Raw genomic sequence first — 264,215 nt, forward strand, 5'->3', positions numbered from 1 at the left:
GACTGCCGCCACTCTCGGTGGTTTATCATCTCCACAGATGGAATTATAGCTTTGGCATGGGTAATTGGCCACATATTATCTCATATTTTATTTGTATTTATCATTACAGCTAATTATATGGGCCAAGCCTTGTCACCGAGGAAGCATATAAATTATGTCTAAATCATTTGTGCAGAGCTGATTTCCAAAGGAAAGAGTCAACAGACCCATCTGGCTCCAGGACGAGGGGTTATAGTCATGTGAATTACACAGAGAAATACATCCAGCTCACCTATTAATTACAATTACACATGGGCCCATACATTGAACCCTTATGTGCCAGTGTCTACATAGACATATGCATATATGTGTACATTGGATCTCTCTGGAGCACATTCTTGGGGTACATTTTCAAAGGAAGACAGTGAAGCTCTTTGAATGTCAAATTGGTGTCGCTATGGTCCCCATTAGTCAGTCAAACAATACTTTAGAATGGTGGTGCTGACCTGTGATTTGAACCCACCATCAGCTGACTTTATGGAGATTGTTCCGGATGCCCTGGGTGGACCAGGCCCCCCAGGTGAGAGGCTTTACATGCCTGGAGCTCCTTGAAGGAACAGAACTCCCACCTTGGGCCCTGCTGCAGCTGTACCAAGAGGCCGGCTGGCGCTCAGGGTCTGCTCTGTGGGTTTCATACCTGTCCAGACAGACCATACCTATCCAGTAAATCCCTCGAGACAGACTTCCTCCCGCTTTGTTTGTCTGGCTGGGCTTGACCGAGGACAAGGACCCTCAAGTGTCATCCCTCAGCAAACCAGGCAGGGTGCTAATGAGACCAGAGCTGGCACAAAGACCCTTAGCGACCTGTCGGGTCCTTGGAGCCAAAATGTCTTTCTAGGTCCAAAACAATCCCAAGTGGACCCCAAAGGTGCAAGCTTGAGGGGAGGCCTGCTGGATCCTTTAGTTCCCTCTCTTGGTAGGGAAACTGAGGCTCAGAAAGGGTGCTGCAGGAGAGGTAGGTACTGCTAAGCCTGCCCTAACCCCCACCCCTTCAAAATTGGCAGTGGCTCCAAGGAGCACTGCACTTACCAGGGTGAGCCGGAGAGGAGCCTAGCTTCTGTGAGAGCACTGGGGAGCGGGGCTGGTCCTCTGCCCTGGCAGGGGCTGCCATGTAACTGGGCTCCTGGTAGCCAGGTGTGTAAAAGTCCCATGATGCAGCGGTCAGGTGGTTGGGTCCAAGCACTTGCAGCAGGGGAGGGGGCCGGGTCAGCAGCTGGCCTATAGGGTGAGACTACGCTGGAGGGGTCTGAGGGATCTCTGGGTCCCAGATACTCGAATCCTGAGTGAGGCAATAGCCTCAGGCAGAGGCTAGTTATAAGGCACCAACTCAGAATGTTCCAGAAGTTCTTCATGAAGACAAAAATATATTGACTTGACACTTCTTAAGACTATCAATTTGAGTGACTTATGCAAAGTTGACACTGAATTAGTGAGAAATATATTAATTTTTAAGTATTTAAACAAATAAGAAAATGGTAGCTCTGAACCCCAGGGAAAACACAGTTGGTCAATAAAGCAGAAACTATATGCTTATTACATGTCCCAATGGATTTACAGAGTGATAGTATTGAAAACATTTCAACTCGGTCATCTTCTGTCATACAGTGGAATAGGCAGCTAGAATACACACAGGAAAGACTTATTGGGCTGACAGTTCGGCAGTTTGGAAGTCCAGCTGAGATGCCCCACTAACCTGTCCTCTGGTAACTGGGGACAAATGTGGGCATGACATAGTTAGAACCCTTGACAAAACAGAGAGAGGGCTGTCCCACACACCCCTCCACGGGCGCCTCCCCAGTGACATACGGATCTCTCCCAAGGCCCTGCCTCTTGCTTAAATTCTTTGTCCTCTCTCCTCTCTCCTCTCTCTTTCTCTTTCTCTTTCCCTTCCCTCCCTCCCTTCTCCTCCCTCCTCCTTCCCTTCCTCCTCCTCCTCTGTCTCTGTCTCTGTCTCTCCCCCCCTTCTCTCTCTCTTTCCCCTCCCTGCCTCTATCCCTGTGTCCCCTGCTAGGTGGAAGCAAGCTGTCAGGACAATGAATCATGTCACCACCCAAGCAAGTGCAGAACAAACCCTCCCTGCCCTTCAGGAGAGGACATTGCCCTTCTGACACTGACCCAGCTTCTGAGACCCAGGAGCAAAACCAGCCCAGATGAGCTGATCTAAGAAGTTACAGATGACAGATGGGTGTGGTTTTAACCCACTAACTGATATAATGAGCCTATTAAAATCTCTTTAAAATGCCATAAGGAATGTGATTCCCAGTGACAATCACCAGCTCATACCTAAGGACAAATGGGGAACAAACCTCACAAGAGCAAACAGCCCGCGGGGGAGGGGGGGTGCAGATTGGCCAAGCTCTGCCTCCCACACTCTCCTGGGAGCACAGGTACCCAAGCTGCCATGGCCCAGACTCCTGAAGAGCTGCTGACGGGGGAGGGCTGACGTGGGCTCCCAGACTCACCCTTCAGGCTGGATACCAGGAGTGTTTTAGGTGTGCCTGTGTATGGATGGCATAGTTAGGCAAATGTTGTAAGTGGCCCTTGGCTGCTTCGTCTATGGTTGCTTGTTTTGGGATCTTATTAGGCCAGCAGTAGAGTCTTCTAGGATCCCCACATATGCTGTTAGTTGCTGGTGACTTGGAGTGGACCCATTACCTGGACTCGATGTAGGGGTACAGAGCACTCAGGCACCCCAAGACCCACCTGTTAAATTAAATCCAAACATGTCTGAGTGTTTCCAGGATCCCATGAGCCAGTGGATGACAGGGGCATCAAGGTAGTCCTGGGGCAACATGAGCCCCAACAGTGGGTCAAAAAAGACACGTCCTGCTGGGCGGTGGTGGCACACGCCTTTAATCCCAGCACTCGGGAGGCAGAGCCAGGTAGATCTCTGTGAGTTCAAGAACAGTCTGGTCTACAGAGTGAGATCTAGGACAGGCACCAAAACAACACAGAGAAACCCTGTCTCAAAAAAAAAAAAAAAGAAAGAAAGAAATCCACTGAAAAAGTACCCACCTGCTGCCAGGCCCTCACTGACACAAATTCGCCCCTTCCCCCAAGGTGCCTGCCCTCAGGGAGTAAATTGATTCCCAGCGTTTTCCAAGTGGTAATGGGGAGAAATAGCTGCTCCTAATGGTCATCCCAGGCTTCGGGAGGAGTTTTGTCATGTACTGTCCTGGTGCTACGTGAAGTTGTGTCCCTAAGTCTCCCTCCCTAACGGCTATTCACGGTGATGTTCAGAGTTAATAACTGTGCATTCTGTGTGTGGGCAGCTAAAAGCTACAGTGACGTACTAGGAAATTACTGTCCAGTTCTACTCTTTTTTGCTTTATTTTATTTTGCTTTAAGACCCTAACATCACAAGAACTGTGCAGGTTCTCAAAGTTGGATGAGAGCTACAAGTTTGATTTCTGAAGTAGGTCAAGCAAAGTAACACAGTCATGTGGTTTGCAATTATAAAATAGTACAATGAGTGGGGATATGCATTCTCTGCTCCTTCCCTCCAGGGCTCCTAGTTTTCTGTCAGGTGTCAATCAGATGCTCCACCCCCAACCCAGTGCATATACCAGGGTGGGCCATTAGTCAATGGCCAATCACAGTATCCCGTTCTGCTGGGGCACAAGCATTGTTTTTGTTTGTTTGTTTGTTTGAGTCTGCGTCTCCTTAGGTAGCCCAAACTGAACCAGAAGTCACAATCCTCCTGCCTCATGTCCCCTTAGTACTGGCTGGGAAGAAGTCTAGGATGGGCATGGGACCCAGGCAGCTCAACGGGGACATCTCAGATTTGATGGAGAGAGAAAGTTACCCACTCTGTGTCTTGAGCTCTGAGGACTCCACACTGGAGCTTTCTAAATCAGGGGTTCATAGACATGGGCGAGAGTTCTTCTGCAGGAAAGGAGCATGGATAAGCATAGGAAGCTTCCTGGGCCCAGGAAGGAAGAGACGGGAACACTCAGTAGTATCAGTCACTCCTTGGTGCCCTGAAGGCCCAGGGTACCCCTGAGACTGTCAAAGTTTCCAGAGCCAACAGTACGCTCTTTGGACTTCAACAAGTTTACAATGATTTTTCTGCCAATTAGACCCAAAAGTGTCCCAAGCGACACAGGGCGTTTTATATTCACCCTTGCATTTGTGCGTACATTCACTCACTCAAAGAGGAAAGCTGGTTCTGGGCCCACAGAAAGCTCAGCGGAGCAAAGACAACAGCCATTAGACAAGCACACTAACAGTCATGGGCAATGTGTCCCCCACGGGGACAATTGGGGAGCATACTGAGACTCCCCTGGACAGTGCACGGTCACTGGTCAGAGATGCTTCCTCCCCAGCTTGGGTCCTCAGGGCTTTGCTTTGTCCCTCACATTCCTAGGCCGGTGACTGACCTCTGGCTCACTCCCTCCCCCAGCACCTCCCAGTGAAGAAAGAGGCTAGAGAGTTCTCATTCTTCCTGGTGTGGGTACCGGCCTCACAAGCACACACCAGCTGCAGTCTCACGTGAAAAGCCCACGGAAAGCAGCCCGTGGGAACATCAGCGATAGCGGACTAGAGAAGAGCCTGGGTCCTGCCTACCACAGCTACTACCTTGAGCCTTTGTGGGGACATCTGAACAGAGCGCTGCCACTCAACACCAGGCCCTTGCCAGACGCCTTCCCAGCCCTGTCCTACCCTTACCGTCCCTCCTCCCTCACTTATTCAGGAGAAGGAGAAAGAAGAGGGTGGAGGAAGAGCGGACGACCATCACGTGGAAACTGGAAACGGCACCCTCCAGGTTAGCTATGCCCACCCTATGCTGCATCCCAGCGACCTTGGCCCATGGCAGGACCTAGGGACACCAGCAGAGGGCAGCAGCAGCCAAGATATCCACCCTCTCAGAAGCATGTGTGTGGCAGGCAGGAAGCCCAAGAAATGTCTGAGGTGGAAACGGTCTGCAGGTTTTTCTCGGGCCCCAGAAGGACCAGTAAAGAGAGCAGGACTTGGTGGCACCTAGGCTGTGAGTGTGGCCCCACTCGTGACCACTGGCTGGTGAGCAGCAAGTGGCACAGGTGTCATTGGCAACACTACTTATTCCAATGGACAGGAGAGGTAGGAGGACCTGGAGAGGCTTTGTCGTGGGAGTGGGGCCTCCAGCCCCCACGAGTATGTCCTGTGCAGGAATAGTGGCAGAGGCTCCGGGGAAGATCTGTCTCCATCCAGGAGAACTATACTGGTCAGGTGACCGCCCTGGCATTCCTGTCTTCCCCCACCAGGCCTTGACACCAGAGTTTCACGTAGTGGAGACGAGGGGAGAGTAACACCCAGGCTAGCTTCTCCTGAAAGCTCCGGTGTAGACGCAGCAAACGTTTGTGACATCATCTCTATACTGCAAGAGATCTTGGGATCCACCCCAGGTGTCCTCAGGGTGGGAGGAAGGAAGAGGAGAAGAATGCCCTGTCTGTGCCTGAACACTGTCCCAGGCCACACCTGCCCTGCACAGGAGTGGCCAGGGTCCCAGCCAGGCTGTCCCACTTCAGACTCAGCACCGACCACCATGAGGCTGGCTGACAGGTGTGAAAAGCTGGGAACATGGTGCCTGTGCCCTGGAGCAGCTGCAGGAGCCTGTGAAGGCCCTGCCCCTCTGGCTGCACACACGGAAATGTGTCTGGGAGGAGGAAGAGCTGAACACCACAATGGTCACACACCGGACTTGCCTGAATCGCCACCGTCCCCCCACTGCATGGCAAGGCTCTGGTCAACCCTGAATGGCTGCTTCCTCCAGCAGGCTTCTTGAACTGAATTCAAAATACCTCTTTTCCAGCTGCTCTTGGTGTTCTCTGCCCATAGTCCCTTAACAGTAAGCACACCTGAGTACAAGCCAGGCTATCTCAGCCCCACCCCACCCCCAGACTACTGCAGCCTTCAGCTGCTGCTACCAGGGTCCTGCCTCTTCTCGTCTAATTAGTTCCAACTTACCCTCCCCATCTTCAGACTCTTGTCTTCCCAGCTGACTCCCCGTCATGCTTTGAGCTCAGATAAGATGCCGGAGACAAGGCAGCAGCTTCAGCAGGTAAGTCCGTGATAACTGCAAGTATCCCCCACACATCCGTAGGTCATGGAGGATTCTAGTAGCTGCAACTGTTAAGGGACAGTCTGAGGGGCCCTGCTCCTATGTCTCTCTCCCTTCCCTCCTGGGTAGTAGTAGTGTGTCCTCCTCACAGCAATGACATCAACACTTGCAGAAGTAGGAGAGGAAATGAGTCTTCTGGAGTTCAGGCTTGGGACAGGCGCGTTATCTGTGTTCGCCTTGAGCTGGAGCCACAGCATGATACATAGCCATACCCTAAGTCCGCAGACTAGAAAATAGGCACCACCCTCCGGGGACCTGCAAAGTCAAGGGTAAGACATGAATTTGGGGTACAGAAGGGCTTGACACCAGCCATCTCCTTGTTTTCTTCAGCTCCGTCTCTAGCTCAGACCTCCTCGAGAGCCTTGATGAGATGGGGCACTGTCCACCATAGACTAGGGAGCACTGAGCTGTGCAGAGCAGTTGAACTCTTGAATGCAGATATGTAGATATTCGTGTAGAAGGAATAGCTAGAAAGAACGACTAGGTCCATTAGGATCTGGCTGAAAATAACAGGAGACCCTAAGGTGACTTTAGGAAAGGATGGTAAGGCTGCTACTGCTGGTTCACAGTTTCCTAAATAAATAAAAGAGCTGAGATGTCTGCACATTTCTGTCTTAAAGATGACAAGACAGACGCTTTGCCTTCGGCCATCACATCTGAGCTGAGTGTGATAGGGAGCAAGCTGGGAAGGCAACAGAGATGGTGACTTTGGGACCAGTTTAGACAGAGAGGCAAGAGAACCCGAGGTAGTCAGAACTGTCTGTGGAGGGCCTAACAAAGGAAGAATTCGAGAGAGTGTACATTCCTGAGACACAGAAGAGAACAGTGTGACCCAGAGCGAGATCTGCAGAGATCCCTGGGTACAGAGAGATGAAAAACTTCAGTGCTGAGTCTGACTTTATCCAAAGGGCAGCTGGGAGTCATAGAAGGTTCTAGGCAGAAGAGAGACACAGTCTCCCATTTTTACAGAACAATCATTTTGATGGTGAAAGATGCTAACAATGGGGTCCCCTGAGGGCCGCTTGAGAGATGTGGGGCAGAAGCGGCAGGGAGGCTTACTTCAGTCCTCTGAAGCAACTTAGACACAGGAAGCAGGAAAGGCTCCAGAAGGGGCACTAAGATGAGGCAGGTAGGAGGTAGGGTAACTTGAGGTACCAGGGCTAGACTCTGGCAGGTCACTGGGCCATGTGATCTGGGCCAGAGTGGCCCGTTCCTCCCAGAGCAGCTAGCCATAAGCCAGGCACTTTCTAGCCACCAGCCTGCCATGGTGATTGTGACTGAGATCAGAGACTGTGTCACGACATACCCTTCTGCAACACACTCTATCAGAGTGAAACTTTCATTCCAACCAATGCAGTCCACTTAAATGTTTTCTAGAACCTGTGTGCCCTGGGCTTGATTTAACTCCCAACTGATTTATCAGCCTGACTGACTGACTACCAGGCCTCAAGTCACTCAGCCCTGGTTGAGGTGCAGTGAGGAGTTGGCTAACTTATGTGGCAGAGACACCTAGGTGACTTGAGAACTCAGTGTTCCCCTGTAAGGTCCCCCAAAATTCATGGGTTCAACTCTCTACAAAACTAGGCCACAGAGCCTCTCTCTAGACAGCCCAGGGCCCTTAAGCCTGCTCCCATCTGCCATGGGCTAGTCTTGACCTCTGAGAGCTCAGGAGGAAGGAACGCTCTGCAAACTCCAAAGCTTGCACGTCCATCTGAGCACAGCTCTGGGAAAAAGGAAGGCACGCTGGTGCTGGCTCTGAATGTCTCATGGCATCATGGTCACTGGCTAAATTTGATCCTTAGCTATGTTCTGGTTCTGTGAAAACAGGACACTGGGATTCTTGTTCCCAGGGAATTTGTAATTCTTTGCTAAATATATACATAGATCTATAATATATACAGCAAACGATGCCAGGCAAGATGTTTTTCTCCTCAAAGGGATGGTCACAGGGTCTGAAGGGACCCCAGGAGGTCAAGGAGTTCCCTCTGGAGATGATTTTGGCAGATGTTCAACAGTCATCTCCAGTTCTAAATTCTACACTTCCTGGAGGAGGGATGGTGCCCCCCCCCACCCCGTCCGGTGCATCATCCAAGCCTTTCTCAAAATAAATCACCCCCACTCTGACAGCGGGGTTAGGAATATATTAAATTATCTGGCGTCTCTGTGTTCCTCACTTCCTCCCCTCATGGCCTTGGAAATGTCTGGAAGAGAAGGTTGGAAGCCTTTGCCCTTAACACGTCTTCAGTACTTAATGCCTTCAGAGGAGAGTCTGGGAGGTGAGGCGGCCTGGAAGGTCGCCAGAAGCAAAGTGAGTTTAGGAAGTGTGTTCAGGAGCTAACTCAGGCTCTGAAGGGAAACTCAGACACTGGAGTGCTGTTGGGACCCCAAGATCAGCACACATGTCCAAGGGCCATGCAAGAGCCAGGTGTGCTGAGGCCCTTACCTCCTAGAGACAGAGTGCCTAGGGCTGGAAAGGGGCCCAGTTGTCCTGGCCCTGGGTACAAACCCACTAAAGTCTGGATTTCCCTGGGGCCCTGTGTCCATGTGAGGCAAGCCAGCATGGATGTTAAACAACGTCAACCACTGGCCAGCACACACACACACACACACACACACACACACACACACACACACACTGGCTCCATTGACTAAATCCATGTGCCAAACAGTTGCTCATTTAGAGTGCACAATCTAAACCAATCACTTCCCTCAAAGGCCCCGACATCCTCACCCTGTCCACAGACCACTCCAACACACTTCCTGGCCTGTCTCCTCTGGCAGCCCCTCCTCACTGGCTACCAGTATTAAAGTTCTATTGCTGTGGGTTTATCTGTACCTGATAACTAGATTTGACCCATTTGTTTGAGTTAGGTTAAAATTTTTCCCTTTTTTTGTAGGTGAGTAATATTTCTCTGCATGTGCACCTCAAATTGGGTAGCTGAATTATTCTGGTTATGTAAACAAAGCTGCCATGAACATGTCTGTGCATGCTTTTTTGTGTGGGATTCGAGCTCCAGTTCTCTTTAGTATGTGCCTGGAGTGGACTTGCAGAGCCTCCCAGTAACTTTGTGTGTGACATTCGGAGATCTTCCAGGCTCTTTCTTGCTGCTCATTCCAGCAGAGCCTGGCCAGACATCCCTACTTTTCCCACCAGCACAGGCTGCTCTCTGTCCTATGACCTGAGTCCTCCTCCACACCATGCTTTGGTGCCTTGCCTTGCCTTATCTCTCCTCCGGCTCACATCTCTTCTCTGAGCCTACTGGGGTGGGGTTGTGTAGTGGTGGCTCCCTGTCTCTGCTGTGTGAGCATGAGGCTCTGCGTTGGGATCCATGTACCCATGTAAGCTGCATGTGATAACACATGCCCATAAACCCAGCTCTGGGGAGATGGAGACAGGAGGAGTCTCTTGCTTATCAACTAGTGGAGCTGAGCCAGTAAGCTTAGGGTTCAGTGAGAGATTCTTTTTAAATTTTTGTGTTACATTTTGTGTGTGTGTGTGTGTGTGTGTGTGTGTGTGTGTGTGTGAGAGAGAGAGAGAGAGAGAGAGAGACAGAGACAGAGACAGAGACAGAGACAGAGACAGAGAGGTGTGTGGAGATGGTCAGAGGACAACTTGTGGAAGTCAGTTCTCTCCATTTATCATGTGGGTCCCAGGGATCAAACTCAGGCCGTCAGGCTTGGCAGCACGATCCTTTACCTGCTGAGCCGCCTCGCCAGTTCAAGGGTGAGAAAAAGATAACTGATGTCCTTCCACACACACCTTCACATACCAGCATTCAAAGGTAAGAGCACACGAAGGGCAACGCAGAAAGGCTGAGTAGGAGGTGAGCAGCAGTCTGAGAGGGCCAGAGACGATTCAAAGAAGCCATGTGGCTAGCTTTGTCCCTGTAAGAAGTGGCCATGAACTAAGGAAGGTGGCAGAGCCCCAGAGAGGCCCCAGCATGCCAGCACTGAGGTCAGTACATATCTTATCTGTTGATAGAAATCAGTGAGCCAAACACCTTCTTGCCCAAAGTCCAGGCGCATGCTCACCTGTCTGGTGGCTGACCCCCTTGGTCTCCAGGTGAGATGCATTTCTTTTCAAAGCAGGGTTCTATCTACAGGTTGGAATACACGGGTCCATTTCAGAATTCCAGCTGGGTGCTATCCCTAACTCTTTACACACTGGTAAAAGCTGTGGTTCTGTCTGGTGCACATCTTAAATCCCAGTCCTTTCCTGCACACATCGTTTATACTCTGCAGTGTCTTCGAGGTGCCTTTCTTGTTCCACTAAAATGTTCATTATAGTTGAAAAACCTTATACATCCCTCTGTTTGGAGGTCAAAGTTTGAATTTATGAGCCCGCATGGTGGTGCACACCTTTAATCCCAGCATTTGGGAGACAGAGGCAGGTGAATTCTGTGAATTCAGCCTCATCTACATATTGAATTCCAGGGTAGCCAGAGCTACATAATAGCGAGACCCTTAAAGCTACCTATCTCTTACTCGACCCTGAGACCATGATTCCTAAGCCCCTGGAAGGAATGAGTCCAGTAGGAGTCAGGCAGCCTGGACTACATGAAACACCATCTCCAAAAATAATTAGAAAATACAAAGCTACCTGTTTTTAAAAATATTTTTCAGCCATGCAAAGATGAAAACAGTAGGTAAGAATCAAGTAGGAAAACCTGGGGCACAAGGATCTAACTTAGGGAGAAAGGGATTTGGCTGTCATCCAGGAGCTGCCTGGGAATCCATTCGTGGTCTCCAGGCGACACCTGGTGGTAGCTTCATTATGGGCCTGCAGTAACAGTTCCCAACAGTGCCACCTGGTAGAATCCAATTCCAAGCTGGTCTGGGGGAGTTTCCTTGCTTTAAAAAGTTCTGGGACCTTCATGGTCTGGTTCCTATCGCTGTAACTGTCTGTCTTAGGTACCCAAAGGGCATCTGGGGAGTCTGTGCACCTGTTCATCCATCCTTCAGTTGGCATTGCATGACAATGCTCAGCTCTCCAGTCATGGTCAGGGTACCCTGGTTGACCAAGTACTCCTTAATGCTTTCAGAGCTTATGCCCCCTACCTCAATGTTTTGAGAATGCTCACACAATAGTGCACTCAGAATACCTTGGAAGGGCTCAGTGAGCCACTGTCAAAATTCTCCTGCTTCAGAGAGCGATGGTGGGAGGGGTCTTGCTCCTTTCTTCTCCTCTGTGTGTGTGCCTATGAGTGTGTATGGGCTCATGTGCGCACACACACCTGTGGAGGGTAAATGTCCATCCACAGTAGTGTTTCTCCTCAAATGCCAGCCACGATACTTTCTGAAACAGATTTCCCCACTGGCCTGCAACTCAAACAAGTAGTCCAGACCGGCTGGCCAACAGAGCCTAGGGGTCTGGTCTCCACTGCCCCAGCACTGGGATCACACATGCTACAATATCTGGCTTTTTATTTGGTTTCTGGGAATCAAATCTGACCCTCAATGCAATACCGAAGGACCTGACTCTCCAGCCCTCAGCCTCTTTGACATTATTCTTTGTGCTCAGATCAACATGGACAGGCATGGACAGGGTGTCTCTTTACAACTATAACTCAGAGATCATGTATGGATTTCCAACCCTTAGGGCCACAGCCTAGAAAATCTTGTGACTATCCCTCGGTCCGTACTTACAGCATACAGGACAAGATTGTCTTAAACACACACACACACACACACACACACACACACACACACACACACACACACACACACACACTGAGACAAAACAAACAAACAAACAAACAAAAACCAAACAAACCAGGGTCTCATATAGCCTGGAGCTCACCATGTAATTGAGAATATCTTTAAACTTCAAATCCTCCTGTCTCCACTTCCCAAGTGCTGAAATTACATGTGTGAACATCCACACCCAGTTTTTAGAGTGCTTGGCATCGAACCTAGGGCATCATGCGTGCTCGGCAATGTCTCAATCAACTGAGCTATATCTCAAGTTCCTCAAAAGATTTTTAAATAAAAGGTGTGTGTGTGTGTGTGTGTGTGTGTGTGTGTGTGTGTATGGTGTGGGGGTTGTGTTGTGAGGGTGGGGGGTGTGAGGGGGTGTTTCTGGTATGTGTGTGTATGTGTATGTGTGTGGGGTGTGCATGTGTGTATACGTGAACCATCTGTATAAATCTAGGCAACATATATGCAATGACCTCAGAGTCCAGTAGAGGGCAGCAGATTCTGGAGTTACAGGTGGTTTTGAGCTAGGAAATAAATTCTGGCTCTCTGTAAGGGCAGCAGGCACTCTTAATTGCATCCTTCCAACCCATGTGGAAGTGCCCCCAACATCCCCCCTAGTGGCACTGGGAATACTCCCAAGGCCTTGCCATCCTAGCCAGCTGCTTCAACATTTGTAAACATGTCTTGTACCCTGGGACTGCTACAAAAGTGGGGTGGCTGGATCCAGATTGGGCATTTTGACAGGAATTGGACAGGAATTATAACCCTGCAAAAATATGGGATTCTCTAAACGCCCCTATGACACTTCACACACACACACACACACACACACACACACACACACACACACACGACCCCCAGATTGTTATTGGTATTTATTTTTTCCATTTTAAATTGAGAACATACAGCCACCAAACAGGTCAAGGATGACACTACGGGGGTACAGTGCCATGTTTTCTGGGGGCAACTGGGACATTGGGCCTTCTTGATCCATGACCAGATGTGACTTTTTAACATTTGCTAAATGTTTGCGCCCTCTGCTGGTTGCCTATGTGTGTGTGGGGGGGAGGTATTCAAAGTGCACTGCGGAGGCGAGTCTGGAGGCGGAGGCGAGGAGGCGGAGGCGAGGAGGCGGAGGCGAGGAGGCGGAGGCGAGCCTGGAGACTGGAAATTTCCTCTGCCTGAAGCCTGCTGTTCCTCCGCAGCAGCTCTGGCCTGGGGGCGCTCTAGAGTTGCTGAGAAAGCCTTCCACTTAATGTCCAGACCAGCAAGTTTATGGGAAATAAAATGGAGTGATGGAGGGGGACAGACCCCTTTCAGGATGTCACGAAAGCTAGGCACGTGTTCCCCAGGCCTATTCTGCAGACAGTTTCAGAGCTCAGGCAGAAATGCCACCCTCGAGCCCCCAAGTTGAGCCCCACTTTTAAATTTTCAAGTGATGCAGAACACATTTCTGACATTTCTGCAGAACACAAAACGCGGGTGTTTTGCTAAATGTTAATGGGCTTTTGCTCCCTCTCCTGATTGCCTCTGTGTTGAGGGTACTCAACGTGCACTGCGGAGGCGAGCCTGGAGACTGGAAATTTCCTCTGCCTGAGAGCCGCTGTTCCTCCGCAGCAGCTCTGGTCTGGGGGCGCTCTAGAGTTGCTGAGAAAGCCTTCCACTTAATGTCCAGACCAGCAAGTTTATGGGAAATTATTAATCTTCCACTTTGGGAATTATTAGTTCTGGATGGAGACTCTTATTGTATAAGGTCTGCTGAGAATTTATGAGTCTCTCTGGAATCTGGGAGGGGATCGATTCTCAGCGAGCAAACATTTTAAGCAAATTAAGTGTTGGTGGTATAATAATACAAATAATGCCTGCCATTTTTCAAGTGTCTGCTTCGTGCCCAGAGTCTCATCTCTCTGGTGGCAGCAGGGGCAGGTTTTATTACCCCAAACACTCCACGTGAGGCAACTGAGGGCCCAAGAACTGCCTCTGGTTGGCCTAATGCCACACATTTAGGGCAGAGGAAGTCTGTAAAGCACATTTACCAGACCACAAAGCCAGCTGCCCTGCTCATCAAAGGGTCAGTATAGCAGGCAATTCCCACAGGCCGTTTCTTCCACCAACATGGCTGGTTGTGTAGGAAGACAAGACCTATGTATGGTCTGGGTGGAAGGAGCTGAGAGTATCAGGAGGTGGCGGCCATTGGTCCTGCAGTCAACAACTGAAGAGGAGGCAAGCTGGGGAAACGTCTCCATCAGTCATGTTTACTGTAGAAGCATGAGGACCTGGGTTTGAGCCCCAGAAGTCACATGAAGGAATCCAGTATGGGGCCTGGAGATATAGCTCAGTGGTTAAGTGTTCTGCAGAGGACCCAAGTTCAGTTCCCAGCACCTATATGGTGGCTCACAACCATCTGTAACTCCACTTCCAGGGGATCCAACACATTCATCTGGCCTCTGCAGGCACCAGGCACATATGTGGCACACAGACATTATGTGAAAGCAAAACACCACATACATTAAAAAAAAATTTTTTTGGGGGGGAAAAAATCTGTCATGATGGTAGGCAAAGCACTTGCTGAGGAGGCAGAGTCAAGAAGACCCTGAGGATTTGCAGCCAGCCTAGTCCTAACTGGTGAGTTCCAGGTCAGTTAGACCTTATCTCAAAAAAATAAATACAAAATAAATTTTTTAAAAAATTGAAAGGTGCATGGTACCCAAGGAACCACACATAGAGGCTGAGCTCTGAATATGGCCCCAAACACCCACACGTGCATGTGTACACTCACACACACACACACACACACACACACACACACACACACAGTGGGGGGTAGGAGGGACCATAATCCTAGCCCATGGCATGCAGAAGGCAAGGCAATGTTATAGTCAGTGGAACCCTGTTGCCTGTGGAAGTCTGCTCTACTTGGGTCTCATGTGGAGGCCAGACAGGCTTAGAGGGCTCCATGTAGGCTAACACAGAATAAGGCTTTCTAGCCTACACTGTAAGCCTCAGAGAAGCTGGCATGGGGTCAACCTGCTTATCCAGTGCTCAGTATACCCCCAAGCAGGGTCAAGAGGGACACTTTCCCCACACTCTAGAGACCCTGGGCTAGTAAGCATAGAGGGAGCATCCAGACACATGACGCTGGGAGGTCAAGGGACTCAAGGACACAGGAAGAGCTCTACTCTCTGCTGATGACACATGGATGGGGATACCAGAGGCTGAAGAGCCAGGAGACTAGACCCCTCCTGTCATGGAAGCCAACCAGTGAAACGTTTAAAGACAGCAATACAAGCTATAGGTTAAAGAGAGTAGCCTGTACGGCTCACTCTAGCTGCACCATCTTGGTCCTGAGTGAGCCGTACAGGCTACTCTCTTTAACCTATAGCTTGTATTGCTGTCTTTAAACGTTTCACTGGTTGGCTTCCATGATAGGAGCAATGACCTCTGTGGGGTCGATCAGGAGGGGAGTCTGGAGACTCACTGAGGGAGAAGAGAAGAGAGGGAACACTGGTCGCTGGACACTGACTTTGAGGACCCTCTTAGCCAAGGCAAATGGAAACATGGTGACCATTGCAACCGTCATCTTCGCTGAGTCATCCTGTGGGACTGGCTGTCCAGAACTGTTTCCCAGGCTGCCATGAGGCTCACTGGTGAGCAAGATGAAGAGATAAGGAAGATTGTTTTTGATGTTCCCTCGAATGTCATCAAGGACACACTCTAGCACTTCTCCAGGGCACTAGGGTTCAAAGGCTGGTTGGTCATCAGAGTTTGGTGACCAGAACTGAAGAGAGCCCAGAAAAGACACCGAGTGGGCATTCTTCATTCTCCTTCCCTCCATGGTCCAAACATCATTTCTGGTGCTTCAGCAAGGCTCCCAGCCAAGGTCTCCAACAGCTTGTTGGGTGCTTCTCAACGGTTTCAGCAACATGGGGACTGGGTGCAGGAATGGTTTACCTCCTCTATAGGAAACTCTTGGCTCAGAGAAGCAAAGACCCACCCAGAAACATGAGCCCAGAGGGCTGCACTGCCCTCTACTCTGTGCCCTCATTTCTACACAAGTGAGGTCCCTGGTGACTGGAAGGCCAGTCCTATGTAAGGGCACAGATGTAGGGGAACGAATGTCCTCTCCATGCAGAAAGTATCCCCAGGATGTGGCAGACACAGTTCCCTCAGCATTCTAGACCTGCTCCAGGGCATGGGCCAGCATGGTGTTTTAGCTTCTACAGGAATACTGAAGATGGACCTTCCCTTGACTTCCCTTTGTTAGTTCCTGATTATGAACAACAAAATACTCTTCAAAATAAGCATGGAAAGAAATAGTTCCAAATGTATTATTCTGTTGACCAATGGAAGATCTGTTGGCACAGCTGTTGAAATACCCCATACAGCCTGTGATATGGGGTTATTTCTATGTGATATGCAGGGGCGAGTGTGTGTGCATGCATGCAGTGTATGTATGTGTGTGTGTGTTCACAGGGCTGAAGAATCTGGGGTCTTGTGCTTGTTTGGCACCTAAGTTGTACCCCAAGACCCAATGCAAGGTATTCAGATTGTCTCTAACGAAGTGTCCTCAGAACCCAGCAAAGTGTCCAAGTAACCCTGGCCCAAACTGAAGAAAATGTCACCACAGAGAACTTGATGCTACTGCATATCCAGCCAAAAGTCTAATTGAATTGGGGGAAATGGAGTTCTTGTCCCCAAAAGTGTGGGTCCTCATGCCAGGCTGTTGGCTCTTCCAATAAGAAAGACTGCTTAGCAAGCTCCTGGCAAACACAATACTTGGAGGGACTCCACTTGTTAAGTTAAAAGGGTACCCATGAGTCACCCCCCCTCCACACACCTCATTAGCTAAGTGACCCGACCCAATGGATGGGGGTTCTTTAATATCTGCCTATTGACTTTGGAGCATGCCTGCCAAACATAAGATCTCAGTTTGACATCCTTGATGCTGATACGTGTTTTTCTGACTCTTATTTGTCAAACAGATGGCCAAGCCCGGGCCCAGCCACGTCAGCTGGTGTAAGACCATTGTCAACAAAGGCCTTACTTGCTGTGACACCAGGAAACAAGGGCCATTAATTTTAAAGTTCGGTCTCGTCGTTGGGACGTTGCAAAGGTCAGCCAGGGTGCAATGCCACTCTCCCCTGCTCCCACTCCAAGCAACTTGGTGAGTGGCCAAGAGACCTTTGACGTGGAGGTGGATTCCAGAACTTGTGTTGTAGTTCAGGGCTTCAGGGGAACATCTGGCCCACCAGGAGTAACAAGGTGGACATTATGTTTCACTACAAGGCCTGTGGCTGTCCCTAGACTGCAGCTATAGAACTGGGGATCATCCTAATGAGATTCAGGTTCCTTCTAGCACTTTCCCAGTGGACCAAACAGTTAAGCAGCAAGCAACTGTCCCTCAGCATGCTTTCATACCTTCCTACTTATTCAGAATTTCAAAGCACTATTTTAAAACGTGGAGCTAAACTATCATGAAAGTCAGGTTTTAGCTCTGGAACACTCTAGAACAAAATAGCAACTTCTGCCTTGCCTTTCTGTTGGAGCTGGGTCCCTATGCCCTTTCTTGGGCATTGGGCCTCATCTTCGGCTTCTTTGCTTGTAGTCTGCACTTGGTTTACTCACCCCCACTGCAGGGTCTAAGGTATAGACTAAGGCAGAGTATTGCCTGGAGCCAACAGCAGGCACTCTGAGCTAGTCAGCTCCCCGGGAAAGGTGTTGCTTGGGAAAGTGAAAAGGAGCGTGAAAGCTTATGGGGGCCACTGGACTGGGACCACAGGAAGAGGCTGCCAGCCTCGTTCTCTCCTTTTTGCTTCCTATGTTGTTTCCTCTATCCCTAAGGCCACGTGTGTACTTGCCACAGCCTCTTGGTGGACTGTGTTCGGAGGTTCACAGGCCCTTACTTCCGGTTTCCCTTCTGCCCCGTACTCAATCAGCAGACCCCTCCGAGCTGGCTCAGCCAACAGCGTGTCATTCCCGGCCACGGAAACGGTTAGCCGCATAGGTCTGACAAACAAATTCACAACCTACACTGCACATGACCTCCTGACGTAGGCCGGTGCTCTCTCTGCACGATAACAAGGGTGCTATTATCATTCCTGCTATTACTCCTATTATGCTGGTACATTAGATGGCCTCAAAAGGGAGAGATAATTGACTACCATCACCCCAACCAGTGTGATTGGGTACCACGTACAAAGAGCTTAAAATTAAAGGCTGGCATTGTGGGCCTGGTGAGAACAGAATGGATCACAAAAGAGACGAGCTCACCTGCTCCATTACACCCTCCCAGAGACACTGGTAAGAGGACAACCAATTGGGCATCTGATTTAGATCTGCCCCTTCTTTTGTTGCCTAATGAGTGTCATGGGGGCCACTGTGGGAGCTGCAAGGTTGCCCCGGAGCAGGGTGATGGGCAAACGTGCTCAGAGGAGCTACACAGGGCTTTTTGACACATTTCCAGAGCTGGATTTCTCTGGAGCCCCCCTCACTACCAAGTCATTGGGGTCCTTGCTCCCAGATTTGATCATCCAGTAGAGGAGGAACATCTTGCGCTCGAAATGTTCGCGCTTCAGGCGCCTTGCGATGGTGATGGGTGTTTCCCCTTTCGAGTCTCTCTCATGGATGTAGGCACCATGTTCCAGTAAGGGCCTGATGCAGTCCATCCTGCCCATGGCTGCAATCACATGCAGGGGCGTCCTGCCCAGGGGTGATTTGCCCAGGCAGTTGGCTCCTGTGAGATAAAAATACCTGTTGGAGTAGACTGCTCTCCAGACAGAAGCCCCACCATCTGACCCTGAGGTACAAGAAGAAGAGGGGCCAGGGCTATGGCAGGAATCAAGGGAGAGCTCATCACCCCTCCCATCTAGCCTGGTCCCATGGGGCACCCATTCCAATCTCCTGTCCCAAGCCTATCACTGAGTCTTGCTGCCTGTGGTGCACTCTTTGAGGTCTTTATCTGCCTGTCTCACTACACTGATTGGTTATTCCAAGGCTATCCTCACCCCTCCCTTGTGCTTCCTCCTGATTGATTCCCTTTGCTTCCAAAGTTCCAGCTCCATGTATTTCCTGTCTTTACCCTTAAATACCTCATTCTGCACCCTGCCCCAGGGCCTTTGCACACACTCTTCCTGTTATTTCTTTCTCCTTACAACCTCTACCCCACCCTATACAAGTTCAATAGGCACTGTGACAATGCATCCCACGTGTGACTGGCTGTGGAATTAATCATTTGTAATCATTGGCTGGCTTTCCCATTTAAGATCCATGAGGACCGAAACACATATGGTTTGAGCACTGCTGTTTTTATCCCCAACACAGCTAGAGAGGTACTGGGGAGGTGGCAGGCGATGGCAGCCTAAGCATGGATTCTCTGGGTCTGGATTCTCATAGCCTCCTGCAGACAGATGGATCATGGATCTGGATTCTCACTGCCTTCTGCAGACAGATGGGCTAAGGACAGGGGTCCAGCATGAACTTGCAGAGTTGAATCAAATTTTGGGTAACAAAAATCATGACACAGAAAACAAGGCAATTCAATTCAACCCAGCTGGCATTGCGGCTGCCTCCACAGTCCGACTGAGCTATGGCTGGCTGGCGAGGCAAAGCTTAAGTAGGCTTCCAGAATGCAGGCACGCCCCTGCACCTCCCCCTGCGGTGGCTGCAGAGGATGGAAAACTTTGCAAAGCCGGCCGTCATTTTTTAACGGGTGCCTTCAAATACATCACAGCTCCATCAGAGCGAAGATGACTTTTTATGAGCTTAAAGGACTGCTGGGCTGTGAAAGCCCATCTTTCATTGTATAAGAGAAGTGCAGAAAGGCAGTGTGGGATGGCAGAGAACATGGTGTTATCACCCAGCCATCCCCGAGCTCTGCATCAGAGATGTGACATGACAGCATTCTGCCCTGGAAATCTGGGATATCTCCCACCCTGCCTGGTATAAGGGGGGGGGGATAGAGCCAGGACTGAGCAAGACTGCAGATGGAAAGAAAGGGTCCTACATGGGGGCAGCAGATTTAAAAACCAGAGGCTTTTGCTATTCCTTCCTTTTCCCAAGGAAGTCATGGCTTTGGGCTGTCTAAACCTGTGGTACTGTTTTTAGTCGTTTGTCTCTCAATCGGGGATTATCATTCTCCCAACCAGGGGGAACAAAAGATCCTGTGACATCTGTTCAGACACAGTGCTGACTACAACTTTGGACAGACAGACAGACAGACAGACAGACCCTTAAGTGGAGACATGATGAAAAGGAGGGGGGCAGTGAGCATCTTTCTGAAGATCTACTCGAGAGGACCTCCAGCCATCCTGCTGGCCACTCTTTGTGATACCCAGAATGAGGTCCTTTGGAACCGTTGCAGAATCTGCTTCAGGTGGGACAAAGATGAAGACAGACCATGGGCTGCTTGGAAAAGACAAGCTAGGAAGTCCTGGACACCCCCTATGTCTCACTGTCCTATAATTTTGGTCCTACCACAAGAGAATGTTCTAGAGACCTGGCCCAAAGATGTGCAAGCCTCTGGTGGGCATGTCCCAAGGAGTGTATGACCCATGAGCCCAGTGGGAGACATGTTTGGTGGGTGAGAAGACTGGGGTTCGGGAAGCCACTGCTGAAGAAACACTAAGACAGGTAGATGACTGTCCTCCCAACCAGACAAGGCCATGCTTTCTGCAGAATTACCAAGTTCTAGAAGATACCGCACAGCATCCGCATGACCTCTGTGAGCAGAGATGTACAAGGCCACAAACGCCCTCTGGGCGGTCCACTGCCTCCATTGCTCACCCTTAAAGTGCTGTGAGTTGGCCGTTCGGTAGAAGGTGTCCTCACTGATGCCAAGGCATGACAGCTAGGTGAAAGAAAGAGGTTAAGGTTGTCTCTAGAGCGTGACTCACACCCCAGCACCTGTGAGGTTGACTTGATCCAAACTAAGGTGCACAGTGAGAGTAGAGGGGTGCTGACAGGAAGTGCAGCCACACCCCCACCCGCTGTCAGGCAGGGGACACAGGAAGGCCTTCCTGTCAATGTTTTAAAGGGAGAAAATATAATTTTGCTAGTGTCCAGAGGAAGATGTCTGTGGACCTTTGGAAAAACAACACAACATGGTACCCCAGAAGAGGGAGGTCCTTTTGGAGCCATGATGGATTCTGTATTTCCAATCTATTTTTGTTCCCATTGTCAACTTCTGGAACTTTCTGAACTCTGCTAGCAGGTAGATAGCCCACCATAGAACCATTTTGGGAAGACATAAGTCTTCAGGGATGGGAAGAGGGCCAGGGATACCACAGGGAGGGCTGTGCTTCATATGTCCAGGGTCAGGTGGTGTGAGGAGGGGCAATGCGGCCAGTTGCACAGGCCGGAGGAGATAAGCCCAGGCACTGACTAAATTGCCAGCAAAGAGGGGAAACTGAGAAAGCAAAATTGGGGGATGTAGCTAGAAGACATGTTACAGCTGGGGCTAGATAGCCCTTGCTCTGCTCCTTAGATGGGGTCTGTGATACAGAGCTCACCGCTACCCTTCCTTCCCTGGATGCACCCCAGTACCTCTCCCTCCACTCAACCCTCCCTTGAACCCTGTCCCACCAGGAAACTGCCTCTTCCTCCACGGGATCTCAGAGCTCTACCCTCAAAGTCTTCTGAAGAAGGAGCAGACACTTGCCCCGGTGCCAACCATTCACTTTCACGGATGGGTAAGCATCCCTGTCTTCTTCTTCCATTCCATCCTCTCCCAGAGCCAGTGGGTGGCCCAGCAGGGGGTCTGGTACACAGGCTGCTGTCCCCCCAAATCAGACAGAACCTCCTGGGTGTTCCTGCCCAGTTGCAAATGGCACACAAGTCCCTGAGCACAGAGCTACAGCCCCACTCTTAGGATTAAATTTGATTTTCTACTTGACCAACACGTAGATAGAAAACGTATCACCTGGGCTCCATGGGGGTGGAGTAAGCAGGTTTATAAACTGTCAATAAGTAAACCTGGGGGACTCACGAGGCCAGACTGGCTGGAAACACTCCATCCAGGAGTCTCATCTTTCTTCCCTACTCTGAGGCCTTTATTCAAATGCTCATGCTAAAGACTGGGGGTCCCTCAATCCCTAATATTGAAAGAAGCATGAAACCACCTTACTGGGGTCCCCTTCCACGGCTGCCAAAACCAGTTCCGTCCAACCATCATAATGCCAGATACATAATGAAATAACTGCTCCAGGGATAACATCGTAGAACTTCAGGGTAGCATCATCCATCAAAATTCCTATGGGGAACAATTTTTCCTTTTAACAAAATTAGGACTTAAAGAGAAATCACTGTATCAGTTGAGACAGTGTCTGACCTTGAATCACACAAAGATACTTTTAAAATCTTGAGCAAAGGGGGAAGAAAATCTCCCACTTGATGGTTGCACAGGAGCCCGTTTGCTGCTGCTAATGCTTTTTAGAAAATTAATTTGGCTCAGCTCAGATCGAAGCTGGACCCAAAAAGAAAAAAAAAAAACATACACAATGGCAATGATTTATAAAATTTTGTAATTACAGCTTGTCCTGTTGGGGAAAAATACATGAGTCAGTGAAATCGTTTTATGAGGCAAACTCTACAAATAGAACTACTTAAATTTGAGCTATACATCACAGGCCCGACAGTGTACTTAGCAAGTTATATACCTTCAACTGAATGCCGACTCCAGGGAATGTTGCCATTAGCTGGCTAAAGAGATGACAGTGACATGCAAGATCTTGCAGATGACAGATAGCCCACGTCAGGGTTTTTCCACGTAGGTGCTTAACTGACATTCCAACTAGGAAACTAATCCTCTCTTTCCCCCAGGCACCACAGCCTCTAGGACCTCCACAATGGCACATCAGCTGCACCTACAGCTAACTCTTACAGTCAAGGGTGTCCCCCAGACATTGCCCCTGGTGGGGACACATTGTCCCCATAAAGCCTATGGCAACATCAGAAGCAAATATCAGTGCTCACTGTATTTGGACCTGAGCGTCAGAGCTCTTGCCTCACCCAGCTTGGCATCTTGAATAAGATGAGTATGTGATCAACAGTGGATCTAGTCCCACATTCATAAACCAGCCAGGCTTGGTGGCACACACCTGTCATCCCAGAACTTGGGGGCTGGAGCTAGGAGAATCAGCAGTTCAAGACTATCCTGAGATATATGAGATCCTGTCTAAATATATAAATAACAAATTAGCCCAGGATTTGGGAAAGATAGTTGAAGGGACATTATGTAGGAAGTGGTTTTTGAAATGTGGTAGTTTCTCTTTGAAAACACATACATGTTTCTTTCTTGGTCACCTACCATCTTTGGGACTACAGAAGACTTGGACTGTTCATAAGCAATAATGATCTGCCCAAGCTACCCCAGTAGCTTTCCAGGTGAGCAGAATCCATGAATGTTCTGATTTCTTGATAATTATGTTGGGTCTCTGTGCCTGAACTGAGGGTAAGCCTTAGGATGATCCTCCAGCCTCCATGGCTCTTCCTCTACAGGGAACAAACTGAGGCTAGGCCCAGCTAGAATGTGGCAAAGCAGACTCCATCCAAGCTTGTGGGCACCATCTGATGACCAGACTCTCAGGAGGATGGAGACAGAGAATGCTGGTTAGCAAATCTGTAAATTGGGTCTCATTTGTAGATTGAATGTGGTAGCCAGCCTGTCACTAGCCTGAGACAACCTGACTTTTTAACCACTTTGTAAATGTCTAGGAGAGATGAGTTTCTTCACTCACAGCGGTTCCTACATAATCCCTAGCATATCCCCTTTGCAGATGGGCAGCCACTACCTTGGGCTCAGAGAAATGCTACTAATTATCAAGAGATAAATAGATGATTGGCAGGGGCAGCACTTGCCCATGGATTTGCTCGACTGACCGAGACATGGCCATCGAGACACTTTACCACCATGATCTCACTTGCTCTTCCCTCTGCAACCTTGGAGGTGGGCAGATGTGTCAGCCAGTTATTTACAGGCAGGGACCCAAATTTCTCTTAGCGACAGATCAGCCCCATCTCTCCTGGGCCAGCCACAGTCAGAACAGCACAGCCCAACACAGCACAAGGGTCAGGCCTCCGACAGTTGCTAAATGACTGCGAGTCTTAGCTCTGTGACATCAGGAGTGAAGTCATCCTGCTTCGCATTCCCGCTTCAGCTTGCTTGAATTTACTGCTCATTGGTGAAAACAAATGAGTCAAGGTGGTCCAGAGTTGGGAGGATACATAATTTTCCAATTCCCTGTTGGGGGCCATTTACTTAGTCCCCCCTACTATGCCTCACCTCATTTATAACTTGTTAGCTACAGACTGAAGCTCAAAACACAGCTTCGTGCTACATAAAGCTTCAAGAATATCAGAAAGTCTTTGTCAACTACTGTAAGAAAATACATGTGCCATGGAAAACACTTAACCTATTTTTTAAAGTAGCAAGAGAAAGTGTTTTGGCCTTGCCTACACACTGGTGGTTTGCAGAGTCATTCCTGTCCACCCGGGAACAGCACAGAGAATTCTAGAGCTAATGGGGCTCTGCTTTCCGGATTAGGAAACTGAGCCCAGGAAGGGCAGCGTGAGAACACTGAGCGTGGGGACAGGCTGCTTTCAGAGCTGTCTCCATCCTTCTCAGGCCCTGCAGTACTCCGCAGCGTCTCCGGGATACTGGCTGCTCACATTCCCCCGGCAGCCTAGAGATTTTTTTTTTTTTCTTTTCTCAAATCTTCATTTTCTTGAAGTGTTTTTCGTTGATTTCCATCAGGTGGGGAGATGATGGAGCCCAAGGGGCTTTGATCCTGTTCTCATATCCTAAACATTGTAGGGACTGGGGACAGGGGCAGCCACGTCCTCAGATGAGGGAAGGATATAGATGGATGGATAGGCTGCTGAGCCTCTGACCTCCACTGGGTGCCTCCCCATGGAACTCATCTAGATCAGGGTCCATGGGGGTCCTAATTTAAGATAGGGGCTCATGGGGGTCCTGATTTAAGATAGGGGCTCATGGGGGTCCTGATTTAAGATAGGGGCTCATGGGGTCCTGACTTAAGATAGGGGCTCATGGGGGTCCTGATTTAAGATAGGAGTTCATGGGGGTCATGATTTAAAATAGAAGTTCATGGGGGTCTTGATTTAAAATAGAGGTTCATGGGGTCCTGATTTAAAATAGAGGTTCATGGGGGTCCTGATTTAAGATAGGGATCCATGGGGGTCCTGATTTAAGATAGGGGTTCATGGGGTCCTGATTCAAGAGAGCTGCAGGTGTTGGGTTCTAGTCCTGCTAGGCTCCCTTTGAGCCCCCAATGTGGGAAAGGACATAGCTTGGACCTTGGGGGTTAGATACAAAATAGGTCAGTGTCAGGATTGGGGGTCTCATCATGGGCAAGGTTTGCTTTGAGTTCTGGGGTCCTGACGAGAGCAGGATTTACTCTGGCTTTGGGGTTCCCATGACAGCAAGGTTTGCTGGCTGGTTAGGGGTCCTGTTTTAAGAGGAATCTGTGGCAGGATTTGGGGTTCTTGCATGGACTGGTTTAGGCAGCTCTGGCTGGTGAGCAACTGAGAGTTAGGAATCAAACAGCTCTCCCCTGAGATTTAGGGTCCTGCTAGTGACCGAGTTTTCTCTAAGTTTGGGGTTCTGATATGAGTAGGTTTGGAGTCCTCATGAGTCAGGGTTGCTTTGAACCTTTGTTTCCTCACCGGGACACAGCAGGCATCAGCTTTGAAATGCTCATAAACACATGTTGTTGGGGGGGGGGTAAATCAAAGAGAGGCAGGCTTGGCTTGACTTTTGGAGGGGTCCTATTGAAGGCATGATTCATTTAATCCTTGGAACCCTTATGAGACACTTGGCTTGAAGTGGGGTCCTGCTGTGGTCATGGGGAGCTTGGGGGCTGCCTTTCAGAGGTGGACAGAGCTAGCTTTGGATTGGGGGTCCAGATGTGGGCAAGGTCCATTTTAGGATCTAGCATCCTTATGTAGACTGGGGTTTGGCTGCACAGATGGATGGTGGGAGCTCAGGGGAGGGGTGTCTCAGAATTGGGTACATAGGCTCGGTGTTGATACTTGTGATGTGGGCGGAGCCTGCTCTGGGACTTAGGGTGCTGGAGTGGTCAGGGGGCAGCTAGAGGATTTGAGGTTCAAACATAGCTGTGTGTGGATAGACTTTAGGACCCTGAGGTGGGCAGGGCTTGCCTCAGCCTTCAGTATCCTTGTATGGACACAGCCATGGAGGATTCCAGGTCCTGATGGTCATATGGTTAGCCTGGAGACTTGGGGCTCATATTTGGTCAGGCTTGTTTTGATTTGGGGACCCTAAGGTGGGTAGGGTTGGTTTGAGTTTCAGTATCCTCATGTAAATGCAGCTGCTGAAGGATTTAGGGTTCTGAAGTAGTAATAGGTAGTATGGAGATTTGGGTAGGTATATTCTGGATTTGGGGGTACCAGAGTGGGAAGGAAGCATTTGGTTTAATTTTGACATCCTTATATGAATAAGTTGTTGGAGTACTTGGGATTCTAAGAGAGTGATGGCTAGCCTAGATATTTGAGGCTCAAATTTGGGGTTCAGATTTGTTCTGAGTTCGGGGTCCCAGGACAGGCAAGATTTGTTTTGACCTTTAGCATCTCTGTATGCACACAGTAAGAATTTGGGAGGCTATAGTAGTGGTTTGCCTGGGGGAGTTGGGGGTTCCGCCTTGGGGAGGTATGTTCTGGGCTTGGGGTTATAGGATGGGCAGGTTTTATTTTTAATTTTAGCACCCTTGAATGAATATATAGTTGGTATCAACTGAGGGATTGTTTGTTAGTGGTTAATGTGTGTGTGTGTGGGGGGGGGAGATCTGAACATTCAGCTTTGTTCTGGGTTTGGGGGTTCCAGCAAAGGAAGGTTTGTTCTGAGTTTTAGCATCCCTATGTAGACACAGTTGATGGAAGCCTGGTGGCATCTAACATAGTCATGGTTAGACTGAAGATTTGCCCATGGTTGCTCTGGATTTGGGGGTCCCTGAAGTGGGTAAGATTTAATATTTAGTTTCCTTTAGTGGCCATTGAGGGTGGAGGACTTGGGTTTCTGAGGCCGTGATAATTAACATGGAGACCTGAATTCAGCCTTGGCCAACTTAGCTCTGGTCATTGGGGGTTCTGGGACTAGCTGGATTCTTTTGAGCTTGTGCAGCCCTGTGTGGGCACAGTTGATGGAGTTTTAGGGTTTTGATGTAGTTATTGCTGGCTTGGAGATTTGGGGTTCAAACTTGGGCAGATGTGCTCTGAGTTTGGAGTTCTAAGTCCAGCAAGGTTTGCTTCAGCTTCTGGAATGCTTGCACAGACAGGCTGGCTACGGAACTTGGGGTTCAACTTAGGGTTAGCTTTGAACCCAGGTTCTCACCAGGGAGAGGCCTGTCCTTGATATGGGGGGAGGGGGTCTATTGAGGCCTAGTTTTGTTTCAAGTGCACAGTTCTAGGTGGACACGGTTGTCTTAGGGGTTTGGGTCCCTTATGAAAACAGAGGATCTGGGTTGCCAGGAGGGTATTACTGTGGTTTGAGATTTGAGATTCTGAGTAGCCTGGCCTTGCTCAAGGTTGGCAGACTGCAGCCAGCAGACAGAATGTTTACAAATCAGGTCCACCTTTATATTTGGGGTCTAATGAGATACCCGTGTGTTTGGGACTTGGGAGCCCTTGAGTGGCCAGCGCTCCAAGGGGCCCTTCTGGATTGGGTTCAAGATGGTTGGAGTTGACTTGGTCACCTTGGGTCCTCTGGTAGTTAGGTGTGTCTTGGGGACCCAGGGCAGGAGTGGGCCGGGGCCCTTGCGTGGAAGGAGCTCGTGGGGTTCGGGAAGGGGTCGGGCAGGGGCCACCTTGGTCCAGGAAATGCAGCCGCTGTAGGTTGAAGGGGATGCCAACCACCAGGTCCAGCTCCTCTTTGAGCTCCCGCACTGTCATGTCGCTGCGGCAGTTGGCCACGCGGAACAGCTCCCCAGTCTCCTCCAGTTTCACCCGCAGGAAGAAGACGTCAGGAGCCAAGTCTGGCGAAGGGATGGAAACGCGCGGGTCTCCGGACTGCCCCTTAGCCCGAGCGCGGGCACGGCTGGCAGGCTGAGCGGTGCGCGCCCCCGCCTTGGGGTCCTGCGGAGGGCCCCCTCCCTGCGGCCTTCGCGGCCGCGCGCCCGCCCCCGCCACGTCCGCTGACCTCCGCATGGCCCGCAGCCCGCGTCATCTCGCACGTCATCACCGCCCCCGCCAGGGCCCCCGGGACTGGAGAGGGGCGCCCGCACTTCCGGAGACAGCTCCCTTCCCCTCCCTCCGTGGTCCTTGCCAGCCTCCTAGCGCTGTGGGGAATCAACCTGTTTGTTCAAGGCAGAATGCGTGATCAGGGAGAACCACCCGGAACCGCTACGCCCACCGTTTCTAAGGTGGTCTCTAGGCTTGCCGCTTGCCCCCCACCCCCACCCCCACCCCCACCCCCACCCCCGTGTGCTTCCAGAACACAGCAACCCAAGCAGACCTGGGTCACAATGAAAGTGGCACAGGCCTGCGTGGAAATGGCATCAAAACCATGCCCCCTGACACTACAGCATCCCTGAGGGAGAAAAGTATGGAACACAGTTACTGGGACAGGCTAGGCTAGAACCATTTTAGGAGAGCTCACACTAGGGGTGGGGGTGGGGGCCTCAAATGCCAGACCCCAAGCAAGGTCTTCAGGGGTGGAAGGAAGCACCAGGGAAGGGGCGGGGAGCCAGAACACCCTTCGACAACTCTGTTGTTAGCAAAAATAAAGCTTGAAGTATGCACTCGGTATTAGCAGTTAGTTACAGAAATTGGGCCGAGGCATGGTGGCCCTGGCCATCCATGCACCCAGGGGCAGAGGCAGGTGTTCAAAGTGACAACCTTAACTGTACAGTGAGCCAGTGACACAAAAGGAGGAGGGTTTATTCTTTTATATCGAAGAGGAATTCATTTTAAACAACAGATAACTGTAATTTGTACAGTGCACAGGCTGGACCTTTTAACAGTCTTACAATCTGTTTTCTGCAGTGCTGGGTATTGACCCCAAGGCTCCACTCAGGCAAGGGAAGCTCTTTACCTATCACTGAGACACAGTCCACAGAGGAAGCTGGCCTTGTCATCTGAAGTAAGTGTTCACTGGATCTCGGTGCCCAGATTCTACCTCAGAACACCGACCGAATCTTTGTTCTTTATTTTTGCTTTTTTGAGACACGTTTTCTGTGTAGCCCTGGCAATCCTGGAACTCGCTCTGTAGACCAGGCTGAGCTCAAACTCACAGAGATCCGCCTTCATTTGCTTCCAGAGTGCTGGGATTAAAGGTGTGTGCCACCCCCAGGCCCGGGTTTTTGTTTGTTTTCCTTTATAGAAAATTATGCTCTGTAGAGAATCCAAGATCCAGCTGAATAATTTTGCTTATTTTTAGAACAGATTTTAAATACAATCTACACTTCGTAGGGAATAAAAACTTGTTACAGAAGCCCTGAAGTATGTTATATTTATTGTAGGCACATAGTAAACACAAGGTAGACTGGTTTTGTTTCTTTTTTTTTTTTTTTTTTTTTTTTTTTTTTTTTTTAATCTTTTGCCTCTAACTTGAAGAAATTAACTCTGTGCTAAAGCAGCACAAACGTGGCCTATGCTTGCTACTGGAGTTCTTTACACATTTCCCATTCTCTTTGGCACAGTGCAGACCCTTCCTTTCTTTTTAAATAACAAGATCAATGGTATTTGGGTCCCTTCAGGGGTATCCTGTATACCAGGAAATTCAACATATGACTTTACAGTTGCTCCAGCCCCATGGGCTGCTCCCCACCTTTGTTAAGATAAGAATCACGAAGCTGGTATAGACACTGACACAGCACCATAACCAGATGTCTACAGGATACAGAATTAGTAGTGAATGGAAACCTACTTAAACTATATAGCATCTTTCTGTTCATCTGAGATTCCAAAGTAGGAAATCTAAGCTCTGTGTACTTAAGCCAATGTAAAGAGTATATAACTTAACTCCCCAAACCAATGGTGCCTGTAGAAAGTTCTGGTCAAAATTGTGACTTTTCTTCCTTCCTTCCTTCCTTCCTTCCTTCCTTCCTTCCTTCCTTCCTTCCTTCCTTCTTTCTTTCTTTCTTTCTTTCTTTCTTTCTTTCTTTCTTTCTTTCTTTCTTTCTTTCTTTCTTTTTCTGAGTCTGAAGTGTAAGTCAACATCCATGCATCTCAGCAACTTGACTTGAATCCTTTTTAAAAACAACCTGTGACTGACTCTCTGCTCTCAAAGACCAACACACATTTTCACAGTCTCTTGAAGAGGGAAAGGGTAAAAGCTGGAGGAAAGACTCTGAGTACAGCAGTCTGTAACAAAAGTACAACACCTGAGAGGAGCCCCACAGCAGAGGCAGAACCCTTCTTTCCTAGGACACACTTCAAAGGTCATCCAGACAGCTGCCCATGCAGCGGCTCCAGAACAGGACATGACTTCACTTGATATGTTTGTTCACTGGGGAGGCTAGTGTTACAGTCATATATTTTCTTCCTGTCAAGTTATTTACATATGCACAGTAAGTATTTCAGTTGGAGATAAAATACAGTGCCATAAACTCCATTTTCTCAGAAAGGATTAGGGCAGCAAGCCCAGAGAAGACGTACAAGCATCCACTAAATTGCTTTATTGGCGAGGGGAGCTGTATTATGTTTCGTTTCCTTGGACAGGGTTTTGTTAGGTAGCTCAGACAGACTTGGAATTCTCTAGATTGACCTTGAACTCCTGATCTCCCTGTCCCAGCCTCCTAGGTGCTGGGGTTACAGATGTGAACAATTATACCAGACTCTCAGGAGATTTTAAGTAACTCAGTCTCTCCTAAAAACCAACTGCTCTCGTGGAAGCCAGAGAGTTATCGGTGCCTGAATCTACAATCTTTCTAAACTGCCAAGGATCAGGTCTACAAGAGTGAGGCATAGGGCTGCCCCGTCACCTGAAATAAGCCTCTTCCAGAAGCTATGATTCAACTGGATTCCCTTTGAGTTACAGGCATGTGTGCACTGAAGCCATCTCTGTGTACCCGTCACAGGGTGCGAGTTCTAGTTTTCCAGTATAGTGTTGTCTATAGCATTTTGCATCTTTGGTTTGAAGGAAGCAAAAAATGAAACATCTTGGTCCAGGTCAGACTGCAAAGCCAGGAGGGTCTCTTCAACAATTTCAAGATGATGGTTCCTGGCATTTCTAAAATATGCTAAGGAGAGAAAAGTTGGAGTTATATGTGCCATGAAGTGTGTTCTAGAACATATTCTAGTTTTGTTGTCTTTTAAGCCACATGTCACAACACTGGATAAATTTTCTATGAACAGACACATACATAAGTCTTTTCAAGTGATAAAATGTCTTATTGCAAAAGTATTTCTGAGATTTGAATGGTAGACTGCCAGTAGTGACACCTGCTTTAAAAGTTAAGAATAATCAAACCTTTAAATGCATCGTGTTCTGCAGCACATTAGAACTGGCATGTGTGGGCAGCAGGACAGGGAGAAGGCTAGAAATGGACAAACAGGCCCACACTGTGGTGGAGAAGCAAACCAGCACAGACACAGCTTGCATTCACTATCACTCAAGCTCAAATAGCCCAGTGGTATCACGCTGCAGCAGCACTGAGACAGACTTTGGCTGCATTTGATATTATAACTGGAACTGATAAATGTGTTCCCCCTGTCTAGAAAGCTGTGTGATAGTTTGTATCTGGTGTATCCTTGTTAAACAAATGGAATTATGTTCATCTCTTTAGCTATCTTGTGTTTCCAGTGTGTTGCTATTCAGCCTGTTATAACTCCTTAGGGACCTGGCTGCCACCTGCCACAGCTAGGGTGAACTGAGAAGCCAACACGGCCTACACACCCTTTTCCAGCAGTGTCTGCCGCAGGGCCTTGGCCAGCAGAACCCTCACATTTGGCACAGTATCAGACGCCAGGCTCAGGAGGCTGGGAAGGAGGTGATCCACAAACTGGTCCACAGTGACAGACTCTTCACTCACCACAGCCTGTAGAATGAGAGCCACAGCCCAGCAGTGACTTCCTCAAGATTTCAAAGCACACATGCTTCTATAAGTCTAAAGACATCACTTTTAGAATCTGGAGGTTTGAGAGGCACGTACATGTGAACTTTTACATTTCAGGAACTGAGTTCAGTTATACTCAGTGGCTAATGTTTATAACTCACTTCCAAGGAATGCCTGACAAGGAGGCAAAATCCAGAGGAATCAAGGGCTTTGGAGCCAGGCAGCTGTAGGTCCAAAACTTAACAAGTGGCCTCAGCTAAGCTGTTTAGCTTTTCTGAATCTGGGTTTCCTCAACTGAACTTTTGTTCCAATCACCTTGCAGTGTTACCACACTGTACATACCTGGCCAGGAGCCCCACCTCTGAGTCAGGGACTGGCGGCCATGCAAACCCACATGCTGGCCCAGGCTCAGGCTTCTCTGAGAGCTGCTCATGTCTACTTGAGCACAGCGGCAGATGTGTGCACCCCTCACAAAGTGTGTGTAACACAGCCCTTCCTTTCTTCTCACAACTGGCCCTGGAGAGCAAAACCAGCTTTGTTTTATGGTGAGACAATTCTGTTCCAATGTGGTGGTGCCACTGAAAGTCTTAGGACCAGCAAATGAGTAGGGACTTCAGCCAGGTGTATGGGTTCTGGGTCCTATGGGTATTCATGGTAGATTCCATGGCAACACTGTCAAAGGGCCACCAAGTAGCTCTGGGTGCCAAGCTTGCTCTAGGAAGTTGGACTGCATCAGGCTAGAGAGCCTGGAACAGCACAGGAGGGTACACTTTACTGTTCAGAGAGACGTGCTTGCCTAGGCCACTGGCAGGGAGCTCAGAGACAGGCTCTAGGCCAGTCAGGTCCAGTCCAGATCTGCCTTGTCACCCTAGTACCTTCTTCCCAGAGCTGTGTTCAGATCAAAATTAACAAGTCTCGGTGATATGCTATCTCCTGAGCCTCCTTACCTTGCTTTAGGCTTTTCTGGATTTTCTTTCTTTCTTTCTTTCCTTTTTTTTTTTTCTGGATTTTCTACATCTTTAATAATAAGATTTTTTTTCTTAAAAAAGATCTTGTTGGTTTTTCTTGAACGAAATGGATTGTTATCATTTATTTCTCACAGTTTTTCTACATTCCAGATAAATAACTAAAAACATAAAAAAAATTCATTTCTGCTTTTGCTACACAATGATGTGAATACTGATGTTTTTCTTCACAGATGGCTGTGCTGTGGAAAAATACCGGCAATGTTCCTTTGGACCAACAGGGGGCGCTGGTGAGTCCTCTCACTGCAGTTGTTTATGAGGCAGAGGAAAGGGAGTGCAGGATTGGGATTGACAAGGATCCATCAAAGCTGGTTATGAACACAGCTGGGCAAGCAGCTCCTGGAGATGGCGCACCATCCCTTTGCCTTTGTGGTGCCAGAAGACAGCATGATGAAACATCAAAATGATTAAAATAACATTTGGGGGACAAAATCCTCAAAACCAAAAACCATGGCTTTCCACTTATAGTGGGATCTTGCCCAGGTCACCTGACTCTCTGAGGTTATGCTTCACCTAAAACAATTATCCTTAAAGGTAAACATGCCATCACGTTCCACCATGTTCCATACCCAGGAGCTCTTACTGGACAATCAGATGTGTCAAGATGGCTGACACTCAGGGTGAAGTCCAGTCTCTACTACCACCCATCACAGACACATCCCTACTTCAAAGGTGCTACTTAGACAGGGTTGTTGAGGAGACAAGGTGACATCAATTTTATGCCTGGGGCATGAAAAGGAGTTTCTGCACCCTAACCCTGGATGAAGTGTGAGAGGAGTGTGCTAGGTTTGGTAGGATTGCTGGCTGGCTCTTCACTGATTTCATCTCCAGCATACCCAATACACAGTAAGTACCATCCATGTCTGGGGTGTGAGTGAGTGCCCAGGGTGACTCTGGACACGACACTGTACCTCTTAGCTGGTCAGTCTCCTCCAAGGTGAGGAGACTCAGGAAAGTGATCCCATCCTCTGCCCGGGAAAGGAATCCACAGGCAAATTGTCCCCGGGCTGTGCTAACCTGACAGATGCAGGCCAGAGCCTGTCTTCCGACCACTTAGGGCAGGGCGAGCCTCGAGGTGAGCTCCTGGGTGAAGCCGAGCCCCAGAGCAGACGCACCGTGGGAGTAGAACTTGCGTAGCACGGCCCCCACCTGCGGGCAATGAGGCCGCCGTGAGGTGCTGCCAGCGGAGTCCACGGGCAGACTCGACATGGCACAGGGGCATTTTCACGTTCCTGTCCACCTTCCCAATCAATTTACAAGCAAAAGAAAGTAGCTCACTCCTCACTGGTACACAAAGGGGAGAAGATGTTTCAATGGCCATAATGCATACATGCACATAAAACTCTTCAAGGACAATGTGAAAAACAAGGGGACTATCAGACAACAAGGAGAAGGACTCAGTTTTTAAACACATCTTGTGAAATGTGTAAACTGTTAACCTTTGAGAATATGCTTTTTTTTTTTTTTTTTTTTTTTTTACAAATTTAATACCATCAAGTAATTTTAAAATCACTATTTTCAAGTAAGACTGTCTTCCTCAGTGGGTCTAGAAACACTGCATAAAACAGAGTCATCTTTTTTGCTAATGCTTTGATGGTTATTAATTGTTCTACAAAGCTGTGGAGAATTAAACAACAACAACAAACATATATACACACACAAAGAAAACAAAACCCTAAGCTATTATTGAAAGAGTTTCAAATACAAAATTATTTCTGCAGTTACCACATGGAAGCATAAAATTAACAACAGAAGGGTATCCTGAAAACTGATAAAACAACACAGCTTCTAACTGCGAAGTAAAAGCTGGGCTTATAGAGAAGATGACAAATAGAGCCCAGAAAAACAATAATAATAATAGTGTTAAAATGGCAAACAGTGAGTGTGCTATTTACAAGAATGGCCTACGGGAAGGCTGGTTCCTTACTAGCTTGAAGGAAATCCAGCGCACTTGAAAAACTTTGTCTGCACACAACTTCAGGGCAACGTGCCTCAGATAACCGTGAATGTCGCTGGGACCATAGAGATCCAAGATCAGGATCAGTTGCCTGCAATGACAAGCAGAGGGACCCCTACCACATCAGTTACTAGGCGATTCCAGCTCCTTCCCTCGGCAGCCGCACGCAGGCGCAGCGGCAACGGGAGCAGCTGCCGTGCTGTGCCGAAGCTGCAGGCACCTAGCACTTTGTAAAACAGGGGTTTGAGCGGTCAGGGTGCAGGTTTGGAGGTTCCAGCATCCAGTTATGGTTGAAAAGCACACAAAACAATGCCCTGCCAGATCAGACAATGTAAAAGCCGCCGCGGGCCTGCACTTCCCAGGCCACGCCGAAGGCGAGCGGGAGCGGGAGCGAGAAGCCGAGCGGCGGATGGCGGCGCCCTCGCTCTTTCTCCGTGTTCATTTCGCCGCCTTTTTTTTTTTTTGCTCGCTCTTTCCTTAGCTTTCAACATCGCTCTTTACCACCTCGTTCTTCTCTCTCATCCGCTTTCCTCTAGCTCATTTTCGCCCGCTCTTTTCAATCCGTTTGCTTTCTCCCACTTCGCTTCCTCGCAGGCTTTTCCCCGAGTCTTCTGGCTAGCCCTTTCACTCGCTCTGTCTCACCCTTTTGAGAGGTCCTTTTCTCTCGCTCCTTCTCGCCAGGGTTTTCCCCCCTCGCTCCTTCTCACTAGTTATTTTGCTCTTGCTTTCTCGCTTATTTTTCCCCCTCGCTCCTCTAGCTAGGTATTTTGCCCGCGCTTTCTCCTTTATTTTTCCCCCCTCGCTCCTCTGGCTAGGTATTTTGCTCTCGCTTTCTTTGCTCATTTTCCTCCTCGGCTCCTCTGCCCGCGCTTTCTTGCTTATTTTTCTCCCTCGCTCCTCTGGCTAGGTATTTTGCTGGCGCTTTCTCGCTTATTTTTCCCCCTCGCTCCTCTGGCTAGGTATTTTGCCCGCGCTTTCTCGTTTATTTTTCCCCCTCGCTCCTCTGGCTAGGTATTTTGCCGGCGCTTTCTCGCTTATTTTTCCCCCTCGCTCCTCTGGCTAGGTATTTTGCCCGCGCTTTCTCATTTATTTTCCCCCTCGCTCCTCTGGCTAGGTATTTTGCCCGCGCTTTCTCCTTTATTTTTCCCTCTCGCTTATTTTCCCCCTCGCTCCTCTGGCTAGGTATTTTGCCGGCGCTTTCTCGTCTATTTTTCCCCCTCGCTCCTCTGGCTCGGTATTTTGCCCGCGCTTTCTCGATCATTTTTTTCCCTCTCGCTTATTTTGCCCCTCGCTCCTCTGGCTAGGTATTTTGCCTGCGTTTTCTCGCTTATTTTTTCCCTCTCGCTTATTTTCCCCCAAGCTCCTCTGGCTAGGTATTTTGCCCGCGCTTTCTTGCTAAGTTATTTTTCCCCCTCGCTCCTCTGGCTAGGTATTTTGCCTGCGTTTTCTCGCTTATTTTTTCCCTCTCGCTTATTTTCCCCCTCGCTCCTCTGGCTAGGTATTTTGCCTGCGTTTTCTCGCTTATTTTTTCCCTCTCGCTTATTTTCCCCCTCGCTCCTCTGGCTAGGTATTTTGCCCGCGCTTTCTTGCTAAGCTACTTTTCCCCTCGCTCCTCTGGCTAGGTATTTTGCCTGCGTTTTCTCGCTTATTTTTTCCCTCTCGCTTATTTTCCCCCTCGCTCCTCTGGCTAGGTATTTTGCCTGCGTTTTCTCGCTTATTTTTTCCCTCTCGCTTATTTTCCCCCTTGCTCCTCTGGCTAGATATTTTGCCCGCGCTTTCTTGCTAAGCTACTTTCCCCTCGCTCCTCTGGCTAGGTATTTTGCTTGCGCTTTCTTGCTAAGTTATTCCACCACCACCACCCCCCTCGCTCCTCTGGCTAGGTATCTTGCCCGCGCTTTCTCCTTTATTTTTCCCTCTCGCTTATTTTCCCCCTTGCTCCTCTGGCTAGATATTTTGCCCGCGCTTTCTTGCTAAGCTACTTTTCCCCTCGCTCCTCTGGCTAGGTATTTTGCCCGCGTTCTCTCGCTAAGTTATTTTCCCCCTCGCTCCTCTGGCTAGGTATCTTGCCCGCGCTTTCTCCTTTATTTTTCCCTCTCGAGAGCTTATTTTCCCCCTCGTTCCTCTGGCTAGGTATTTTGCCCGCGTTCTCTGGCTAAGTTATTTTCCCCCTCGTTCCTCTGGCTAGGTATTTTGCCCGCGTTCTCTGGCTAAGTTATTTTCCCCCTCACTCCTCTGGCTAGGTATTTTGTCTGTGCTTTCTTGCTATTTTTTTTTTTCTTTCTTGCTAGGTATTTCCCCTGCCCCGCACTCTTTTTAACTACTAGGTCTTAAACCCTCGCTCTCTCTTGCTAGGTATTTTTAAACCTGCGCTCTTTCTCACTGGGCATATTTTTTTCCGCTTTCTTTTCTAGATAGGTCTTTGCCCACCTCGCTCTTTCACGCTAGGTAAAAAGTATTATTTACTTCTCCCTCTCTCTTTTTCGGCACTATTTCTCGCTAGGTCTTTCTCACTCGCTCTTTCTTGCTAGTTTTTTCCCCCTCGCTCTTTTCCCTCCTCGTTCTTTCCATAGGTCATTTTCCCTGGCTCTTTCTGCCCCGCTCACTGCGGGCCTGCTCGGCTCGGGCGGGAGAGAGTGGTGTGATTTGCACAGGCAAAGGAAATGAAAAAGGGTGGGGAGGAAGCCGGCCGCGGCTAGCGGCTTCATATCGCTCCCCGCCGTCTTCGGAGAAAATGAGGCCAATATCGCTCCCTGCACAGTCCTTATCTCAAGGCCGCCACCGCAATAAGCTCAGTGATGGGAGATAGGGCCAGGCCGCCGGGGGCCCAAGCAGGGTCCAGCCGCCAGGGGGAGCACGGCCGCCAAGCCGGGCCCAGGCTTGTTTTTCTCAATTCTTTTGCCTGAGTGTGCTGAGAACATGACATAATGACTAACTCTCAATCTCTCAAATTAAGCATAATGATTAAAGCTCACAGCAAAGAGAAAATCTTCCAGTTTGCCCCTGGCACCGACCAAATCATATCCTGAATAGCTGCAAAAGCCTGATGGATTTCTTCAGGAAGACTATTATATGAGAGATGACTAGTTGTGGCTAATAAAAACTAAAGATACAGAAATGGACCTCAACAAAAGTCCAAACAAGCACCCTACAAACAAATCCCCACATCACTAAAGTACATTGTCCACCTAGGGAAGGGGCACTGAACTACACTCTCATTCATTGTAGATAAAGCCTAGAACATTCCCTGTGCTGACAACAGATAGGAACTGAAGAGTGCTTCACATAGGCATGGTACAGGCAAGCAAGCCTCATGGGCAGGTATTTTTATTTAATAGCTGTCTCATCTGGAGGAGACCTTTTCAGACCTCAATGCTGCCCAATGTTCTTGGCTATTCAAGTCCATGAGGCACCATGTGTCTGTCCTACAGAGAAGGGCAGCACACAGAATGAATGAATGTTCAGGAAGGCTTTGCAAAGCCACTCCGACTCAGAGGAAAACATTGAAGAGTGGGTGATTCATCTTTTATTTGGTTCGAATAAATTGCCTTATGGAACAGCAGAACACTCCAATTCCAGAGTGACTTTAGCCCTGTCTTCATGGGAAAATGGATGTCTCCCCAGAGACAGGGGATGTATATAACTCAGAGCTTTGGAATTTCGTTTATACCTTATCAAAAACATACTCTCTTTATCCAAAAGAGCACTGTGCTGCTGTTGCTTCTGACGTCAGCCCCAAGGAGGGAAGGAAGCAGGCCCCCCCCCCCCCCCCGCCTCTGGGCCGTCCGAGTTGACTCACTCTGCTGGTTCATATCGGAACCCCAGCCCTGCTGCTGTCAGTCACCGCAAACGCCTGCAGCGGCCAGGGGTGCTCTCTCCTCTTGTCCTCATGGAGCAGCTGTTGAAAATACAGCTCCATAAATGACATGCCACCTCAAGGTGACCCCAGCACTCCCTTTACTTCTCTGCAGACTTAAGTTTGTCACCAGCCACAAGCCTGTGTGTCTCCCTCATACCCAGCCACCTAGGACTCCAAGCAGCTTTCTGTCGCCCTGGCTGCGGGCTGACACTAAGTCAAGCATACCCTGGACAGCTCCTGCCTCTCCTCTGGGGTGGGTACACCACTGACCTGCCCCCACCCACCCGTGTCTCTGAAACCCTGTGCTTCCCCATCCAAGGTGTGTCTTTGTGTTCAGTAGATAATGGCTCTGCTGTCCCTGGGGCTGAAACCCCTCATTAGCAATGAAAGGCCGGGTCTGAATGGGGTCAGTGACCACCAAAGTCCCTAGGGGCAGCCCTGGGCACAGCCCTGTGACAAATGAGTTTCTCTCTAAGTAACTTCTAAGCTCTTGTTTTTATATTCATCACTCTTCAAGGGGAAGGGAAAGGCAGGAACAGAAGTGGTTACAGCATCTTGCAGAAAAGGTCTTTCTGTGTGCAGAGCTGGGGTTTCATCTGGGCCCAATCTCTTTCTGCAGGTGACTTCGGGGTAAGCCAGGTCACCCCACTGGGGATCTTGACTTTGCCATCCACCACCTTTCATAAGAAGCATATCCCTACGGGGTCCAAGCAGCAAGCAGAGGTATGAGTGTCCGTTTTTTAGATTCTGGCTGCTCTTCAACTGCAGGACTGGAAAAGTGTGGCTGCCTTTCGCTGCCACCAGACCAGTCCAGGCTCAGCGCCAGACTGTGGGAAGGCCTGCGTGATTTCTGCTCTCCTACCTTTAGGAAGTCATACAGATGTCTAAGGACTCCTACACGCACTTCATCCATATCTTTAGAAAGCCACTGAAGACAGGCACCAGGTCAGCTGCCGTCAACTGATCCCTGAGAATCACTGCCAGCTCATGAATGGAAAAGGCGAGGGTCCGCCGGACCTTCCACTAGGGGTGATAGCAGACACACGAATCACCACAAGCAAGTGTAATTCAATGTTCCTAGCATTTCCCCAGAGAACAGTAAACAAGCCGGCTCACAGGCACATGGGAAGTCAGATGGGCAAGCTGTGCTGCAGCCCCCAGGGCCTCCTGCTCAGATGCTACCCTCTTTCTGTCTGCACCTCCGAACAAGACCCTTTACCTGACTACCAGAAGGAAGCCAGAGTTTCATAGGTGTCCTTCAAACAGTGCCAGTTCTGCCGGCCAAGGGTCAGGGCCACCCCAGGGAGGCTGTAGGCACAGTGTTTGGTGATGTCAGTGTCCACAGTCCGGGCTCTGGCTGGGTCAGTCATGGACACGAACTGGTCAAGCAGAGGCTGAGGGATTATATCCTGGGAAGGAAGAGAAAGGAAATCATTACACTGGCAAGGAGGGCCAGGGACAGCAGTGTGGGCTTTTACAGCCTGCTGAGAACAGCGAAGCAGAAGCCAGGTAAAGAATAACAAGAGGGGAACTCGGTGTCTATAGTCAGCTGGCCCAAAGAGGGCACCGAGGCCACAGAGAAGCATCCGGAGAGCAGAGTGCACGGCGCAGCTGCCCAGTATGGAGACCACCCTCCACAACAGCCTGGGAAGCTAGGCCCAAGGCTACCCTTGGGATCATTACCTCATCTTTCCAACTGAAGAGAGGCCTCCCTTTGGTACAAACATCACCTACATATGCCTGCCTCTGGAAGAGCAATGTGTGCCATGACTTAAAATATTTAAGGGGCTTTGTATGGCACAAGGGGCCAATCTATAAGACAGATGCATGTAAGCACGGCCCAACAAAAGCAGCTTACAAAAATTTTATACCAAAAAACCAACCAATCAACCAAAAGTCATTGTCCTAAAACATTAGTGTGAGGTCGTTTCCTTCTTGTTGAGCTTTATTAATAGACTTTGAACACTACTTCCTAATTATTTTTTAGAGAAGAAGCACTACCGATGTAAAGAACTAGATAAACAGTTAACTCTGGCAGAAGGAAAACACTCCACTTCAGTGGCTGCTCCAAAACTGAGCTTAAAGGAAGACGAAAGGCTGAGTTGTTTTGTTTCTGGTTCTTTCCTCTGCTTCAATGAACAAACAGACCTGCACTTTAGCTTTCTTCTCCTCGAGTGTGGTAGGTTCTTGCCCCTGCTCTGTCTCCAGATGCACACTGGTTCTATTCTGAGGCTCCGTCTGATCCTGTAGAGTTGACAGGACATGTCACCAACTGAGATCAAGGGAGGACAGTGTCTTCATCCATCCCATCCAAGGAACCTTCCTTCATGTCAGAAACGACAGGTGCATTTCCCCAGGTGCGTGGCATCTCTCCTGACATCAGAACGCACTTTTGCCTAACTGCAGGGCCTGCACTCGGTCTAGTCACCACAGGTGCTCTGTAGAAGAGACCTCATACACTGACTTCAAGACTGCCTTACAGAAGGCCATGCTGACTGTTAAAGCTGGTGAGGCCCAACAGTATGGGCTGGCTTTCCACTCTTTTAAGGCCTGGGTCTCCTTTGTGTGGCCAAGCAGGCACCTTCAATACAGCTACAGCAGGAGGGATAATGGTGGGTTTTCAGAAAGGACAAAGCAGGCACCCACAGCCTTTGCTTGGAACCAGGCAGCAGGGCAGGCGGTAGGCATGGCAGTGAGGGAGCAGCGACCTGAAGAGAGAAGACCTGGCCAGCTGGGCACTATTTACTCAGTAAACTCTTCTGAGTTTTCACATGTGCAAACACTCCTAATGTTTGCTGATGAACCTTTACATTAGGTTAACAATTAAAATGAGCAAGAACATTCAAATGGTGACATATCAGTCTCTGATCATTGATTAACATTAACTGAGATGGACCTGACCTTCTCCTTCAACCATAACACGGATTTCCACCTTGCACTTGAAATGTCATACTGTCTACTGTGTTAATGGATTCTGACAAATCAGCTCAATATATGATCCAGGAGTCAATTAATACCCCAATAGATGCTGTGTTTGCTCTGAGCATGCTACCAGGACCTTAGTGCCCAATGTTTACAGAGAAGCATGCTGTCTATCTGAACAGGAAACATGATGACAGTGACATTTTGGTAGGACACTCAAGGTCTCTTTGGGGCATGGTGCCTCCGATTCTCCACATGACTCAACACGCACTAACACGACATTGCTGGAATCAAGTTCAGTACTTGAGGAAGGAACCCTGTCCAAGTCTTGAGTGAGTCACTGCACAGCCCTGACTTCAGGAGCCATCCATCCCGACTCGACACCACAAACACGGTGAGCTCATTTCTCCGAAAGAGCCCCCACGCACGGTGGCGTGCCAGAGGTGCGAGGCACCACAACTCACTGATGAGAGAGCCTCTAGAGAACCCTAGCTCTTCAGGAGAGTCCAACCACTCTGCCATTTGTATTCCACCTACAGCTGTGGCCAAGGAGAGACATGGAGAGAGCACAGTCAGGAGGACTTCTGGGATAGGGCGTCCTCGTACAGGTCCTCCTCCTGTTGCGCACCCTATGCTGACATGGCAGAGCAGGCAGCACAGAGGTATCGGCCACTCCACCTCTCTTGAACACTGGGGGACAGGGGTGCTCTCTTCTCCACATGGTCTCAGTCTCTTTCTTTTTGTCTGATTTGCAACCGAGGCTCCTGGCTGACCTCTGAGCCCTAGGGTCAAGCTTAGCTTTTCATACACACCTCAGAAGACCTTGGCTGGAGGAGCTTGCTGCTTTTTTCCAATTCTGCCTCTGATAAAGAAGCCCCAGTACTACCACACCCACCAGGAACAATGGACTAGACCTTTCCCCTCTATATTCAGGCTTTCTACAGGCAGGTAACAAAGGTAACAGGCCAGTGTTCTCAGCATTTTCTAGAAAAACACAGGCATCCCATCATTTCTTACTAACCTAACAGCACCTTTACCACCTTTTGAAACACTTTATAATCAGATTGTGCTAGTTGCTTCATTTGAATAGGCTTGGGGGGGGGATGATAAGTTAATAACTACAGCCAAAATTTCAGCCATGTCAATAGAGGAGTGTGCACTTGGGTCCTAAAGACCATGAACTTGCAGAAAAGGCACCAACTTACCCAAGACCTGGCAATAAAAGACCCCTAGCTTAAATTGGTCCAAGTGCAAGCTGGGGAGGAACTGGGAAGGCATACAGATGCACAACATCAAGAGGGTTAGGAAGCTTCTAGAGAGTCAGGCAAGGAGAAAGTCCAGGCCCTTTGGTTTCAGCTGGGGCCCCAGTGTCACAAGGAGCAGACCCCAGACTAGAGGACAGAAAGTAAGGCCCATCGCCAGCAGCTGGGTATTGAAGGATGTCTGTGAACCAGGGGCCAGCCACAGTCATCACTCTCCGTGGCCTTCGCCAAGTTAGAATTCACCCTCTTCTGTTATTAAAGGTGGAAGTGACTGCCAGCAATGACCCAGGACATTTACACCGTTAATCCCCCAAGAGCACTGCCTGTCATCTCCTCCCAGGGGGGTGGGGGGTGGGGGGGTTGTTTCTGGTGCCCACCCTGTTCCCAAGGAAGGGATTCAGGGTGATCAATCACCTGATTGATTGGTTGTCTAGTTATCCAAAACATGACCTTAAGAATGAAATGAAATTTGCCATTTATCTTCTCTGCAGGGATGTATTAATAAAAGCAAGCACGGCTTTGTGATTTCTGTCACATCCTCGGTGGCTGAGGGACAGGGCAAGTACTTACTGTGCTCTGTAATATCCTGGCTGCGGAGAGCTCATTCTGAGATGATGAAGCCGACAGGACGAGGTGATTGTCAGAGACAGGGCTGGGATCTGAGACGGACTCTTCGTTTAGACCTTCTGTCTGCCTGCTCTCGGGGTCACTAGTGGAGCCGAGCTGTGTTGCTCTCAGTGCAGCAGATAATACCTGAACTTGAGCTACAGAAAGAGAAGTACCAAGAATTTTAATAACTTTAGGGGGCTGGATATGTGGTTCAGTTGGTAGACTGTTTGCCTAGCATTCACAAAACCCTATTTTCCATACCCTGCACCCCATAAACTGGATGTGACAGTGCATACTTATAATCCCAGCACCTGGGGGATGACAGCAAGAAGATCAGAAGTTCAAAGTCACACTCTATCACAAAGCAAGGACCAGACTAGCTTGGGCTATGAAAGACTCTGTCTTAAAAAATTTTGTAAAAAGATTTTAATAATTTAATGTGGATCCTAGGCTCACTTCAGATGGTTATGCACCAAGTTTTGGCCTAAGAATGGGATTCTTCCTAGAGTGTAGCTGGAAGTTTTTCCCATCCCACCCGGCCTCGAGGTCCTGCAGCCGCTTATAAAATAATCACTCAGAGACTGAATATTAATTGCAAATTCTATGGCCTATTAGCTCAGGCTTCTTGCTAGCTAGCTCTTACAACTTAACTCAACCCCTAACTATTAATCTATGTATCTCCATGTGTTCTGTGGCTTTACATGTGTGCCATTACGTGTTGCTCCTTGGATGGCGGTTTGGCCTCTCTCCCCACTCTCCTTTCTCCTCCCACTGTCTCTCTTAGATTACCCACCCACCCCCACCCCCCCTGCCGGCTCCATCCTGCCTTGCCATAGGCCAATGCAGCTTTATTTATCAGCCAATCAGAGCAACACATATCCACAGCTTACAGAAAGACATCCCACAGCACCAGAGGCAAGTGCACCTCCTCCAGAACTGGAGACTGCCTAGTACCAGGCTCTGGAGTCTCAACATGAGCTCCCAGCCAGGTGTGATGCTGGCCACATCAGCCACACAGAGCAGCACATTTCAAACCCCATCTACTAGGAAGAATCAGTTCGACTCTACTGTCTTTCACAAAAGGACAAAATGAGGTTACACAGCAGAGAAGTCTGGGAAGCCATCCTCCTTGACAAGGGGTTGTCCTACTACCCATTATAAAGCAGGATGGCGCCCCCGCTCCCACTCACGCATATGCACATGCATACATCTAAGTTTATTTTCACACTAGTGTGGCTGCTCCAAGGACCTACTTTACATATTTTTCTACACAAATTAAAACTGTACAAGACACATGCACTACCCCCACCCCCGAATGCTGTTCCTACCAATGGAAAGATTCACTCCAATGTTCAGAGCTTGTAGCTGGCTCCCCACTGTGCTGGGATAAGTCTTACCTCCTAAGTGCAGCACACCAGGCCCTCTGCAAACAGCCAGAAATGTGTCATTTGTTTCTGAATCTCTGGGGGTTATATTGACTCCTTCGAGATCTGAGGAAAGCTAAGAGTCCTTTCTCACTGAGAACTTAGCTATGTAAATATGTGCAGAATACTGTAAACAATGGCTTTCCAGGGGCAGGAAAAGTCCCCTTGCAGCCCATTCCTTGACCTCTAGGGTGGGGAGCCCCTGCATTTTCTCTGCCCCGGGGAATGACCAGCTTTCTGCTCTGTGCTTCTTCTGGACAGCTCTCTCTGTCAGTCCTCACCACAGGCTAGGCAGAGCCGCCAAACCACCCCCTCTATCAGACTTCAAGGGTCACTGCTGGCCAGCCCCATCAGCTCTTGTTACTGGGAATCAGGGCAGCTGCAGTAACGTGCTTCTTCACGCCAGCCCTTTGCCTGCAGCAGTCAGGAGGGGGATGCTCATTTGTCCCTTGAGCAACCACTGGGTTCCTTTACTCACTGACTCAGGGACCCTCACATTTCCTCCCCAAAGCACCACAAATCTTTGCCCAACAACAGCAGCAAGGGTTGCTTTTCCAGTTTCTCTGACTCAGGACAAACCCAAGTCTAGCACTGTTGATTGGCTGAGGACTAACTGGGTATGGATTAGGAGACTGGCTCCCAGCCCCCACACTTGGTGGGAACATTAGTCATGGCATGAAAAAACACCTCAAAAAAGTTGTACTTTCCCTGGCTGCATAAGACAGAAACCTTCGGATTTAGTGAAGGCCTGAGTTAATGGGTTCCAAAAGGAGGGCCACCCTGAGCTGTTTGTGGCCAGAGAGGGCACATAATGTGGGAATGATGTCACTGTCCCTGGACCTCCATCACCACAGGTGTGCCCAAGCGCTGTCCCGTTCTGTCAGGGCTCCTCCACGCTGTGCACACGCTGTCTGGACACCCTCTTCACACTTGTCCCACCTGGAGATGCCAGACTGGACTAGACACAACCCCAGGAGCCTGGGGGGTTGCAGGGGAGGAAGCAGGCCTGTGCCCTTCACAATACACAGACATCCTGCCTTCACCTTGAATGTCTGGGTTCTGCAGCAGATGCCCCTGCAGACTCTGCAGGACTTTCTGGATCTCGCTCCTGGCCACACAGCTGTCACACGCAGCCTCAGGTCCACTGTGGCTGTCCTCCAGTGGCCCAGTCCCACTCAGAAGTACCTCCACATCTTTGCTTATGTCAAGCAGAGGAGTTCGCCAATACAGGAAAGTGCTGAACATATCCTCGGAAGTCCCTGGACCTGCTTCAGGGCAACTGTTGCTGAGGCAGCCCCTGACACCTGGGAACTCTGGGGAAACTGCAGTCATTTCAGCTCTGGTGGAGGACAGGCTCCCTGGCTGGTTTTCTCTTGTGTCTGCAGAAGAAGTGCTGCCATGCAGATGACTGGTCTCTGCTGAGGTCCCTTCTGGAAGGAGATCTGGCTCCACGTGCACAGGTGTTTTAGAACTGGAGGAAGGGAGGAAGCAAGCTCTCACCACCATGGAGCGGACGGAAGGAGTCGGAAGCAAGACGCCTCCACCCTCCTTAGTCCTACTCTTTTCTAACTGCATACCTGCCACGTTGTGTCTGAAGACTGCAACCTCACAGCCTCACTTAGCACCTCTTTACCCTCTGGGAGAATGGTGTGCTCTGAAAATACCCCCAAGAAGTTCAGCCAGCCTCCACCACATGTTTATCAGCACCCCAGCAGGGGGCAGGCTTTGGAACAAAAGACTCAGAAACTAGGAAGAGCTGACTATGTGCCAGCCTCGCGGAAAGGGAAAGCCTTGATGAGGAAGACCTGGTCCCAGGGCAGGGCACTGTAGAAGCACAGTGAGTGCTGATGGAGGACGGATGAGGCTGAGGAGGATCTGTATTAAAGGTGTCAACCACCCAGAGTCCTACCTCACACTCAGAATGAGCACTCACTGCAGAGGGATGCTCAGAAACTACCTCAGTTTGGTCAGTACATACCCACCCTCCTCAGAGAGCACGACTGACAAGCCCAAGGCCGGCCACCACACTAGAAAGACACTGAGGGTCAACACAGCAAGCAGGGATGGGGCCTCTGTACACACAGAATGTCCCATGTCACAACGTACATCTGGGAGACTTCACCTTTCTCTCTGTGTAAATTTTCCAAAGAACTTCATTAATCAAGGAGAAAGAGACAATTTTCTTTACAGGTTATTTAATCACCACCCTCAATGAATATTTTATCTAAACTGAGAAGACATGGTAGCTTCATTATTTATAACCCGGCAGTCATGTTTCGAAATCGTTATTGCAATTACTTTTTGCTTCTTTACATAATTAAAGCTCTAATATTCCATCTTGCCCAGAAGGTCACTATTACTAAAACTGGAGATGAGATAATTGCTAGAATTCTAGGTGGATGCTTGAGGTGAAAGGGGGGTGGGCTGTGCCAAGCATCCTGGCTGGAGCTTACCCTGCTGAGGAGGTGGTACTGCAAATGCTGGGCCTCCCCGAGGCAAAGGCAGACTCCCCCTCTTGGCTCGGTGGCCGGATGCTCAGGGTGCCGCCCTCCTGGACACACAGGCCAGCCCGGGACGGACTTGCAAACGTGGAGATAAAGGGCCCGAGTGCCTGGAAGGCAGCTTGGCGCACCTAGAACCAGAGCACACAGTGTCGACCTGCAGCAGGGACCACAGCTGACACCAGGCAGGGCAGAGAAGGCTCATCTCAGGTTTGCTACTTTCCAACCATCCCTAAAAGCCAAGTAACCCACTGTCAACAGAAAATAGGTACATGTAACACCACAATGTAGTCTTCATGTTTCTAGACTGTGAACTCCACATGAGAGCAGACTCCATGAAGTCTGTAGGAAGACCTCACTGACAGTGTCCAACCTGCCTATGACAGTGCAGGAAAGAAGGTAGAGCACTTAGAAATGTTTCTTCTCAATTCTGGCTTCTACAATGTGCACTTTTCTTAGCATTGACCCCAAAGGTGTTGTGATTTCAGTTACCCTAACATGTAGCTCCGACTACAACCATCAGTAACTGAAAGGGAAAAGTTATATACAAGCTAGAAACCAAGATGGATGCTGGAGACAGCTGGGTGGCTGGAGAGATTGACACCACGGAGGCCAGTGCTGCTGCTGGTTGTGTAAGCACTCACCCATCGACAGATCACGGATGAGTCTGATGAAGAGAGGCGAGAGCTGGGACCTGCGGACCTCAGGGGAGGTGTTGTAGGACACGGCCACGAAGCATTCAGCGCATGCTTTCCGCATCCCCCACAGGTCATCGGAGCATAGCTCAAAAAATGTTGGTATCTACCAAAACAAACAAACAAAACTATGGAGCCACTCAAATCTGAGTGCCCTGTGGATGTTCAGCACCTGCCCCAGTAGCCTATAAAGGCAAAGCCTCAGGGGCATAACAAAACAATAATAAAAAATAATAATAGCAAAACACATTCTCTAAAGGTATCACATAAAAGAAATAGTAAATAGGAGAAGAAAGCATAGTTCTTTCACCACCTAACTTCAACAACTGATTTGGTTAAATTTAAGAAGATAATGGAGAAAACAACAAAGACAGCTCAAAAGTCAGAGGCTCGGTGAAGAGCAGGCTCACCCAGCCACCGGCACTGTCTTTGACCAGCGTATTGTCAGTCTGTGTGGTTGAGAGTAGACATGGGGTCACACCTGCGATCCCAGCACTCAGAAGGCTGAGATAGAAGGACTGCAAGTTTGAGCTAGCCTGGGCAACACAGAACGTTAGACTGGATATCATTTCTGTCCACAGACATGCAAACTATGTCCAGAGGAAGGCAGATGATCCATGTATACTCCTCTGGAAGTCATTTGAGTTCTGTGCTCAGACTGGGAATGTGTACTGTAGGGCTCTCCACTGAGCTTGGCTGCTATATTTTTCTGGTTTATTAGCAAATGAGTTAAATATAATTTTTTACATATGTTCATTTATGTCTATATGAAGGTGGCCATTATATCTTTTAAATTTTATCTTTTAAAGGGCTTTGATTTTAATATCCTAATGTAAAACACTTAGCTTAAAATGTTTCACAAATGGGAGCATGATAAGCAGGGAAGAGTGACCTGCGGAACAGAAAGGTGGCTGTGCTGGCCACTGCCACCCTCACCAGAGACATCAACACAATGCTAATGTTCTTGATGCCTTCAGAGCAGAAGCCCAGGATAAACTGTCTTGGGTTAGTTACAATGGCTTTGATGTGGCTTACACTTTAAATGAAACAAAATGTGTTTCTGAATTGAAATTTAAAAATCCATTTAGAGAGTCGGGAGGTGGTGGCACACACCTTTAATCCCAGCACTCAGGAGGCAGAGGCAGGTGGATCTCTGTGAGTTGGAGGCCAGCCTGGTCTACAAAGTGAGTTCCAGGATAGGCTCTAAAAGCTACAAAGAGAAAACCTGTCTCAAAAAAAAAAAAATCAATTTAGAGATGATCCTCTTTGAGGTTAAATTCCAACCACAGAGCTAGCGCATTAAATAAAGAGAAAGGTGTGGTCTCAGTGCCCAGCAGCTGCCCAGGCACAGATGAACAATAGAGTCTCTGCCCTCAAGGTCCCCATCCGTGAAACCCTCACAAGGTCCTCTAAACAAAAGGCTACAGGGGATGAAAAAAGAAAAAAGAAACATTCTACAGCACGTGGGCAGGTGAGTCTGAGCAAGGAAAGAAGGTTATGCACTCCAGCTGAACCGGCAGCATGTGAGGGTCTCAATGCACAAAAATACAGACCTCCCAGCTAAGGTACGTGGCCAGAGCTGAACCCACCCAAAGCAGCACAGTGGCACAGATGTGGGGTGACTGTGGGTATGGTGGAAGGGACCTGAATGGTTGACAAGGCTCTGGATTTTAACCTACCAACCAAGAAAAAGATGCCTAGTGTTTGCAGGCTCAAGGGCCCGGGACAGCTCCAGAAGGGGTGGTGGGGAGGCAGGAGAGAGTGCGGACAGAGGAGACACAGGACAATGTGACCAGGAGTGGGGACAGCATGAAGGACACAGGGCACAGAGTCTGGGCTCTCAGTGCCCACCCGCTTGCCAACCAGACTTGCAAAATACACCAAGAAGCATGGTAACAATTACGATTGGCAAAACTTCACATACCAAAAATTTCTCAGTGGCTTCTTGTCCAACAGCATGACAAATATCACCAAAATGCGTGGCACGGACCTGTGAAAGACAAAGGCATACCCATCATTTCTTTGTCTTTCTGTCTTAACAAGTTGTACAACCTAACTCTGAGCAGGAACTCTGAGAGCAATTATCCCTAGCCAGACAGCTAACAAGCCTGTACCAGACCCATCGCCCACACAGTGCCATGCAAGGTGCCTGCTGCATTGAAAACAGGGATTTACAGGAGGGTGCCCACTTCTTTGGCTTCCTGGTTCCTAATTGATCTTGATGCATAATGCATTTGGTTGTGGTAGAGCAGAGCCCGTTTGCTTCTGCAGAGTGAACGAGATCCCCAGTCCTGACCACATGTGGCACAAGGGCCTGAAGAGCAAGTAAGAGGCTGGGGCATCACTGTCTCTAAACTGGGCTGGGACAGCCAAACCCTGAGCAACCCAAAGGAAAACCTGGAATGGGGTGGGAAGCATAGTGAAGACAGCAGGGCTCTGGAACAAATCATCTCAGGGATCGATATTGCTATCTCGCCTGCAGTGGGATCCCCTCCCAGAGTGCTTACTAAACAAGTAGACAGAAACACTAGAGAGACAGACTTGGAATTTTCAACTGAAACAGAGATTCTGGTCTCTTATGTTCCCACCTTCCGAACTTGGAAGAGTTTCCCGTCACTACACAGTTCACAGAATCGAGGCAGCAGCAGGTGCTTAACTGTGCTCTTAGTCAGCATGGATGCCATTCTGCAGATTATCTGTAATCAACAAGAAAAGCAGGATGGCCTGGCATACCCAAACATCTCCATCACGTGACAAAAAGACATGCATTCAAAATAGTTCTCAGCCAGGTGGTAGTGGTGCAAGCCTTTAATCCCAGCACTCAGGAGGCAGAGGCAGGCAGATCTCTGTGAGTTTCAGGCCAGCCTGGTCTATAGAGTAAATTCCAGGACAGCCAAGAATAAAGAGAAACCCTGTCTTGAAAAACCAAAATAGTTCCCAAATAGTCAGGAAGGAAAATATAGGACACCTTTGGAGTTCTATCAAGCCAGATGATCAACAGAGGCCAAATATGTCTCTAACTTTACCCAGATATGAGCTCTCCTGCAGCCCCATGAGCAACTGCCCAACTCCTACTATGCACCCACTGCTGATCTTCACTGGCTTGTTTTACCTCCAGGAGGGTTACTGTCCCATTTTTTCAGATAAGGTAACCAGCAGAGAAACGTGTCAAGTGGTGTAAATACAAATGAACTGCCTTGAGGTGAGACAGAGCCACAGGACACACAGGCAACATTGCTCCACACAGCTGTAGGTGGGCATGCTTCATGCTCTCCATCCCTGAGCAGAAAAGTGAGACCCCAAGCAAACATTACAGGGTTACTCGCTTGAGAACTCATATTTGAGCCTTCCAGGAAAGCTGGAAAGAGTACAGAGTGCTTAGGGAGGAGGCAAGTAGGAAGCCAAAGAAAGAAGAGGCCACCATCATGATTCTATCCTATCTGCCTCACTGGACAATCTCTGAACTGGGTACATACAGGGGAGATGGTGAGGGTCACACGACCTAGAAAGCAGGATCTAAAATAACACAGCCCAGGCAACACTCTTCAGAGAAAAATAAGAGAATCTAGTTTCTATTTTATCAACAAGATACAACACAAAACAACAACAAAACCTGCACAGGCATGAACTTAGCACCATTAAAAAAAAATAAATAAGCATGAGACTAGAAAGTGTAATCCATAGTTTAAAAAAAATCAGTTAATATCCAGAAATTAGAATTTACAGACTTAAAAAAGAATTTAAGGCAGCCATTATAAATATGCTTGAGAACTACAAAGAAAAGATAGTTACAATGAATAAGCAGATCAAGACTCTCATCAAAGAAATAGGAACTACAGAATATAACCACATAGTAACAGAGTATCTTTGCAACAGGTGCCCTTGAATGTGACTGAGAAACAGCAAGTTAGGGAAGGTATCAACTCTGGATGTGCCTGTGAAGGCATCTCCAGGAATCAGCCCCTGGCCCAAGAGTGCTTTAATCCACTAATGGGGGGTGGTGGGGCCTGTTGGAGATGAAGAAGGCCATGGGGGCATTTGGGGACTGGATTGGCCCTGGTCTCTCCTGTTCCTGCTCCATTCTGCTCCCTGTCTTCCTTGATGTCATCCATTCTGCCTCATCTTCCCCATCATGACAGATGACAACCTCTAAAATTGCAAAAATAATAAAACAAATAAATATTTCCTCCTTGTGAGTCACTTCTATCAGGCATTGTCACAACAGTGAGCCTGCAACCTGAACTACCCTGCAGGTAACAGCTGTGGAACTGAAGAGCCACTCCTCTGAAGGCAGGGAGCAACAACCAAAAGGCAGAGACTGCACATCTAACTGCCCTTAAAAGATGAAGGCCTGCCCGGAATATTGGCACAGGCCTTCAATTTTGCACTCAAGAGTCTGAAACAGGAGGATTTATGAGGTACAGTGAGTTCAAGATCAGCCAGGCCTACACAGTGAGATTACCTCAAAAAACTACAAATAGGCTGCACTGTAAAGGAAGGAGTGTATGAAGGAACAAAACCCCAAATTTCCTAAACCCTGTAAAATCTAGGTTGTTCAACAAATACAGAGTAGGATAAACATTGTTAGAACCCAAAGAGAAAAGAGGAGGAAAAAAAAAAACTTGGGGGAGATACTGTATCTATAAAAGCTTGGAGGAAGATACTCTATCTATAAATGCTTGGGGGAAAGATACTGTATCTATAAAAGCTTGGGGGAAATACTGTATCTGTAAAAGCTTGGAGGAGATACTATATCTAAAAAACCTTGGGGGAGATACTGTATATATAAATGCTTGGGGGAAAGATACTGTATCTATAAAAGCTTGGGGGGGGGAAGATACTGTATCTATAAAAGCTTGGGGGGGGGAAGATACTGTATCTATAAAAGTTTGGGGAAGATACTGTATCTATAAATGCTTGGGGGAGATTCTGTGTCTATAAAAGCTTGGGGAAGATACTGTGTCTATAAAAGCTTGGGGAAGATACTGTATCTATAAATGCTTGGGGGAGATTCTGTGTCTATAAAAGCCTGGGGAAGATACTGTGTCTATAAAAGCTTGGGGAAGATACTGTATCTATAAATGCTTGGGGGAGATTCTGTGTCTATAAAAGCTTGGGGAAGATACTGTGTCTATAAAAGCTTGGGGAAGATACTGTATCTATAAATGCTTGGGGGAGATGCCTATAAAAGCTGAAAACAGATACTGTATCTATAAAAACTTGGGGAAAATACTGTGTCTATAAAAGCTAAAGCATGAAATTTGACTTCAGAGAGAAACGGGAGACCCGATGGCAAAAAAAAAAAAAACAGCTTTAACACTACAAGGAAAATACAAAGCTGGAGATCCAGGATTCTATATCCAGCAAAACTAGCATAAAATTGAGAAAAGTAAAGACTCTTTTAAGACTAGAACCACTTGGAGCCTTGAAGCAAGTTCTTCACATGGAAGACAAATGACAGGAAGAGCAGTCACTAAAAATGGCAAAACTGAGCATATAAAATGCTATTGCCGGGCGGTGGTGGTGCACGCCTTTAATCCCAGCACTCGGGAGGCAGAGCCAGGCGGATCTCTGTGAGTTCGAGGCCAGCCTGGACTACCAAGTGAGTCCCAGGAAAGGCGCAAAGCTACACAGAGAAACCCTATCTCGAAAAACCAAAAAAATAAAAAATAAAATAAAATAAAATGCTATTATCTTTCTCTAAATGACAGAACTTTTTAATAAAACTCCACTTCCTGGTTCATAACGTAACATATGAAATCAACAGCACAGAAGGTGAGAGTGAGTGACAGAGACAGTGCTGATAAAGAAATCAGAATGGAATCCTACAGAGTATTCAGTTACCCATCACACAAAGAAGAATTAACAGAGGAGCGAAAACTGATAAGAAAATGAGAAAACAAAGAGCAAAAGGGTGGCAATAAATCCAAACAGGTCAACAACAATATCAAGCAAAATGGATTAAGTATGCCGATTAAAAGGCATAAACTATGGGACTGGACACAAGAAACCCAATCCTGTGCCCATGAAAAGAGAAACGTTTAAACATAAGTAATTCTGCTTGATGATGAAAGTTAGTAAATCAGAAGGGCGTAAACATTAAACCTGCTTCTTTAAATACAGCAGAAAAGACAGGCTTAAAACCACTGTTTCCTTTTACAAAGCAAGTCAGCTGAACTCTAGGAAGCAGAAGGCAGAACAACAAAGTAGAAAGCCCAGGAAACCAAGCAGGGGAGAAAGTGAGGTTAACAACTGGGTTGAAATGCTAAGAGCTGATAACCATGAATGAAAGGAAACACTCCAGATCTGTCAGACAGTGAAAGGATAGGGGAAGACTGCCAACAACTCTATCCTACTAAATCCTGTAGTTCAGATGAAGAAAGTAAGTTCTCTTAAACCTAAAAGAACTAGCAAAAATGAACTCCTCATCTGAACTGAAGTTCTTATCAAAACCATGTCATGTCACAAAGAAAATTCTAGAGCCCCAGGTTGACTGGTGCATTCTAACAAGAATTTAAGAGGAGAAAAGGATCCTGATCTTAAATAAAACTCAGAAGAGCCACTTCATAGTGGGAGGGGGGGGGACGCGGCACAGCTAGGCACAAAGGCCAAGGTGTAAGTCTGAGAATGAGGCCTACTGCACACTCTCCTTACTTCGGAGAGGACATAGCAGCCAAGAACTTGGCAGACACCATCTCTGACTAACTACACCAAAACTGGCATCACGGTGTTTGGGTCCTGAGCTTTCTGACATGCCATGCCATGCCATACCAAGAACATGCTATGTCTATGATATTCCCGTCAGAGAAACAGAGGCTAACACCAAAACGGAGGAAACACAATTCCAAGACAGAAGACATTCTACAAAAGAACTGGTCTAGACTGTGTCAAGACTTCCCAAGTTACAAAATTCAAAGACTTAGGAACCACTTAAGATCAGGAGACCAGAGAGAGGACGACTTAGGGTCAGGAGAAACTGACAAAGACATGTGATATGAAGGTAGGTGACATCAGTACTTGTTAAATGTTCTGACTTCCACCCTTGTACTATGGTTTTCCAAAACTTTCCTTGTGTTAGGAAACACACACTGAAGTCTTTCAGTGTAAAAAGACCATGTCTCCAACTCATTCTCAAATGGCTAGTGTGCGTATACGTGTGTACACAGACACACATAGATAGATATATAGATAGATAGATAGATAGATAGATAGATAGATAGATAGATAGATAGACAGATGCTTTACACAATCTATATACACACATACATGCTTAACATACATATGCATATGTGTGCATAAACAGAAAAAGAAGAATGACACCAATAAAAGTGACAAGCTACCAGAGAGGCAGGAACAAGGGCACACAGGAGCTCATGTTTATATTTTTCTAACTCTTCTGCAAGTTTGAAATTAAAACAGAATAAAAAGCTACCTCCTTTAGAAAGAATATCCCAAAATATAAGTAAACAGGAGAAAAAGCGGAAAGGAGGAAGGACGGATGGACATTCTGTCTCCAAGCTCTGTCTCTCAGGGACACAGCACTGCCATGGCACAGTAAAGAATTCTGGGTGGGTAATAGAGCCATCATTCTGTTGAGAATTTGTACACAGACAAGAGAAGAGGGGAGGGAGAGAAAGAAACACAAAGAAACCTAATTGGGGTGAGGGAAGGGTAATCCAAGCCCAGAACACAAATCAGGAAAAGGCCTGTGTCTTCAAACTCTGAGGACACCTGCTTCTGATGTAATGCTTAGCAGACTGTACAGTGACAGCCACAATAAATGAGGATGCGAAACCTCTGTATCCAGGGCAACGGGCAACTAAAGAGCTCCCTGTATCTCTTTCCACTCCTCCCCGTCCACCACACCCACATGACCTTATTACTACACCATATAAGACAAATCCAGAATCATTAAAAGGCAGCACACAGTGACAAGAAATGACATTCCAGAAGCCCTGGGAAGCACTTGTGTGGAATGATGATCTTCACTGAGTTGCCTAGAGCCAACTATTCTTTACAGCCCACCATAGCATTCTTCTTAAATAAATGCACAAATAAAAAAGAGCTCAAAATAGGGATGACGACCAAAAATGAGGAAGCCTTACTGTGCAAACGTGTTGAGAGAAAAACAGGCTTCTGACAATTAGTTATCATCGCAGAATGCTAATGGCCTCCCTGCAAGCAAGAGGAATTATAATTGGTCTCCAGTGGCCTGTTTATCCTGTCGAGATATAATTACAAGATACAGCGCTCACAGTTTTTACCAATCCATTCATCCGACAACTAACATTTATTCAGCACTGACTCTGAGCTTGGCCTTGTGTTGGGTGCTGATGGCATGAGGCCACAGTGACCCCAGGTCAGAGCTCACCATTTCAAGGGACAGGTAAATGGGACTTCATAACTCAACTGCTAAGTGAAAGGAGATGGGACATGCAACAGCCTGTGATCACAGAGAGGAGGGTGTCACTAACAGTGACCAAAGTGTCTGGGAAGACATCAACAAAGGAATGTGCCTATCCACGTGACAAACCAAGAACTGAGCCTTGGACCCACAGGAAAGCTGCACTGTCTAACTGCAGTGTACAGTAGGCTAGCTCACGGTCCCAGTCCTGCAGGCACCTAAGCCTGAGAACCATAACCGACTGACTGGGACTCCCAATGAGAATAGAAGTTGAGGAAGAGACAGATGTGTGTGTTATCCATGTGACAGGCCATTTCCTGCAGAGCAGCCTCCTTCTGAGTTGGCATGTGCTTATATATATACAGATGTCACAACATCCACACACAAGGCTGCGAAGAGAGTTCAGAATGCAGACTGTCCAGCCCAATCCTCTTCCACCAACACCATCACTCTGCTAGCCAATGGCTTCCTAAATGGTTTCTCAATGGACACATGCTAGTACCACAGAGTTTAGGGTAGTGCCAGACAACATTTTCCTTGGGGAGCTTCACAACACACATGTGGCCTCTTCTTCCTTAAATAAAAGCACCTATATGCCACATACATTGTCATTTCCCAGCTGAAAAGAAGGCAGCCCCACAACTCTTGGTTTCCAGGATTCCCTAACTTCCAGGCTCCGGGGAAAGAACTGCACCAGAGCACAGCTGGGTCAAAGAACAGCATCTCCTGCTCCTGTGGGATCCATGGAAAGATGAGCATGCCCTCCAAATGCACATGAGAGGACAGAGCTCAGTGACTGGTCTGGGAGCACACAGTAGGGCCTCAAGTCACAAACCAGAAACCAATTTCTTCTGCAAACGGCCTGTGGGGATTGTTTATAGGAGGATAGGAGGCTTGTATTATTTTCCAAATAGCTCGACCAAAAAAAAAGGGGGGGGATGTGAGGGTAGGGGTAGGTGTACACCACTAACAAGAATGGAGTGTTTGGAAACAAAACAAAATAAAAATCCTCTAGAAATGCCTTCAGCATTATTCTCTGTGGCATTATCAGTCTTTAGGGATAAGACACTTGGCTGCCAGTTGTAACCTTGGAAACTCGCCGGACCAACTTCCAAATGAAAAAGAAGATCTACTTGGCAAAGTTCACTGCTCGACTGCCAAACACCCCGGCTAAATGCTATTATCCAGGTTCATTTTGCGAAGTAAATTAAATTTCTTGTAGAGAAACTTGAAATTTATAAAAGAACCCTGGAGAATTTGAATTTTAATAATCAATTATTCCTCAGACTGATTCATCTTATAAACATATGGAATATGCAAAAAATTAAATTAGTTTAAAAACCCGGACCTTTAACGCATAGTTGAAAAAAACTTTTACATAAATGAAGAGTAATCGCCAAATGTTCTGACGCTGCAATATAATTTTTTAGCTACATGGCGTATAATGCTTTTGCACTTTGGGAAAAAAATAATTCCTTCCTCTAACATCATTCCTTTCTGAACAAGAAAACAACTATCTGCTCACCCAGCATTCATCATCCAGGCTTAGGATTTTAAAACCCTTTATGCAAAAATATTTCCTAAAAGGCTGGACCAATCCTGCAGCTCTGAATTGTAATTCACAGAAAGGGTCAAGCACACAGCCTCGTCTGCACGGGTCAATGGAGGGGCAGTAGCTGAAGTAAATGAGATGGCCCATGATGGTCCCTGAACACAGAGAAGGAGCAAGGCTAGGCTGTGGCACTGGGCAAGCATAGCAGAACTCAGCACTGCTCACAATCAAATAAGGAGGAAGGAGGAAGCCATGGCTACTACACAGTCCCTTAGTAAGAGTTTATGCAGCCTGATACCATAGGATACCACATGGAAAACCAACAAAACAGGCCAGATGCTGAATCTATCCCCTCTGCTTCTGCAAGTGTGCTGCCATACCCACTTGTCAGGGATTGGTCATTTATAAAAGACATTAGGTGTAATGAGGTCTTTGACTATCTAAGTACTGCCTAACATTACCTCACACAATATTCCCGGACCCTAACTTTGAGAACAAGGCCCCAGCCCACCAGGCTGAGGAGCCTTGCTGTGAGAATGGGTATCCTGCCCACCATTAGTTTGAGTTAGTGGTTGGTTGACACTTACCTGGCTGGGACATTTCCAGCCCTGGTGCTCCAAGAATGAGCATATCTAAAAAACAGGCTCAAAGCTACCCATGGAACTTCCCTGAAGGAGCCCTGGCCACCTAACTCAGGGAATGGTGCTGGCCAAAATCCAACTCTTGTGAAATGCAAGTCCTACAGTAGCCACCAAGTGTGCAAGCCACTCCCAGAGGACTTATGCTCAAGGCCTCTGCTCTGCACTCGTCATCACAGGCAGGGGCAGAGCGCTCCAGCAGAACGGGACACAACTTGCCTTCGACATCACCCTGGGAAATTAGAGCTTGCTCCAGAAGAGCCAGCAGCACTTCCTGGCTGGATTTTCTGACCTGGAGGGGAAATGGTAGAAGCTGAAATAGGAGATGGGTAGATGCTTTCTCCAGGAAGGAGACAGCTCTCCCCAGGTGGTCCTTCATCTTCTGGGTCTACCCTTCACTCCACTTCCTGGGGGAGCCCCAGTATCCTGGTGTAACCATTCCTCCCACATGCACATCTTTGTGTATGGAGAGTAACTGTCATGTGTCTTCCAGACTGGAGGGCGGTACCATGTCTGAACCGCCTGTTGTCCGCAGCACACCCTTAGCACAAGCAGCAGGTGACACAGAGCCTCTGGTTTTGTTGGGGCTAGTTGAATGGACACACATCTGCCCCACTGGCACAACCATCAGAATGAAAGCCAGCACCTACTCCTGTCCTATGCAAAGCTGGCCCACCACACACAAGACCTGGGCGGTGTCTGGAAGAGCCCCACTATGGTGGAGAACATTACAGGAATAAGATACTTCTCATCCCTGGTCCTTGTGGAATGAGCTAACGCCAAGGTGTAAAGGGACCAAAAGAAGCTAAAGAGGCGTTTTTTGGGGAAATGAAAGCACCTGAAATTCCCATTTATAGAGAGAGCAATGAAATATGCAGCTCATTGTCAGGAGAAGAAGGCAACAGAGTCATAACAGGCCCCAGAAGTGAACAGACCTTGTCACCAATGATCAGTCCATAGCAGGGTACAAGAGGGCAAGCCCCAAGGCTGCAGTCACAAAGGCTACATGACACCAGGGCTTCTGACCCCTGTGCAGGAAAACAGTGCTTCAAAAAGATGGCTCTGATAGCAGTGCTCCAGGTGAATTGCAGGTAATGAGAGAGGAGAACAGAAGGCCAGCAAGGCGTCGAAGGCAGAGCCCATCTGGGAGGGATGAGACCCCGCTAGCTAGCTGTGTCAAGAAAGGTGATGGCCCAGCAATATTACCCGGCATGGTGACAAGACTGGGTCCTGCTACAATGATTCAGGTGTCAAACTGACTGAGGAGCAGGCATGTACCAGGAACTAAGCATATCAGAAGGCCATGAGACAAAGAAACAATTCTGGGGCAGCCTGGACAGAGAATACTCACCTGGAGTGTACCACATGGAGTGTACCAGGAGGGAGTCAGAACACTCACAGGTGACCACTAAGGATACACAGAGCACAGTGTGTATGGCCAGAATAAGTGGCCACTGAGGATACTGAGAGGGCAGCAGGAACTGGACAGTCACGGTGGAGATAGAAGACATGGAGACGGTATCCAAAGACAGGAGCTGCCAACAACAGTAATTAGTTGGTGCTCTCCATAGACATTTCTATGTCAATCTCTGGAAGATGCAGCTCTGAAGGTTTGAGTTTGGATCTTGTCCATGAGCTGAAGGGTCCAGTCCTTGGCCTGTGGCAATGCTGGGAGATGGGGGGAGGGGGGGGACCTTTGGGTCAAGGGGTAAAAGCCCAGCAGAAGAAAACCAGGTCACTGGGTTGTTCTGGGTGCTCTCTTTGCTTGCTGTCTATCATGAGCTGAGCTGCTCTGCCGCATGCATGCTCCCTGATACAATGTTCTGCTCCACACAGGTCCAAAAGCAACAGAGGCAAAGCACAAAACTTCTGAACCCAGGAGCCCAAACACACCTTTCCTCTCTTAGTTTGTCTGTCTGTTTGTTTGTTTTTTAAGACAGGGTTTCTATGTTGCCCTGGCTGTCCACGAACTCACAGAGACCCACCTGCCTCTGCCTCCTGAGTGCTGGAATTAAAGGCGTGCACCACCAATGCCCAGCTTAACCTTCCTCTGGGAAATTGGGTTATCTGGTATCGTGACAGAGTGGTGGAAAAGGAATGGATCTTTGAAGATGTGATTAAGGACCCTGATGCCAGCCTGGATTAGCCCAGTGGTCCTAAATGTCAACACAAGTATGGATTATGACAAGAGAGAGGAGAGGAGAAAATGTGAAGAATTGCTTAGAGGTGGAGGCATCAAGTGACGTAACCATCAGAAGCTGGACAGGAGAGGGCGGGTTCTCCTCAGAGCTCTGTGGCCCGACCCTGACAACACTTTGTTCCTAAACTGTGGGAGTAAAGGCCCAGGGCTTTGAGCTGCCAAGTTTCTGGCACTTTGTTACAGTCGCCCCAGGAACCAACACACAAGCAAGGGGAACGGGACTTCAGGGTCACAGAACAGCATGCGCAAAAGAACAGGGAGATGACATCTGGGGACGCAACAAGTTCCAGGTGACAGAGCAAGGAAAACCTGCATGGAACAGGAACTGAGAGTGAGGGGAGGTAAGCCCAGGAAAGACTGTCACTGTGCCACTAAGACCTCTGGGGACCAATGCAACTACAGTGAGTGCCACCAAGGGCTGAAGAGCACAGATGTGACAAGATCACACTTTGGTATGAGTGATGGTGACAGAGTAGCAACCTGTGGTGGGTACAAAGGATAAGCATGGGTAAGGAGCTCCTGGTCCTACAGACAGCAAAGAGAGAGGGAGCTGGGGAAACGGAGAAGGAAAGCCATTTCCTAGAAGGTCACTGAAGCAAGGGTGAGCTGACACTGCTCTGGTTACTGACAGCCAGAACAAAGGAAGGAGAAAAAGGAGGAGGCAGGGCAGAGAGAGGACCAGCTGCAGGAGTCTGGTCTCTGTAGTCTACAAAGCGAGTTCCAGGACAGCCAGGGCTATTACACAGGCCAACCCTATCTCAAAAATACAAAAACAAAAGATGAGGGTGGTTCATATCCATTATCCCAGCACCTGGGATGCTGAAGCAACAGGATCACTGTGATCCTGTTGTCAGCCTTTTAGGGTCTCCATGCATTTACTACATTTAACCTACTAACAGACTAGCCAACCTCAAATGTGCTGAGTGATTACATTAGTGACAGCTGGACAAGATCGCCTACAATAACCCGATCTAATAGTAAAGTGCTGAATAACTCAGGTAATTGGTTGAATGCAATAATGAGAGTAAAAGCCAAAATTGTCATCTGCGTACACTTTGGCACAACCATAAAGAATCAGACCTTTAAGCCATCAAAGAGGACTGACAAAAGTGTGAAAGGCATCTCAGGATGCTAAGAGCTGAGAACAGTAGTCAGGACACATGGTGCCCACATGCATGGTGGCTGTCTGTTCCCAAGTCACTCTGGCCAGAGCATAGGAAGGCATGTGTACAGAACCCCAACCCAGGGCCCCGAGAGGATCAAGGGACACACCTAGCCCTTTTTTCTTCCCACTCTCTGGGTGGGGCAGCAGTAAATGACTGACAGGTATCTAGTTCCAATCCCAAAAGTAGCACCACTAACAAATGGAGCATGGATCATGGAGACCCTAAAAGGCTGACAATAACTGAACTGGATCTGAGGAGGGGGTTGGGGACAAATGCAATGGTGAGCACACTTATGTGAACAGCTGAGCACTGCACCAACTAGCTCAATGGCTTACAACATGGAGGAACATGCAACCATGGCCCAGAAAGCACAGCGACACAATTTATGTGATGCGCTAACACTCCACTTAGAGTCACTCTCACAAGTGGGGTGACTGTGGCGACCTGCATGCATAGGATGGTGGTACTTTGGAGCAGGAGAGGGGTACAGAGCACTTGGAACCACTACTGTAACCTCAAAATCGTAAGCAAAGAGCTGCCAGGCAAAACTGCAAACCCTTGTTACATAAATCGGGAGGGACGAGGCGGTGTTTATCTTATGGTCCTTCTCTCAAGTGATTAAATTTGTCAAGATAATTTTAAAACTGAAAGTGTTTTTAAAACAAGAGCACTGAATCTTCCAAATGAGCTGATTAGTTGAGTTCAAGGCCAAACAGCTCCATGTCTACCAGCTACCAGGAGCAGAGGCTCAGGCAGAGGGAGCCAAATTGCCCAAACTGAGTGGGAGTGGGTGGGGGCTGCAGTAGGTCCTTCTTCAAGGAGACCAGCTGTAGGAAATGGGGCCAAAGCCAGGAAGCAAAGAAGAGGGAAACTGAGGCACAGAAACAACACAAGCTGAGAGTAGGCAGAGCGAAAACACTACTCTAGAAGATGTCCAGCTGGGGCAGAAGGCATGGGTGAGGCCTGCTGAGGACAGAGGTTTCCCAGCTTCCTAGCTCCACAGAAGACTGCAACCAGGTGCCAGACCTTGAGCTAGGTCCCAAAGGTTCCTACAGTCAGGGACTCAAGATTTGCTGACAGCAAGAAGCTCAGACACAATGTCCAGAAGAGCCTGGACAATCCCCAGAGAGACAAGTGAGGCTCGGGAACCAGGTCTGGTATCCAGCTCCAGCCTCATTTCCCACTCCTCAGCCTCCTCCCATCTGACACAGGAATGAAGGGATGAACGTGTCATGCTCCCCAGGCTGCTGGGACAGCACAGGAAAGACCCACAGCAGCTCTGGAGCACAACTGCAGGATTTAGGTATTACTCTAGGATTGCAGGCAGCACTCCTCACCTCTGTGAGTAGGTGAGAAGTTCCTGCCAATGAGCAGGCTCATCAATCTTGCAGAATAAGGCACCTCCCCCAGGCTGAGGCAAAACCACCCATGTCTCTGCTAGAACCCTGACCGACTAGGAGTTCTGGGCACTGCCAGCAGCCCACTGCACACTTCCAAAGAGTCAGCGCCTGATTCTGAGAGGCAGGTCATTGGGAGGAGTAAGCTAGCTCCAGTGAGCAGGCCCTCAGGAGGTTTATGGTGGGGCTGGCGGTGGAGGAGGCAGTCCCTAGGCTCTACTCAGTGCAATCAACTTTCTTATAGCTCTGGTTTTGAAGATGGAAGGGCAGGAGGAGAGGAGGTATCTTTGGGGTTATGCATTTATGATGGAAACAATGGAGATGTGCCATGGGTTTGACTGGATGTGGAGGGGAGGGGGAGGGTTTCCAGAGTTCCTGGGGCATGGCTCAGGGGAATTGAGCATCTCAGACAGAGCCTCTGTTCACTGCGATAGGGGATGAAGATTGAGGGCCTCTATTTTCTCCAGGATGTAAAAGGCAAGGTCACTGCCTTGGAAAAAGGCAGGACAAGGTGGGGGCGGGGGGAGGCTGATGAGAATGGCAAAGGTCTAAGGGAACTGCCAAAGATAATGGGAGAAGCAGCTGATGACGGACGGGGAAGGACTGCCAGGCAGTACTGCACATCCAGGCTCGACTGGAGCCCATAAATTTCCAACGGCACCAATCAATGCATGACAGGACACCCTCCTGCAGGCCGGGCTCAGCAGCCAAGGGTGGAAGAGGCTGGGCTGGTCCTGGCTAGGCAGAGCCAAGGTGGCAGAGGCCCTAGCAAAGGGCAGGAACATGGAGATGGATCTGAGAAAGCAGAGAGAGACCACAACTGCAGAATAGAAATGTATGCAGTCAAACATGATGGAGCTGTGGATCCAAAGGCAAAGACAGGTGACAGGGGTCAGGAAAAAGTCAAACCCTTGGACAGTCTCTCATTTTCAAGAATGCATCAAAAGAGAAAGAAAAGTCAGCAAAGGACAAAAGTGGGTGCTCACACTGTGGATGCTCGCATGGCTCACAGTACACTCAGACACATGCCGAGCTGAAGATGGGGTGTACAACAAAATTAAAGCCAGTGGAGATGATGAAGAAACAGGAGGATGTCTGAAGCCCTCAGATGAGCTTGCTGAGGGCAGAAATCTGTTCTGTTCATTTCTTCATCCCCAGGCACAGCACACCAGGCTTGGCTCATAATGGGCACTCAGAAACTGTCAGAACAAATGAACGAATGGAGGAAGGTGCCCCGCGTTATGATCAGACTCGTGTGAGAGAAAATGCAAAGATAATCAAAATACCCATGGTAGCAAAGTGGAATTAGGATGGTTTTTTCCTTATCTGAAAACTCCATTGCGTCCTGTCACACTGGGTAACAGTTAAAAATGACTGTCTGTCCTCTTTAAGAACATCAGATCAAGAGAAAACACACACTAAATGTTTAGAACTTCATGAAAATAGTGGTAATCTAAGCATGGTATGTCGTTAAAAAATTAAAACACTTCCACCCTTTACAGATTGGAATACACTGACACAAATAAAAGGACAGAGTGTGTTCCTTCACTGTGTGTGTGTGCATGTGCGTGCGTGCATGTGTGTGTGTGTACACATGGATGCATGCATTCCATGGCAAGTTGTGTGAAAGTCAGAGAACTTTCATGAGTTGGATCTGTCTTCCAACCCTGTTTGTGAGGCAACCCCTCCTGTTTCTGCCACTGGGCTGCACACCCTAGGCTAGCTAGTCCTTGAACCTCTGGGTAACTCTCCTGTCTCTGCTCCCATCATGCAGCAGGAATGCTGGAATTAGAGATGTGCTCCACTGCATCAAATCTTTTCACATGGGTTCCAGAGACTAAATTTGGGTCATCAGGTTTGTGTGATAAGCACACTGCGTGATAGCCCTGGAACAGTCTCCCCGACCCCTTCAACAATGTCATAAGTGCAAAAGACTAGACGTCTCCCCAGTCCAACAGCATATGTTCTATCCTTAACCTCAGAGGCTGACACTATAGGAAATTGCAACAAGACCCACATTGAGTCATTGCTGGAGCACAGGGCACACGACATGAAGAAAGCAGGAAGGGGCACAGCCACCTGAGAAAGGCCAGGGTGCAGGACACAGGGCACTGTCTGGAGAGCAGTAAGACTAACAACGCTTGAGGAAGCAGCCCCACAAGAGAGGGAGCCAGAATCGAAGGAAGAAAGCAAAATTAGACTTGACTTCTCCAAATATACTAAGTTTTAGTTTGGGAATTAGGTGAACATTTTCAATGTGTCAGAGTCAAAATGTAAGACTTATTGCTACTCTTGAAGATGAACTGTGTTCAGCCACACAGAGCACAGCTGCTCAGAATACTGAGGCAGAAGGATCACTAGAACCTGGCCAGGAGAAGTTCAAGGCCAGCCTGAGCAACATGGTGAGACCTTGTCTCAAAAAAGCAGAAGAATATGGGCTCAACAGATTATATCTGGGAATACATATGTGTATCTACAAAGAACACATGCAATAAATAACAATTTAAAAAAGAGGTTGTGAATTTGAAGGAGAGGGGGAAAGATAAATAAGAAGGTTTGGAGGGAAGAAAGGGAAGGGAGAAATGATACCATTAAAACACAATCTCAAAAATAAACAAACAATAACCCAGTAGACGAAAGCCAGTCAGGCTAGTAATAGGTATGCCTATTTTCTCAGCTACACGAGGCAAGAAGATCCAACATTCAAGGCTAGGCTGAGCAACTCAGACCCAAAGTAAAACAAAGATGAGGATGCAGCTCATTCAGTGCTGAGTGCATGCCTAGCAAGCAGGAGGCCCTGGTTGCCACCCCAGCACCACACACACACACACACACACACACACACACACACACACACACACACGCACACGCACACAGTGAAGGAACACACTCTGTCCTTTTATTTGTATCAGTGTATTCCAATCTGTAAAGCCTTGGTAGAGTTAACTGCATGAAGCAGGTCCTCGCATCTCATGGGAGAGACAGGCTGTATTCTTTTGTATGGAGAGGGTTCTTCACTCAACTTTTCATTATGGATGTGTTCAAACATGCCAATGGACAGATTATAAAAGTAGGGTTCATGAACCTTCCACTGCTACAACCATCATCAACACTTGACCAGTTGTTTCCCATTTATCTTACCCAGATAGACTCTGTCACAAAGGAAAGCAGTCACCAACACCACATTGCTTCAACCATCAATACTTTAGCATGGCTGTCTAAGAAATAAAGAGCTAAGGATGTAGCTCAGTGGTAGACACTTGCCTAGTGTACACAATGTCCTGCATTTAGTCCTTAGGATGGTAAAATATATAGATTGAAAGATATACCATTATGTTAAAACTTGTGTGTGTGTGTGTGTGTGTGTGTGTGTGTGTGTGTGTGTGTGAGACTAAATGTAGTGATGTGGGTTAAACATTCATGTCAACTACCACATGAGACTCAGGCTGTGCAAGGTGAAAAAAGAAGATAAATAGGAAAAGAAAGGAAAAGCCCGCCACCCTTGACATGAGTTGGATACACCAATAAACCAATGAGGGTCTGATCTTTAAACACTGTTGTCACTAGAAGCAATGACTGAGCATACAGCCAGGAGCACCCTGGTTCCCATGTTCTGGTTTCTCACCATTTCCCCTCGTAAAGGAGTATGGACCCTGTGAAGAAGCAATCAGCTCCAGCTGGAGGTAAACTATCAAAGTCTACTAGATATGTCAGGAAGATTCTAGAATAACAGCTCCCACAAGCCAGAGCAGACTACAACTCAATTATCAAAAAAAAGCAATGGCCACGATGACTGGGAACGCAGGCATCACATTAAAGCCTAGCTGGTCTTGTGATTCTGACAGCCAACCAATGAAAGAGTCTCAGTGGTCATCTGTAGATGACAGAGGACCCCAACTAATTATCCTGGAAACAAGTAAATAAAGGAAGAAAATAAAGACTTGACCTCACCTGCCTATGTAGTCAGCGTTCTCAAACAGCTAGTAGGAAAGCTCTTCACTGAAAACGTCTAGGCATTACACCAAAGAGCAATGAATGACAGAGTTCAAGTGTCAAACCATACAGCCTCCAAAGAAACAGTGCTCTCCAGGAGGACCACCCATGGCTGCTCCAAGCAATGGGCACCTTGACATAAAAGCTCAGATGATATCCGACCCAGGAGCCAAGCTCAGCATCAGACAAAGAAGCTCCCAGAGCACCTAGGCTTCCTGACTCGACACAGAAGGAAGGTGCCAGCTCAAAAGTACCCTGTGGAAACAGAAAACCTATTTCTGGCCAAACCTCTAGACTCAATGCCCAGTTTATAGAAAATACCTGGAATGAAGGGAATCTGAATGCTAAAGATGCAGCTGCCCAGCCAGGGTGGGAGAGTCAACAGGACAATTGTCCTGGGCTCTTCAGTTAATACACAGCAAGGAGAGAAGGGGAGAGGCACAGCTCTCACAAGTTTCAGACACTTAAGCAAATCCATGTGCCAATTTTGTATGTATTTACACCCAAACAGATCATCTGGAAAAGTCACATTTCTGGCTAGGTATGGTGGTGCTGGACCATACTTCAGCAGTCAAGATGCTGAGGCAGGAGGACCCAGAGCTCAAGGTCGGCATGGACAACAGAGCAAGTAGAAGGCTAGTGTGCCTCAAAAACAGAGACCCAAACAAAACACACACTGATGAGAAACTGGGACAATCTACCCAGCAGGGCAGACGGGGTCAAATAAGTAATGCTAAGTTTTAACATAATGGTATATCTTTCAATCTATATATTTTACCATCCTAAGGACTAAATGCAGGACATTGTGTACACTAGGCAAGTGTCTACCACTGAGCTACATCCTTAGCTCTTTATTTCTTAGACAGCCACGCTAAAGTATTGATGGTTGAAGCAATGTGGTGTTAGTGACTGCTTTCCTTTGTGACAGAGTCTATCTGGGTAAGATAAATGGGAAACAACTGGTCAAGTGTTGATGATGGTTGTAGCAGTGGAAGGTTCATGAACCCTACTTTTATAATCTGTCCATTGGCATGTTTGAACACATCCATAATGAAAAGTTGAGAGAAGAACCCTCTCCATACAAAAGAATACAGCCTGTCTCTCCCATGAGATGCGAGGACCTGCTTCATGCAGTTAACTCTACCAAGGCTTTTCCTGAGCTATGGATGAACCAGAGAGAATCTGCTGATGAGACTTTAATGTGGGCATGTTCACACCTGCTTGTCTGGATCCGCAAGGTACCGCACGATAACAGGTACCAGGTACTGAGAGACTACCACAGGAAAATCCAACCTGCTTTCTTGTAAGAAAGCGACGATGGGAGGGATTTGCTCCATCAGCTCAGTCTGCACTGTGGGCTCTGCAGCAATGGGACAGAGAGTTACATAAGAAGCCAAGCATCTGACATGGTATATACTAATGGTTTCTAGCTTTTCTTACTAAAATACTTCATCAAGAAAATTAGACAAATGCAGTTTAAAAATCATTTCCCATTTAGAGTATTTATGCTACAGACAGGCTTAAAAAGCTAGTAAGCCACACAGCAATATAAAAACATAAAAGGAAGAGAGGATGACAACTCTATTATAACAAGCCATATACAAATGGAGAAAGGACCAAGAAGTCTGCATGCTGGGCCAGCGTCCAAAAGCCATTACAGCTAATGGCTTCTCTGTCAGACCTATGGGTTGTGCTTATTTAAATTCCAGCCGGGATGTATACATTATAAATAATTCTTTCACAAATGCACTCCCCCACAATCCACGCATCCCAATTATTTCTAAGGCAAAGCATTAAACAAAAGAGCGCTCAAGCTCCAGTACACCACATTAAATTTAACACAAATATATAATTGCCGCAGCACTGTAAATGGTGATTCATTTACGAAGAGAATCCATTCAAAGCCTCAAAACATCCACTTGGGCCTTTTTAAAAGCGCCGTGTCACATCCATATGAATATTTTAAACTAATATGAGAGCTATATGGAAGGCTTCTTTTTCTATCTTCAGCTAAAATGATCAAATTCTAAGGCCTCAGATTTCTGGAACTTTCTGAAGCATCTCGCCATTCATTGTGAGTGCAGGGAAAGGGGCTGCAGGGTAGCTGTCAGGCCTGGCAAGCCCACCACTCATCCATCTTCCTCATCTGTCCTGTGTGGCGGGGGCGGGGAGCCAGGCAATGCCAGAGTCTGCTGTGCTGCAGCGTGCTTTCTTCCAGAATAGCAATCACAGGAAGGCAGAAAGAACAGGAGAAATCAAGATCAGTCCAGAGAGGTCACAGGTGAGAGAAACTAATGACTAGACTGTTCAAACCCAAAGGACCACTTCTGATGGGGTATTTCTTAGCAACCAGCACTCTGGCAAAACTCAAGAAATACAAAAGGCCTAACTGCCAGGGCAAATGGCCTTCATCACATTAGTCACTCTGATGTTCCAAAAATAAGGACAATTTGAGTCATTCTCAAGTAAGACGTCTGTTCTTCATGACAAAATCCATTCACAGTCAGACACTGCCCAAAGCTCACTGATTAATATGAAGGCCTTTAAATTTAGCTAGTACTTGTAGTATATAATTTTTAAGAAATGTACAAGTCAAAAAAGTTACAGAAATGAACAAACCTGCATCTTCTGACAGACGGACCATCACATCCATGACTGCCAAAACGTCCTCGTCACTGTGGCTGACATCCTGGAAAACATCCAGTAGTCCTCTGGCAACAATCTGGCTATAGAGACAGAAGGAGCACACGGTTGGTAGCTGGCAGGTGCTGGCTAAAGGACGCTACGTTGTAGGTGCTATGCTTAGAGAAGGAGGGTCATGGGGCAAAGGAAAGCCAGTGTCCATCCAGGAGGACAGAGACTACCAAGAGCCATCAGAGATGGCTGCTCTAATGCCAATCAAAGCCCTCTAGGAATTGAGACTTTATCTCACAGCCTGGAAGTCAGAATAAACTTGACACAGCAAAGCCCTTATCTTCCTTTGCTTACTGATTCCCTACACTGACTTGGAAAGAAACCCTTGGATCAGTGGCGTCGGAGGGGAGCAAGTGACCAATGACCACAAGTCAGAGACCCAGAGAGCATCCGCTGCTCCTTCAAGGTCTGGAGAATGAGGAACTCCATACAAACAGATATCTAGTGGGAACTGTTTTAACTAAGGCACCTCCCTGAATCTTCTAGTTTATTCTCCTATCTTCCCATGTGGTTAATCTTAAACAGGATGGACCCACAACACCTGTTTTGAGGGAGCACAGATGCTGTAAATAGGCTTGGGTCAAGACAACAGAAGTTGAAGAGAGGGTCAGTGGAAGCAACTATATAAGGACAGGAGGGCTATCACTGGGCGCAGGAGAAAAGGAAACAGGGAGCCAGCCTGCAGCCAAGGAACAACACAATGACTAGGGAACCTTCCACAGGCAGCAGGCAGCACGAAGCCACATGACAGACACAACAGGCTCTTACGATGGGCTGTAGAAGATACATTCTGTAGGCATCTCAGCCACCAGGGAGAAACAAGACGGCCTTAATGTTAACCCAAGAGCAGGGTATACACCTTCCAAGGAGCAAGCCTACAAACCCAGGAAGCCAATGTGAATTGCTCAAGACAAGGAGTCATACATAAATGCTTTATTAAACATTAAAAAAGACTTAAATTGTAAGAAATAACCAAAGAAATCCTCCAAGCAGGAAGAAACTGACTAGATAGAAATTCAAATTTACATAAATGAATAAAAAGCTCCAGAAATGATGGCCACATATAAAGATTTATCTCATTATTTCAATGTCTTTAAGAAACATTTGTTAAGCAAAACTGATAATGAATTGTGGATTTATAGCACACACACATATATATGTATATGTATATACATACAAGTAAAATGTAAGACAAAATAGTACAAAGACCAAGAAACAAAAATGAGAGCATACTAATGTAATTTTATTACATTGTGAAGTAGAAAAAATATCACTAATAAGTTAAACAAACCCTGAGACAGTCACTAAAATAACAAAACAACAAATTATAACTAACAACTATTAAGACAAAACAAAACAACACATTATAACTAACAAACTATTAAGACAAACTGAATTCATAAAAAATTCCATTAAACCAAGAAAGGGCATATAAAGACCCAAAGGAGTAAAGAGTTACGAGAGATGAACTCATGCAGGAGGATGTCAGCTTTAGCACTGGTGAGTACAAATAATATAAATGCTCCCAACATTCCAGCTAAAACACCAACACTGCTAGAGTATAAACAAGATCCAACTATATACTGCTAACAAGAAACACACTCTAATATACATATGTAAATACATTTGAAGTGAAAAACTAATAATAGTTAAAGAGAGCTAGGGTAGCCACCTCAATATCAGACAAAATACATTTCAGACAGAGAACATCAGCAGGGATAAAGTCATTTCACAGTGATAAAGGGATGAACTTGTAAAGATGATATAATAATCCTAAATGTCTATGTACTAAATAACACAGCTTCAAGCTACAGAGTAAAAATCAATAAAACTACAAGGAGAAATAGATAAAAGTCACAGTAGGAGTCTAGAAATAGGACCACACATGCATCACCAATGAATTTTTACAAAGGTCAACAGGGAAAAAAACAGCCTTTTCAAAAAGTGATGCTGGAATGAACAGACACTGGGAAAAAATGAACCTGATTCTCACGTCATACCATGCACAGAGATTAATACAAAATGCATTAGAAAGCTAATATTGAGAGCCTTACCATAAAAAGTCCCGAAAAGAAAAAGAATCCAGGGAAAATAGCCTGTGTGAGCTTTGGTTAGCAATATTTCTGGAGCCTCAAAACATACAAACCATAAAAGAAAATAAATAATTTTAAAATGTCATTACAACGAAAAACTCTTTCCCAAAATCACACTATTAAGGAGGGTGGGGGAGACAAACCACAGACTGGAAGACAGTCTCTGACAAAAGAGACATGCAGACCTAGCTTTGAAACTATGTTCACAAACAATTGCAGCAATGTTAGTCAAGCAGAAAAGCTGAAAATAACCCGAATAATTATCAGTTGCCAAGGAGGTCAACGGAATGAAGAACTGGTGTGTCTTCATTCATCCAACATGAATGAACCTTGGAAACAGGCTGAGTGAAGAAGCCACAAAAGCCCACAAACCACATGATTATACCTGCTACACACAGTGGAGAAGAAAATAGGTTAATGACTACTTAGGGTAGAGGACTGAGGTTACTTGAGCAGAAACTACTGTTCATGGCAACAGTGTTAAGAAAATTTTAAAATTCCTTGCAGAATGTTACAAAATTCTGTGAATACATTAAAAACTAGCAATATGAAATTTGAAAGTTTTAAACTCTACTGTCTGTGTTATGGTAACATACTGGTGAACTGTATAATGTATGGTATAATGTAGAGGACATTATACTGATTGTATGGTATACTGTCTTGATCAGTGTTACTGCTGTGAAGAGACACCATGATCAAGACAACCCTTACAAAGAAAGCATTTAACTGGGGACTTGCTTATAGTTTCAGGGGTGTAGTCAATTATCATCATGGTGGGGAACACGGCAGCATGCACAGCACTAGAGCAGTGGCTGAGAGCTATATCCTGATCCACAGGTCAAGAGAGAGACTAGGCCTTGCATGGGCTTTTGAAACCTCAAAGCCCACCCCCAGTGACACACCAACTCCAACTCCAACAAGGTCGCACCTCCTAATCCTTGTAATCCTTTCAAACATTTCCACTCCCTGGAGACCAAGCATTCAAGTATATGAGCCAATGGGGGCCATTCTCATTCAAACCACCACAGATATGTAATAGGCACCATACCAGTATATTGTCATATGCTATTTGAGATCACTGAGATGCTATCACTGGATGGATAGACACACACACACACGGACACACACACACTTACTTCAGACTACTCATGTTTGTTTCAATGTGTCCTCCAACACCTCATGTCCAGGAATGGGGTGACCCCACCTGCAACTGTTGCAGAGAGCAGAGAATACCAGAACAGACCAAGAGTAAAACATAGTACCCCTGAGGACCGGTAGCAGAGGCTATGAGTGTTCATCTCAAGATATGAAAGAGTCTGCGGTAGAAAAGAGATGCTGAAAGTCGAGCCATCGGAGAAGGAAAACCCTCCTTCCAGGACTCTCCATCAGTAAATCCAGTGGACAGCCTCAGCTTCTCCCCGGCTGGTTTCTACTGGACGTTGTAAGCCTCTGATTTAATAATGCCACCTCTATGTGTGGCTATTTGTTCTCTTACTTGGAGGCCCCCACCAGGAGTATCAGCTGCTGCCTCAGCATGCTTCGCCAGTAGACGCTGGAGCCCCATTTGATGGTGTTACCTGTTGTTTGCTCTCTCAATTGGTCTACTCCTGTTGTCCGTGTGGATGCTGTAACTCCTGATTGTAGCTAGAGTTTTCCTGCCTTGCCCACAGTCAGGACAAATCTTTGTCACCCGCCAGTCCCATAGCCGCTTAGATCCAACCAAGTAAACACAGAGACTTATATTGCTTACAAACTGTATGGCCGTGGCAGGCTTCTTGCTAACTGTTCTTATATCTTTTTTTTTTTTTTTTTTTTTTTTTGGTTTTTCGAGACAGGGTTTCTCTGCGTAGTTTTGCGCCTTTCCTGGAGCTCACTTGGTAGCCCAGGCTGGCCTCGAACTCACAGCGATCCGCCTGGCTCTGCCTCCCGAGTGCTGGGATTAAAGGCGTGCGCCACCACCGCCCGGCCCCTGTTCTTATATCTTAAATTAACCCATTTCCATAAATCTATACCTTGCCACGTGGCTCGTGGCTTACCAGCATCTTCACATGCTGCTTGTCCTGGCGGCAGCTGGCAGTGACTCCTTCTGCCTTCCTGTTCTTTCTTTTCTCCTCTCTGTTAGTCCCACCTATACTTCCTGCCTAGCCACTGGCCAATCAGTGTTTTATTTATTGACCAATCAGAGCATTTGACATACAGAACATCCCACAGCACCTGATTCTCTGCTGTCTTTCTCTTATCTGCTCCTTGCTACCTGTTCCTGTGCTTCTGTCTGCCACAGGTTTAATAAACTCACTCACTGAAACAGAACTCAGCTATCAACCTCACTCTCTTGACCACATAGATATGAAAACTAAATCTAAATAAGATTGTTAGACTTTAAAACTGTAAGACTATAACATATTGTGCATTGACTTATTGGATTCAATCATAAGGAACGCCTCCACTTCACAAGTCTTCAGGAATGTACACTGGGAAGGTCCTGACAGACACCACCTAAACAGCATGGACAAGGAGGTACGCTAACATCATAAAGTCTTCCTACAGTGCAAAGAGAAGGGTTTGACTCTGGATTATACTCCCCAAAGTTCCATGACTCCAACTAACTAACCTATTTGGGGAGATATTCTATGAATACCTCACCACTATTCTTCAAAAATCATCAAGGTCATGAAAGATAAGGCTAGACCAAGAAACTGTCAAGGATTTGAGGAGACTAAAGAGATAAAACAACTCACTGACAAGATGCCCTGGATAGAAGCTCAGCACAAGAAAGAGATTACCATGGAAATCTGTGGTATCTGTGGTAAATAAGCCACCCTGGACCATGGCTGCAGTTAGTGGCTCAGCTTTCTTTCTTTGCTACACACAAGCACACAAGTTCATGTCTGACATAATCATCAGAACAGGGTTTCTTGCTTTCAGCACAACTACATTTGGGAGCTGACAATTCTTTGCTGTGGGACTGTGCATTACAGGGTACTTAGTAGCAGCCCTGGATTATATCCACTAGGTGTCAGTAGCATTCCCTGACCCCCAAGATGTGACACCCAGAAATGTCTCTGAGATATCTTGGAAGGTGCCCTGGGAGCAGACTCTCTTCTGGCTGAGGGCCACTGCACTAGAAGGAGCTGGACACAAGTTATAAGAGCACTCTTTATATACAGTAGTTACTTTTCCCATCGCTGTCATCAAACATATGACAGAAGCGACTGAAGAAAGCAAAGTTAATTTTGGCCCATAGTTTGAAGAAAGAGGCATTATGGCCAGAAAGTCTTGGCTGCAGGAGCCTGAGGCAGCTGGTCACACGGCATCCACAGTCAGGAAGCAGAGAGAGATGAACGCTGGTGCTCAGTCTATTTCCTCCTTTTTATGCAGTCTGGGACCTCAGCCCATTTAGGATGGGTCTTCCTACCTCAACTAATCAACCCAGTCTAGGAAGTCCCTCACAGATATGCCCAGGTTTGTCTCCTAGGTGACTCTAGAGACTGTCAAGTTGACCATCAAAATTAACCCTTATGCTGAAATACATCTGCAACTCTTCTAGAAACCTAAAGTTATCTCAAAATCAAAATCAAAAGATGGAACACGATGACCGAAAACAGACACGACAAAAGCGCTACGGTAAGGGAGGGGACACGGTGATGGCCAGCACTTCAGCTGTGGTGACAAGGCACATACCAACAATGACTCGGCATGGGGACCTGCAGACCCTGCTGGTGTCTCAGAAGTCAGACATGCACCATTCAATTTCACTTCTAGGTGTCTAGGCAAAGGAAATGAAGACACATCTACACACAGAGGCTGCAAAACATGTACACAAGCATCATTCATGAAAAAAAATCTGGTCCATTTGTTGGTAAACACATATACAAAACATAGAATGTGCAAAGGAGGTGTCAAAGTACTGACAAAACAATGTGATTCCTAACCTGTTTCCCTAGTTCCAGTAAACTAAAATGAGAAAACACTGGGAACCAGGCCAAAGGCTGTGGGGACCCAGGGGTCAGAGGAGGGAGGACCTGACCATGAGGGGCAAACACAGGAACTTGCTGGGTGACAGAGATGCTCAAACTACTGTAGTGACGTTTGCATAACAGGACACACACACTGTATGCTCAAGGTGAGCAACTTGCATGCTGTGCACAAACCGACACAGGGAACTGTTTGAGACAAAGGCAGTCAGACAGCAGTGTCAGGGGCCAACAGATGCCCTGGGCCAAGGGCCTCACTGTGCACGGGAGAGCCAACCCAAGTGGACTCACCTGCTCTGATGTTCAAGAAAAGAAGACTACAGATTGAGGATCCATAGTGAAGTCCTCTGGCTGGCACAACACAGAAGAAATATGTCAACACAAGCCTGCTGAAGAGACAGGTGCCACCCTGGGGATAAAAAGTTGAGATCTGGCAGCCAGGAAGCTTGGGAAAGTCGAAACAGACACTATGGAGAAAGAGACTTATTACTTTTACCTGGACCTCATTCACACTAGCCTCTCTGGAGAAATCAAGGAACTAAGATCCCCAATCTGCTGCTCCGGCCATAGAATAGATAAACAAATCTGCATCTAGCCTCAAGTGGGCACAAGGGACCTGCCCTCCCAAGGACCAAGAAGAAAGGGCTAAGAGAGACCCCGGAGCAGGATAGTCTACTGGTGTGAATACAGATGGAAAGGACTACAGACAGATAACTGGTTCTGTGTTAGTGCTGTGGAAAACCTGCTGCTTTCCATGGGTATGCCCTGGGAGAACACCGGAGATGAACCAAGCCAAAAGCACAGGCCTCAAGACTTCTCAGGTACCAAGGTTAACAAGATGAGAAAGGACATGGCCTTCTAGAAAGACTGTACCTGCCAGCCCACCAAGTACTCTGTGAGATGGAGCTGCAGGTGTTAGCACCCAAGTCGAATAGGAACAGCTAAGACAAGCAGAAAGCCAACAGCAGACAAATCGTTTTAACAAGCCACATTGACAGAAGCATCAATGTCAGTGATCTAGCAGAGGGCCAGCCTTCTGAGGCTGGGAGAGGATGTCATCTATGAACACGATAGGCTGCATTCAGAGGTATTCTGGTACACATGGGGCCCAAGGACCACTGGTTGGACTCGCATGCTCAAATTAAGATGTAGAGATGCATGAACTGTATCAAAAAAGCAAGATGTGTTCATACACCTTCCATAGTAAACACAGTTGGAATTTTAAAAGTTACAGGATCAAGTATATACAAATGAATACAGCACAAAATCAAAAGAAATCTGGACTGCATTGCACTACTATCAGACAATGTGAGCTTCAGAAAAAGGGATGAAGATACTATGCAACAAAGAAGCCAACTTAATAATAATAATAATAATAATAATAATAATAATAATAATAAAGAACAATGCTAGCAGGGCACACTCCCAACATCAAAACTTCCAAAAGGATAGGAAAATCGGTAACAATCATAGCTGAGGATGTGAACACTGTTCCCACAGTAACTACCCATAGAAGCACATTAAAAAAAAAAAAAAAAAAAAAAAAAAAAAAGGTAAGGGGCAGCGGACAGCTCAGAGGTGAAGGTAAGGGGCAGCGGACGGCTCAGAAGTGAAGGTAAGGGGCAGTGGACAGCTCAGAGGTGAAGAGGGCAGCGGACAGCTCAGAGGTGAAGGTAAGGGGCAGTGGATGGCTCAGAGGTGAAGGTAAGGAGCAACAGACAGCTCAGAGGTGAAGGTAAGGGGCAGCGGACGGCTCAGAGGTGAAGAGGGCAGCGGACAGCTCAGAGGTGAAGGTAAGGGGCAACAGACAGCTCAGAGGTGAAGGTAAGGGGCAACAGACAGCTCAGAGGTGAAGGTAAGGGGCAACAGACAGCTCAGAGGTGAAGGTAAGGGGCAACAGACAGCTCAGAGGTGAAGGTAAGGGGCAGCTGACGGCTCAGAGGTGAAGAGGGCAGCGGATGGCTCAGAAGTGAAGGTAAGGGGCAGTGGACGGCTCAGAGGTGAAGAGGGCAGCGGACGGCTCAGAAGTGAAGGTAAGGGGCAGTGGATGGCTCAGAGGTGAAGGTAAGGGGCAGCTGACGGCTCAGAGGTGAAGGTAAGGGGCAGCTGACGGCTCAGAGAGCAGCAGGCAGCTAAAAGGTGAAGGCAAGAGGGCTGTGGATTGCAGCTCAGCGGTGAAGGTACTTGTCACCAGAGTCCTAGTAGAAAAACAGAGCCCTCTCCTGCAAGTTGTCCTCTGATTTCAATAAGGGCACTGTGGCATTCAAGCACACACCCACCCATAGATGCACACCAACAAATCAATTTATTACAGTAGGTAAATAAAGAACTCAGAAGACCTAGAAAATGCCTCCAACCAACTTAACTCAATTGATATAGATGTTTAAGATACTCTCCCCCAAAATGCTGGCATATAGCATTCTTTCAAGACAAAACATACTTTGAAACATAAATAAGTCAGCAAACTTAAAAAAAAAAAAAAAGATATTCTCTGAGCACAAAATAAATGAAAGCAGGAAAAACAGAAAGACATTTGAAAGTTGTTTTAAGTATTGGAAAATGGCAGATTGTGTCTGTGAATACCTCACTGGTTAATGGAAAACTCACCATGGACATTAGGAACCCTGCTGACAATGAGCCGAGTGCAGCTCAGCCAGCACAGTGCTTGTTTGGCAAGCTGCAAAGTGACTTCAAGGCTAGCCTAGGACACATGACACCACATCTCAAAACAAAAACGAAGTCAAAGGAGACTGCAAATACGCCTTACGTTCATGTGCGGGTAAACCACACAAAGGCTCTATAAAAACAAACAAACACAGCTTGAAGAGACACCTACACACTAGTTAGAAGGCACAAGGGTTTGTATGCCAAGTACCCCCAAGAGTCCAAGTGTCTGGTGTGTGGTCATCAGCCTGGGGTGCTCTTAGTAGTGGAGCTATTAGGAGGCAAGGCCTAGTGGAAGGTGGTTAAGTCTTTGGGGATGCAGCCTGGAATGAGAATGAAATGAGATGCCAGTCTCCTTCCTTTCCTGCCCAACTACTATGAGGTATGCTGTGGTGGTATTGTGTTCCCCCAAAATATTGTGGGAAATATTAAAATATTAAACATAGAGGATAGGCAGTGGTAGCACATGCCTTTAATCTTAGCATTCCAGAGGCAGAAATCCATCTGGGATCTCTGTGTGTTCAAGGATACAGACAGGCATGGTGACTCATCACGCCTTTAATCCCAGAAAACGAGCCTTTAATCCCAGGGAGTGATGGCAGAAAGCAGAAAGGTATATAAGGCGTGAGGACCAGAAACTAGCAGCATTTGGCTGGTTAAGGTTTCAGGCTTTCGAGCAGCAGTTCAGCTGAGATTCATTCTGGATGAGGACACAAAGGCATCCAGTTTGAGGAAACAGGATCAGCTGAGGAACTGGCGAGGTGAGGTTAGCTGTGGCTTGTTCTGCTTCTCTGATCTTCCAGCGTTCACCCCAATACCTGGCTCCAGGCTTGATTTTATTAATAAGACCTTCTAAGATTCCTGCTACAGTGTGCAGTTTTGTCCCAACACTTTCTCCATCATTTTCTGTCTTACATCAGACCCAAAAGCAGTGGAGCCCACTGACTGGGGAAACTGCTAAAACCACAAATACATTTTATCTTCACACTGATTCTTCTCAAGTATTTTGTCACAATGAGAAAAGCTGACTAATTAAGAAACAAACTGTACAATATAAAAATGCAGATGCTACTTACCAAAGGAAGAAAAAAAAGTCCAGTATAGCTTTCTCTTTCTCAGATTTTACTGAGATATAACAGAAAACCTACATAACTAGAAAGGCAGGCCACATTTATAGTCTGGATTCTCAACATTAGAGAGAGGCAAGCCCTCCAGATGGACCAACTGGTGCTATGTTTTCCCTTATTTTGTTAGGATCTCATGTGTTGGATTTCAAATCTATAAAGGATTCTAAAGGACAGAGAAGATCAGATGAAGAGGGCTTTGCATTGTCAGGGACCAGGGTTGGTGTCGCATGGCCACACCAGCAGACTCGCTGCAGCAGGCAGCCGGACAGCACCAACTTCAGGGAAAGTGTGAGGCACAGGCAGGCTATGCAGTGAGGTGAGCGGTCTGCAAAGACAGCAACAGACAGTCAGCTCCTTAACACACGGTGCTCACAGGGAAACTGCTGCCCAAGAGCCCAAACACCTGAACCCTCCCTAACTTGTCAAAAGGCAAAGGCCAGTGGATTCCAAGAAGAGTTTCAAAAGGCACACGCCCACACTGAGCACCAAGCCCCAAAGCCACCATCTCCTATATAATTTCACATATTTTAAATTTAGAAAAAATTAAAAATTTTAAGGTAGATACTTGGGGCTAAAACTTCGCAGAAAATTAAGAATGTGTTTCAAATGAAAATCAAGATCAGTAATTCGTGCTTGGTGAGGTGGAAACGATGGAGATGGATGGGTAGGAAGTGCTCTGGGATGCCAGCCCAGGCCTGACCTGACGACATGACTGCAGGCGTCCGGGCCTCATAGAAATGCTTCAGACTCTGTATGTTTTAGCCCACTTTCTATGTATCACACTTCACAATGCAAGAAGGTTTTAAAGATTTCTTATTTCATGTGTATAAATGTTGTGCTTGCATGAATGCATGTGCACCATGTGTGTGCCTGGTACCTGCAGAGGCCAGCAGAGATATCAGATCCCCCAGAGCAGAAAGTGCTCCTTCATTGCTGAACCACATATCTAGTCCCACAGTGCAGTAAGTTTTAAAGAAGGTTTTTAAAGAGATTTTTAGTAGAAAACAAAACAAACAAACAAACAAAAAACCAAACAAACACCCACTGGCAATCTCAAAAAAAAAAAATTTCAAAAAAGCACACTATAGAATTCAGACCTCACTATGATCTGACAGCCTGTCAATCAAATTATTATACAAAACAAATGTTAGAACAAGCAGGCACAGCAATTCTGAATCTGTGAGGCTGGAGCAGAACAATCGTCATGAGTTGGAGGGTTTCAAAAGGAAGCAAGAGAAAGTTAGCCTCATGAGAGGTAAAGAAAGGGTGAGACACACGGAGATGAATGGGCACGACAGAAGTTCAGAGCTTAAATGGAGCACACTGCACTGAGCTAGGTCCTGGGCCAGAAAAGCAATACCACGGCATTATCGGGACAGTCGGTGTGATGGCGTGTTTGTTAGCTGGGCACGGTGGCTCACTCCAATCTCAGCACTTGGGAGGCAGAATCAGATGGATCTCTAAGCATTAGAGGCCAGCCTACTCTACATAGTGACTTCCAAACTTACCAGGGCTACACAGTGAAACCCTACCTCAAAAAACCAAAACTAAAATAAACAGATAACAAACAACATTGTACCAGCTCATTTCCCACGTGTCACAATCGCACTGTGATCACAGGGGTGACAAAGAGGAGGGTCCTTGTTCTTAGGAAATTGCAAACGAAGCAATCAAGGGCAAAGCTGCATGAGGTCATCAAGCTACTTGCAGGGTCAGAGAGAAAAATGCAAGCTTGAGGAGACAGAGATCCTGAAGGGGACAGGGCAAAACGCGGACAGTGGAGGGACTGAAGGAGGGGCACATGAGAATTCTTACTGCTACTCTTGAAACATTCTCTCTCTCCCTCTCTCCCTTCTCTTCCCTGGCCCTTGTGTGTGTTTAATTTAAAAAATATCTTTTAGTGAACTATAAACACAAACTTTCTACTTAAAATGCAAAGTAAGGAAAACAAAAGAAAGCAAAACCTCATTCTCACAAACCTCAGTGCACTATATAGAAAACCAAGAGACTCCACAGAAAGGCCATGCAGTTAGAAGGAAACACAGTTTCAAGTTTAATTCATTCTTCTATACCACCAGCAGCTAGGAAGCTTGAGAAATGGAGCTGCCATGAGGTGTACACCTCATGTAATGCCATCCCTGGGAGAGAGGCAGGAAAACTCTGAGTTCAAGACCTTCCGGGCTACACAGAGAGTCTGTCTCAAAAAAAAGTTAATAAAAGACAACAAGACCAAACCCAAGCACCTGGAATTAAACTTGACAAGAATCAGTACTCTGCAACAGGAAAACATGCTCTACAGCTTCATAGTTGTATTAGTGTGTGTGCGCACATACATGTGTGTGAAGAAAAAACCCAAAAGACGAACAGAAGGTCTGGAAGAACCACATTCTCCAGGGCCAGCTGCTGGATGGAAGCTGCCAACAGGCACTCCACAGGCTGGTTGGTCTCCTTCTTCTAGGGACTGCTAAGCCCCTGTAAAGTGTGTGTGGGAATGAGCCAGTGAGGAAGGCCAAGGCAGTCCTGAAGAGCAGTGTTGCGAGTCTCACTGAGGATTGTCAAGGTACTGCAGAGCAGTGAGGGGTAAACCAGAGTTCATGAGGACATGTGACTGAAGAAAATGGCAGCACAGGACACAGAGAAGACAGTGCTTCACCTCACACACTGTCCCGACCACAGCCATGACTCCAGGTGGACTGGAAACCTAACTGTGAAATATAAACTTCAGAAAACACCAGCAGAGAATAGCTATGACCCCACAGCAGGCAAACATTTCTTTTCGTTCTTTCTTGAGACAGGTTCTTTTAAGTACCCAAACTATCCTTAGACTTGACACTGTCCTGCCTCAGCCTCAAGTATTGAGAGGAACTGTGAGCCACACATGCAGCGCAAACACCGTGTTTACATGACACAAACGCACTAACCAGGAAAGATGAAGTAAGAAAGCTGTGAATCACATGTAGATGAAGAATGAGGACCACATCTCCCTGATTCTAAATGGGAGAATACTGGGCTCTCTCTCATTTCTATGACCTGGAGTGTAAGGGGTGGGCCCGTACTTGACCTAGAACATCACCTCTAAAAACAACCAAGCAGATGGCAAGGAAGCCCTTGGCTCTCGAGAGTGGTACAGCTAGGGAGATGCAGAGGATAAGAAATGAGGGAAGAAAAGAACCAGTATGCCAGATGAAGATTGGGGACAAAGGCATTCCTGAACAGATGGGGACAGAGGATAGGAAGTGGTAAGGTCAAGGGCAGAGCTAACCGGACAGGAATGAAGGTTCGGAGGAGTTTGGATAGCTTTAGTTCCTGCTTTCTTCAAGAAACCAAACCAAGGTCGTCACTGAAAGCAACAAAGACTGGAAGAGATCAGTGTTGCTATGGAGTGACAGTGGAGAAAGGCAGGGCAGGGTGACAGGCAACTTGGAAGTCCACAGTCCAGGCAGTGGTGTGCTATACCCTACTGTAGACATGGGGCAGAATGCCTTCCACACCATTTCCACTCTTGTTAGCTGGCAGTTGGTAACAAAAGCAATGAGCAAGGCTGGAGCTGCAGCTCAGAGAGGAGTCTGTGCACCATACATAAGGCCCTAGATTAGATCCCCAGCTCCACCAAAACAACAACAACAACAACAACAACAACAAACAAGTGGGAAAGCCCAGTAAGATGGGATTCTGCAGAAACAGAATCAAGGTGTCCTGGAGGCAGCTGTTGCCCACCTTCCCCATGAATCCCCTGGAGCCTGTCACAGTAGCAGAAGGCCGGCAGTGTGAGGATGGGGCTTACTGGCTGAAGACATTTTCGCTGAATGCGTGCTTTTCCAAGCGAGTGAGCAGAGGCAGGTTATCGTGGCCAGGGATGTCCAAGAAAGCCGTGACCCTCCCGTTGTCAGAGTCTGGACCACAATCTTCAAATCCATCTAGACAGGAAAAGGAAATACTCTGAAACTGTATCTGTAGGTGCTACTAAAAGTGATGGGTAAGTCACACTGTGGTAGACATATCCTATGACTGGGCTGTCCAGTACAAGCTCCTTAGAAGCCATCCACAATGGAGCCAACAGCTATGGAACTATAAAAGAAGGGTGGCAGGGACCAGTGTCACCAAGGAAACTGGTTCCCATCAACAACTATGATAAGCACTCATCTCTGCAGGGAATATGTACCTCTCCTCCATCCTTTGAAAATGGTCAGCCAAGAAACATATTTCACCCTGCAGACAAGAATCTAACAGCAGGTTCACCTCACATCTTGTCTGCCTAAGGACTACTTACCTGGTAAGTAGTCCCACCCATCCACATCCTGGCCTAGCAACACTCAAGAAGGCCCCTCCCTACAGGTCCCTTAGTCCATCCAGGCTAAGAAGTACCCTTAGGTAGCTGAGTTAGGAGCCCTGAAGCCAATGCACCTGGAACAGAAGTAATCCTATGACTCCTGATTAGCTATGTGATCAGAAGGCATCACTGAGCCTCTCTGCACTTCTCATCGTGAAGTAAACCTACCTTGTGCCATCAGGATGGTAACACATATGAGTTCTTGCACATAAAGGCCTGTGAGATCTGTCCCCTAGCCTTGTGAGCTGGCCAACCCTGACCCCTGGTCCCATGCTTTCATCTATGGTGACCATGACTAGCAGACACTGTCCCTCATCTCCTCTGTCCTAGGCTTTTAGGTTGTGGCTAGCATGCTGCATCTCTAGAAGGCCTTCCCTGCTCACCACCTCTCATGTCAAAGGCTCCAATGGTGCCAACCTGGCTGACCTGCTACAATACAGCTCTCTGCACAATACAGGAGGCCTTCAACAATACCCACTCTCTTTGGCAGGCCACTACACACTCACTACTGAGTTCTCCATGCCCAGCACAATGCCTGGGTGCAGGGGGTGGTCCTTAACCACATAATGAGCAAATTCACTCTATAGCTATGTATCTAAGATAATTTGGAAACTACCAAATTAACATAATCTTTCCATAAAACACACACTAAAAACTTATCACTAAGAGACTACTCTAGAATGGTAATAGTAAGAAGAGCTCTTAGGTAGTCATAAAAATTAAAGTAATTTAATTTATGGGTTAGGGAGATGGGTTAGTCAGCAAAGTGCTTGCTGCCCAAGCATGAGGACCTGAGTTCAATGCCGAGGACCCATAAAAAAGCCAGGCATGATTGAGTACACAGTAATGTCAATGATAAGGAGACAGAGACAGGCAAATCCCTGGCTAACTAGGTTGTGGAATATTACTTTAACTATGTAAAGATGTGTTACGTGTTCCATTTGTTTATGTTGCACTTGTTTAACCAGGCAAAGATGTGTAACATTTATTCATACTGCATTTGTTGTTTAATGGTGTAAAGATGTGTTGCTTTGCCTGCCTATGGTACCTGCTTGGTCTAATAAAAAGCTGAATGGTCAATAGCTAGGCAGTAGAGGGGTAGGTGGGGCTGGTAGAGAGAATAAGCAGGAGGAATCTAGACTCAAAAGAAAAGAGAGGAGAGAACCAGGAAATAGAGGGGAGAACAAGGGAAAAAGAGAAGGAAACACCCAGGGGCAACCAGGTAGCCACCATCCAACCAGACATGGAGGAAGCAGGAAAAGTAGGGCATACAGAATGAAAGGTAAAAAGCTCTGAGGCAAATGTAGATGAAGAGAAACAGGCTAAATTAAGTTATAAGAGCTAGTGGGACAAACCTAAGCTAAGGCTGAGCATTCATAATTAAAAATAAGTCTCCGTGTCATGATTTGGGAGCTGGCTGGTGGCCCAAATAAAAGCCTGCTACAAACCAGTCTATGCTACTTGGTGAGTAGTAGGCCAGTGAGGGACCATGTGTCAAATGGACAAAAGGAGGACAGCTACTGAGGAATGACACCCAAGGCAGATCTCTGGGCTCCACAGGCTGTGCAAACACACACACACACACACACACACACACACACACACACACACACACACACACACACCAGAGCAATAGCTGTTATCTTTGAAGCACCTGTGATGAACCAGAGGTACAGAAGTACCTAGTAAGCATGACTCAGTTCTGTGTCTTTTGAGATAGGGTATGTTACTGGACCAGTAGCCAGTGAGCTCTGGGGTGCTGCCTGTACCTCTCTCCCCGCAAGGGCTATAGATACACATGACATAACTGGCCTTTTAGTGTGCTGGGAATCAAACTCAGGTCTTCACGCTTGTGTACTATACTGATCGAGCCACTGCCTCAGCCCCTCTTGATCTTTAAATTTTTTTTCTCTTTTTGAGAATTTCATAATATGACATCTATCCATTTTTCCTCCTTCAACTTCTTCTATATCCCTCCAAAAATGCCCTCCTAACTTCTTGTCTTTGTAATTTTTTTTTTTTGATATTCCATAAAGTCCAGCTGGTAACTATCAACATGTGAATGGATAACCAACCACTGGAGCATGGGACACCGACCAATGCCACATATCAAAAAGAATGATTCCTCTTCCCCAGGACTATTCACTGCCAATAACTTCTCAAAAGGGGGTAGGGCCGGGGATCATCTACCTCATGTACTCTGGGATTTTGGCTGGCTTGGTCTTCTGCAGGTCTCTTGTGGACATGACCACAGATTCTGAGTCTATGAGTGCAATGGCTATGTCATGTCCAGAAGACGGCACTCACGGCACTCTGCCCACCCTCCACCCAGAAGATGATGCTCACGGTACTCTGCCCACCCTCTACCCAGAAGACGGCACTCACGGCACTCTGCTCACCCACCAGCTTGGCATCCTTTCTACCTCCTCCTCTTCGTCATCCTCTGAGCCTTAGTGGGGGTACTAAGGACCCACCATTTAGCAGTTTACAGGTAGGACTTTACCAGTCACACACCTGGCTTACCCCCCCTCCCCCCCCAAAGTGGGCTCACACCGTTGTTCTCAGTCATCTCTGCTCACTGTGTTCCCAAGCCTGGCCAGCCAGCTGTTCTCCTTACTTGGACTAAATTTTTTAGTGAAGCACTGTCAGAAGAAAGCTGTGTACCTGAACATGACTTGCATTCTTTAGAGGGTCGATGAAGATAAGATTACTAGAGTGTTGGGGGGCCAAACTAGGTGTGCAAAAACAAGTGAAGATAATACAAACATGAGGATTTGCATCCATAACTTGGTGTTTTTATAAAATGTATTATTCTTATTAGTGTGTAGGAAGGGTAGGCATGCAACTGTGTGCATGTGGAAGTCCAAGGACAACCAGCAAGGGTTGGTTCTCTCCTAACATCCAACTCAGGTCTTTAAACTTTGTGCAACAAGTGCTTTTACTGTGAAGCCATCTCTGTACCCAGGTTTTTAGGCACAAATCTTGATCCTCAGGAGAACTCAGACTAGAAAAGCCGGTGAGGCCTCATGGGTGGGTATGATCTAAGACTCTGTACCTAGAACAGGCATTGGCTCAGACTAAGATATCAGCCTACAAACACACATTTTATGTATAACAAGCACTGATTGTTAAAATTCAGCTACTGGGCTGGAAAGGCAGCTAATCAACTAAAAGCAAGTACTGCTCTTGCTGAGGACAAGAGTTTGATTCCCAGCAACCAGATTGGGTGGCTTACAACCACCTATAACCCTAGCTCCAAAGTGATCAAACACCTATGGCCTCTGCAGGCATCTGCACTCAAATGTATACACCCCTGCCTCCAAAACACACACACACACACACACACACACACACACACACACACACACACTTTTAAAAATAAAAATAGTTTTTTTTTTTTTTAAATCCCTGCTACGGCTGACTTTCCCTATTATGCAGCCATCTTGTTTCATTCCTGCTGGAGAAGAGGGAAATCTACTAAAAGGATAAGGCAGGCAGGAAGGAAAGGCCCTGGATTTGAAACCCAATTATCAAGAGGACTCTCACTGTTTCAAAGACAGCCTGGTAGGTTTGTGTACAACAAAGAGAAAAAGACACAGCAAAGCCCTCCTGGTCCTGATCCCCTGCTGAACCTTTCTACTTTGACCAAAAAGAATAAAGATGGAGAAACAAGCAGCCCAGGCCCCTGCAGGCTAGTTTTGGCAAGAGACCTGCCTCCCTGGCTAGTTCTGGAAAGATCAATGGCACCTGCTCTAGAGGTGCTGATGCCCCCTGCTGTACTTTGCATTGAAAATTAGATGTCTGTGCCAGTTACACTACAGGTGTGAAGAGGCAGAAGAGTCCCACCTGGCAGACAGGAAGCCATGGCCAATTTAGGAGTAATTGATCAGAGTTTAAAGTAGAGATGGCAAGCTGTTGCCTAGGTGCTCACTATTCTCTGAAATACTGGCCACAATTTTTCTCAACTCTTTTAGTTATAAATAAGAGCTTATTAAAAATTCAAACTGCCTCACAGAATCTTAATAAAGTATACTGTGTGCATGTGCATGTGGACATTTTGGGTGTCTTCCTCAATTGCTCTCCACTCTATTTGTTGAGGTGGTCTCTTGCTTAACCAGGAGTTCACTGATTCCCCTGGAACAGCAGGGCAGTGAGGCCCAGGGATCCTCCTGTTTCTGCCTACACGGCTCTGGGATGACAGGCATGTGTGGCCATAGCTAGCTTTTATGAGGGTGAGGGGGATCAGATTCAAATTCTCCTGCTCGATGGACAAGCTTGGTCCATCACCCAAGGCCCAAGAAGTGTACATCAGCTTAAGTGTGTGTGTGTGTGTGTGTGTGTGTGTGTGTGTGTGTGTGTGTGAGAGAGAGAGAGAGAGAGAGAGAGAGAGAGAGAGAGAGAGAGAGAGAGAGAGAATTAAAGTGCCATTTCTCTGCAGGATCACAGGGGTCACGACTAAGATCATGCCCACAGTACTTGATGTGTATACTCAAGACCCTCCCAGGGCCCAGAAACTGCAGCCCTCAGCCCACATGAGTGCAGAGCTTCTGTGGATCCTGGCAAAGTACAAAGAGCTCACTGCTGAGCTCTCGGGCTTACTCTTGGCCTTGCAATCTAGAGATTGACCTGCAGACCCAAGGAGAACCTCACACCCAAGAGCGAGGGCTTCCATGGGCACTTGGGACCCACTCTATGCTTCATGGGCAGAACTTGCTGTTTTAAAGCTCTGCAAGAAACACTTTCATCAGAGAACTAAAGACCTTGGCAATTAGTCCACAGAAGAAGAGCTGTTCCTGCAGAATACTAATGACCCTACTACAGAGACACATAAAACAAGGGAATAAAAGCTATAGGTCATATGGTATTGAATAATTAACCCGTACTGGTTACCTCCAACAATCCAGCAACCAGCCACACAGACTTTTGTTGTATAGTTTAAAATGTTGTGATGTTTATATTAATTTTTTGAAAATTTCATACACTGTACTTGGATCATATTTGTCCCCTTTCTCCAGCTCCTCCCCACTACTTATCAACTTCATGTTTTCTCTGTCGGACTGTCTTTTAAACTCAGAGTCCAGTTTGTATTGGCTGACCACTCCTGGGAATGAGGTCGGTTTTATATATATATATATATATATATATATATCAGCGAAAAAAACCAGCCTTTTCCTCTACTACCGTATCAACAGCTCCTCAGCTGGAGGTGTGATACCACACTCCCTTCCTGTCCTCCATGCTGGTATCTTGTCTGGCTTGAGCTTGAGCTGGTCTTGTTGAGTTCATATGTGCAGCTGCTGTGCTGTGTCTGGAGCCATCCTCTATCTCTCCCAATTCCATGTAGATTCAGAGCTTTCCACGGGGGTAATAGAGATGTCCCATTTAGGACTGGGCATTCCAAAGTCTCTTACTCTCTGCACTTAGACCGTTTATGGGTCTCTGTGTTGATTACTGAAAGAAGCAGTGTCTCTGATGAGGGTTGAGTGAGGCGCTGATCTATGGGTACAGCAACATGTGATGAGCAGTCATTTTATTGCTATGTTACTTTAGCAGAATGATTGTGGTAGGTTTTCCTGAGGCCCATGACATATCTAGTCTCAGGTTCTTGGCCCCATTGACAGGGTCAAGTATAGGTTGCATCTCCTGGAGTAGACCTTAAATCCAATCAAAACATGGTTGCTTACTCCTGAACAGTTTGCATCAGCATGCATATCTTGCCAGGCAAGACATTATTGTATCTCATAATGCTCACAGCTGGCTGAGACAGATGAGTAATTTTCTCCTCCAGTACTGTGCACAGTACTTTCCAGTACAATGAACATTAGCTAAGAGGGATGAAGCCTCTAGATCTCCATCTCAATTTCTCTACATCCTTTGATTCAAGCATGTGCTGTCTTCAGCAACAGGGTCTTACTGTCAAGTTGGCAGCAGTTAACCAAAAGAATTGGCAATGCCTATAGAGTTTGGGAAGGGGTTTGTGGAGCCCCATCAACCAACAACTCAAAAACAGGTAAGTCATTCATTCCTGGTACCTAAGGTTTTATTTAGTGATGCATGGTGTCTAGGTAGGGTACTGTTTCCTGCTCCCCCATTGTTGTAGGGTTTCTGTTGCTGTGAAGAGAAATCATGACCATGGCAACTCTTAAAAAGAAAACATTTAATTGAGGGTGGCTTACATTTTCAGAAGTGTAGTCCATTATCATCATGGTGTGACATGGTGGTGTTCAGGCAGACATGATGCTGGAGAAGGAGCTGAGAGTCTCACATCTTAACCCACAGGCAATAGGAAGTAGTCTGAGACACTGGACGTGGCTTGAGCATATGTAAGAGTTCAAAGCCCACCCCCACAGTGACATACTTCCTCCAACAAAGCCATACCTCCTAATAGCACCACTCCCAATGAGTTTATGGGGCCCAGTTACATTCAAACTACCACATTCCACTCTCAGGCCCCCATAAGCTTGTAACAATTATCACAATGCAAAATGCATTTAGTCCAACTTCAGAAGTCCCATAGTCTATCACAGTCTCAACAATGTTTAATAGTCCAAAGTTCAAGGTCTCTTCTGAGATTCATGTAATCTCTTAACTATAATCCCCTATAAAATCAAAATTAAAAAGCAGACCACATACTTCCAACATATAATGGCACATGATATACATTAGCATGCCAAAATGCAGGGATGGGGGCAGAGTGAGTAAATACTGGACCAAAGTAAAATCAAAAACCCAGCTGGGCAAATGCCAAACTCTGCATCTCCATGTTTGATGTCAAAATGCTCTTCAGATCTCCAACTCCTTTCAGCTTTGTTGACTGCAGCATACTTCTTTCTCTTGGGCTGGTTCCACTTCCTGTTAGCAGCTCTCTTCAGCTCTGGCATCTCTAACATCTTGGGGTTTCCAAGGCAATCCAAGATTCACCTTCGCAGCTTCACACAATGGCCCCTCTAGGCCTCTATGCAGGGACACCTCTTGACATATGCCTGGCCTCAGTGGCTTTCCTTAGTCACTACTTGACACTAAAGCCAGAATCACATGGGGCTGCCAAGTTCTGCTGGGCTGGAACATGGCCCCCTTGTTCAATTATATCTTCACCAGCATTCTGTTTTCCATGGTTCCTTCACTATGTTTGGCTGTTCTGGAACTTGCTTTGTAGACCAGGTTGGCCTCAAACTCAGAGATCTGCCAGCTTCTGCCTCTGGAGTGCTAGGATTAAAGGTGTGTACCAGCACACCTGACTCTAAACTTTTCTTTAATTCCTTTTCACAAGTTGGAAACCTGGATGGGTGGGATCTTGCCCCGAAGTCACTACTCCCTTTATTCCATTTCTTAATCTGCTTATCTCCTTGAACAGAGATTTCACTTCCTGGTGTTGCTTTTCTCCTCAAATTGTACATTTTATATTTTTCCTTTCTCAACTTGCTCCTTTCTACTGTAAGTCTTCATTAGATTTATCACTAACAACCACATGAGAGTCTATACTAGGCTGTTTGGAGATTTCCTCTGCCAACTCTTCACCTTAGTCTCAGGCAGACTCTTTGAACAAGAGCAAAAAGCAGCCACATTCTTCATCAAAATAGCACAAGAATGATATCTAGGCAACACACTAAAATTCTTCCCCTCTGAAACCTCTTGAGCCAGCCCCCTACAGTTCATCAAATCACACTCAGCACCACTGTCTTCCATGTTCCTCTTAGGATGGCCCATTAAGCAGTGCTTAAAGCTTTCAACTGCTTTTCTAATCCACAAACCCAAGGTCCCAAGGTCCATAGTCTTTCAAACAAAAGCATGGTCAGGCCTATCCCAGCAATACCCCAGTCTCTGTCTTAGTTAGGGTTCCTATGGCTGTGAAGAGAAACCATGACCATAGCAACTCTTATAAAGAAAAAACATTTAATTGGGGTGACTTACGTTTTCAGAGGTCCTTTATCATCATGGTGGGACATGATGGCATGTAGGCAGACATGGTGCTGGAGAAGGAGCTGAGAGTCTTACATCTTGACCTCACAGGAACATGAAGTGAACTGACTCATTGGGCATGGCATGAGCATATATGAGACCTCAAAGCCCACCCTGACAGTGACACACTTCCTCCAACAATGCCACACCTCCTAATAGTGCCATTTTCCATGAGCTTATGGGGAACAATTTTGTTCAAGCTACCACACTCATCATAGAGTAACTCAATTTAAACTCTTTTCATATATGAATTTATTTTAGGAACCTTCTGTAGTAGTAGGTTTCTATATGGCTTTTTCAAAAGGCCTTTAGACCACACAAAATTCTTAAGGCCCAGAATGCAAAAGAATATTACCAAGCTTGAAAAGAAGCCAAGCTGATAATAACCAGGAAAAATGAATACGCAGAAGTTGCCCAGAGCCGATGGGATTAATAGAAAATTCTCTTTAAGCATCAGTTAAAAGAATGTTTAGAATATATATATATATATATATATATATATATATATATATATATATTTCAGGAAAAAAAAGAGTCAGAAATACAAGTGAGATCCAATTGCATATCTGAGTGAGAAAAACACACAAAACAAACCAAAAGACAAATGGAAATAAGTTAGCAGGTCAGACAACTGGGAAAATGGATGACTCGAAAGATACAGCAAGAGGGGCTACCCTGGTCACTCCTCCAGAGGACCAGAGCTCTATTCCTAATACCCTTATGACAGCTCACAGCTGACTGTAACTCCAGTTCTAAGGTCTCCAACACCCTCTTCTTGCCTTCGTAAACACCAGACACATGGTGCACAGACACATACACAGGCAAAACATCCATGCACATAAAATAATACAATTGAAAAACCAACACAGGAAACTGTCCAAAACAAAGAAAAGAAGCCAAATGGCAAGAAATAAAACGATGCAAGGTGGTACAGCGCATGTGCAAGCGGAGATGAGGTGAGGCATGCACCAAGACCAGAACAATAATGGCTGATCTGAGAGGAAGTGCAAGGCTTCCGACTCTAGAAACTCAAAGACTACCGCTCTCTGCAGAACAGCACCAAGGTATGGGACAGCAGGGCATGCCACATTCAACTGCTAAAAACCAGGGACCCAAAATACCCTTTATAAGAAGGAACTATTTTAAAAGTTCCTTCTTTTTAAATTGACAAATAACTGCATTCATAGGGAAAATCTTGAATGCACTCGAGGGTGTGTGTTGGGGGGGTTACACTAAAATCCTAAAACCAAGAGAAGAGTGGACTTCTCACCAAAAACTATTAAGTGAAAGAAAGAAAGAAAATGGAAAGAAACCATTACAGAATTGAGACAAAGTTTGTACCTAGAGACATGGCTTTCAAAATGTAAAGTAGTATAAACATCTAAAAAATCCATGAGTGAGCACTAGAGTTACAAGTGGTTGTGAGCAGCATGGTGTGGTACTAGGAGGCAAACAGAGGTCCTCTGGAAGACAGTGAATGCTCTTAACCACTGAGGTAAGTCTCCAGCAGCAAACGACATAGATGTTTCAAACAGAAAGCAATCCACTGCCAACAGACTATATGCAAGAAGTGGGAGGGCTAAGCCGGACGGTGGTGGCGCACACCTTTAATCCCAGCACTCGAGAGGCAGAGCCAGGTGTTGAGTTCCAGGCCAGCCTGAGCTACAGAGTGAGTGCCAGGAAAGGCTCCAAAGCTACACAGAGAAACCCTGCCTCGAAAAAACAAAACGAAATGAAACAAATAAAAGAAAAAAAATTAAAAAAAAAAAAAGTGGAGGGCTTTCCTCAGGAATGTCATGGCATTGATGGAGCTCAGACACCACTCCAGTGAGAAAAATGGAAACAGGAAACAGTTGCTTTTTCTCATTCGACAAAATTTCTCTAAAACACAGAAAACTACAGGGCCTGTGAGAGGCCTCAAAGGGCAAAAGCATTTGTCATGCAAGCCTGACAACTTGAATGAGATCCCTGGAAGCCACAATGGAAGAAGAGGATGGACTCCCCAAAACTGTCCTCTGACCTATGCATGTACACCACAGCAGAGCTGCACCCACACTAACAAGTGCATGTAAGCGTCTCACACACAGTAATAACAAGATGACCAAAACGTCACTAATGTCTACAGCAAAACTGCTGACGGCACATTAGGGTGTCCGTGCATGCTTGTAGAAGTACCACATGGCACCAAGACCAGAAAAAAAATGGAAGCAGACAGGCTGGCAAGGAAAAAGCAAAACTGCCCCCATTCATAAACAATTGCCAAAGACCTCAATGAAATCACAAAGCAACAACTAAAGCAGGTGAGTATTTCAATAGCATAGGACACAACTCAATACACAAAGAACAATTATGGGGACTGGCGAGATGACTCGGTCTATAAAGGGCATGCAAGCTACATGACCTGAGTTCCAATTGCTAACACCCAAATTTTTAAAACACCACTTTGGGGCAATATTGTAGGGAGCCGCTATTCAAAGATGGCGCTGGCTTCCTGGTAGCCTAGCTGTAAACAACTCCATATTTGGCTATGATGCACGAGTATGGTAATTGGCCTTATGTCCTCAGCCTATCCCGTGGCTCCCCGTGCTAGCATTCTGGCGGGACCCAATCACAGTACGGCACGTTTGCCTGATTCCCTATATAAGCAGCTGCAGTTTAGTCCTCGGGGGCCCCCTCACCTCCCGCTCTCCCTTAATCAAGAGGCGCTCCAATAAAGTGTGTTCTGAGAAGGATCCTCGCATGGTGGTCGTTCTTCCTCGCTGGCCGAGGAGCTCGCCGCACAATATGAACACTGGAAAACTTCCAGGGATCAACTGCAGGAACACAGCAATGAAGATAAAGTGCTATAGTGCAAAGCAGAGGTCAACTGCTCCAGAAAGCGGAAGCCCCAACATTGGTACAACATCATCTTTTCTAAATTAAACAACAAGCCTAGTGCTATCATAATCAAAACCCAGAAATTAAGTGTGGAGAAATCAATCCATTGCTTCTAAGTTTACATGGAAATTCAAAGGATCTAGAACAGCTAAGGCAGTTTTAAAGAGAAAAGCCTTACTATTCAGGTACTAGAAGATGGGCTTAAGAATAAACATGCTGCTTTGCAGACAAGTAAGAAGAAACACAGTTGTCTGCAAAACCTCGAAGCCAGTTCAGTTTTTACAAAGGTTCCAAGGAAACTCAGTGGCAAGGGACAAACTTTTCAGCAAACAAAACAAAACAAGTAAATAAATATGGAGAAGATGAACCTTGGTCCTTATGTACTGTCAAGGTAATTAACTTACAATCTGTCAGGCAAACTCAAAGCAAGGAACATTAGATATTCTAGAGCGCAGGAGAAAAAGCATATGCCATAACCAAACAATAAATTCAGCCCCATCACAATGAACAATGTGCTCTCAGAAGAAGAAAGAAGCAGCCAGATGGGTTACCCCATGCCTGTATCCCAGCACCCAAGAGGTCATGGCAGGGGGATTGCTATGAGCCTGAGGACAACCTGGGCTACAAGTTCCAGGCTAGCCCCTTATTTTCCCCTCACCACCACCCAACCCAGAAACAATTAAGATGAAAGCAGAACATCATGCCACAGACTTCAAAAAAGCTATTTCTGAAAGATTTGCATAAAGGTTATACATTAAAAAAAAAAACAAGAACAAAAACAAAAACTGACAGTTCAGTACAGGAAATGTTGGACAACAGCCTTAGTAATTATGTCAATGTCAATTAAAACCACAATGAGATCATGCTACACACCCACTAGGAAGACAACGTTTTTTAACTGACTATATCAACACACTAGTAAAGGTGACAGACAGGCAAACTGGTACTGCTCCTAAAACAGCCTGACAGTTTCCTTACAAAGTTAACAGGCATTTACCATGTGATCCTCTGAGCCCTACTCCTAGGTATTTACCCAAGAGAAATGAAAACACGTTTGTTTACACCAAGACCTGCACGTTCAGTTACAAATGAAGGACAGCCGCCTCTCCCAGGGCCACCAGCACTGCCAGAAGGTGGGTAAGTCCGTCACAGTCACTACCAGCACTCGTGATAAGCTCTGTAAGTGTAGGTTGTGAGTACTCCTAACACTCACCTCCCTGTAAATAAGCAAAGCTGTTGGAATGAGGCAGTCTCCCTAACTAGCAGCTGCTAGACTCTGCCTAGCTGCTGAGAGCAAAGCCAGACTACCCTTACACCAATGCCAGTCACCAAGAACGCCCCACAGATGCCAAGACAAGTACGGAAAAGTTGCAGCTGGCTGCCCTGGTCCTAAAGGCAGCCTCAGCCAGGAAAGCTGAAACAGCACCTGACAGTTTGCCATTGCAAGGTGCAATGAAGTCCAGATGAACCTGCAGCCATTTCCACTTGGTAGGCGAGCAAAGAGACTGATGGCTGGTACAGAAGGCAAGGCTGTGACTGGTATTCAGGGGTAAGGCTGGGACTGAGCCTGATCCCTTAATAAAAAGGCAGCAGTGACTGATCCAAAACGGAGTGAATGAGTCCGAGCAAGAGACTGTGGCTGTGTAAGGGTCCTGGGGCTGAAGAAGCAAGCAGCCCCAGCTTACTGGGTGGGCACCAGGGAATTCTCAAGCACTGAAAATGATCTATCCTGTCAGTGGTTAAGACTCACTTAACAAATTAAACACTGGTGAATTTCACCGAATGTAAACTGTATGTCATTAATAAAAGTAACTTTAAAAAATTAATATGAGCCTTTAATCCCAGCACTTAGAAGGCAGAGGCAGGTGGATCTCCAGGCAAGTAAGAGAAACAAAGAAATGAAGAAATGAGACCTTGTTTCAAAAACAAAACAAACAAGCAAACAAAAAACCAAAACACTAAAGAGAAGACATCCCATCTTTTTGTTCTGTTGCTGTGGCCAAACCAAGCTTTACCAGGCTACAAGGTTCACCAGGTTCGTTGCTGAGATACTGTGAGGGAACAACTTCGTTTTCTTGAGACAGGGTCTTGCCATATGTAACTTGAATTCCATATGGTACTTAGGCCAGCCTTGAACTTGAGATCCCCTTGCCTCCTCCTAAGGGCTAGAATTATCAAGTCATGTGCCACTACCTCAGCTGAAACAACTCAGCCCATGAGACTCCCTGGGCTCTGATTCTGTGTTTAGGAAATGACTTTGTAAGCCCAACCATCTCCTTCAAAACCCAGTAGACATCCAAAGAAAGCACAATAGTTAGGAAACCACATGGAGGTGCGAGGCCTCCGGGGAACCTTTCATTTCATTGTAAAGATGTTTAAGACCACAGATATAGGCTGCCACATCATTTATGTTCTTGGTCAGTAAGTCCTACTTGCCCAGTGGTACTGGACAAGCCAGGGAGTTCATACCACACAGTCTATCAAGTAGGAAAAGTTTCCAGAATGAATACCCCAGGGACTGGTCTCTCTATTCTGCATCAGTTCTGTTCTTCTATCCCCCAGGGCTTTGGACCACAAGATTCAACCTGGTTACTAAGATTTCTAACAACAGGACAACAGAGCTGAAGAAAATGGAATCCCTCCATCCTCCTACCCACACCATAGCAATTTCAATAAGATATTCTAAGCCACAGAGGAGCAGGAGGATGAGAGAGAAGGAACTCTCCCAAGGCCAGGAAGAAAGCTAGAAATCAACAGCACAGTCGGTGAAACTGATACCCAAACCACCATTTAAGACCTGGACACCCAGAGGCACAGTGGGTCACAACTGTAATCCCAGCACTTGAGAGGTTGAGACAGGAAGATTGCCAACCTGGGCTATATAGTGAGTTCCAGGACAGCTATGGAGTGAAACTTTGTCAGAGATGGAATGAAACATAGAGACAGAGAAAAATCTGTACAACATACAGTGATAAGTTAGCACATGGTCAGGAACTAGGAAATCAAGACAGCAATAGGAATCAGCTGTGGGACAGGGAGGAGGCGCCAGTCCATTGATCAAGATCAAAAGCATATACACAGACAGCCTGGGAGCCCAGCTGCCACAGGCTGAGCTGGGCTACTGGGAGGGTGGCTGTCCTAATTCATCAAAATCCCAGGCACTGCAGAAGAAGCAAAGGAAGAATTATCCCAAGAAACACTTTTAACTCAAGAGTAGAAATATACCAAACTATCCCAAAGAGAACCAGGCAATACATCTCTCAAAGTACATATGACTGCAAACCACTGCCAGAAAAAATTGGTACACAAGGCAAATGAGCATCCTCAGTTCGGCATAAAACATCACAAGACCCGAGAAAATGACTGAGAAGTCTGCTTAGAATGAGCAACATCTTCAAAAATAGACATCACAATCAAAGAAGAGAGCAAAACCAGGCAAGCGGGGCAGGCACTGGAAAAGGACCTTAGACATGAAAAATGGGGACTGTAATTAAAACTTCAATAAGCAGCTTAAGTGGCAGTTTAGACACAGCTCGAGAGAGAGTTAGTGAGCTGGAAGATTGATCTGACAAATTACCCACAACACTGCATGGAGAAAGGAAGATGGCAACAGAGGACAATTAGGACACCGGAGATGGAGAGCTAAGGCCTCAGGTAAATCCAATAGGACTCCAGAAGAGATCAGAGAAAAAGGAAAGAGATACTGGCTGGAAAAAAGATGAATAGTCAATCTGCAGAAGTACAACTGCATAATTAATAACAAAGCCATCCTTGGCATTACAGAGTACCATAAGCAAAGAAAAGAAGGAATAGTGATGATCCAGGCACAGAATGCTCCCCAAAAAGACTGATTAGAAGAATAATAGCCAATCAACAGGAGGGATATGGATGCTGACAGCCTCATTAGGGGTGACCTTGTCTTTAAGCTTCCCTTTCCTCTGCATAAACAAGCTGAGCAGTGCCCACTCCCAGGAATATTGCAGTGATGACTAAATGACAAAAACAGATGATGGTACACACAGATGTGGGGGTGAAAATGGCTAGTGGGTACAGAAATCCTTATACTGCAGTAGGGCCCCACCAACTGGGTGCCTGGCCTACAGCATCCATTAGAACCTACCTTCTCTATACATATTAGTTTAATAGTATTTTACAGCACACAAGACAGATAACATCAAAGTCATCTGCTTACATGCAGGACAACTCAGTTCACAAAGCGCACTGGTGTGAGGACCTACTGTATGACAAAGACAGTACCCGACTCCATCACAGTCATAGGAAAGCTACTTCTTTTAAAAACATCCAAAACACTGGCAACATTCAGAAACATCTCCTAGGTTTGTTTAGAATTTGTAACAAGCTGAAGTGCTCCAATTTAGATTGTGTCAATGTGTTACAGACCAGAATCTTCAAAAAGGCGGTCATATTTGCCTCACTTGCCTCCTACAGAGCACCGGAAGCTGTGCTCTGGTAGTACAGATCTATTTCCAAGTCCCGAGCAGTCCTCCCCCCACCCCCAGACGCTGGGAGTGGAGTTTGCAAACAGAAGTTCAGTGGGTTTTTGATGGCATCTTATTACAGAGTGCCACAGTATCAGGCCAGTAATTATGTAGTTTACACACACACACACACATACACACAGGATTCACTCCCATGAGTGACTGTGGTAGTTGGTTGTTTCCTGGGTGCTTTATCAGGGTGGATTTTCCTGCAGTCTGCTTTGTACAGTCACAGGACAGACCTCATAATGTATCCATCCCCCTCCTCCTTTAGCTGAACCTCACTCTTAATGACCTTAAGACCCTCATCCCAAATGGCCAACCTCAGGAAAAGACAAATGGTAAGTAGTTAATTACCGTGAGAAAACCACTGATCTATCCAGACAAGGCCAAGCAAGTTCCTCTGACTGCAGGAAAAGAGGTCCTTTCCTCACGAGGAGTTGCTCTAACTCAGAATCTGCCCCTTAAGTAGAGATTGCAGCTCTTTTATTTACTAAACCCTTCTGTCTGGTCTGTAAATACTGTCACTCCTGGGCCTCCAGTTTGTCATTCCTAACACAACAATTACCTTGAAAAATATTAGCTGCTGCTATTATTATTAAATCACTGACAACAATATATTGCGGGTGCTATTAATGCTTTTCTGGACAGAGTTCAAGGCTAACCACAGAATTGGAAGTGTGGGGAGGAAAGGGGAGGATTTCTAGGAGAAATTCAGAGAGGCATGAAGCTCTTCTAGTGCCTGGGCTTGGTGGCTGAGTCATGAATCCACGCGGAAAGACAAGGAGATGGTCCCACATCTTGGCCCTGCTGATTTACATGTCTGCTCTGTAAGACAAACAGAAACAGCACTCTAGAGTCCAGAAGTTCTACAATACACAGCATCCTCAATGTATAGAGAAAATGGGAAAATACAGCAAAACTCTAAACAGAGTAAGAGGACTCAAAAGTTGGAATTACAAAGGATTTTAAGGAAACTCTTGAACTTACATCATGAAGAGGGCAATAATTTGTGAAAAGGAAAGGAATCTTAATGAAAAAGTGTTCTTTGGAAAAAAAGATGGTTCAGGAGGTAAAATTGGTAGCACCACAAGCCTGATGGCCCATGCCACCACAAAGCCATGTAGGTGGACAGGGTGGCTTGTCTGTAATTCCTTCACTCCTGTGGCAAGATGGGAAACACATAGGAGTTCCCCAGAAGTGTGCAGGCCAGTTAGCCTAGAGTATGCAGTGCAGTGGCAAAGGAGAGACCCTACCTCAAACCAAGTGGAAGGTGAGGGTGCCCTCTGACCCTTACACACAAACACATGTACAAGCACACATACACACTGTACACACATACATACACAAGAGTAACTTTTTCAATTTAAAAGTCACCAAATAGTAATTATAGAGTGGAAAACAACATCTGAAATTCTAAAATTCACTGAAGATGACAAAATTCTCCAAATCTCATTAGAGCCACGAGATCCTGAAGCTCTCAGTGAACCCCAAGAGGGCAAACACAAAAATTTCACCTGACACATAGTCACCACTGGTCACCAAAACCAAAACGGTCATTTCGGGAGCAGCATGGAGTGAGGCCTGACTGCCCTCTCCTCATAGGACAGTGGATAGAGAAAGGCTGCATCCTCCAAGGTCTAAAAGTGAAAGCCATCAATCCAGAGCTTAGTGGCCAGTGGGACTGTCTTCAGGAACAAGATGAAATAAAGACACTGTCAGAATTAAAAAAAAAAAAAAAAAAAAAGTGTTCCTACCACTCATTCTTTAACAGCTAAGGATAAAGGCTGGGAGCAAGGCAGGCTGGACCCAGTGACACCGTTTAGAGGCCGTCTTCAAAGGGACAAAGCCCATGGGAACGGAGAAGACAAAGCCCTCTCCTCACCACTGCCTTACTGCTTTCACATGCACATGAAGGTTTGAGTGAAAAGGAGCCCCTGTGCTGGGGGATCTGCACCCCAGGTACGTGGGCAGTAGTGACTCAAAACCACACAGAGGCTCAAAGGAGCTTCTTCAGTTCGGACTTAGCACCTCACCCCACACATACACCCTGCCAAGGCCTGCTCTGCCTCCACGGTGAGGCCTTTAAACACTAGGCCTATCATCCAGTGCCTGGAACACTTCAACTGTCTCTATAGAAATCAGTCCCCTGAGGCTTTGATTAGCAGCATTCAGACAGCCGGGTAGCCTCCAAGAAGGCAAGAATCTCGCCTTCAGAAAACCGCCCTGAGGTGCAGCATGCAGCCTGCAGCCTGCACCACCCAGAGCCACACTGGGAAAAGCAGGTATACAGCAAGCACGACTCTAATTAACGTGGTTTTTTTTTTTTTTTTGCCAAACAGAGACAGAAAACGGGTCAAAACTACCATACTGCTGCTAAGCAAAATGAATGCTAACATCCAATGTAATGTGAATTAATTTGTCAAGTGTCAGTCACTCTAACAATGGGCACAGCAGAATGAAATTTTGATAATTCATATTAGATATGTAAAGAAGGGAAGGCAGAAGTTTTAAAAGTTAAGAAAACTGATCTGAAATAGCAGCAAATCTGAATTATAGGGAGTTTTGTCCATGTTCAGAACAGGATTTATAATCTTAGTCCTACACACAGCAGAGTCAGGCTCACAGCCACACCCCTGGGACAACCCTGCTGCCAAATTCACTGCTGGTAGTCAAACGGAGCCAGAGAGAAGCAGCATCTGGTGTGCCACAAGTGGGCTCGGCACTCCCAATGCGGTGCAGATGGGCAGCCCTGGTGCCAACGCAGCCTGTCAGTGCCTTAGAGCACGCACAGCTTGGGACAGCATCTCCCCATTCACAATATGTGGAAAACACATTAAATGTTATTAAATCACACGAGGGGGAAGTTATTTCCTCCTTAATTCCCTAATGAAATTAAAGAAAGTACCCTTTTGGTGCTAATGTTTCTCAAATATTCCCCTAAGACTAGTTATCTTTTATTTTATTTTGTTTTGAGACAGGGTTTCATGTAGCTAAAGCAGGCCTTGGACTCACTACATAGCCAAGGTTTGCCTTGAGCTCCGGATCCTCCTGAGTTCTGGGAATAGAGGTGAGTGCCACCACTCCCAGCATGCTAAATCTTCCTGTTAATACAAACTAAGCTTCTGTCAAGATTTCTTGCAGGCAAGGTGGGTGTTGTGGCTTTTATCCCAGCACTCGGGAGGCAGAGGCAAGCAGATCTCTGTGAGTTCAAGGCCAGCCTGGTCTACAGAGTTTCCACAACAGCCAGGGCTAGAGAGTAAGACTCTGACTCAAAAAAAAAAAAAATAAAAAAAAAAAAAACCAAAAAAACAAAAACAAAAACAAAACTTACAGGCAACAGTGTCTATCTAGGATTTAATGATATTATTTTATTTCCATCATATTGTTAAATTTCACTTATAGCCACCAATATGAGTTTCTCAAAATGGTTTCAAATGTATTTGATATAAAGAAAACTGCACATTATACACTGATAAAATAAAAATGACAAAAAAAAATGGCACACAAATGACTGATTTTTGAATTGATGCAATCCAAGGAAAATAATTTTACTAATAATGTCACATTCATACCTAAAAGAATAGCACCTCTTATTTCAAGTACTGAAAATCCATTTTCTTTTACAAAAGTGCTTTGCCTTGTGTGGATCAGTTCCTGGGCCTTCTGAGAATCAATCAATCAGAAGACACTCCCAGGGCTGAGTTAACACCATCCTCAGGGCAGCTGCCACTGTTTGCTTGCAAATGGAGCACCACATCTTTTTAAATTGGGAGCAGATGAGATTGAGACTGCCCTTCCTCATGGTGAGAAAGCCAGCACGGGCTTCGGTGTAGATGGCCAAGGTGTACTGACCAGGTGCTCAGATAAATAACCTTGCCCGTGACATTTTCCTGCTTCTTCTTATTATGTCTTCAAAGACAAACTAAATCAATCAACAACTGATGAGCTCAGTAATAACAGAGCTGGCTGTCTCCACCTACACACTTTTGAAATCTGAACACTCTCTGCTGTGGGCCCTACTGCTTCTTGGCCTCATACCCCACATGCCAGGGGCATCCATTTCCCTTTTAGGGTGGAAGGAGAGCATGACAAGATCTTCTGTGGTTGAGCCACAGCTAAGGAGCTAGGGGTCTCAGCATGACTGAGAGGCTTCTGGTCAGTGGGAAAGCCACCTCCATGCATGCCTTCTGTCACCACTTGAGATGTCCCCCACATGTTCCCATTAATGTGGCTTGGCCCTGGATGTTACCACTGCCTAGAACATTCTTCCCTAGATGTCCTCTCAGATAACTTTCTTTAAAAACAAGAACAACACAAAAAAATCTTCATTCCACTGCCCCATCTCCTTTTCTATTTTTCTAGCAAACACCTCACCTTCAGAAGGAAAATGCACGTTTGCTGTTCATCAGCTGTGTCGTGTCCCCCACCCACCGCACCCCCAGAATAAGAAGCTCTGATGAGCTCATTGATATGCCTGACACACAGAGACACTCAATAAAAGGTGTGGAATGAATGAGCGAATGAGCGAATGAGCAAAGGGTAAAGCCCTGCCGAGCTGGTTGCCCGTGTCCCCTGGCGATGGAAGCAGCACGGAAAGCGATGTCTGCTCTTAAAAAGATTTTCTAGGATTTACATTTCCGGCCACTGCTAAGATGGCATGCTGTCTGGCAACTGTTGACAGGGACAACAAGTGAGGTCTACGTGATAGTATCAGGGGCAGTCAACTATTCTGGGAGCCAACAAGCCCAGGCTGAACATAAACACCAAGAATCTTAAGTACTCAAGTCAGGCATGAAATATGAAGTAGTATATGAATAATTCCTTGTTCAATTGTTTTCACTGTATGTTTTGAATTTGGGGAATAGAAGTTACCAGTTCCATTCATGAAAGCTTAATACAATGCAGAAACGCAAGGCTTCCTGGAGAAAATAATCTCTACTAGGAACTTCACATCAACTGGTCCAATTAAGATTGAAAATAAACCAATACCGATCATGTTTAGTTCATTTGCCATCACGGATAGGATGAACTGCCAATGCCAGGTTCACACAGACACCGCTAACTCTGCAACAAAGGATAAAAAATTAGAACCATCAAACAGCAGTTGAGGAAAGGCTTAGAAGTGCTAGTGTGATCTCCAAGTAGGTTCTTCTTCCCAGAATCCCACATGCTCAGCACCTAGCCTCTGTCCGCTGCATGATGGACACTAGGTGCATGTGCACATACCACACACACATACACACAGCCCGTTTCTACTGGATTGTGCCCAAGGTCCCTGATGTCAGCAGCTGTGGCTGTTATCTGCCTTACAGGGAAAAATTCCAAATTGAGACTTCAATAGCTCAGATAGATAACTCATTTCTACTATCCAGCCAAGCCAACGTGGTTCTGAGCTCATATAACCAAAACCAAGATGTTTTCAGTAAGGCTGTACCCATTTTGCAAAGAACAAGATTTATTTTCCTTTGATCCTAAAGCCAGACAATTACAAAACACAACAAAAAAAAACCATTGATGATTAAAAAGTTTTAAAAATTAAGAACCTACAACTCAGAAAAGGGGAATTATCCTTCATAATGCTAAACTAGTTACTCAACGGCTGTCTAAAAAAAACCCAAATGACTACTGTCTTCACCATCTTTACCATCCAATAGGTGGAATGAAGGGCAAATGGGGAGGCTCGAGTGACCCACACATGTCCCTGAGTGCCTCTTCTTACAGCAGACTGTAGAGGAGCGATTCAGCCTGTGGTTAGATAAATGTGCTTCACAGAGCCAAAGAACAGTAGATACAATCTAACAGAAAGAAAAGGAACCCATCAGATTGTTTTAGAGCAAGAAAAGAATCAAAAGATCAGTGTGAAAGCAGGTCTATGAACAGCAAACCCACTGTAAAAACACCTCTATCCAGTCACCCAGAGCTCAACAAAGCCCTGGAGTCCCCAGATGCATAGGCTCCTGGGGACTAAGGTCATCATCTAGGAACCAGCATTCAGTCCAGGAGGGGAAGGACCATGGGAAATGGCACACACAAACAAGAGCTAAGCCGTTAGGTGAGGAGGAGCAGAGATGCATTCCTGAGGCAAAATGATCCATGAGCTGGGCCCTGGAGAGCAAGTGAGAATTTGTCATTCGGAAGAAAGTAAAAAAATCAGAGGAGGAGGAAAGAACTTTCTGGATATAGCAAGAGCACAGCAGAGGCAGGACAGTCTGTCAACTTCTCTGATGCAGGGACTCAAGAGTTCTCACAGGAAGCCACCAGGCCCTGACTAAGTAGCTATAGTATAATTGGTTTGAAGTGGAAAGATGAGGGAAAATAAACACAGTAAAACATAGCCAATAAGATACCTTTATTGGTTCAGACATGAACAGAGCTGAAGCTGCAGGCAGAATGTTCCTGCACGTCCATCCCAGCAAGCATTTTCATTAAGAATCCGTTCTCGGGGCAGTCCCAATATTTATGACTCTCCATTCAACATGTCATCCTGTCACTATAACTCTGTGTGAGATATGACACCCAGGGCCAGACCAATTATCCACACGATCCAATATTCTGTTTCTGACATAGCACTAGGGGACACTGGATGGAGAACATGATGGACATGGCCCACTATGTCTAGGTCTGGCTCAAAATAGTAGATTAGTTGACTGAGGCCAAAGTGGTTAACCTTATTTTCAAAATTTGTACTTAAAAAAGAGAAAAGAAGGGTACCATTTGGAACTCAGGGAAACAATCATTAAATGTAAAAAGGTTTCACCAGTCTCTCTCTGAACAATAACTAAGTTTCTAAGAGTCCTGTGTGATTTGAGAGACTTGAGTAGCCATTCCCCATCCTGCTAATCAGAGGTTCTCTGTCTCCAAACAAGTTCCAAGGATGAATACAAGTCCTTAAATGATGACTGTTTCTACTATCTAGACTAGACCCACTGAATCTCAAAGAACGTTGTGAATGGTCACTTATTTGGGGAATTGGCCCTCCACAGCAGGTCCCTGTTGACTTAACTCAATTTCAAAGGCAAGTTGTGAGGGGAGAAAAAGTGTCTGTATCAACATCATCTTCTAACAAGACCCCATAGATTTATGAGCTCTCAGAGAACAGATCCATCGACACAATGCTTCATATGGCAAATCTCTGAGGACCACTGATGGTTATATCTAGCACTGTGCACTGGGCTGGCTGGAAAGCCCAGCTTAATTCACGAGCAGCCATCCTTTCACACCATGCATACATGGAGATTCTTCTTTGATTTGTGGCTTTAATCACAGCTTCCAAAACCTGTCATGATTTATGACTGTGACTTTTACAATGACGGTCAATGAGAAACATTTACTCAGGTTACCTGATTGTCGAGACTATTGCATCTAAGCAATTCCTAAGCCTCTCTTTGGTGTGACACATTTCAACTTGTCTGCAGACCCACTGGCTGGGGGCAGATCTGGAGAAGGTGATTCCTCATTGACACAGTACTGATAAATAGAACACAATTATTTAAAGATGCAATTAATTCACTAGTCAGACTTGAGACACATTCAAAAAGAAGGAAAGGACCTAGAAGGAAGCTACCTGCCTCTGTGGTAGGGAGATTTCTATCTTCCTCCTATTAAAACTATTTCAAAGTGTATTGGTATTTGCTCTGCCCATGACCTTGGGCTATACGACTGAAAGAGGCAGTGCTTCTTGCCATCGGTTAAGAGCACTGACTGGTGTTCCAGAGGACCTAGGTTCAATTCCCAGCATCCAAACAAATGCACCTGGCCTTACAGTGTCCGATCATGCTCCCCACCCAAAAAAAAGGAAGGAGGTGGTACTTCTTGCCTTCGTATGTGACCTTTCACCAGAGCACCAAGCAGGTTTGACCCAATAGAGTTGCTTCTCTTTGGCCAATCTGCTAGTGGGTCAAACTTTTCCCAGACAGGAACAAACTCTTCCATAGACAGACTGGAGTCTTCATGGCTCATGACACCTGCAGCTGTTTGAATAAGGGTGGCCCCACAGGCTCATATATTTGAATGCTTAGTCCACATTTGGAACTGTTTAGGAAGGATTAGGAGACGTGGCCTTGTAGAAAAGGTGTGTCACTGGGCATGGGCTTGGAGATTTCAAAAGCCAAAGCCATTCCCAGTTTGTGCTCTCTGTTTCAAGCTTAGGGATTAAGATGTGAATTCTCAACTATTGCTCGAGTGACATGTTTGCCTGCAGCCATGCAACCATCTATGATGGTCATGGATTCTAAGTCTCTGAAACTGCAAGCCTTCGATAAATTCTTTAGTCTGTAAGTTGCCTTGATCATGATGTCTTTTTTTTTTTTTTTTTTTTTTTTTTTTGGTTTTTCGAGACAGGGTTTCTCTGTGTAGCTTTGCGCCTTTCCTGGAACTCACTTGGTAGCCCAGGCTGGCCTCAAACTCACAGAGATTCGCCTGCCTCTGCCTCCCGAGTGCTGGGATTAAAGGCGTGCGCCACCACCACCCAGCTGATCATGATGTCTTGATGTCACAGCAGTAGAGAAGTACCTAAGGCAAAACCCAATCCTAGCCCAATTCCTCCTGCTTTCTTCTCTTTTCCCTCCCAACTCCTGACCCTCAGACCACACCTGGGCAATCCTCTTCGGCCTGGATGTTTTGTTTTTTTAAGACAGGGTCTCACTATGTATCTCTAGCTGGCCTCGAACTCACAGCAATCTGTCAGCCTCTGCCTCTGGGTGCTGGGCTTAGGGGCATGTGTCACTATGCCCAGCCACATTGATTTTTAAACCATTTCTTCTTAAAACAAATTGAAAGTAACATACAGACAGAACAGTGCTCAAATACAAGTACACCCAAAGGGTTTCACACATAGAGCATGCCTATCCAGTGAGCACTCCAGGAAGAAAGAGACCTTCAGCAGCAGCTCCAAATCTCACCTGGCTGCCTTGCCCCTCCCTCCTCTACACACCTGGACAGCTGTGCCAGTGTGTGCTGTGTAGGCAGAATCCACTCTGTGAGCCCTTACAGCCTGGCTTCTTTTATATTCCAGACAGTCATCCAGACTGCTTATAAAGCCAAAGTTTCCAACTGTGACTACACCCCAGTTTGTAGCTATTCTGCTCTTGGTGGATATCTGAGCAGGCTCAAGTCTAACTCTGCCCAGGAGCTGCTATGAAGAGACTCCCCTTGAGAAGCGCTCTCTACCTGGCACACAAGCAAGAGTGGAATGTTATGTCATTCAAATCTTTGGGGAGGGAGTTTGTTTATGGTTTTGTCTTTTCATGAGAATTTCAGAGTAAATACAAAGAGTACCAATGTGTTCTGGAATCTTCCATTCACAAAGTAAAGCTCTCTCACCCAGCTTCTCCTTGAATTGGTGTGTTTTCTCCTGCCAGGCTATGAGTCTTGAAAGCACAAACGGGTCCCAATATGTCCAATGCCCAGCCATTGCCTGGTAAGTGCTCAACCGGTGGCCACTGAGCAACTGGCCTTGGCTGCCCTCCTTAACCTTCCACGCCTTCCCTACTCTTGTTTGCTTCTGAGCTGTGCTGACCACTCACTCACTGGACCACTGAGTATCAACTGCCAAACACCCCAAAGCATTCTAGTTCTCAGCTAACCCCTCTGAAGCAAGTGATGTCCACTCATTTTATTCCAGTGCCCAAAGCATTCTCCAAGCTGCCTGGTGCCACCTGCTGTGCTAGACCATGGCAATCCAAGGTCAACACAATTCATTCTGATGAGCAAGGGGGCCATCTGGCCACGCCCATGTCAAATGCTGCCACAGGGTGGCAAAGAGTTCCAGTTCTGGAACAAGGAGAATATGGGCATCTAGCCCTATCTGTGTAGACAGCAAACAAGCTTCCCACAAGATCTACCTCTGAGGTCACTCTTCCCTGACCATTATAAGTCACCATCAACCTCATCCCCTTGTGTCACACCCAAGTCCTTCACTGGGAGCCTGACAGCCCAAGGTACCCACCCCTTATCTGGTTTGCAGCTCTACCCCACATCCTTTCCTGAAGGCTCAGCTCTAGTCATGCCCTGGTTCAAGCCCTCCAGTGGCTCCCCAGGAATTCCTAAGTACAAAGTAAACACTTCACCTTGAAGGGGGTCTGAAGGGCCATGTGGGGTGTGGTTATAACCACTTCTCTGACCTCTTATGTTTTTCATGCTTGTCACTCACTGTGTGCCAGACATACAGACACTCTGCTGGTCCTTGACTTTGAGGGGCCATTTGTGAACTCTTTCTTGGGCTCTTCACATGAAAACCTCCACCTTCACTTCAATCTCAGCTCAAGAGCCCCTCACAAAGCTCCAGAGGAGAATTCTCTGGCTACTTGACACCATCAGGCCCTGTAGTCCTCCAGCACTGTGCTGGCACATTCTTTTTAGCTGCCCCATCCCCTAAGAGTCTCACTCTGAAGTCCCAGCTGGACTGGAACTTGGGATTCTCCTGTCTCAGCCTCATATGTGCTGAGACTATACACACAAACCACCGCACCAGGTTGTGCTGGCACTCTGGACCACATTCATGACTGTCTGTCTTCACGGCATCTACCACAACCTGAAACTATAACACTGGTTTATATTAACCTGCTGAACATTGAGCTCTGTCACTGGACTCACTCACTTCTGGGTTTACAATGCTTACAGTAGCAACTGAGACCTAGTGGATCTTTAGTAAAGGTCCAACGAACAGCATGGATGACAATGTCCCCAAAGGCTAGTGGTTGGAACAAATTCTGCAGCCAGCTCCCTGGTATCACTCACTAGATTGTGTGCATTATTTTGGACAACTTATTTAACCTTTCTTCATCCCTTGTCAGCCTTGCTCAGCAACAACATTGGGTTAAAAGTGCTTACCTCTTACAGTGCTCATACACAGTTTCATATAATAAAATTCCTGCCAGCCCTGGAAGAGTTCTATCTTACTTAATTTTATTTATTGTGAGTTTATGAGGGCATGCATATGTGCCATGGTGCATATGTGGAGGCCAGAGGATAACCTGTAGGATATGTTCTCTCCTTCTACTATGTGGAAGTCCTGGGAACCAAACTGAAGTCAGCAGGCTTGGTGGCAAGCACCTTTATCCAAGCCACCTTACCAGGCCTAATAATTAATTCAAATGCTAGAGACACTTAGAACAGAGCTTCACATCATTAGTACTAAAGAAATTGTAGCTTAGCCAGGCAGTGGTGGCTCACGCCTTTAATCCCAGCACTTGGGAGGCAGAGGCAGGCGGATCTCTGTGAGTTTCAGGCCAGCCTGGTCTACAGAGTGAGTTTCAAGACAGGTTCCAAAGCTACACAGAAAAACTCTTTAAAAAAAAAAAAAAACACAAAACAAAACAAAAAAGAAAGAAAGAAAAGAAAAAAGAAATGGTAGCTTGGGGTTAGAGAGAAGACTTAGCAGTTAAGAGCACATACTGCTCTTGCAAAGGAACGGAGTTCAATCCCCAGTACTTATTCTGAGCAGCTCACAGCTGTTTGTAACTCCAGCTAGAGGGGATCTGATGACTCTGGTCTCCATGGGTACTTTACTCACATGCACATACCTACACACACATACAAACATAAATAAAACAAATAAAAAATAAACGGTGGTTTTGTACCACTGCCTGGGTAAGTGATTCTCCTGCCTCAGCCTCCCACAACAGAAGCTGAAGCAAAGCATTCAGAGCCTTCTCCTGCCTTCTCCTTAGACCTGAATATGACAGAATGGTCAAGATGTAGATTCTTCTCTGGCAGCCTCCAGCCCTATTTCCTAGTGTCACCCCACCCTTCCCCTCCATACCCTTCCCAAGTCTCCCACATTACCATCACAACAAGACAAAGCTTTTTTGGTTTTTCGAGACAGGGTTTCTCTATGTAGCTTTGCCCCTTTCCTGGAACTCACTTGGTAGCCCAGGCTGGCCTCGAACTCACAGAGATCCGCCTGGCTCTGCCTCCCGAGTGCTGGGATTAAAGGCGTGCGCCACCACCGCCTGGTGAAACTCAACCTTTATACACACTTTCCAGAATGCCTACTGTCTCCTTCAGCCTTACTCAACTCCAATGTCACCTCCCTTTTCTCTGTCGCAGACTGAATCATTTTGTGTTCAGGATGCCTAGCTCTTGGCTCATTCTCTTGCCTGGGCTGAGACACACTGAGTCTACACTGTCTTCACTGTCTGCTACCCACAAGTCTCTTATGCTTCCCTCCCCAGTACCTCCAGAAGCCTAGACTGGGCATGGTAGAAGAGCTAGTGAAACATCTGTTACACAAAAGTATGACTATCCAGATGAGGAAGTCAATGGCATACACCCTTTATATCTTCCCCATCAAGGTTAAGACCATTTTTGTAAGTAAAGCCTTGTAGTGCAGGCCTACAACCACAACTATTCCAAAGGCAGAGGCAGGGAGATCACAAGTTCAAGGCACACCTATGCTACAGACTACATCAAGACTTTCTTAGGTAACTCAGGGAGACCCTGTTGCAAAACTTAAAAGTAAACAAGACAGTGGGGGTGTGACTCAGTGGCAGAGCATATGCCTAACATGCAGAGGACCCTAGGTTCCATACTTAGCACCAGAAGGGAAGCAAATGGTTTTATTACTAGCAGTACTTTTTTAGATTTGTCTTATTATTTTATGTGTATATGAGTGTTTTGCCTGTGTGTACATTCATGCATCACACCCACATCTGGTGCCTGTAGAGTCAAAAGAGAGTGCTGGATCCCCAGGAGCTGCAATTACAGACTGTTGTGGGTCACCATGCAGGTGCTAAGAATTGAACCTGGGTCCTCTGCAAGAACAAGTACTCTTAACTGCTGAGCCAACCCTCCAGTCCTGAAAGGCTTTCTTTGTAATTAGATTTTGTTGCAAAATTCTGTTTAAAAACTTTATTAAAGTTTCTTTGTGATATGACTTTATTTTTATTTTCTGATGAGACGCCCCAGACCCAAACACTCTCTCCAGCACATGCTGACATGCATCTGTTTGCCTCATAGGAACACGGGTGGAATGACAATACCCAGGCCTTGAGGGGAGCCACTCTGGACTCCCTATCCTGTTCATCCACCTAGAGGAGAGAGTGGATGTCTTCATCCCCAGCAACCACAGGAGACCAGACATCAAGTGTGAGTAAGTTGTCCAAGGTTATTCAACCAAGCAGTGGTCATCAAACAACATTCTGCTCACTAAACCCAGAGGGAAAGACACCCCAAGAGGTGGTCCCAGCTCATCCACAGACCACAGAATTCACTGCTCCAATTTGACAGTTTCATTTCATGGGAGTGATCAGCAAACCACTTGCCCTGAGCCAAGTTTAGCCCTCTCTTGCATCAATAAAGCTTCAATAGCACACATCCAGGCCCACATACATGCACATATGCACATTTGTGGCTTATGGTGTGTGTGTGTGGTTGGTGGTATGTGTGGCTTATGGGTATGTTTATATGATTTATGGTGTGTATGTATGAGTGTGTACATATATGGGTATGTGAAATTTATGGGTGTGTTTTATATAATTAGTGGTGTGTGTAGTTTATGATATGTGTGTATATATACATATGTGAGGTTTATGGATGTGCTTGTATGGTTTACTTGTGTATGTATATTCATATGGTTTACAGTATATGGTTTGGAGTGTATGTATATTGTGTGTTTTTGTGGTTTACAGTTCCTTCTCAGGTGTATGTTGGAAGGGTGGCATGATTGCTTTCAGAATGTATATATGTATATATTTATATTTGTGTAATTTATAAGGTGTGGGGATATGGATGGTGTGTGTGTGTTTGTGTGATTTATGGTTGCTCCCAAGGGGTGTGTGTGTGTGTGTGTGTGTGTGTTGTGTGTCTGTGTGGTTTATGGTTGCTTCCAAGGTGTGTGTGTGTGTGTGGCGGGCGGTGTTTGTAGTTTATGGCTGGTCTAGTATGCAACTTCAGAGCTTACAGGTGTGTCACATACCTTCTGGCCTGAAAAGTCCCAAATTATTACTATCTGATCCTTCACGGAAATAAATATATATTGGTCAACTTCTAATTTAAAGAATGGTCTACTGTCTGAGTTTTGCTCTATTTTTCAAGTATTAGAATCCTCAACTAGCTCCTGATTCTGTTTGAATTATTTCACTTGACAAGGAAATTTTGGTAAAAATGGTTGCCAATGTTCTACAAAGAAAAAACTCAATGGTTGTATTTATGGTTCAAGTTAGAACACTGTTGCAATGGGTGCAGTGTGGTATAGAATAGCTGCAGTCCTTGGAAAGAGCATTGTCAGAAACACAGAGCAAAATGTGTAGGTGAAATGCAATGTGTTTCGCTCTGGAAGAAGTCTTTCATTCAAGGTTGAGCAGGCACCACTCCCTCCAGCATTCGTATTTGAAGAGTCTATCTATATTCCACCAGCCAAGCTAATCCTATTTTCACCAAAGATCCAGACATCATTTATTGGCACCTTGCTTTTCTCATAAATAGAAGCATGCCCTCTCTCAAGTTCCTTCACTGATACCTCTTGAAAACTAAACATCTGAAAAGAAATGTCGTCTCCTGAACACTGATGTATTTTACACAAGGGTATTTTGAAACTAAATGCATACTACAATAACTTACAGCATATTCAGAATTGAAATCCAGCCTTCCAACACCTCCTGCAAATGTCTGATCATTTGTGACACTTTCATCTCATTTTTTAAAAGCTTTTACTATGGAAATTTTCAAATATGCAAAAATGAAAGGATAGTCCCCAGCCACTAGCTTCTACAAGTATCAGCATTCTGCTATTTTTCCAGTGGATCCCTCCCCCCAGCGTTTTGTTTGCTATTTGTTAGAGCGTTTGAAAGCTGATTTCACACACCAAGTCATTTCACTCATGAATGCTTATTTCTGTTAGGGCTCTTCCTTTGAAGAAAAACATGATACCATTATCACCACCAAAATAATAAATAACAACTCTAAATGTTATCTAATATTCAATCTCACTTCGATGCCTTTTCTTTTCATAATGGTTCTGTTCAAGCAAGGATCCAAATATGACCACATACTGTGTGTTCTTGATTAGCCTCTTAGTTCTCTTTATATATGCTATAGAGCCCTCTCATTTCTCATTCATCCATCCCTGGTATATATTTAAATGCTAAGTGGACGAACAGATCTTATCAACGGTGACACCTCTTCAGCCTCTGCACACTGTAAGCAAACCTCGACATTCACAGGCCTTTGAATCCCTTGGGCAGGCTCTTAACTGCCCTACCTCCTATCTGCAACCCCACCTGAAATCCAGAGTGCAGACGACCTCCCTCACTCCTGCTCTCAGGAGAGTTGAGATTGCTTCAACAAGCCAGTCCCAGAAAATCACATCTTTTCTGTGCTGCTCTGGCCTGGAGACTCCAAATGATTTAAAAGCAAGGCACCCACTCATCATGCCTTCCTTTTGAGATTAGCCAAACTTAATCAAGGATTACAAAGTAGATCAGACATGCCTCAGAATCCATTACTGTTATCAGTAACAATATGAATTTGCACCTAGACCATTCAGGGCATGAGGTTATAAAAAGAATGACCAGAGTCCCTGCTCACAGGAACCTGACCTAAACTAAGAAGCAGCAAATCATTTTCAGTGGTTCTCATCCTGTGGGTTGGTTTGGGGGTCACATAACAGATATGGCGCATGTCAGATATTTACATTCTGATTCCCAACTGCAGCAAAATTACAGTTATAAAGTAGCAACCAAATTAATTGTATGGTTGGGGTCACCACAGCATGAGGAACTGTACTAAAGGGTCACAGCATTAGGAAGGTTGAGAACCGCTGATTAAGATAAACTGCCCAAGGAGACAACAGATAAAGGAGCACCCAAACTGACTGCCATGCCCCAACTCCTGGGTGAAGAGTATTTGCAAGGTCAATCCACACAGAGACACAGAAGGCAGAATGAACCGAATCTGTCCTCTTCACCGTCTGTGCCACACTCTGAAGCCCAGTCTTTTTGTAAGGCAGGCTAATCCCACTTACTTCCTGGAGCAGCGGCCAGTATTTATTGAGTGCTAATCGTGCACTAGGGTTCATGACACCTCCTTCAGTGGTTCAGTCTTCACAAAGCCCCTCCCTGGCAGCCCTGGCCAGCCTGGACCTCACTATGTAGAGCAGGCTGGCCTTGAATCCATACCATAAAAGAACTATGAGGTGGGCTGCTACTATTTTCATTTTGCAGATGAAATGACCAATGATGCTCTAAATGGTATGGTGACCTGCCCCAGATCATACTACAACTAAAATGACCCAGGACTTCACCTGAGGGCTATCTGACACAAGAGCTAGGCTTCCTCACCACTGATTTTTATTTTTTCTTTAAGTGTCATGCTACATTAATAAAGTTGACACCTCCTGGGGAAGAGATAAAGTGTGCTCAACACTGCATGGTCTACCCAAAACTTTCAGTCACCATCAACTGTCATCACTAGGGATGTGAAAGTAGGAAATGGAAGAGACCAGGACAAGTAGCCAGGAAGCCCCAGTTGACTTTGGCTACTTTGGGGATTTGTGCTGGCATACACCAGCAAGCCTCCCTGGGTTTGGTATTTTTCCAATATATCTCTGCTCCCCTCTGGTCTGGGAGGGAGATCCGGTAAACAGTGGCTGTTTCTAGTTCAACTTTGTTAATTCAGAAACCCACCAAATGGCCTGGGCAGGAAGAGGTAGGCACTGAAAAATGTGTTGACTAGAAAAGTCAAAGCTTCATTCATTCACTAACCACAAGTTCAAACTTGCACTTCGAAGGAGGTATCTCAGCTACTTACTGTCCCTTAAAACAATTCCAGAGAAAAGGAGCAGGCTAGAAGGGTTAAATGGAAAAGACCCACTACGAGGGAAGCAGGGGGCTCCAAGAGGAGATGGAGCTGGGCCCACAAATACAGTGGGGCTCCCACTCCCTAACTACTCAGGAGGACCGTCCCAGATTGGGACTTGCTTTACTTCTCACCGCTCCCAGAGCAGCTAAAGGAGAAACTGACAGGAAGTCAAAGTTTCCAACAGACCGAAGTCCTGGCCCGGGAAGGACCTGAGGAAATGGGCTCGAGGTGGAAGGCTGGACTTGAGGCTCCCGCCCCGTCTAAGTGCACCCTATATCCTCCGAGAGAGACCCGAGGAGGGGCGGGGCGCCCCAACAGTTACTTACAGTCATGTAAGTCATCCTGCAAGTCCACAAAGTACAGAGGGATCTCTGAAAAATCAAGACACACAAGGAGTTACGCGGGGCTGCGCGGGCGGCGAGTCCCGGGCTCGCGGGACGGAGAGGCTGCCGGGGAGGGGAGGGAGCCGCTCCGAGACCCCGGAGCCTGGACCCACTCACCCGCCATCTTGGGATGGGCTGGAGGGCGGGGCTGGAGGCGGAGCGAGACCAAGGGTCACGCCCATCTCCCGCGCTCCGCCCACCCCCCTGGACCGACTCACCCGCCATCTTGGGATGGGTGGAGGTGGAGCTAGGGGCGTGGTGATGCCAAGATTACGCCCCACCCCGTCCCGCCCCCTCAGCGGAGACGGGGCTGAAGCTGGAGGGTGGGGCGACGCTGAGGCTCCGCCCCTCCGAGCTCCGCCCACCCGCCTGCCAGCCGCGAGCCGGCTGCCCCGCCCTCGCGGCGAAGGTGGCTGCCGAAGTGGGCGGGGAGGTCAGGTGACCCTGCCGGCGTCCCAAGATGGCGACGGCGGTGGCGCCCAGGAGGCCAAGGCAGCGTCCGGGCTGTTGAGGTGACTCCGCGGGGCAAGCGACGGGTCGGCCGGACCGAAGGGCGGCGGCGGACGCACGGCCGCCTCGCGTGCGCAGCCGGGGCTGGGCGGTGCCGCAGCGGCACCGGGGGATGCTGGTGCTGGGCCGGGCCTCTCACTCCTCAACTTAGGGCGGCGGCGGGCCCGCACCCCTGGTTCCCGGGCCATGGCGCTGAGGGAACTCAAAGTGTGCCTGTTGGGGGTGAGTGGCAGCGGGCCGGGCCCCGAGGGTGGCGGAGGCCAGGTGGGCGGGTCCCGGCATCCCAGGGCCCCTTTCACCCCTTCCCGCCCTGTGCGGGACGCCGCCCCCCCGTAGACCCTTGGGGCGTCCGGGCCATCAGGCTGTGCCCCATCCAAGGCCCCGAGGTATCGGGATGGTCCCCGGGCCCCAGAAAAGTGTTCTCTTCCCACCCCACAGTGAAGCAGCCCGCAGGTAGTTTCCTTCCAACTTTGCGAGGGACACCTTTGAAGTTGGCCACGTCTCTCAAAGTTAACTCCTAGCGGGTCTTTAGGTTTTTATGAGCGCCCTTAGCCTCCTTTCAGCAGTGTGGGATAATTTTGAACTTTTGGGACGTCTCTGACACTTCTGCAAGAGTTACTTTCCAAAGTTTACTCTTCTAGTGCAGAAGGGAGGAGTTCATACCAGGAAGCCTCCAGAACGCTGAAGCTTCAGCTTCCGGTCCTCTCTTGGTAGTTTGGCCATTTCAAAGCCTTCTGATGGTCTCCTTCCTGAGTTTCTGTTTTAATGACTGACTGAAAAGAATTCCAATAAGTAGACGGATTTTGCCCCTCCACTAGGGTGGGGCTAGGATTCATCCGGGATTACTCAGGCCTAACTTGGAAATACATAGTTTACTGGTGTATGTTAAAAGGCCAGTGAGATCCTTAGCTTTCCACTTGAAGCAGGAACTTGGGGTCTTTTTCTTTGTGCAGGGAGGAGGACCATCCTAGTGACTGAACCTGAAACTTTGTACGTGCTAGTGGAGCGAGCTCTGTACCACTGAGCCATGTGTGTCTCCAGCTTGCTTGTTCTATTTTGTAGCAGGATCTCAAGACTATCCTTCAAGTCTGCATAGCCTCAGCAAGCCTTGAACTTGGAACCCTCCTGCCTCAACCTCCCAGATTTGCTAGGATTGCAGGCCTGTTCCACTAGGCAGGCCAGCTTGGGTCTTTCAAGAGGGTCTAGTGTTTCTTAATCTTAAAAACTACAAAATCCTTCCCCAGTACTTTTTATTTTTATGACAGTTTCTCACTGTGTGGCTATGACTGGCCTGGAATTCACTTTGTAGGCTAAGAGGTATGCCTTCGTATCACAGAGATCTGCCTGCCTCTGCCTCCCAAGTGCTGAAATCAAAAGCATACACTCCTGGGCCTGGCCCCAATAATACATTTTGAAATAAAATTACTTCACTGACATATTATAAAAAGCCTGCTTTGTGTCCCTCTACTTATAAAATCAACAGATGAGGGTGCTTTTTCTAAAATTCCCCCACTTTATGCCACAAAGTGGTTTTTGGGAGTCTGCAAATAGCTTAAATTTTCCTCCATCACCCATCTTACTCTCTTTCAGGATACGGGTGTGGGTAAATCGAGCATAGTATGGCGGTTCGTGGAGGACAGTTTTGATCCAAATATCAATCCAACCATAGGGTAAGAGAACAAGTTTATTTAATATACATCTCAGAGTGCATGGAAAGTCATTTCAAACAAAAATGTGTTACTGGTGTAACTCCTGTCGTCTTGAGCTGAGGGAAATTTTGAGTTGCTGGTTCCCCACATTTCCAAAATGACTTGAGAGAATACAGTGATGTTTACTGTGTCTTAAGAGAATTATCTTCAGACTTGGGAAATAAGAACTTCGAAAGAAAAAGGAATCAGAGTGGACATAGGAGTTCACAGGCTCAATTACACCTTGCAAGAGGGTAAAGGAAAACACAGCCTGATACAGTTCTTTGGGGTGTATCAATTAAAACGTAGATAGTGTTAGTCCTTGAAAAGCGATGGAATCGGGTCCAAACCCTCTCGAATGTTGTAACACTGGTGGCAGTAAGGAAAAAAATCAGTTAACTTCCAAATGTTAGGGTTTGTTTGTTTTCTGCTTTTTTTCGGGTCTCTGGTGTTTTTGATCATTAAAGTTGATTGTCTAAAGAGATTTCGAAGGTTTCATTATTTTTCATTAGGTGTGTGTGAGTGTAGATATGTAAATGTGAATGCAGTGCCCACCTTGAAGGCCAGAAGAATCTGTTCCCCCTGGAGGTGGTTGTGAACTGCCTGCTGTGGGTACTGGGAACCAGACTCAGGTCCTCTGGGAGAGCACTGCATTTTTACTACTGAGCCATCTCCCCTAACTTCATACAGAGTTAACAAAAATCTTTTCTATTTAAGTGTCATGGGGGTGATTGTGGGATTAACACTAATTTCTCTATGTGAGAACTTGAGCTGTGTAGACTCTACTACTACGTTAAGCTTGTACAACTGAATAATGATTATACACTATTCTGAAACTCCTGCCTGTCAACTGGTTTCCCATCTTTAAAGAAAAGTTGTGTGTGGTCCATCATCAGGATGTGATACGGCTTTGTGCTCCTGTAGAGACCATTCTCTGCCTCATAGGAAAATACTTTACAGCTGTGAGGGAAACTTCCATAAGACTGCCACTTGAGAATTTGTTAAAAATCTCTGTTTCTTGCAAATTTGAGGGCATGCAGATGAAATCCACCACTATGTCTGCAGTTGAGATAGTGTCCTTCCAGAAGAATTGGGTGTATCCACATGTTTAAAGTGTCACTTCCCGCTCCTTGGGGCCTGTTGGTACCTGCATTGCCAAGTGAAGTGAGGGCTGGTGACAAGAAGTGCTGATGAGTCAGTGGGTGACATACTTCATTCACACTGAGTCAGAGTTGAGAACCCAAACCACTAATGTTAAACACCATCTCCTTTACTCTCAGATGGGTGGAGAGGAGTGAGTGCCATGCCTTGACTCAGTCAGGCTCCCACTGTGTCACAGGCTCTTGTCTTGGCTCATATTACAGGAAATACTACAAAGCCCCCTCCTCCTTTATCCTTGGTACCTTGTTTCTGCCTCTAACTTCCTATCCCTCATGACAAATACTCCAATGATGCATGTACCTACTGGAGTTCTGGGTTCCCAGCTTTTCATCACTTTCTCCCCTATCCTGCTGACTTCAGCAGCATCACCACCACCACCCATCTTGCTGCTTTAAGCTGGAAGAGAACTTACCACTTTGTCAGCTGTTAAGCTGTTACTCTGTGTAGCCTATTGTCAACACAGTTCTACTCACCATGTCACTAAATCCACCTCTGGGTACTAGTCACTGTGGGAGCCACTGCAAACCCAATGGGTATTTTTCAAAAAGTTTTACTTATTTGTTGGGTACCAACCATCAGGTGTTCAGGTGTTGTAGCTCGAGTTTTTCTGCCTTGCCCACAGTCAGGACAAATCTCTGTCACCCGCCAGTCCCACAGCCGCTCAGACCCAACCAAGTAAACACAGAGACTTATATTTCTTACAAACTGTATGGCCGTGGCAGGCTTCTTGCTAACTGTGCTTATAGCTTAAATTAGTCCATTTCCATAAATCTATACCTTGCCACGTGGCTGGTGGCATACCGGCGTCTTCACATGCTGCTGGTCATGGCGGCGGCTGCAGCGTCTCCTTCTGCCTTTCTGTCCTTTTATTTCTCCTCTCTGTTAGTCCCGCCTATCTTTCCTGCCTAGCCACAGCCGATCAGGTTTTATTTATTAACCAATTAGAACAACTTGACATACAGACCATCCCCCAGCACAGCCAAGTGCAGACCATCTCAAACACCTGCACTCAGGCCCATGGTCCTAATCATCCTCTATACGGACCTGCTGGGTAACGCCACAAAGAACCCAAGAAGGGCTCCCACAGGACATACAAATCATCCCACAGCAAGGTGTATCAGGTATTCTGGTTGCTGGTGATTTAAATCTGGCATCAGCACACTGTAGCCTTGTGCTCTGCCTTCTTTCTTTGTAAATAAAGCATTACTGAAGCAGTCACACCTGTCTCTGCTGTTTCCGGGCTGTCCTGACCAAAGGCAGGAGTCCTGTAGCACATAAAGCCAGGATTTGCTACCTGGGACTCTGGAACTTTATTTTTGCAACAGGCAAAAATATTTAGGCTCAGGCAGGACTAAAGGTATGTAGCCTAGGCTAACTCAGTCTCCTGAGTACTGAGATGAGCCATCATATGTCTACCTGGCACTTTTCAGAATACGTTTACTGAACCCTGATTTGGACACAGTTTATATCATTATGTAGCTTCCCTGTGGATTAAGAGAGAGGTATGTTCTATAACTTGTGCAGAAAACGACTCTTCAGCATATCTCTGTGATGTCAGCACACAGCAGGCCTGACCATCCTGGGGATGCTTGATGCCTGCAGGTCCCATGGAAAATGTGAAGCACTTAGAAATGCTGACATTGAAATACTGAAGGATGAGTGGATTATACTTTGTAGGAAGTTAAGAAAATATATATGTGAAAAGAAGTATGTCAGTTGGTAGTAATGAGAGGCGTTAAGAAGTAACCTGAACAGGGAGATTGAAAGACCAACCAGGTAAAGGAGGGGTCCAAATGGAGCGAAGACAGAGAGTAAGACCAGGAAGAGTGGCCAGCGAGACTGTTGAGACGACAAGGAGCCTTAAAGATGGGGAGGGAGCTAACATGACAGCTACAAACCAGGTGTGATGGAGCGGGGCCCTTTTGTCTTTGGTTCCCTCCCTCCACCTGTGGCTGCCTCCTTCACTGGTACTGCATGACCTCTCCTTCTGTTGAAGTAAGTGTTGGGCTTTTTCAAATGCTCCCAAACACCGTTGGTCATGTGTAGCAGGAATCTTAAAAGTTCTTATTAATAAAATCAAACCCGAGGCCAGTTATTGGGGCTAATGCTGGTAGATCAGAGAGACAGAACAAGCCACAGCTATCTCACCTGGCCAATTCCTTAGCTGGTCCTGTTTCCTCAGACTGGAAGCTTCTGTGTCCTCATCCCAATGGCTATCAGCTGAACTGCTGCTTAAAAGCCTGAATGCTTAACTAGCCAAATGCTTCTAGTTTCTGGTCCTTATATACCTTTCTGCTTTCTACCATCACTCCCTAGGATTAAAGGTGTGAGTCACCATGCCTGGCTGTTTTCAATGTGGCCTTGAACTCACAGAGATCCCAGATGGATTTCTGCCTCTGAAATGCTAGGATTAAAGGCGTGTGCTATCACTGCCTCACTAGTGGCTTTTCTGTTCTCTGATCCCAGATAAATTTATTAAGGTACACAATATTTTGGGGAACACAGTACCACCACATTTCCTCTCTTTTTGTCTAAAATTAAAGAAAGATTATAACTAATACAAGAAAAACTATCCAATAAGTATATACAATATATACAGCCAAAAATTACATTAATGATGTCTAGTCCATTAACATTTGACAGATTCAGATAAAAACTCCATTATATATATTAACAATGTCCAGTCCAGTAACATCTGATAAACTCAGACCAAAAAATTTTCATTACTTATCTTATTTAAAACAAGTAATTCCTTTTTAAAAGTAGATTCCATAATCTCCCTTTTTATCTTATAACCATGTTCTCTCTTTTTTCTTTTCATAATAGATTTATTAGTCTACCTTTTGTCTTTTTTATATCTTCCCCTTTTTCTTTTCAGTGTAGATTCAGCGATCTACCTATTTATCTTATTTCTTTATCATTTTTCTCAGAGTAGATTCGATGATCTATCTCAAATCTATATTCTCTTTTCCTTTTTGCTTTCTAGGGGTGAAGATATCTTTAGGGAATCTTGAAAAGAAAAAAAATAGGTTAATTGTCAAGTCCTCTATCATTTGTCTAGTCTCTGCATAAAAGGAAAGTTCAGGGCTTGTTTCAAGTCCTTGTTCAAGTAGTCTGTCAGGCTGGATCATCTCAGCTAGCCATCTCAAAATTGTCCTAAGCAGTTTGTAGTCCAAAGCAGATCTTTCCATGGTGTTAATCAGCTTAATGGCTTTACTATAGTCCTTTTGAAGATTTCAAAGTTGCCGTTAGGTGTGGTCATGGTTCCATGCAGACCTTTTTTTTTTTTTTTTTTTTGTGCCTCCTCTGTGGAGCAATCACAGTCTGATAAATGTCTGTCTCTCGGAACCATGAACATTCTTCCCTAGAACAGAAAATCTTCACAATTTCTCTCCACCATTTGTCTTGCCAAACTTTTCCAAACTGACCTTTGCCAATGCTTTCTTGTAACACGATGGTCCTGGCAATTCTTCTCTGAACCAGCAGTAACCCTTCGTCCCAGGTAGCAGCATCACCGCAGTCACCAACACGATGAGAAGGAGCTGGCAACGTGGAGCAGTAGCCACTGCTTCCATGGTCCCACCACTGTTTGTGGCTCAGTCCAGGCCAAAGCTTCTCCAAAGCCTCCTAGGCCGGCCTCAAACTCAGGATCTTCCTGCCTCTGTCTTCTTCAGCAAATCCTACCGGCATGCACCACCACAACTGGCTGAGTGTAACGTGGGCCTGAGCTGGGGCTCACAAGGCCACAGGCAAACAGCTTTTTCATGAATTTGTAACACAAACGTTGGGCACCAGATATAGCAGGAATCTTAAAAGTTCTTATTAATAAAATCAAACCCGAGGCGAGTTATTGGGGCCAATGCTGGTAGATCAGAGAGACAGAACAAGCCACAGCTATCTCACCTGGCCAATTCCTCAGCTGGTCCTGTTTCCTCAGACTGGAAGCTTCTGTGTCCTCATCCCAATGGCTCTCAGCTGAACTGCTGCTTAAAAGCCTGAATGCTTAACTAGCCAAATGTTTCTAGTTTCTGGTCCTCACGCCTTATATACCTTTCTGCTTTCTACCATCACTCCCTAGGATTAAAGGCATGATGAGTCACTATGCCTGGCTGTTTCCAATGTGGCCTTGAACTCACAGAGATCCCAGATGAATTTCTGCCTCTGGAATGCTAGGATTAAAGGCATTTGCTATCACTGCCTAACTAGTGGCTTTTCTGTTCTCTGACCCCAGATAAGTTTATTAAGGTACACAATATTTTGGGGAACACAATACCACCACAGTCATGTGAGTCAAAGTCAGCTTCTCCGAGCCTTTTCCTTGGCCAATGACCCATATCTATGGCTTACACTTAGCTCCCTAAAGAAGTGGTCTCTCCTCTGCTCCTAAATGTCTTCTTCCCTGATGGCCCAAGTGGGTGATGGAGTTTGTGGACTTGACTTGAGACCTCAGTGAGGGGCCTCAGTGAGCACTAGCTGGAAGAATTTCCACTCCAGTGGCCAGGCTTCTGTTGGATTGATGTGGTTCATACCTACTTTGTGTGGTTTGATGAGAATTCACTGAAGATTCACTGATTTAGCATAGGAAGTATTCAGTGAATGTTGGCAGTAGCCTGTGAGACATCAACATGCTATGATTCCATCCCTCAGGAAACACATGTAGAGAAGGATGAGGACCCCATTAGAATCACCCTTGTGATGAGCTGTAGTGATCCTTGGGAGTTCATTGTGTCCCTTGGTTGTGTTGGAATAGAGAGATTGTAGTCACTGTGGGCATGTGGGTGGGTCCCACACTGTTAACACCAAATTCTCTCCTAAGAGCCAACCTGGAATAGATTCTACTTACCAGGTAGCCTGTGCCCATAGGTGGCCCATAGATACCTGGAAGCTATACATGCTTGTGACTATACTTGTAAACAACCCTTGAAAGGCTTGGGCCTCTCCTCTTTTCCTGGGTAGGAAGCAGGACTAGCATGTCTTAGATACTAAAGTCAAGCCTCCTCCCAGCCAGCAGTGAGTCACAACAATTCTCATCCAAAATCCCAAATTGATACCTGACATGGAGGCCTTCAAAGTAGAACACAGACACGGGGAATACCTCTGGACTGTGTCTCTGCCACTTGGCTAGCCTGTTATAGTCTATTAACAGTTAAATCCATAATCTGTTTCTTCAACAAAGTAAGGGTTGATGGGACCACCTCCTTATTGTTGGGAGGATTCAAGATAATGCAGGTAAAGTGTTTAGCAAAGGGCTGGAGACACTGGAGTTCAATTAGTGATAGCTGTTATGATATCTTGGTATTTTAAGTCTTTGTGTTTGTGTGTGTGAAACTGAGGGTTAAGCGGAAGGACTCACGTCTAGGCAGGCATTCTGTGAGTTGTATCCCCAATATGCTTGGTCTCTAGGAAAGTGAAGGCAGGAAGATGGGAAGTTGCAAGCCAGCCTGGACTACATAACAAGATCCTCTTGGATGGTGTGTGTGTGTGTGTGTGTGTGTGTGTGTGTGTGTGTGTGTGTGTGTGTGTAGAAGAACAGGAGTTTTACAGAAAAGAATGGTGTCATAGGGCTTTTAAGTTAATCTAACAGCCCTGTCTACTCTGACCCATTTCTTAGAGGCAACCACTGTTGCCATGGTGTGCAGCTATTTTCTGATCTTTCCTCCAGTTCTCCTCATAGGCTCACATGCACTGTGCCCCTCCTCCTACTACTACACCAATTTGAGGCATTATCTACTGACTTTCTCTTTAATGTGGAAGCCAGCTGTCCTCCTACCTCTTGTCCATTTGTCTCCCTCCGTTTTGCTGTTAGAGTTCTGTTGTCGAAGCACAACATGGTGAACGTTTAAACACACACCCTCACACTAGACTAGCTGCCGATTTCCCAGCTCCCGTCAATTTAGTTGTTGTGGGCTCACATCAGTGATTTAAGTTCTTTGTGTCTGTATTTGCATATTGCGAGTACACTGTGACGTCTTATGGAGGTGGTTGTGAAAACTGGGTTAAAGCATGTAAACATGGCGTAGAATGGCACATGGTGTACAGTAAACGTCTTAGCAGTCATTGTTTTATAATAAGCCTGGAAAGCTTAGTTAGATATTAGGTGAGTGGAGGGAGACTCTAGCCTACTGCTTTTGAGTACTGTGAGACTAGTCTAACAGTTCTAACAGTGTGTGTACACTGGAGTTTCTGTTGGATGAGATAGCACAGTTGAGATCTATGCCAGATGCTGTGTTCTCACTGAGGACTGTTATTTAGAATTCTGCTGTGAGCATTCTTTAATGTGCCTCATGTGCCTTTGTGAATTTCCAGGGGCATGTCCACAGACACACACAACCCTTGCCCTGACATCACTGTGTTACAGGGCTGTGTATCTTCAGTCTAGTGGATATCTTGAAGCACGGTAGCAGTCTGCATCCACCAGCACCTCTTGGGTGCTTGGATGCCCCTGACCCGCCGCAGCATGTGTGATGTGGCTCTTACTAGTCGCCTAGTGGCCCTTCTCAGGCGGAGGGGGCTGTCTTGTTTTAGTTTCAGTTTCTCTGATGACTGAAGAGACTGGACTCCCTCCAGAAGGCGTTGTGTTCAAACCATGGGCTGTTTCCTGTCATTCTCACTACCCTACGTGTGTCACTCTGTCATCTCTGTACTAGACATTCTTTGGCTCTGTGTCTTGCAGTTATGTGTCCTGTTGTGTGGCAGGCCTTTGCAGTCTCTGAATAGTCTTGTAGTGATTCTGTCCACCCTCCATTGCTTGACTCCTGTAGCTCTACCCTTGCCCCTAGCCCAGGCAGCTACTGAGAAGCTTCTACCAGTCTTCTTAATCTCCAGATAAATGCAACTGCTGGTTATATGCCTCTAATAATGTTTTGTAATGAAGGGGTTTGTTTTTTTGAGATTTACCCATATTACTGAATGTATTATTAGCATGTACCTTTATATTATTAAATAGTATTCCATTGCATGGAATATACTAAAATGTATTCATTGCCTAATTGATAAACATTAGACTTTACAATTTTTTGCTGTTATAAATAAAACATACCTATTTGGACATAAATTTTCTTTCAGATTATATTATCTAGAAGTACCATTTCTGGGTCATGTACTAAATATTTAATTTTCATTAAGAAACTTTCAGACTTTTCCAAAATATTCATATCAGCTAGGCATAGTGATATATACCTTTAATCCTAGCATGGGAGGCAGGGTGGAGGCAAGAGGATCAGTGAATTCGAGACTAGCCAGGGCTACAGAGTGAGGCCCTATCTCAAAATAAAACAGTGCTCATTGTATGTTCCATCCAGGACAGTGTATAAGTTGGGATACTCCACATCTGTCCAAATCTGTCAGTCCTCTTTAAAGTGCTAGCCACCTTGTTGGGTGTGTGAGCATTGGTTCTGGTTTGCATCTCCCTACTGCCCAAGGCTGTGGTCATCTTTTCCTGCACTTATATCCATCTTGTTCCAAGTGTGGTGTTTCACTTCGACCAATCAGTAGCTTTTTATGTTCTTACCAGTGTCTTTTGAAGAACAATTTCTATTCTATTCATGGCATCAGCTTGTTGTGTCCCATATATCCAAGATTAGAAGGATTTTCTCCTATGCTCTAGATTTTGTTTTTGGTTTTAGTTTTGTTTCTGTGTTTTAAGACAGTCTCACTAGGTATCCCAGGCTGACCTAGAAATGACAGAGATCCACTGCCTCTGCCTCCCAAGTACTGGGATTAAAATGTGTGCCAATAGGCCCAGCCCTTGATCTAGAATTTCCATAACTTTGTTCAAAGATTGGCCTATGGTCTGTTTATCCTAGTGTGCTTGCTGTGTGAGGTGATGCTTTTCCTATGGTCACTCTGGGCATTGGCTAGTGTGGAGCTCAGCATCTATTCTTGCCTTTGTCAGGAATGGGTTTTGGCTTTGGAAGTCTGGTAGTCACCGAATTGTGTTGCTCTTCAAATTTGTTTTGTTCTTGTAGGCTCTTTGGATCTGTGTATAGATTTTTAGGGACACAGTGCCTAATTCTTGAATATCTACTAAAGATCTGACTGGGAACCTTCTGATTAGCTTGGGGAAATTGATAACCTAATGGTGTTTTCTCTGCTCTCACCATGAACATGATTGACTCCTGTTCTTAGGTCTCAGAGTGTGCACTCTTGCTCTCCTGTGCTTGCTTTCCTGTGTGTTCTCTCTCTCTCTCCCCCCCCCCTCTCTCTCACACCACTTTAGATTACCTTTTAGTCAAAGCTGGTTTTGAGTTTCTAGTTCTGTTCTCTCTCACTAGATTCTTTTCTTCCTGTCAGCATTTTTAATTGTCACTGTACAAGCCTTGTATATATTTTATTAAGTTTATCTCAAAATACTTCATGGCTGTTGTTTGCTTTACTTTGGGCTTCTTTCTTGGTCTGGGGCTTTCTGTTTTGGAGCAGGATGTTGGGAATAGGGTCTTGATGTGTAGCCTAAGCTGTCCTAAAACTCATCCTCCAGCTTCAGTCTGCCACTATAGACAGTCTTTCTTCATTTTAAATGCATGCTAATACTATGTAGACACAGATTGCTGTGACTTTGCTAAACTGAGTTAGCTAAGGCAACTTTTCTGAGAATTCCTTGGACTTTTCTTGGGTGCACAGTCAGTCACTGTGGTCAGGTATTCTGGTTTACACACATTTGATTTCTTCTACTTCCTTATTACACCAAGGCGATGGGTGTTAAAAGGTTAGGGTCCACTATTGAGGTGTGGACAGCCAGCACCTTTGTCCTCGTGACATTGTGACAAAAGGGATTCATCTGGCCTTTTTATAGTTAAATTCAGTGGCTGCTCCTGCTGCAGGCTAAGGATGCCGTCTCTACCAGAGTTAATAAGAAGTTGGTTTAGATTTTATTAGGATATACATATGTATATCCTCTTTTTGGCCTAGAACATGATCCATCCCTGAGAAGGTTGTGTGTTTACTACAGTATGAGGTACATTGATGGATGAATTTTAGCAAAGACATGCTTATTAATAAGGGTGTTTGTATGGCCCTTTCTTCTGTCGCCTGCACTGAGAGGAGTATTTGAACTCTGAATGATGTTAACCTTTATTTTTGCTTAGAATGTTGTGAAGTCTTTGTTATTGAGTGTCTGTATGTACCATGTTTTCTTAATACCACCCCCACCCCAGTCAAGAGTGCTTGTTCTGGATCTGCTTTGGTATAATTTAGACTCCCTGAATTCTGTTCGTATCTTAAACTTAACCTGTTGATAGGTATCTATTTCAAGCAAGCTTCTTATAAATTTTATTCAAGTAGTTTTGCTTTTATATGCACTTTGTCAGCTTCGCCTTTACGGCTTCATGGAGTGCCCCCTTTTACTTGGAGTGTTTAAACATATGCTACCTAATAGAGTTGCTACTAGCCACATGTAAAATTAGGGTCTTCAATCATGCTGACTACATTTTAATTCTTATCCGGAATGCTATAACATTAGTTTAGACCCTTTCTGTGTAGAGTAGCTGTCAGTGTGGTTTGGTTTAAATCTACCATCTTGTCTGACTACCTCCTCTATGATGCTGTAGATGAAAATGTTGTTGCCTAGGGTTACAGTCTCTGAATCACTGTGTTCAGACAATAGCATGGCTTTGCGTGCTTTGTAGGCACCTAGAAGCACCTTCTGTAAGCTTTTGTGCTTTGTTTTCAAGGGGGTTGCAGTGAGCTTGTTGTGCAGTAGTGGTCTCATATAGATGCCATTAATCTTTTCTAATCTTCATCCTTGTACCAATAGTACAGTCCCTCTTTTTTTTTTTTTTTTTTTTTCCATTCTTTGTAATAAGTTGCAATGTCCAGTGTTGGTTGAATATTCTGTTATTTAAGAATGTCTTGGCTGCTTTGGGTCTGTTACATTTCCATATAAATATTAGCAATCATATTGTCTGTTTTCGCACACACCACCATGCTGACCTTTCCTGTGGTTTTGACTGGCCTTCCATTGAATTTACAGATCCATTTAGAGAGAAATGACATGATAATACTAAATTCTCTAGTTTATGAATATGGATGATCCTTCCGTTCCCTGGCCTTCTGTATTCTCTCTCTCTTTTCTCTGTAGTGGATTTGCACATCTGTCATTAGAGTTATTTCAAGGGGATTGATGTTTTTAATGCACTGCTTTGCTGTGAAAGTGATAACTGATTCAAAGTTTATGATTTGTTGTTGTCATCTTGTTTGGTGTGGTGGGGATTGTTGTGTAAACTTGAACTTGGAAACTTCTTACCTTATCCTTCAAAGTGCTATGAGAAAGGCATGTGCCACCACACATAGCTACATCTGGGTTGTGAGCTTCTCTCCAATGACCTTCCTGAATTCGCTTATGAATTCACTTCCATATGGGCAGTTTTTTGTGTTTTCTGTCATCTGGGAATGGGGCTTTGTTATAGTAACTCCTAAGCCTTTGACTTTTTGTTTCTATTTTTGTTGGTTCCTGAGGATTTCCCTAACACTGTTAATGAGAATGAGTAATTGAGTACTCTCACAGTGCTGTAACCGTGCTGGGAGAGCTTTCACTGTGGTGCCGTGGAATACGTTCACATCCCTTACCACGTGGTGCAAAGAAGATGTCCTTTTATTTGCTAGGATCTTATTAATTTGATAGTATTGACTTTATGAACATGTTTTTCTATCTGTACTAGGCTGACCACATGATGTGTAATATCTTTGTAGGATTTTGTTGTTGTTTGTTTTTGGAAACAGGGTTTCTCTGTGTAACAGGCTGTCCTAGAAGTCATTTTATAGACTAGGCTGGCCTTGAACTCACAGAGATCCACCTGCCTCTGCCTGTGGTGATATTGTGTTCCCCAAAATATTGTGCACCCTAATAAACTTATCTGGAGTCAGAGAATAGAACAGCCACTAGATATAGAGGCCAGAAAATGGTGGTACACACACCTTTTAATCCTAGCATTCTAGAGGCAGGAATCCCTCTGGATCTCTGAGTTCAAAGCCACATTGGAAACAAACCAGGCGTGGTAACAAGAGCTTTTAATCCCAGGAAGTGATGGCAGGCGCAGAAAGATATATAAGGTGTGAAAACCAGGAACTAGTGCTGTTTAAGCTTTTATGCTTTTGAGTATCAGTTCAGCTGAGATTCATTCTGGATGAGGACTCAGAGGCTTCCAGTCTGGGGAAACTATCAGCTGAGGAATTGGCAAGGTGAGGTGGCTGTGGCTTGTTCTGCTTCTCTGATCTTCCAGCATTTACCCCAATACCTGGCTCCAGGTTTGTTTTTATTAATAAGACCATTTAAGATTCATGCTACATCTGCCTCTGCCTCCCGAGTGCTGAGATTAAAGGCATGCACCACCACTGCCTGGCTCTTTGTTGGATTTTTATGGGATCCATCCATGCAGTTTTTATATGTAACTGATGTCTTAGTTGTGTCCCTTGCTTTAACACAGTGGTTCTCAACCTGTAGGTCGAAACCCCTTTGACAAATGTTATCTCCAAAAATATTTACATTTCATAACAGTACTAGCAACAAAATTAATTTTATGATTAGGGTCACTACAGCATGAGCGTCTCTGTATTAGGAATCTGAGAACCACCACTCTATCAGAATACTTGACAAGATACATCTTAAGGGAGGAAGAGTTGAGATCAGCTAACAGTTCAAGGTGATATAGCCCATGATGATGGAGAAGTCATGGCAGCAGCTGAGAGAACAACTGGCCACATTGCATCTGCAGTCAGGAAGGAGAGAGCCCTTCATGGTCTTCTATCCTCAGTTAATCCAATATTGAAACTCCTCATAGCTATGCCCATAGGCTTGTCTCCTGGGTTAATCTTGATCTAGATCCTGTCAAATTGACAATATTAACCATCACAAGTCCACCCCTTGACAACTTGATACCCAAGCATATTACTTTTAAGCTATAACATAGCTTCCTCCCATAGATCCCATAGACTCATGGCCATCTCAAGTGCAAAATGTATCCAGTCCAACTTCTGAAGTTCTTGTAATCATTAACAGTCCCAACACTGTTAAAAGTCCACTTTTCTTAAACTCAAGGCAATCTCTTAATTGTGAACTCCTAAAAAATAAAACTAAGTTACATAGTTCCAATATCCAGTGGCATAAAGTAAATAGTTATAATTCCAAAAGCAGGGAATGGGATCATAGCAAGGAAGGACCAGGTCAAAGTAAGATCAGACCCAGCTTTACAAACACCAAATCCTGCAGCTCAGTGCCTGGCTTCTGAAGCCCATAATGGAATCATCTGGATGTAGCTAGAGTTTTCCTGGTCCTGCCTGGCCCACAGTCAGGACAAATCTCTCTCACCCGCAGTCCCACAGCCACTCAGACCCAACCAAGTAAACACAGAGACTTATATTGCTTACAAACTGTATGGCCATGACAGGCTTCTTGCTAACTGTTTTTATATCTTAAATTAACCGATTTCTATTAATCTATAAGTTGCCACGTGGCTCGTGGCTTATCGGTACCTTACATCTCGCTTGTCGTGGTGGCAGCTGGCAGTGTCTCCCTGCCTCCGCCTTCCACTTCCCAGAATTCTCTTCTCTGCTTGTCCCGCCCATACTTCCTGCCTGGCTACTGGCCAATCAGCAGTTTTATTTATCAATCAATCATAGCAACATATATTCACAACACACAGGACATCCCACAGCATCTCGACTCCAAAGGACTTGGTTAGCACCACTCCTACCAGTCTGCTGCCTGTAGTACACATAGCCTCTCTATTTGGCCAGCCCCACACTGTAACCTGTACCTTTCTTCCGTGGATGGTCCATGGTCATTAATTAATATCTTGTGGTTCATTGCAACTTAGGCCTCACCTTCACAACTGACCCTGCCACACATCTGGCCTCGGTGGCTTTCTGGAACCTTAGTACAGGACTCCATGATCTCCCTTAGTCTTTCATGCCTATAAAACATGGACACCAGATATATAGTCTTGCTTCCATGAACTACAGTTGCTTCAGTCTCTTTTGTACTGACCCTGGGGCACTCTTCTTTGTTTTCTAGCAGGAAACCCCTTCAGACATTCTTTCTTTGGGCTCATCTGTGTATCTGTGTCTGTCTATATCTGTGTGTGGCCAAGGCTAGCCTCATGCTCAGATGGCTCAGTACCTCCTTGTCAGCAACTTTAAAGTTGCCCACACTCCTTTCCTTGCTGAACTTTGTGTTTTTCATGTCTCTGTTCACAATCCCCCCTCTCTCTACCCCGGAATATCTGAATAAGTGCACCAAGAAAGTAGTCATGCCACATCCTGAATGTTCTCTTGTCTTGAAATTAGTCCATTATTTTCAAATTCAGCCTCAGTCACATTCTCAGGACCCAGAGTATAGCCAGAATATAACTTTAATGGCCTCTAGCTCCATTCCCAATTTCCCTCTGAAACTTCCTGAGTTAGCCCTTCACTGTTTGCATGTCTCCCTGTATTTGGATCTTCTAGACACCCAGTAGGCTCTGCCTATAGCTTCTGTAGTGCACAGCTGCAGGCGCCTCCACTTTCCTCCTGCAGATAGTCTCCAGAGCCTACAAATCCCATACTCAAATTTAACACAACAAAAACCCATTTCTCATTACCATTTTTTTAAATTACTTTCTTTGTTGACACTACAAGATCCCTGACAAGAAACAATGAGCTGAAAGTTGCAAGAGGCAGAGCTAGAGTGCTGCTGCTGCTAGGGCACTTCTCCTTTGTGTTTGTCCAGGACCCAGCCATGGGCAAGGTCACACACCTCAGTTAACCCTGTCTGGAAACTCCTCCCAGACTTGTCCAGAGGCTTGTCTCCTAGGTGGTTCCAGATCCCTTCAAGTTGATGGTATTAGGCATCACAGTTGGTTTTAGTTGCCTGTCACTTGCTAGGATTTGTGTGTATACAAGCAAGACTGTGATGTCATCTCCTTCTTGAACACATGTCAGATTTGTATTAAAGTTGTGATTATTCAGTAATAATAATTCAGTGCTTGTATGAAGCACTCCTTTTTATTCCTTAAATTATTAGCAAAATTTGTCAGTGTTTCCATCTGGGCTTCAAACACTCCTTGTGTAATAGAGTTAATTAAGGAGTGAATTCCGTTCATAGTTGTGAGATTGTTCATATGCAAATTATCTGTTACTTCTGGCTCTGGTTTTGATAGATTGCATTCTTTAATGGCTTTAACTCTTTGATGGACCTTTTCCATCTTGTTAGTTTATCAGCATAAGGTTGCCAGGCTTTCTCTGACTCCCAGTTTACTTTGAATGGGTCTTGCCTTTGGTCAGCTGTAATGTATCTGTTGTCTTTGTCTCTATCTTGATCAATATATAGAAGTTCCTACTCTCGATATCAGTGGTTTTGTCCCTGACATTTAGTCTTTTGTTGCACACTGTGCTGGCTAATTTTATGTCAGCCTGACCCAGGTAAGAGTCATCTGAGAGGAGAGGACCCCAGTTGAGAAAATGCCTCCATAAGATTGGGCTGTAGGCAGGCCTGTAGAGCATTTTCTTAATTCATGATTGATGGGGGAGGGCCCAGCCCGTGGTGGGTGGGATCATCCCTGGGCTAGTAGTGGTCCTGGATTCCATAGGAAAGCAGGCTGAGCAAGCCATGGGAAGCAAGGAAGTAAGCAGCACCCCTCCATCGCCTCTGCATTAGTTCCTGCCTCCTGGTTCCTGCCCTGTTTAGCGTTTCTATCCTGACTCTGTTTTGAACTGAGATGTGGAAGTAAAGCCAAATAAACCCTTTCCTCTCCAATTTGCTTTTGGTCAAGTATTTCTTCACAACAATAGCAACCCTAAGACACACACCTTACAAGTCAAACCTTAACTAGCAAGGCTTTTTAATTTATTTTTATTATTGTGTATATGTGGGTATGTATATATGACTGCAGATTCTGCAGAAGCCAGAAGTGTCAATCGCTGGAGCTGAAGTTACAGTGGCTGTGAGCGGGTGCCATGGGTGATGGGAACTGAACTCACATCCTCTGCAAGAGCACTGTGCCATCTCTCCAGCTCAGCAAAGTTTTGTATTTTGTTATCTTATTGTCATTCAGTTCTAAGTATTTCTTGATTTATTATTGTCTTTATCTTTGATCCAAGTGTCATTTAAATATGTGATTCTCAATCTCAGACATAGGAATAACTTAATTTTTTTATTGGATTACTGACAAAATTGTAAAATGGGAGAATGTATTTTCTGTAATTCATCCTATGGATCCAGTGTGACCTGCTGACTTCCAGCATGTGGTCCATCTCAGCAAGCATCCTGGGTTTATTTACTAAGCTTCTGTGCTCTTAGCTGCCAGGGTGTGTGTGACCTGGGATTAGAATCGGTTTGTTTGCTTGCTTTTTCTTTCACTTTCATCCCTTCTGTTATCTTTGTTGACATTTTGACTGAGAGAAATGAGTTAAAACCTTCTGTTACTGTGAATTTGTCAATTTTTTCTCATTCTGTGAGTTTTTATCATTTCCCATTTAATAGCACTCGAGTAAATGTTGTTTATATTGAGTCTTTTGTCCCTAAGCATGCTCCTCTCCCTGCCCTCCATACCTTTTGCATTTTCTCTGCACTGTTTTATAGGGCTTGTTTGGTTTTTTGTTTTTTTTAGAATCATTTTTAAGTGTGTGTGTGTGTGTGTGTGTGTGTGTGTGTGTGTTGTTGGGTGTGTTGTACAACACACCCCCACGTACAAATGAGTATAGATACCCACTGAGGTTAGAGGCCCTGGAGCTGGAGTTACATGTAGTTGTGAGCTGCCTGATATAGGTGCTGAGAACTGAACTTGGGTCTTCTGCAAAAGAAGTATGGGCACTTCACCTCCTAGCCATATCTCCAGCCCTGTTAGTTTTTAATGTGAGAAATGTTGAAAATCTTTTTAATTATTTTCTAAATATTTGGTGGGTGTTTTAGCTGTTGAGAGTGGAAACGGTTGGTTTGTTTTTTCATTTTTGTGTAGAACATCGTTGGTTTTTATGGACTGACCCTGTGAGTGTGTAGTCCTGGCAGCCCCATTGATTCTCAAAGGTGTGCTGTGGGCTTTTTGGGATCCCTGGAGCACGCAGTCATGACATCGCAAAGTGGGGGTTGTTTTGCTCTTTGGTTGCTTTTGGTGGTAGTTTAGTTTGATGATTTGGTTTGATGTTTTTTAATTGTTGTTTCGCCATGCCTTGTTCACCAGGACTTTTAGCTTGAAACAGTGGTAAGAGCCAACATCTTTGCCTTTCCTCAGCCTTGATACTGTCTGTTGAATGTTTTCTGTAGTATCTAGTGTGATTTTGGGCCACTGAAGTTGACAGTTACAAAGAGGAGGAAGTTGTTGTATTTCTAGTTGAGCAAGCATTTTTGTCAAGAATGGCTCTTAAGTTTTGTCTTGATACTTTATGCTCTTAGGTGATAATATTTGTTTCTCCTTTCTATGGTGCATTACTGTATTTATATATTGTATGTAACAGTTATACCAGCACTTAGCATCATCAAACAACAAGCTTTTGGTAGATCATGTTTTCTGTAGATTAGGAATCAAGTAGCAGCTCCTGTAGCTGGGCTCAGAGTCTGTTCTGGTACAGTAACACATCAGCCAAGGCTAAAGGATGCTCAGTGACATGGCTGTGGCTTGAGGCCTCTGTGCATCTTCTTTGTCAGGTAACCCTATCTATCCTTGGAGCTCCTAGAGTGCCCTCACAGCATGGAGGAAGGAGTGGGACAGGGTGGGATCTCTAGTGTCTTCTCCAGCCTCTTGAGAGTCATCTGCAATGGCTTCTGTTGAGAACACAGTTCCACACACTTTAGGACCATCTCACACAAGTGCAGGCAAGAGATGTGTCTTAGAATCTCCATGAACTGAATATCTTATAGTATGACCCCTGTCTATCTTTGTTACAACCTACACAATGACATCAGATCAAACCAAGATTGAGAAACATTGACATGACAGTTGGTAGTCTCACAGGCTGAAAAGTTGACTAGGCTGAGGAGAGGATTCTTGACAACACACTGAAGTGCATGGTTTTGAACTGGGATTTTCCCAGAAGGACAGCATCAGGACCATTGTCAGAATTCTAATGGGGTCTGCAGAGGTGCTCTCACTCTGCTTCTACAGGAAAGCGCTCTTGTTTGTAGGAGTTGCACTAGCAACTTGAAGGGTTGGGATAAATATGTACAACTTCTTCAACTGGAAAGTACATTGTTTTTAATTGTACTTAACATTTATTTCTGTAGATCCAATTTGTTTTGTTTTGTTGTTTAAAATGGCTGTTTCACTGTAAAGTGATCCCACACCCTGTCCCAGTGTCATTAAAAGATAACCAGCTGCTTGATGTAGAAAATGAGAGCAGTGGGTGTAGTGCAGTGTAGAGCACAGCGGGGATTGTGGTGGAACACAGTGGTCAGGGGTAGTGGGGGTGGCGGGGGGAGGGGGTGCTTGCTGCAGAGTGACAGACTGGCCCTAACTACAGAAAAAGCCAGTTGGGTTGTTAGCCTGTTATCACATGCTCAGTGCAGACCAGCATCCCACTCCATCTGCAGGAGTTCATTAGCCTCTGCTCAGTGACACTTGCTCTGGTCACTGTGGCTTTACCTACCTGCTCTGTGAATAGTTACCTACTTAAACTATCTCATGGAAATTTATGCAGATCAGGAAGAAAAATAACTTTTATATTCCCTCTTATAAAATAGAGTTTTCCTTTGATCGTTGACCTTTATTCTATAGACCAGCTAGCATTTGATGTAGGGCTATTGTGCACAGGCTTCCTCAGTGATTATCTGCTATAGTCTACATTGCAGCCTCACTACCTTCAGCCTTCCCCCCGGAACCTATTTCCTTTACCTTTTAGCCCTGAGACTGGGTGTTGAACCCAGGGCCTCATCTATTCTAAGTAAATATTACACATTAGGCTATATCCCCTATCCCCAGAGTTTAATATTTTTTTATTTTGAGACAGAGTTTCACATGTTGCCCAGGCTGACCTTAAACTGACTCTGTAGCTAGGTTGGCTTTTAATTTGTGTTTCTCCCAAGTAACTCCCAAGAGTTATATGCAGTCCTGTGCTAGTGGGCTGTCTTTCTCACTGGATTCCATTGCTCTGGACAGATACCATGACCAAGGCAACTCTATAAAAACAAAGCGTTTAACTGGGGCCTTGCTTACAGTTTCATGAGTTAGTCCATGATCATCATGGTGGGAAGCAGACAGGCATGGTGCTGGAACAGTAGCTGGGCCCGGTATAGGCTTTTGAAACCTCCTAGCCCACCCCCAGTGACCACATCTCCTCAGACAAGGTCACACCTCCTAACCCTTCCCAAACAGTTCTACTAACTGTGGACCAAGCATTCAAACATATGAGCCTTTGGGGCCATTCTCATTCAAACTACTATACGGGCCTAGATTTTTTTTTTTGAAAGGCAGTTTCTCATACTGTAGCCAAGGGCAGCCTAGAACTATATATATAGTCCATACTAGTGTCAAATTCATAGTCAGCCTCTGTCTAGCTTCATCCTCAAGTACTGTGACTGTAGGCATGAGCCACCACTTCCATCCTTTATTTATGTATAAGACTACCTTTAGGGTTGGGGTTACAGCTCAGTAGCAAAATACTTTTCTAGAACACCTAAGGCCTGAGTCTGTATACACACACACACACACACACACACACACACACACACACACACACACACCTGTGAGTCACATATTCAAACATCTGTCACCCTTTTTTGTTGACTTCAATTAAACTTAAACACCTTAAATACATAGTTTATTAACCAAAAACTAGTACATAACACATCCTGTGTAACACGCAGGAATACTCTAACCAAAATTCATCGCCCTTCTTCAGTATTTTATTGTAAATACAGCTGTCAAACAATCCGAACATCTTTGTTTTTGCTTTTGAGACCGGATCTCTCATTGATATTGAGGACTCACTGGTTATAGACTAGGCAGGCTCCCGTGTGCCCCAGAGATCCCCCCAGCACTGCGATTGTAAGCTCATACCACCACACCAGGCTTTTTATGTGGGTGTGGGGTTTGGCAGGGCACATTTTGTACTTGTATGGCACAAACCTTCCTGCCTGAATAGCTGTCCGACGTTGTTGTTGCTGTCGTTTAGGGGCTCTCCGACCCCAGCTTTCTGGAAATGGTTCTTTCAGTCCACCTTTTCCACCTTTACTTGCATCCTGGGGAGTGAACATGGATTGCAAGCTCACGTGGCAATCGTCTTTACTCACTGAGCCATCTTGCTGGCCCCAGTCCTGAGAAATTTTGACACTTACACAATCCGAAGACACACTACTTTCCAAGTTAACATTGTTTGTGAAGATACTCCCTGTGTCTACTACTTTAAATAGTTTGAGCTGCAGCGTCTTCATTAGACAGGTTGAGAAAGCATGCCAGATATGTTTTTCTTTCTAGAGGGTTTGACTTTTCAGAATACCCACTTCCTCTACCCTGTGATAACCTCTTGCCATCTTTCACCTTTTAAGCCTAAATTCTGTTCTAGATACTTCAGATTATGATGTTTTGATGTTTAGGGGTGCTTTTATGTTGGTTTCTTTGGTTTGTTTGTTTTTTGTTTTGTTTTGTTCTTTTTCTTTTTGGTTTGTTTGTTTGTTTCTGTTTTTGACAACGAGTCCTGCCATGTAGCACACACTGATCTGAAACTGTTTATGTAGCCCAGGCTGACTTTAAATTCAGATTTTTCCTGCCTCAGCCTTGAGTGCTGTGATCACAGACATGCGCCACCATGCTTCTGGGCTTGTGTTTAAATGGCAGTGCGTTAGCAAGAGAAAGGATATTAAGGAGATATTAAATGTGTTCATGGCCAGGTCATGTTGCCAGCTACAATTGTTTCATTTAATTGCATTGTGCTATTTTAATCAAGACATTAATGAGTAGGAGGGTGTTGATGTTAGACAAGTTTGAGATCAGCTAAAATTAATTGTTGGTTTGTCCTTGAAGCCCCATGTTTTATTTGGCTCCATTAGTTCCTCAAGCACAGTGTAGAATCCTGGGTGAGTTTTGCCAGCACTGATGAGCTCCCACCACCCTGGAGTTATTTCCCTCCATCCTGGGAAAGATTGGTTAGAGTGCTGGTTCTTCCTTACAAATCTCCAAGTGCACATTCCAGTTTCAGGCTCTGCATTCCCTTCAGAGTTTGCCTTTATGCTGTGACAGTCTTACCATCCACCTTGTACATAGTGTTTTAGCTCCTGTGGACTTGGTCCTCATGGACTGCAGTGGTTCCCCTCCTCACTTTGGAGGAGCATTTGTTCCAGATGTGTACTACAACTTAGGCAGTGCCTTATTTGCTTCTTCTAGCGCTTTATAATGCACTGTTCTGTTGGGCCCTGGTACCTGTGTTTCTGCTGACTGTCCCACCTTTACCATCCCTACCTATGACTTGTATATATGGAATGTGTATGGCTTTAGTCTCTAGCTGCTTTGGGAGCTCACTATTTATCTCTTGTCTGGCTAGTTTATCCTGATAATGCAAAGTGTATAATATCCCCTGAGTTTACCAAGTTTCTTGAACGTGAAATAGGACTTTCACGTGCAATATTGGAACATTTATAAAAGTGATAGAAGTTTTTGGTTTGTGTTGTGTTTTTGTATTCTGCCCCATCTTCTTGCTTCATGTATGTGCTAAAGTGTTTGTTGGGCCATGAAGGCTCTGGATTTGTTGTTTTCCTATTCCTTTACTTTCTCAGACTCATATTTCTATTTATTTATGTTTAAATATAATTGACCCTTTAGTCTGCTGTCTCTAAGATTCTAGTATCTTAAAGTTTTGTAATGCTTTACTTATTGTCTTAAGGTTTTATTGTGGTGGAGAGATACCATGACCATAGCAGCTCTTATAAAGGAAAACATTTAATTGGGGCTGGCTTACAATTCAGATGTTAGTCCATTGTCATTATGGCAACACGCAGGCACACATGGTTCTGGAGAGGTAACTGAGAGTTCTACATCTGAGTCCACAGGCAGCAGGAAGTGAAATGGCTTGAGCTTCTGAGACCTCAAAGCGCAGCCCCTAGTGACACATTTCCTGCATCAAAGCCACACCTACTCCAAAAGCCACACCTCCTAATAGTGCCATTCCCTATGGACCAAGCATTCAAATACATTAGTCTATGGGGACCATTCCTATTCAAACTACCACACTTACTCTTGTGTCAGGAGTGCCTATGACATAGCACATATGTGGAGGTCAGGGCACGATTTGCAGTTCCCATGTGGGTCCTGGAGATGGAACCAAGGTTTTTAGGCTTTGCAGCAAGCACCTTTACACACTGAACCATCTCACTAGCCCTTATCTGTTTTTCTTCTGAAGCAGATTTGGAGTTTACTAAAGAAAGGCTTTGATACAGATGTAGGCACAGAGCATTGAGAGTGGATGTTAGATGTGTACAAGAACAGTAGTGCACACTGGAGAACAGCCACTAGCTTCTCTACAGAGCCACATTGCCACGTCTTAGCTGTTCTTGATATGAATTTGATAGCTTTTGAAGTGAATGTAAGTTACATTCACTTACATTATTCAAAGATCTAAAAAAAAGAAATAGGTAGAAAAGTTTACTTATTCCTGTTGTTGGCTATAAGACTTTATAAAGTGGTTTACAAAATGCATGGTACAGGTCCACAGGCCAGGACATAAAAACATGGGTCAAAGAAAGCCTTGTTAAGCTTAGGTCACAAACCAAAACATATTTTGACTGTAAACATAGCTCATAATCTTGCTGAAAAGACCTTCTCAATAAGGGGCTCCCTGTCCTCCCCATGTCACCTTAACTTCTTCCTCTTTCTTTTCGGCCTTAATTTCTCCTTTTGAGACTTAGATTATCTCTTTGAAGATTTGTTCTTAGTTTTTGAAACAGGGTCTCCCTCTATAGCACAGATTGGCTTGCAACTCACCATGTAGCCCAGGCTGGCCTCAAACTTCAATGTTCCTTCTGCCTCTGCTTCCTAGGAACCAGGGTGATAGTTGTGAGCCACCACACCCACTTTGCAATACCTTAATCTTAAGGGTTGATATTGGCTGAAGTTGCATTTTTTTTAAGCTTCTTCCTATTGGAGACCCTGTTCTCTAAGTATGGAAATTAACCTGTCTGATCTAATGGGGATGAAGGGTGTCCAAGCTTGGAGACTGGAGGGTCATCATTTGATTGGCATTTAAAAGAAAGGCTATCCTTAGTCAGGATATCAAACCACACACATAAGTATTACTAGGCCTGATCATAAGAGTAGCACCAGAAACATGTACTGTGTGCTTCTGCATGTGGAATCCAGAAGTTAACACAGAAAGGCTTCTTCAGTTTCTTCCTGTTGTACCCAGATCGTGACCCCCAGAGAGACCACCAAAGACGAGCATGCCGGAATGCAAAAGCAAGGTTTAATTCTGGATATCCAAAAGCAATACAAGCCAAGGCAGGGACTTTATCCAATACATCCAACGCAGTGGAGGCTGGAGGAAGCGCCCACCTGTCTGCAAGCTCAGCTTTTAAAGGGAAAAGTCACAAGGTTACATCATTTAGGGGTGCTAGTATGGATACAATTCTGATTGGCTCGCTTCTAGGGACTTCTAGAAATTACTTCTAAGGGAGTGGTTGCCCGCCACCATTTCTCATTGGCTGCCCTCAGGTGGGGACATTTCTGTGGTCAGTTACCCTGGAAACCAGGGAGAGGACATTCCATAGTCTGGCAGGCATTACCTCGTGACTATCTTGTGACTCTGTACTTTTACACTTCCTTGTTTCTGGAATCTGAACTGACTGGTTTCAGTAACTAATGGCCTATTCCTAAGAGGAGAAATCTTAGGCCTTAGTTTTAGGGTGAAAGCATTTTGGTCTTATTTCTAAGATGGCTCATTTTGGTCTCACATTTCCCCCTTCTCATGTGCCTAATGGAACCCAATCATGGGTTTTGGACAGTTAGCTCCTAAGTATCCCTCTCTAATAATGGCCATGTATAGTTAGCCATCTTGTCTCTATGCCAGGGAGTTTCATTTTGACTCAGCATTTCAGCCTTTTCTGAACAGGGAATATGGGTGATGTATTCTCTTCTGGAACTGCTTCGAGCTGGCATTGGGGCGCCGATGTCAGGGGGCCCCAAAAGGCTGAAAAGCTAGTCAAAGACTGGGCAAGGGGGCATTTGTCAGAAGCATGTAGCTGCCTGACCCCATAGGGACAGGGAAGAACCATGTTAGCTGGGCTGGTCCACGTCAGCTTTTAGCAAGTCTGGAGCTCACAGTCGTCTGGAGCAGTGGAGTCAGCGACTGAAACCTGGAGGTGACTGCCAGCTGAGTAGAAATCTGTTGAGACAAATTTAAACTAGGAACAGAAGTTAAAATTTATGAACTTATTTGGAACCCTTAGGTCCATACCCTTAGTAATGGGAAAATCAGTAGTCCCAAGACCAGAAGAGAGGAAAAATACCATCTTTAGGAATACTTATCTGGGGTCCTTTCAACCTCTGTGAAATGGGTCTAGGTTTTTATGGCTCTTTTGATTCTTTGAGGCCTACTTACAAAATGACATAAAAGTTTTAGATACATTAGTGTTACCAATCTGTACTGAAATCCATATTGTAGACAAAGCAGGTAATGGGTATCTTGTAAAACAGCAGAAGTGGACTCATACCTTTGAGTCCCAACAAGTTACATTTAAATATGACATCTAAAACAAATCCAAAATGTTGAGCTTGTGACTGAATAGTAAGTAGTCATTGCTCTACCAGTTCATCAGAGCTCCTAAATGTTAAGCTCTGAAACATAGAACAGGAGAGTAATCTGAAACATTATGACTTACTTAAACTTTTATATCTTAGAACATTTTCCTAAAAGTGAGCTAACAAGATAGCTATAGCCTTGCACGAGGATCTGGTTGATGCTGCCATGCTGACAAAGTTAGAGCTAGCCCAGCCATCTGTACTATCAGAAATCTGAGAAGGATAAACTATATCTGAGTGCAGACCAAGAAACTTCCAATCCTAAAAATTACAGGGACCAATCCCTACCCAGGTCTCCATAGCGTTGGAGGCACCAGTCAGAACAGCATAAATCTTCTTCCGCCATCAGGTCCATAAGGCAGAGTATTTTTCCTGTGTAATAGGGACATGGAAGACTGACCTTGATCACGCAAAAGGGTGCAATCAATTCCAGTGTCCTACTGCTTGTCCACAGTCTGGGCTGGGTCCTGGCGGCAGGTGTACTGGGGCATCTTGCCCTGTGGTCAGCGTTGTCATATTTCAGGCAGAGACGTTGTGGTGCCTCATACGTAATCTTCTTTGGAGACCTTGGGTCACTACTAGGATCTGGAAGCCTGTGTGATGTAGATCAACATTTAAATGCCATATTCTGCAGATCTCTGAAGTATGAGGGCTGTCCAGGTATATCTGAATAGACAAACTTTGTTTCTAATTACTTGTTTCAAGCTCAACCCTAAAAACATATGCACAAAAGTAGCCTAAAAACAATGCTTTTAAGTTGAAGCTCTTCTAGCATCAAATACAGGTTCAGTAAAGAAACCAAAACAAAATATCATTATACAACATTCTTAAGCCTGAACGTACCTTGGGTAAGAAGAAACATTTTTTAAGCCATTGGTTTTTAACTATAAAAACTGTTCTTAAAAGATTACGATCTCTCAAATGTCTTCTGTAATATCAACAATAAAGTATCTTCTTTTACTTTAAGGGGGAGAAAACATGGCATCACTACAATCTGTGTAAAGAAAAACCAAGCTCCAAAGTGCAAACAATCCCCAAGTTCAATATCAGGGATTCATTTATAATCTCTTTGGTTCTTTTACTTAGAGGCTTGGATGATTTCTTTGACCCTACCTTTGGCAGCACATACATAGCCTGCCTGCTCCATTTTATTATGGCTGGTGTTTCCGGTGATCATCACTTGGCACTGGAATTTTTTAAAACTGCTAAGGTCCACCACTGCAACTAGACTCTTTTTGGAACTCTAGTCCTGCCATACATTTGCAAACCTCAGCTGTTTCCTATGATTCCTTTATGTTACAAAGTTTGGCTGCCAGAGCAAGGTATATTCCTGTGTATAAAAGCATTGATGTGCAGCTTTAATATTAATCAAATACCTTATTTATTAAACATATGTTGCCATCTATTTAAATTCTCTAGAAACTTGCTGTTGAACACTTGGTAAAGACATAAGTATTAGGTGTTAACCCGAGTAGATCTTTATAACCTTAGTAAAAGATGGCTACCAGCCACATGGCTGCCCATGAGGTCACCAGCCAAGATGGAGGGAGCCACATGGTTGCTGTTTAAAGCTCGTTTTTCTAAACAATAATTACTTGCACACATACACACAGTTGGATCCAAGTTACACACACATACATACATACATACATACATACATACATACATACATACAGTTAAAGCTTGCTTACATTTTCAAGTCACATACCTGTATACATACACACATTAGCAGTTTGCAGAATCATTAGCCATTCTTAAGATGAAAACCAACAAGAATTAACTTTAAATTCAGTATTTGCAGGTATAAGAAACCATAACAAACAGTTTACATCACATCCCCTCTGACCTTCTACAACCTTCCATATACCCTCAGTCCATTCCTTTGATCCCTCAGACATTTACTCCAGACAAATTGCGCTTTTTCTTTTCCTTTAAAACAGAAACTCTTACCAAAGTCTTTCTTGTGATTTCCCTCAGTACTCTAGAATATATTGTAAAGTTACAATATTTTAAACAAGAACAGAAATACATGCATATACCATAACAAGAATAACTCAATTTGCATCAGCACTGTACCGCAGACAAGAAACTGTTGGTGACATTCCATTCTTGGAGCCAGACCTTGATTAGGTTTTAGCCCCAGGGCAGGTCTTGGGAGCCCCACCCAACAGCATGGAAGAGAACGGGGAAGGCTTGCACCATGGAGACAAAAGATGACTCCATGCCCTGGCTGGGCCCAGAGACCTATAGGCCACTCCTCAGCTGTGACCCTGGAGGGGCAGTTAGTTCTCCACCAGCCCCCACACTGAGCTCCTTGAGGCTCCTGCTGGCTCCTGCCAGCTCTGCCCCATGTCCACACAGGAGCCCAGCCAGAACCTGCTGGCTGTATCTGGGCCCCACAGTGCTCACAGCCCGCTCTAGCACAAAGCCATGCCTAGTTCCCATGCAGCCAAGCCTCTACTCCACAGCTTTTTGAGCGAGCTGGGGCCCTGAACCCGCTGCATCTAGGCCCCGTGATGCTCACGGGCTGCCTAGCCCTCTCAGCGGCACCCTGGGTCCCCGAAGTAGCAGCTGTGCAGCCGCTGCCTGCCGGACTCATTGCAAGTTTTCTGCTGCCTGCTGCCTGTGCTCTGGTCAAGAGAGCAAGGAAGCAATGTTAGGTTAGTCTGTGCCAGTTCAACCACCGAAGGGGTCTCCATCCCTTCGGCTGGCAATCCAGCCCACAAGTCCCAATGCACACACAAGCTCAGGCATAAAACACTTACACATGTGGCCACAGTTCTCACACATTTATACATTTATGAAGGTATAACAAATAACACTGACGAACAAGATAGGCAGACAAAAAGGAAGAACAAGGGCCCTACAGATGGTCTAGGCAGACGAGAGTCCGGAGAGGGAGCCTCGATAATGCCAAAGACCTACGGATGGGACAGGAAGAATTCAACAGAGTCTCCCGATCCCCAGACGGACCCCTCTCGGGCGTCCTATGACGGGGGGACCTGTGAGGACCCCTGCGTCCTGATGAGGGGTTGGAACGTCTTCCAACTCCTCCAGGGTCACCTTACAGGCGTGTCCGCCAAGGTGAGCCTGTCAGATTCAACCGCTGGCTTCGGATAAGAAAATGAAAGTTGCCGGGCGGTGGTGGCACACGCCTTTAATCCCAGCACTCGGGAGGCAGAGCCAGGCGGATCTCTGTGAGTTCGAGGCCAGCCTGGGCTACCAAGTGAGCTCCAGGAAAGGCGCAAAGCTACACAGAGAAACCCTGTCTCGGAAAACCAAAAAGAAAAAAAAAAAAAAAAAAAAAAAGAAAATGAAAGTTAAAGGAAAGCAAAGACAAGAAAATGGAGCGCTCTTACCGATCGGTGCAGATGGACCTCCGGAGCTCTTAGGTGTCCCAGCGGGGGAGTCTCTGGGGATCCCGGAGAGCCCCCAAATGTTATGCCCAGATCGTGACCCCCAGAGAGACCACCAAAGACGAGCATGCCGGAATGCAAAAGCAAGGTTTAATTCTGGATATCCAAAAGCAATACAAGCCAAGGCAGGGACTTTATCCAATACATCCAACGCAGTGGAGGCTGGAGGAAGCGCCCACCTGTCTGCAAGCTCAGCTTTTAAAGGGAAAAGTCACAAGGTTACATCATTTAGGGGTGCTAGTATGGATACAATTCTGATTGGCTCGCTTCTAGGGACTTCTAGAAATTACTTCTAAGGGAGTGGTTGCCCGCCACCATTTCTCATTGGCTGCCCTCAGGTGGGGACATTTCTGTGGTCAGTTACCCTGGAAACCAGGGAGAGGACATTCCATAGTCTGGCAGGCATTACCTCGTGACTATCTTGTGACTCTGTACTTTTACACTTCCTTGTTTCTGGAATCTGAACTGACTGGTTTCAGTAACTAATGGCCTATTCCTAAAAGGAGAAATCTTAGGCCTTAGTTTTAGGGTGAAAGCATTTTGGTCTTATTTCTAAGATGGCTCATTTTGGTCTCACACTTCCCACCTTATCTTTTGAGACAGAATCTCTCTTGGAACCTGAAGTTCACCAATTTAGTTAGACTGGCTAGCCAGTGAGCCCTAGGAATCACCTGACTCCTATGTTAAGGCAACTCCATGTAATTAAAAGGGAAGTTTATTTTGGGCGGTAACTTATAACAAGTAAAAGGGTAGGTTACAGGGTCCAGGAGAGGTGAAGTGCAGTCCAGCGGTATTCTCCGGAGAACTGTGCTCAGTCTACCATTCAACATCCAGTATTACCAGGAACCAAGAGAACTGGGACATCCAGATCTCGGGTTTTAATGGCTTCCCCCCCCCCCCCCCCCCCCCGTAGGCGTGACAGTTACCAGAAGCCTCACTGGGGGTAGTACTTCCAGGTCAAAGCTGGAACAGCTACCCACTACAGATTCCCTCTCCTTAGTGCTGGGATTAGAGACACACCCTACCACACATAGCTTTTTACATGGGTGCTGTGCATTCAAGTTCAGTTTCTCATGCTTGCTTGGCAAGCACTTTACCAACTGAGCCTTTTCTCCATTGCAGTGTTGTGTTATGCCACTAGGACTCTATCTTTCTAGTCTTTCAATCTTCCTGAATAAATATATGCCACATATGTGGGGGATGTCTGTGGAGGCCAGGAAAAGATGCCCGATCCCATGAAGGTAAAGGACTGGGTGGCTGTGAGTCACTTTTGGGGGGCGTTGGGAACTTAACTGGGGGTGTTCTGGAAGAGCAAGAAATGTCCTTAACAGCTGAGCATTGCTCCAGCTCCCAACTGCCTAGGAATGATGGTACCCACAGTAGGATGGGCCCTCCCACATCAATCATCAGTCAAGACAGTCTCTCACAGACTTATCCTCTTAGATTATTCTGGGACTGTGTCAAGTTTATAATCAAGGCTCACCAGAACTGTAGACGAATTTCTAACTGGTCTTATTAAATAAAAAACACGGAGCCACATATAGGGGTGAAAGCCTTAGATCAGGGAAATAGGGAAAGCCACCAGCCAACCTTACTTCACCAACACTGCAGCTTCCAAATGCAAGTTACTTCCTGTCTACCCGCACCTTTATTGCCTTGCTGTTCTGCCCTCTCATTGGCTCTCTTTGCCTTCTCATTGACTCTCTTAGCCCAGCTATCTCACTTCCTCTTCCTACACAGCTCTCACTTTCTGTCTTGTCTGTACAGACCTCCAGGCCTCTATGGTTGGTACTGGGATTAATGGCGGGTGTCACCATGCTTGGCTGTGTTCCCTAGTGTGGCCTTGAACACACAGAGATCCTGCCTGCTAAGTGATAGGATCAAGGGCGTGTGCTACCGCTGCCTAACTTCTTTGTTTATTTAAAATGGCTTGCTATTTCCTCTTATCTCCAGGCAAACTTTTAAAGCCCTATTGTGTTAGTCAGTTTTCTGTCACTACAACAAAATAGCTGAGGTAATTATAAAAAGAGAGAACACTTGTTTTGCCTTACAGTTTTGGAGGCTGCTCTGGAGGGTCAGTTGACCCCGTTGTGCGTTGGCTCAGTACCGAGCGAGCGGAGGCAACACAGCAGGGGAGGAGACTGTAGTAGAACAGGCTTCCCGACCTCATGGCTGAGAAGCAGAGCAAGAGGAATCGGGGATTCTGTCTCTTTTGAGAGATGCCCCCAAGACCTAAGGACCTAGTTAGGTCTCACCTGTCTGAGGTCCATTGCACATTTCAGTGAGGCCATGCTGGGTACCAAAGCCTTAAATAAATGAACCTTGGGGAAAGAGCTAGGAAGTCATTCCTCATTTTCACATGAAATAGTTGAGGTAAAGAAAAGGAAGTTGACTCATCTTGTGGCACATACTATCAAAACTAGTCAACCAGGCTGGAAGACTCCCTTAAAGGTCTGCTTCTCACCCATTTGTATTGGTTGTCTCCTTCAGTCTTGCCCAACAGCTCCACTTCTAGGACTCTAGCCTACAGATAGCCCCTGTAAATTCCAAACTACAGGTAACACCTGTGACACTGTTCATTGGGTCTGTTCTGATTATATAAAGTACAGTGAAGCAACTTGAAAATGCATATTCATAATCTACTGGATGAGGTATGTGCAGTGTAGAAGGAAAAAAATCGGTGTGGAGTATTCTCATCAGTGTTTGAAAAATAGTGAGGGTTTGAGAGAGACTGTCTACTTGTGCTCATGTAAACCTGTGGTACTTCTGAAGAAACTGATAAGATTGGGTTTCCAGGAGAGGATGGCTGGAGAAGGATGGCAGTATATCCTTATTGTACAGGTGAGGCACTAAGCATATCAGGATCTTATTACCTGTTCAGAAACCTGAGGACCACAATTACAGTTTGGAAATGGCTGAACTAGTTCAGCACACATTTGCCTAAGCCCCTGAAAAACTACCTCAGACTTGATGAGACTGCTCCCTTCCTCATCCCAGTCAAAGCCCTGTGGTTCTTGGATATCAGTCTCCAACTTCTGTCTACCTCTTCCCATCAAGCCTACCCATCTTTGTGCAGGATCATTTTAGGGGCCTCTTAACCTTCCCTCCCTTGTTCCTTTTCTGTCCTGTTCACTCCATCCTATGTGTTTTTTTAAAAATAAACCGTGTGCATATGTTTGTGCTTACCTGAGTTGATGTGTGTCATGTGTGCAGACATAGTGGGGTTCAGAAGATCCCCTGGAACTAAACTTAGAGAGTGCTGGGAGCCGAGCCCTGGTCCTCTGGAAGAGCAGCCAGTGCTCCTATCTGCTGAGCCGTCTCCCCAGCCCTAGCTTAGGACTCCCCGGTGTCGGCTCACTTTGTGTCTCCGCCCTGCAAGGTCCATCGCCCACACCATGGTCCACTAAGGATGTAGCTAGCATTGGTTCTTCTGTCAGTGTAGCCAGGCCCAGCTCTCGTTTTCTAAAGCATGTGGTTGAGTTCAAATGGTACACAGATAAGCCATAAGTAAAATTTGTCCACGAAACCTCCAAGTAGTTGATTTTACCAGCATCATGCTTAGACATGGCTCGGTTTCAAAAGAGGGAGTGGTTTGTTAGTGTGTTCATTCAGCAGTAGTACTCTGCAGCCAGGGCAGAAAGATCCCTCTGTGGAGAGGCACTGGCTTACAGAATGCTCTCATCCCCAGTGGTCTCCTCACTGCCTAAAGCCTTCTCTGTGGCCTCCTAACACTGTACCTACCCTACCTTGTCTAACCCAGCTGACGCAGGGCTGGCTGCTGTGTTCTGCTTTGGTGCCATCTTGCTCTTTATGGTATCTACACCGTCCCCTCCTAACTTCCAGGAACAACAACCCTTGCTCCTCAGAAAGTCTGTCATGTGTTTGTCTCCTCCAGCTGCCATGACCAATCACTACAGCACTTTGAAGAACACAGATGTTTTCACCTCTAGTCCTGGATATCAGTGGTCCAAAATCAGCTTTCCCTAACTCTAAACTCAGGGTGTTGGCCAAGCTGCTTCCTCCTAGGAGTTGTGAGGGGAGAAACTGTTGCCTTGCCTAGTGCAGCTCCTAGTGACTGCCTTGACTTGTGGCCCATCTTCTCCCATCTTCAAGGCCCATCATTGTACTCTCTCCTTTCATCTTCAAATCACCATCTCTGGTCCTGGCTTCTCACGGTAGCTCTTGTATCTCCAGAAAAGCTGCCTTTATACATCTCTGTCCCTGTGACCGCCTCTCCCAGTTGAGTTTCTCAGAGACAGTGATAGGGTCTTAACTCCTCTTGCCTGTGTTGGTACAAGACTTTGGAAGCTCAAATGTTGAATAAGACAAGACAGCTGGGATTCTGTTGGCTGGCCTTGGATCTCAGCAGTCCTATTCATGGCTCTGTCCCCTGAGCAGTGATGAAGAAGGCTCATCGTCCAGACCCTCACAGTCTAGACGCTCACAGACCAGATGCTTACAGTCTAGCTAAATAGGTACGCACATGAGCAAACAGGAAGCCGACATGAGAGCAGCCAACACTTAGCTGAAGCAGCCAGGTTTTTTTGTTGTTGTTTTGTTGTTGTTGTTGTTGTTGATTTTATTGTTTATGATGTGAAAGGATTATGTTCTTAAAAATATAGGAAAGGAGAGATGAAACTCTTTAGATATTTTTCTGTTTAAATAAACATTTTCCTAGATTTTCAATGTTTTCCAAAAATCACTTTGAATATATGACCAAGGTAGAGAAAATAAAGAATTTGTATGGGCCGAAAATGACCCTTTTGTGCACCTGCTGGTGTGAGTGGGGGGCAGCTACAGTGTGCCATCATCATCAGATGAGTGTAGGGACATGGTGAGCGATGTTATCCACTGTAGGGTATACGGACACCACAGAATTGGTGGGTACTCCTAAGACTTCTGTTAGAACTGAAGATCTTCCCACCTTAGTCTCCCAAATGCTGAGATTATAAACATGTACCACCGTGCACAGACAACAGAGGCTTAAAGACTATACTCTAGATAGATGTCCCCTCTGTTCAGCAAATTCTCACTGAGCCCCAAATGGTTTTTGCATTGTCCTATACCTTCCAAAGACCTTTGATGTCTCTGTTAGAGGAACTATAAGGGACATCTGTGTTCGTCTCTTCATGTCCATTTTGGTGTGTGTCTGGCAGTGTGTCATCAACACGTATAACTTGATATCCAGGGTGTTTAAATCGTGGCCTTTTGAAGATGTGCTGAGTTGTTTGTCTTTAGAATACACAGTGAGAGTAACCGCACCTCTTGAGCCCAGAAAGGGCTCAAAGTAGGGAGTCTGCAGTGATGCCATTGCACATCAATATTCCGGGAGACCTAAACAAGTTGCTGAAGTTAAAGAAAGGAAATTTTTAAAACACCTTGTAGCAAGTATTTTCATTGGGAACACGTACTCTGACCAAAGATCGTGACTACTTGATGTGCGTGAAAGTCATATTTTTAGAATGTCATGAAAAATGGAGAAGCATATGAAAGGCGTTCTAGCTTTAGGAAATAATGCTAGTAGGGATTTTAGATGAAAGAGGTAATAAGATCTGCCTAGGCAGACTGAAGAGAGACAGTTTAGTAGTGAAAAATAAGGTTCTCAGACAAGTAAATGGCAGGCTGGGAAATAGAAATGTATCCTTTGAATGGCAGGGAGCCAATGCCCGTTTTTCAAAATGCAAGACACTGAAGTTATCGTACCCTCTGCATCATTTAACTTGAACATTAGAGGAGTGATCCTAGAGTTGAAGTGATGATGGCAGGAAATTGGAGTAAAGCCACCCAAAGATTAGGGTCCAATTTATAGATTCAGGGGCCAAGGTTTGGGTATAGATTGAATGTAAAATGAAGAGCCAGACAACTCTACTGCAAAATTGGGTGCAAGTTAATGAAAGACAGACGTAATCACATGATGTTAAAGGCAGGCTTGGTGTCTGTGACTGACAACTTAGAAGTTAGGACCAATGTAGGGTTAGACACTGTGTTATGTGATAAAGTTGTCTAGTTAGTTCAATTTTGAAAAGTGCTGTCCTCAGTAGATAGCGCTGTAGCTTTGGCAAAAAATCATGACTGAGTCTGGTAGGCAACCTCTGCCCTGGTGTTAGCCCAGAACCCAGCAGGGACCACTGAGAGAGGCAGCAGGCAGTGTCCCTCCCAAGTCTGCCTCTAGTCTGGAGTGCTACTACTACAGAGAGAAACCACATCTGTATGTCAGGGTAAAGTGACTGGAGGAAAGGCAGGATCTCACTCTCTTACAATGATCAGGGATGCTTGGTGCTCTAAAGACAAGACATAACAGGGCTCAAAAGAGGAAAGGTGAAAGAGTGACAGACTGGGACTGGGAGGTTGGAAGAAGCCAACCCATGAGTGAGCGGCAGAGACACCCCACCCACTGCAAAGGCTCCTGGGGTAGGGGAACAGAGTGAGGGTCTGCAGCAATCTCAGGTTTTGCTTGACCCCTGTGGCTAGTACAGGGCTTGAGGCTGGTGACTGAACAGAAGGCAGGCAGGACCCTAACAAGGCAGTCCTGCCCTACTGCACCACTTCCTTCTGCTATGCTCTGGCCAAGCTAGAGCAGAGCCTTCTCTGACCTCTACACTTGAGTGACACTTTGTTCTTTATGCTGTGGCAGGCGCGCGTGCGTGCGTGCGTGCGTGCGTGCGTGCGTGCGTGTGATGGACTGCCAGGTAGCCTGTGGGCAACCCCAGTAATTGTTGACTAAGCTCCAGGACAGCCAAGAGAAGCTGCAGACAGTGCCCTGCTACAGAGGAAGAGCTGTGTGGGTGGCTTGGGGGGATGTGCAGTGAGAGCTGTGTGGGGTGCTGGGCTCATTCTCAGACACTGCAGACCTCAGGGCTGTGTTTGTGTCCTCTGACTCATTAAAGGAACTGGCTGAAGGCAGGTTGGACTTGGTGTGTGAGTTCTGAGCTTAAGGAAACAACTCTTGATCCTTGCCTCTTCCTTCCTCAGCGTTCTGTCCATCCTACAGTCACACGTGTGTGCCACTTGCTCTCCTGTTCTTGTAGCACCACAATACAGTTATCAGAGCTGAGTGGTAATCTTTGTGGACTTGTTGGAGAGTTTCCACTGAACCTTTCCTGGGCTGCCTTTGAACAGTAACATCCATGGAGACATGTCTTCTCTCTTCACCTTCTCCAATGCTGTGGCCTCTGACTGCCAGATCTTTCTGAAGTGAGGAATCCTGTTGCCTACCCTGATTTAGTCAGAGTGACTCACTAAAAGTTCCTAATACTTGAACTTAAACCTTTACCCTAAAGTTCGCTTTCCCTGGGGTTCCATGGGACAGACAGCACCTACAGCAGCAGGGTCTCGCTTCTCCCTAACTTTCCATCCTTAACAGCCATTTGGGAGGCTGCCTGCTGGGCCATGAATTTACATAAGTGTTTCTAAGAATTCTGATACTTGAGGAGCTCAGTATTCTTCCAGAAGTCCTCCTAATGCACTCTCTTGAAGATTACCTCTAATTAAGGCTCTTGCAAGTCTGAGAATGTCCAACCATTGAGTTCATTGTCTAGATTGCAGTGATTGGGTGTAGTTTAAGAGTACATCTCAGGCCTGGTATGCTGACTCATACCTAAATCTCAACACTCAGAAGCTAAGGCAGGATTGTGAATTCAAGGCTAGCTTGGGCTACAAAGGGACTTGAGAGTGGCAGGCTTGTGCTATGGCCTTGGGGCTCCTCAGAAATGCACAGGCACTTGGTAGTTTCACAGTCCTGCAAAATGCCTAGGGCCTCCAAATAACAGAAACTGGCTGTGACCATGGGCTGGGAAGTATCCCATGGCTGCCGTTGAGCCTCAGCTGAGAAGCATGTTGTGTTCCTGAAGCAGTGATCATCCAGTCCAGAGGTCACTGTCGCCTTGGTTCAACTGTCCCAGAAGCCCTCCTTGCCCTCCTTTGTTTGGCATCATAATTCTTTGAGCTCCATTGTTGCCCTGGTTCTTACCTGTTTATGTGGCCTGTGGTTCAAGAACTGGAAGAGAAATCCAAAATGGTCTGAGGTGTTTTGACTAGTGCACAGGTCCCTGAGCATGTTCATCTTTAGACAGCTTTCTCATGGGGCCGGTGAAATAGTTCAGCAGGTAAAAGTGCTTGCCTTATAAGTACAATGGGTGCATGTGCACACTCACCAAACAGCCTCACAATAATAAAATAAGCCTTATTTTAAAGAAAGCTTGTTTGTAACACCCACCTGTTTGAGTGACAGCACCTTGAGTTTTACAAGGGAGGCTTACTATTTCTTGATTCTTTGATGAGGGAACTCAGGCTTCCTCCTCTGTCAGGCATATGTGCCTAATGCTTTATTTTAACAGAGGCTGCAGCCAGTGTCTGACCATCCCCGAATTCTCCAGAGGGTCGTGGTGAGGATGTAGTGGGGAGCTGGGAGCCTGCGTGCAAATCTCAGTGATGATTCCGACTGGGGCTGGACAGCGGTGTTAAATAACTGTGTTCTGATCGTTCAGGTCTCTCTTTATAGGGCATCCTTTATGACCAAGACTGTCCAGTACCAAAATGAGCTACATAAATTCCTAATCTGGGATACAGCTGGACAAGAACGAGTAAGTCACTCTTTAATTTACTATGTTTTCTGAGGCCCAAACCAAATTACAGCTCCAACTAAGCTGTCAGCGTCCCTGTCGTCCGCCGTTCCTCACTTCTTTGCACCAGAGACACATTTACTTCCATTTGCGTGGGCCAGCCTTTTTCTTTTCAATTAGAGCCACAAAGTCCACTGATGGAGAAAGTGATAATGGGCACTGAGGGCGTTTTTATACTTTTTAGTGTCTTAAAGTAAATGCTGACTAACAGGCCTGATAAAGTTCTTTGAGCAGAATGTGTGATTTGGGGCTCTGTCCTCTAGTAAAGATGTAAAAGAATTAGTGGTAGAAAGGGAGAATTAAGCACAGCTCATTTATAGCTGCCTTTTAAAAGCCAAAGAGGGAACTTTACAGCATATAAACTTTAGGTTTAAGTGGACAGATTAGCTAATGCAGTGCCATGTGACAGGCTCTTAAAAGTCTGACAGGGAGCCTGTCTGCAACACAGTAGGGTGGGAACTGAGTGGGGGCGGGCGGGGGAGGGGGACAAGAACAGATGAGGAAGGGGGAGAGGAAACAGAAGCACACCATCAGCCTCATTCCATTCTGGGCACTAAGTCCAATTTCCCTGGTGAGGTGCCTGCACCAGTCACCCCATTATTCAACTGTAATTTAATTTTGTTTTCAAATGAATCTGTCCAAACAGAGCACCTGACAGATACACGATACTGTCCTAAGCTCTTCAAAGTACAGCAGAAGTAATCAGGAGAATAGTTATCATCACACTCTTATCTAAAGCCACGTGGATACTGTGTGCTGCATAGAGTCTGACAAGAGTTGTCCCAGACAAATGGAAGAACATTGCACTAGGGATCCAGGTGGAGCAGAGGCCATGCCTCAGCCCTGCTGTTTGCTGCCTTTAGTTGTTAATGCTGTGTATCATTTACCAGAGCTGCCACCCTCTGTGTTAGTGGCCTGTGTGCACCTAGAGTGGGGAGTTAGGAGAGTGGTACCCTTTGCAACCATCGCTCTTCCATCCTGCAGAAGCACTGCTTCCCCGAGTCCTACTGATGTATCTACACACTGCCCTGGGACTCTGCTGTTAGCAGAGATCCATGGGAGTCTGCTTAAGGAAGGGGTATCAGGGAATTTATTAAGATATAAGTTGGGGAAATACACTCATGAAATACAGAACTGAGTAAACTGCTGAAGTTGTCCTCTGTTCTGCCCAAGAACGAATGCACCTGGCTGTCCGCTGTCCCATCATGCCAAGAAGAGAGTGTGACCTCTCTGACTTTCCAAGTAAGAGGTCACCTCCACAGGCAAGAAGCACCGCCCCCTTCGAGCCACATAGTTCAAGGTCATGGGCGGAGCAAATACCACTACGTAGTAGTGATAGACATGTCTTCTATTGGATCCCAGGTTTCAGTTACCCCCTCAGATATGTTTTGATTCTCCCATGCTGTGATACAAACTCCATTATCATGGTGACTTTTTTATACCATGAAAGTGTAATGAATGCTTAGGCATGAACCTCCCTCTACTACTCAGGTGGTCACAGGAGCCTGAGGACTATGACTGCCTGCTTTGCCTGCCTCTTACTTACCCACTTCCAATTGGTTCTTTGGCAGAGAGTGCTGCTCGATTGTGCAATCTGGCCTTCCTTGCCTGAAGTGCCATCTTGCAGCCCATAACTGGGCAGGAGATGCTGAAAGGCCAGGCCAAGGACAGGGCCCTTGACCAGGAAACCCTACAGCAGGAAGAGAATCAGGAGAGGAATACTGGGTGTGGCCAGTTGTCCTTGTGCAGAAGGACATGCCCAGGGCTCCAGATTTCAGAGTTCATTCAAAGATTTGCCCATTCATCCAGGGCCAGATCTTCTTGGCCCTGTACGGTACCTGTAGCTGGACTCCACTCCACCTCTTCCTGCCAGTCTGCTCTGGAGCATTAAACTTGTGTGCTTCTCCAGTGTCCCACACAGCTCTAGATTTTTTTGTCTGTCTTCGCGTCTTTGGCCCAATAACTGAAGGCTACCTCTGTTACCCAAGAGTAGCTGTCCTAACCACCCCTGTTGCCATAAAGCTGTGCTGCTTACACTCAGATCTGGAAGTTGTCTTGCATTCTTCCTGACAGCTCTGTTGGCCATTCAGTTCTTCAGCTCTCCACTCTATTCACTCAAGTGTTCTGCAGCCTTTTGACTGCTCTCCCTGTTTTCCTCCACCCAGTCCTGACCCATGTCACTACTCAGAGAACCCAGACACTGTGGGGAACATTGATCAGACTCTGCTGTCTTCTTGCTCACCCTTACTCACTTCTGTCTGTGTTCTAAGGGACCCATGCAGCCCATTTGTCCTGCTCCGTTCTTCTCCATGCATGCTGGCCTCCTTGCATATCTACCATCAGGCCTTGGCATGTACTGGTTCTTCTCACTGGTACCTCCTCTGTCACTCATAGGCTTCTTACCAGCTTTTGGCCTCCAGCCAAATGTCATTCCTTGGGGTTTTCCCTACTTCCCTGTACCTGAGCAGGACCTCTGGGTCATTCTCTATCATTGTCAGTATTCATTTTCAAGACACTCAATACAAGTCATAATGTCTGTCTACCTTCACTGACAGCTTCTCCCATCAAGATGTAAATGTCAGGAGCTGGGCCTGCAATGTCTTGCTTACAGCTGTATTCCAGTGCTGGCACAGTATCCAAAAACAAACTAATGCCCAGGGCTTAGTTGGGTGGCAGCAAATGAACTCTGTGTCCTGAACAGTCTTTGCTTGCCCTCAGCCATGGGATTGTCACCTATTTTCTTACTTTTCTGTCTTCCGTTTAGACTGTGACCTCTTTGAGAGGCAAGGACTGCCTTGGTGTGTGCTCTAGCCCTTGGCAAGTGGCATTGATGTTAGTTCTTCTGTCGGCTGGTTGGTAGCCCGCCTCCTGACAGATACGGACAGATCCCCTCTGCCTGCTGTAGTAGTTAGTGCATGACCCCAATGATAAGTTTCTGAGGTTCATGTGTTTATTGCTTAGCTCTCTGTAGGGTGAGATTCATGGTGGGGACCCAAAACCGTTGCAGAATGAAAGCCTTTTGATGAACTGAACACGTGCCCTCCCCACTTGACCCTCACATCTGTTGCCACATGTAGTTCTGACAAGTTTCCTGTGATCACCAAGTGATTTCACTAAGTTGATGAAAGCAAGTGAGAATTGAATGGTATGTGAGCCCTTGACTTGGGGGAGCTCGTACAGAAAAAAAGGAAGAAGTACTGAGAAAACAATGGTTTGTATATCAAAGGGTTAAGAAGCGCCTAGGAAAACAGAATGGAGCCCTCAGATGTTTTTTCAAAGTGGCTGTTTCTGTGAGGCCCATGAGAGTCCACTGTGAAATGAAAGGTCCCATGTTGTGCTCTCTGCATTCTAGCAGAAGCAGGCTGCCAGGCTGTCTGCTCACTGACTCAGACTTCTCGAAAAATCAGCTCCTGGCTGTAAAAATAAGCCTGAGCTTTCTCAAATGCCAGATGAAATGAAACTTGTTTTCCTGATTAAATTTCTTAAGACTGAGCATTTGTGAGTCCTTTGTCCACTGTTTGCAATTGGAGTGAGTTTATTTTGTCACTGTTTCTCCAACTTACCCTTCACTAAGACTCCTAGGGTGTGCCAAGACAGCCCAGCACGTACACAGATGGCCACCATGAATGCATATCATAAGTACACCATAAGTGAAGGGCAACATCCCCAGTGTCACCCAGAATGGCCACCCTGGCTTATAAATAAATGTTGCATAAGACTTTACAAAGTAGCTTTTTTAAAGTGCTGCCAAACAACCAGTAACCAAGGTGGAAGCAACGTAGCATGGGCATGGTCCAGGCCTCACAGGCATGCCCAGTTAGCTCCCAATGGTGTGGCACCTAGTAGCAAGGAATCAAGCAGAAAATGTCTTTTTAAGATTATGGTGTTGGAAAGATGTTGTCTGAGAGTGCTAGGTCGCTAGGCAAGAGCGGCAAGCCCTGAAAAGACACATCCCAGAAAGGAGGAGCCTCAAGCCTGGGTGAATGTGTAGAGGGGACATTGCAAAACCCAACAGAAATCAACAGGATGACAAGACTGAGCAGACTCACTGGTGCTTCTTATAGCAGCACTGGAGTTTAAACCCAGTCTGCCACATTAGAGGGCATTGATTAACTCCTTGAGCATTCTGATGAAGCATCTCATTCAGAGGAGAGAGAGTGTCCTGGATTTCAGATCCAACCCACACAGAGCCATCCTAACAGTGCACAAAATCAGTCTGAAGATAAGAGTTACTTACCGCTCTTCAAAATGGCAGTGTGGAAGACATGGCCAGTGTGCCATTGTAATTGTTAGTTGTATGGAGAAACGAGAACAGAGATGATCCTGTGATGGGCATCTACAGCCACAGAGTTGAAAATATGTCTTTAAGTATGTCCAAAGGTTCAAAGAATGGCAGGCTGACTACAGATGGGAAGCTTAGGCAGAGTGGAAGTTCATGAAGACTATGATGGAAATGCCAGGATTGAAAGCCACAGTGTCAAGAAGCAAAGTTGGCAGGGTGGACAGTAGAACGGTTCACTTGGGGACCAGGGAAGGAAAAGCCAGAAAAGTCTGAGTGTCTCAACAGTCTAGAGACACAGTCAGCTGAGTAAAGGAGAGCTGGCATCCAGAAGGAACGAAGAAGGGATGGGATGCAGGTTAAAGACAGTGCTTCTGTAATTGATGGCCAGATTCCTCCAGTGTTTAGTGAAACATCAACTCTCAAATCTCAGGGCTTTGGTAAACCTTTAAGTACAACAAGGACCCTAGTCAAACTGCCAAAGAGTGGAGATAAAGAGAAAACCCTCAAATAGCCAGAGATAAATTGTGTACCAGAGAACAGTAGGAGTAGAGGTTGACTTCTCACAGAAGCAGTGGGGGCAGGCCAATAGGCAGAATCTCTAGCATGCTGTGGGTGTGCAAACAAGTCAGTCTGCCAAGATCGTTTTCCAGATACGAAATCAAAGTAGTCTTAGAAAGAGTGAGAGCAAAGAGTTTCAATAGTAGCAGCCACTAAGTGGATGCTCACCTCCTACAGAAAGAAAGAGCCAGGTGATGCACACCTTTAATCTCAGTACTCAGGAGGCACGGGCAGGTGGATCTCTTGTGAGTTGGAGGCCAGCCTGGTCTACAGAGTGACTTCCAGGACAGATTCAAAAGCTACACAGAGAAACCCTGTCTTGGAAAAAAAAAAAAAGAGAGAGAGAGAGAGAAAGAAAAGAAGAAGAAAGAGTGAGCAGTGCAGGTGATGGAGGGCGAAAGAGCATCATTTTTTTCCTTCTCTCAACTTCTGGACACCTGGTGATTTCCTTCAATAATAGTGTGTGCATTTGAAGCATTTAGCAACAGCAGCCAAAGAATGGTGAAGTAAATGAGGTTAAATTCATGCAAGGTTCTAATAGGCAAGGTTAGATTCATGTGAGATTCTGATGTTTTATAGGAAGCATACATTTAAATTAGAAGTGGATTAGAAAAAACTTACATTGTAGTTGCAAGAACAACCACCTAATAACTAATGCAGGAAAGTATGGCTTAAAAGCTAAGAGAAGGGGCCTGGGCTGGGCACACTAAGCCTAGAGCTGATCCCCAGCACCAGGAAGCCAGAAGCGATGGCTCATGCCTATAATCCCTTCACTCAGGAGATGAGGCAGGAGTATCAGCAGTTTAGGGTCACCTTTGGCTACATCATGAATTCGAGACCAACCACAGGTACTAAAACTTAATCACTGTGGAGAGAAGAAGAAAGAATGAATGGGAATTTTTTAAAATTTGGACAGATTTGCAACAAAGCTCAAGACTGGTGTCCAGACACAGCATATGTTCTTAGATGTAAGAGGACCGAGCACTCCTCTGAGCAGGCAGAGGTGGCAGAACTGCCATATGACAGACCTCAGCTGTGCTGCTTAAAGAAATGTGCACACTGTGCTCAGAGAAGAGAAGATGAGAGGATGGAAAAGGATTTTCTATGCAGATTATAAGCAAAAAGGAGAAAGACCACACTGTGGTTGTGTTCCATCTGCAGATGGACTTGAGGGCAAGTGTTATCAAGGTTAGGGATCTTGGGGATTGTCTCTGTTGACAGAAATGCTTCGACTTTGTGATGAGCATTTACATGGGGATTTACGTTTGTCCGCTTACACATTGTAGACTTGCAATCAGCTTCTCTTGGTGAGAATTTCCCTTACAAAACTAGAAAAAGAAATGACCCTCTAAAGGATGTTGCCGTCACAAGTACATCCAGAGTGAAGGCAGCTAGGACCATGATCCTAGTTCTGCCTGCATGCTACTGTCTCATTCTCTTACACTGTGCAAGTCAGTCCAACATTTTAAATGTTTATTGAGCAGAAAGGACTGAAACTGGCTGGTTTGTAGCTCTTGGATGCCCTATAGTGCATGAGATCCATGCCAGACCCTAGCAGTCATGACATCTTCCTCATGGAGGTAGAAGGATGACCATGAACTCAAAGACATACAAGAGTCACGTGTATATGTTCTTTGTATACACCCAGTGTTCTCTCAGGATAGTGCCTGCCAACCAACCACCACAAAGGGAACAGGATACAGTTTAGGGTTGTTGCATCACTCTTGGGGACCAGGCTTCAAAGTTAGGGTATAAGATGAAGGCATGACACTTTGGTGGGGGAAAGCCACACTGGAACATTTGCCCACCACCCAGATTTGAGTGAGGAAAAAGATTCACATTTTCTGTCCCACACTCCTCAAAGGAAATGGCCTGCTGAATTACCCTCATTTTGAAGATAGTCCTTTCTCCAAGTCCCTCTAGTATGTGGTGGGAAGAGGCAGAAACTACTGATAGTGTGGCATTGTGGAGTGAAATGAGACCTATGTATGCAGATGTCAGAAAAGCAAGTTGCAAAGTCATGCAAGTAGTACATTTAAATGTGCATTCATGTCTAGGAGAACTGTTTACAGCAGTGGTTTATCTGTTTGTTTCATTTTGTTTTTTAATTCATCTATTTATTTTACAGCTGGGTGGCAGCCTCCCCCACTTCCTCCCCTCCTATACCCTCCTCCCCACCCCCTCCCAACTCCCAATGCTGTCCTCTTCTGTCTCCATCCAGGAAAGGGCAAGTTGCCCATGAATATCAATAAAACATGGCATATCAAGTTGCAGTAAGACTAAGCACCTTCCTATGTATTAAGGCTGGCAAGGCAACCCAGTATGAGGAATAGGATCTCAAAAGCCAGTAAAAAAGTCAGAGACAGCCTCTATTCTTACTGTTAGGAGTCCCACAAGAGGACCAAGCTACATAAAATTGTATCATATATGCAGAGTGCTTAGGTCAGTCTGATGCTGGCTCCCTGGCTGTCAGTTCAGTTTTTCCAACCCCCTGATCCCAGGTGAGTTGATTGTGTGAGCCTTCCCATAGTGTCCTTGACCTCTCTGGCTACAGCAGTGTTTTTATCTCCTTAGTTTGGGAAGCCAAAGTTTAAAGGACTATTGAACAAATGAATTTGGGAATTACAACGTTGAGTTCAATTAAAAAGCTTTCTTAGCTGAAAGAATTGTTTATAGTCCCATATTCAGTTCCTCTAAAGCTGTTTTCTAGACCATCTTCTGGGACATTCCAGCACTACCATCAGTCTCGGCCTTTAGTAATTACAGGTTCATTTGCTGTGAAACATTATGTCATCTTCTGTGGCTTCAGAGAAAGATTGCCTTTTGTGCAGGGATAATGGACTTGAGTCTGTAAGAGGACATCCTTTACTGGCCGTCCCAGTTTCATTGCTTCTTCTCCCTCTGCAGTTCCGTGCCTTGGCACCGATGTACTATCGAGGCTCAGCGGCAGCCATCATCGTCTATGATATCACAAAAGAAGTAAGACTGTATTCATTTCTTCTTAGACGCTATCATCTGTTGTTCAGGCCTCTAGCTACTCTCCTTTGGTGTTGCAGGAGACATTTTCAACGTTGAAGAACTGGGTGAGAGAGCTCCGCCAGCACGGCCCCCCTAGCATTGTTGTTGCCATTGCAGGGAACAAATGCGACCTTAGCGATGTCAGGTGAGTTATTAGACACGAGATTCCCATGCCGATTACTTGTGCTTTTTCTAATGAGCCACATCCATGGTAGGAGTCTAGCTTTTATTTTATCTCTGACATTGAAAAATGTCTTGTGTTATGTGGTTGGCCCTGAAGTTTCAAGCTAAAATGAAGACTAAAGGCATTTGGAGTTAATTATATTACATGTAGACAGGCGTGTAATTTACTCAAACATTGGTGGTATCACACATGACATTATCTGAGATTGTTGCCTCTCAGGATGCTATGATACAAAGTAACTGAATCCAAAAAGTGCATTTTATTGACAATTTCAGTGTACCACATCTGATTCCCAGAGCAAGGACCTTGTTTTGTTTTGTTTTGCTTTGCTTTGCTTTGCTTTGCTTGGGGTGGGGGGTTATTTGTTTAATACAGGGGTTGGAGAAACTCTTGTCACAAAAATTGTGTAGCTGGGAAGACTGTCTGGGCTCATGCTTCAGCTGATCCGGTGTCCTTCTGTACGGGGTGGAATGAAGGGAAGGTTTTTAGGGCAGAACCTCTGACTAGCAATTATTGCCTTCCAGAGAAGTCATGGAGAGAGATGCGAAGGACTACGCTGACTCCATTCATGCCATCTTTGTAGAGACCAGCGCAAAGAATGCAATAAACATAAATGAACTCTTTATAGAAATTAGTAAGTATCCCTGCATTTGGGGGTTTTCCTCTGTTCAGGGCAAACACAAACAGAATTTTCTTTCTGGTTAGAACCCAACTTGTTTGAAGTAGTCTCTGAGACTGCCTATGAAAGGAGATTTTAGCAGATGAGGATGATCAGTGTCTCTGTCGAGGTGGGGTTTCTGGAGAGGTGTTGCTTGGTAGTGAGTACCTTTCCAGAAAGAAAGAATGTCTCTCAGTGTCAAAGCTGCCTTCTGCCCTCCTCTTCTAAATGTGTCTGAGTTACTCATCCAAGGCCATCAGAAATGAACAGAATAGTCTGGAAAGATGGCTTAGTGGCTAAGAGCATACACTGCTCTTGCAGAGGACCTGAGTTCATTCCCAGCAGCTACATCGTGCTCACAACCACCTGTCACTCCAGCTCCAGGGCATGCAGCACTTCCAGCCTTTGAATGCGGCTGTGCCCGTGTGCTCATACCTATGCACAGACATGCACAGGGTTAAAAATTACTGAAGATTCTAGAAGAAAAAAGAACAAAATAGCTCAAGGGAAATGAAATGTGGGTATGGTGTGTCTGTGAGAAAACCTCAAAACTTAGTCCTCGGCAAGGGAAGGGTCAGATCTCTTCCCCCTTCTCTTCCTTCAGTGTTAGTGTGTTGATGGTAGGTGAGAGAAGCTGGTTCATGCCTTTGGGATTCTCTGCAGATTGCTTCTGTGTTTATTCATTTCATTCAAATTCATCAAAATATTTATTGGGAACTGTTGCAGACTCGAGGGAACCAGCCTAAAGAAGACAGACACAGCCCTTGCTCTCCTGGAGTACGTGTTCTGTTGAGCGAGTCAAGCAGTGAACTCCAGATAAATAGGTTCATTCCACATAATAATAAGAGTTATGAAGAAAGCAATGAAATAGATGTAAGCGGGTGTGCAGAGCGTCCAAGAAAGCCCCTCTGGGGAAAAGCGTTGGAAGCTGAGGCTTGATGAAGGTCTCACTGAGGCAGGGGGATGGGGGCTGAGGCCTGATGAAGATCTCTGAAGCAGTGGGGTGTGGGGCTGAGACCTGATGAAAATCTCTGAGGCAGTGGGATGGAGGCTGAGGCCTGATGAACGTCTCTCTGAGGCAGTGGGATGGGAACTGAGGCCTGAGGAAGATCTCTGAGGCAGTGGGGTGTGGGGCTGAGACCTAATGAAGGTCTCTCTGAGGCAGTGAGGTGGGGGCTGAGGCCTGAGGAAGGTCTCTGAGGCAGTGGGGTGGGGGCTGAGACCTAATGAAGGTCTCTGAGGCAGTGGGATGGGGGCTGAGGCCTGAGAAAGGTCTCTAAGGCAGTGAGGTGGGGGCTGAGGCCTGAGGAAGGTCTCTGAGGCAGTGGGATGGGGCTGAGGCCTAATGAGGTCTCTGAGGCAGTGGGTGGGGGCTGAGGCCTGAGGAAGGTCTCTGAGGCAGTGGGATGGGGGCTGAGACCTAATGAAGGTCTCTGAGGCAGTGGGATGGGGGCTGAGGCCTGAGGAAGATCTCTGAGCAGTGGGATGGGGCTGAGGCCTGAGGAAGATCTCTGAGGCAGTGGGATGGGGGCTGAGGCCTGAGGAAGATCTCTGAGGCAGTGGGTTGGGGGCTGAGGCCTGAGGAAGATCTCTGAGGCAGTGGGGTGGGGGCTGAGGCCTGACAGCACAGGCCTCAAAAAACTGGATTACTTGCTTTCACAGAGCATAGCCAGCTCCCAAACGGAGGGAGCAGCCATCCAAGCATAGTGCATTTACCTGTTAACTACCCTTAGGTTGAAATCCCAAGTAGCTGGAAGCTCTAAGAGCTCTTGGCCTTGGTGAAGGTGAAAGTCAGGAAGTGCAGGGCCCACCAGGGACTTCGCCAGGGAGCAGAAGGGCAGTCCCCATGGGCTGGACCAGGAACAGCAGTTGAGGCCACTCTGCGTTCCAGAGACTAGGTGTGCTTTGTTCTCATTTTGTGTTTCCTTTTTGAGGCAGGGGCTCAGAGTCTCACTCTTTAGCTCAGGCTTGAACTCACAGCAGTCCCCCTGCCTCAGCCTCCAAAATGCTAGAATTTGTGATTCCAAACATCTAGTTCTGCTATGGTTTAGATGGCTCAGAGATCTGGATTTTTCTGTATGTGTTCCATTGTTTTAGTTTAACCACTAATTTAAACCTTTTCAGAGTCTGGCAAACATCACAGTCAGTGATCTGCCACTGGCACACTCAAGCATTTCTCTTCATTTCAGGGGTAAGGCATGGTGCTCATAACTAGCAGTAGCCAGGTTCATTCTTGAAAGGCAACATAAGGTTTGTCAGGACCTTACCAGTCTTTAGATGTCTGTATATAGTGTGTCATGTGCTGAGCTATTCTTGGTAGGTTGTGGGTCCTTTCTGTATAGTCCAGCAGTTCCAAAAGTAAACAAGCAGCAAACCCTTACACCAGCACCTAGCCAGGCAGGGTACAGCCATGTGGTAGTGACTTCCCTGGCATGTTCAAGGCCTTGGCTTCAGTTGCCAGCACTGCAGAGATTAAGAGACAAAGACACGATGCACACTCGTCACTGAGAAGACTTGAACATGGCCACAGAGACGGAAACCATTCAGAGAGAGAAGCCGTCTTGAGTGTTCCTTAGTGTTGTCAGAGAACTTGTGTTGTGCCTGGCACACGAGCTTTGGGTTGAAATATATGTACATACAGAAAAGGGCAGTTTTAGAAGCACAAAGGTGTAGCGGGTTGTCTCAGAAAGAACAAAGTCTGTGCTTAACACTCAAGGAGGCACAGCTGCTCCCACCTCAAGGGTAACTCATCCTGATAGCCAACTCCAGTTGGTTTTATTTTAGTTTTTGTTTGTTTTATTTTTTGAGATAAGATCTCACTACATAGCCCAGGCTGGCCTGGAACTCAGAGATCTGCCTGTTTCTGCATCCCAAATGCTGGGATTAAATACTGTACCAGCACTTTATTGCTATATTTCCTCCATTGTCCTCTACTGTCTCCTTCTATAGCCCAGCCTGGCCTCACACTCACTCTGTGACTGAGGATGAGGACAACTTTGATAGCCTCCTTTCTCTGTCTCCTGACTCCTAGACTAGACTGACCATGCCTGTTTGGTGCTGGAAACTGAACTACATTACCAGCCATATTTACCCTTCTGTGTCCGGCTTCTATTCTATGTTACATGTTTAAATTGTCTGTACATCCCATACAGCTGCAGAAGATGCATTCACATGGCTAAGTGTGCGTTAATGTCAGAACTCTAAGTTGGAAAAGGAAGAAATGGGGACTATTTACAGTATAATTGTCCCTTCTGTTGTTGACAGACATTGGGCAGTTGTTTCTAACTCAGGGCAATTGCAGGCTGCTCTGTTGAACATCCTGTGTCCTCTGGGGAACATCTGGATGCATTTTTACTCAGTATCTCTGTGCCCAAGAGAAAAATTGCTGGGTCATTAGGTTTGCATGTGTTTTCTGTGACTTTACTGCCAAACAGTTTGCAAAGTAGTAGTTGTACCAGCTGCTGCCCACAGCAGTGGTGTATAAGATGTCTTCCCTGTCAGTCTGTGGGAGAGGCAGGACCTGCATCTTCGTTTCTGCCTTGAAACTGAGCACCTGTCCGCATATGTCCTGGATGGTAGCTGGTGTCCTCTTCTCCAGAGTTCTTTCCCTCTTGCCTGCCTCCTGCTGAGTTCCCATCCCTTCCTAATGATTTGTCCTTTACTTGGCTGTCAGTCCCTGGTTGACTATGTGTTGGAAACACCTTCCCCTTTGGTTTGACTTGGATTTCCGAATCAATTCTTCAAGGAACTGAGCTTCTTAACCTTATCTGAGTTTACTTTGTCTTCGCACTCCTTTATGGTCAGCGTAGTTCCTGCTTAAGGAACCACTGGCTGTGCCCAGCCATCAAGCTGTCTCCGGCTTTCTTCTAAAGCACTTTGTCACATTTCACAGCTGCCTCTGTGGTACCAGCTGTATTTCAGTTTCTGTTTATTGAGAGGATCATAATGACAGGAACCTTTGAGAGACTTAACTACATCTGTGATTTATTCACAGCAGTGCCATGACACATTTGGAGAGTCGTAGAGCACTTTCTGTCCATGTAGAAGTCATACTGCGTGCTGTCTACACAGGTTACCGCCCACAGTGGGGATCCCTCAAGGCTTTGCATCCACACTCGGAGGGTTGTCAGGGATTTCCTCTCAGCCTTGCTGATGTCAGATATTCCTGTCTGTTCATTCTCTCTTTAAACAGACAGACAGAAAGCCTCTCTCTGCCTGGTGCTGTGCCACAGAGATCTGGGAGTGCCACAGTGGAAAACAGGCAAGACTGGAGGGCCCGGTCTAGTATGAGGATGCCAGTCACACAGAAAACAAGTCCAGCATGTTGCTGATGTCCTGGTGCTTTGTGGTGTGTGAGGGTTAGAATAGCACAGAAGGGGAGGGCAGGAAAGCCTTTGTACAAGAAGCAGCCTTGAGCCATGTCAGCCAGGTGGGTGGACAGTGATTGAAGGTTCTGCTTGAAATTGACATTAGCCTCTCAGAGCAGTAAGTGAAGGCTGTCCCTCTCTCCTATGTTGTTTGTCAGAGAGCAACGTGGTGGCACCTGTCAAAAGTTAAATTGCAGTGAATAGTCACTGGGAATTTGGTGCCCATGTCAGGTAAATGCCTAGGAGTAGAACAGTGCCCTGGCTCCTCTCTTCCAGTTCTTTAATTCCCCCCACACACACAGTTGCTCAAAACACTGAAGTCCTGGGGATTTTGACGCCCATCAGTAGAGGAATGATTAGTCTAAGAGGCGCAATGCACATGCTCAACTATTGAGAGAAGCAGCAGCCCACTGTGTACTGTGAGAGACCATCCTAAGGGGCAGAGGAGCTGGGCACATCTGGGAGTATCCACATACCTGTGATGGTCTCTGCCATGAGACATGGAGCCAAGCACGTTGGTTGTTGTTTTGTTTTGTTTTTGTTTTTTTTCCCTAAATGTGTGTGTTTACTGGCTCAAGAGAAAATGTTTTTAGTCTAATTTTTGTGTTTAAAAAGTTTACTAAATGTTGTTTGGTATCCTTATTTGGATCCTCTAATAGAAGAAGTATGTTAGTTGAAGAACTAGTGACATCTGAAAAACTGGTGCCATGGCAATGCTGTGGTCTTCACTGTGGCAGGTGTCCTGTAGGTCGGGTGTTAGGTGATGCTAGGTCAGGTGACCAGGCACACTGTCCCTGTCATCTTGATCATCTTCCTTGTCCTAATCTCCGTGAAACTGCCATGTTGCATTGCCAAAATTGTATCTGAGAAGGAACAGATTAGGAAATCAAGCTTATGCCTCTTCTCCTGTCCTCTCCCTTTGGTGCAGGCCGAAGAATTCCATCCACAGATGCCAACCCGCCGTCCGGTGGCAAGGGCTTCAAACTCCGAAGACAGCCATCAGAGCCAAAGCGAAGCTGCTGCTGATGACCCAGGCCCCATACTGATGAAGAAGAAGGTGGTCCTGGACGGTGCGGGAGGATCAGTCCCTGCCATTGGCAAACGCCTCATGCCCTGGAGTCTTCTTCATGCAAAAAGGACTCAGAGGAACTGGCTGTTGGGTTCTCTTGGAAAACTGCAGCAGGTGTTTCCATCTACAGACTTCTGGTGCAGACTCTGGCTTGCAAAGGGACCACATCCTTGGCTATTGACCTAGCTGAAAGGAGCATCTGATATATGGATGGTAGGATTGAATTGCTGGTGCTTTTGTAATCAGGATGTCATGTATCATTTGTAAAGGGAAATGAGCACTTTCATGGATCTTAAGGGAAAAGGCTGCGGAGATGGTCATCTCCTTGGTCCTTGTCTCTAGTGTCAGCGTTGCGTCATTTAAGATATAGAAAGTGATCACAGTGGAGGGACGATTGTTCCTGGGACAGTCTCCACCATCTCTAAAGCACTTTCCTACACAGTAAATTAACACGCAGCGGCAGCGGCAGCCTGACTCACCTTGGGTTTACTTCTGACCCTGTTTATGTCACCACATATTATTAGTTTTATCATTACCTTTCTAAATAAGTTCTCATGGCCCAGGGGATGGTGCAGAGACACTCCTTGGAGCCAGTTGAGTTACATGTGTCTACACTGATAAACAGTGGTTTAAAAGGAAGAGAGAAAGAACAAAGGAAATGGTTTTTTGTTTTTTGGCCCAGGTATTTTAATGGGGGAAAAAAATGTGTGCTGCCTAGCAAATGTATATTTGTAGTCTATATTTATGAGACCGTTGCTTTAAAATTATAAATTATGTAAATACATTAATAATTTCTGAATTCTGTTCAGTACTCCATTTAGTCCTGTACCCCGTCTCACGTGTGCCCCCCTCCCCCCTCCTCCCCCATTTTTCAGCTGGTCCACAGAATATTTTGAAGCACATTCACCTTGTGCAGAAGCGTAGAGCACTTAGCTCACAGCCTGCTTCCTCTTCCCGAGCCCCTCTGCATCCCATCTGGAAATGGTAATAAAGACATATGCCTCCTGGACAAGCCTGACCAGTCCTTCCTAGCCTGGGGCGAGTGAGAGCCCAGCACCCGTCACTCACCTGGCTTTGACAGTAGCAAGCTCAAACCAACTGTGTTCGGAGTGCTTTGCTTGTTAACAGCCAGCTCACCTCGTCCTCCTTTATCTTCTCTTGCCTCTGTTAGTGCTTTGCACTCTTTTCCCTCAGGAGCCTAATGAGGTTCTTAATATAATCTAAAAATAAAGCCCCCAAGTGAAACTGCTGGAAATTTGTTCCTGGCCTGATTTGGCACCCTTCCAGCCCGAGTATTGTAAGGGAAGGAAATTTACAAGATTAAATAGGAAATGAAACAGCTTGAATTTCAAACCAAATGTGTTTTCAGAGCAGTCCTTAACTGAACAGTCAAAACTTTTCAAAACAATTGTTACTACTTTGTGCCACTCCTCTATATGCTTAAAATGGAGAGGTATTAACGGAGGGTGACCCAGGTGGCCCAGACTGAGCGAGGCCATGTAAATAAACATCATTTGTTCACCCTCAATGAGATCAGGCTTCCAGCACCTTGTGTACTGAGCCTCCTGCACAGTGTCCAGTTCACACGCATGTAGAGAAAACCCTATGATTTCCCGAGACTGGCTCCTTCCACCTGTGGTGGCTTGATAGGACTTGACATAGACCTGCAGGAGGGTATGTCTCCAACAGTCCCACGCCAAACCTCCATCTCCAGCACAAAACAAAAACAAAGCTGCTTGGCTCATGTGGACAAGGCTGCCCATGTGAGACCCTTTCTGACTTGTTTCACCTAAAGTTGGTATAAATTTATGATCTGAACAGCCCAGTAGGTTCTGGAAGTCGTGGCACATCCCATGGCTGATCTCCTCTGTGGCACATGGTAGCTTCTCTCGCTAACTCCCTCTCGTGCCACATGTAGGGAGTGACTCTGGCCATGGCTGCATGTCTTACCAACAGGATGAGCAGCATGAACCCTCTGTTCGTGTCTTTCTTCCCTCTCTGTCACCAGTCTGTCCAAGAAGGGGGCTGCCCTGCTTGTGGTATCATGTACTGCTTAATGACAGCAGGTTCAAACTCAGTGAACACAGTGAGATCTCCATTTACTTTCTTAGAAAATGCCTAGTAAAATGTAGTCAGACATAGTGCTTTATTTTGACCACATTTTAGATTAAATAGGAATCTAATACATTATTTCTTATTTTCCTGGGGTTTTTTCTTAAGAGAAATATCCAGACTCCAAGGGCATTAAGACATAGCCCCTCCATAAAAATCTGGTTCCCTATGATGCAGGGCCATTTTTAAAAATTTTGAAGACTGACCAGAAAGGGAAAGATCTTTAATTAACTGCCAGTGTGTATTGATTTCTTTCAGAGAAATTGACATAAGCTCCTTGCAGGTGTCCAGTCCTAGCAACCACTGGTCTCTCCATCTCTTCTTTTACATAAGTGTTTTTCTGATTCTGTGATAACTAATTAGCTATCATTTGATGATTAAAAGAACATAAAGTGAGAGTCTGATTAAGTGTCCTTCAGTGTAAACTCTGTGAGAAGTGATTGGAGAGAAATACCTACTGCAAGCCCTTCCGGTTCCCAGTGAAGCGCCATTGCCTGCTTGTCAGCTGCACCCAAGACAAGCACTGTGCACGGCAACCGAAAGATTTATTGTAAATTAACCTGGGTCCTTGTTCCCCTTTATGATGATGTTTGAAGTAACCGCCTCCTCTCATTGTGCTCCCGTTCCTTGGACGCCTACCCAGGTCAAAGGACCGAAATTTTCTTATGAGAGTCATGGCTACTTGAAGAGACCAGTGTTCTTGTTGAGATTAGCTGTCCTCTGGATTTTTAAATATGCCGGGGGAGTGGGGGTGGCCCACATTTAATTTTAGAACTTGTCTGTAAGTCTTACATTTGTTCCTTGTCTCCGGGAGGAAAGTGGGTATGGGGGCTTTCTAAAGCTCTTAAGAGAAACAGCTCCAAGTGTCCTGTAGGTGGCTGTCACCTGGCACCCAAAGGGCTGCTAAACCAGAGGGTCTGCCACGGTATTTCAAGGGTACCGTGTTTGAATGGGTGGGTTCAGTTTGGGGTACACTGCATGCCAGCACGTGGGCCTCCACATCCCAAAAGGCAGTAGTTCACTGCCTTCTGTCTTTTCGATTGCAGAAGAGGCTGATGGGGTTCAGCTCAGCATTCCTCACTCATTCTTTCAGAACCCACAGAGACTGTGACATGTGGGCCCTTACACCATGTGATCTCTGTAACTGGCCCTTGGACACCCATGTGTCTGCAGACCCTGCAGGGGTCAGGAGAGAACCCTCCTGGGCAAAGGTAGCTGGGACCCTTAGTTCTGCCCTAACCTCCAACCCTGCTTCAGAGTATGGCAGCCAGACAGGTGGCTTGTATCACAGAACTTAGCAGGCTCCTTAGCCTGATTCTGGTGAGCACAGAATGACAGTGGGGAGCTAGGTCATGGAATTCCTCGGAAGTCCTTTTTTAAATTTGTTTTGAAGGGACAAACAACACAATTTTTAATTGTTTGATTTCATCAGTTTTTAAGGAAGAAATCGGATGTACCTTCAAGATTCAAGCTGTTAACTATGCCTTCCTTACGGCGGGGGTGGGGGGACTTCGTTGATAAAAGGTGATGGTTTAAGATAGCCCATGAATGGTTTTTTTTTTAATGGGTTGGTGAGATGTCTCAGCAGGTAAAGGCACTTGCTGCCAAGGCTGATGACACAAGGTCAATCCCTGGAACCCTCATAGTGGAAGGAGAAGAAGTCCACAAGTTGTCCTCTGATCTCCAGATGTCCTCCCACACCACACACACAGACACATCAACAAATGTCATAATTAAAAAAATATCCTGAGCAGCCAGTTATTTAGAAGACAAGCAGAACACAGTGCAGTTTTAAAAGAGGAAGATCAGGTAGAGTTTAGCCTGAGACTTAGAAGAATGGCCTCGGTGGATTTCCTGTGACAGCGGAGAGGCTTGTCTCGACTTCAGTAATAGAAAACCAGGCAGTTTGATTATCTGATCTGCGAGAAATGTTAATGGAATGCCAGGGCATTTGTCCTGTTTTATGTGCAAATGAAACTCTAAAAAATATTAGAAGGGTATTGCCCTTCTCAGGAGCCTTCCTTATGCATCTCAGAGGGTGATGAGTGAGGGACCTACCCTGATGAACTTCATCAGATGTGCTGAGAAGGGCAGATGAATAGAGCTTGGAATCGTCGTATTTCTCAGCTCGTCCTTCAGGATGCTCTGAGCCTGGAGGAGTGATTTACTCTCTGGAGCTAGGATTTCTACCAGCATAGATCAAGTTTAATTTGATGCTCTGTACCATCAGAAATAACTAATATCTGTGTTCTTTCCTCTCAGAGGGTAATCAATTAGAGATGTGCTAGAATATTTTTGGCTTCAAAACAAAAGGATTCAGAAATTTAATAAAAAAAAAAAAAACTCAGACCTTCCATCGATTCCTTTTCATTATGTTGAACATTTCAGATAGCAAGATTAGAATATATAAATAGATGGTGAGATTAAAACCATAATGTCTAAAAAACTTGCAGAAAAAAAATGTTTTAATTTGCTGTGAGTTCATTTTACAGTGTCCAGTGCCTCATCAAAATGCTGCATAATTACAACAAGCAAAAACCCGGGTAGCTCTCCACAGACAGGACTTAAGTGCCAAGCTCTGTCTGCCAATTAATAGAGAGTCCTAAGACAGTCATGATTTTTTTTTTTAAAGAGCCTCCTTTAATTGACAGTCTTCAAGGATGGGTCTTCATGTCCTCCTTAATGGCACTGTAGAAACAGCCTGCTGCTTTCCTCAGGCCACTTCTTGATTCAGGAACTTGGCAGTGTTTAGAGTCAGGTTGTATATGGACAGTCCATTGGAGTGAATCATCTTTACACAGAACTGACATTGTCAAGGAGGCCCCAGAGCATCTAAAACCAAGTTGTGTGTTTCATCTACCACTCCACAAAGCAAGTTTTGAGTCACTTGCTCAGCCAGGCTGGAGTCCACCCCATGCTCGCCCGCTCCAGACCATTGGGAGACCTGCAGTACTGTTTGCTTTGAGGACTAGTCCTCACATCATTTGACCATCTTTAACACTTGGCATTTATATTTAAATTATCCTGGAACTTTTTTCCCTCCCATCCCTGTTTGAAGTTACTACATGGTGCATGAAACTTTCTCAACTTGGGTCATGCCCATGATGTCAGAGGGACCAGTCAGATTGGTGGGGGAGGATGAATGGCAGCTGGTCTGGGCTCTATTTTTAAACCATTTGTTGTGTTCTGTAGACAGAGCTTTATTGCCCCAAGGAGGATCTTTTTTATTTTTTTTTAAACGTCCCACTCAGTCTTTCCATCATTTTACATCATGAGTCACTCACACCATCATCAATCACTGCTCTGACCTTCAGAAATGATGGCCTGCCTTTTATATGGTTGACACTGAATTCTTGCCTTACTCTTGATTTTCTGTGGGCTCTCTCTCAGGCACCCTGCCCCAGCTATCTCAGCACACATGACCTGCCCTTCCCTGGGGAGTAAAGACAACCCCCCCCCCCAGGACTTCCAGAAGGGCAGCAGGCAGCATGAGCCTACAAGGCAAACACAACTGAGTGACAGAAAGTGTTCTGTCCCAGGTGATAGGACAGTGGGCTGACGTATCAGACCCCCACGAAGTGTGGAGGAAAGCACTTGTCCAAACAAAACATCTAAACAGGAAAGAAAACCTAAGCCCTAGTACCAGCAATCCTCCTTACTCCTGAGAGCGCCATCTCTTTATCAAGATCCAGTGCAAGGAGTAAGCGCCTTGTGCCTTTTTTTAAATAGCATCTGTATGAAAATTGAGTTGTTCCTGGTTTCCCAAGCCTGGTAGCACTCTAAACAACCTGAACTGAAAGCCGATGATGGACTGCCTGGTTACCTGGAACACAATACTGGAATGAGGGTTTGCCAAGCCTGTATGGGTGTTTGACGACCATGTTTGCAGTCTGACCTTGGGCTGGACCTAAGTCTATGTAAACTGTATGTCTGTTTTGTTTGTAAACACTGAAAAATGGACACTCCGCCTTTTGCTTTTTGTTGTAAGATTTTTCTTTTGTGTACTTCTGTTTGCACATGGTAAATCTGGAATACTTTGGAACAGTGTTTCTTCAGCTTGACTTCTGTGTATGCTTTTATAGAGTATGGCATGCTCCATCACTATAAACTTTGTGTCGAGAGAGGTGTAAACATTTTGTTAATAAAATGCTATGTTTACAGATGCGTGATTCAGACTCCAGTGCTTTCTCTCTTAAGTATTCATCACAATTCTTTTATTTTGGTTGAGATGTATTCTTCAAGTTTAACCCAAACATCATGAATTCAGCTCTGCCAAGTACTGTGATTTCCAGTTATACATACCACACCCATTGCCCTTCACACCATTCTAGCCACGTATTCCAAAGATGTTTCAAACAGGTTGGGGGTATACATAGAGTTCCAAAAGATTGGGATAGCTAGGTCGTGTCTAGTGCAAGGTGGTATATCTGTGTGTGGTGTCTGCTGAACGCTGGAATATCTGTAGTGTCTGGCAGAAGGCTGGGGTAGCTGTGGTATCTGGTGAAAGGTTGGTGTATCTGTGTGGTCTGGTAGAAGATTAGTGTAGCTGTGTGGTGTTTGGTAGTGTATTGGTTTGTCTTTGTACTGTCTGGAGGAACACTGGTGTATCTGCAATGTCTAGTGAAAGGTTAGTGTGTCTGTGGTGTCTGGTAGTGTGGTGGTGTCGAGGAGAAGTTTGGTGTATCTGTGTGGTGTCTGGTGGTATGTTGATATATCATGTGGTATCTGATGGAATATCAGAGTATCTGATTGGAGTATCTGTGGTTTAGATGAAAGGTTGGTGTGTGTGGTGTGGTGTGGAAGATTGGAAGTATGTTTGGGTTATCTGTGGTGTATGATAATATATTGATGTAACTGCTGGTAGTGTGGTAGATAGTTGATGTCTCTGTGTGGTATCTGATGGAACTTTGCTGTATCTGTGGTGTATTGTGAAAGATTGGTACATTTTTAGTGTCTGGTGGTGTGTTGGTTTAATTGTGTGATGTCAGGTGTAGGTTGGTGAATCTGTGTAGTGATTGGTGGAAGGCTAGTGTGTCTGTATATCTGCAGTGTCCAGTAGTGTGTTGGTGTATCTGGTGTCAAGTGGAAGGTTTGTGTATCTGTGTGGTTTCAAGTGGACAGTTGATGTATCTGTGGTGTCTGGGAGAAGGTTTTTGATGTATCTGTGTGGTGTCTGATAGTATGTTGGTTTATCTGTGAGGTGTTTGGTGGAATACTGGTGTATCTGTGGTGTGTTGGTAGTGTTTTGTAACTGTAGTGTCTGGTAAAAGGTTGATGTATCTGAATTGTTGAAGGTTGGTCTATTGAAGGGTCTGTGGTGGTGGTTGGTATATCTGTAGTGTCTGGTCGAAAGCTAGTGTATCTGTGGGATCTGTTAGGAAGTTGGTGTATCTGTGTGGTGTCTGGTGGAAGGCTGGTGTCTTTGCTGTCTCATGGAAGGTTGATGTATCAGTGTGGTATTTGTTGAAGGCTGGTGTATCTGTGGTTTCTAGTGGAAGGTTGCTGTAACTGGTGTCTGCTAGTATGTTGGTGTATCTGTGTGGTGTCTGGTGGTGTGTCTATGGTGGTGTTTGGTAGAAGATTGGTATATCCATAGTATATGATGGAAGGCTGGTATATCTGTGGCATCTGGTGGAAAGTTGGTGTATCTGGTTTCTGGTGGAAGGTTGGTGTATCTGTGTTGTCTGATAGTATATTGGTGTATCTTTGTGGTCTCTTGTGCAAAGTTGGTGAGTCTGATGTATCTGTGGTGTCTGGTGGTATGGGTGTGTCAGTGTGTTGTCTGGTAGTATATTGGTGTATCTGTGTGTGTGTTTCTTTTTTTAAGTTTTTTATTCTTTGTGTCTTTTCACATTATGCCTCCAATCCCAACCTTTTCCCTTCCACCCCAAAATAAAACAAAATAAAATTTAAGAGAAAGGGCAAGGGAGGAAGAAGGGGAAATCTCATCATGGAAGCTGCAGCATGACACAGTCACACAGTAAATCCTTTTATCCATATATTTTTACATGCAGGCATTTATAGAAAAGAACCATTGATTTGGTTCAAGACCCCTGGTCTCTGCAGCACCATTGACACTGGGCCCTCATTGAGACTTCCTGGATATCCGGTTGGTGCCCTATGTTGTGGAGATCCTGCAGTCCTGGGTCCAAGGACTGATGACCTCGCCTACCCTGCCCCATGCTCCAGCAGATCACAGATGGGGTAGATGTTGGGGTGGGCCAATACATAACTAGTTCTGGAACTGGGTAGTTACACAGTTGGTTGGCCCACCAGCTCTCCCGTTTTGCTACCAGGGTAAGCTCTCCAGCATTGCCCTGGCTAGTTCACCCCTTGTAGTAATAAGCAGGGCCCGGGGTCCATTCTCCAGTTCTCCCACACCTACACCTTCAAGGTCAGCTCTACTATATTGTCCAGGAGAGATGTAGGGGGTCACTCTCCTGAGTGTTGCAGTTGATGGGGGAAGAGACCGCTCTCCCACCTGCCTCAGTTGTTGATGGGCAGGGAGGGGGGATCTCTTTCCTGCCCATGCCGCCATAAGACAAATGAGTAGTGCGGACAGCTCTCTCATGCTCACAGCATTGGGGCTGGCTCACCCACACCTCCACCCACAGGGTCAGCTCTATTGTGCTGCCCAGGTGAGGTGCAGGACCTGCTCTCTCGAGTGTTACAGCTGCTTTTATGAACTCAAGGCTAACTCTCCCACCTGCCTCATACGTTGATGGTCGGGGGAGGGCTTTTCTTCCCACCATCTGTGTGGTGTCTGATGGAAGGTTGGTGTATCTGTGGTGCCGGTAGTGTGTTGTACCTGTGTGGTATCTGATGAAAGATTGGTCTATCTCTAGTATCTAATGGAAGGTTGGTGTATTGTGTGATGTCTGGTGGAAGGTTGGTGTGTCTGTGTGCTGTTTAGGGGAAAGTTGGTATCTGGTGGAAGGTTGGTGTATATATGTGGTGGTGGGTGGAATATTGGTGTATCTTTGGTGTCTGGCAGAAGGTTGGTGTGGTGTCTGGAAGGTTCGTATATCTGTAGTGGTGTCTGATGAAAGGTTGGTTTGTCTGTGTTGTCTAATGGAAGATTGACATATCTGTAGTTTTCTGGTGGAAAATATTTGTGGTATCTGGTAAGTATGTTGATGTATCTGTCTGGTGTAAGGTTGGTGTATCTGTTGTATCTGGCCATATGTTGGTGTATCTATGCTAGTGTCCAGTAGAAGGCTGATATATCTGTGGTGTCTCATTGGAGGTTGGTGTATCTGTGCGGTCTCTGGTAGTATGAATGTGTATCTGTGGTTTCTGGTAGAAGGTTGGTGTATCTGTGGTGTGTAGTGGAAGACTGGTTTATCTGTGATGTCTGGAAGTATGTTGGTGTATCTGTGACGTCAGGTGGAAGGTTGGTGTATCTGTGGTGTCTGGTTGTATGTTGGTGTTATCTGTGGTGGTGTCTGGTAGAAGTTTAGTATGTCCATATGATATCTTTTGGAACGTTGGTCTGTTTATGGTGTCTAATGGGAGGTTGGTGTTTCTGTGGTTTCTGGTGGAAGGTTCGAGTATCTGTGTTGTCTGGTTGAAGGATAGTGTATTTGTGGTGTGTGGAAGTGTGTTGGTGTATCTCTGATGGTGTCTTGTAGAAGATTGATGATCTATGTGGTATCTGGTAGTATAATGGTATATTTCTGGTTTCTGATGCACATGTGGTATTTCTGTGGTGTATGTGTGGTGTCTACTGGAAGCTTTGTGTATCTGTGGGAGTATCTGGTAGAAGTTTGGTGTATCTATGTGGTGTTGGTTGAAGGTTGTTATATCAGTGGTTTCAAGTGTAATGGTGTATGTGTGGTGTCTAATGTAAGGTTGGTGTATCTCTGATGTCTTGTTGTGGTTTCTTGTGGAAGGCTGTATATGTTGTAGTAGTTGGTAGAAGTTGGTATATCTGTGTAGTGTGTAGTGGAAGGATTGTGTACCTGTATTATTAATGGATTTTTTTCTATCTGTGGTGTCTGGTGGAAGGTTGGTGTGTCTGCGGTAGTGTCTGGTAGTATGTTGGTGTATGATTGGTGTCTAGTATAGCATGCTGGTGTACCTGTAGTGGTGTCTAGTAGAAGCTTGTTGACTCTGTTGCATTTGATACTATATTGATGTATCTGTGCAATGTCTATTGGAACTTCGGTGTATCTGTTATATTTGGTGGATGGTTGGTGTATCTGTGGTGTCCAGTGGTATGTTGGTGTATCTGTGGTGGTGTCTGGTAGAAATTTGTTGTATCTGTGTGGTGTTTTATGGATCGTTGGTCTATCTGTGGTGGTATCTAATAGAAGGTTCTTGTATCTGGTTTCTGGTGGAAGACTGGAGTATCTGTCATGTCTGGTTGAAGGTTGGTGTATCAGTGGCATCTGGTAGTGTGTTGGTATATCTGTAGTCATGTTAGTATGTTGGTGTATCTTTGGTGGTGTCTGGTAGAAGAATGATGTTTCTGTGTGGTTTCTGGTAGTATAATGGTGTATCTCTAGTTTCTGGTGGAAGATTAATGTATCTGTGGTATTGGGTAGAAAGTTGGTGTATTTGTGGTTTCTGGTGGAAGGTTGGTATTGTAGCTGTGGTATCTGGTAGTATACTGATGTATCTGTGGTTTTATGGTAGTATGTTGGTTTATCTGTGTGCTATCTGGTGGAAGGTTGTTGTATCTGTGGTATTGGTTAGAAAGTTGGTGTATTTGTGGTTTCTGGTGGAAGGTTAATATAGCTGTGGTGTCTGGTGGTATATTGGTGTAGTTGTGTGGTGTCTGATAATATGATGGTGTATTTCTGTGGTTTCTGGTAGAATGTTGGTGTATCTTTGGTGTCTAATAGAAGGTGAGTTTATCTTGTTTCTGATGAAAGGTTGAAGTATCTGTTCTGTATGGTAGTATGTTGGTGTATCTCTGGTGGTGTCTGATAGAAGGTTGATATAATTGTGTGGTGTCTGGTGGAAAGAATGGTGTATCTGTGGTGTCTGGTTGAAGGCTCATGTATCTGTGTGGTGCTGGTTGAAGGTAAGGATATCTGGTTTCTGGTGGAAGATTGGTGTATCTATGGTGTCTGATAATTTGTTGATGTATCTGTGTGGTGTTGGGTAGAGTTTGCTCTATCTGTGTGGTGTCTGGTAGTATGTTGGTGTATCTGTGTGGTTTTGGTAGTTTGTTGGTGTATCTGTGTGCTGTCTGGCAGAAGGTTGGTGTACCTGTGTTGTATCTGGTGGAAGGCTGGTGTACCTGTATGGTGTCTGGTTGAAGGTTGGTGTTTCTGTGATATCTGGTAGTAAGTCTGTCTTAGTTGGGGTTTCTGTTGCCATGGTGACCACAGAAACCCTTTTAAGGAGAACATTTCATTGAAGGGTGGCTCACTTATATTTTCCGAGGTTCAGTCCTTATCATGACAGAGACCATGGTGGCATGCAGGCAGATGTGGGGCTGAGGCTGAGAGTCCTTACATCTTGATAGGCAGGCAACAGGAAGCCAACTGAGAGTCACACTGAGGGAAGCTTGAGCAAAAGAGATCTCAAAGCCCACCCCCACAGTGATACATTTCCTCCAACAAGGCCACACCTCCTAATAGTGCCACTCCCTTTGGGGGATCACTTTCTTTCAAACCACCACATTCCATTCCCTGGCCCCCAAAGGCTTATAGCCATATTATGATGCAAAACTATGCTTTCTGTCCAACTTCCAAAGTCCCCATAGTCTATAACAGTCTTAAACTTGTTTCAAAGTCCAAAATCTCTTCTGAGATGCATGGCAATCTCTTAATTGTAATTCCCTATAAAAATCAAAAGCAAAAAGCAGACCACATACTTCCAGCATATAATGGCACAGGATATACATAATCATTCCAAATCACAGGGAAGGGAGCAAAGTGAGCAAACACTGGACAAAAAGCAAGACTAAAAACCAGCTGGGCAAACTCCAAACTCTGTACCTTCATGTCTGATGTCAAAGCACTCTTCAGATCTCTAACTCTGCTCAGCTTTGTTGACTGCCACACACTTCTTTCTCTTGGGCTGGTTCCACTTCCTGTTAGCAGCTCTCCTCAGTAGGTATCCATGACTCTGGCATCTCTAATATCTTGGATTCTCCAAGGCAATCCAGGTTTCAACTTCACAGTTTTATGCAATGGCCTCTCTAGGCCTCCATTCAGGGACACCCCTGACATATGCCTGGCCTCAATGGCTTTCTTTAGATGAGGAGATGTAGCGAGTCTTTCTCTGTCCCACCAACTCCCAAATAATGACATGGAGACTTATTATTAATTATGAAAGCTCTGCCTTAGCTTAGGTGTATTCCTAACTGGCTCTTATAACTTAATTAATCTGTTTACATTAATCTATGTTCTATCATGTGTAGTATGTTATGGTATCTGTGCTTTCTGGTAAAAGTTTGGTGTATTTGTGGTGTCTGGTGGAAGGTTAGTGTATCTGTGGTATTGGGTAGAAAGTTGGTGTGGCTGTGATTTCTAGGGGAAGGTTGGTGTGGTGTATCTGTGTTGTCTGGTAGTATTTTGGTGTATCTGTGTAGTGTCTGGTGCAAGATTGGTGTATGTGTGGTGTCTAGTGGAAGGTTGGTGTATCTGTGTGGTGTATGGTAGTGTGTTGGTGTATCTTCTATCTGTTTGAAGGTTGGTGTATCTTTGATGTCTTGTTGAAGGTTGATGTATATGTGGTTTCTGGTGGAAGGCTGTATCTGTTGTAGTAGTTGGTGGAAGTTGGTATATCTGTGTAGTGTATAGTGGAAGGATTGTGTATCTGTGGTATTAATGGATTTTTTTCTATCTGTGGTATCTGGTGGAAGGTTGGTGTGTTTGTGGTAGTGTCTGGTAGTGTGTTGGTTTATCTATGTGGTGTCTGGTAATTTTTTGGTGCATCTTGTGGTGTTGTGGAAGACTGTTCTATCTGTGGTATCTGGTAGAGTGTTGGTGTATCTGTGTGGTGTCTGCTGGATCTTTGGAATATCTATGGTGTCTGGTGGAAAGTTGGTGTATCTGTGGTTTGTGGTATATAATTGATGTATCTGTGTGTCTGGTAGTATTTTGACATATTTCTGCTTTATGGTAGAATGTTGGTGTATCTGTGGTGTGTGGTAGTGTGTTGATATGTCTGTGTAGTGTCTGGTAGAAAGTTGTATATTTGGGGTGTGTTGTGGAAGATTGGTGTATCTGCGCTGCCTGGTAATCTATTTATGTATCTCTGTTGTGTCAGGTGGAAAGCTAGTGTATTGTGGTGTCTGGCACTATGTTGGTGTCTATGTGTGGTGTCTTATGGAAGGCTGGTATGTCTGTGTGGTATCTATCTGGTGGAAGGGTGGTGTATCTGTGGTATCTGGTGGAAGTTTGGTATGTCTGTGGTTTCTGGTATATGGTTGATGTATCTGTGTTTGTCAGGTAGAGGGTTGGTGTGTCTGTGGTTTCTGATGTAAGGGTCGTGTGTCTGTTTTGTTTGGTAGTATGTTGGTCTATCTGTGTGGTATCTGGTGGATGGTTGGTTCTTTGTGTTGTCTTGTGGAACATTGCTGTATCTTTAGTATCTGGTAGCATGCTGGCATATCCATGTAGTGTTTGGTGGAAGGTTGGGTACCTCTGGTGTCTGGTGGAAGGTTGGGGTGTCTGGTGGAAGGTTGGGGTGTCTGTTTCAGGTGGAAGGTTGATGTATTAAGCAGGAGTAAACACAGAGGAAATATATCTATTTTTACAAATCATTGTGTTGAGAGCCTCATGTGACTCAGGTGAAGTGAATTTAATTCAGGTTGGGTGACTGGCTTTGTTTTCATTTGTAAAATATAAACATCTTCAGAAGACAACAAAAAATGTGTCCAGCCCAAACTGTGCTGTGTACATCCCAGAAACATTTCTGCCGTGGTGTGTGTGTGTGTGTGTGTGTGTGTGTGTTTCTCTGTTTCTCTGTGTGTGTCTGCCTGTCTGTGTTTGCTTGCACAGGTCACATGGTGACCAGAGATCTGCATTCAGTGTTTTCCTAGATCACTCTCTAGTTTAGTTTTTGAGACCAAACCTGCAGCTCACCAATTGGTCCAAGTGGCTGGCCAGCAAATCACACAGTTTCTATTGTTTCCACCTCTCCAGCACTGAGATTACAGGCATGTTCTGTACCCCTGTCCTTTCCATGGGTGCCAGGGACAAACCTTTCGTGCTCATGACTGCAAAGCAAGCACCTCACTGGCTGGGCATCTCCAAGCCCTTGTTTTCTGGCCATGAGTTGTTTTTTTTGTTTTTTGTTTTTTTTTGTTTTTTTTTGTTTTTTTTTGTCTGCTTTTACATTTTTAATGTGAACTCCGTGCAGCCATGTGGGTGTACTATTGGATCTGGCCTTGAGTCAGAATAGCACAAAGCACTTTCATTCACTCCTGCCTATATCCCTGTAGAGTACTCTACCTGTCCACAGATTCCTGTCATGTGTCCACTCTGTATCCACAGGCATTGCGTTGCTCCCAGATTTTTACTATTAGAAATATACCTTGACAAACATTCCTGGTTGTCTGGTTGGTTTGTTGGTGCTTGTTTTGTTTTTTATCTAAGACAAGCTGTCACTCTAGCCCTGGGTATCTTGGAACTCACTCTGGTTCTGGCTGACTTGGAGCTCACAGAGAGCCACCTACCTCTGCATGCTGGGATGATGGGCGTGAGCCCCAACCCAGCTGTGATAAGCATTCTTTGGTGTACACATAACATTTCTCTTGGGCAAATCCTGGGAGTAGCATTCCTGTCTCCCAGGAGGCATGTGGCATTTGTACACAGTTTTTGCCCTTTATTTTATGAGATGCACGTTTCTAAGGTGGCCCCTTCATAGAACTCACTAGCATCATGTGATTTTCCACTGCTCGGTCTCCCTGGTTACAGTCTCAAAGCCCATACCCAGCTGCCAGCAGTAATCATTTCCGAGGAGAGAGGTTGGTGATAGACACCTGCTACTTTGTAGATAATTCTGTACTTGTTCAAGCTCCTACTGTATGCATAATCTTCCTTATTTCCAAACAAAACCAGTGGAAGGAGAGAACCCATTCCTAAAAGTTGATCTCTGACTCTGCAGATGTGTGCACACTTACATCTTACACACGTGACAACGTTTTAAGGGCTGTCATTTGTGTCACTGCGCAGTGTACTGAACAAACTTGTTTTCTTTCTGCTCTGGTCTAAGGGGCAAATGCTTTCACCGGCTGGCCAAATCCTCACCACACTTTGCAGGCTTCAAAGAGCTTACGCAGCCTCTAAAAACACAGAGAAAACAGAATTTTAAAAAACCCATGCACCTCTTTTCTGCCTTCAGAAGTTTAACAAAAATCAACAGATACACAAGTGTGGTTGCCTGGCTTCCCCTTGCATGCATGAAGCCCTGGATTCCACACACAGCACAGCAACACTAGACCTGGTGCCACACACCTAGAACCTTATCACTTAGGAGTTGGAATCAGGAAGGTGGGGAGTTCAGGGTTTTCCTCAGCTACTTGGCTGGTGACATGTTTCTTTAATCCCGGTACCTGAAAGGCAGAAGCAGGCAGACCTCTGAGTTCGGGGCCAGCCTGGTCTTCCTAGAGAATTGCAGTCTCAAAATGCAAACAGACAAAAAGCATGGAGCCGGGAAGACAGCTCAGATAAATACAAGGACCTGAGTTTGATTCCCAGAACTCACTTTAAAAAGTCTGGTGTAGTGTTTTGTTTGTAATCCCAGCACTAGGGAGGCAGAGACAGGTGGATCTCTGCCAGTATAGCCCCTACAGTCTAGGCCAGTGAGAAAACCTGTCCAAAAAATAAAACCAGACACCCAAAGTCATCCTTGGACCTCCATGCATGCACTCACACATGCACACATACATGTGTACATACACACACACACACACACACACACACACACACACACTGTGTTTTGTGTTTTGTTGTTCCACCAAAAAGCTTAGAGCTGGCTTTGGAACAAGTGTGTGAAACTCTACAGCGCACATTTATTTTCAGTTCTGTATTTACCATAGATCTTTCTAAGCTACCTTAAATCCTCATGGAAGGAAGGGGTAGGGAAGTGTAAATACATACTAAGAGGGCAAATTAGCCTCCGGTCCATCAAAGCTGCACTATGCAAGCTTTATAGATGCCAAGAGAAATAGGAGGAGCCCAAGCCAAAAAGGAAGGAACCGCGCCAAACAAGCCGGATGTTTTAAATGCACAAAACAATGGCTTGGTGTCTTCACAAGCAGCTGGCCCCAAAGCACACAGCAGCTAGGTTACCAGTCCTGGTTTCTGGGCAACTGCAGAGTTGCTTCTAGATAGATCTTTTCTTACATTGGAACTTAAATGTATCTCCTTTGAAATGATAAATTACAAAACACGCATCTTTTAAGTTTGGGGGGCGGGAGTGTGCTCTTTTAATAATAATGGTCAATGTCATGATTCCCCACTGAAAATAACTGCAATTGACTGGGAAACCAGGCATCTTAAGGCTTCTAGAATTTACTCTGCAGGAGTATTAAGTTACCATTTTTCTGTATAGTGCTGGTTGAACCTGGAAGAAGGGGGGGGGGGCTTTACAGCCAACACCCTGTCAAGATGAATCACTTGGTTAATTATGATTTTAATCAGACCTCCAGTCACTTTAGATTTATTTTCAGCGTCTCCTAGGAAACAAGGTTGGAACTCAGAGACCACCTTTCGAGAAGTATGCATGGAAGTGCAGCAATCCTTAATACCACTGCTAATGGGGTAGGGAGAGGAGCAGGGGTCACTTTTCTCTTTATTAATGGCTAGTGTAGAACAGAGCTTCAGGCCTCTGTGAAATCAAATACATGAAAAAGAAAACGGAAAAGCTACCAGGGCTCCACTACATTACAAAGGGACTTTTTTTTTAAAGGAGAAAATTGAGGAGTTGAGAATGTTAATTCGAGGTTAATGTACTTTGCCGAGACAGTGTGGCCCTATGGTATACTATCATCCACATTGGAGACCCCACCACGCCCAGATGAGGGGGTCAGGCCACGGCTTGTTTGCATATAAATGAGAACACATCTCAACTTCAGAGTTGTTTTGTTTTTTATTTGTTTTTAGCCTGTATAGTAAGTACCCTGGTGGTAGGAACAACCAGAATGCTAGCAACAGGCTGGGTTGCTGTTGGAACAATAGCAAGACTGCCCAGTCATGAATAGCCCACCAGCCCAGGGGAGTCTTTGCCCTGAGGAGATGGGAATGGGGGAGGGCTGGGGGGAAGGCGGGGGGGGGGGGGGAGAACAAGGGAATTCGTGGCTGATATGTAAAATTAAATTAAATTATAAAATAAAAATATTTACATAATCTAAAAAAAAGAAAGAAAGAAATAGCCCACCAGATTGTTTCACCCGAATTGATTTTCATACATCTTATTGCCACTCTAATGAACCCCAAGTAAGGGAATCAGGATCCAAATGGACTTCCCTTCCTGTTCTTGAGTTCTTTCTGAAAGTAACAGGCAATGGAGGTGTGGGTGGCTGAGAGCCACTATTGATAAATGACCTGGGAGTGAACTGGTGGCTGGATGTCTCTATGAGGATGCCATGAAGTCCATCTGCTTCTCCCCCAAAAGACAGCCACCTGGAGACAAGGAAAAACCAACCAGAGCCAACAAAAGGGTCCTCCTGAGAGGTAGGCAGGCATGGGGTGTATGTCTGTAATGCCAGCATTGGTAGGCTGAGGCAGGAGGATGACCAAGGGTTAAAGGCTAAGCTCCAGAGTGAATTCCAGGCCAGCCTGGACACCATAATGAAGCCCTGTTTCAGAAACCAAGTATACCTATGGACTCAAGACAACACCAAGCTATGTCCTTCAGCTAGCTGGCTGCAAAGTCCCCGTGGGAAAATGACCCAAGTCACTCATCTCAGAGACCACTTCAAGGACAAGTGACTTTTCCCGTTGGCTTCCAGGCTGGGAATCACTTAAAGCATGTGCATCATTTTGGAACAGTAAATACCGACAGGTCCCTCTTCTGTTTTTGAGGCATGGTTCATGATGGCCTCAAAGTCCTGCTCCTTCTGCTCCTGCTCCCTGAGTATTGGAACTAGGGTCATACCACCACATCCGGCCTTTTGTATTCCTCTTCTGGGACTTGGTATGTGGGGTTTTGTTTTTGTTTGTTTTTTTTTTTTTTCCTTCCCTTTTGGAATTTTGGGACAGGACATCACACTGTAGTTCAAGATATTCTAGAACTCACTCTGTCACCCAGGCTGGCTTTGAACTTGTGGCAATCCTCTTGTCTGAGCTGCCTAAGAGCTAGAGGTTACAGGTGTGAGCCACTACATCTAATTTTGGTGGATGGTTTTATTTGCTAAATGAGAAGGATGCAAACTTTATGACAAGAAGCCAAGCTTCTGCCAATCAGCACCATCCCTGCACCCATACGTGTACACACACACACACACACACACACACACACACACAAATTCTGTTCTCAGCCCTCGCATGCAATTGCTTGTAACTGAGCCGTGGACAGTGGGCACCTGCCTCCTCCATCCTGGGTCCGTGGGGGACTTTTTTTATTGGTTCTATATGAGCCTAAACAATATGAAAGCTTGTCCTCATTTTTCATAATGCTGTCTCTTTTTTTTTTCAGAGATACACCCACATAGGCCTGTGTATACACACAAACGCAAAATGAAGAAAAGATAAATGTTTAAATTGCAGAGAAAAATGACAGAAAAGACAAAAGACTTTTTTGTAAGAGAGTAACCGGATCAGGGGAAGGGTGTCATCGGGGACCTGGGGCTCAGAGCGGGGACAGAACAGCTGAAGAGGCGGGAGCCCTGTGAGCGTGCAGATGGCTGAGTGCTGCTGAGAGCCGAAGGTCGCCTCCCTCCCCTCCCTGGTACCATCTCTCCTGCGCTGATCCATCATCGTTTATTATTTGGTTTGTCAAACGTTAGAACATCCCTGCCGCTGCAAAGTCCTACATCTCGGGCTCAGAGGAATAAATAAATGAGAAATCAGGACAGGGCTTCATGAGTCCAGACAGACACCATGCATTATCAGAGCACAAACAAATCAGGGCCCCCTAGGGAATTAAGCTTCTGAGAAATAAAGAAAAGGGAGACAGCTCTTTTGTGGGCCCTTTCCCCTAGAAGAAAATAACAAGATATTTACTACTTTGTGGTTCCTGCTGCTACCAGTTAAGAATCATCTGCTTCTGTTTAACGGCGGCGTTTAAAGGTTGAGGAGGGAGGACTGTCTTCAGAGCAAAGGTGACGCCTTAATGCCCTGGCGCCTGGATACAGATGGTGTATTTGGGACCCAGGGAGGTACCCACCAGCACAGGTGAACTCATGTCCTTCATGTAGTGACAAATGACTAACTCACTCACCATGCAACAATGCCTGTCCCCAGGAGTACAACAGGCCCCAGGCTTACACCTTGAAGCTCCGCCTCCTCCTGCTCCACTCCCCACCCCATGCTGACAGGAGATGTGAAATCTCCTGTATGTACTGTCTCTGTGATATCAGCCAACCATGGCCTCTGTTCCTTGAGTGGCCCTGCCTCTCACACACAAGAATTCCTGTGTTCCCCTCCACACAAGTGGTAAAGCTAAGAGACAAACTTCCCCTGATGCCCCCAGCTGCCAGTGGTATGCTCTGACCCACAGAACATACACAATACACATCACAGAAGGACACTCTGCTTGACAGACGGCCAAGATAAACACAAGACCCCTCAACGATCACCCCTAAGCTCAGAAAAAGCATGGTCTAAACACCAGCACAAACACACAGCTCCACAGAGTGATGCTGTCGTCTTAATGTTAGCCATCAGCTCACTCTAGTTTGCTTTCTTAGACAAGGTCTCACTGTGTAGCCCTGGCTGGCCTTGAACTCAGCATGTAGACCAGGATGGCCCTGAATTCAGAGAGATCCACCTTTCTCTACCAGCTCACTCTTACCTGCCCTCTGTGGTCCATGCAGAGTTTTGGTCCACATCCCCACAGGGTCTACACCTGAACAGAGTTCTGCATCCCTAGCCTTTCTGCAGTTACCTCTAATCATTGCACTCCATTTCTAGTGTTCCCCCATTGCCATCTCCCCAAGGGATGCCCAGCGTTACATGCCAGCCTACACATCTCCAGGTATGTCAGCGGGCCCCTGTCTGTGAAACAGTGCGGTAGCCTAAACAGCCTGTCTAGGGGTAACTTGTATTAGTCCCAGGGACCGATGGGGCCCAAGGCAGCTAGCACCCACTCTTGTTCTTCCAGGACATACGTGACAGGGCCTCCTGCTGCTGAAGTCTGGCATTGGTATTAATTATGCCATCTCTGGGCTCCTGGATGTCCCCTAGATAGAAAGCAGAGTGGTAGCAGCCACTGAGCAATGATCTAAGCATTCCTAGGAACATAAAGACTGGCATGGAGAAAGCAAATTTTAAAGTTCTGTGACTCACCACATCACAGGACTTGTGTCTATCATAGTCACTCTTCCTCCTGTGTCTATGTCTGTGTATTTGTCTGGGGTTCCAAGACTCTAGCTACCCTTCAAAGGCTGAAGGTCAGAGGCCACTACAACAGTTATCAGAGGTCATGGGGGTGGTCATCTAGGTAGAATAGAGAAGATGAGGGATGTAAAAAAACGTGTAAGTAGGACATGAATGACAGTCTTCAGTGGGATCAATGACTCTCATTCTCCTTGGGCAAGTTCCTGGACCTGCTTGTACCTCAGTTCCCAGACCTGCATGTCTAGGAGGCTTTCCTCAGCGTTCATTCCCTCGCTGCTGCTTCCGTAATCCTTTTGTAAAGCCCTTATGCATTAGTGTCTTGCCTTTAGTGTGGCATAGGGAGGGCACACAGACAATAGGGACAGGTCTAAGTTCTGCTCCCAGCCCCTGGGAGGGACCACTCAGGTGCCTCTCTATCCTGTGAGAGCACCAACACTATGTGTAAGGTCACCAGGGTTTACCCCACACAGATGCACGCGTGGGCGCATCCTCTGCTTCCCAACACAATAGCAATCTCTGGGGCCCTGAGACCTCTCTCCACAATGATGCCCACGCTTGCTCGCTTGCTGCTGGCTGCTCAGAGCATTTATCATGCAGTTCTGCGGTACTGCTCGGGGGTGGGGAGAACCGCAGAGGTAAACACACCACCCTCACCCCTAAGGAGAGAGAATCTAATTATCATCTGGAGAGTCTTTGGGGATCTGCTTAATAAATCAATAGGAATGATTTGTAATTAGAATATCAATTATTTGTATGCAAATGTGGCCTTCTGGGTACTTGGGACAAATTCTAAGGATTGAAAGACTCCCTCCCTCCACCCCACCCTCTCTGATTCTTAATTACATTATTTCGTTCATTCATCAAACATTTATTGAACACCTTTTACGTGCAAGGCATGGAGGTGCGGCCCAGAACTCTGACTCTGCTTTCTCTCGGCTAGCAGTAAGGGTCCAAGAAACCTGGACCTAGGGAAGAGCTCACTGCCAGAGACAGAGAGCCCCAAACTTCTGGACAGCTACCTAGGCCATCAATACCCTCTCTGAGGAGAAGCTCTTTCCAGGCCCTCCTACCCAGGTCTGAAGGGGCCTCCTCTCCTGTAGCAAGAGTGGTTCATGTGGCTGCACCCCTTTTTTGAGAGTCTATGAAGCATCTGGCTGTGATCACCCCAAAGCCCATCTAGGCTTGTTCCGCAATTCTAGGTCTTTGAGGTTCTAGCAAATGCTGTGTACAAGTTTGTCCTGAGACTTCAACCCCAGGGCCCAGAATCTTTCTTCTTGTTTTATTTATTATTGTTGTGTATGTGATAGGGGAAGGGCACAGACACAGGGACTGTAAATCTTTATCTCTCCTTCATTCCTCCAGTGTGTGTGTGTGTGTGTGTGTGTGATATGTGCTCACACATGTGCTTACAGATGTCAGAGGATGATGTTGGGTGGCTTGCTCTGTCACTCATTGCGTCTTCCTCATTCCCTTGAGATAGGGCCTCTCACTGAACCTGGAGCTGGGCCAGCAGCCAGCAAGCCCCAGTGAGGTTTCCTCCTGAGCACTGGAGGTCATGCTCAGCCTTTTGTGTGGGCATCAAGATCTGAACTCAAGTCCTCTTGTTTGTGTTCTAAATGCTCTCACTGGCTAGCCCCATTCCTTCATTCCTGCCCTTACTCCTCCATCCACCCAGTGTTTGTTGGGGTACAAACCTCTATCTATGCTGCAGATGGCGGGGGAGGTAAAATAAACAACAGAAAAGCCAGGCGTAGAGATAGACACCTGTAATCTCAGTGCTCAGGTGAACACAGGAGGATCAGAAATTGAAGTCCAACCTTGTCTACATAGTGGGTTCAAGGCCAGCCTGGGTTGTATACATGAGATTCTGCCTCATAGAGCTAGACATAAAGCAAAGTCCATGGCCCCTCAGGAACCCTTTTCCCGGCAGACACATAGATAATACATAAGTACATGTCCTGCTTCTGAGAAATGCACTCTCTTGCCCCACAGCCCATCACAGCCAGTCCTCAGCCTCTGCTTTCAGGTTCTCACTTCCCTAGGCCAAATTATGGAAATTCCTGTGCCTCAGTTTACTGATCTGTGAAGCAAGAAAAAAAAAAAAAAACCACCATCCTGCTCAGCTAAGAAGTGTGTACAATGGACCACAGCTCTCAGACGGCCACAGCCCTGGCAGGTGTGGTGGGTGGCTGTGGCTGTTATGACAGCCTTATCCAGCAGTAGGCTCCCAGGGTGTCTTCCCAAGAGAGACATTTGTAAGTGTGTGTGCCTGGATCCTGTGACAGAACAGCAAAGTGAGTGGGCAAACCACTGAGATCCACAGTCTGGAGTGTGGCTAACGACACAGGCCGATGGTCGCTTCTCGGTGTGTACGAATGCAACCGAGTGGTGTGTGAAAAAAACTGCATGAGGAGACACTGCAGGGAAGGGATGCCCAGACGCCTGGCTCTCTTCTCAACGTTTCTGCAGATGTAAAACCACTGCAGAATGAAAGCTTCTTTCCAATGATGGACACGGAGGGAAGGAGGAGGGGTACCAACATGCTTTAGGACCTCTCAGCATGGAGGTGACTTACAAGAAGAGGGACACTGTAGGTGTCAAGAAATGGGTAGTGTCCACAAAGGAATATTCCACACACACTCCCAGAGTGGACTGATTACTTGTATTGTTGCTGTGACAAAATGTCTCACGCAAGCATCTCACAGAAAGAAGGGCTTATTTCAGCTCACGGCTTGTAGGTGTCCTCCATCACAGCAGAGCAATCAGGGTCATGTTGCCTCCATAGTCAGGAAACAGAAAGAGATGTGTTTCTGATGGTGCTGTCCACATTCAGGATGGGTCTCTGTGGTGATACATTGTGTACTTTAATAGACTTGCCTGAGGATCAGAGGACAGAGCCAGCCACTAGATTAGGCATAGAAGCCAGGCAGTGGTGGCACACACCTTTAAGCCCAGCACTTGAGATCCCATGGCTTTGCTTGGGAAGCACACACACCTTTAATCCCAGGAAGTAATATGGCAGGGTATATAAGAGGAAGGTATATAAGGCATGAGGAAACAGGAACTCACTCTCTTTAGGCTGAGGATTTTGTAGAGGTAAGAACTAGTGGCTGGCTGTTCTGCTTCTCTGATCTTTCAGCTTTCACCCCAATATCTGGGACCATGTTTTTATTAAAAGATCATATAAGATTTGAATGACAGGTCTCCCCTTCTTAACTAGCCCAACTAGAACCTGCCCCCTCTGTGGGCTTGTCCACAGCTTGTCCTCTAGCTGATTCTGGATCCTGTCAAGCTGACCCTTTAACCATCACACAGGGTCAAAACTGGGAGCTTCTGCTATGTTGCCCAGCCTCAGAGTCCACATGACTGTAAACTAGCAAGTTAACAACTAGATTCTTGCCAAGAAAACTCATATGCCCATTAGCACATAGAACATGCCAGGAACACAGAAAGCTGTCTGAACCCATTACACGAAACTGATCAGAAAGAGAAGACAGCCAAAGAGAAAGGAAGGTACCTGGGGTCAAGTAACGATTCACCCTCTGCCCAGAGAAGCAAACTGAGAAACAGGAGGAAGGAGCCTATGCTGTACATTCAGGGCAAGGTGTATAAGAGAATAGAAAACCCAGGGATGACTTTGTGTCCCTATCACCTATCACAGGTGCCCATTCTCAACTGACCTTGGAAGCTAAGCAGGATGGGGACAGGTTATTACTTGAAAAAGATATCTGTGTGCCGATGTGCTGGTATGTGTGCACATGGTACATGTGGGTGTGGAGGCCAGAGAACAACCTCAGGGTCCACCTACCTTGATGTTTAGACAGGGCATTTTACTGGCACCTGAGGCTCATCTCTTAGGCTAGACTGTCTGGCCAGGGATCCCCCTGTCTCTATCCCCCAGCTCTGAGATTACAAGCACACATCATCATGCCAGGCTTCTTTCCATGGGTTTGGGGAACAGATTTAGTTCCTCTTGTTTGCATAGGAAGCACTTTATTGGCTGAGTCACCTCCCCAGACATACATGTCTATCTGTTTATCTATCAGTCTGCGGGATAGAGATATCTACACAAATACTGGATAGGCCTGGGCTGTAGCTCAATGGTGGAGTGTATGCTTAGCATCCAAGAGGCCCTGGGTTTGATCATCATCCTCACACATCAAAAGAGAGAGGAAAAGGAAAGAACGAGAAAGGGAAAAGGGGTAAGGGGGAGGAAAGGTCAAATCTTCAAGATTAAAATGCACTGTGCCTTGTAGTGTAACAGGAACCTTCATTCTCAGCCTTATTGGGCTGCCCTTCTCAGCATCCGGGCTTCCTCATCTGCTGTACTGCAAGAGTAGAATGGGAACACAAAACTCTTTGTGTTCCATCTCACCCAAAGGACACTCCACAGATACATCCTTAGCTTCATCAACACTCAAGTCACTCCCAGTCTGGGAGTGAGGGTTTCTATTGCTGCGAAAAGACACCATGACCACAGCAACTCTTATAAAGGAAAAAATTTAATTCAGGCAGGCTTACAGTTCAGAAGTTTAGTCCATTATCATCATGGTGGGACACAGTGGCATGCAGGCAGTCATGGTGCTGGAGAAGGAGCTAAGAAGTCTACATCTTGATCTAAAGGCAACAGGAAGTGGACTGAGACACTGGGAATATCTTGAGCATAGGACACCTCAAAGCCTGCCCCTACAGTGACACACTTCCTCTAACAAGGCCATACCTACTCTAATAAAGCCACATCTCTTAATAGTGCCACTCTCCGTGAACTTATGGGGCCAATTACTTTCAAACTACTACATTTCACTCCCTGGCCACCATAAACTTGTAACAATATCATAATGCAAAATACCTTTATTCCAACTTCAAAAGTCCCCATAGTCTATCACAGTCTCAACAATGTTTAAAAGTCCAAAGTTCAAAGTCTCTTCTGAGATTCATATAATCTCTTAACTGTAATCCCCTATAAAATCTAATTAAAAAACAGATCACATACTTCCAATATTGGACACACAACATATAGACAACAAAGTACATATTTGGCACAACATATACATTACCATTCCAAAACACAGAGAAGGGGGCAGAGTGAGGAAATACTGGACCAAAGCAAAACCAGCAGGGTAAATTCTAGACTCTGCGTCTTCATGTCTGATGTCAAAGCACTCTTCAGATCTCCAACTCCTTTCAGCTTTGTTGGCTGCAACACACTTCTTTTTCTTGGGCTGGTTTCACTCCCTGTTAGCAGCTTTCCTTGGCAGGTATCCATGACTCTGGCATCTCCAACATCTTGGGGTTTCCAAGGCAATCCAGACTTTTCCTTCATAGCTTCATGAAATGGTCTCTCTAGGCCTCCATTCAAGGACACCCCTGACACACACATGCATAGCCTCAGTGGTTTTCCTTAGTCATGGCAGAAGGTTCCATAATGCTTTTCTTCTATCCTAGACTCTAAAGCCAGAACTATGTGGCTGATGCTGCCAAGTTTTGCTGCTTGCTGAGGCTGAAGCATGGCCCCCTTGTTCAATCTTCACCAGCCTTCTGTTTTTGATGGTTCCCTTCACTGCCTAAGCTTGGCTGTTCTGGAACTCACTCTGTAGACCAGGCTGTCCTCGAACTCATAGATCTTCCTGCCTCTGCCTTCCAATTGCTGAGGTTAAAGTGTGTACCACCACATCCAGCTCTAAGCTCTTCTTTAATTCCTTTTCACAGGTTGGAAACTTAGCTGGGTGGGATCTCACCCTGAGGTCACCACTTCCTTTATTCCATTTCTTTTTTCTGTTTATCTCCTTGAATACAGGACTCCATTCCATTTTCTAGTGCTCCTTTTCTCCTCAAATTGTACATTTTGTGTTTTTCCTTTCTCAGCTTTCTCCTTTTCACTATAAATCTTTATTAGTATTAACACTAATTATCACAGAGTCTATACTAGGCTGTTTTGAGATTTCCTCTGTCAATGGAATTAACCCAAAACTCTTCACTGTAGCCCCAGGCAGACTCTTTGGACAAGGACAAAAAGCAGCTCACCAAAATATCACAAGAACAATTTCTAGGCCACACATTGATATTTTTCTTCTCTGAAACCTCTTGGGCCAGGTCCCCACAGTTCAAATCACCCTTAGCACAACTGTTTTCCATGTTCCTACTAATTTGTCCCATTAAGCAGCACTGAAAGCATTCAACTACTTTTCTAATCCACAGTCCCAAGGTCTATATTCCTTCAAATAAAAGTATGGTCAGGCCTATCACAGCAATACCCCAGTCCCTGGTACCAACATCTGTCTTAGTTAGGATTTCTATTGCTGTAAAGAGACACCATGACCACAACAACTCTTAAAAAAGGAAACATTTAATTGGAATGGCTTACAATTCAGAAGTTTAGTCCATTGTCATCATGGCAAGACATGGTGGCATGCAGGCAGGCATGGTGCTGGAGAAGGAGCTAAGAAGTCTACATCTTGATCTAAAGGCAACAGGAAGTGGACTAAGGCACTGGGGATATCTTGAGCATAGGACACCTCAAAGCCTGACCCTACAGTGACACACTTCCTCAAAGAAGGCCACACCTACTCCAACAAAGCCATCTAATAGTGCTACTTCCCATGAGCTTATGGGGGCAATTACATTTGAACTACCACACTTTGCTTCCCCCACCCTGGTTTCTGCCTCTGTAAAAAGGAAGTGTGTGTGGCTATAAGGCTTGTGATGGTTCCTAGCACTGATAACTGAGGCTCCCCCAGAAAAGTCCACTACGATCCCCACACCCATGACTACAGCACCTTGTGTGGGAGATGTGGCACCATTCAGTGTCTTGAGGTATAGGGAGATGAATCATGAGTACTTCCTTACAAGAGGATGACAGGGCTAGGAGGTGACTGAGTAAAGCATGCCTTGTAAGCCTGAGGACTTGAATTGAGTGTCTAGAGCACACATTTAGGAGGCGTTGAAGTGCATGGGGTGGGGGGAAGACAGGATGCAGTGGCATACTTGTGTCATGAGCACTAGGAAATTAAAAACACCTATCTCCCTGGGTCTCCCAGACCAGCTAACCTGTGTACTACAGCAAGTGTCAGACACTGAGCAAGCCTGTCTCCAAATATGGGGCTGTGATGCCTGAAGAACAAAATTCAAAGTTGTCCTTTAGCCTACACACACATACCCAAACATATACCCTGTGTGTATGTGCACTGTGGACACACATGAACATGCATGTGTGTCACACACATATTCATCTGAGAGGCAGGTACCAAGAAGCTAATGTCAGCAATGGGCAGGTTTTTCATGCCCTAGACTGCAGAACAGACGCTGAAGGCAATTATGGGACACTTAGTGGCCAAGGGAGGGCCATATGCATGGACCAGGTGAACTGTAGCTGGCTCTGCAGTATGTCATTCCTGTCCTGAACTTCACAATCCTGTAGCACACACCTATAATCCAGCACTGTGGAGACAAAGATAGGGGATCTTTAGAGCTCGCTGGCCAGCCCATTTCTACTAGAGTTGGTGAGCTCTAGGTTCAATGAGAGACCCTGTCTCAAAAATCAATATAGAGAGCAACTAGGGAGATACCCAGTATCAACCTCTGACTTTCAATACACACACACACACACAGAGAGAGAGAGAGAGAGAGAGAGAGAGAGAGAGAGAGAGAGAGAGAGAGAGAGAGAGAGGGAGAGAGAGAGAGAGAGGAGGGACAAAGGAGGGTCAAGGCAAGGAAGGTTGTATAGGGTAGAGTGGTCTGATACAGGCAATAGAAAAGTCCAAGTAGCCATGTCCCTGGTTTCCACATGGAAGAAGTGGTTGTGAACCAAAGAGGTGGTGACAGATGTGTCCTAGAGGCTCAGATAGGCTCCAGTCTGCCAGCACCTTGGCCTCAGCCTTATCTAATGCAGTCTTGGACTTCAGAACTCCGCAGTGGGAAGATGAGCAGATCTCAAGCCACGTGGATGGTTTGGTGTGTTCAAGAAGCCACCCAAAGTCCGTACACATGCCACTATAATGCTTGACACACAACACGCCTAAATATGTGAAGGCTATCGTTGCCCATTGTCTTTCTTCAAGCAGGTCCCTCGAACCTCCTGAACCTTAAGGCCTTTGCACAGGTTATGACTCTGCTTGGAGGACCCCTCCTTGTCTTTTCTGTCTAGCAAGAAATTTCTTCTAATTTTTTTTTTTCTGAGACAGCCTCTTAACTGTATAGACCTTGCTAGCCTAGACTTCTCTGTGTAGACCAGGCTATCTTAGAAATCTCTGTGTAGATAGGCTGGCCTTGAACTCACAGAGATCCTCCTGGCTTTGCTCCCAGGTGCTAGGTTTAAAGGCCTGTGCCACCATGATTGGCTTATCTTGTAATATTTTTGAAACTGTATTTATTTATCCCATCATATGAAAATACTGCAGTAAAAAAAGAGAACTCAGAAGTCCATCTATGGGGAACTCTACCATGGAAAAAACTCTGCTCTGCCCAAACTCAATCCAAAACTCAGCTGCTGCCTCAGCAGGCCTCCCCAGTAGACGCTGGAGCCCCATTTGATGGTGTTACCTGTTGTTTGCTCTCTCCATTGGTCTACTCCTGTTGTCCGTGTGGATGCTGTAACTCCTGACTCGACAGTGTTTCTTTTTCTCTCTATCTGCTCCTTGCTATCTACCTAATAAACTCACTCACTCAAAACTGACACCATGGGTATCACAGATCACTCTCTGTACTATAGAGAAGACGTGTGTGTGTGTGTGTGTGTGTGTGTGTGCACGTGTGTATGTGTGTGTGTGCGCGCACGATGTGTGCACAGCTAGAACCCTTACCTGCTAAGCCATCATTCCAGCCCTTTCTTGTAATTTTTAAGCCTTTTCAAACTATCTCCTGAGCATGTAGCTCTCCAAGACTCTGAGGTGAAGTGTATTTATTCTTTCTGGTTTTCTTTTCATCTGTTTGCCATTCATCACAGATTGTAATCATGTTGGTGTTTTTCTTCACGGGAACTCTTACTGGTAGCCAAGCCTAAACACATCCTCTGTTGCTGGGGGTGTAGCTTGGTAGAAGAGCATTTGTCTACAGGAACAAGACCTTAGATTCAATTCCCAGCACTGCAAAAATAGAATAAAATAAACACAATAAATGTATGCACTGCAGGATGTTCAAACAGTAGATTCTGAAGCAATGCAAACAATAAATAACAAGCCAGATAAATAAACATGACACAGGAGCAGTGGTGAAAACATTCTATTTAAGGGCTCTGTGGGTAAAATACTTGCTGTGCATGCCTGATGATTTCAGTATGAGTCTCCCGAACTTATGCAAAGGCAGTGCGACAGTGCACTATGTACCTCACTGGGAGACCAAAGGCAGAGACAGGAGACTTGCTGGAAGCTCATGAGCCCGATAGCCTGTCATAAGTGGACAAGAGAGAGACTCTGTCTCAAACAAGATGGAGGGTAGGAAATAACACCCAAGGTTATCCTCTGACCTATACACACAATACACACACACACACACACACACACACACAGAGAGAGAGAGAGAGAGAGAGAGAGAGAGGGAGAGCGCAAATACACACCACACATTCAATTTTGTTTAAAATCTTACTTAGAACTTAGATGAAGGCAAGCAAGCACAGTGGCATGCACCTGCAATCCCAGCACTCACAAAGGGTGGGAGGATTGCCCTGACTAGAGGCCAGTGTGGTCTGCATAGCATGAACCAGGCCAGCTTAGGCTACAGAGACCCTGTCTCCAAACAAACAAACAAGCAAGCAAATAAAAACCTTCGACAAGAAAATGAGTAAGTGAATGGCTGAGTGCTGACTGAATGAGACCATGGATGAGGCGAGTGGCTTTTCCAAAGGAGGAAATGGGTTGAACAATCACACCAACTCCACAGTCACCTGTCCCCTTGACACGGTTCAGCCCTGGTTGCTCTGGGGCATCAGAGGCTCCAACTGACACAGGGCAATGGTCACAAATTGGCCTGCAGAGAGTACCTTGTAGGCGAATGGAAAACAGTTAAAAATATTTTGAGAGGACTGGGGCACGGCTAAGTTGGTGAAGCCCTTGCCACACAAGCGTGAGGACCTCTGCTGGGTCTCCAGCAAGCAGGTTAGAGAGCCCAATGGTCAAGGGGACGGAAATTAAAAGTACTTTGAGGTTCTGTCTCACCTCAGCCAGAACGGCTATTGTCAAGAAAACAAGGACAAGGACCGCTGGTGAAGAGGCAGGGAAAGGCGGCCCTCATTTGCTGTTGGTTAGGTGTGTCAGCTGGGGCTGCCACTATGGAAACCAATGTGGACTTTCTCAGGAAATAAACAGAACTGCCACATGGTCCAGCTTTGCCACTCCTTGGCATTTACCTAAGGACTCGTATCCGACGACAGAGACTCTTGGAAACCCGTGTTCATTGCTACTCTGTTCCTGATAGCTAGAAATTGGGATCAGCCAACCTGTCTATCAACCCATGGATGATAATGAAAATGTGCTACATACACAATGAATTTTACTGAGCTGTAAGGGGAAATGAAATTCACAGGAAAATGGATGGAACTGGAAAATACTGTGCTGAGTGAGCTCACCCAGGCCTGGAAAGACAGAGACTACATGTTCTCTTTTCTGTGAAGAGCCTAACTTCGAGTTTTTAGGTCTGTGTTTAACTTGGAGTGCCCGTAGAGGCAAAGGATCTAGGATGGTGCCATTGGTGAGGGCCAGAAGGGAAGTCGAGGGTCTTACATACCTGTGAGCCCTATGAGCTACAATACCAACTACCAGGTAAGATGTGCCCACTGGTACAAGAGAGGTGTGACTGTCACTCTCTGGTTCAATTTGAAGCCTGCTCCGAAAGAGGAATCTATTTCTGGTACTGTAAACCCCTCACAAACCCAGAGCTGGAGAGGACATAAACCTTAACAGGGATCTTAGCACTGCTACTCTGCTAAGTGGGCGTGGCCTCAAACGGCCTTCTAAATATTTAGGTTTATCCCCATTAGATCACTGCCGTTCATGGTTAGCCAGAGAAGCTTCTATTTGTAGTGTGTAGAGACTCACAACTGGCCAAACGCTGAGAGGAAGTGAATACTGGATAGCTCAACCGTAAGTGGGATCTCTACATCGCCCCCTACAGGGCTCAGGGAACACTGAAGAAGAGGAAAGAGAAAGAACTGGGGGGCGGGAGGAGTGTTGTGAAGTGCTGGTTCCTGGACATGACTGACCTAACTGTGGCACCCGTGAACGCACGTCCACAACGGCTACTTGTGTAAGACTAAGTCCATCAGCACTCCACTGTGGGTCGGAGAGGGGCTCATAGAGGGCCGCTTCTCCCCACAGGAGGAGTCATACTTCTTCGTGTTATAGCCGCTGGTAAGTCTCCCTTGCTGAAGTGAATAACCCCGCGCTATGCCCATGAAAGCGCGCTTGCAATCCCAGCACTGGGTAGGCAGAGAGGCAGATCCCCGGACCTCACAGACTTGGTGAGAAGGTGGACACCTCTTGAGGAATGACACCTCAAACTGTCCTCTGGCCTCCATGTGCACATATAGACACATTAGTAAGAAAACTGGGGGCCATATGCCGTGGTGCTGGTTTGCAATGCCATCACCTCAGGGGCTGTGGGAGGAAGATGGCAGGCTTACAGCCAGTCTGGCTTCATAATGAGACTTTGTGGTGATATATTGTGTACCCTAATAAAGTTTAACTGAAGATCAGAGAAGCAGAGCAAGCCACAGCCACCACCTCTTACCTCACCAACTCAGCCTGAAAGGCCTCTAGCCGAATGAGCTTCCTCAACTGAAAAGGCTTTTGTTCCTGTCTCCTGTATACCTTTCTCCACCCACCCATATCATTTCCTGTCTCAACCTTCCTAGTGTCGGGATTAAAGGCCTGTGTGCTTCCCAAGCAAAGACATGAGATGTCAAGTGCTGGGATTAAAGGTGTGTGCCACCACTGCCTGGCTCTGTTTCGCTCCTAGACTGAGTCAATCTCATGTAGCCCAGTGTGGCCTTGAACTCACAGAGATCCAAACAGATCTCTGCCCTCCAGAGTACTAGAATTAAAGGAATGTGCCTCCACTGCCTGACCTCTATGTTTAATCTAGTGGCTTGTTCTGTTCTCTGATCTTTAGGTAAATTTTATTAGAGTACATAATATATCACCACAAGACCTTGTCTCCAAAGCCTTTGTTTCCTCCTGGGGGCTGGGGAGTATGGCTCAGCAGTGGAGTCCTGGCTTGGCATGCAAGTGAGGAAATAAATGAGACCTGCATAATTTGAGAGATTTGGAGTTACAGAAAAGTTACAGGTAACAGAGTGTCTGTTACCCAACACCCCATTTCCCTATTGTTGTAGCTCACGGTAGTGAGGCTCATTCATCACAATTAATGAGCCATTATTAACACGAGTAATATGTTATTGTTCTCTGAGCTCCAGATTTTACAGCCATTTCCTCTGCTGTCCCCGGATGTCCTTTTCTCATGCAGACATCAGTTATCATGTCTCCTTCCCGTCTCTGGGCTGTCAGTATCTCAGGCTTTTCTCTTTGGTGACCTTGGCAGCCTCAGGAGGCCTGCCCAAGTGCTCTTAGGGTGTCCTTCAATTTAAGGCTTTCTTTTTTCTTTTTCTTTTTTTTTCTTTTTCCGAGACAGGGTCTCATTATAGAGTTCTGGCTGTCCTGGGATTTACTTATGTGGACCAGGCTGTCCTTGAACTCACAGAGATTTTTCTTACATTTATTTTAATATTTTCTCTTAAGACAGAGGCTTGCTTCATTGCCAAGCCAGCCTTGAACTCTTAGATTCAAAGGATGCTCCTGCCTCAGCCTTCCAAGTAGCTAGGAATACAGGTGTATCACCCCACTCTTCTGATGATGTCAGAGCAGTGACTTCAGGAGCAAGATGCCTTTTGGGCCACATCCTGTCATCAAGGGCACAGTCCACCAACAGGGCTTGTGGAGTCTTGACCTCGATCCAGGCTTCTCCACTGTGAAGCTGCTTTGTAGCTAGTTTCAACCCTTGCTGAAGCTACAGGAAGGGAAGTTCCACCCACCGCTTCCGAGGAGAAGCCCCTGACTTGACACACTTGGAAATCTTCAATGCAGGTGCTCCTGAAGTGTTCTTTCACAATCCCTTGTTACCCGGGAAATGTCATGTGACCCTAGGTGGAGACGTATGTGAGACCGGTGTGCAAGCCAATTTGAGTGAAAGTAAACCAGAAGGAGATGTATTTAAAAACCTCTTCGGTACTCATAATTTTTTTTTACCATTTATTAAAGATGAAAGTGAACTTAGATTCTGAGTTAACTGTGTTCTTTTATTTTTACATTAAGAATTAAATTGTGGAACTGGAGAATGACTCAGTGTGTAGGTGCTTGTCTCTAAGCCTGATGACCCGTTCTGTTCCCAGAACCCACGTAATGAAAGAAGAAACTCCTAGATATTGTCCTCTAACCTCCATACATGAGCCATGGCATGTGTGTGTGTGTGCACACACACCACACACACACACACACACACAGATTTTTTTAAAAAAATAATGAAAGAGTGTTTGTTACTGCAGGATGTTTTTTCAAAGTAGATTGATACTTTGATTTTTATAATTGACAATGTTGAGAATCCTGCTGTCCATAAATGCTGGAAGTGTGTCCAAGGCCATTTCAGAAGCAGCTGGAAATTCTGTCCTAATCTCAAGTCAGAATTCAGTTAGCAATGTTTATGGTTCTGCTGTTTGGAGACAAGATCTCACTCTGGAGCCCAGACTGGTCTGCAAGTCTCCCTTAAACTCATGGCAAATCCCCTGCTTCAGCTGCCTTCATGTTGGTACTGTAGACATGAGCCACTATACCTGGTTTCACTTAATAGTTTTTTTTTCCAAGATGAAGTTTTACTATATAGCTCTGGCTGTCCTGGAACTCACTCTGAGCACCAGGCTGGCCTCAAACTCCCAGAGATTTGCCTGCCTCTGCCTCCCAAGTGCTGGGATCAAAGGTGTGTGCCACCTCACCCCCAGAATGATAGCAATTCTTAAAATCAAACCTTCTTGCCCTGATACAATCCAAACATATGCTAATTTGCCACTTACAGGCTGAGGCGTGACATTAGAATACATTAAATGCTGCTTCTCATAATTAAACCATTCTGTTTGTACAAGAACAGACAACTTTGTGCATACAGTAAAAACACTGCAACTCATAACCTTTCATAGTTTCGAGTCTGAGGCACTGTGTTTCAGGTAATGTTAGCAGTTCTGAGGTGGGAGACGACATGCAAGGAGCAAAGCAGTCGGTGGGTGTCCTGTGCTCAGAACCAAAGGCTCTAGTGAGGCCCCAGGACGCGACACGAGTCGGCATGCAGAAACACCTCGGATTCAGTTTGTGTCTGATTCTGAATTCAGAAATGCTTTACTGTTGCCAAAATTTTCACAACTCCTACCTTCAGGTACATGGTTCTATATGAGGTCACAACCTAGACTGTAAGAAGCCAGGCTCTGTCTAGTCTTATTTATGTAGTTACAAGTGCAAGTGTATTTATTTTCTTTTTTACTTTTTGTTTTTGAAACACTTATTTGTGTTGAGCGGGGGTGGGGTGGGGGTTAGAGGACAGCTTACTGGAGTCACTCACTCATCTCCTTCCATCGTGTGACCCGGAGGTCACATTCGGCTCATCAGGCCCAGCACTGACTCCCTTTGTGTCATGGTCTCCCAGTCATGTATGTTTTATTTCTGAGACAGGGTCTTCTATATAGTCCAGGCTGGCTTCAAGCTCACAAAAGGTTGTTTCTTTTGTATTTCCTGGGAAGCTCCATTGCTATGTCACGTGATTTTTATTCCGCAGGTCCTCTCAGCCTTGGCCATCGGGATCCTCTTCAGCTGCCCTTGCTCCCACTGGCTTAGCTTTGTAGAGCCTCACTGCTTCCTGGTCCTGTCTGTTACCTCAGGTTTGACCCTATATTCCTTCCCCTGGACCATGAGTCATTTATTCCCCACCCCCAAGAGCCTCAGTTATCTTTGTGACAGAATGGTGTAAGGGACATAGAACAGAAACCTAAGAGCAAGAAAATGGTTTGTTTGTTTGTTTGTTTGTTTTACCATGAACACTATCTTCGTTACTTTTCTGTTGCTGTGGTAAAACACCATGGCCAGGGAGTATTTAATTTGGCTTAAAGAAAGTGTTTAATTTGGCTTACAGTTTCAGAGGGTTGGAGTCTGTGATGGTGGGACGACAGAACCGTTGAGAGTTCACATGTTGATCAACAGCTATGTGGTGCAGAGAGGGAGGGAGGGAGAGAGAGAGAGAGAGAGAGGAGAGAATGGCCTGAGTCTTTTGAAACCTCCAAGCCCATCCCAGTGACACACCTCATCCAACAAGAGCACGCTTCTTAACCCTTCCCAAACAGTTCTACCAACTGTGGACCAGGTATTCAAACAGGTGAGTCTGTGGACACTGTTCGCATTCAAACCCCCACATTCCACTCCCTGGTCCCCATAGGCTCCTGGCCTTATGGTAATAAAGAATGCATTTAATCCAACTTCAAAAGTCCCATGGTCTTCCACAGCCTCAGCGTCCAACCTCTTCTGAGCTCAGCCGGGGGGTGGGGTGGGGGTGCGGGCTCCCCTCCTTTTCTCTGTTTCAATTTAGGTCTCCTTTAATTTTGTCTCAGTCAGACAAGCTCAGCTGCAACATTAAATTTCCTGGTGCTCTTTTTTTCTCCTCCAGCCGTACATTTTGTATTTCCTTTTACCCCAATTGCTCTTTTTCACTGTAGACCTGCATGAGACTGATTACTAATAATGGCAAGACAGAGTCAATATTAGCCTGTCTTGAAATTTCCTCCGTCAAGGAAATTATTCCATTACTTTTCAATTTAACCTCAGGCAAATTTTAAGGACAGTGACAGAAAGCAGCCACATTCTTTGTCAAAATGTCACAAGAATTAGCCTAGTAGCTAATATTGTCCCCTCTGAGAACTTCTTATCCCCCATTTCCACTTAAACTCTTCAGCTTCCAGTTTTTTTCCTTTTGTCCTTTCTTCCCGTTAATTAGTTAATCAATTTATGTATTTATTTGAGACAAGGTCTCACTATGTAGCCTGTCTGAGCTTAAAATCTCCATGTAAACCAGGCTGGCGTCAACCGCACAGAGGTCTGCTTGCCTCTGCCTCCTGAGTGCTGGGGTTAGGGGTGTGCGCCACTGCACCCAGCCCCCCTCTGTTGTCCTATCACAAGTGTTCTACCTGCCCAGCCCCTGCAAGCCTCTCTTCCCTTTCCAGGGTCCTATTCGAGTTTCATGATCCCATGACTGATGTCAAACATTTTTCCATATTCTAAATGATAACCATGATTTAAAAATCACTCCACACTGCCGGGCGGTGGTGGCGCACGCCTTTAATCCCAGCACTCGGGAGGCAGAGGCAGGCGGATCTCTGTGAGTTCGAGGCCAGCCTGGTCTCCAAAGCGAGTTCCAGGAAAGGCGCAAAGCTACACAGAGAAACCCTGTCTCGAAAAACCAAAAAAAAAAAAAAAAAAAAAAAAAAAATCACTCCACACACTCCGACTTTCTAGAGAAAGCCTTAAGCCTCTGGGTGTCCTTAGGAAAACACCAGGGGCTGGAAAGATAGCTCATCTGTTAAGAGCATATACTTTTCTTGCAGAGGATCCAAGTTCAGTTCCCAGCACACGCATCAGGAGGCTCACAACCACCTGAACTCCAGCCCTAGAAGTACACCCCGACACACACACACATCTAAAAATAATATAAATTTAAAAAATCAGCAACAATAACAAAACAACCACGAACTTGGAATTGGTGTCTATGGTGGTTAATATTGTCAACAGGCTCCAGAGTCATCTAGGAGACAAGCCTCTGAATGAACCTCTAGACTGGGAAACTTAGGTAGGACCCACTCTAATGCGGGCACCATCCCAAAGGCTGGGGGCCTGGACTGAATAAAAAGGAGAAATCAAGTGTCAACACAAAAACCACAGCTCTCATCTAGAAGAGAATAACAGATTGTTTCTTTTGGAGCCATTTTGAGAGGCCGTGGCCCGGGACCACAGATTTAGGTTACCCCAAATTCCGTGTCCCAATGTGTAAGCAGTTTCATGAAGTTTTTATAGTTTTACCAAACAAAGAAAGTCATATATCATGGTAACTTTAAAATACATGGGGGGTGGGGTACATCAGAGAGGCAGGTCCAGTGAGATGGGGGAAGCTTTTCTATAAGGCCCATGATGCCATCTGATGCCATTCTTGGCTTTTGCATTGGTGGAAGCTAGCAGTCTGCTAAGTTACTAGATTGCAAAAGCTTTTTTATCATTCATGGGATGCTAGTTCCGACACAGAGATGGACAAGGAATGGCTGTTCCAGACGGCTGGAACTAGCCTGAGACAAGGAAACTGGCCTTTGGACCAGCAACATTCCCATCTCTCCACAGCATTGAAGTTGGAATCATCCAATTAATCTTTGCAGACACGGCTTCTTCTCAGGAGTTTTCGTTCCACAAGCTGAGAACAAGCATTCATCTCTCTCTGGCTCCTCACTATGGATACAGTGAGACCAGCTCCCTCACTCTCCTGCCACAATGGATCCCACAACGTGATGGACTATAGCAACGAGAGCCTTTGATTGAGCAGCACCATCAGGCCAGTGTGAGAGAAAAAAACTCAGCTGGCTGTTGCTGAAGTGTGAGCTTCTTGGCTGGTTAGCTACATGGCAGTTGGTAACTGCAATGCCAGGTGCGTTCCTATAATTCCAGGACTCTGGAGGCTGAGGCAGGGGGATGGAGAACACAAGACCATAGCAAGACATGCTCTCAAATTTAAAAACGAAACAAACCTGTGTTTACCATGTTTAAAGAAGAAAAGAAACTGTGTGGGAGACAGAGAACTGTTATCTCGCTGTGGCTTTGCAACTGCCATTTCTTGTTAGACAGGGCTCCTGCCAGGGTCCACCAGGACTTAAGAGAGACATGGAAGCAGGGGTGAGGAGCACGGGGACAGACCACTCATCTTCTGTCACTGCCAGCTGAGCAACGGCTGTTTGTCCAGCATTACAGTTGTCCCAGTCTCTTGATGTTTCCTACAACTTCAGAAGTAACCTGTTGTGTGTGTTTTTTCCCTCCACACTGAAGCAGTCTCCTCTGGATGGAGGAGGAAGTCCCATAAGTCTCAGGAAACGCAAAAGGCTTAGAAAGCCCATGAAACGTACAAGCCTCAGGAAGGTCAGAGGGTTATATGATTCCAAAGGCCCCTTCCTAAGGTTATAGAAGTATGGAGAAACTGCTGAGGGAGAGGAGCCTCTTTTTGGGGGGTGGGCTGCCTGAAATTTGGACAAGGAGCTCCAGGGATGCAAGTTTCTTGAGTTGTCACCCATTCTGGGGTGGACCTGAGTCACCCATGTCCCTGTAAGTATAACTCCTCATCTCTGTTCCTGTGAACAAACCCAGTAAACTCACTGGGTCGTTGGCTGGACTTGCCAGTGTGAGACTTCTTTAGAATGTCTTTGGTGTGCTATCTAGGATGAATGGATGTTCGTTCACACCATAGCCTCAGGGTGTTCCCATAGTAAGCAATGTGGCCCTGGCCAGCCAGTACTTCTTGCTTGGGATCCTGCCCACCTCCATGAGTTTCCTCCGAGCTCTCTTCCATGGGTTCCCTTGCCCCCAGGATGGCATTGTCCCCTGGAGTTCCACCTTTTGATACCTCTAGATTCCTGTGTGACTTTTAGGAACTTCCTGGCTGATCTGGACACCAGCAACATCTCACACAGCTAATGAGAGCCAAACACATCTGCTTTCTACTTGTTTTGATTGATGTTGCTTTAAAATCAGGCATGGCAGGAGTATTTACGCTACAGAAATCTTAACACCACAAATGAGAGTTATTCTGGCTCCTAGGAAGCCAGTTTCCCATGCAACACTGGGTGCCGACACCACTGCCGGCTGCACGACATAGTCACCTGCTGCAGACGCTGCGGTGAGCCCTGTAGCTGCTGTGGTGATGAATTGATGAGAACCAGGGAACCTGCGGAGGGGCAGCTGCTTCGGAGGCTGTGGGCAACTATGGGAAGCAAATGCCATGCTCCAGCCTTTGTGCTTTTAGCTTGAATCACAGCCAGAGACAGAGGGCTTCCATAGAAAAGCAGCCCTTTCAACCCAAATGAAAATCACCCCCAAGATTTAACTAGATTGCATAGTAGCAGCTCAAATGGACTTTGCCATTTATCAGAATCTCAAGAAATATGTGTGATTATCTACTTAGTGTGGCTGATAGAGGACCAGGAACACAGATGCACAGTCAAAAGCATAAATTCATGGACAGGAGCAGACAATCAGTAATACTGGCGCATGGGCAGGTACATACTCAGGACCACAGGTACGTGGGTCAGGAGCACAGGTCCATGGGACAGGAACACAGGTGCATAGTCAAGAGCACAGGTGCATGGCCATGAGCACAGGTGCTTGGAACAGGAGTATAGGTGCATGATTAAGAACACAGCTGCATGGGCAGGAGCACAGGCGTGTGTGTGTGTGTGTGTGTGTGTGTGTGTGTGTGTGTGTGTGTGTATAGTCATTGGCAGTGGATGGTCAAGGACAGAGAGAAGAGATGTAGAAGTCTGGTCACCAGACCTGGGGATGCTTCTCAAGGTGTGACATTCCCATGAGAAGGTGTCCTCTGTAGCAGTTGTGTAGCAGTTGGTCTGTAGTGACTAAGCAGACAATATCCCCTGCGGACAGCATTCTGCCTCCCTTGTTATGCTCCTCGCTGTAGCAGGAATCTTAAAAGTTCTTATTAATAGAATCAAACCCAAGGCCAGGTATTGGGGTGAACACTGGAAGATCAGAGAACCAGAACAAGCCACAGCTACCTCACCTTGCCGGATCCTCAGCTGGTCCTGTTTCCTCAGACTGGAGGCCTCTGAGTCCTCATCCAGAATGGCTCTCAGCTGAACTGCTGCTCAAAAGCCTGAATGCTTAACCAGGTCAAATGCTTAACCAGGCCAAATGTTGCCAGTTTCTGGTTCTCACACCTTATACACCTTTCTGCTTTCTACCACCACTCCCTGGGATTAAAGGCGTGAGTCACCATGCTTGGCTGTATCCTTGAATAGATGGATCTCTGCCTCTGGAATGCAGACAATTAGGATTAAAGGCATGTGCTACCACTGCCTAACGTCTATGTTTAATATTGTGGCTGTTCTGTCTCTGACCCCAGATAAGTTTATTAGGGTGCACAATATTTTGGGGAACACAATACCACCACAGCTCGCCGCCTGCTCAATGGGTCCATTTACAAATTAGCCTTTGTGGCAGGTTGTGGGTATGAAAGTATGAACTTCCCTTCTCCAAATTGACCTGGGTGCTGTTACTGCTAATTGCCTAGAAAGCTAGGAGAAGAAACTAACAGTAAAACTGTGTGGCATCATGCCTGGGCAGGTGTGTGTGTGTGTGTGTGTGTGTGTGTGTGTGTGTGTGTGTGTGTGTGTGTAAATGAGGTTTGCTGTGAACCCACATGACCACACAGGTATCTAAAGGCATAGAGCTGTAGACTCAAACAATGACCAATGAAAAATTACTTGAAAGGCTTACTGGTAGCCTAAGGGATGACAAGTGACCCAAAGAAAGGTCTAGATCTCTCTGTAGTATTGGACATGAAGATGAGAGGTCAGGGTGGAATCCAGAGGATTGGGGCTGTAAGCCACACAACACTTCCTAGCATGTAAGAGCCTTCTGCACCAAAGATGGTGGAAAGAAAAGCAAACCAAGCCGATGTACTGACCCGAGGGTAGTGGTCCACGGTTACAATGTTAGCAGATGTATGGACCTGAGGGTAGTGGTCCATGGTCACAGTGTTAGCAGATGTATGGACCTGAGGGTAGTGGTCCATGGTCACAGTGTTAGCAGATGTATGGACCTGAGGGTAGTGGTCCATGGCCACAATGTTGGCTCTCAGGAGGCTGAGGCAGGTGGATCATGAATTGGAAGCCAACCTGGACTATGAAGTGAGTTCTAGACCAACTGAGTTACACAGCAAGACCAAGTCCAATAGATGATGATGATGATGATGATGATGATGATGATGTATTCTCTTAAGAGGCATGGAGGCTGGTCTGAAAAGGTGGAACTAGTTCACCGGTTCCTTCCTCCCTTCCTTCTTTATTCTCTGTAGAACAATCCCCAGTAATAAATGTATTTTGCTACTACTTGTGACACCGTGCATAGATATGAGTGCAAACACGTTAGCATAGCCAAATAGAAGTTTCCTGAACAGCAGAAGGCATCCCAGCACATCCTGTTCTTTCTTTCCAGACCCTGGTAACAACACTCTGGACTCCTTTTATAATCCACTATTGGAAAACAACCTGCAGCTTCCAAAACATCATGAATAAAAATGCCAACCAGAACTCCAGGTGTTAAGAATGAGAGGGTGGGTTGAGGTGGCATTTGAAAGCGATATTGTCGCACATGCTACACAATAGATGAGCCCTGAGGGACACCATGCTGTCAGCGGTGGCGGCAGGGAGACACAGTCCAACACTGCTGCCAACAGTCTGAAGAGCTTCCTTCCCCCTGAGAGACCTCTGTTCAGGTGAAGCCATATGCTTGATGATGGCACAGAAAAGAATTTCAAGATGAGCCAGACTAAAGGCAAACTGAGTGAATTTAGTAAGCATTTAGACAGAATTATAGGAAAAAGGCAGTGTGCACCGAGGTCATGGGTGTGGGCTTCTCAAGAGAGTTCTCACAGATGGTCTGGAACTCACTGTGTAGAGCAGGCATGCCTTGAACTCACAGAGATCAGTGTGCCTCTGCATCCTGAGTGCCAGCATCAAGCACAGGTCCACCGTGTTCGCCAGCACTTCAGCACCTTCACAACGGCTCCATACACAACCCGTGGCTTTCAACTGCATTCTTCAAAGGAAGCAATTTATTACAAAATTTAAAGACTAAGTAGAGTTTGAAATTAAGTAAAAACAATATTCAATCTGGGTTACTTAAAGGATTATGCTTTGTCAGGGAAGCTCTGAGGGGGTTGTCTGAGGTGCTCTGTTCCAATTTAGGGATGAGAGAGGGGTGCTGATATGGTAAAACTCGTGGTTGCCAGTTGTTTTCAAATCCTTGTCTGAGATGCCTTTAGGGAAACACACGTTAACTCTCCAGGCACTTTGGCTTTATCATATGAAGGAGAATTCTCAGAAGCTGCATCTTCAAAGGCTGATTGAGCAGAACTGCAGTGAAATGGAGGAGTTGGAATGTTGCAAGTCCAGAGTCAAATCACCACAGGGCATCTTTATGCCCCTGATTGCCATCTATTGCTCTCTTCTATACCCAACCTAACAGCTTGTGTGACCATTAGGCAAATCCTCAGAGTATATGGACTGTCCCCTAGTTTCTGTCAATCAAAGGGCTAAGAACGCTCTCTCTATGGCCTCTAGCAGAGCTCAGGGCTCTACTCAAATCCGCTATAACCTGCCTACTGAATGTCCCCACCGAAGTATTTGAAAAGTGGTATTTTATGACTTTCCTTGGTTCTGTTGTTGTTCATGGGTTACTGCTTCACCGGAACATGGAATTTGGGGAGAGCTAATTCTGTGTTCCCAGCCACGGTCACTCCTGTTAGGTTCACGTCTTTTCGTCCTCTGTGGTGAGGGCTGCTTCCTTCATTGACAATCAGTGGTGTTGAGGTTCTTGACTTTTAGTCATCAAGAAAGGCAAATCATGTTCCAGGGAGGTGGGGGGGTTCTTCCCTTCTCACAGCCCCGTACCCCCACTTCTATATCAGTACCTTCCTATCTCAGTGCTAAGCAACCCAGTCACAAGAACCAGAACACTCAAATTCAGACATGGGAAACAGAATGAAGATTGCCAAGGGCTGGGGCTGGGGAAGGGAGGTTCGGGCTTACTGTTTAAGAGATGATGAATTTCAGCTCTGCAAGGTGAAAGTTTGGGGGATAGGTGAGCTAGAAGGCTGCAGGCAACATGAAAGTGGTCATTACTGCTGGGCCACACTCTTTAAAATGGCACCTAGGAAGTTCTTAGGTGCCATTTACAACAACAACAACAACAACAACAACAACAACAACAACGTGACTTGAGGCCAGCCTGGTCTCTACATAATGAGTTCCAGGCTAGCCTGTGCTAAGTAGTGAAACCCTACTTCAAAAATAAAATAAAATTACAGCTGGTAGAGTGCTTGGCTAGCATGCAGCCTTGGACTCCAGCTCCAGCCCTGCATGAATGGGATGTGATGGCTAACACCTGGAGTTTCTGAGCTCGAGAGCTGGAGGCAGGAGAAAGAAGGCCATCCTCGGCTACATAGTGAGTTCAAGGCTAGACTGGGATATGAGATCCTGCCTTAAAAACAAAGCAAAACAAGCAAACCACGACAAAAAGAGGAAAGTTAAGAAAAATAATAACTGAAAAGCTTTGAGCTTGAAAGATACCTGATCAACAAATCTAGAAAGGCCAAAGAGTTCAAAGCATGACAAATGCCAAGAATGTGTGAGGCACAGGACAGGGACCGAGGGAAACACATATTTCCTTGGAAGGCACAATAATTAAGACCTTTAATTGAGTGGGGGCCTAGACTGAGCTGAAGTCCTTAAACTTCAAGATAGCAGGCAAATATGTCATACAAGCTAGACTTTCATAGAATCAATATCATGTTAAGAGAATAAGTGCAGAAGCAATGGCAGCAGGGTCATGCCAGGAAAGAACAGACTGAGGAGAAAACAACCCTGAAGAAGCAAGAAGTGAGAGGCAGAAAGAAAACGGTAAATCAAATGAGAGAGGCAATGTAAGCTGCTGAAACAGACCCAGGCACACCAGCAAAAACAGTAAGTATAAATGGACGAGATACACAAGCAAAAAGACAGAGATTATCCCTAAAAACTTTTATTACACAAGTAAGTATACAGAACGTGGGAGATGCATGAGAAACATGAATATTTCTGCCATATAGAGTTGACCATGGTGAACAATTGGCCATGTTTACTTCATATATGTATGTTTGATGAGCCTATTAAGACCTATTTTACATAGTATATGTTGCACAATGAAATGTTAGTCACATGCCAATAAGAGTATAGAGTGCCTGTTTTGGGCATCAGACAGATAGAGGCTCCCAGACACTTTCAATCATGTGATTTATTTGTGTAACCAATTTATTCTCTTCATGAGGTCCTAGCAAAGTGTGAAGCGGGTCGTTTTCTGGTTATTGTATTTCTAAATATTCCTTGCATAAACAAATAATGGTATCTATTAGCAAACGGTTCAGTGCAGTGCTTTTGCGGCTTGGTAAACACTGAATACAGAATAGCTTTTATTTATGACAGTTACTGAAAGCATTCAGCAGAGTGGCACGAAATGAGCAAACAATAATTGCCTGTTTATTATATTTATAATTGTTATTTATGAACTGTCACAAGGCCTAGCACATATCACTAACCCATAAACATCGTGTTTGTAAGAATAATAAGAACTTTATTATATTCAGGCTCAGTAGAGCCTGGCACCACACGTGCGGGAAGAAAGTGGAAGTTTATTCTTGTTAATTATTATTATTAAGTAAAGCACTTGAAAACAGTTCTCCCTGCAGGCTCTAACTAAACAGTCTAGCTGGAGACTGCCCCTCCTCCCAAGCTGCCGAGACCCCGCCCCCTGGAGCCGAAGCTCCGCCCTCCACTGTCCGGGCTGTGCCTGCGCAGTGCCCCAGAAAACCATGCGCATGCGCAGAGCCTGCCTTTCGCTGCCGGAGCCTCTGGCCGCTGCCGGAGCTGGGCCGCAGCGGCCTGCGTGCTTACGTGCGTGCGTGCGTCGGGGCATACGTGCGTACGTGCGTGCGTGCCGTGAGCTCGCCGGGCACCGCGGCCTCGCCCTCCGCCCCTGAGCCCCGCCGCCCAGGCCGCCGCCCCCTGCCCGCGCCGCCGCCCCCGACGGGGAGGACCATGGCGAAGGTGGAGCAGGTCCTGAGCCTCGAGCCACAGCACGAGCTCAAGTTCCGAGGTAAGCGGGCTGCCGGCCCGGGAGCTGTCACTCAGCGCCCGGCGCCGGAAGGGACGCGCCCTGAGGGCAGGACGCTGTCCGCCTGAGGCCCGCATGCACCAGGCGCCTAATATGTGCATGTGGAGTCAGTGCATGGCATCTGCCTGAGTCCTCTTCTCGTCAGCCCCTCCCCCCCGGGGTGCCCCCAGCTACAGCCCAGGAGTCCCGTGCACACTTTCTGTGTAGTACACACACTTTCTGTATACATTTGTGTGTAAAAAGTCCACTTTATACATGCAGGCATGCACATGTGAATAAAAAGGTGCACATTATACAAATATGTATGCACAGCATATGCATGTTAGTGTGTATACATAACATTTACGAGCATGTATATATACACAACACACACAAGTGTTTATATTTGTGTGTATATGCTTCCCTTCACCAAATGTAAGGGCCACGAGGCAACAGGGACCATGTCCAGCCTGTTCCTTCCTTCGTGGCATGTTTTGAGGGCCACAGTGGGCACTGGAGGCCTCTAGAACTCATCAGACTAGTGAGCAAGATGGTGGCCGGCGGTGGTAAGCGCCGTGAAGGAAAGCCTGAAGCTAGACTTTTGGAGGTGGACTTGAGGTTGGCTGGTGTGATGGCCCCAGTGTCACCTACATGTGGCCCACAGCAGGTGCTCACGATTTGCAGTGTTGAGAGTTTTTCTGCCGTTGGGAAGTAGTCTAGGATGACGGTTCTTACCCAGTTGGCGCCTACGGACATTTGAGTTCTGATTTCAGAAGTTTCACAGGCTTAGCCATTGTACCCACACACTTGGGAAACGGTTCAGAGCTGCGGCTGTTTACAATGCCTCCCTGGCTCAGAATGCACGAGGGTGACTCGGTGTACAAGGAAGCAAAGGTTGTCCAGATAAGTCAAAAACAACTTCAGGAAGCCTAACCCCAGGCTGCAGAGATGCCTCAGCAGGTAATGGTGTTTGCTACCAAGGCCGATGACTTGAGTTCAAACCCTGAGACCCACATTATCAAAGGCGAGAACCGACTTCTGCAAGTTGTCCACTCCCCCCGCCCCCAGTACACCTTGGCACACTTGTGTACAAACACACAGACAACATACACAAAAATAAAAATATCCACTTAATCTGGCTCCTGGTTGCCGGAAGCCCTCCACTTACCAGGATTCTACCTGATGTTGGTGAGAGGGTGGTGAAGTTTGTTTTGGTAGCCCCTATTTGGAATTTCGAATTCTGATCCTTTTCCAGGGGAATGGTGTCATGTGGTCTTCTCTGTGACTACACAGTAGTGAGCTGCAGCCCTCCAGTTAGGACCACACCTCTGCAGCATTCTGTGTATTTGCATCCTGTCATATCTACAAGGCGTCCATCTCTCTGTGGTCTATGTGCATGTGTGTAAGCCTTTCAACATGCGTTTTTATTTATTTTATTTTGCATTTATTTATTCTACGTGGGGGGTTTGTGGGCTTTGAATGTGTCGCCGTCAGAAGACAACTTGCAGGAGTCATTTCTCTCCATTTTGTGAGCTCTGGTTGTACAGCCAGCGCTGTTACCCTGCTGTCCCATCTTGCTGGCCCTCTCTTTTTTTAGATGAGATCTCTTGTACTTCAGGCTGACCTCAGACTTGAGGTGATCCTCCTGCCTTCCGAGTGCTGGGATTACTGACTCCACAAATATTTGGAGTCAGATTATGAGAAAGCAGTCTTTGTGCTAGATGGTTCCGTGCACCTCTGCGTCGATGTAAGTGTGTTGAGGTCAGCTGTGATGTTTAGAAAGGTGAAGTAGATTGAGTGCATTTTTTTCCTTAAATGTATTTTCAACTTACGGGATGTCAGGATCTAACTTCACTGAGGGATGTTTTTGTTTGACTTTCTGTGATGGTCTCTGGCTTCTTTGGAGGAGGAGACTGAAAGCCAAGTAGCCAAAGTGAATGTGGTAAGTCAGTGACTTCCCTGGGGTTGCCTAGAGTTCTTCATCAGGAGCCCAGCTCCGCCTCTCCTGTGACTTGGCACATTGGTCCACATCCATGTGTTGGAACCCAGGAAAATTCAAGTCCATTTGACTGCGCTTGCCTGCTCTTCCTGGACACTCAATGTTCTTTTACATCCAGGGAAAGGAGGGGCAGATGAGATGGTCCAGACTGGAGAGCGTGGTGCGACAGAGCAGCCCAGAGCGTGGGGACTGTCACTGAAGCTGGTTACAGAAGCCCAGTGACAGCAGGAGGGAAGTGGGTGGCAAGTGGGGTGCATAGAGATCCCAAAGCTAGGGTGCTTGCTCCTTGGGGATGCCGTGGGTAGGAGGTGTGGCACAACCTGGAAGGCCAGACCGGCTAGTCCAGGAGAGTCCGGCCTGCACACCCACCAGGTTAAGGCTGTGTGATGATGACTTGTTGGTCCTCACTTGGATTGAGCCCTGAAACCCCGAGCGTCCCCACCACTGTCCTCTGGTTTGTGGACCAGGAAGGAGACACCGGTGCCCGCTTCTTTCAGCTGAGTGTGTGTGACCTTGGGTTTCTACCTCACTCTCGTAACCTTGAGTTGATGGCTGTGCTAAGAAGGTGACACCTCTTCAGCCAACATCACTGGTTGCCAGGGAGATGGTCCAGAAGCTTGGTGTCCAAATGTCCTCACTCTAGAAGAGGCACCCAGGGATGCGCTTGGCTCTGACAGGCCTTGTGAGTACTAGCCATGCGCATTACCACAGGCCTCATCTCTTGGAGATGAAGTCTTGCTTGCTGTGCCGTCCAGGCTGGTGTGGAGTGAGTGGATGTCCTGCCTTAGCTCCCGAGTATTGAGATTTTGGATGGTGCCACCAAGCCCAGCTGGGCTGTTTAGTTTCTTGGTTTGTTTATTTTAAGCTGCGTGCTGAGACAATAAAAGGAGAGACCCACTAGTTGGCTCATTGTGTTAAGGGCGAGAACCTTCAGATTTAACCGGTTCCTCCATGTTGTTAAGAGTAAGAACTCTGGTCTCTAGGCGCCTCTTACTAAATTACACTGATTGTGAGCTATCAGAGTACTTGTCAGTTATTCAGGGATCATCAGACATTCACTACAGCTGAAGATGGTGGTGTGGAATTTAGTATTGGTCATAGTCTTGGGAGTTTTGTGTGATTTGTTAAATTTAAATATGGTATAGGCTGGACATGGTGACACACACCTTTAATCCAAGTTCCCTGGAAACTAAGGCAGGGAGATTATGAGTTCAAGATCAAGTTGGACTACATCTCAAGAAAACATAAAAACAAAATAAAACCAAACTCAAAACCAAACCCAAAAAGGGCTGGAGTGTGTTGTAGGTCAGTAGTACAGGGCCCTTGGTTTGATTCCCAGCACCACACACACACACACACACACACACACACACACACACACACACACACACAGATTCCTGTGACTTGTTAGTTCTTTGGACCACACTGCACTGCCCTGCATTAAACACTCAGAGGAGACAGGATGATGGGAAGGCACGAAGTGTGTGGGGTTTGTCTGTCTCCTGATCTTTATGAACTCTGTGGGGTCAGAGCAGAAGCCCCTTCAGGCCGGGGCCCTCTGAGAGAGTGGAAGGCTTCAGAGGCCTGGGGAAGGAGTGTTCTCTTCATGGTCTCCCTTTCTCCGTTCCAGGCCTTCTAGGGCCTGACTGCTCCTTACATCCTCTTGGGAGCTCTAACTTGTGTCTGCTTCCATCCTCTTAAGGCTCTGTCTTTTCTAGCCCATCAGATCTCCTCTGTGGTAAGTGGTATCTTGTATATTTGGGTCATTGTCCAGGAGTCAAGCCTCCCTGCCTTTTGTATTGTAGTGGTAGCTGGGAGTGATTGCTAGTCATCTCACTGGGATGAGGCACCAGGTGGGTGTGCATTGGACACCTCCTTGCCTGGTTCTGGCACTAAGCCAGTGGCTTTGAGACGTCAGTAGCAACAGTATTCGTGACTTGGGTAGGGGTACTGGAGCCCTCCAAGCTTGTGGATAGACGCTGTCTTGTGTGTGGAGAGAACAGGTTCAGGTCGTCAAGTTGTGTATGATAGAAGAGAGGTGAAATTGAAAACAGTCTCCCATCCAGTGGCTCCCTTTCCAGTGCTCGGTCAGTGGTGTCATCTCAGGATTGTGTTGGCAGACTGTGCTTTATAGTACAACAAAATGTCAGCAACGTACTTAAGGTGTTTTTTATGGCCATGGTTTAAATCCATCCTGAATAGATCATCTTCATGTGTTTAATTATTAACCAGCTTGCTCATCAAAAAAGCAAGTGGCATTAAGTTTACTAGGCTCCAGTCAAACTTAAATCTTCATTGACAGTACTATTTACTTCTGAAACCTTATCCCTAGGAGAAAAATGTGAACTAGACAGTAACTTTCTCTTATCTTCTTTTTCTTAAAAACATTTGTGAAGTCCTTGGCCTTGCACTTGGAAGGCAGGGCGGGTTCTCCGTGAGGGCTTGTGGCGGGCGGCCTAGTAATTCCCTAATAACTTTTCATCCCCATGTTGATTTATCGAAGTAATTAGTCTGAACTGATGCTTATTAAGAGACCGACTGCTAAGCGGCGTTAACACCATCTTTTATTTATTACACTTAGACGGCATCTTTCTTCCAGAAAGATGTATTTTGTGCCTGCAGTCTTAGGCTAAGTAGTTGAAAATTAGGGGCGGAGCAAGGGAGTAAGTTCCTTAGCAGGCACCCGTGTACCACAGAGGGTGTTAGAACCAGAGACTGGAATTTTAAGGGGGAAGAATTGCCTTTCTGACTACTTCATCTGTCCCTTCATTTGGTAAAAATTTTGCCATCTGAAGGATGACCCTGTCCGGAAGGAGCAGTGCTGTCGGCAAGATGATAGAAGATGAACACAGAGTGCGGGCGGGTTCCATTAGTCAGGACGAGCTTGCCCAGGAGTCTTTCATAAAATAACAAAGTTGCATTATGGTTTTCAGCCGCCACCTCGTTTTCTGTCATTTCAGGTCCTTTCAGACCATTGTCAGCACATCACACCCAGATAGCTTTGGCCCTTGTCTACTGGTCCTTTGAAGCCTTTACCTGGGGACCTATGCAGCTGCCTCAGAGACAGGAGAGGCTCCCAAAGCCTTGCTCTGGAAACAGTTACTGAACTTAAAAAGCAATGGTGTGGTAATAAAATACTTCCTAAATTTCCATTTTTCAAAATGTTAAGTGTACCTTTTAAGCAGAAGCTGTTTTTGACTGGAAACGCCCTCATGGGTTCTGGCCTCCCCCCACTCCCCTTGCATGGGGTGTCTGGAGTCAGTGCTGTTGGTAAAATACATAATCTCATAAGAAAATGTTTATATATATATATATAAAATATTAAAAGTAAATATTCACTATTTAAAATTGATTGTCTAATTTGATATTTAAAAAAATATATATAATATATAAAATATATCTCTCTGCTAGTTCCTGCAGGCTTTGTTCCATGCAGAGAGGCAGTGAGTTTATAGTTGTGATGGAAGTCCAAATGACCGTCAGGGTGATTTCTTTCTTTCATTTTGAAGGTCTTAGTATTATTTTTTAGTTTTTATGTACAAAGACTAGCATGCTGTCCTTCACTGGGTAATAGTCTTGAATAATCTGTTCAAGAAAGGTTGTAGTTCACCTTAATGAAGCCTGTGTCCTTTGAGTACCGATAGGGGCATTGTGGGTACAAGTTCACCCTGCCTGAATTTTCAGTAAGAGCAAGGACTCCATTCAGATTTTCAAGGTGACTCCAGGAGGGGCTGGTAACCAGTCATGCTTTCAGATGTCCAACGAGAGAAGAGACCAGGGTAATCTCCTAATGTTATTTCATCTTTTGACCTTTTAGACTTTGAAGTTTGGAGGCTGCTAACTTTAGAGTGGACCCTGATTACAGATCACCCTGTCAGGTTCTGTGCATTTATACCTCTGCCTCCCCAGAAACCGTGGACTCTGAGCAAGCTGTGCTTCCACCCACTTCCTGGGTGGCTCAGCAGAGCTCATGCATGATAGTTTCCTCCACTTGCAGAGACTGGCCACGTGGGAATCAGGAGGGAAAGTGTATACCCAGAAAGTACTGTGTAGAGTAAATGGTCCTTCCAGGTACCACACAGCCTTTCCAAGCTGCGACTGGAGTCTTCTGTCCTGTGTGCTAGCCTTGGACAGAGAAGCTGGGTAGGGTGAGTTACCTTATAACTAGTGACATCCTTCCTATGGGTAGAGGGCAGTTCAAGGTTCTATATGAGGTGTGCCCTGGGTTGAGGAAAGCATGTGACAAGTTGAGGTGCTCCTTGCCATGTCACGTGTATATTGGGGGTTTATCCACACTCGTGGCACTTGGAAATTCTTTCTTTTGTACCATTCATGCCCTTGGTTGATTCTCCTTGTCCTCATCTCTTCCTGCTAGTTCATTGAGTGGCAGTCACATTTACACGGTTGAGCATCCTGGAGAGGCTGTTACTGCCATGGGCCCCCTCCATCCTGTTCCCTTGGTGGTGGGCTTGTTTTCCTCTGGCAGACTAATAGCCTCCTAACAGATCTTCCAGGTTGAGGCCCGTCTTTTTCTCCACACTGATACAGCTTCCAGAAATGCAAATCTGATCATATTTTGTGTAAGTGTGTTAATGTCTCCCATGGCCAGGAGGGAGGAGATTAGATCCTTCAGCAGAGAGATGTCCAGCTGTCACTTCGCTCTGACCATTGTCCTCTCCCTCTCCAGCCTTTGTTCTCCTTGGCCACAGGACTTTTGTGCACACCACTTTACGTCCCTTATCTCCTCCTTCCTGCTTAGTTCTTGGCTCTGTAAATGCTTCCTTGCTCCCGAGTCCCTTTGCAGACTCTTGAGCATGAGGCTTCACACCTGCTGCCACAATGTTTCCCTCGGTGTGCAGTGTCAGTTGGGGGCCTGCCTCTCTCCTCCCCAAGCCTCCTGCTTGTACAGTGCTGACCAGGGCCTGCTCTGTGCAGCCTACTGACTGGGCCCAGTATTTTCAGAAGGCTCTCCCTCCTTCAAGGGCACACGACGGCCCCCTTCACCAACATGTATGCTTCATGCTCATTAGTTAGCTCCTAGATTCTTCCCCAGGCCTCTCTGTCCTCTCTCCTGTCTCCTCCATCCATGTCCCAGATGCACCTGAGGTGCCTGCCCTTCCTGAAGAGAGTTCCCCTCCCTCTCTCTTACACCAGCTGAGGATACAGTGAGCCTGACATTCGACTTCATGTCTTCTCTTGGCCTCTGCATTCCTGTCTTGACTCCTCTGAGGACCTTCTCTCCGTCATTAGGTCCCTTGGTGACACCTGACCTGGCCTTGGCTTTCCTGGAGCTTGCTGGCCTCTTCCTAGTCTTTTCCTGGATGGCTCTGTTTCCATTGATCAGGATTCTGGCTAAGCTTCCCTTGCCCTGCTTTTCCTGTGTTCCCCATTAATAATACCTTCAGCTCTTTCCACACAATACCCTGCCTGCTCTGCATCTCCAGGAGGCTCTTTGGCTCTTTTGGCTGGCTAGACCTCCTGCCCACCTGGTTGTCATGGAAACCTTAGACTCAGCATGTTCCATCCTTCCTCAATGATTTATCCTCTCACTCTTGAACGTGTTCCTGTGTCTTGGGAATGTCTTTGTGTCCAGTTAGGCAAGTGTCCTCACACTTGTGTAGCTCTTTAAATGGTTAACTCTTTGGCCTGCTAATGGCACACACCCTCCAGGATTGGTGTGGTAGTGTGCTCCTGCTCTACCCGCTTCTCCACACTTTGAACTGTTGGGTGCACAGTTAGCAGAGTTTCATTTTCCTAATGACCGAGGACTCAAGCGTGCTAGGCAGGTGCTCTACCATTGAGCTGCATCCCCAGCCCTTTTTTGTGGAGAAAGGATAATTTTATTTTGAGACAGGGTGTCACTAAGCTGCCCAGGCAGGTCTTGAACTTTCTACCCTCCTAGGTTGCCTCGTATTACAGGCCTGTGCCACCAGGCCTGGCTCAGAAAATTCTTGTTAATTGAAATGTGACCTTGAGACTTCTCTTTTTTAGAAACATTCATTGGCCCCCTCAAGCTTGCATCAACCACCAGCTGTGTCGGGAGAACAATGTAAGTTAGTTTAGAGAGCTCACAGTAGACTTCAAGGCTGTGGTAATAGACTCAGGGTAATACTACCATTGAGCTTCAGAGATACAACATGTTGGTCTCAGTTGCAGACATTGCTCTTTGTTCCTAGTAGGCCCTGCAATGGTCCTCCAGTGTGCTTACTGTCTCAGTCTTCTGGGTGGGAGGCAGTAGTGCCCATCTCCCCAGCCTGAGAGTCCAGCCCAGAGCCTGGACCATCGCTGTTCACTTTCTGCTGCCTGTAGTGTGCCGCTGCTGTTAGGGAGGAAAAACCAGCATTTCTCAGAGCTCATCTTCCAATGAGGTGGAGGTTAATGCTGAGTGAAGACAAATTTGAGTTAAAGGGTTTGAGAACAGCTCTTTTTATTTATATATTTTACTTATTTTTATTAATGTGTTTTATTTTAAAAATTTAAAAGTTTTTTTTTGTGTTTTGTTTTTATATTTTAAAGTATTTAAAAGATTTTGTGGTTCTGGGGATGGAATTTGGGGCTGTGGCCATGCTCAGCATTTGCCCTTTCATTGAGCTGCATCCTGAGGTTGGTGAGGGTGTTGGGGAAGCTGCTTCACTGAGGTTGGTGACACTTGAGCTGAGAGGTTAATTGTGTACAGCTGATGTGTAAATGTGAGCTGTTTGGGGGAAGAACATTCTAGACCTTGGGAATGACAAGTGCAAGGCAGGTGGCAATGAGCCCCTGAGGTTGAGGACAGAGCAGTCTTGTTCCTTGAGTGATAAGAGAGGCAAGATGAGCTCTTAAGGGCACAGACAGGGAGGCTCCCTGAGAGATGGGACTGTGCTGTGGTGGGGACGAGGAGGGCTCGGAGGGTTTGTTTTTAAAATGGCCTGGCTGATGTGTCTGGTGACTTGGACTCCATGTGGGAGCCCTGTGGCTCCTGTGGTGATCCAGGCTTCAGGACAGGAGAGACAGGTGTGGTGGACCAGAGTGGCAGCAATGAGGGAAAGGTGAGAGGTGCTCGGATTCTGACTGACTTAAGGGTGGAGCCCCAGAATCTGCTGAGGACTAAGTGATGGAAGCTAAGTACTGACTTGGAGAGGAGCAGTGTGGGGAGAGTAGGTCTCGGACAGATTGGGTAGGTGTGGCAAGTGCCAATGTGAGGAAGTATGCCAGGGGAGATGGGAAATGGATAGATGGGCCTGGTGACCTGGAAGTCAGGGCCAGGCAGCAGACACACATGTGGAAGTTGTAGCTCATTGTTATGGTGCACTAGAAAGAAGTAACCTCCCCTGGCTGGAGGGGTTGGTTCCCTAACCCTTCTGAAACAGCTGAGCACTGCCCTTTCTCACAGTGGTGGAGTGAGCAGAGGCAGAGGGCCAGCCATGTCCTCTCAGGGCTGTGTCGTCTGTACTGAAGAAGGGCAACTTGGAGGAGTTCTTTAGCCCGTGAGATTGAAACTTAGTAATTGTTTGCACTGCAGTAGCTGCCCCTGGGCTGGGTGCCCCTCCGCCATCCCCTCTGTGTATGCAGACTGTCTTTCTGGGAAGTGGCTGGCTCTCTGTGGTTACGATGAACATGGCTTTTGGTCTTTTAGAGAAAACTTACTAGATGTTTGTTAGTTGATGTGGTAAAGATTGTGGACAGGAACATAGGGTTTTTGAAGCTATCTTTTGGGTTGGATATATAAAATTCTGCTTGCATTGGATCTGCCCTGCTGGATATCATAAAGAAGTTTAAAGGGCTGTGCTGTGTTTTAAAAAAAACTCCAGAATATCACAGAAAGGTTCTGTGTGTGTGTGTGTGTGTGTGTGTGTGTGTGTGTGTGTGTGCGCGCGCGCGCGCATGTGCGTGAGCAAGAGAGAGCGAGAGAGCGAGAGAGCGAGAGAGCGAGAGAGCGAGAGAGCGAGAGAGAGCGAGAGAGCGAGAGAGCGAGAGAGCGAGAGAGAGAGAGAGAGAGAGAGAGAGAGAGAGAGAGATTTGTAGCCAAGGCTGGCTTGGAACTCATAGCAATTCTCCTGCCTCAGCCTCCCAAGTTCTGTGATTACTGGAGTGACCCACCACACCATCTGAGCAGTGTCTCCCATTAGAGCAGTGAAGGGGTTTCCTAATCAGATAATGCCTGTCAAGGTTGAAAGTGAGCTCCTCCTGGAGTCTCTGAGACCAGTGCTGTGCTGAACCTGTTCAAGCTGTAACTTTGATTTTTATAAATTATATAACAGTGACAGCCCATGGGTTAAGATAATATTTTTGTGCCCACAGGGTGTTCTGGGCAAGAGCCTGCTTGCAGAAGTGTTCATAGTCTTTTCTTTGAGACTTGGTTTACTGAGTATCCCAGGCTGGCCTCAGACTTGCAGAGATTCACCTGCTCTGTCTCCCAAGTTTTGGGATTAAAGGTGTGTGCCATCATGTCTGGCTGCAGGAGCTTTCTGTATGTAGAAACAGAACAGCAGGTAATTGAATAAGCACCAGACAAAGCATAGCTAGACGTCAGTGGGTACTACCTTCATTTAGCCCTTTCTTTAGAGAGACCGGCGAAACTAACAAGTAGTCCAGGTGTGTCTTCCCTCCCTGTCTGCCGTCCTTACTTCCTTCTTTCCCTCACTCATCCGAGGTCAGTGTGGCCTCTTCCCATGTTTTCTGTGTCAGCCAGCTGTGGTCCATGTGTCCTTCAACTTGCTTTTTTCAGATAACTCAGTTGAAATGCAGATTCGGTTCATTCTTTCACATTGCTGTGTCGTGTTCCTTCAGAGAAATTTAGTACATATGTTACATACGAGAATTCTCCTAGAGTCTAAAGCCTTGGCTGTATTGTTTCCTGGGCTGCCCCTTCTGCATGTCATTCCATATTCCTAGGTGACTTTCTGAGCCTGATCTCGCCTTTCCTAGCAACTTCAGTCATTGGTTCTTAAGCTAGAAGAGTGCTGGTGTGTTCCAGTTTCCACCTGTGGAGGACTGTGTGACAGGCAGTTTAAGGGGCTCAGAAGCTAGGAGTGAGGGGGCCTCCAGTAGGGGTTGTCATCGATTTCTGCCAAGCTGGCCCCAGGTCTCCTTGATGTCGCTGTCAGTGACAGCTCTGGTGTTGATCCTCGGCTGCAGTAATGGACGTGACGTTTCTCTGCAGCCGCCTGTCTCCTGAGGGTGTTGGGGAGGATGCTTTAGTAGTTTAGAATACTTTGGGTCTAAAATTTCTTTGGAACATTTTGTCTATATGTAGGGTTCTTTATGTGATTATTTCAAAATACAAGCCATTAGATTGGGCTTCAGCCTTTGCTGTTAAAAACATACTGGTTACAATGCTTTGGTTTTGTTTCTAAAGCATTGAGTTAATGTGAGCTAATATCCGATTAGGAGGATAGACTTAGGAAAAACAATGACTTCTTGTGTCCCAACTGAAGGTTTCGTGGTTGCTGAAGAGCTGGTCCTCTCCGAACGTGTTCTATGACCTCTTGATCTTCCTCCCTGTGCTCTGACTCTGAACAGGCTCTCACTGTGTAGCCCAGGCTGACCTTAAGCTCTTGATCCTCTGCCTCAGCCTCCCTTGAGCTATGATTAGAGGCTTGTGCCGCTGAGTCTGCTTGCTCTTTGTTTTTTTTAAAGGAAGGAAAGTTTAAACAACTGAACAACTCTCACCAGAGCATTATTGACACAAACTGTTGGTGAGAACAGCACACACTTAGAAGGACTTGAGATTTGGTCCTTCTGGAAGCACACTGAACAGCATGGCAGAGCTCACACTGGCCTGGCCTGCATTCCTCTAGCCCTTATTCTAGGCCTGGATGTGACAGTGGATGTAGTCAGTTCATGGAAATGGAATCAAACATGCACAGTGGGTCCTGTGGAGAAGGTGATGAGGTTGAAGAGTGAGCCACACTCCAGAGGACACCTGGAAAAGAATCCAGCTTTCTGGCCTCTGCTTGGCCCTCCTCTTCAAGCCTTGCTGAGTGACTACACTGCTCCTGGATCAATTCTAGGTGCTGACCACCAGCTGTGAGTAGGGGACAAAATCATGTGATTTGTGGTTTCCATTCTAGGAACAAGTAGACCATGGCAGTCAGGAAGGGAAGGCAGGCGTCAGGGCCTTGGTACTTAGTAAAAACAGGCAGAATAAGTAGAAGCAGCAAATTTGACTTTAGAAGGTCTGTGTCTCACGATTTTAATATACTTCCCATGTACAGACTGTTGTATTGAGACCTCAAGGACTGTTTTATTGTCCCAGCAACATCCATCAGAAGTCTTCACTATGCCTGAAGGCTGCCTGTAGGGTTGAAGTGAATGTGGCCACTTATTGTTTGAGGGTCACGGAATGGGGGTCACAGTGTTTGCAAGAGAGTAAACTGATGCAGCCCCTTCCTGCAGACTCGAGCTGCAGCCAAGCCAATAACGTGAGCTTCGGTCTGGAAGGCTGAGGCCTGGTAGATTGCTGCATGTCAGCTGGGTGTGTGACTTGTGCGGCAGCACATGCAGTGTGAATCCCAAAGGCGTGTAGTCACACCAGGAGATACATCACCCAGGAAGGAATGCAGTGTGAATCCCAAAGGCGTGTAGTCACACCAGGAGATACATCACCCAGGAAGGAATGCAGTGTGAATCCCAAAGGCGTGTAGTCACACCAGGAGATACATCACCCAGGAAGGAATGCAGTGTGAATCCCAAAGGTGTGTAGTCACACCAGGAGATACATCACCCAGGAAGGAATGCAGTGTGAATCCCAAAGGTGTGTAGTCACACCAGGAGATACATCACCCAGGAAGGAATGCAGTGTGAATCCCAAAGGCGTGTAGCCACACCAGGAGATACATCACACAGGAAGGATGTGAGCTCATGAACTAGGATTTCATGAGCTCTAGAAGAGGAAGAGAGTGACTTCTGTGCAGGACAGGTGTCAGTGATTCCGCCCTGTCCATCTGTACCTGTGTACACTGGCTTCAGAAACGCAGTACTGGAACGAGACACACAGGAGTAACATGCCAGGCACTTCACCTTTATAAAATAAAACTCTTGTACAAACAGTTGTGGTTCATGAAAGATCATGCAGATGTGGTTCATGGAAGATGATACAGAAAGGGGAGACCCCGACAGAACAGCTCCCCACTGCTGAGTTCCCATTCCAGCAGTAGTGCTGGCTGCACTGCTCACAACCTGGGAGTCCACACGCACTGAAGCCCATTGTCTGCCCTGGGCTCTGCTGGCGGCTGACAGGTTCTCACTGCTGTTCACTCCATTACTGTCAGCCCAGGACCCATTTACCATCTCTATAGTTCTGCCCTTTCCAGAAGGCCATGTGGTGACTATCACTTAGAATATGAATTTAGGGTCCTGCCATGCCTTGTCATGGCTTAATTACTTATTTTTTAGTGAATATTATCCCTCTGTCTGGATGTACCACAGTTTACTGTTTCTACCTTCTGATGGACTTGGTTTTACCTCTGGTAAGGCTGTGGAGTCTTCACTTCAGATAGAGGAGTACCAAGGAGAGTGATGCCTGGCTCGGATGAGGAGACTGTGCCTGGTTTTATAAGGAACACCTTCTGGACCGGGAGTACAGCTCCATGCTAGGGCCTTTGCCTCGCCTGCGTGGTGAATGGCACCACACAGGAAAAGAAATACCTGGCGGCCTCCTCAGAGTGGCTGCACCGACTTCTGCTATGCTGGGAGCAAGTAGTGACACCTCCTCGTGTTTTACCCTGCATTTTTCTAAGAGTGAACGGTGATCATCGTCCCATGTGCCCTTTGCCCTCTGCCTGTCTTTGGTGAGACATCTACATCTCTTTTGTCCATTTTTAGACCAGGTGGCGCCATGTCTTCCTGTTACAATGTCTGTCAGATGACCCTTTATCAGGCACATCTTCTACAGGTAGCCCTCCTGCTCTGTAGCTGGCTTGTCCAACCTGTTGGAATATCTTTTGCAGAGCAGATGTTTTTATTTTGCTCTATTTGATTTTTCAGTGCTGGGGAAGGGACTCAGGGCTTCTCAAGTGTTAGGTGGTAGTGCTTTTACTGAAGAGCTCCAGCCCAGCCCACAGGTTTGGAATTTTAATGAAGTCCAGCTCATCACATCTTTCTTCCATGGATTCCACCATGCTTGTTTTTCCTAAAAAGTCACCCAGGTCCCAAGTTATTTAGATTTTCTTCCATGTTACCTTCCAAGAGTCTTATTCAGGATCTATTTATTCATTGTGAGACAGGGTCTCATCATGTAGCCTTGGCTGGCCTGGAACTTACTGTGTAGACAAGGCTGGCCTTGAACTCACTCAAAGAGATTCTCCTGCCTCTGCCTCCTGAAAGATGTGTGCCATCATGCCCAGCTATACTAGGCATTGCTAATCTTTATTTTCTAGTAGAATTGAATTGTGGGCTAAAAATAAAATGGTCGTCTTTACCTCTTCAACACATAGTCTTGCCACTTACCAGGCAGAATCCTAAGACACGCTTAAGTCTGCAGTTGAGAAAGGCCCAGGCTGAGCCCTAAGTTCTAGAACTTTTCATTACGGCCTTTACAGTTGCCAGAGGTGAGCTCTTCAGCTGCTGTCTACGTTGTAAAGCTAGAGTTTGAGTTTTCTGACAGGAGGAGTTCTATGTTAATGAGGCTCTCTGGGCAGGGGTCACCACAAAGTGCTCAGACCTTGCAAAGGTTAAGGGAGGGCTTAGATATTACCTGGGTGTTTCCTGGTTGGTAAACTTATCCAGCTTTCTTGTCTTGTTTTGTTGGAGACAGGATCTCACTCTGTAGCCTGGAATTTCTTGTTGTCTCTTGTGTAGCTCAGGCTGACCTTGAATTTACAATCCTCCTGCCTTAGCCTCTGGGATTGCACATGTGGGCCACCAGTACCTGGCTTGAATCAGATCTTCAGAACCTGAAACTGTGACCTTCTCCCTTGAACTTCAAGATAGAACTTTAAGTTTGAGCTTGTGTCCTGTGACCTGCAACAGAAGAATTGTACTCCCATTCTACTTTTATGAACACACATATTTCTTCTGGGTCTGTGTTCTTTGCTGTCTCAAACAAGTAGAATCCAGATCTTACTTTCTTAAATAATTTTAAAAAGACAGAGAGGCAAGCCACTGGGCCTGGGGAGGGTGTGGGGTAGTTTATGCCATGCTTTGCTGGGTCTAATCCCTCTGAGAACAAGTGGAGGAGTTCATATTCTGTTAGTTAATGCTGTTTCATGAGCATCTTTATCAGCCTTAATAAATGCTCACAGGTGCACACAGCTGTAACAAGGGGAGGGAAGAACCCATTCAGCCTGTTACATAGAAGAAAAAAATGTCAAGGCACTTTGGGAATTTGCTTCAGGTTGGGGTTGTTCTCTGTGCTCACTCACGCTGGAGATGTGTAGTTTCTAATTTCACACAGACATCTGGACCAGGGATAGATGACATGGGAGAAGTAATTAGAGGAGGCGAAGTGTTCCAGCTGGAGAGACACAAATCATATTTTTTCTCTCTTAAAAGAAAAAACTTAACTTTTGAAGATTTCATTTGTAAAATTGACTTTGTATTTTATAAGCAATGTTTAAATTCATTGGTAATAAATATGCATGTTTGTGGAGTAAAATCCCATTTTTTACATAATGCTTTAATGGAAATGGCAGTTTTATGAAATGAAAGTGACTAGGAAAAATCTGAATGATGCTCATAAGCCTTCCCATCATTTTTATTGAGGTTTTTGTGTGTTCTAATTCATTAGTACAGGGGAAAGGAGAACACTAACATGGTTTATTTCCTGTAATTACTCAAATCGAATTTATTTTCAATAAAATTCTTGGAGTAAATTGCCCAGAGTGGGGTGAGAAGGATTGGCCTGTTTCTACAAAATGCCTTGATTTTTACCCATGAGACTTTGCTGCTCTGCCAGTGATGTCTGTGCTGCATATATTTCCAGCATGGCTCTCTCTAGAGTTTTACAAATTAGTGCCTAGACCCAAGGCGGGGCGCTAAGGGAGAAATACCGCTTATTTTATCCCACTCACTGTTCTAATATTGCTTGTCTTTTAATAATTTAGATCATCTTTTATGTGATTCATGTAAATTGAAACACCATTTAGAGCGCCACATAATGGGCGGACCTGGAGAACTTCCCACCATGTGCACAGTGGGATGTGGCTTGTGTATAGTCCTGGAAGAGGCTGGTGAAGTCTGTACCTGGGTGCCCCGGCCAGCCCAGCTTTATGGGAGCTGGTGTAGGCATCTTAAGTGTTCTGCTTTCCCGTGAGGTATCTGTGTGTGGTAGGGTCTGTTGTGTATCTGATCTTCCGGTGTTCTGATGCTCCTGAGGCAAATCTCTTCAGAAAGCTTTGCAGCCCACTTCTTAGTAAGTACTGGGTTATGCTCAAATAATCATTCTGTGTGTTTTCCTTTTTTTTTGGAGACAGGGCCCATCTTCATCTTTGTATCCCAGATCGGCTTAGAACCTGCCAAGTAACAAAAGATGACCTTCAATTTCTGAACCTCCTGCCTCCACCCTCCCAAATGCTGGGATGACACTCATGGTCTCCTAGGCCTGGCCTTTTCCCCGTAGGCCTATCGTGTTGGAAAGGGCCCTTTCCGTGGTGACTTTGTCCCCAGAACCCGAGCTGCCTGAGCACCTGCACTTGCAGAGCAGCACTGTGTTTGTTTTATGAAGTACATGCCTGGCGAGTTGTGCCCATGCAGGCTTGTCAGGCTTACCACTTTCTTTGGCCCTAGGAAATCAAAGCTGTTTTTAGCTCTCCTTTTTATAGACTGTGCTTACTTCCAGTGATCCCTACCTTAAGTAGAGGGGGATCAACCTTCCCATGAGTCAGCCATTGTGCAGTGAAGGTGGGATAGGGAGGAATTCCCATAAGCCCCTGGATGTTCTCAACACTGAGTGTCTCATTTCTCCCTAGAGGCCAAGAACTTGTTGCAAGGGTGGAGCCTTGTCAGCATCCAGCTCTCACTCAGCCCTGTGGGCACAGGTGAACTGCCGCCTCTCAGGCTTTCCCAGTTGGGGAGTGGGGCGGTTTGCAGTGGAGTCCCTTGCAAGTCTTTCAGGAAGTCCTCCTCCTGGCTTTCAGCTTGGTTCCTAGAGCCAGAGCAGGCCTTCCTGAAAGGTAGACAGATGGAGAAGTTCTCTTCAGGTCTTTCTCAAAGGTGCTGCCCGTGAAGTGAGAGGAGCTTTTAGGAAAAGCGGTCCTCAGTCGGTGATGCGGTCATCCTGTCTCCTGTGCTGCAGTGCACACATGCATTCCTGCAGTCCTCCACACTGCAGAGCAGGGAGGTGGAGCCTCAGGGCCAGGGGAGGAGGGGCTAATGGAACCACAGGTGTTACAGCTGAGCGCACCCACCCCGGGTCCCTGTATGGAGATGGTGCTAGGCTTCCAGCCCGCAGTTACTCTGTGGGTGAGGGGCGCTGAAGTTGGATGAATGTGGCTGGTGACCATGTGTGAAGGGAGCTGAGCTGAGTAGCCATGTCAGGAGGCTGTCAGGGAGGGTGTATTTTACACAGTGAGGTTCAGCGGGTACTGACTGTCTAGGGCTTCTTACAGACAAGATTGTGCATTAGCAAATGTGAAAATTGTCTTATGCTCAGATGTCCCTTAATGTGCACATCTACCCCATTTGGACAGATTAGTGCTCTCTTGTAGCCGCACTGGCTTCGGTGTGCCTGATGTGGGACTCAAGCCTCTCCCCCTCAGCCCACCATTTGTGTTTAAGCTAGGCTTGGATTCAGTTGATCCTTCATATTTGAGTACCTCAGAGGAAGCCAGCCTAAGGCACTCATTTTTCTGAAAATAATCTGTGAGTATTTTTCTTCATGGTGTGTGTGTCCTGAGATCTTTGCTGTGTCCAGACACAGTGCTGGGAACAGAGATGGACAAAGGATAATCCTGCCCTCGGCAGCTGAGGAAGCATTTCAGAGCACACCTTTGTCTGTTGGGTCTTCTGACATGTGACAGGTGAGCCAGTAGATATTCTTTGTAACCACGGAAACACATTCCCTCCCCTGCTTCCTTATAAATGTGGAGGTGGGACTGAAAAGCCTGCCTATAGGAAACAAAGATGTGGCACTCATGTTGAAAATAGGTAAACTTCAAATGGATCTAGGGCTGGGGATGTCGCTCAGAGGCAGGATACATGTACAGGTCCCTGGATTTGCTCCATATCAACACACATGTGTATGTGCACATGACAGAGGTCCTGCAGTTCACCTCTCCCGATCTAACCGCCTCATATGCCTAGTGATCGGGGGTCCACTGACTAGCCAATGAGAAACAGTCTTGCAGTTGTGGACCATGTACATTGCTATTCAGTCTAGATGGTTGGACGAGCTCCCACATGGTTAATATTACTTACCTCAGGCACAGATGAAGCTTATTAACTTCTCTTTATACATCTTTCATTGTTTGGCTTGTTTTAAGAAGCATGTTTTACTTTTTTAATTAAAAAATCTAATGAAGTAGGAAATGAATAAGTAATAGTAATAAACAATAGCCCAGGGCCACAGAACTTTGCTCCAGGCTTCTCAGGAGCCTGTGTGCTTAGAGCTGCTAGAGGGCTCTTAATGAGACTGGCCATCCTTGTAGTCACACTGTTAGGGGTTTTCCTCTCTACAGAGTCCTACACCCCAGAGGCCACCTGCTACCTGCCACCTGGTACACTCTGTTCTTAATAGTCACTGGGGACCTGTGCCTGGTCCTTCGTATAGTTTCTGCCAGATTCCATTGGGGCTCTGTGGAAGTGAATATTGAGCATAAGTAACTGTCATTGGATTTGGACCATCTGGTTCTCGATCCTGTCATTCACACAGGTCTCCTGTCTTCTGAGCTATGCTCTTTTCTGTAATTCAGCAGCAGTGGTCCAGTGTGAGGTGGATCTTGGCTCTTCCCGAACCATGTCTATCATCTCTGCTTCCAAACCAGTCTGTCTCCTACGCTTTCCTCACAGAACCCCAACCAGTTGTCTGTCTCTCCACATAGGTCCCTTCACTGATGTCGTCACCACCAACCTAAAGCTTGGCAACCCAACAGACAGAAATGTGTGTTTTAAAGTGAAGACCACAGCACCACGCAGGTACTGCGTGCGGCCCAACAGTGGGGTCATTGATGCCGGGGCCTCTCTCAATGTGTCTGGTAAGTCCTGACTCTGGAGGTCGTGGGTGGGTTCCAGAGGGCCCGGCCCTTGGTTTTGTCAGAGCGGGTATGTTCAGGGTAGTGCAGGAGACTGCAGACTTCTCTCCACCTCTCCCATCCCACCTTGGGTAAAAGCTTGGTTCCTACCACCTTTGACTTTCCATAATCCATGTCTCTTTGTTTTAATGCTTGCAGCCTCTATACCTTAGTAGCTGGAGCAAAATTAAAGCGTGACTTCAGAGCAAGTGCCTCTGTTCTTATGGAGTTAAATCTGCACTTTGACAATAAGTAGAGAGGGACACAGTTAACTAATTTATTTGGTGGGAGAATACTAGATAGAGTTATTTTCTTTAAGCTAAAGGATTTGTGGGGGTGCTGATGTCATCTGGTGACTGGAGGTGCACTCTGAGGAGATGGAAACATAGTCACAGCTGTGGGCCCCGTGTGTCCTGATGCCCCCCGCCCCCATCAGGGCACATTTATTTTCCAGAGCCCAACTTCTGAAAAGAGGCTGATAAAGTGCCCACATTGAGAACTGGTTTTCAGAATTAAGGAGGTATGAGTGATATGTTAGAGTTTAACCGTATTTAGAAACTGGTGAAATTGCAGCTCATTAGAACCCATGATGTGCAGAGGAGCTGTGGGGGAGTATGTGTCCTTTAGACACCAGTGACTCAGTGTCCCCAGCTTCAGCATCGTTAGAGGCCACTTCTCATTTGAAGTGAGGGCCTGTCTGGCTTTTTCCATGATAGGTTTTGATTGTGATACATTTGGCTATTCATTTGACACCTAAAAGAAAATGATTCACCTCTTTGGAAAGATACAAGGTGTTTCATTATCTCAGCCTCTGATTCCTCGCCTCCGTTGGTGCCTCTCATTATGGAGCACCCGCCCCAGCTCCCTGTGTGCTTCTCTCTGAGTGTGCAAGGCCTGGTCTGGACTCCTGAGTCAGATTTTTAGTCAGGAGCAGTTAGCTGGTAGCCAGCCCCGATGGAAGGGATCCCACTGCTGGACCTCACACTCTGCATCCTTTGCACTGTGCGGGATGCATTGTCGAATCCATTCTGTGTCCGTTTTGAGTCCTGAAGCTGGTGTGTGACAGAGCCAGTGCTCTGTGACTCGAATGCTGGAGGAAGGGAGTGGTCAGGGTGTGATTTCTGCTTCCTCTGTGTGCTGCAAGTTTTCACTGAGATTAGTGCAGCTGGATTCTTCTGTCCTGTCCCTGTTTAGTTTGTTCCCCAAGGCCTTGTGGAATTGAACTGTCTAAGCCCTGGTCCTTTCTTTAGCCCTCACCCCCCAATCTCTTTATCCATAATACGTTTTAGAAAATTTGAGTTTACCAGCAGATGAAAATCACCAACTTTCATAGGAAAATAGCAGCTTGGTTTTCTGAGTAAAATAATCTCAGCAGATAGTTGTACAGTGCAGGTGTGCCTCCTGATGTTACAGGTGATTATGTGTGTGTGCGCGCGCGCGTGCGTGTGTGCATGCGTGCGTGCGTGCGTGCGTGCGGTGTATGTGCGTGTTTGTGTCTTGGGCATGTTCTGAGAGTGATCAGGCTCTTAAGTGAAGGCTGATTTTGTTGCTGTGTCTTCCTCTGCAGAGCAGAAAGTAAGGAACTGGCGTGGATGTCATCCTTCCCTGTCAGTGGTCTCTGTCATATGACTGTCAGGCAGAGCTTGGCTTAGAGACATATGTTCTTTCTATGGTACTCTGCTGCTGCCTCACCGGGTTAGGAGGTGGCTGCTGCAGGATGAATCTGAAATGTAATCTATTGTAGGGGGTCAGGGAACAGGAGGGATGGTTGGATAAAGAGACATGTTTGTAGCTTTCCCCTGGTGAAATAGGATGGCACATGAGAAGAGTCTCTGTGGAAGCACTGGGTGTCTGTCTGTCTGTCAGTGGTGGCCTGAGAGGGCCAGGTTCTAGGTGTACAGATGTCACACTTTGGATGGGTACATCTTGGGTTGGGAAGCACTGTTCTTGTCCAGGTCTGGTTGCTTGAGGAGTGCAGTCACTGGGGTGAAGCATGGTAAGTCAGAGTCCTTGGAGAAGGCAGGTTCACCGGCAGACCACTGTCCTCGGTGTGCTCACAGCCACTTGTTGCTTCATATGATCTGTCCTTGAGTCTGTGACTGACTTTTGCCAGCCTGGTCACATGTGCACATTCTAGTGGTGCCACTATAAATGCACAAAGCCAGGCAGGCTTGGGTGGAGACCAATTGTATAATGTTTGCATTGCCTTCAAAAAGCAAAGGAATTCTATGCATTTTTATGAATGTGTGGCCCTCCTGAATTCCTATAAAACATACGTTTATGAGTGAATTTTCACATGTAATTTACAAAACGGTGACCATCAGATGAACTGCAAATCCTATCAGCATGGTCCTGCTTAGCACCCAGAATGTCACAGGATACCTGGAAAGGACAGGCAGGGGTAGTGCACCCCTCCCTTTCTGAAGACCCTTGGGAGGCTCTAGCTATTAGAGGAGGCTATAAATCATCCATGTAAAGAGGAGGGAGGGGAGAAGGGAGGAGAGACGGATGGAGTGAGTGAGCTGGAGGGGGTGGGAGTGGTGATGATAGGGCTGGGGCTTGAAAGGCTTTGCATCTTGCATCTTGGCTGCGGCAGGCATAGGCAGTGATCCTCAGCCACGCCCTGGAGTGCTTTGCTGGCCTTGCCAGTGAACCTGGCATTCAAAGGACCTTACACCATGCTTCCAAAGCTCAGGCTCTGACCTGCCGTGCTGCTTTCTTCATAACACAGTGAATCCATGTGCGTGAGGTTCCTCTCAATAACCTAGGCAGCCTACTCACAGTTGGGCAGAGGCATAGCCTAAGGTTTTGTATCAGTGAAGTGTGACATGTGGACATTCCCGTAGATTCCCGTAGAGGTGCCCTGGGCCTCCCTTTGTCTTTATGTCTGTGTAGCTCAGATGCACAGTTTGCTTGCTGTGATAGGAAGCGCAGCGAGTGGTCACCCCAGAGTGCCTGAGTTTGGACACATGCTCGTGATGAGCACTGGCCTTCTGAGCTGGGCTTGCACACGTGGCTCTGTACCTTGGCAGCGCAGGCATGTGGAGATGAGCTTGCCGGAGGGAAACTGAGTTCCCAGAGACTTCAGACACAGGGAGGGTAGGACCTTTGCCTTCATCATCCATCTGAAGCAGATGGAAGTGGTTTTACAGAATTTAGATCTTTCAAACTGTGTGGCAGGAAAATGTTTTTAGCGTATGTAATTTCTGAAGATGTCTTTGTGGAAGGCTGTTAGTGGTGGCAGATCTTGTTTTTAATGCTGCAGTTTAATAATGAGGGACTTTCCATTAATATTCCAAACCATGTTTGCCAGCATGTACAGCAGGTGAAGTGGTAGAATTATGGGCCCATCAAAAATACTTAGGCTTCCTGTAATATGACAGTAAGTTTAGTGTTTGTGTAACCTCTGTGAATTCTAATCCCACCAAGTGGTGAGCACTTCCGTTTGCAGTTCAGTTATTCCCATTGCCTGCCCCTGTGCCAAGTGAGCTACACATGCAGAATATCCATGGGGGGTGTGGGTAGAGTCATTAAAGACACCAGGATTTAGGTACAGATTCACTTTACTCTGTGTGCCCTGGGATTGAAGATGGATTAAAGCCAAACATAGGTCTCCCAGTATCTGAATCTGTACTTTAAACTGAAATTTGGAGCACAGAGGGGCAGCGTTGGTTTCTGACAGCCCCTTCAGGACTCTTTCTAATCACATTTAAACCATAAAGTTCTTCCAGTAACAGAATGAATATCAGCATCTCCTGGGATGGAGACGTTGGTCAATTAATGTAATTGGGTAGTATTGGAATTGATTATTAATCCGTTTAAGATGGTGCTGGCTCAGATGGATGTTGCTGTTTACTGACATTGGACTCGCCAGCCGTGGGCTGCAGCATTCAGGTGCTGAATCTCAGGGTAAAAGTGCTCCCAGTCTGCTGACAAAAGAAGCAGCCTGCTGTGCATCTTCCAGTGTGTATAGAGAGGCTGCCATGGGGGCTTTAACATGGCATCCTTCCTTGGATCTGATCGTTGCTTTGGAAGGCTCTGATAAGTGCAGACTTTTAACTGGAAGTCTTTACTGCTCTGAGATAAGAACAGCCTGCATTGCTGCTTAAGCTAAATCCCCAATCTTTTCACCAGATTAGTTTATGGCTTAAAATATTTTACCAACAAAAATTCAGCTTAATTGTGCTTAAAGCCTTTTGAAGCTTGCTATAGGATTCAGGTTTCTTAGGAGGACTGTCCATACTTTATGAAGATGATCAAATGGCAGGACCCAGAACACTGGGCAGGGGACACTTAGCTGGAAGGTACCTTTTGGCTCTGCGAGGTGATGCAGGGGCGAAGTGGTAAACACGCGCAGCCGCCGGGGCCCCCCCCCCACCCCCCCCCGTCTGGTCCTTCCAGGTGATGCCTTTGGCTCCCCTGGAAGTCCCATCCTGCTCTTGGTAATCTCACTACTCCATTCTGGTCTCTAGCTCATTGCAGAAGGCAGGGAGAAGGCTTGAGCGGCAACCTTGGGAGAGGAAGTAGCAAGAGTACTTGGCATACTGGTCATGAGCACTCAGAGAACAGATGAAGGTTGCCAGGTATGGGAAGTCTCTGGACTTAGAACACACTGGCCTCTGTGTGTCAGATGGTCAGTCCTCAGGCATGGCTCACAGGTCTTACTGAACAGACTATGGGAGTGACGGGGCGTAGTTAAACTGGGAGGCCCAAAGGGAGGCCTGGCTATGTCCTGCTGTTAGTTACAGCACAGGAAGGCAGTTGAGAAAGCCTTCGTAATGAGGAGTGAGCGAGCCTTGGTGTTGGCCCAAACAGCCTGTTGCATGCCTCCTTTCTGTTGACCCCAAGGAACGGGTGACGTGTGCCCTGTGGCCTCTACACAAACAAGTGGAGCAGGCTGCCAGGTGCTTGCTACCTGAGCTGAGAGGCCCACGGAGGACAGAGTTAGATCGGCGACACTCTCAGAACCAGATGGAATGAGTTATTCACCTGCTAGACTTGAGTAGTGCAGGCCCAGGAAGGTAGTCACAGTGTCAACATTCTGAGACCCCGGAAGGAAATAATGAACTTACTCATGGTGAGGGCTTGGGTCAGCTGCAATGTCCATTCCTTTGTTTCAGGTGAGTATTCCATCATTTACAGCCTTGCTGATCACCTTTAGCTGAAGAAGCTCACATTTGACTTTGGTTGTTTAAAAAAAGCGGTGGTGCCATCATTTCATAAATGTAGTTTGGTAGGTAGATCGTGGTCTTCTGATATGTGGACTGTGCAAGGAGGGAGCAGGCAGCCAGAAGAGATGGCAGGAAGGGAGAGCAGAGAGGAGAGCCTGTTGGGTGAGGGCAGGGAATCTCTTCCCTTGAACATTCCTATCTACCTATTTATTATTATTTTAAGTTAGTGTTGTTCTTGTGATTTTGGTTTTTTCAAGACAGGGTTTCTCTGTGTAGCCCTAGCTGTCCTGGAACTCTCTTTGTAGACCAGGCTGGCCTCGAACTCACCTTTATTCTGCCTCCCAATTACTGGGATTAAAGGCGTGTGCCTCCACCACTGAGCTCCCTTGAACATTTCTAAAGGGAGTGTGATATAGGGTGCTTTGAAGGTAGGAGGGGAAGAGTGTTCACACCAGCAGCCAGTGGGAGCATCTGAACACCTGAGTAAGTTCCACAAACCTCCAGTCCTTGACTCAGTTTACCTAGGGGAGGCAAATTGGCAAGAAGGTGCACATGGGGTCTGTAGAAAGTGGCTGCAGTGAGTGAGCTTCCCTTGGTAAGAACAGGCATGACTCCTTCCAGAAAAAGAGTACAGCCCAGTTCTCCAGGAGCAGGTTCTCAGCGGGACCCCCTCTAGCAGATTCTCTTTAAGGGCTCCTTTGCAATTCTGGTACATGCTGAAGTTGGCTAACCATTCTTCGAAGGGCATGCTAGGATATGGGGCAGCGTAGGAATGAGGGAAGGTTTTGGGAATGGTGGAGAATGTCACAAGGTGCAGGACACAGAGCTTGATGCATACCTGCTGGTCCAGAAGCAGGTCTATTGGCCTGGAAAGACCAGGGGGTGTGTGGGAGGAGGCCCAGAGGGCGTGAGGAACTGAGCTGGCTGTCTTCTGCATGGGCAGTAGCTGCTATTCTAAGAAGTTGTGATCTGAGTGCTGTGGGGGGCTGGTGGCATGTCTTCCTGGGTCTAGAAGGGATGCTTGGGCTAATCTGGTGGGGATGACACAGGGAAAAAGTTGGCAGAGCCTTTGGTTGGGAGGAAGAAAGTGAGTGGGGGCCAGAGCTGGCTGTGGCTTGTTGAACATGGAGACTTTTCCAGGTGAGAACTGAGGCGGAGTGGCGGTGTTCTTTAGACTCCTTATTCGCCCCCTCCAACCGTGGTGCAGATGAAAGTGGTCAGTGGTTGCCTGGTGCCCTGGAAGCAGCTTTTATGCTGCATTTAATCAGGTCGTCATTTTCCAAGCCCGTGTGTGTTTTAAGCTGCTGCCTGTTTCCTTCTCTTTTGAAGGAAGTCTGATCGATCAGTGCTTCGTGACCCTGGAGGTTCTTCACAAGGGCCCCACTTTGGTGTCTAATGCAGCAGGCTCTGTGTCCGAAGCACCGGGTGGGTGAGGGGTTGACTGAGCCCAGGTCGTCTCCTGGTAACAGGCTTCTTTAATGTTCTGTCAGCAGATGCGTTCTGAAAGGAGGGACGGCTCACTTAGGGTTTTATCATCAGTGTCTTTGGTATTTAAATGAAATAAATTAAGTTAATGGGAAGCTCTTTTATAGCCTGTCATGGAAAAAGTACATAATTTGTGCCACAATTTGCAGTGAACTAGCACTGACCAACATTTATTCTGTCATGTTCTTATAAAGTTTCAGCTGAAACTGGATTTGACATGAGACGGTGGTAGCTGAGGGACAGGAACTCGGTGGTGTACGTGAGGGCTGTGTGGAGAGGGTGTGGGGTCCTGAGGTGTACCCAGGGTCTGTAGAGTGTCACACACACAAAGGACAGCCAGTGGGAGGTAGGCAGCTGCTTCTCTACTTGTTTCTGCAGTGGAGGCGGGGCAGGTCTCTCTACCTTATGCCAGAGCTTCCAAGACGACCCCGCCAGAGGCCCTGGTTCCCATTCCTGGCCTAGGTTCTCTGATCAGCCCCACCAGTGCTGACTTCAGGCTCCAGCATGGCCTCAGCTAACTCTTTTCTCTTTAGATTGTCTCAAGAAGGGCCACCTCTGGAAAGGGTCAGAAGGGCCACCTCTGGAAAGGGCCAGAAAGGCCGTGTATGTGGTGGCTGTGTTCTTTCTGTATATAGTCTTTGGACTTCTTGTGCTGCTGACAGTTGAACACCCCAAGAGTGTGGGCCTTTGTGAGCTATAGTGGTATTTATTATATTAGAAATTTAAAAAGGACTAATTTCTTTAAAAATTACAATCCATCAATTACATGTTTGTGGTAGTATTTTTTCTTTTTATGAAAGTAGCTATTCTCCAGAAATTAGAAGGCTCACATTGTTGACAGCTTCTGCAGATTTGACGTCTTAATAGACTAAATTCTCGTGTCTCCTTCATTCAGTGTGTGGTGGTGCTGTGGTGGTGGATGTGTCACCCAGACAGGAAGTTAATAGAGTCTTTAGATGGCTCTGTAGCAGACAAGTAGTGTTTTCTTCCTTCCTTCCTTCCTTCCTTCCTTCCTTCCTTCCTTCCTTCCTTCCTTCCTTCCTTCCTTCCTTCCTTCCCTCCTTCCTCTCTCTCTCTCTCTCTCTCTCTCTCTCTCTCTCTCTCTCTTTCTCTCTCTCTCTCTTTCTTTCTTCTTCTTCTTCTTCTTCTTTTTTTTTCTGGTGCTAGGGTTGACCCAGGCTTTGCACATGCTGTGTAGACCAGGCTGGCCTCAAAGTGAGATCCGCCTCTGCCTCCAGAGTATTAGGATTAAAGATGTGAGCCACCATCTACAGGTAGACTGGGGAGGAACCATAGTTTGGAACTGTGACCCGAGAGTCAGAGCCAGGCTAGAGCCCTGGCTTCATTGTTAAATGTGCTACTGTGTAGCCTTTGACTTCCCATCTAGAAGGTGGATGCCTTTGGGGAGCACACTGGGAGGGCAGGACAGGTGTCCCTTGATGTGTTGAGAGCAGACCAGACTTGTGAAGCAGACCCGTTGGATTTGAGTGTGTGTGCCTTTGTGATGTGAGTGAGGCAAGCTAGCTGCCATTTCTAGTTTTCTCATCTGAAAAACAGACAACTGAATAATAACTCGGCGGTGCTTGCCTCTTACAGATTGAGTGAGGTAATGATAGTACTGACGAGCAAGGTCCAGTCTCTGGCCCAAGGAGATGCTAGGCCCACATTGACTCTCTGAGGCTTCCCCTGCTTGTCAGTTTAGGTCTGAGGGAAGGGCTTATTAAAGCTGTGCAGCAAAGAGCATATTGCAAAGCAACCCTCATGTCACAGGGTTTGGCCCAAGTCATCTAGGAAATAGGTCCAAGGAAGCATATCAGAGTAGGAGAGAGTACAGCAGGGTGCCCAGTCCATGGGTCCTTGGGTGAGCTTTCTCTGGGTTCTGGGTGGGGGGTGGAGCAAGAGTTGGAATTGTTTTTCCTGCTGTGGGAAATCCAGCTTATAAGCCATCTCCAGAATTCTATTGGCAAAGTCATATTTCAAGCCTTACCTTGATGAGCTGCGTGGGAAATGGGGTGGAGAGAAGCGAAAACCATCCTGAAACGTTTTGAGTTATTCTGTTTTCCTTCTCGAAAAGATCATTTGGCAATGTTTTCCTGAGAAAAATAGGCCTTTGGTGTTTTCTCCCATTTTATGTCTTCAGTAAGGGCTGTAAGACAGGTCAGGGTGGCTGTGTGGGAGTGCATGGCCAGGGTTATCAAGACTCGGGCCCCCACGTCCTAAACAGCCCCTGAGTTCAGCTAGCACCTGCTGTTGGGCTTAGCTGCTGCCCTGAAGAGTTGGGGGAAGACTGTCCACCCCTGCTGGCTCATGTCCTTGCTCGGGGTTCGGATGGGAGAACTGGGAAGTCGCTTTGCTCCACAGTGTGTTAACTTGACAAACGGCTCTGATGACCACGTTCTGACCCTCCTAATGAAATATTTTCTTTCTCAGTGATGTTACAGCCTTTCGATTATGATCCCAATGAGAAAAGTAAACACAAGTTTATGGTTCAGTCTATGTTTGCTCCACCTGACACTTCTGATATGGAGGCAGTAGTAAGTACGAACGCTTCTTCTCCTTCTCCTCTCCAGTCCACTAAGGCAGGCGTGGCGGGTGTGTGCTTTCCCTGTTGACGGCACCTGTGCTGTTAGGGAGGTGTGCACTCTGGTCCTGTATGGCTTTCCTAACTTGATGAACAGCTTTAACATTTACATGGCTGTTCTTTTCTGACTCGATGGACTGAACTTGCCACAATTCTCGCTCTCCTGGACCCCTTCCTCCCTCTCTCCTGCACCACAGGATGTTTCTGACCTGTCTCCAGCCCCTCAAACCCAGAAGGATGTGCTTGTGTTGAATACCAAATGCCCCCGCCTTCCCGTGGACACTCCCCTGCATTGCTTTCCTCTTTTACTTGGTCGGCACAGTTCTTTGGGTTCTTTGCTGAGGATTGAACTCTGATCTTGCTCATACTAAGCAGCTACTCTCTCTGAGCTACACCCACAGCCCGCTTCATTTTCATTCCTCCTTCCTCTGCTTGAGTACACGTTTAACAATGTCTCTAATTTTGGTAAAATTAAGATGCCTTTGTTCTTATAAATAAACACTATTTTATAATATTGATTTTTTTTTTTTTTCTGGAGGAAGAGAGAATAGAATGGCAGTTCTCCCCAAAGGTGGTGCTGCCGGTCCCCGTCTGCGGCACAGCGAGCAGCGGTCCTCAGGGTCCAGCCAGCCCAGAGATGTCGAGGGTGTCAGGGGTATCTGTGCTAAGCTTGTCTCCTGCTGGTGTCCCCATGCAGCCTTTGCTTAGGGCTTGGGAAAGCAAAACCAGCTGCCTTCATTGGTGCCTACCTTGGGGGCAGAAAAGGAAGTTAGTTAAGTCAAGTATTGAGCTGGAGCGAGACCTTGTCATAAGACTGACCCTGGAGACATTTCTCTGCCCTTTCATTTCCTGCCCTGTGTTGTGTTAGTCTGTGTGATGAAGGGAACACATGACAGGCACGGAAAGTGGATGTCTGCCTTCTGCTGTGGTACAGCTGGAGGGGTGGGGGCTGAGCCGTCTTGATCCCGAAGCAGAGCCCTGCCTTTACTAATGCCGTGGTCTGTCTTGGGCAGGTTTTGTTGATTCTTCTTGAGGTTTCAGCCACCTGTGAATTGGGAATAAAAATGCAGCCCATAGGGTTTTGAGGAGAGTGTGCCATGTCTGACACTTCCCCTGAGTAATCAGGGGCCAGGCACTGCAGGTTGACAAAGCGGCCTTCGATTTCTCCGTGGGTTGTTTTTATAACTGTCTCAAGTGTTTGGGTGGCACATTTGGTAGGGCACTGTGGACGTGCCCACCTGAGCCAAAGCCGAGTTGCGTGGAGGTGACTGCCAGTTCCCCCACTGCAGGCCCGATGACTAGGAGAGCCTTTGTTGTTGCTCTTGAGCTGACAGTGTGCCGGAAACGGAGAGCAACGCCTGATCACCTTTGCCTCGATGTGCTGTGTGAACACTTCGCTCCTGAGCAGTCACAGACTTTCCTGTGCTGGCGGCCTGTAGCAAGGTTGCTGAGTCCCTGGAGCCCTGTAGAGTATGGACACTCTTCACTGACATAGTACTGGATGCACTTGACAGTGAGCTGGAGTTGTCAGGAGCCTAAAGAGGCTAATTCCCATCTTAGTGCTCTCTGAGCACTCGAGTGGCCTTTGGATATTCCAGCGGAGGACCTTCCCTGCACCTTGGTTTGTGGCTTTAGGGTGCAGGTCATTGGGCTTGGAGGAGCGTCTTAATCTGGGATCATCATCATTAAATTCAGATTCAAATTCGGGGACGAGAATGGTCCTGCGTAGGTGATGTTACTGCTTGCTGACGGTCTTGCTCTTGGTGCAGTTTGGTGAGTCGGCACAGGTGCTGTGGACGTCTGTCTGCACTGTGGTTTGCAGGCAGTTCTCTAAGACTGCTTGAACATCTGCCCTCTTGTCACCAGCATTAAGAACCCAGAGCTGGCCCTTGCATGATCCTCTCTGACTCACACGGGGGCACACATGCACAGAGCAGCATTTGTGTGTTGGTGTTTTCCTGTGTAGCTCAGTGCTCTCCGGCGTCCTGTGAGTGCTGGGTGCCATCCTGTTGACTTCTGCCATCGTTAGGGTGGCAGTGCCCTGGGACCGGACCAGTGGGTTGCCCTGGCTGCTCTGTGTGGTGGGGAGGGGGAGGGTCGGTGCCTCGCTTCCCTCAGGTGTCACCTTGCTGCTTTGCTGACCTGTCATTCTCGACCCTTCCTCCTCATCTGAGAGGAGGTGTTAGTGAGGGGCACAGCCCTCACTGGGAGGTGGGGTGGCTTGGGCAGGGCCATTCTGGTGCCCCACAGTGGTGGCATGGCTCTGGTGGATGTGCCCCACAGTGGTGGCGTGGCTCTGGTGGATGTGCCCCACAGTGGTGGCGTGGCTCTGGTGGATGTGACACACTGGTGGTTGACAGAGTGGGCCTAAACCCTCATCTTCCGGCTCTCTAGGCATGTACGCCCTGTCGTGAAGATTACAGTTCCTTAAGGAGAGCTGGGGTTGCCTTTGCGGGGGTGAGGTGGGAGGCACCCTTGTTCAGCCATGCTTCCCAGGCCTGTGCTGCCCATGAAGTAGCAATGGGCGAGCTTGGGCAGGCTCTAAGGAGCCAGACAGAGACTGCAGGGTTTGCAAAGTGTGATAAATATTCAGGAGAGCTCATGCATTTAATCTTGTCATGTTAAAAATATTGAAATCTCAGAAGACTTAAGTTCTTTATTTGATATACATCAGGGCTTTCTCATTAAGAGTATTTTTCTGAAATTGTCAGTTATAGGAGGAGAATTATTCTTCCAGCAGCTTGATAATACCCTGATTATTAAATTTAAATTGTTTTAGTGGAAGGAGGCAAAACCGGAAGACCTTATGGATTCAAAACTTAGATGTGTGTTTGAATTGCCAGCAGAAAACGCTAAACCAGTAAGTATGTCTCTAGTTAACAGTAATCGAATGTTGCAAGCTGATACTTATTTGCATGCCATCTCCTGTGAAACAAAGATTCAAGCTGGCAAATTATTTTCCTTCCTCTAATGTATGAAGGAAAAAAAGAAGCTGAAGTCAACAGATAAGCTGGCATTATAAATCAACCTTGGGAAAGACTTGCAGAGAACAGCTAACTGAAAGTTTCCCCTTGAGAGGAGCAACCTGTTGGCTCCTGAGGTCATGAATCCCAGGGAGTCTTTGCTTGGCAAAGTGGGGAGACCACAGTGGAGTGATTTGCCCTTTACCGCGGTGCTTAGACAGGTGGTAAACTCTCAGAGCGCCCTGGCCTGCTTTCCTCAGCAGCTGCTCCCCACCCCCGCTCCCCACCGACCGTCAGTGCAGCTCTGCCTTGAGATGAGACTCTCTTGGCCTCGGGGCTACTGGCATTTGCATCCTGTGCACTGTGGGGTATCCAGCATTGAGTTCCCACTCACCATCCATACCCTGCTCCCTAGATGCTAGCAGTACCTCCAGATTTCATGGAGGTTGTTGTGTGCCCCCTGCCCCGTTGGGAGCCCCCTCGTCCTCTCCTTCCCTGTCTGCCCCTTCTCTCCCTGTGCTGACTTCATCTGGGCCTTCACCGTGGACCAGTAGAAGACAGGCGGTGACATCTCAAATACCGATGTCCACTTCCTTTCTAACTGGCCAGGAGAGTTAAAATTATGTTAAGAAGTAAAGCCGTGCGTGATCTGCAGGCCCCTGCCAGTGATGGAGAGAGCTGGGCAGGGAAAGTGCTCTGCAGTGTCTTTCACAGAATGCTGTTGATTGCAGTCAGAACGGTCTGTTTTCTTCTGCTCTGTCAAAAGCTACTGCCATCCTGGTTCTTTGAATGGAGAGAGAACAGCATCCTGTTGTAGGAGAGTTAACTTAGAAACAGGGAGACATGGATCCTGACCCCAGCCCCATGATAAGTAGGGTGCAGGCCTAGATTCTGCCTTCTAGAGCTCCCCGTTGAGTGGGACGTGAAGGGAATTGAAGCTGGGTGTCTGATTTTCAGATTGCTGCCCAGAACCTCAGGCCACCATGTCTCTGTTACTGTTAACTAGAGACAGGAGCTCTGCGTACTCCTCACCCTGCTTCCACTGATTAGCTCATATTCCAAGAGCATGGCCCATTTTATGCAGGGGACACAGGAGTGTGTGGTCTCCCCCAGACAGAGGCATGGCTGACTCAAAGCTCGTTCTTCCTTGTCCCAGGTGGCCCATGTGTAACACTCTCTGGGCCTCCTACTCCCCACCCCCCACCCCCAGAGGCCTGGGATGCTCAGCTCTCCTGCAGAGGTAATTTGCAGCTGATAATTCCTGAGCTTGCACAATTGCAGTATGCTAATTTTTGCATGGCAGGAATTTGATGGTGCAATATGCGCGGCCCTTTTTCTCCTCCTTGAAGTATTAGCCTCAGCCCAACTTCATTATTTGCCCTTATTCATAATTTCTAGGGCCCGGTAGCTCTAGATTATCAAGATATTAGATAAAGTGATACATTTAAAAAATAAATGTGACATTTTACAGTGTGGATGAAATGCTACCTCATGTATTGTGTACTGAGAACTACTTTGCATAAAATCCTTTCTTACATACTTGGTGACCCTTGGGCTTTCATTTATTTCTGAACAGCATGATGTAGAAATAAATAAAATTATACCTACAAGTGCATCCAAGACAGAAGCACCAGCGGCTGCTAAGTCCCTGACGTCGTCCCTTGATGACACAGAAGTGAAGAAAGTGATGGAAGAATGCAAGCGGTTGCAGGGGGAGGTGCAGAGGCTGCGGGAGGAGGGCAGGCAGCTCAAGGTAACGCCCTTGCTTGGCCCTTGCTTGCCGGGCGGGCAGCACGGGTGGGCAGCATGGGTGGGTTTGTGTCTTTGCATTTGCTTGCTTTTTCCTCCCCAAGGCTCATTTGCAAAGCTTTCTTTTGGGGCTCTTGAAAGTGTGTTTGGATCGTACCTGCCAAACGGTTGTTTACTCCCACTTCCATTGGTCTGGGTTGAGCCAGTTCTTTGAATATGCTCTATCAGAGCCCACTGTGGCTGCCCTTGAGTGATCGAGGTTGGAGGCCAAATCCTGCTCATACTGTTAATAGGGGCACATGAGTTTTGAGAAGTCTCAAGTCGGTGTGGGCAGTAGACGCTCCTCAGGCTGCTCTGGTGGTGGTGAGAAGAAAGCATGGTACTGGCCCCATAGAGAGGTGGAGGCACAAAGGAGAAACTGAGGCTGCAGCTCAGGGCACCCGGCCAGGCTGTGGGTGTGTCAGGTTGGACTGGGGAGGCCAGAGGCAGCCCGTGTCACTGTGTATGTGGTTTGCATACGGTCTTGTCCACTCCAGGCCCATTTCTCAGGCCTTTTTGTTGAGTGTCTCTCTGACTGACCTATAGCTCGAGCACTGTGGATCTGTCTGTCTTGGATGTGGATAGACCTGAACATCTGATTATAGGAGCTTTTGTTACAGCTTAAATTTTGAGGCCTATTTGTTCTTAATCTTGATGATGCCAGCCAAGCATGTAATAGGTTTCCCCTCCTTGCCCGCTGTGGCAGCAAATGCATAGAACGCACTCGCTTAAGCCGACCCCCCTGCATCCCAGCTCTGAGGCAGAGGTAGGAGGATGGCAGGTTGGAAGTGGCTTCAGCATCTTCCTTTGCAAAAGCTTCTCTTTGAGCGCATCTCTCCTCAGAAATAGAGTTCTGCACCACTTACAGTGATCTATAGGTCGGAATAGCTTCTATGTAAACCCAATAAAATAAATGCTGTATTTTGCTGTGCCCATTTTTTTAAGTTAATCGAACGCTGGAGCTCATTCATCACTAGGCTGTGGTGCTGGCCTTGCCCATGAGCAGAATATCTCTTAAAATAATGTCAGAGCCATCTTGACGGGAGGATGCTCTATCCTGCCAGACACTGGCTTCTTGTTCGGTGAGATCTGCTGTGTGCCAGGTGTTGTGGCTCAGCTGTGAGCAGGCTGCCTTGGGGAGCTCCCTGTCCGTGAGGCTGAGGGAGTGACGAGGCAGTGATGGTTACAGCCTATGTCCTTAGTGGGCCCACAGAGCTGCAGATCATGGGAAGACTGTACTTGGCACTTGGCAGATAAGAAAGAAGCAGAGGAAAAGGTTGGAGAGTGTCAACTATGTGGGAGGTCTCAGAATGGAGCAGCCTGGAGCTTACCCTGTGTAGCCGTAGGCTTGGGAAGGGGACTAGAGGAGCCTGCAGGTGGAAAACAGACGCCTTGTTCCTTAACCATCCTGGGAGCGTGGTGGGTGTGGAAGCGAGAAGCCATGAATTAGTTAGGAGGTATTTGTGGTGGGCAGATGCAGGTTTCCTCTTCACCTGCTATGGCAGCAGGTGCACATAGTATGTGTTTCAAATTCCAAGGTTATTGGATTCAGTAGTCTACCGAGATCTCTTGCCAGGCTTACAGGTCCCCACTGAATAGTTGTTTGTGGTTTGTGTCTTGAGAAGTACCTGAGATTTCAAGCAGGAATGAGTTGGCTGGACAAACTTGTAGGTTCAGGACAGGGCAGAGGTCAGATCTGGAGATAGGCAGAGAAGAGGTCAAGATATGGCCAGAGAGCCTGTCCTCCTTCCGACCCTCGGCCCGAGAGCTTTTCCTGTAGGTTCATAGGAAGCTGAGGGTGCCCTTCAGCTTGGTGTCAGGAGGGAGCCAGCAGCTCTGGTAGGAAGAACCTTGAGGCCAGGAGGATCCTGGCAGTGGCTTCTCTGTAGGCTTCCATGTGCTTTTGCGTTGTGTCTGGATCATGTCTGCCAAGCCATGGTCCGCTTTTGAAATGTGCACTTATTCCTCCTAGGAAGAAGATGGGCTTCGGGTGAGGAAGGCGCTGCAGAGCAACAGCCCCATGGCGGCTCTGGCTGCTACCGGGAAGGAGGAAGGCCTCAGCGCCCGGCTGCTGGCTCTGGTGGTTTTGTTCTTTATTGTTGGTGTCATTATAGGGAAGATTGCCTTGTAGAGGCCGCATGCGAAGGATGGCAGATTGGATTGATGGATCTACCACATCATGGGATTTAAATTTATCATAACCATGCGTAAAAAGAAATTAATGTATGATGACATCTCACAGGTCTTGCCTTTAAATACCCCTCCCCATGCACACACAAATGCACACACAAATATAGCATAATATAATGATCTTTTAGAAAGTTAAAACTGTCTAGTAAATGGATGGGGGAAGAATGGTCTGTTACTGAGGGGCACCGTGACTCACCACAGTGGCATATTGTAGCTGTCATGTTAAACTCGGGTAGGCCTTGGCACATGTTCCTAGATCACCTCTCTTAAAGCAAGAAGCTCCTCTTCACATGTTGGGGCTGGCCTGTGGGAGCGTGAGTCCTTCGAGGTGGAGTGTGCTGTCCCTCCACAGCCACCGCATGCTGCCTGGCCTCACCCAGGCGGCTTCCCCAGGCCTGCTCTTCTGTCCAGGCCATTGGCTCCTCAGGCATGCAGAGCCACGGGAAGCCAAAACGCATTGCATGGTGGCCACATCTTGTGTAGCTGTAGGTCATGAGTGAGAGATAAAGTCTGTGCTCTGTTCTCTTAAAGGGACCAAGCTAAATTACTGTTGGTTCATGTAGTGACACTGAGCTGTTACCAGAGATGTGTAATGCATATTTAACTTATTTAATGTATTTCATCTCATGTGTTCCTACTGTCACCAGAGTACAGGCAGTGCTGCGCCTGTACGTCACCTGGCTGCATAGTACCAGTGAGGGCTGGTGCTGCTGTGGGCGCTGTGGCTCCGTGTCTCTGGAGGTCCAAGGGGTGGGGAGAGCCTGAGTCTGCCAGGAAGTGTTTTGCTGTAGGTCAGTAACAGCTGTCCTGGGGAGGGACACTCTTCGTAGAGACAGTCAGCTCTGGGTTACCCGGGCTTCTGGATTGCTCTTCCCTCACTCTCCGCTGCTACTCATTCATCTAGAACACAGGCCAGGTCTGACCTGCCCTTCTCAGGACGAGTGAGTCAGGCTGCAAGAGGGTGACGGGTACAGAGGTGGGAGGGAGAGTGCCTCAGCAAACCCATCTGCTCGTAATGAAGAGTCTTGACTGTGAATTAATTTCATGCTGTAAAAGACCAATCCAGTTCTGCTCAACTATGTAGCATCCTAAAAGAAGAAATTAAAATAAAGCCCCAAATTAAGAGTTCTTTTGTCATTTTGTCACATTTGCTGTGTGGGATTATTATTATTAATCATCGTTAGTGTGCTATGGAAGGTTGACTTTAAAATGAGCTCTATCAGTGGGAAACACATGTTTAATGATTTGACTGTACACACATCTGTGTGGACACACACACATAGATTACTATTATTTTGATTATTATAGTTTTGGTTGGCTTCAGCTAACAGTATAGAAAATAAAACTGCTGCCATCTCAGGCCCGCTGTTCTTTCTCTCCCGTGACCTTGGCCCTTCAGTGACAGACCTATGTCTGACAGGACAAGCCCATCTAAAGGAAGACTGGCTTGGATACTCGAGCCACACTGCTGCTGTGCCTGACTGGCCAGCTGGAGCTTCGGGACGGTGAGATGGGAGTCTAGGTAGTCTGAGTATGTAGCTTCCTCTCTGAGTGACCCCAGGTGTTCTCAGGAAACGCTGAGAAAGCCCTGGTCTTCTGTACACCATAGTCTCCGGGATCCTTTCCATGTACCTGAGAAAGGGAAGGTCAAGACTGAGCTGAGTAGTCTGACCTGCCGCCTGGCTTTCCATGGTGAACTGAGGTTTCACAGTCGAAGGTGCTGCCGGGAATCCTTCTGCAGCTTTTGGCCCTTCCAGGCTTTGAGAGCAGAGTAACTCAGGGCCTCCAACAGGAACTGTGGGGGTCGTCATCGAGCTCCCTGACACCAGCGCTAAGGTCTGCAAGCATTCTTAAGGGATGGCCATGTGTGCTAGAAAAATTCTTCAGAGGCACAGCCAGATGTCGAGATTACAGCATGTCCGGGAGCTGCCGTGGTGAGAGCCGTGGAAGGCGATTGTTTGTGTGCTGTGAGAATGCGCTTAGCTGGCCCGAGGTTGCCGACGCTTTTGCTGCAGCGGTAACAACAAGTCCTGAGATACACAGATGGCTGTCCTTTGTACAGCCCTGGAAGTCCTTCCTTGAGGAGGACTGTCTGGGCATGGTGTGGTAGTTGGTGAGGCTTCTTGACTGAGAGGAAGATGGAAACTGTAGGGAGGTTAGTAAGGCAGAGTAGGTAATTCTCCAAGTCACCCCCATCAGTAAAAAATGCGCTGGAATAGAGAGAGAGAGAGAGAGGTGTTTGACAGAAGAGTGCTTATATTTGGGACCCTGAAGAGAGAGGTGCACATTTGGGGTATCTTTTTTTTTTTTTTAATTTTCAGAGAGGAAAAAAAAAAACTGAGTAAGGCAAAAAGGAGGTGAGTGTGTCTCTTTGTCCTAAGAGTCTGTGGTCTCCAGAGAGGGCAGAGTCAGATGTTCTGGAAGGTGTAAAACTGAGACCCTGTAGGATGGCAGCCGTGAAGCAGCCCGGGCAAGTCCTCCGTAGTTACTGGGCCCACTGCCCCTCCTGGTTGGGTGTCCTGGCTTTGGAAGCAACAGCCACAGTGCTCACAGATGGACGCAGTAGCTGAGCCCCATCAATTGCTATTGATTGAATTTCTAAGTTGATAATTTAAGCTTGGAATGATACAGAGCACCTCTTAAAGACAGCAGGCACTATTATCTGTCGGTGTGAGGCCCTGGCTTTAATTTTTTTCTCCTCCTAGTTTGCATGTTTTCCGTCTCTGGTCTTTTAAACTGCTGGCACCAGCAGTAATAAATACTGATAAAATCAAAATTGATTTTTACCAGTGGACAGTTTATGCCTAGAGAGACGGCTTATACCTACATAACACAGAAAGGGGGATGAAGGGCCTCCAGTGAGCCGTGAAAACCTAACTGCTCTCAAACAAATCTGAGGAGCAGCACTGCCGTGTGAAGATAGCCGTGTCCCAGCCTGCAGGCTGTGTTGAGTCAGACGGAGCCGCATGCAGTGAGAACTCACAGCTAAAGAGCCCTTCGGATTCATTTGAAAACAAGCCCTGTATGTGCACGTGTGTGCTTGTGTGTCACATATGCGCCGTGTGTAGTAGTAGCTTGACAGTTCCCAAATGGTGCCTGTATTTATTTCTATTTTTATTTTTTTTTTTTGCACACAAATCTTCGTGTTTTCAAACTCGGAGTCCATGCCAAAATGTGGCATCACTTGTCCTTTTCAGTTCCTCCAAATCACTGGCCCAAGTGCAGATTTCTGGTTATGGTTTGCAAAGTCCTTGTGGTAAGGGAGAGACAGGGGCACCGAGAGTCAGTTCTGTGACTTAGGTCATTCTGTATGCTCCCCAGACCTTCTCCAGTGTGGATGACAGTGTTCCCTTTGCTCGCAGGGATGGCCATGGCTCCTTTGGAGTCTGTCTACTATGATGGAGGGACTGAGTAAAACTTTGTGAATAACCGGAAGGTACCAGACTCATCCTAATTACACCTGGCCATGTTTGCTGTTACTGAGAAAGAACGCTTTTCAAAGCCAAGCAGAAATGCAATTGTGTTTAAAAGTCCCCTGCAGAGCGTAGATGGATGGGTGCGTTTGCGGCCCTGCCGTCTCTCTGGGAACAACGCAAAGGGCAGCTCTGAGGTCGTGGCCCACCGGCTCCCTCAGGGTTCCCTGGCCTGATTGGATGTGGAGAAGGCCTTTTCCCTCCCAGACAGAGCTACTGTGTGTGATAGGAGCCTTTGTCAACGCCATCCAGGCTGCAGCGGAGCACCTCCACACAACCTCACGCTAGGCTCTGCCCTGTACACAGGGCTGCAAGAGCTCCTGTGCGTTGAGCTGGACAGCCTTTTCATTTTGAGCTGAATGAACCCCAGCCTGCATGTGCACGCAAGACACTGCTTGCTCGAGATCTGGGGATCGGTGGAGGGAAGGAGCGAGGTGGAGGAAGATATCTGCTGTCAGGCACCTCAGCTGCCGTGACCTAGCTGGTATTTCCAGGCTGAGTAGGGCGAGCCAGGGCTCTGGCGTGGCCTGAACACATCCCATGTGATGAATACATGTATGTGCCTGGGGAATGAACGGGGAGCTTTAGAAAGAAAATTACCACTGTGTCTCAGTGAGGTAAGGTTGCTTTACCTGGAGGCGCCTTATAACTTGTAAATTAAATGTGAATGAGAGAAGTTCATTAAAATTGGCATTATAGAAGTGGCCTATTGAGGTTTGAAAGCAGCTGAGCTTGTATCGGGGCTCTCTCTGAACCTATGGAGAAATACATAAGCAAGTGACAGTCGACTGTCACAGGAACACCGGGTGCAGGTAGCTGTAAATGCATTCCTGCCCGGCTCCCAGCCCTCCGACGGTCACCGCATGCTCAGCATCTGAGGATTTACTATTTGGGGTACATGAGGGAGCCAGACCCCTAAGGAAGCGGATGACAGCCATTTCCACAGCTGTGCCTGTAGTCTTCACGCCCGTTCATTTATTCCCTTTACAGTTATATGAAAACTTCAAAGGCACAGCACACCACAAACACCTCTGTGTTAGAGTTAAGAGAGATCTGGGGAAGGTGGAGGAAAGGGGGTTTTGACGAATGTAATAATTACCTTAGATTTTTTTCCTTAATGGGATTAATTTATTAGAATATGTGTGCACCCGCTCTTGAGAAGAGGAAGGAAAACTAGCAACAAAAACACAGCCATTATCCAACTTGCCACAGATATTTGCAGTTATGATACCTTGGAATGTTGCCACAGTGTGGATTACACTGATGAAAAGATGTCACTGGGAAGAAGCACAGCTGTGGGGTACAAGTGCTGCTGCCGTATAAATGCTGATGTTTATTTTGAACCAGGAAGCATTGATCCCGTAACAATGCCCTATTACAGTTGCTGTATTGCAGCGAGGGCCTGATGCGGGTTTAATCATCTCGCTAATGGATGTGGGTGTAGGATGGATGCTCTGCCCTGCATTCCCGCCTGCATCCTGATGAGCCTCGGGAGCTGGCAGGGCCATTGCACGGTGGAGCTGCAGCCACAGTCCCGTTTCTCTGATGCTCACAAGCCACGTCTGGCCGAAATAAAGCAGATTACACGTTACTTTCTGTCTCCCTTCAGAAAACACCAACTATGGGAGACAAAGCAGCTCTTTTTAACACAATCTCATTAAGCCTCCTTGCTAACAAGAATGCAGAGCTTACATGCCTTACGAAGATGATGAATTAGCACACACGTTCCACACATCGACTCACCAGTTCCCCTTTAACACAATAAGGCCTCCATCTTTTTTATGGACGGGCCGCCTGTGTTCCTATCTCTCTGCTTTTTAGAGGTAAACTAAATTCAGCTGCTAGCCCTTCAGTGCAGCATTTATATAAAAAAAAAAAAAGAAAGAAAGAAAAAAGAAAAAAAAGAAAAGCCTTTTCTCATTTGAGTCTTTTACATGGCTCCAAAGGTCAGATTTTTTTTTTTTTGTCTGTGATGTGTAGAAAAGTGTCTTCTGTCCAGGATCCATGTAGCAGTTGTTTCTAAAACGCATTCTCTATTTTCCACACCGGATGAGGTGCTGTGAAGGTAATCTGCAGCAGTCATCTGGTGTGTGCCGTCACTGGTAAGCGGCCTGAGTGTGGTTATCTGCGCACTTACGTAGAAAAATGCAAAATGCAATGGGCCTCGTTTTTGTGGCTGGCGTTTCTTTTGTTGTTGTTCTGTTTTATTTTTTAAATAAAATATATGAACTGCTGGCATTTGGAACTTCCTATAACAAACACGAGACAGTGTTCCCATCACCGCCCCTCCCCATCTGAAAAACAGTCTCAACAATGCATGCCGTTCCCATCCGGCCTCCCATCCTTTCTCATCTCAAAGATCTCTGCAGCCTGTGATTGTGTGTGTTCATTCCGACCTCAGTGTACGTCAACATTTTAGGGACTGAGTATTTCACGAGATGTTTTAGAATGCTGCTGTTTTCATCATCTCTCCTTTATGCATTTAAGCTGTATTTCCTGTTCTGATGTGGAACTCATTTACAGAATCGGAGCAGGAAAGGACTTCATCGTCATGCACTTTGGTTATCTGATGTGTGATAAATCCATGGTTTTATGGCTGACTTTACGTTTCCCAGAGGGAAGGAAACGTATTTCTGCGGTGTCCAGACTGAAAGAGCCATTCACGGCGAGTCCTCACGTGTTCCGTGTCGGTCTGATGAAACCTGCCCTGCCGGGGTATAAACTTTCATATGAGCTGTCTCCATATAATGTTCAATAAATTCTGTGCTCTGAATATATTTAAAGGATGCTTCTGTGTAAAATTATTTTTGAATGGATGGCTTGAGAGTGTTTGGTGTGCTGCGGAGAATGTTCCGAGAACCATTGTGCTGCACTCTGCTTATAAGGGGGAGGAAATTGGATTAAATGAAAATCACAGGTCTTTGTACCAGAAACCAGATTTAAAGATGATTTAGATCAACTTCCTCATTTTGCCACTGAGGAACTTCCCAGGAGCAGAGGTGCGGGGGGCACATGAGGTCCTCAGGATTCTCGGGTTTTCCTGTTGGGGGAGGCAGGTGTCACTGGTTTGCAGAGTGCATGTTCTGCCCGTGTAGATGATCTGGCCTCCGTCTTTGAAGTCCTGATAGACAGTTCTCTGTCTCACGGTGTTATGTGAAAGCATTCACAAAGACAGTTTCAACCTCTTGGAAAAGTAGCACAGGCAAAAGCTAAGCCATCATATACCAGAGCAGAGGGCACAGCGCCAAGGCAGTTCCCCGGCCCCTTCCTCTTGGAAATGTATTTTAGAGACGATTTTGTGTCAGCATACACAGCGTGGCTGCCGTTACTCCTTTCTTTCCCTCTGTCTGGTGCACCCAGAACTCAGCCAGCCGAGGTGTCTTGAAGTGATATCTGCTGTTGCCACCATACACAGACAGCTGTGCAGATGAGCCCTGACCTCACGGGATTAGCCCCGAAAAGGTGAAAATGGACACGGGAAATCTGCATTTTGAGGTTGGGTCCCACCGCCTCCAGGAAGGCACTGCTGCTGTCTCAGTCCTCCTGAGCCACTTCCTTAACCCCTTGCTGTCACACCCCAGCAGTGGCTGGTTCTCGCCAACCAGGCACGTCCGTGCTGTCAGACACACGTGTGTGCAGATGAGGACAAAGGTTCACAGTCAGGCACACACACACTTCACCGTGCGTGTGACGTTTGAGGGTTCTTGTGCCTGTATTTGCCTGGGGTGCCTGTGAGTCAACACTGCTTGCAAGCCCGTGAAGCCAGGTTGAGGGTGGGAGAATAGAGGCTGTCTACACAGGCGGCGGCAGCAGGTGATGGGAAAGAAGCTGCAGCCCCGAGCATGGGAGTGAGTTTGTGTGCACGTGGCGGGGGGTGGGGAGTGGGGTGGGGGGCCGAGGGGGGTGTGATAGAACTCTGATTGCCAGCTTTACCTACCACTTGGTGTCTGCACCAGTCCAAACCTGTTGGTGTGCCCCACGTCCTTTTGGGTGTTTCTCCCCATGGAAATTGAAAGCAGTTTCATATCCACACGGCTGGTGGAGGACTGAAGAATGGTGGGAGCTGGGGAGGAACGCTGTCCTGCATGAGGAACCGCCCCGACTCTCAGGACCTTCACCTCGAACTCGCTGGGTGCTCTCATGGGAGTGAGGTGCCCATCAGACACTGAACACACTGAATTGCACTTACAGTCCAGGCTTTCTTTTTTCAAGTAGAACTTCTGTTTCTGTTTTTCTCGGCAATGTTTGGCCACTAAAATCACTTCAAAGAAGAAAAGAAAGAGTAAAAATTGGGAGAAACACAAAATCTGTGTTATGGACTTTTTGAAAAATGGATCTTTCTGCTACTTCTAAAATGTTAAAATGTGTAGGAAGGCAGGAAGCTTTTCAAAGCCAAGTCCCGCTATATCTTCACCCCTCCTTGCGGTCATGTGGCCGCTCCTATGAGTGGCTCCTGACCAGGGGAAGCAGTTTCCGTTGGTAACGATAAAACCAGCCACCAATACTGAGCCAGCCAACGTGTGAGGAAGGGCTTGTGGCCTAGGGCCAGGTCCCTGTCCTCGGCCCATTTTTCCTTCCTCCTGTGTTTCCCATAAACTCAGGGTGGAGGCTGAGTCCCTTTTGCAGAATTCCTTCTCCACAAACCATGAGTCTACTGTCTGGCTTCCTCAAAATTCCTCTCACCAGAATCTGCCATTTACATCATCAGAAGCAGATGGAACTATGTATACACATGTGGATAGACAGGTAGGTATATAATTAGTTTTGTTTTGTTTTATGCCAAGGCCTTTTGTGTACATAATACAAAAAGCTCAAGTTGCCTGGTGACCTCACAATGAAAATCAGTCAGTGTCCTGGGCTTCCAGGTCCCTCAGGTAGCCTGGCCCCTCAGGTAGCCTGGTAGCACTTACTCCTGGTGTTCGCCCTTCCAGTTCCATATAACATGCTGATGTGCGTGGCTTTTGAGCCCAGGTATTATTGACTGATCTCCCCCTGTGAACAACAAGGAGTTGACTAGTTTCTCAACCCTGTCCCAGGCACGGCTTGCCTTCCCTTCCCTTTCATAGAATTATGGAATTCGTAAGCGTTGGGCTGTCTCAGTGCCCTGTTCTGTGACCAAGCGTTGACTGCTGGCTGCTGTGCTGGAGACACTGATCGACCTCTTATTTATAACCCATGGTTTTCACTGGAGTCTTTCGGTTTAGGTTTCTGTATAATAAGTTTAGCACCAAACCTTGACAGGTAAGTCTCTGCCCTCACACACATTGATGATTTCCACAGATGCCTTTAGAGGCCCCCCCCCCCCCCATGCTGATGGCTACATACACTTCCTTTGCCATCATTGTACATCTCCTTTGCTCTCTTTTGGGGTGGATCTTCTCTTTTTTAAGTCTTTATTTTCCTCTTTTATTTATTTATCTCATGGTTTTTTTTTTTTTTTTTTTTTTTTTTTTAAATCACTTTATCCTCATTGACTCACAAATGAAAACAGAGCCCAGCAGGGTTAAAGATGCTTCTCAGACTCCAGCCTCAACCTCTGTGTTTCTCAGTAAACCTCTGTACAGTTTGGACAGCCATTCTCAAGTTGTGGCTTCACTTAGATGTTTTTATTCGCTTATACAACACACACATGAATAAATTGAAACTAAAAAAATTAGCTTTAGATCGTCTGTCATGACTCATGTCCTTTTGCCTGCATCCCATCTGTCCTCACCACCTATTATTACCCCCTTGGTCTCCTTTCTAAATAACTTTATATTATACCTATACTTACATCTATTTGCATATATGTATGTATACAATTTAGGTTAGGATTTGCACATGAGAGAGAACATGCATTTCTTTTCTTTCACCTTGCTTAATATGCTTTCCAGGTCCATCCATTTTCGTGCAGATTGTATTTTTCTTCACAGCTGAGTATTGTATATGTACACCATTTTTTATTATCCATTCAGCTGTTGATGGCATCTAAGTTGATTCCATTTCTTTGTTACAGTAAATAGAACAGCAAAAACGTGGATGTGTAAATATCTCCACAGTAAGATACGGAGTTCTCTGGGTAAATGCCAAAGAGTGGAATAGCTATATCTTTCTTATTTTACTTCTCTTTGTAAAAGCACATCCCTTAGCAAGCCTTTGAGGAAGGCATATGTGGAACCTAAGTTTTCAGAGAAAAATACCTGAAACTGTCCTGTCCTCCTACTTGATTAGATAGTTGTACTGGGTATAAAAGACAAGACTAAAAGTGCCTGTGTGGATTCTGAAAACATCATTCCACTTCTAATGGTCCCCTTATGGAAATCTGATACCACCCCAAATTCTGGTGTTTGTTTCTGGGAAATTTTTTAACTTTAATTTCCAGTCTTTTGACTTTGCTGCATTTTCTTTCTTTTTCTTTCTTTCTTTCTTTTTTTCTTTTTTTTTTTTTTAAGACAGCTTTCACCATGTAGCACTGTTTGACCTGGAACTCTTTATATAGACCAAGCTAGTCTCAAACTCACAGAAATCCACCTGCCCCTGCCTCTTGCATATTATAGTTTTTAAGACTTTCTTTCCCAGGTCTTATTTGTGAGTGGCAACTCTTTCTTGAATACACACATGTGTGAACATGCACCATTAGCTGTATGCATCTACATTTGAGTTTATAGTGTGTGTGTGTGTGTGTGTGTGTGTGGTGTTTGGGTGATCTCCAGCTCACTTTGTGGCTAAGGCTGGCCTTGAACCCCTGCCTCTCCTACCTCATCACCATACTTAGCAGATGTAGATTTTTTCCCCTCCATTAGGGACATAATAGTTCTTTGTTACTTTTTTTTTTTTTTTTTTCCTGCCAGGGGAACTGGGTAAAGGTAGGGTTTGGTCTGTTTCTGTGGTGCTGAGGGTCAAACACGGAGCTTTTTGTGGTCTGGCAGACCTGTGCAGTATTTAAAAGGTTAATCTTACATCTGCCACCTGGCAGCCTTTGGCTGCTGTCTCTGTGGAAGCCAAGGACAGCAGGAGGTTGTGCACTCACCATTTAGCACGCAGGGTTTTATTCACAGCCCATAGTTTTTCCAGCGTGATATTCTGCTCCTGGCTGTCACTGAATCCAAAGATCCCGGGGCTGAGCTTTTGGCTCTGGGCTGTGTCAGGGAGTGGCTTGAGTGGGTGGGTATAGCCCCTTTTATGCACTTAGAAGCACTTCAGAGATGCTGCGTCCAGCCCTTCTGCTCTGTGGTCTCCTGAGCTGACCAGGTGGCCAGTTTCCTAAGCCTAGACTTGGGGCACATGAGCTTGCTTCTGAGCCTCATCCTGACCTCCTACTCTCCAAGGCCTACTGCCAGGGTCGAGCTACCATCTACCACTGGCTCAGTCTCAACTCCCATCTCGCTGGCCACATTCTCCTCTCCTTTTCTATTTAGCCATGAGACTGTCCCTTTTAGTTATTTCCCCATAGTTTATCAGGATAGTGGAGGGAAGGAACATGGCTGTGACTCTTAAGCTCAGAGCCGGGAGCCAGCCTTCCTCCTCAGGCACTTAATGTTTCTTTACAAAAGGGCATGATTGGTTTTAACAGACAAGGTTTGTTACCTTTTTTCTTCATCTAAGAGATTAGAGATACCAATTATATAAGACTAAGAGGTATCCATTACTGAATGTCCCTAGGAAGTGCCACCACACTGGGAGGAGACCCTCCTTAATCAGTCTGTGTACAGTTGCTGCTTCCTAGGACATAGGGATGGCCTGGAGTCCTCCGCCAATCACCACCATTGAGAAGCTGGGGGGGGGGGGGGGGGGTCAGGGCCAGGGCTGACGGTTTGTCTATGACTCTATCATGGGGCTCAGGGCCTTTCGGTGGTCCCCATGGGCTTTGTAGTATGACAACTGTGGCGTGTCTGGGACAGTGCCAGGCCCCGTGACCTGTTTAGAGGCAGAAGTTACTCTTGATGCCATAGAAACAACTGTCCAGAGAAACGAAGTGTCCTACAGTTCCCATGTCATGAGTTTGGTTCTGTTTATTTTATTAGAAAAAGCGGTAGCATGTGTGCGTGAAGCCAGCATGCGGAGGGCGTAGTTGACACTTAATGGCTGCATTCTGAATCCCCAAACAGGACACAGCCATTTATCCAGTCCGCCAGTGTCTACCACGCTCCCACTGGGTCCGGTGACAGTGCGTACTGGAGGCCCAGCAGGGACGCTGACAGAGGCCTGCTGTTCTGAAGCTGGGTCTAAAGAGGACATGAATAAACAGGACGTTGCTGATAAATACGTGATGAAGATGGGGGGCGGCATGCCCAACCGGGCAAGGGCTGGAGGATACAGGAGGAGTGGGCTGAGCACTGACGGGAAAGCGGCTGGCAGGGAGGAAATGGCTGCCTGGACATCAAGAGCGTTCTCCATTGTTGACAGGTGACTTCTCTCCTCTGGAAGTGGGAGACCAGCTCTGAGCAGAGAGGGAGGTGGACAGTTACTGCCCAAAGCCCACCTCTGTAAGTGGGAACAGCCCCCCATCAGCCCTCATCAGTGACACTAAGGGCCGTGCATCGGCCCCTGCCAGGGCCCTAATGCACTTCCACCTGCGTCAGAGGCTCCAGCCAGCGCCTGAGTCACCCTAGCTCCCAGGAGAGGACACACCGAGCGGCCACGCGTCACCACCACACGCTGCTTCTCAGCTCGGTGGTACCGCTGGGAGATTAAACACATTCGCTTAGAGAAAAGCAAAGAAAGAACTTCTGATAAGCAGTGCCTGGTAGTTAATGGGCCTCCGAGTGCTGTGTACAATTTAAACTTTTTATTAAAAAGAAAAAAATAAAAGCTCCTTTGCTCTCCTGGGACTTGCACTGTGAAATTATCAGCCGCACGGGCTTTGCCCCCCTTTCAACGTGACTGCGCATACAGTGGAGAACATTAATTTTGTTTTGTTTTTCTCACAGCCAGGAGTAGGCTCTTCCCTTCTGCCAAGGAGAGCACTCGGGTCTCTGTAAGGGTGGAAGGGCCTAGGGGTTCTGAGGACCGGGTCTTCCTCTCCTCACTTAAAGAGATGGGCTCTTAGCTTTCTTCTGTTGGCTGCCTCCAAAGAGGCCTCGCCCAGCCCAGCTAAAGCACCTCTCTGACTCAGCATACCTAATCAGGTGGCTCACGACGTGCCGAGCAGTTCCAAATGACCTTTCTTGTTGCAGCAAGGAGCCCCCCCCCCACACACTCCCTTCAGAAAACCCTGATCTCTGGCTTTAGGGTCCAGCCGCCCCTATTTGGATCTAAGGCTTTACTTACTGGGTGACATCCTGCCAGCCCCGTCTGTGCCTCCATGCCTCCGTATGGAGAATATGGAGGCTCAACCCCATCTCTGACTGAGTCCTCCCCACCCAGGGATGCCACAGTGGCCTGTGGCTTTCACCGGTTTCTTGAGAGTCATCTGTGTGCTGAGGCCCTTTCCATCAGGCACCAGGCACTTTGGACCCCATGGGGAAGATGCAGAGATGGGCCCTGTCCTTTCCCAGGGAGCTTACATTCTTGAGAGGAGCCAGAGGACAAACATGAATAAATGAAAGCCTTTCAAACCCTGATCAGCAGGCGACCATGGTGGACAGAAGAAAGGGAGATGATCCCTTGGGGCTGTACCAATGGTGAGCCTTCCTGAGAAGGTGATAGTCAGCCTGAGACTTAAATTTCATTTTTCAAGGAAGGAGTTGGCTCTTTTCTGGCCTGAGGGAGGAGGACATGTGGCAAAGGTCCCCAGGCAGGCCTCCTTAGTGTGATCAAAAGCCAGAAAGGCAGGCGCATCCAGGGTGTGGGGAGCTCCAGCTGAACTCTGC

The 264,215-nt window shown here is 46.5% G+C and overlaps 4 protein-coding genes across 4 annotated transcripts; 2 read left to right on the forward strand and 2 right to left on the reverse strand.

Annotated features, from left to right (window-relative positions):
- Nucleotides 1-18,095: 18,095 nt before the first annotated feature.
- Ankrd60 (ankyrin repeat domain 60) lies at nt 18,096-27,966 on the reverse strand. The gene is made up of 4 exons (XM_028893786.2): nt 27,673-27,966; nt 21,952-22,082; nt 20,516-20,681; nt 18,096-18,569 (listed from the first exon to the last, which is right to left on the reverse strand). Exons 1-4 carry the CDS (start codon nt 27,755-27,757, stop codon nt 18,271-18,273), a joined length of 681 nt encoding a protein of 226 aa, XP_028749619.2. The 5' UTR covers nt 27,758-27,966; the 3' UTR covers nt 18,096-18,270.
- Nucleotides 27,967-29,395: 1,429 nt separating this feature from the next.
- Nucleotides 29,396-117,089, reverse strand: LOC114709817 (serine/threonine-protein phosphatase 4 regulatory subunit 1-like). Its single transcript, XM_037204463.1, is given in 23 exon segments — nt 29,396-31,047; nt 31,704-31,845; nt 33,906-34,037; nt 34,816-34,936; nt 38,642-38,668; nt 38,670-38,740; nt 39,564-39,622; nt 39,625-39,724; nt 39,806-39,812; nt 39,926-40,110; nt 40,850-40,945; nt 43,456-43,649; nt 45,962-46,389; nt 47,372-47,550; nt 48,064-48,073; nt 48,075-48,220; nt 50,039-50,104; nt 50,703-50,810; nt 68,682-68,824; nt 70,084-70,190; nt 83,801-83,933; nt 116,808-116,852; nt 117,083-117,089. Coding segments are annotated over 23 exon segments (2,658 nt in total). The 3' UTR covers nt 29,396-30,895.
- Nucleotides 117,090-117,266: 177 nt separating this feature from the next.
- Rab22a (RAB22A, member RAS oncogene family) lies at nt 117,267-171,092 on the forward strand. The gene is made up of 7 exons (XM_028893781.2): nt 117,267-117,596; nt 118,965-119,044; nt 155,827-155,908; nt 163,695-163,766; nt 163,844-163,950; nt 164,514-164,623; nt 169,943-171,092. Exons 1-7 carry the CDS (start codon nt 117,561-117,563, stop codon nt 170,038-170,040), a joined length of 585 nt encoding a protein of 194 aa, XP_028749614.1. The 5' UTR covers nt 117,267-117,560; the 3' UTR covers nt 170,041-171,092.
- A 44,381-nt stretch (nt 171,093-215,473) lies between these two features.
- On the forward strand, nt 215,474-257,201 carry Vapb (VAMP associated protein B and C). Its single transcript, XM_028893803.2, has 6 exons — nt 215,474-215,630; nt 234,585-234,737; nt 243,860-243,963; nt 246,790-246,870; nt 248,550-248,726; nt 250,734-257,201. Exons 1-6 carry the CDS (start codon nt 215,573-215,575, stop codon nt 250,890-250,892), a joined length of 732 nt encoding a protein of 243 aa, XP_028749636.1. The 5' UTR covers nt 215,474-215,572; the 3' UTR covers nt 250,893-257,201.
- The last annotated feature ends 7,014 nt before the right edge of the window (nt 257,202-264,215 follow it).

Source organism: Peromyscus leucopus, chromosome 4, assembly GCF_004664715.2.
Source record: "Peromyscus leucopus breed LL Stock chromosome 4, UCI_PerLeu_2.1, whole genome shotgun sequence".
Lineage (NCBI taxonomy): Eukaryota > Metazoa > Chordata > Mammalia > Rodentia > Cricetidae > Peromyscus > Peromyscus leucopus.

Excerpts from the sequence above, each read along its gene's own strand:
- Vapb (XM_028893803.2), top strand. The coding sequence starts at position 215,573 with ATGGCGAAGGTGGAGCAGGTCCTGAGCCTCGAGCCACAGCACGAGCTC. Across the intron at positions 215,631-234,584 it reads GCACGAGCTCAAGTTCCGAG|GTCCCTTCACTGATGTCGTC; the intron begins GTAAGCGGGCTG and ends CTCTCCACATAG. Across the intron at positions 246,871-248,549 it reads CAGCAGAAAACGCTAAACCA|CATGATGTAGAAATAAATAA; the intron begins GTAAGTATGTCT and ends ATTTCTGAACAG.
- Rab22a (XM_028893781.2), top strand. The coding sequence starts at position 117,561 with ATGGCGCTGAGGGAACTCAAAGTGTGCCTGTTGGGG. Across the intron at positions 117,597-118,964 it reads TCAAAGTGTGCCTGTTGGGG|GATACGGGTGTGGGTAAATC; the intron begins GTGAGTGGCAGC and ends ACTCTCTTTCAG. Across the intron at positions 119,045-155,826 it reads AATATCAATCCAACCATAGG|GGCATCCTTTATGACCAAGA; the intron begins GTAAGAGAACAA and ends CTCTCTTTATAG.
- Ankrd60 (XM_028893786.2), bottom strand. The coding sequence starts at position 27,757 with ATGACAGTGCGGGAGCTCAAAGAGGAGCTGGACCTGGTGGTTGGCATC. Across the intron at positions 22,083-27,672 it reads GCTGCATTTCCTGGACCAAG|GAATTTTGATGGATGATGCT; the intron begins GTGGCCCCTGCC and ends TGTTCCCCATAG. Across the intron at positions 18,570-20,515 it reads GCGGTATCTTCTAGAACTTG|GAGCCAACTGCCTGGGCAAA; the intron begins GTAATTCTGCAG and ends TTTATCTCACAG.